The sequence below is a fragment of the Lampetra fluviatilis genome, chromosome 56 (assembly GCF_964198595.1).
Source record: "Lampetra fluviatilis chromosome 56, kcLamFluv1.1, whole genome shotgun sequence".
NCBI classification, from domain to species: Eukaryota; Metazoa; Chordata; class Hyperoartia; order Petromyzontiformes; family Petromyzontidae; genus Lampetra; species Lampetra fluviatilis.
In genome coordinates this window covers 6,924,313-7,209,312 of record NC_136330.1, presented here as the reverse complement: position 1 = coordinate 7,209,312, position 285,000 = coordinate 6,924,313, and the positions used below count along the sequence as shown (strand labels likewise).

At 53.2% G+C, this 285,000-nt stretch overlaps 4 protein-coding genes across 4 annotated transcripts; 3 read left to right on the top strand and 1 right to left on the bottom strand.

The window, feature by feature from the left end:
• Positions 1-54,437: 54,437 nt before the first annotated feature.
• LOC144950133 (E3 ubiquitin-protein ligase rnf213-alpha-like) lies at positions 54,438-65,242 on the top strand. The gene is made up of 8 exons (XM_078880194.1): positions 54,438-54,604; positions 55,602-55,804; positions 56,320-56,612; positions 59,303-59,574; positions 62,384-62,611; positions 62,840-63,044; positions 64,429-64,487; positions 65,017-65,242. Exons 1-8 carry the CDS (start codon positions 54,438-54,440, stop codon positions 65,240-65,242), a joined length of 1,653 nt encoding a protein of 550 aa, XP_078736320.1.
• Positions 65,243-67,832: 2,590 nt separating this feature from the next.
• On the top strand, positions 67,833-156,601 carry LOC144950131 (E3 ubiquitin-protein ligase rnf213-alpha-like). The gene is made up of 52 exons (XM_078880192.1): positions 67,833-67,892; positions 68,926-69,048; positions 74,101-74,269; positions 74,571-74,786; positions 75,358-75,486; positions 76,362-77,020; positions 78,426-78,582; positions 80,074-80,291; positions 81,081-81,218; positions 84,308-84,487; positions 84,964-86,212; positions 86,393-86,583; positions 88,512-88,652; positions 89,698-92,923; positions 92,984-93,285; positions 104,021-104,157; positions 104,674-104,772; positions 105,179-105,303; positions 105,831-105,956; positions 106,346-106,422; positions 107,571-107,706; positions 110,382-110,517; positions 112,285-112,476; positions 113,458-113,533; positions 114,431-114,625; positions 114,887-115,095; positions 115,491-115,548; positions 115,824-115,924; positions 116,371-116,522; positions 120,681-120,777; positions 121,794-121,908; positions 123,211-123,268; positions 124,599-124,741; positions 125,991-126,107; positions 128,846-128,941; positions 131,175-131,402; positions 132,838-132,931; positions 136,008-136,042; positions 137,329-137,429; positions 139,702-139,855; positions 140,487-140,661; positions 140,943-141,031; positions 141,863-142,093; positions 143,208-143,343; positions 145,877-145,960; positions 146,493-146,673; positions 149,454-149,655; positions 151,098-151,175; positions 151,678-151,872; positions 152,438-152,527; positions 154,488-154,669; positions 156,414-156,601. Exons 1-52 carry the CDS (start codon positions 67,833-67,835, stop codon positions 156,568-156,570), a joined length of 12,015 nt encoding a protein of 4,004 aa, XP_078736318.1. The 3' UTR covers positions 156,571-156,601.
• A 9,416-nt stretch (positions 156,602-166,017) lies between these two features.
• Positions 166,018-189,009, top strand: LOC144950201 (procollagen C-endopeptidase enhancer 2-like). Its single transcript, XM_078880277.1, has 11 exons — positions 166,018-166,172; positions 173,826-173,922; positions 175,678-175,786; positions 177,742-177,809; positions 180,722-180,930; positions 181,353-181,477; positions 182,792-182,928; positions 184,036-184,202; positions 185,826-185,906; positions 186,920-187,093; positions 188,843-189,009. Exons 2-11 carry the CDS (start codon positions 173,834-173,836, stop codon positions 188,974-188,976), a joined length of 1,293 nt encoding a protein of 430 aa, XP_078736403.1. The 5' UTR covers positions 166,018-166,172; positions 173,826-173,833; the 3' UTR covers positions 188,977-189,009.
• A 4,660-nt stretch (positions 189,010-193,669) lies between these two features.
• Positions 193,670-257,333, bottom strand: LOC144950155 (plastin-3-like). Its single transcript, XM_078880216.1, has 16 exons — positions 257,287-257,333; positions 240,913-240,984; positions 240,240-240,379; positions 237,753-237,882; positions 235,076-235,208; positions 233,846-233,927; positions 222,749-222,914; positions 221,568-221,710; positions 220,025-220,108; positions 218,099-218,294; positions 217,337-217,415; positions 210,642-210,756; positions 207,071-207,201; positions 204,717-204,840; positions 200,286-200,416; positions 193,670-193,883 (listed from the first exon to the last, which is right to left on the bottom strand). The coding sequence occupies exons 2-16, from the start codon at positions 240,962-240,964 to the stop codon at positions 193,751-193,753; spliced, it is 1,839 nt and encodes a 612-aa protein (XP_078736342.1). The 5' UTR covers positions 240,965-240,984; positions 257,287-257,333; the 3' UTR covers positions 193,670-193,750.
• Between the last annotated feature and the right edge of the window lie 27,667 nt (positions 257,334-285,000).

Genomic DNA, 285,000 nt, shown 5'->3' with positions numbered 1-285,000 from the left:
GTAAATTCTTAGCCTACCTGTATGAACTGCAATTTAATAGAAAGTTTTTTTCAGGAAACAATCCTATCTGCTATAAAAACAACTTTTAACATGCATTGAACGTATCTTATCGTGGTAAGCCTAAAATGAAATCCCAAAGAACAGTATCGTACCTCGTACGTTGCTGCGTTTGCCTGCCGCGCGAAATTAAAAATATTTTTAAATTTTGTCATATCGCCATCGTAAGAGCGAAATATCGTAAGTCGGACCATCGTAACTCGGGGACTATATGTACTGCGTTCCGACTTACGAACAGTCCCGACTTACCAATTGGCACGAAGTGTGTTCTTAAGTCGAGGACTGCCATACGTATCATCACCAGCATCAGACAGCAGCAGCGATCATCCCCACCACCCTGCCAGCAGACTGACGCACAGAGACAGCTGCCACTGGGGATGCCCCTAGGCTAGACCCAAGCACAGCAGCAATCATCGCTACCCCGACTGACAGACTGACGCACAGAGACAGCTTCCACTGGGGGTGCCCCTAGGCTAGACCCAGACACAGCGGCAATCATCGCTACCCCGACTGACAGACTGATGCACAGAGACAGCTGCCACTGGGGATACCCCTAGGCTAGACCCAGGCACAGCAGCAATCATCGCTACCCCGACTGACAGACTGATGCACAGAGACAGCTGCCACTGGGGGTGCCCTAGGCTAGACCCAAGCACAGCAGCAATCATCGCTACCCCGACTGACAGACTGACGCACAGAGACAGCTGCCACTGGGGGTGCCCTAGGCTAGACCCAAGCACAGCAGCAATCATCGCTACCCCGACTGACAGACTGACGCACAGAGACAACTGCCACTGGGGGTGCCCCTAGGCTAGACCCAGGCACGGCAGCAATCATCGCTACCCCCTACCGGCAAAGACGGTGGTCACTGCATGATCGCGCGGCGCTTTCAGAAGCGCTTGTGCGGCCGTCTGGAACGCTCTCTTCCTTCCGATATCAGGAAGTTACTGGAAGCTGCGACACTTTTAAATCATCATCATCATCTACGTGGACAAACGAATTTGTTTAGAAGTGTGTTGTTGTGTCTAGTTTGTTGTCCTTCCCCTGCACCTCCGATTAGCGTGGTTGGCTACGTACGGTGCGAAAGAAAATCAACACAACATACATTGCGTGGGTAAGCGGGTGGGTGAGTGGGTGGGTGGGTGAGTGAGTGGATGAGTGAGTGGGTGGGTGGGTGGGTGAGTGGGTGGGTGAGTGAGTGGGCGGGTGAGTGGGTGAGTGAGTGGGTGGGTGAGTGGGCGGGTGAGTGAGTGGGTGAGTGGGTGGGTGAGTGGGCGGGTGAGTAGAAGGGTGAGTCAGTGGGTGAGTGGGTGGGTGGGTGAGTGAGTGGGTGGGTGGGTGGGTGAGTGAGTGAGTGGGTGGGTGAGTGGGTGGGTGAGTGGAAGGGTGAGTCAGTGGGTGAGTGGGTGGGTGGGTGAGTGAGTGAGTGGGTGGGTGGGTGAGTGGGTGGGTGAGTGGAAGGGTGAGTCAGTGAGTGAGTGGGTGGGTGGGTGAGTGGGTGGGTGAGTGGAAGGGTGAGTCAGTGGGTGAGTGGGTGAGTGAGTGAGTGGGTGGGTGGGTGGGTGGATGAGTGAGTGGGTGGGTGGGTGGGTGAGTGGGTGGGTGGGTGGGTGAGTGGGTGGGTGGGTGGGTGAGTGAGTAGGTGAGTTAGTGGGTGGGTGGGTGAGTGAGTGGGTGAGTGAGTGGGTGGGTGGGTGGGTGGGTGAGTGGGTGGGTGGGTGGGTGAGTGGGTGGGTGGGTGAGTGAGTGGGCGGGTGAGTGGGTGAGTGAGTGGGTGGGTGAGTGGGCGGGTGAGTGAGTGGGTGAGTGGGTGGGTGAGTGGGTGGGTGAGTGGAAGGGTGAGTCAGTGGGTGAGTGGGTGGGTGAGTGGGTGGGTGGGTGGGTGAGTGGGTGGGTGGGTGAGTGGAAGGGTGAGTCAGTGGGTGAGTGGGTGAGTGAGTGGGTGGGTGAGTGGGCGGGTGAGTGAGTGGGTGAGTGGGTGGGTGAGTGGGTGGGTGAGTGGAAGGGTGAGTCAGTGGGTGAGTGGGTGGGTGAGTGGGTGGGTGGGTGGGTGAGTGAGTGAGTGGGTGGGTGAGTGGGTGGGTGAGTGGAAGCGTGAATCAGTGGGTGAGTGGGTGGGTGAGTGGGTGGGTGAGTGAGTGAGTGGGTGGGTGGGTGAGTGGGTGGGTGAGTGGAAGGGTGAGTCAGTGGGTGAGTGGGTGAGTGAGTGAGTCGGTGGGTGGGTGGATGAGTGAGTGAGTGGGTGAGTGGGTGGGTGGGTGAGTGGGTGGGTGGGTGAGTGAGTGGGTGAGTTAGTGGGTGGGTGGGTGAGTGGGTGGTTGGGTGAGTGAGTGGGCGGGTGAGTGAGTGGGTGAGTGAGTGGGTGGGTGAGTGGGCGGGTGAGTGAGTGGGTGAGTGAGTGGGTGGGTGGGTGGGTGAGTGGGTGGGTGGGTGAGTGGAAGGGTGAGTCAGTGGGTGAGTGGGTGGGTGAGTGGGTGGATGGGTGAGTGAGTGGGTGGGTGGGTGAGTGGGTGGGTGAGTGGAAGGGTGAGTCAGTGGGTGAGTGGGTGAGTGAGTGGGTGGGTGGGTGGGTGGATGAGTGAGTGAGTGAGTGGGTGAGTGGGTGGGTGGGTGAGTGAGTGAGTGAGTGGGTGGGTGGGTGAGTGGGTGGATGGGTGGGTGAGTGGGTGGGTGAGTGAGTGGGTGAGTGAGTGAGTGAGTGGGTGGGTGGGTGAGTGGGTGGGTGGGTGGGTGAGTGGGTGGGTGGGTGAGTGGAAGGGTGAGTCAGTGGGTGAGTGGGTGGGTGGGTGAGTGAGTGAGTGGGTGGGTGGGTGGGTGGGTGAGTGAGTGAGTGAGTGGGTGGGTGGGTGTGTGGGTGGGTGGGTGAGTGATTGGGTGGGTGAGTGGAAGGGTGAGTCAGTGGGTGAGTGGGTGGGTGGGTGAGTGAGTGGGTGGGTGGGTGAGTGAGTGAGTGAGTGAGTGGGTGAGTGGGTGAGTGAGTGAGTGGGTGGGTGGGTGAGTGGGTGAGTGAGTGAGTGGGTGAGTGAGTGAGTGGGTGAGTGAGTGGGTGGGTGAGTGAGTGATTGAGTGAGTGAGTGGGTGAGTGAGTGAGTGGGTGGGTGAGTGAGTGGGTGAGTAGGTGAGTGGGTGAGTGGGTGAGTGGGTGGGTGGGTGGGTGAGTGAGTGAGTGAGTGGGTGGGTGAGTGGGTGGGTGGGTGGGTGAGTGGGTGGGTGGGTGAGTGAGTGAGTGGGTGAGTGAGTGAGTGAGTGGGTGAGTGAGTGAGTGGGTGAGTGAGTGGGTGAGTGAGTGTATGAGTGGGTGGGTGAGTGAGTGGGTGGGTGAGTGGGTGAGTGAGTGAGTGGGTGAGTGAGTGGGTGAGTGGGTGGGTGAGTGAGTGGGTGAGCGTTAAGCTTGTTGTCCTTCCCACTCACCTCCGACTAGCAAGGCTGGCTACGTACGGTGTGAAAGAAGATCAACACACACGAGTGCCCAGGTCGAAAGAACTCCACAACTCCCGGTTAGATCGCTTTTAGGGTGCGATGCGGTAGAGGGACTGCGTTGTTGTTGTTTTGGTTGTTGTTGTGGTTTTTGTTGTGGTTATTGTTTTTGTGTTTTTGTTGTGGTGGTTGTGGTTGCTGTTGTTATGGTTGTTCTTTTCCCCAACATTTGTTTTATTTACGTACAAATGCATCGTGTGCGTCCATATGTTAAACATGCAGCATGTTCATTCAGAGAGTAATACATCGCTCGTGACTTGCTAAAAACCCGTCTCGATCGCGCTCTCGAAGCGTTGTCTCTGTTGACGGCTGCTGTCACTTTGCGAGCCTCTTCCCCCTCCCGGGACATCTGTAAGAGAAAAAAATCTTCACAGCTCATCGGATTTCACGAGTTCTGTGGTGTCGTCTGGAGCAGGCTGTGCATGTCATCATTCTCTGTCTGTGTGTGTCTCTGTCTGGGTGTGTCTCTGTCTGTGTGTGTCTCTGTCTGGGTGTGTCTCTGTGTGTCTCTGGGTGTGTCTCTGTCTGGGTGTGTCTGTCTGGGTGTGTCTATGTCTGGGTGTGTCTCTGTTTGGGTGTGTCTCTGTGTGTCTTTGTCTGGGTGTGTCTCTGTCTGTGTGTGTCTCTGTCTGGGTGTGTCTCTGTGTGTCTCTGTCTGGGTGTGTCTCTGTGTGTCTCTGTCTGGGTGTGTCTCTGTCTGGGTGTGTCTCTGTCTGTGTGTGTCTCTGTCTGGGTGTGTCTCTGTCTGGGTGTCTCTGTCTGGGTGTGTCTCTGTCTGGGTGTGTTTCTGTCTGGGTGTGTCTCTGTCTGGGTGTGTCTGGGTGTTTCTCTGTCTGGGTGTTTCTCTCTCTGGGTGTGTCTCTGTCTGGGTGTGTCTCTGTCTGGGTGTTTCTCTTTCTGGGTGTGTCTCTGTCTGCGTGTGTCTCTGTCTGGGTGTGTCTCTGTCTGGGTGTTTCTCTTTCTGGGTGTGTCTCTGTCTGCGTGTGTCTCTGTCTGGGTGTGTCTCTGTCTGGGTGTGTCTCTGTCTGGGTGTGTCTCTGTCTGGGTGTGTCTCTGTCTGGGTGTGTCTCTGTCTGGGTGTGTCTCTGTGTGTCTCTGTCTGGGTGTGTCTCTGTCTGGGTGTGTCTCTGTGTGTCTCTGTCTGGGTGTGTCTCTGTCTGGGTGTGTCTCTGTCTGGGTGTGTCTATGTCTGGGTGTGTCTCTGTCTGGGTGTGTCTCTGTCTGGGTGTGTCTCTGCCTGGGTGTGTCTCTGTCTGGGTGTGTCTCTGTCTGGGTGTGTCTCTGTCTGGGTGTGTCTGGGTGTGTCTCTGTCTGGGTGTGTCTCTGTTTGGGTGTGTCTCTGTCTGGGTGTGTCTCTGTCTGGGTGTGTCTCTGTCTGGGTGTGTCTCTGTCTGGGTGTGTCTGGGTGTGTCTCTGTCTGGGTGTGTCTCTGTTTGGGTGTGTCTCTGTCTGGGTGTGTCTCTATCTGTGTGTGTCTGGGTGTGTCTCTGTCTGGGTGTGTTTCTGTTTGGGTGTGTCTCTGTCTGGGTGTGTCTCTGTCTGGGTGTGTCTCTGTCTGGGTGTGTCTCTGTCTGGGTGTATCTCTGTCTGTGTGTGTTTCTGTCTGGGTGTGTTTCTGTATGGGTGTGTCTCTGTCTGGGTGTGTCTCTGTCTGGGTGTGTCTCTGTCTGGGTGTGTCTATGCCTGGGTGTGTCTCTGTCTGGGTGTGTCTCTGTCTGGGTGTGTCTCTGCCTGGGTGTGTCTCTGTCTGGGTGTGTCTCTGTCTGGGTGTGTCTCTGTCTGGGTGTGTCTGGGTGTGTCTCTGTCTGGGTGTGTCTCTGTTTGGGTGTGTCTCTGTCTGGGTGTGTCTTTATCTGTGTGTGTCTGGGTGTGTCTCTGTCTGGGTGTGTCTCTGTCTGGGTGTGTCTCTGTCTGTTTGTGTCTCTGTCTGGGTGTGTTTCTGTTTGGGTGTGCCTCTGTCTGGGTGTGTCTCTGTCTGGGTGTGTCTCTGTCTGGGTGTGTCTCTGTCTGGGTGTATCTCTGTCTGTGTGTGTTTCTGTCTGGGTGTGTTTCTGTATGGGTGTGTCTCTGTCTGGGTGTGTCTCTGTCTGGGTGTGTTTCTGTCTGGGTGTGTCTCTGTCTGGGTGTGTCTCTGTCTAGGTGTGTGTGTGTCTTGGTGTGATTCTCTCTCTCGCTGTGCCGTCTGTGCGTTGTCGGCGCTGAAGAGTGAGATTGATTTAGACTTATTTCGCTTCATTCAATTAAAGTCGCTCAGGCAATTACGGCGCCTTTAATGAAAATACACACATCGTACGGATCACGCAAATTACACAAACTCCTGGGCGAATTATTACACCGAATTACGCGACTCGTTATTACACACCTCCACGGAGTGAGAGCGTGACGACGCACAGCGTAGAAACATCATCATCATCACGTTGATCTTCATCCAGAAGTGGAGAGGCCATGATGATGGTGATGACACTGAAAGACAGGGAGAGGAACACGGGGATTAGTGAACACACGCCAGGGTCGATACATCGTGAGAGAGTGAAGGAGTGGGTGGGTGAGTCGGTGGGTGGGTGGGTGAGTGAGTGAGTGGTTCGGTGGGTGAGTGGGTGAGTGGGTGAGTGATTGGGTGAGTGAGTGGGTGAGTGGGTGAGTGAGTGAGTGGGTGGGTGGGTGGGTGGATGAGTGAGTGAGTGGGTGAGTGGGTGGGTGGGTGAGTGGGTGGGTGGGTGAGTGAGTAGGTGAGTAAGTGGGTGGGTGGGTGGGTGAGTGAGTGGGTGAGTGAGTGGGTGGGTGGGTGAGTGTGTGGGTGGGTGAGTGGGTGGGTGGGTGAGTGAGTGGGCGGGTGAGTGGGTGAGTGAGTGGGTGGGTGAGTGGGTGAGTGGGTGAGTGAGTGGGTGAGTGAGTGGGTGAGTGAGTGGGTGAGTGAGTGAGTGAGTGAGTGAGTGGGTCGGTGGGTGAGTGGGTGAGTGGGTCGGTGGGTGAGTGGGTGAGTGGGTGAGTGGGTGAGTGAGTGGGTCGGTGGGTGAGTGGGTGAGTGGGTGAGTGGGTGAGTGAGTGGGTGAGTGGGTGAGTGAGTGAGTGGGTGAGTGGGTGAGTGAGTGAGTGGGTCGGTGGGTGAGTGGGTGAGTGGGTGAGTGAGTGAGTGGGTGAGTGAGTGGGTGAGTGGGTGAGTGAGTGGGTTCAGTGAGTGAGTGAGTGGACAGGACACGTGATGGTTCTGAGGGTTGATTGTGAGTGGTGGAGTCGAACACAGGATTGACAGCCACGGGATTGAACAAGAAAGTGAGTGAGTGGGTGAGTGAATGGGTGGGTGGGTGGGTGAGTTGGTGAGTGGGTGAGTGAGTGGGTGAGTGAGTGAGTGGGTGGGTGGGTGAGTGGGTGAGTGAGTGAGTGGGTGGGTGAGTGAGTGAGTGAGTGGGTGAGTGAGTGAGTGAGTGGGTGAGTGAGTGGGTGAGTTGGTGAGTGGGTGAGTGAGTGGGTGGGTGAGTGGGTGGGTGAGTCGGTGAGTGAGTTGGTGAGTGGGTGAGTGAGTGGGTGCGTGAGTGGGTGGGTGAGTGGGTGAGTTAGTGAGTGGGTGGGTGAATCGGTGAGTGAGTTGGTGAGTGGGTGAGTGAGTGGGTGAGTGAGTGAGTGGGTGAGTGAGTGGGTGGGTGAGTGAGTGAGTGGGTCGGTGGGTGAGTGGGTGAGTGGGTGAGTGAGTGGGTGAGTGAGTGGGTGAGTGAGTGAGTGGGTCGGTGGGTGAGTGGGTGAGTGGGTCGGTGGGTGAGTGGGTGAGTGGGTGAGTGAGTGGGTCGGTGGGTGAGTGGGTGAGTGGGTGAGTGAGTGGATGAGTGAGTGAGTGAGTGGGTGAGTGGGTGAGTGAGTGAGTGAGTCGGTGGGTGAGTGGGTGAGTGAGTGAGTGAGTGGGTGAGTGAGTGAGTGGGTGAGTGAGTGGGTGAGTGGGTGAGTGGGTGAGTGAGTGAGTGGGTTCAGTGAGTGAGTGAGTGGACAGGACACGTGATGGTTCTGAGGGTTGATTGTGAGTGGTGGAGTCGAACACAGGATTGACAGCCACGGGATTGAACAAGAAAGTGAGTGAGTGGGTGAGTGAATGGGTGGGTGGGTGGGTGAGTTGGTGAGTGGGTGAGTGAGTGGGTGAGTGAGTGGGTGGGTGGGTGGGTGGGTGAGTGGGTGAGTGAGTGAGTGGGTGAGTGAGTGAGTGGGTGAGTGAGTGAGTGAGTGAGTGGGTGAGTGAGTGGGTGAGTTGGTGAGTGGGTGAGTGAGTGGGTGGGTGAGTGAGTGAGTGAGTCGGTGAGTGAGTGAGTGAGTGAGTGAGTGGGTGAGTGAGTGGGTGAGTTGGTGAGTGGGTGAGTGAGTGGGTGGGTGAGTGGGTGGGTGAGTCGGTGAGTGAGTTGGTGAGCGGGTGAGTGATTGGGTGAGTGAGTGGGTGGGTGAGTGGGTGAGTTAGTGAGTGGGTGGGTGAGTGAGTGAGTGGGTCGGTGGGTGAGTGGGTGAGTGAGTGGGTGAGTGGGTGAGTGAGTGGGTGAGTTAGTGAGTGGGTGGGTGAGTAGGTGAGTGAGTGGGTGAGTGGGTAAGTGAGTGGGTGAATGAGTGGGTGAGTGAGTGGGTGAGTGAGTGGGTGAGTGAGTGAGTTGGTGAGTGGGTCGGTGGGTGAGTGGGTGAGTGAGTGAGTGAGTGGGTGAGTGAGTGGGTGAGTGAGTGGGTGAGTAAGTGGGTGAGTGAGTGAGTGAGTGGGTGGGTGAGTGAGTGAGTGGGTGAGTGGGTAAGTGAGTGGGTGAATGAGTGGGTGGGTGAGTGTGCGAGTGAGTGGGTGTGCGAGTGAGTGGGTGGGTAAGTGGGTGGGTGAATGGGTGGGTGGGTGAATGCGTGGGTGAGTGAGTGGGTGAGTGTGTGGGTGAGTGAGTGGGTGAGTTAGTGAATGAGTGGGTGGGTTAGTGGGTGAGTGGGTGGGTAAGTATGTGGGTGAGTGGGTGGGTGAGTGGGTGGGTAAGTGTGTGGGTGAGTGGGTGGGTAAGTATGTGGGTGAATGGGTGGATGAGTGAGTGGGTGGGTAAGTGTGTGGGTGAGTGGATGGGTGTGCGAGTGAGTGTGTGGGTGAGTGAGTGGGTGAGTGGGTGGGTGAGTGAGTGGGTGGGTGAGTGCGTGAGTGGGTGAATAAGTGTGTGGGTGAATAAGTGTGTGGGTGACTGATTAATCGAATGTGTGGCTGGGTGAGTGAGTGGGTGGGGGAGCGGCAGTGTAGCGGTCAGCGCTACGAACCCGGCAACCCTAGTTCGACTCCCGCCCATACGCTACACCAGTGACGATGACCTGGCTGGACTTCATACGGTGCGTAGTAAACATCCCACCAGAGGAGACAAAGGCGGCCGGGCCCCGACAGCCCCAACAATCGCGATCAGATCCTGGAGGGGTCCTGGACCACTCCGAGTTCCCGTCTGTCTCGTGGTGACGTCTCGTCACCCTGTCCCACCACTCCTGTCCCACCACTCTGTCCCACCACTCCTGTCTAACCACTCCTGTCCCACCCTCCCTGTCCCACCACTCCTGTCTAACCACTCCTGTCCCACCACTCCTGTCCCACCACTCCTGTCTAACCACTCCTGTCCCACCACTCCTGTCCCACCACTCCTGTCCCCTCCACTCCTGTCCCACCACTCCTGTTCCCACCACTCCTGTCCCTCCACTCCTGTCTCACCACTCCTGTCCCTCCACTCCTGTCCCACCACTCCTGTCCCACCACTCCTGTCCCTCCACTCCTGTCTCACCACTCCTGTCCCACCACTCTTGTCCCACCGCTCCTGTCCCACCACTCCTGTCCCTCCACTCCTCTCCCACCACTCCTGTCCCTCCACTCCTGTCCCACCACTCCTGTCCCTCCACTCCTGTCCCACCACTCCTGTCCCTCCACTCCTCTCCCACCACTCCTGTCCCTCCACTCCTGTCCCTCCACTCCTGTCCCCCACTCCTGTCCCCACTCCTGTCCCACCACTCCTGTCCCACCACTCCTGTCCCACAACTCCTGTCCCACCACTCCTGTCCTCACCACTCCTGTCCCTCCACTCCTGTCCCACCACTCCTCTCCCTCCACTCCTGTCCCACCACTCCTCTCCCTCCACTCCTGTCCCTCCACTCCTGTCCCACCACTCCTGTCCCTCCACTCCTGTCCCACCACTCCTGTCCCTCCACTCCTGTCCCACCACTCCTCTCCCTCCACCGCTGTCCCTCCACTCCTGTCCCACCACTCCTGTCTCTCCACTCCTGTCCCTCTACTCCTGTCCCACCACTCCTGTCCCTCCACTCCTGTCCCACAACTCCTGTCCCACCAATCCTGTCCCTCCACTCCTGTCCCACAATTCTGTCCCACCACTCCTGTCTCACCACTGCGGCGGTCGCGACACGAGCTCCCTCCCCCACCTCCCGCCACTCGCGCGCCCATCCTCGCGTGAGCCACCAACCCCGGTCAACCTCTAGCACAGCTTCCCGCCCCCCCCCCCCGCCCCCCGCCCCCTCCCTCCCCCGGTCATCGTCACATTCCGTGACCTTTTCCCTCTTTCGTCAGTGTCGATGTTAATCGAATTTTTCTGCAAAGAAATAAATATTCACCTTCTCACTCCCTCTCTCTCTGCCCCCCCCTCTCCCCCCTCTCTCACCCCCTCCCTCCCCCACCTTCGAACCCCCCTCTCCCCCCCCACCCACCCCCACATTCGACCCCCCCTGCCCCCCCCCCCCCCCCGCGCCCCCACGTGGCGAGATTGACGCCTGAATAAACGTGGGTGAATTAATTGAATCATCAGAGCGACAACTTAGCGGGCGACACGGATGGGACAACCGAGGGATGATGGGTTAATGCCTAAATATCATCGACAGCGTCATCATCATCAGCAGCATCATCAGCAGTAGTATCAGCAGCAGCAGCATCAGTAGCAGCAGTAGTATCAGCATCAGTGGCAGCATCAGTGGTATCAGTAGTATCAGCAGCAACATCAGTGACAGCAGTAGTAATAGTATCAGCAGAATCATCAGCAGCAGCATCAGTGGTATCAGTAGTATCAGCAGCAGCAACATCAGTGGCAGCAGTAGAAATAGTATCAGCAGCATCATCATCATCAGCAGCAGCATTAGTGGCAGCAGTAGTATCAGCAGCAGCATCATCAGTGTCAGGAGCAGCAGTAATATTAGTCTCAGCACCATCATCATCAGGAGCATAGTGGCAGCAGTAGGATCAGCAGAAGCGACATCAGCGGCAGTAGTGGCTGCAGTAGCATCAGCTGTAGAAGCAGCAGCAGCATCATCAGCAGCTATAGCAGCATCATCATCAGCAGCTTTTAATGCTGCAAAACATCGCCATGACCATTATCGTGGACGAAATATGTCGCCACAAATCACAGCTCAGGCGAGAGGAGCGGTGGGACAGGAGTGGAGGGAGAGGAGTGGTGGGACAGCGGTGGTGAAACAGGAGCGGTGGGACAGGAGTGGAGGGACAGGAGTGGTGAAACAGGAGCGGTGGGACAGCGGTGGAGGGACAGGAGTGGTGGGACAGGAGTAGAGGGACAGGAGTGGTGGGACAGGAGTGGTGGGGCAGGAGTGGTGGGACAGGAGTGGTGGGACAGGAGTAGAGGGACAGGAGTGGAGGGAGAGGAGTGGAGGGACAGGAGTGGTGGGGCAGGAGTTGTGGGACAGGAGTGGTGGGGCAGGAGTGGACGGACAGGAGTGGAGGGACAGGAGTGGAGGGAGAGGAGTGGAGGGACAGGAGTGGTGGGGCAGGAGTTGTGGGACAGGAGTGGTGGGGCAGGAGTGGACGGACAGGAGTGGAGGGACAGGAGTGGAGGGACAGGAGTGGAGGGACAGCGGTGGAGGGATAGGAGTGGTGGGACAGGAGTGGAGGGACAGGAGTGGTGGGACAGCGGTGGAGGGACAGGAGTGGTGGGACAGGAGTGGAGGGACAGGAGTGGAAGGACAGGAGTGGAGGGACAGGAGTGGAGGGTCAGGAGTGGAGGGACAGCGGTGGAGGGACAGGAGTGGAGGGACAGGAGTGGAGGGACAGGAGTGGTGGGACAGGAGTGGAGGGACAGGAGTGGAGGGACAGGAGTGGTGGGACAGCGGTGGAGGGACAGGAGTGGTGGGACAGGAGTGGAGGGACAGGAGTGGAGGGACAGGAGTGGTGGGACAGGAGTAGAGGGACAGGAGTGGAGGGAGAGGAGTGGAGGGACAGGAGTGGTGGGGCAGGAGTTGTGGGACAGGAGTGGTGGGGCAGGAGTGGACGGACAGGAGTGGAGGGACAGGAGTGGAGGGAGAGGAGTGGAGGGACAGGAGTGGTGGGGCAGGAGTTGTGGGACAGGAGTGGTGGGGCAGGAGTGGACGGACAGGAGTGGAGGGACAGGAGTGGAGGGTCAGGAGTGGAGGGACAGCGGTGGAGGGACAGGAGTGGAGGGACAGGAGTGGAGGGACAGGAGTGGTGGGACAGCGGTGGAGGGACAGGAGTGGTGGGACAGGAGTGGAGGGACAGGAGTGGAAGGACAGGAGTGGAGGGACAAGAGTGGAGGGTCAGGAGTGGAGGGACAGCGGTGGAGGGACAGGAGTGGAGGGACAGGAGTGGAGGGACAGGAGTGGTGGGACAGGAGTGGAGGGACAGGAGTGGAGGGACAGGAGTGGTGGGACAGCGGTGGAGGGACAGGAGTGGTGGGACAGGAGTGGAGGGACAGGAGTGGAGGGACAGGAGTGGAGGGACATGAGTGGTGGGACAGCGGTGGAGGGACAGGAGTGGTGGGACAGGAGTGGAGGGACAGGAGTGGAGGGACAGGAGTGGAGGGACAGGAGTTGTGGGACAGGAGTGGAGGGACAGGAGTGGAGGGACAGGAGTGGTGGGACAGGAGTGGAGGGACAGGAGTGGTGGGACAGGAGTGGTGGGACAGGAGTGGTGGGACAAGAGTGGAGGGACAGGAGTGGTGGGGCAGGAGTGGTGGGACAGGAGTGGTGGGAGAGGAGTGGTGGGACAGGAGTGGTGGGACAGGAGTGGTGGGACAGGTGTGGTGGGACAGGAGTGGTGGGACAGGAGTGGTGGGACAGGAGTAGTGGGACAGGAGTGGAGGGACAGGAGTGGAGGGACAGGAGTGGTGGGACAGGAGTGGTGGGACATGAGTGGTGGGACAGCGGTGGAGGGACAGGAGTGGTGGGACAGGAGTGGAGGGACAGGAGTGGAGGGACAGGAGTGGAGGGACAGGAGTTGTGGGACAGGAGTGGAGGGACAGGAGTGGAGGGACAGGAGTGGTGGGACAGGAGTTGGGGGACAGGAGTGGAGGGACAGGAGTGGTGGGACAGGAGTGGAGGGACAGGAGTGGAGGGACAGGAGTGGAGGGACAGGAGTGATGGGACAGGAGTGGTGGGACAGGAGTGGTGGGACAGGAGTGGAGGGACAGGAGTGGAGGGACAGGAGTGGAGGGAGAGGAGTGGAGGGACAGGAGTGGTGGGACAGGAGTGGTGGGACAGGAGTGGAGGGACAGGAGTGGTGGGACAGGAGTGATGGGACAGGAGTGGTGGGAGAGGAGAGGTGGGACAGGAGTGGTGGGACAGGAGTGGTGGGACAGGTGTGGTGGGACAGGAGTGGTGGGACAGGAGTGGTGGGACAGGAGTAGTGGGACAGGAGTGGAGGGACAGGAATGGAGGGACAGGAGTGGTGGGACAGGAGTGATGGGACAGGAGTGGTGGGACAGGAGTGGTGGGACAGGAGTGGTGGGACAGGAGTGGAGGGACAGGAGTTGGGGGACAGGAGTGGAGGGACAGGAGTGGTGGGACAGGAGTGGAGGGACAGGAGTGGAGGGACAGGAGTGGAGGGAGAGGAGTGGTGGGACAGGAGTTGGGGGACAGGAGTGGAGGGACAGGAGTGGTGGGACAGGAGTGGAGGGACAAGAGTGGAGGGACAGGAGTGGAGGGACAGGAGTGGTGGGACAGGAGTGGTGGGACAGGAGTGGTGGGACAGGAGTGGAGGGACAGGAGTTGGGGGACAGGAGTGGAGGGACAGGAGTGGTGGGACAGGAGTGGAGGGACAGGAGTGGAGGGACAGGAGTGGTGGGACAGGAGTTGGGGGACAGGAGTGGAGGGACAGGAGTGGTGGGACAGGAGTGGAGGGACAGGAGTGCAGGGACAGGAGTGGAGGGACAGGAGTGATGGGACAGGAGTGGTGAGACAGGAGTGGTGGGACAGGAGTGGAGGGACAAGAGTGGAGGGACAGGAGTGGAGGGAGAGGAGTGGAGGGACAGGAGTGGTGGGACAGGAGTGGTGGGACAGGAGTGGAGGGACAGGAGTGGTGGGACAGGAGTGGTGGGACAGGAGTGGTGGGAGAGGAGTGGTGGGACAGGAGTGGTGGGACAGGAGTGGTGAGACAGGTGTGGTGGGACAGGAGTGGTGGGACAGGAGTGGTGGGACAGGAGTAGTGGGACAGGAGTGGAGGGACAGGAGTGGAGGGACAGGAGTGGTGGGACAGGAGTGGTGGGACAGGAGTGGAGGGACAGGAGTGGAGGGACAGGAGTGGAGGGAGAGGAGTGGTGGGACAGGAGTTGGGGGACAGGAGTGGAGGGACAGGAGTGGTGGGACAGGAGTGGAGGGACAGGAGTGGAGGGACAGGAGTGGAGGGACAGGAGTGGTGGGACAGCAGTGGTGGGGCAGGAGTGGTGGGACAGGAGTGTTGGGACAGGTGTGGTGGGAGAGGAGTTGTGGGACAGGAGTGGTGGGACAGGAGTGGTGGGACAGGCGGTTAGTGGTTGCAGCAACCCCCTGCTCCTCAAGTATAACAAAGACAAAGACCCCCCGTATAGCCTGCGACAGATTGTCGGGCAAGTGCTGTCAGCGAGTCGCACCTATGCAGTCCGGCACTGTGGCACACGAGGGGGTGGGTGGCCAGCACCACCCCCGCCCGACCGCCTTTGTCTCCCCAGTAGCGATGTTTACTTCGCACCGCACCAGGCTCTCATTTGAGGCTGAGTCGACCTAGGGGGGAGGAGGTTCAAGAGAATCGTCACCGACGCCGAATCGAATTCGTCTCGCAGTGCCAACTGCTGCACCACCGCTCCCCCAAATTAAACACTCAGCCCCCCCCCAATTCCCCCCCACCCCCCCTCAACCCCCACAGCCCCCCCACCGGCTCTCCTCCCACTTGACCCCCCCCCCCCTCCCCAGACAGGTAATTGAAGTGTTTTAATTTTGCCCAGAGCAGGTGTCCCGGGGCTTCCGCTCCACCCCCCGCCGCAGCCGCCTCGCTCCGTGATTCAATCATCCGCGGTTATTGCCTCTTGCGTCGCGAATTCGCCGCCTAATGGAATGTGACGGCGGTCGGGAGGTGGCGGGTGTTGGGGGGGTGCGGGGGGGGGATGCTGGGGTGAGATATAGACACGAAGGTGGTGATGGTGGTGGTGATGGTGGTGGTGATGGTGGTGGTGATGGTGGTGATTGTGGTGGTGGTGGTGATGGTGGTGGTGATGGTGGTGGTGATGGTGGTGGTGGTGGTGGTGATGGTGGTGGTGGTGGTGATGGTGGTGGTGGTGATGGTGGTGGTGGTGGTGGTGGTGGTGGTGGTGGTGATGGTGGTGGTGATGGTGGTGGTGGTGATAATGGTTGGTGGTGATGGTGGTGGTGGTGGTTGGTGGTGATGGTGGTGGTGGTGGTGGTGATGGTGGTTGGTGGTGATGGTGGTGGTGATGATGGTGGTAGTGGTGATGGTGGTGATGGTGGTGATGGTGGTGGTGATGGTGGTGGTGATGGTGGTGGTGGTGATGGTGGTGGTGGTGGTGGTGATGGTGGTGGTGGTGATGGTGGTGGTGGTGATGGTGGCCTTAAAGTGCACGTAGCCTGGCACAGGCGCCGTGGTGTTGTCGCCACCACTCAGTGGCGAACGGCCGTCGTTGTTGTTGGTGATGGTGGTGGTGATGGTGGTGGTGATGGTGGTGGTGATGGTGGTGGTGATGGTGATGGTGGTGGTGATGGGGAGCGGTGGTGTAGTGGTTAGCGCGCTGCGTTACAAACCCGGCGACCCAAGTTCAATTCCCGGCCAACATCAGTGACGATTATCTGAACCGGTCCTCAGCCTCAAATGAGTACCTGGTGCGATGTCTAAACATCGCCACTGGGGAGACAAAGGCGGCCGGGCGTGGTGCTGGCCACCCACCCCCTCGTGTGCCGTTCTGGCCTTCATAGGTGCTCGATAACAGCGCTTGCCCCTACAGTTTATTAAATCTTTCCGGGGGATCTTTTTCTTTGCCTTTGGTGGTGGTAGTGGTGGTGAACATGACGGTGGTGGCGGTGATGGTGGTGGTAGTGTTGAGGATGATGATGACGGTGGTGGCGGTGATGGTGGTGATGGTGGTGATGGTGGTGATCCCGGTGATGGTGGTGATGGTGGTGATGATGATGATGACGGTGGTGGCGGTGATGGTGGTGATGGTGGTGATGGTGGTGATCCCGGTGATGATGGTGATGATGTTTAAGGTGATAACGATGAAGTTGGTGGTGGTGATAATAGGTAAGATCAAAATGATTAAGGTGGTTGTGATGGTGTTGGTTAGGATAGTGGTGATGGTGATGATAGTGGTGTTGGTGGTGGTGATTAAGATGATGATGATTCAGGTAATATGATGCTCATACTAATGACTAAGGTGGTGGTGATGATGATGTTGATGATGATGATTAAGATGACATTCAAGTGGTGATGATAGTCAAGATAGTTTTAATTTGGGGTGTGATGATGGTGAAGATACTGATCAGTTGATGATGGTGATAATTATTCATGCGATGATGACCAACACCAGTAAGGGTGCGGTGGTGCTGATGGTTGTCTGGTGATGATGAGAACCACCATCATGATGGAGATGTTGATTAAGGTGGAGGCGACCATGATGTTGATGATGCTCGTAATTATTAATGACAATAACTTTGGTATTCTCAGCATGAGAAAAGGAATCGCTCCTGGATCATCCGGTTGTGTAACTGTGGACAATCATCATCGAAGAGGGACGCACTGCTATCCAGCAGTGAATAGACCCTGGTGGTGGTGATGACACTGAGATACAGGGAGAGAAAGCAACACGTGGATTATATACTGGTCAACAAAAAAATAAATTTTTGGCCTGGACTTTTGCAGCTGTTTTAGACTAATTTCAGGGTGCTGATTCCAAATCTGATCTCAGATTTGCTCTATCACATCTCATTTTTAAATCCTTTATTAAATCCTTTATATTAAGTTCACTTGCGTGCTTACTTGCTTGCTTGCGTGCTTGCTTGCTTGCTTACGACCGTGCAAATTATTCGGTCGTTTTTTAACCCACTTCCCGTCATCCAATCGAGCTGACATTTTCCACACAGACTCGTTGTGCGTGACAATTGATGTTCGTGAAAAATATTTCCAAAATTTTACACTTTTTAGGACAAAAATATTATATTTAATTACCAATTGCTTAATGGTGCCATGCAATCATCTGACCCATAGGTGGCAGCCATCTCAAGCCAGAGGACGAGAGGACTCTAGCCGCCACGCATATAAAGGATTTATAGTGAAAAACTTTGTTTTTACGGGTTAATTTTTTATGCTATCGGCATACCCCATTTGCATTGATTTTACCCGAAATTAACTTTGTCACTGATGATTGCAAGTTGTTGCGAGTCAGTGACTGCTTTAGTGTTAAAATATGGTGCTGTATTTTTAGGATAGTGTGTTTATAATATCATTTTATGTAGATATCCACATTCATTTAATATTATTTTTTCTGCAGTTTTCATTGAAAATGCAATATTTGATATCTCAAAAACCTGTGATAGACAAAAACTGATGCCAGATTTGGAATCAACACCCCAAAATTACATTAGAACCGTTGGAATACCTTATGCCAGAAAAAGTGTGTTGACCAGTGTTAGAGAACACACGCAGGGTAGAGACATCGTCATCGTCACATTTATCTTCATCCAGCAGTGAAATAGACCGTGATGATGGCTGTTTGGTGATGATGAGAACAACGAATTATGATGGAGATGTTGATGAAGGTGGAGACGACCATGATGTTGATGTTGATCGTAAATATTGATGATACTAACTTTAATATTCTCTGTATGGAAAAACACACGCAGGATCGAGACATCGTCGTCACATCGATCTTTATCAACACTCAACACAACAACAACAAACAAACACGCAGTTCCTAAAGAAATGAGCTCGTAGATCTAGATCAGGGGTGGGGAACCTTTTTTCTGCCAAGGGCACATTTGGATATTAATATAACATCATTCGCGGGCCATACGAAAATGATCCACTTAAAAATTAGCCCGTTATATTTGGCCAAACATTTAATTAGCTCGCCCCTAATGCGATGATGGCTGGAACTGCTTCTCTTTGGCGAGGCGCGTGATGATGTTAGCTGCTGGTATTGACGATGTTGCTGCTACTCGCAACTGCTTTTCCAGGTTTTGCTCCTGAGATTTATTGCATTTCGAGTCCCGCCTGCGGTTGCCTTTACATGGCCAGACCCAAATGATTTCGCGGGCCTTATACGGCCTGCGGGCCGGACGTTCCCCACCCCTGAATTGTCAAGGCGCTCTTCCCCCCCTCCAACCCAGCTTAAAAAAGACGCTCCTAGCCTGGGGTGTGTCATTCAGACTCTGTCTTCTCGACAGACCTGTTCTTCACCTGAGGACGGCTGCTTGCGTTGTGGCTGAAACGTCGTGAGAATAATTTTATTATGTTTTATTTGTATTATTTTATTACTTCCCTTCTACGTTACTTTACCGAAATAACCAAGAAGATGAAAGCTTTATATCGAAATTCACCCCTAAATTATTCTAGATGACGACTTCAAAGTGCACCGCAGCTCCCCCTAGCGGCCTCCTATAATATGGGCGGGGAAGAGCATTCCAGACGTCCCGCGGAGGCGCCGCTCTGCACGTCAAGGGGTTAATGAGGGGGAGGTGCAGGCATCATCAGCAGCGATGTGGTGCCGGGTATCGATGATGGTTCACCGTGGAAATGCCGCAGCTGCCGTATCCACGCCGAGAGGGCTTCAGCAGAGAGAGACAAAGACGGAGTGGAGTGTCGCTTCTCTCTCTCCTCCTCCTCCTGCTGCTGCTGCTCAGACTCGTCCGTTGAAGGAGCGTGGATCACCGTAGGGTGCCTTTGATATGCCTCTGTGAGCGTCTATGCATCTCTGTGGGTCTCTATGGATCTCGATGAGTCTGTATGGGTCTCTATGGATCTATGTGTATCTCTATGTATTTCTATGGGTGTTTATGGGTCTCCATGGGTCTCTATGTATCTATGTCTATCTCTATGGGTCTCTATGAGTCTCTATGAGTCTCTATGTCAATGGGTCTCTATGGTCTCTATTGGGCTCTATGTAATTGGGTGTATCTCTATGGGTCTTTATGGGTCTTTATGAGGCTCTATGGGTCTCTATGTAATCTGCGTGTATCTCTATGGGTCTCTATGTCTATCTCTAAGGGTCTTTATAGGTCTGAGTGTATCTCTATGTGTCTCTATGAGTCTCTATGAGTCTCCATGTATCTGAGTGTATCTCTATGTGTCTCTATGTCTATCTCTATGGGTATTTATGGGGCTCTATAGGTCTGAGTGTATCTCTATGTATCTGAGTGTATCTCTATGGGATCCAGGCGAGCTCCGACTTCACAGTCGGGGCTGCTGCGATGGGGGGAATGGGATTGGTTGTGCCGCCGCCGTCGTCCTTGTCGTCGTGATCGTCTTTTATTCCTGGTCCTGAGCAGGTATGGACGGTGTAGGAGAGAGAAAGGGGTCATCGACGCTGCTGCAGACATCTGTTTTGCAAGGGCCACGACTCTGGCGTATCTTCAGGCCTCGTTTGAGGCTGAGTCGACCTAGGGGAGGCCCAGGACCGGTTCAAATAATCGTCATCGATGGTGGCCGTGAGCAGGAATCGAACTCGGGTCGCCGGATTCATAGCGCGGCGCGCTCACCACTACACTACAACGCGGTACGCTACCACATGCGCGGGTCACGTGACAGATTTGACGTCACAGCTCACTTGCCGTGCAAAAAATAAATGCATTATTGAGCTCCCCCACCCCCCAAAAAGTGTATTTTTATAATTTTTGCATGGTGTACAGTCTGGAAAGTACCCACAAATTTGCAGTTTGTTGCATGTCGGAAAGTACGCTAAACATTTTGAACAGACACACATATTCACAACTTTGCCTTTTATACATATGGAGATAGCCCTGTGAGCCATTCGGCTCTTGAATCGGGTGCAACCGCAACAAACAAAAAACGTGAACAAGAAAACATCTTAAAGTGACTATGCGCAAACAGAAAAATCCAGGAAAAAAAAACAGCAAAAATCTTCCAGAAAAAGCACCGTACACCGACGCTGTGTGCAAAAATCCCAGTGGGATGCAAGTCAAACAACAACAACAAGACAACTTAGATTAAGGCCATCAGTCTAACTCTGTACTACAACAAACAAACATGGCCAAACCAAAAAACTTTTTAGAAATCACCAAAATAAAGCCATAAAAGCAATGTAACAGTGATCACAGGAACTGTGATCGACATTTCACAATAAACGACAAAAACAACATGTACCACCAAAACCCTGCAGCCATAGCTGGCTGCATGAGTCACTCCACAACAGCAGGAGCATCAGTCGGAGTATCAGGCGACCAGAGCGAGACCATTAAGGTACATGCTGGACCTGTGGGGGCAGGACGGAACCAGGAACGAGCGGGGCATTGGCGTGGTGGACCTGGGGTGAGCTTCACAAATGTCCATGCTAGGCGACACAACTTTGTTGGGGTGGCCTTGAAAGGAAGACGTACCAGATGAAGTGACCATGGGCCGCTCGAGTTTTGTACAGGCAGTGGTGGTGGGGATGCTACAAGTCGAGCCTATGGACCTGTTTTGTTTAATAGGCTTGCCTGGCGGCAGGGCTTTCGACGTTCGCTTTAAGACGAGCAATTTATTGCAGCGTTTGCTGACTCGGTTTGAGGAAAAGGCTGGCGAGAGGCCTCTGTCGCTGCTTAAACTGCAACAATTGTCAGAACTGGACGTGAAATTGGTGACCATCTTCCTGTATAACGAGGCACTACCAGATCACGATGTGGAGGTGTGGTTGCGACAGTACTGCCATTTGTTGTCGGGTTGCAAGCGGGTCTAAGACTCTCAAGGCATCTGGACAGGTGGCGGGTGAGGCTGAGAGCGGTGGCTGGGGCCCTGCAGCATATCCCGAGTGCCCTTAATATTGGCCTTAGTAGTGGCTACGTCGTGTACGAGGGCCAACCCAAACTCTGCAGGTGTGCGGAAAGAGGCCATCTGGCAGCAGCGTGAGAGGCACGAATGTGCTATCGCTGCAAAGCGCTGCACCACGTAGTGGAAGAGTGCAGAGTCCTAGCACAATGTAATCTTTGCGGGAGCAAGGACCATCTGTACCGGAATTGCCCGGGATCGTACCCAAATATGGTCCGGGTGCATAAGAACCAGACGACTGACGGAGGGGACAGAGGGACGACTGAGGCCGGGTCGGAGCACGCACCGAGTAACCGGGCAACTGATGGCATGAGTGGAGAGATGACTGCTGGACGAGAGAGAGAGAGGAGGGGGAGGCGTCGTCTGAGGATGGGGAAGCATCCACGAGCTGGCGGGAAGATGGCCCCGAAGCCAATGAGATGGAGGAGGTTGCCCCTGAACCAGCCGTGGCTGATTTGGCGGTGGAGGTGGAGGCGAGAGAGGACGAAGGGGTGCAACAGAACAAAGGCAACAAGAGGTGGTTGTTCGAGAGCAACAAAGAGGAAGCGGAGGACACCGAGTGCCGCATTGAGATCTGTCCCCTTGCGTAAACCACAGCCGTCAGACTCTTTAACAGACCCGAAGACATCTGAAGAAATAACAGCAAAGATGAGCCAAGGGAGGGGGTTTTCCCCGAAACCCATGAGTGCGGAATGCCTACTGGACCTGGTCGACAAGAACTGTTACTCATTGCTGTAGGACATTTTCATCTTAATCATGGAGCTCTCCGTTGCATCAGTCAATGTGTAATAAACCCCGTTCAGACGACGCCGTGACTTGAGAGTTCTTTATTCGGTTTCGTTCACAGCTTTCCACCACATTCGTTCCTCCAGTTCCCTCGCTCCTTCACGCTGTTGGCTGACAGCGTGAGAGAGAGAAAGACTGCCGCGGCCCGCCACGTGGCAGGCTCCGGACCACGGCACCAGCGTGGCTTCCCCCCTCGTTCCTCCGCACACTGACCACGTGCTGTCTTTCTCCGCCCCTTTTAATCCCTGGCCCACGTGATACCACGCAGCCAATCCTCAGCCACACCCCTGGAACTTTCCCGAAGATACTGTACGGCTCCAGGGCCACGCCCCTGGCTCCACTCCCCATTGGTTGCGGCTGAGGCCGGCAGAGCCTATCATTATCATCCAGGTGTAACCTCACATTACAAATGTGAGGGGAATCTGGGGTGCGGCCAGACGTGTCCATCTCCAATATGTAGACGCCACATGAGGGTTTTTTCAAGCACACAGTGAAAGAAAGGGTCAGGAATGAGTTGAGCGGTCTGAATGATCAGTTAGGGAAAGCGTATAGGTTGCTGGAATTAGGTTTCCCAGTGAACGAGGTAAGGAAGCTAAAGGACAATCTCCTTGTCGCTGTAAAAACGGGCTGCGCAGCTCGTTTTTAGGGCACGGGTTGGGGCAGTGGAGGAGGGGGAAAAGTGCATGCACTTATTTTTTTTTAAAGTGCTGGAAGACTGGAAGCACAATCCAGGAGCTGGTCAGCCCAGGCCTGGGCAGACTGATGCCAGACAGAGGGCATTGTTGAGGCTGCACGGGAATACTATGTGGAACTTTATCGAAGTACGGCGTCGGAGGCAGGAGCCGGAGACTTCTTCGTTGGTGAGGTTAATCAGAAGATCAAGGTTCCTGAGCAGATGAATAAGCAAATTCAGATGGAGGAGCTAGACGAGGCGGTAAGAGGTCTATGTCGGCACAAGACGCCAGGGCAGGACGGAATACCGGCTGAATTCTATGACAAATTATGGGACACCATCAAGCACGACTTGCTGCATTTGTATAGAGAAGTCTTGGCAGAGGGTCCAGTGCCAAATCCCCTAAGGGGAGGGGTAATATCCCTTATATATAAGGGGAAGGGGGCCCGTAGTGACCTTGGGAGTTGGTGCCCAATCACCCTGTTAAATACGGATTATAAGACCTTACTCAAATCCATCGCAGCATGTCTAGAGAAAGTGGTAGAGGAGGTTAATTCAAACAGACCAGACATGTGTGGTGCCGGGCATGCACATTTGAGACAATAGTATCCTACTGAGGGAGGTTCTAGAATCCACGATGGTGGGGGAGGGGAGGGTTGCCCTGGGGCTCCTTGGTTTGGACCAGGAGAAGGCTTTTGACCCGCATTTCGCATGATTACTTGTTTTCAGTGCTGGCACGCATGGGGGTGAGAGAGCTTTTAGTAGGTTGGGTAAGGAAAATATATCATGAACTCTCTAGCAGACTTTTGATGAACGAGATCCTTTTGGAAGCAGTCCCAATTAGGTCGGGTGTGAGACAAGGATGCCCCATGTCGCCAGTCTTATTTGTCATGTGCATGGAGACCCTTTGCCCAGGCGGTCAGAGCTAACCAGAGGATCCGAGGGGTGCACATCCCGGGGTGTAGCGAACAGGCAAAAATAGCTATGTATATGGATGACATTGTGGTTTTCTGCAGAGAGGTATCCTTGGTGTGGTAGTTGCTGGAGCTCGCAAGGCTTTGTTGTTTGGCCTCAGGATCCAGGATTAACTTGAATAAGAGCGTGATGATGATTTTTGGGGACCCCAGGCTTTTTGAAGGTCGCCCAACAGAACTAAGAGTGCAGACAGAAGGCATTACGATCCTGGGGGTCACTTATCAGGAGGAATCGGCAAATAAGAACTGGAAAGAAAAGATAAGGGTGGTGAAGGGCAGGCTGGCCAGGTGGGCGGCCAGAAACCTTGCTATGGAAGGGAGAATCTGGGTTTTACAGGTGGAAATGCTACCCGCACTCAACTATCTGGCCTATATCTACCCACCGTGCGCGCAAATGATGCATAATATGGAGGCACTGTTTTTCAAGCTAATCTGGGGAGAAGTGATGGACCGGATAAAAAGAGAGACTATGTGCAAAGACTCTGTGAAGAATGGGAGGGGAGTCCCTAACGTCGCGCATACCCTCACTACAATCTTTGTTAGAAATATGCTTTGCTTGTTTTTTTTCAGATGGGTCTCCGGCAAAGGCCTCAGATAATGTTTTTACAATATAGGTTGGCATTGCTCCTGCGTTGATTCGGGATGGCTCCATTACCTCGCTGCAAGCCCCTCGCCTGGACGCAGGGGTGGCTGTGTGCCACGGTCAACAAATACATCGCAGGATGAGCCAGCCCTGGTAAGAGAGTCGTGGCACCCACGAGGTGTTCTTGGCGAGATTGCAAAGGTACCAGTTGCCCGAAGTGCCATACACCAACAAATATGGGAAAACATGGCATCTAGGGCCCTAACTAAAAGGCAAAGAGACATATCTTGGCTGGCGGCCTGGGACAGGTTGACATGCAGGAAGTTTATGTATTCCCGCCATGTGGGCCCGCACCTCTAAATGCCCGAGGGGCTGTGATTCAGATGAGTGCACAAGTGACGTATTTGTGCAATGTCCCTTTGCGCAGGAGGTGTGGGAGCTATGCCAGCCTTTGCTAGTCCGTTACAATACAAATATTATAATTGTTTTTTTACCCTTCTATCTGGCAACAAAACTGACACCTTTTTACAAGGAGTCATGTTGGCATAGACCACAATGCCTGCAGTCATAATGCAAACAAAAACCATTACTCTGATAATGTGCACTGTCCTTGAAGTTGATTGGTCCACACCCGAGACAGCTTTCCTTAGAGCCTAGTCTCACATGGGTTGGACCAGATGACGCCAAAAGGCGTATAACTCAAAAACAGCGCACTATCAGAGTATTGAGAGCTCGGGGTAAGCATTTACACTATGAGACCTAATTTGCCGGGTACGGGTACGGGTACCCGTTTGCGACCCTGGTGCGGCCGGGTACGGGTACGGTAGGCCATGAGTCACTGGTGAGTAACCGTTTGTCACTCATTTCGGGTAGGGTACGGGTACGGGTAGGGAACGGGTACCCGTACCCGGCCAGGTACGGGTACGGGTACCCATCTGCGACCCTGTCTGGAACAGTCGACTGTTCATAGCTGAGATAATAAAACTTTTAAATAGTCGTCATCGTGATCTTCTCCACTCTGCAAGCCCTGGGTCTGGCAGCATGCTGGCTGTCCCGAAGGCTGTGAATGCCGGAAATATATAGAGAGAGTACCTCCAACTAGTGTCTGTGAATTCGAACACTACATTTGGTGTCAGGAGTGTTAACGAAAAATGTATTTTTTTTGTATTGTAGGGTTGTTAGGATTTTTTTTTCTTCTTTTGAATCCTTGAGGGGGAAATAGGTTATGGCGGAATCATAGAAGAGGATGGTTCTCATTGGAACGTCTGAGTGAAGAGGTTGACGGCGAGGAGGGTTCTCGGGCAGCCCCAGCAGTCGAGACCCTGGCGGGGGGTCCTGGAGTGGCAGTCCCAGTGGGGCAGCGGGTGAAGGACAACGATCCCACACCGCTGCCGGCTGGAGAAGGGCTGCGGGCACTCGGCGCGCGCATCGGTGTGGCAGCTGGGCAAGGAAGAGCCGGTGGGGGGGGCTGCAAATCGAGGGCAGTGAATGGGCGACTCCGCCGTCACTGCTGACCAACGGCGGTATCGAATCCCGCCAAAAGTGACCTGCCATGGATGGCTCGTCTGGTGGCACCTTCCCTCGTGCAGCAGCTGCCATTTCTCAAGTAAATTTTGGCTGCCGAGAGTGATTGGGCGGCGTTCCGGCAGCGGTTCGCCGCCACTTGAGAGCTCACGCAGTGGTCCGATGTGGAGACGCTACATATTCTTCCCACCGCTCTGGACGACGCAGCCTTGGCGGCGTTTTTTTCATTCCAGAGGCGGACAGAGTGGGGGGAGACCGAGACGTCTCTCGCCTTCTACAGCGCATTACTGTCACTGGCCCAGGATGCATACCCAAGGATAGAGCGGGCAGGACTGGATTCTCTGGTGCTAGAGAAACTGTTGGCACTCGCTCAGGAAATGGACGTTGTTTTGCCGGACACAGAGGAGGATGACCTGTCCGCATTTCAGGTAGCCCGATGCATCCAGGCCCACTGTATCCTGTGATGACGTGCTGGAGTGGCGGCCAGGTCTGGATTTCCAGGAGACGAAGTTGACCAGGAGCACTGAGTCTCCTTGGGTCTGCACGTCGGGTAGTTGGAGCTTGCGGGGGAAAGTCGGAGTTGGACGATGACGGGACCAGCAGGGGGGGGGGGCGGTTCTTGCTTCCGTCATCGCGGGGCCCCGTTACCTGCTTCAGGTGTAGCCTGCCGGGGCACATCTCCAGGGGCTGCCATGCTATTTGGGGCAGTTTTCCCCTGGCTTCGCCGTCCTCTGCCCTGCCGGCCTCCACTCCTCCTGGGTGCAAAGGCAGGTCGCGATACATCACACACCCGGCCGACACAGCCACCTCATGCATCCCATTGCAGTCAGTGTCGGGTGCACACACCATCGCCTCTTATAGGGATACTGGGGTATGAAGGTGGTGCTTCAGTGCGTGATGGTTGGCCACAGGGGTCCGGGCAATGGACCGCAATTGCGCACCGTATCAAGGCCGTGGGAGCGGGATCATCCACGGTAGGTGGATTTGTGCAGGGTATTGAGGTGCGGATGCTCATAGATACGGGGGCATCCGCCACCATGGTTTCCGAGTTTTATTTTCAGGACTGTGCCATCGACAGTGGGTTGCCTTAGTCCGGTAGATCATCAATGTGTTGCCGCTAATGGCTGGAGTTTTGGCATTGTGGGCCAAATTAAGGCATCGATACGGATTAGCGATATTGAAAGGATGGGCCCGGTATTGGATTCTAGTCCGTTGGAGGTGCCTTGTTTATTGGACGGATTTTTTTAAGAGGATGCCTCTCCGGATTTTAGTTGGCCAGGGTTGTGTGGAGTTACCGTCGGGACATCAGTTGAGGTTTTTGGAGTCCCCTACTGGGTGGTGTACGGCTAACGCTGTGGTTCAGGCCCTGGTGCGTGAAACTTAGGATTTCCCCCGGGTGCACAGATGCTCATACCCTTGAGGCTGCGGAAGTGGCTTGACCAGAAAATCACCTCGGGGTTGGGTTCTTTTAACCCCTTCGAATAGAGCAGTTCGTGGGCTCACTTTGTTAGGGGCTCAGACGATAGTGAGGGGAGATCGGAAGCCCTTTCTGCAAGTAATAAATGCTGGGCTGGATTCCGCAGTCATACAGGCTGGTACGATGTTGGCCCACGGGACGGCTGCATGTTGTGAGGATACAGATGATGTGACCACTCGGGTCATGGATGCGGTTGAACGGGAAGCGGTGTTGGATGGATCCGTTGTGCATGGGTAATCTAGATTTGTCGTGGGAGCAGAGGTGTAATGCGAGCGTAAACGGGGTTCGCTGCTGGGCTCTGGCCCAATCATACGGCCCGGGGTATTGGGGGGCGGAGCCCAGCATTGGGGCATATGGGAGAGGCCGCCGTTCACCTCGGGTCCAATCGGAAAGCGAGGTGAACGGGGGTGGAGCCAGGATGGCGCTATGGGAAGGCCGGATCTGATGGTCTGGAAGGGGAGGAGACAGGATCACGTGGTAAAGGGGATATAGGTGGGAGCCCGGAAGGGCTTCGGGTCAGTTGTTGGAGTGAAGAAGCTGGACCACGTTGGGTGGCCAGAGGGGATACGTGCCATCAGCCACGTGGCTGGAGGAGCTTCGGCACACCGTCGGCCAGCGGTGTGCGGAGTGGGGGAGCGCGTGTGGGGCGCGCGTGAGGAGACGCTGGTCCGCTGTCAGGACCAGCGGGGTGCGAGCAAGAAGCTAATAAAAAGCAACGGAGACCAGCAGTGTGTGACGAAGTCTTGTATTACATTGGGGTCAGAAGTGCTTCGAGATGTCAAAACATCTCACTGAAGAAAAATCAACCTATGCCTTCTGCAGAGGACGACGAGGACCTTCCTCCAACGGTAATGGTCCCGAACACGGAGGGCGCGGGCGGGACGGCTGACAAGCGACACGACAGGTGTACAAGATGTCGTCGCGGGAGCTGGGCCGTCTGCTTCTTCGGGCGCCGAGGATGGCTGGTGGCTCGTAGCGGAGCAAATTGATTCGCTACGGGCCGTTTTGCTGGACTTGGTCACCCTGGTCGCGCCAGCGACGATGCCGGGACAACCACGCGTCGGGCCTCTCCGGGGGGAAACTTCGGGTGGGGCCGAGACATCCGCCATTGCGGCCTCTGCGAGGCTTCCCGCCTTCCCCGAGACGCGGCTGGACGCCACCATCTTGGGCGCGGCCACAACTGACTGGCGGGAAGCCGCCATCTTGTCACCGCCACATGGGGCACCCGCTTCGGGTGACAGCAGCTCAGGGACTCGCAGCCACCGTCTGACGACTATTAAAGAATTTACCGTCGGAGGGGGTTGGAGCGCATTCGCTTGGTGCTTTGAATCGGCTGTCCGCTCCGCCAAGTGGACGGATGCAGAGGCCTTGGAGGTTCTGCCAACGCTCCTCGATGACAAGTCCTTAAAATTTTTCCGCTCCATCACAGCTGCATAGAAGGCGACGCTGAAAGGGGCTTTCGACAAGATGGGGGAAGCATACGAGCCTCCGGACGACACACACAGTAGATTTGTCCAGAGACAAAAGGCACCGGAGGAATCACCTGTGGCCTTCCGTGGCTCTGTGATTGCGCTGGCCATGGCCGCGTATCCCGAGACCAAGCCCGACTTGTTGGAGCCCTTGATACTGGGGAAGATGTTGGAACTGTCCAAGGACCTGGGCATTCCACTGCCCGTGTGCGGCCACGAGCAGCTGACCTCCCGGTTGGCTGCCAAGTGCCTCGACGTGCAGTTTAACTTGCACCGTTGGGCGCAGATGGCCGCCTTGATGGGTGGTCCGACCATGAAGGGGAAGGCCGTTGGTTTGACACCGTTGAAGGCCGTCTTCGTCCCGGACGATACGGTGCGTGACGATCTCACTGCGGTGGCGGCCCAGTGGGTTCCTCGGGGGAAAGCGGTGTCGCGCTCAGGGCCCTCATTGGCGGATCGCCGGGACGCCGGGAGAGCCGGGTGACGGGCCGACATGGCGTGTTATCGCTGCGGATGTCTTAGACATTTCGCACGTGACTGCTGGAGTCGCCCTCGTCCACCTCTTCGCCCGGAGTCCCCGACCAAGGACGCGCCATCGACATCGGACGGTGACCTGTGTCAGGCAAGTCGGTACGCATCAGACACCCGGCAAGGCCTGTCATCTCATTCACCATTGTCGGAGTGCGTTCCGTGTGCCTGTTCTAACGGGGGGACTCTAAGTGATCCGCGTCGGACGATGACACAGTGGCGGAAACTGGCTCGCAGAGTCGTTGCGGCCGCCACTTGGTCTTCGACCGTGCCGGGCTCTATACAGGGGATTGATGTGCACATTTTAGTTGATTCAGGCACTTCCGCCACTATCATCTCGGACGTTATTTAACATCTCCTATCCATTCTGCTGTCGCGGGTACGTCCGGTTTTTGATGCGTGTGTTGCCGCTAACGGGTGGAGTATGGGCATCGTGGGTCAGGTGGAAGCACGCATTTCCATTGGGGATGTGTCAGCTTCGGGGACGGTGTTGATCTCCAGGTCCCTCGCTGTGCCTTGCTTTTTGGGGAACGATTTCCTGGCAAAGATGCCGATTCAGATAGGGGTCGATCAGAGTTGCATTGAGTTACCGGTGGGCCGTAAGATTTTATTTTTGCCGTCGCCGTGGGGCCGGTCCACCCCGGACCTCTCGGTTCAGGCGCTGTCCGACGTTTCGGTCGACATTCCGCCGGGCTCGCAGATGCTCATTCCGCTGCCCTATCGGAAACCCGTGCCTGGGGTTGAGGGGGCGGCGGGTGTGTTGTTGTCACCGTCCAACGCTGTTACGGGCGGCCTGGCGCTGGTCGCAGCCTGGACAATTGTTTGGCCGGGTCAGCCTCCATTTTTGCAAGTGTTAAACGGAGGCGCGGACAATGTTGTGGTGCTGGCAGGTATGGTCTTGGCCTATGTCAAAACCGCTTTCACGGCCCATGATGATGTGGATTGCCAGGGTCTCGTAGCGGGGGTTTCGGCTTCTCCGTCGCAGGACGATCGATGGATCGCCAGGTTGTGTCAGGAAAACGCATCCCTGACTACGTACCAGTGGTCCGCGCTTCATGCGCCACTGTCCAAATATTTCTACGTCTTTAGCAAAGATGATTTTGATCTGGGACGCACCTCGCTGCTCTCCCATCACATTGATACCGGGGATGCTAGTCCCATTCGTATGAATCCGCATCGCGTGAGCCCAGCGGAGAGGGATCATGTCCGCGGCGCAGTAGATGACATGCTGGCTGCCGACATTATCTCTCCGTCCAACAGCCCATGGGGTGCTCCGTTGGTCCTGGTGAAGAAGTAGGATGGTAGCCTGCAACTTTGTGTTGATTTTCGGAGGTTAAACAAAGTGTCGGTAGCAGACGCTTACCCCCTGCCACGTATGGATGATTCCCTCGATGCCTTGTCTGGGGCGAAATTTTTTTCGACTCTCGACTTCTCTTCGGGATTCTGGTAGCTCCCCCTGGACGAGTCGTCGAGGGAAAAGACGGCTGTTTCAGTTTAATTGTCTCCCAATAAGTTTGAACGCTGCCCCTGCTACGTTCCAGAGGTTGATGGAACTCGTGTTGACCAGCCTGCAGTGGGACACGTGCCTGATATATTTAGATGACGTCATTGTTTTCAGCCGTATGTTTGAGGAGCATCTTCAGAGATTGGATGCTCTTTTTGCTAGGGTGCATTCCGCCAATTTGAAATTTAAGAACCAGGAAGTGTCACCTTTTGCAACACTCCGTGCGCTATTTGGGTCACATTGTCAGCCCTGATGGTGTGGCCACGGACTCGGACAAAACGGCGTGCGTTCGGGACTGGCCGACTCCGGCCACGGTGGGTAACGTAAATCGATTTGTCCGGATCGCTTCCTATTACCGCAGATTCGTTCCAAATTTTGCTATGATCGCTAGGCCGCTGCACCTCCTTACGGCGAAGAACCAGAGGTTCAAATGGGGGCCAGCGGAGGAGGCGACGTTTCATGGCCTACGCAATCGCTTGGCATCAGCGCCGACGCTGGATTACCCTGATTTCGCTTTGTCTTTCATTTTGGATACCGACGCTAGTGATATGGGTATTGGCGCCGTCCTATCGCAGTGTAAAGGTGGCGTCGAACGCGTTGTGGCTTACGGGAGCCGCGTTCTCTCTCCAGGGGAGACCCGCTATTGCATCACCTGATGGGAATTGTTAGCTATTGTGCATTTTGTCCGCCAATTATTTGTGCGCACGGACCATGCAGCTTTGCAATATTCCCTGAAAGTTGACCAGCCATCTGGCCAGCTGGCACGATGGCTGGAAACTTTCCAGGAGTTCTCGTTTGATGTTCAATACCGTAAGGGCTCACATCATGCTAATGTGGACGTACTCTCCCGACTGCCGCAGGGGTCCACCTGCTCGTGTGCCTCTGGCACGAATAGGTGCACGCGGGTTCCACAGCCCCCGCGGCCTGTCATGTCCGCTGTAAAGAAGCCCACGGCTTCCACATGTCCGGAACCGGCTGACGGGGTTTTGAATTTGCCGCGTTCCGTGTGGGTTCGTGAACAATTGTTTGATGACTCGCTTGGGGCCTTGCGGAGTCAGGCTGCAAAGTCGAAGGGGTGTCCGTCATCTGAAGGGATGCCGGGAGCAGCTCTCCGTGACGGGTTGTTGATGTGGAGAGAGGACTTGCAGGGTCGTTGGCGCCTTGTTGTGCCATCGTTGTTGCGATAAAAGTTTATTCGGATTCTGCACGCTGAGAAGTTGTTACATCACGGGGTGCAGAAAACCTTGTTGGCATTGCAACGTGATTATTTTTGGCACGGCATGACGACTGACGTCGTCGGGCACATTCCGGCGTGCTCCAACTGTGCCCGGCGGAAGCCACCCAAACAACCGTATGTTCCCCCAGTGCAGTCGATTAAAGTGACGCGGGTTAACGAATTGGTGGTGTTGGACATTCTGGGGCCCTTTCCCCCATCCGCTCGGGGGAACAAATTTTTGTTGGTCGGGGTCGAATATATTTCACGATGGCCAATGGCTTGACCTTTGCCCAACCAGTCGGCGTCGTCTATCACGGAGGCATTTCTGTTCGGGTACGTGATGGACAAGGGGGCGCCGGAAAGGTTGTTTACAGACCAAGGGCGAAATTTTCCTTCAAACCTATTGCGAGATGTGTGCGACGCACTGGGAACTAAGAAAGTTCGGACCTCTCCCTACAATCCACAAACTGATGGGATGGTTGACCGGTTGAACCGGACCCTGTCGGCCATGTTCTGCCATACGGTTAACGAGAAGCAGGCCGATTGGGATTTGCACATCTCGGGAGTGCTCTCCGCTTACCGGATGGCACCACATGCGTCGATGGGGTATTCACCTTTCTTTTTGATGTACGGTCGCGAGAATGTGCCGCCTGTGGAGATCCAACTTGACACGCGGGCGAAGGGTCCTGTCAAACCCCTCCCCGATTATATTCGCGAGTCCGTTCGGCCTGTGGCAGAAGCGCATGGACACGGCCCAATTGGCTATGGCCAAGACCATAGCCATTGGCGGATCGCCGGGACGCCGGGAGAGCCGGGTGACGGGCCGACATGGCGTGTTATCGCTGCGGATGTCTTAGACATTTCGCACGTGACTGCTGGAGTCGCCCTCGTCCACCTCTTCGCCCGGAGTCCCCGACCAAGGACGCGCCATCGACATCGGACGGTGACCTGTGTCAGGCAAGTCGGTACGCATCAGACACCCGGCAAGGCCTGTCATCTCATTCACCATTGTCGGAGTGCGTTCCGTGTGCCTGTTCTAACGGGGGGACTCTAAGTGATCCGCGTCGGACGATGACACAGTGGCGGAAACTGGCTCGCAGAGTCGTTGCGGCCGCCACTTGGTCTTCGACCGTGCCGGGCTCTATACAGGGGATTGATGTGCACATTTTAGTTGATTCAGGCACTTCCGCCACTATCATCTCGGACGTTATTTAACATCTCCTATCCATTCTGCTGTCGCGGGTACGTCCGGTTTTTGATGCGTGTGTTGCCGCTAACGGGTGGAGTATGGGCATCGTGGGTCAGGTGGAAGCACGCATTTCCATTGGGGATGTGTCAGCTTCGGGGACGGTGTTGATCTCCAGGTCCCTCGCTGTGCCTTGCTTTTTGGGGAACGATTTCCTGGCAAAGATGCCGATTCAGATAGGGGTCGATCAGGGTTGCATTGAGTTACCGGTGGGCCGTAAGATTTTATTTTTGCCGTCGCCGTGGGGCCGGTCCACCCCGGACCTCTCGGTTCAGGCGCTGTCCGACGTTTCGGTCGACATTCCGCCGGGCTCGCAGATGCTCATTCCGCTGCCCTATCGGAAACCCGTGCCTGGGGTTGAGGGGGCGGCGGGTGTGTTGTTGTCACCGTCCAACGCTGTTACGGGCGGCCTGGCGCTGGTCGCAGCCTGGACAATTGTTTGGCCGGGTCAGCCTCCATTTTTGCAAGTGTTAAACGGAGGCGCGGACAATGTTGTGGTGCTGGCAGGTATGGTCTTGGCCCATGTCAAAACCGCTTTCACGGCCCATGATGATGTGGATTGCCAGGGTCTCGTAGCGGGGGTTTCGGCTTCTCCGTCGCAGGACGATCGATGGATCGCCAGGTTGTGTCAGGAAAACGCATCCCTGACTACGTACCAGTGGTCCGCGCTTCGTGCGCCACTGTCCAAATATTTCTACGTCTTTAGCAAAGATGATTTTGATCTGGGACGCACCTCGCTGCTCTCCCATCACATTGATACCGGGGATGCTAGTCCCATTCGTATGAATCCGCATCGCGTGAGCCCAGCGGAGAGGGATCATGTCCGCGGCGCAGTAGATGACATGCTGGCTGCCGACATTATCTCTCCGTCCAACAGCCCATGGGGTGCTCCGTTGGTCCTGGTGAAGAAGTAGGATGGTAGCCTGCAACTTTGTGTTGATTTTCGGAGGTTAAACAAAGTGTCGGTAGCAGACGCTTACCCCCTGCCACGTATGGATGATTCCCTCGATGCCTTGTCTGGGGCGAAATTTTTTTCGACTCTCGACTTCTCTTCGGGATTCTGGTAGCTCCCCCTGGACGAGTCGTCGAGGGAAAAGACGGCTGTTTCAGTTTAATTGTCTCCCAATAAGTTTGAACGCTGCCCCTGCTACGTTCCAGAGGTTGATGGAACTCGTGTTGACCAGCCTGCAGTGGGACACGTGCCTGATATATTTGGACGACGTCATTGTTTTCAGCCGTATGTTTGAGGAGCATCTTCAGAGATTGGATGCTCTTTTTGCTAGGGTGCGTTCCGCCAATTTGAAATTTAAGAACCAGGAAGTGTCACCTTTTGCAACACTCCGTGCGCTATTTGGGTCACATTGTCAGCCCTGATGGTGTGGCCACGGACTCGGACAAAACGGCGTGCGTTCGGGACTGGCCGACTCCGGCCACGGTGGGTAACGTAAATCGATTTGTCCGGATCGCTTCCTATTACCGCAGATTCGTTCCAAATTTTGCTATGATCGCTAGGCCGCTGCACCTCCTTACGGCGAAGAACCAGAGGTTCAAATGGGGGCCAGCGGAGGAGGCGACGTTTCATGGCCTACGCAATCGCTTGGCATCAGCGCCGACGCTGGATTACCCTGATTTCGCTTTGTCTTTCATTTTGGATACCGACGCTAGTGATACGGGTATTGTCGCGGTCCTATCGCAGTGTAAAGGTGGCGTCGAACACGTTGTGGCTTACGGGAGCCGCGTTCTCTCTCCAGGGGAGACCCGCTATTGCATCACCTGATGGGAATTGTTAGCTATTGTGCATTTTGTCCGCCAATTATTTGTGCGCACGGACCATGCAGCTTTGCAATATTCCCTGAAAGTTGACCAGCCATCTGGCCAGCTGGCACGATGGCTGGAAACTTTCCAGGAGTTCTCGTTTGATGTTCAATACCGTAAGGGCTCACATCATGCTAATGCGGACGTGCTCTCCCGACTGCCGCAGGGGTCCACCTGCGCGTGTGCCTCTGGCACGAATAGGTGCACGCGGGTTCCACAGCCCCCGCGGCCTGTCATGTCCGCTGTAAAGAAGCCCACGGCTTCCACATGTCCGGAACCGGCTGACGGGGTTTTGAATTTGCCGCGTTCCGTGTGGGTTCGTGAACAATTGTTTGATGACTCGCTTGGGGCCTTGCGGAGTCAGGCTGCAAAGTCGAAGGGGTGTCCGTCATCTGAAGGGATGCCGGGAGCAGCTCTCCGTGACGGGTTGTTGATATGGAGAGAGGACTTGCAGGGTCGTTGGCGCCTTGTTGTGCCATCGTTGTTGCGATAAAAGTTGATTCGGATTCTGCACGCTGAGAAGTTGTTACATCACGGGGTGCAGAAAACCTTGTTGGCATTGCAACGTGATTATTTTTGGCACGGCATGACGACTGACGTCGTCGGGCACATTCCGGCGTGCTCCAACTGTGCCCGGCGGAAGCCACCCAAACAACCGTATGTTCCCCCAGTGCAGTCGATTAAAGTGACGCGGGTTAACGAATTGGTGGTGTTGGACATTCTGGGGCCCTTTCCCCCATCCGCTCGGGGGAACAAATTTTTGTTGGTCGGGGTCGAATATATTTCACGATGGCCAATGGCTTGACCTTTGCCCAACCAGTCGGCGTCGTCTATCACGGAGGCATTTCTGTTCGGGTACGTGATGGACAAGGGGGCGCCGGAAAGGTTGTTTACAGACCAAGGGCGAAATTTTCCTTCAAACCTATTGCGAGATGTGTGCGACGCACTGGGAACTAAGAAAGTTCGGACCTCTCCCTACAATCCACAAACTGATGGAATGGTTGACCGGTTGAACCGGACCCTGTCGGCCATGTTCTGCCATACGGTTAACGAGAAGCAGGCCGATTGGGATTTGCACATCTCGGGAGTGCTCTCCGCTTACCGGATGGCACCACATGCGTCGATGGGGTATTCACCTTTCTTTTTGATGTACGGTCGCGAGAATGTGCCGCCTGTGGAGATCCAACTTGACACGCGGGCGAAGGGTCCTGTCAAACCCCTCCCCGATTATATTCGCGAGTCCGTTCGGCCTGTGACAGAAGCGCATGGACACGGCCCAATTGGCTATGGCCAAGACCATAGCCATTGGCGGATCGCCGGGACGCCGGGAGAGCCGGGTGACGGGCCGACATGGCGTGTTATCGCTGCGGATGTCTTAGACATTTCGCACGTGACTGCTGGAGTCGCCCTCGTCCACCTCTTCGCCCGGAGTCCCCGACCAAGGACGCGCCATCGACATCGGACGGTGACCTGTGTCAGGCAAGTCGGTACGCATCAGACACCCGGCAAGGCCTGTCATCTCATTCACCATTGTCGGAGTGCGTTCCGTGTGCCTGTTCTAACGGGGGGACTCTAAGTGATCCGCGTCGGACGATGACACAGTGGCGGAAACTGGCTCGCAGAGTCGTTGCGGCCGCCACTTGGTCTTCGACCATGCCGGGCTCTATACAGGGGATTGATGTGCACATTTTAGTTGATTCAGGCACTTCCGCCACTATCATCTCGGACGTTATTTAACATCTCCTATCCATTCTGCTGTCGCGGGTACGTCCGGTTTTTGATGCGTGTGTTGCCGCTAACGGGTGGAGTATGGGCATCGTGGGTCAGGTGGAAGCACGCATTTCCATTGGGGATGTGTCAGCTTCGGGGACGGTGTTGATCTCCAGGTCCCTCGCTGTGCCTTGCTTTTTGGGGAACGATTTCCTGGCAAAGATGCCGATTCAGATAGGGGTCGATCAGGGTTGCATTGAGTTACCGGTGGGCCGTAAGATTTTATTTTTGCCGTCGCCGTGGGGCCGGTCCACCCCTGACCTCTCGGTTCAGGCGCTGTCCGACGTTTCGGTCGACATTCCGCCGGGCTCGCAGATGCTCATTCCGCTGCCCTATCGGAAACCCGTGCCTGGGGTTGAGGGGGCGGCGGGTGTGTTGTTGTCACCGTCCAACGCTGTTACGGGCGGCCTGGCGCTGGTCGCAGCCTGGACAATTGTTTGGCCGGGTCAGCCTCCATTTTTGCAAGTGTTAAACGGAGGCACGGACAATGTTGTGCTGCTGGCAGGTATGGTCTTGGCCCATGTCAAAACCGCTTTCACGGCCCATGATGATGTGGATTGCCAGGGTCTCGTAGCGGGGGTTTCGGCTTCTCCGTCGCAGGACGATCGATGGATCGCCAGGTTGTGTCAGGAAAACGCATCCCTGACTACGTACCAGTGGTCCGCGCTTCGTGCGCCACTGTCCAAATATTTCTACGTCTTTAGCAAAGATGATTTTGATCTGGGACGCACCTCGCTGCTCTCCCATCACATTGATACCGGGGATGCTAGTCCCATTCGTATGAATCCGCATCGCGTGAGCCCAGCGGAGAGGGATCATGTCCGCGGCGCAGTAGATGACATGCTGGCTGCCGACATTATCTCTCCGTCCAACAGCCCATGGGGTGCTCCGTTGGTCCTGGTGAAGAAGTAGGATGGTAGCCTGCAACTTTGTGTTGATTTTCGGAGGTTAAACAAAGTGTCGGTAGCAGACGCTTACCCCCTGCCACGTATGGATGATTCCCTCGATGCCTTGTCTGGGGCGAAATTTTTTTCGACTCTCGACTTCTCTTCGGGATTCTGGTAGCTCCCCCTGGACGAGTCGTCGAGGGAAAAGACGGCTGTTTCAGTTTAATTGTCTCCCAATAAGTTTGAACGCTGCCCCTGCTACGTTCCAGAGGTTGATGGAACTCGTGTTGACCAGCCTGCAGTGGGACACGTGCCTGATATATTTGGACGACGTCATTGTTTTCAGCCGTATGTTTGAGGAGCATCTTCAGAGATTGGATGCTCTTTTTGCTAGGGTGCGTTCCGCCAATTTGAAATTTAAGAACCAGGAAGTGTCACCTTTTGCAACACTCCGTGCGCTATTTGGGTCACATTGTCAGCCCTGATGGTGTGGCCACGGACTCGGACAAAACGGCGTGCGTTCGGGACTGGCCGACTCCGGCCACGGTGGGTAACGTAAATCGATTTGTCCGGATCGCTTCCTATTACCGCAGATTCGTTCCAAATTTTGCTATGATCGCTAGGCCGCTGCACCTCCTTACGGCGAAGAACCAGAGGTTCAAATGGGGGCCAGCGGAGGAGGCGACGTTTCATGGCCTACGCAATCGCTTGGCATCAGCGCCGACGCTGGATTACCCTGATTTCGCTTTGTCTTTCATTTTGGATACCGACGCTAGTGATACGAGTATTGTCGCGGTCCTATCGCAGTGTAAAGGTGGCGTCGGACACGTTGTGGCTTACGGGAGCCGCGTTCTCTCTCCAGGGGAGACCCGCTATTGCATCACCTGATGGGAATTGTTAGCTATTGTGCATTTTGTCCGCCAATTATTTGTGCGCACGGACCATGCAGCTTTGCAATATTCCCTGAAAGTTGACCAGCCATCTGGCCAGCTGGCACGATGGCTGGAAACTTTCCAGGAGTTCTCGTTTGATGTTCAATACCGTAAGGGCTCACATCATGCTAATGCGGACGTGCTCTCCCGACTGCCGCAGGGGTCCACCTGCGCGTGTGCCTCTGGCACGAATAGGTGCACGCGGGTTCCACAGCCCCCGCGGCCTGTCATGTCCGCTGTAAAGAAGCCCACGGCTTCCACATGTCCGGAACCGGCTGACGGGGTTTTGAATTTGCCGCGTTCCGTGTGGGTTCATGAACAATTGTTTGATGACTCGCTTGGGGCCTTGCGGAGTCAGGCTGCAAAGTCGAAGGGGTGTCCGTCATCTGAAGGGATGCCGGGAGCAGCTCTCCGTGACGGGTTGTTGATGTGGAGAGAGGACTTGCAGGGTCGTTGGCGCCTTGTTGTGCCATCGTTGTTGCGATAAAAGTTGATTCGGATTCTGCACGCTGAGAAGTTGTTACATCACGGGGTGCAGAAAACCTTGTTGGCATTGCAACGTGATTATTTTTGGCACGGCATGACGACTGACGTCGTCGGGCACATTCCGGCGTGCTCCAACTGTGCCCGGCGGAAGCCACCCAAACAACCGTATGTTCCCCCAGTGCAGTCGATTAAAGTGACGCGGGTTAACGAATTGGTGGTGTTGGACATTCTGGGGCCCTTTCCCCCATCCGCTCGGGGGAACAAATTTTTGTTGGTCGGGGTCGAATATATTTCACGATGGCCAATGGCTTGACCTTTGCCCAACCAGTCGGCGTCGTCTATCACGGAGGCATTTCTGTTCGGGTACGTGATGGACAAGGGGGCGCCGGAAAGGTTGTTTACAGACCAAGGGCGAAATTTTCCTTCAAACCTATTGCGAGATGTGTGCGACGCACTGGGAACTAAGAAAGTTCGGACCTCTCCCTACAATCCACAAACTGATGGGATGGTTGACCGGTTGAACCGGACCCTGTCGGCCATGTTCTGCCATACGGTTAACGAGAAGCAGGCCGATTGGGATTTGCACATCTCGGGAGTGCTCTCCGCTTACCGGATGGCACCACATGCGTCGATGGGGTATTCACCTTTCTTTTTGATGTACGGTCGCGAGAATGTGCCGCCTGTGGAGATCCAACTTGACACGCGGGCGAAGGGTCCTGTCAAACCCCTCCCCGATTATATTCGCGAGTCCGTTCGGCCTGTGGCAGAAGCGCATGGACACGGCCCAATTGGCTATGGCCAAGACCCAGGCTCGGAACGAACGGTGCGCCCGGCGCTCTCATCGTGGGTCCCCTTGGCAGGTGGGGGACATAGCCTGGCTCCACTGCCCACAGGTACAGTGGGGACCTCCCCTAAGTTGCACAGACCCTGGCAAGGGCCGGTGGTGCTGATTGAGGTCCCTAGCCCACAGTCCGCACGCGTTCGGGTCGGGTCGCGCCGTTGGTACGTTCACACGTCCCGATTGAAACCCTACGTTGCACCGCGTGTCGATGCGTCATCTCCTAACGTTGCCTTGCCGGTGTCTGTCACGTCCAACGTGCCACTGCCCTTGCCTGTTCAACCTGCAAGCGCGCCTGTCGTACCTCCTATAGACGGGCCGATGGTGATTTTACCGGACAAAGGGATTTCTGCACCGGGTGGGCCTACCACGGCGACGGGGGCACCTGCTTCCACTGCCCCTCCAACCCCGCCAAGGTTGCAGCTGCAAGGGGCCCCTTGCAGTAAATTTCATGTGGGCCACACGCCCTTGATGCGTCACCTGAGTGAAACCCCATCGGTGTTCGTCATCCCGCCCCGTGACGTATGGAGGTCAGCCGGGATGGCTGTGTTTTTTTTTTCACGAGGAGGGGGGGGGGGTTAATGTAGTGACGTGGAATAAGTCACTGGAGCGCGTGCCGCTAGGAGATTGGTAGACAATAGAATTACGGGTAACAGCCCGTTCTACCAGTTGCAGCTGTGGACAAGGCACGGAGCAATCTAGGGGATCCAGAGGGGTGCGGGGCCGCGGGCGGAGCCTGGCCACGCTGCTCAGGATCTAAGGCAAGCTCCGACTCGTAGACGGGGCTGCTGCGATGGGGAATTGAACTGGTCGTGCTGTCGTCGTCGTTATCTTCTCCATTCTGCAAGCCGTGGGTCTGGCAGAATGCTGGCTGACCTGTCCCGGTATGGGATTATCCGCGAAGGCTGTGAAGGCCCGAATTAAAGAGTACCTCCAACTAGTGACTGTGAATTAGTACACTAAACATATATGGGGCTTTATGGGTCTCTATCTATATGTGTCTCTATGTATCTCCATAGGTCTGTGTATCTTCTTGCGATTGGCAACCATGTTCAGACAACGGGTGCCCTGTGTGGAGGCAGTACTAACGCTGTGTCCACTCAGATGGCTTCAGCAGAGAGAGCGTGGAGCGTCACTCTCACACTCACCTGGTCAGTTAGAGACCCATTCTTACTCTCACACTCACCTGGTGAGTTAGACCCATTCTCACTCACCTGGTGAGTTCGACCCATTCTCACTCACCTAGTGAGTTAGAGACCCATTCTCACTCACACTCACCTGGTGAGTTGGAGACCCATTCTCACTCTTACACTCTCCTGGTGAGTTGGAGACCCATTCTCACTCTCACTCACCTGGTGAGTTAGACCCATTCTCACTCACCTGGTGAGTTAGAGACCCATTCTCACTCTCACTCACCTGGTGAGTTAGACCCGTTCTCACTCTCCTGGTGAGTTGGAGACCCATTCTCACTCTCACACTCACCTGGTTAGTTATAGACCTATTCTCACTCACCTGATGAGTTAGAGACCCATTCTCACTCTCACTCACCTGGTGAGTTAGACCCATTCTCACTCTCCTGGTGAGTTAGAGACCCATTCTCACTCTCACACTCACCTGGTGAGTTATAGACCCATTCTCACTCACCTGATGAGTTGGAGACCCATTCTCACTCACACTCACCTGGTGAGTTAGAGACCCATTCTCACTCTCACTCACCTGGTGAGTTAAACCCATTCTTACTCTCCTGGTGAGTTAGAGACCCATTCTCACTCTCACACTCACCTGGTGAGTTATAGACCCATTCTCACTCACCTGATGAGTTGGAGACCCATTCTCACTCACACTCACCTGGTGAGTTAGAGACCCATTCTCACTCTCACTCACCTGGCGAGTTATAGACCCATTCTCACTCTCCTGGTGAGTTAGAGACCTATTCGCACTCACACTCATCTGGTGAGTTAGAGACCCATTCTCACTCACACTCACCTGGTGAGTTAGACCCATTCTCACTCTCCTGGTGAGTTGGAGACCATTCTCACTCTCACACTCACCTGGTGAGTTAGAGACCCATTCTCACTCACCTGGTGAGTTGGAGACCCATTCTCACACTCACTCACCTGGTGAGTGCGATCGTGAGTGGGGGGTTCCCATTGTGTGCGTGTCCAGTCATCAGTGCGATCGACCTTTCTGCCGGAAAGCCCCTCCACTGAGTCGGGCCAACTGAGGCGGGGGGGGGGCCTGCCAGTTTCACTTCCTATTATGACTTCCGTTTTCCCGTGTGCCCCGCACAAAGATGCAAAATTCACCCAACACAGCTCTCTCCACCCCTACCGCTGCCCATCCCCAGGGTGTTGTCGGTAAGAGGGCGCTTCAGAGCGACCCGGTGGCTAGAAGATATTACCTCTCTCGCCTGGTGTGCAGGAGGGTCGTAGGTTCGATCCCGACCCGGCCGATGCCTGTTGTATATTTGGAGTCTGCGTGTGTGTCTCTCTCTCTCTCATCATCACGGTGACTAGGAGATGTTACCTCTCTCGCCTGGTGTGCAGGAGGGTCGTGGGTTCGATCACAACCCTGGCTATGCCTGCTGTATATTTGGAGTCCGCGTGTTCTCTCCTCTCTCTCCCCGTAGTCGCGTGTATTTGTCTTCGAGTTACCTCCGGTTTTCCCCCCTCTTTATTTAGAATCAACATCACCACGCGTTTGAATTATTTTGCTGCTGCGATTAAATTCCCACGTGTGATAGCCAGGTCGCTTCTGAGAAAGAGCTAGATAGCTCAGTGGGCCTTTCCTGGATAAAAAATAAAATAAAAAAAGTAGTTTCGTTTTCATAACGAGCTTTATTCACCAGGTTAGGCTCCACTGAGCTACATAGTTAATTTCCAGAAGCGACCTGGCCACAAATGATCGCTCAACGAAGTGACTCATCATCATCGCCATCACGTGGGAATATATAGCAGTAGCCAAATACTCTAAAACGCGTGTTGGTTCCTAAATGTGGAGGGGAAAATCGGAGACAAATCCACGCGACCACGGGCAGAGAGACATACTCAAAATATGCAGCAGGCGTCAGGGTCGGGATCGAACCCACGACCTCGTGCATACCAGGCGAGGAAGTTAACATCTCCTAGTCACCGTGATGATGATGAGAGAAAATATTACTTAGAAAACAGGGGGAACATAGATATAGAGGAGGGAGAGGGGGGGGGGTAGAGAGAGAGGGGGGGGGTAGAGAGAGAGGGAAGGGGTAAGAAGGAGGAGAGCAGAGCGTGAAATCTTTAATTTAAAAAGGGGGGGGGCACATATAGCAAAGTATTGAAAAAAAACTAAAAATACGAAATGATTAACGAAGCAAAGTGCCGACGACACCGAGCATCTTCTTGTTTCCTCTGATCGTAAAAAAAAAGAGAGAAAGACACGCAAACTCCAAATGTGCAGCAGGCGTCAGGGTCGGTGGCTTCCACCTCGCCCAGGGGTGGTGGCATGCGGGGTATGTCCCCCAGGTGACGTCTGCGTCTACAGGTGGGTAAAGTTTGGGGCTTTCCGACGCTCCACGCAAACAGTGCCCCCACTTCCCCCACGTCCTCCACACCCCCCGTATCGTCTCTCTCCCTGTCTGCCTCCCACCACGACCGCCCAACACGCCCCATAGCCACTGAGCTGTACTTAAAGAGAGGACGGGGCGATGCTTGCGTTGGACAGGAAGACAGAGAATTGGGGGGGGGGGGAGATGCGGCACGGTGATGACTCAAGGTAAGAAGGCCTGGCCCAGCCAGAATGGGGTGTGCAGGGTTGTGCGTGTGTCTGTGTGTGTTTGTCTGTGTGTGTCTGTGTGTGTCTGTGGGTAGCGGTTAGCTGCTCTGTGCTACGAACCCGGCGACCAGAGTTCGATTCCCGCTCACGGCCAACACCAGTGACAATTGTTTGAACCGGTCCTGGGCCTCCCCTAGGTCGACTCGGCCTCAAATGCATATCTGGTGCGGTGTGTAAACATCACCACTGGGGAGATAAAGGCGGCCGGGCGTGGTGCTGGCCACTAACCCCCTCGTGCGCCGTTCCGGCCTTCAAGGGTGCTCGCTAACAGCACTTGCCCCAATGGTCCGGTAAGGCTACACGGGGAACCTTGATCTGTATCTTTGTTGAGTGTGGAACGGCGAACCGAGCGGCCCGAGTTCTATTCCCGCTCACGATCCTCAACACCGGTGACTGAGCCTCCTCTCCTAGGTCGCCTCGGTTCTCAAATGATGTACCTGCTAAGCAGTGTGTAGTTAAACATCGTCACTCTCACTCACCTGGTGAGATAGAGACCCATTCTCACTCGCCCACTCACCTGGTGAGTTAGAGAACTGTCACTCACACACTCACCTGGTGAGTTAGATAACTCTCACACACACTCACCTGGTGAGTTAGAGAACTGTCACTCACACACCTGGTGAGATAGAGACCCATTCTCACTCACACACTCACCTGGTGAGTTAGATAACGCATTCACAAACTCACCTGGTGAGTTAGATAACTCTCACTCACACACTCACGTGGTGAATTAGAGAACTCATTCACAAACTCACCTGGTGAGTTAGATAACTCTCACTCACACACTCACCTGGTGAGTTAGATAACTCATTCACACACTCACCTGGTGAGTTAGAGAACTCTCACACACACTCACCTGGTGAGTTAGAGAACTCTCACGCTCACACTCACCTGGTGAGTTAGAGAACTCTCACACACACTCACCTGGTGAGTTAGAGAACTCTCACACACTCACCTGGTGAGTTAGAGAACTATCCGCATGGTGCCGTGTAGCCACATCGCAAGGCGCTGCTCGCTGCGACCAGCACTTGCCTCAAAAGTGCTGTTGAGGCTATACGGTGTGTGGGGGAACTTTGTCTTTGTGTGAAGTGACCATGTCGGAAAGTGGACTCGAGGAGCGAGGAGGCGAGATGCGCGTCCCTGACGAGGACGACGTAGGGGGTGAGTGACCTCTGCTGAATAACCCTGAGTGAGTGACCCCGAGTGATAGAACTGGGTGAATGACCCCGAGTGAGTGCCCCCGATGCACACTAATAATGTAAATGTATAAAGTGCCCTTGAACTAAATATTTCTCAGGGCGCTGTGCATTAAAAGGCAGAAATAGTTAAGCATCAAGCAAGGAGAGAAGAAGAAGCGAGAAAGACGTTTGAAAATAACTAACGAGAGAGAGAGACATTTTAAACAGAGACGTTTCTAGTCGAGATTTTAAGATGTGTGTTTGGGAAGTCCCCTGACCTCGAAGGGGCACAGAGTTCCAGAGTTTAGTGACCGCAATTTCCAAGGCGCCGTCACCCCCCCCCCCCCCCCACCGTGGTGATGGTGAGCAATGCACAGTGTGGCGATCTTAATGATCTCGATGGAATATTCGTGGATGAAGGAGGTCATGTACGTAGGGATATCAGCAGGAGAATCTTAAAATCACTACGGGGGGGGGGGGGGGGTACGGACAGCGATTCCAGTGAAGGGACAGGAGCCGCAGGTAAGTGGTGTGATGTTTAAAGGGATGTGTCACCAGCTAGCACCCTGGCATCCGCATTGTGAACTCTGTGCAGCCTGTTGAGGAGTTTGCTCGGGGTGCCAAAAATAATCGCAGGGCATTACGGCAGTCAATGTGGGAGAACACAAGTGGCGTGGATCAGTCTTTCTGTTCATAATAGACGGGTTTTTTTGGGGTTAAAAATATAAATGTGTAAACCCGTCACCACCCGACACAGCCAATCAGTAAGGTTTGTCACGTAAACCAGAACATGCCAATTGGTTACTAGTGGGCTTACGCTCCAACACAGAACCGATGTGGCTGTACTAGTGTATTTGGCACCGTGACGACAGAGACGGTTGAGAAGAGGCAACACGTATTATTACAGCTTCACACTCAAAGAGGTAATGGCCTCTTCACCCGCTACTCTCAAGGGAGGTATTCCCAATCTGACTCGCCTACTCTCAAGGGACTACCTGACCTGGCCCAGCCAAGACACAGGTCTCGACCACCAGCCACACGAATCCGGCACTTGCAGGGACATCGGCTCCGAGGCTCTGGGTCGCACGACTGACTTGCTCTGCCCGGGCCCTTAGAAGGACAGCGGGTCAGAGGAGTCCCAGGGTCTATCTAGCTGGACTTCGGTCTTCAGCTGGTTCTTCGTCGTCGGCTTGTCCCAACTGAACTCTCTCTCTCAGGGTCTCGCCTTTTATACATACCCCACCGAGGGGCGGGGTTCTGTGGGATCACACACACCCCCCAGCCCCCTCCCTCCGAGAGGGGCTCGGCTAGGGATATCACACCCGCCCGCACAGGTAAGTAATGGGAGTTTACCGGAGCTGGTGTGCGCGCGTTTCAATATCACCACCACATCACCCCCCCCCCCTCTCTACAGCCCGCAGCCGTCCCGGCTGCAACAACAACTATAATAAAATATCTTAACATGAACCGGATTTCCGTGTGCCTCATTAACAAGAAGAAGAACAACAACAACAGTAACACACGCAATAATTTACCCCAGCCCACCTGTACAAATAAACACTATGGACAATTATACACACCATCCCCCCCACCCGGCCAGGCAATGCAATCCGCCTGAAATCGATGCAAAATCCGTGGCGACGCGCGTGTGGGTGTGATGGATCCAGCCAAAACATCAAGAAGAACGGTGCAATCTAGCACGAGTCCGAGTGGCTGGTCCGTCGTAAGGGGCAGGGCAGGTTCGCCCGGTGGCTGAGACGGGTAGCCCCTGAGGGAACGAAGTGGGCTGCCCGGTTGCACACTCGCCATCGGGATTGGGTGGTGGATGCGCTCGTGAAGCTGTCAATTCTGGGGCATCTGAAAGCGGAACAGTTAGTGGCAGGTGAAGATCAGGCAGCGGTACCACATTTTCAGAGGCGACGGACACATCACATGCTCGGCCCTTCTGAAGTGTAGGGGAGCTATGTGGCACGACGAACGGTTTCAGACGTGAGGGGTGAACATACCAACAACGTTTTCCCCACCTGATCCGGACACATTGCGGACGTGCGACCTATGCAATTTCAACAGGCCCCAGCGGTTTGGGCGATGTCGCCAATAGCACATGGGGACAATGTAGCACGGCCTTGTTGCCCGGCTTCCACCCATGCGTGTGTGTCCGGTGCGCGCGCAGGCGTTCATTCGCCTTCTGGCGAGAGTTCGAGTTTTGGGCGGCAGCCTCCCGTGCCTCAGCCAATTTCAAAACGTTGAATTTAACGTGATCAGCCAATTTAGACTTTGCGTGGGGTGTGGAAACCCGCAGCTGGGCTTCCACGGGAGGGTCAACATCCTGCCCGTACATAAGGAAGAAGGGGGAGAACCCAGTTGCTGCGTGGGGGGCCATCCTAGAGGCGGCGATAACTCATGGGATATGAAGATCCCAATCTACTTGTGAGTCGCACACCTGGTGGCATAACATGGACATTAGCATCCTGTGGAGCCACTCCACCATCCCGTACGTCTGAGGGTGGTACGGAGAGATATGTACCTTTTTAGTACCCAGGAGGTCACACACCTCACGCAGCAGGGAGCTAGATCAATTCTTTCCCTGGTCAGTCAGCAGCCGCTCCGGAGCACCTTTGTCCAGGACATAGCCCTGGACGAAGGCCTCGGTAACAGCTGCTTCCGACTGGTTGGCGAGCGGCCAAGCCATGGCCCATCGAGTGAAATATTCGATGCCAACCAGTAGGTACTTATTACTCCTAGGTGTCGCGGGGAACGGCCCCATAATGTCAAGCCCAACGAGCTAGTTGATGTGGGTGACCCGAATCGATTGTAGAGGCGGACTGGACGCCTTGGGTGGTGGTTTCCGCTGGGCGCACTGATTTCAACCCATAAGGATGTTCGACACATCCCTTGCCATGCCCGGCCAAAAGAAATCAAGCTGGAGCATGGCAAGGGTCTTGTGAGACCCCAGATGCAGGAGTCACTCGTGCACGGCCAGAATCGCCCTACGCCGCAGAGCGGATGGCACAACGATTAGCGAAGGGACCTACCGTCCCATTGCATGAGAAGACCACTCCGCACTACCCGAGAGTCAACCCCGACCACGCCCTTTGCGGATCCACACGCCCGATGTCGCAATGTAAGTAGGGATATGTCCTCCATTTGGAAGCGGCCCCAATCGGTAAGGGTCAAATTGAGCAATGAATCCCTGCCTTCCGGCGAGAGAGGGATCTCAGGGACCGGCACATCCGCAGCAGCAGCCAGAATTGTGGATGGGGCATCACTCTGCGGTTTGCAACGTCCCGACCCAAGAAAACAGGCACACTCAGTGCCGGGTGTCAATCATGACAAAGCGTCCGCGTTGGTGTGACGAATACCCTTACGGTAGGTGGTCGTGAAATTGTAGTCTTGGAGAACTTCCAGCGACCGAGACAATTGTCCCAATGGTTGTTCAACACGACGGGCATATTGCAGTGCCGCATGGTCAGTACGGACAGTGAAGTGCCGTCCGTAGAGATACGGCCGAAATTGTTGTACAAAACAAACGATAGCTAATAGCTCACGACAGGTGACAGAGTAGCGCTGTTCTGCTGATAACAGCATCCTACTGCCGTAGGCGACGACGCATTTGACTCCCCCAATGAGCTGCGAGAGTACTCTGCCAATGCCGGTGTTGCTGGCATCTGTGTCGAGCAGAAAAGGCTCAGTGAAATCAGGGTAACTTAGAGGCGGAGCATTCACCAGGGCATCGCGAAGGGAGCAGAAAGCGGCCTCCTCTTCCTGACCACAACAAAATTTCACACCCTTTGCCGTCAAAGCGTGTAAGGGTTTTGCAATGGTGGCAAAGTTGGCGACGAATCGTCGATAGTACGAGGCAAGCCCAATGAAACAACAGACTTTACTGACTGAAGTGGGTGTAGTCCACGAACTGACGCACTGCATATTAGCAGGATTCGTGGGGATACCTGACCAACTCACTGTGTGTCCCAAGTACCACACGGACTCCCAGAGGAGGTGTCACTTTTGTGGCTTAAACTTCAAATTAGCGGACCTCATCTTCACGAATATAGCCCTCACACGTTCGAGGTGTTCCTCGAACGTCCTGCTGAAGACAATTACATCGTCCAGATAAATCAAACAGGCGTCCCATTGGAGCCCGGCTAAAACCAATGCCATTAATCACTGGAACGTTGCGGGAGCTGAATGAAGTCCCATGGGTAACCGGTTGAACTGGAATAGGCCCTGTGGCGTCCGAAAAGCGATCTTCGATTTCGACTCATCATCAAGAGGGAGTTGCCAGAATCCCGATAGCAGGTCCAAAGTGGAAAAATACCGTGCTCCTCCTAAATCATCCAGTGATTCATCCATCCTAGGAAGTGGGTAGGCGTCGGCCATAGAGATCTTGTTAAGGCGGCGAAAGTCTGCACAAAATCTCAGGGATCCATCGTGCTTCTTGACGAGTACGATGGGAGCCCCCCATGAACTGGTGGAAGGGGAGATAATGTCTGCAGATAACATGTCATTAACGGCCAACTTGACATGATCCTTTTTGGCGGGACTCAACCGAAACGGATTTTGGCGAATAGGGGCGTCGTCACCCGTGTCAATGTGGTGATGCAGTAAATTAGTACATCCAATGTTTGCTGAAGACGTCCAAAAAAATCAAGTAAAAGAGCACTCAACGCGGAATGTTGTGGCTCGGACAGGTCACTGGATCCGGAACGAAGCGAGTCGAGCCACCATTCATCATGGCCCGAATGCGGAGCAGGACCAGTACCCACATGCCCTACCACTGGTTACTCCAAGGGTGCCGGCGCCGCATGAGTGAGCACGGTCCCTTGGGGAACCACAACCGTCCACAATCCAGCATTGAGAACCATGATGAAGGGGTCCTTGTCACCCCGCACTAGCGTTTTCGCAACCGCCAGGTCCAACCCTTTTACCACGGCATTGGATCGACCCAATAGGCCACGGTGATCTGTCATACCCACGTCGAGAGGTTTTCGCAACCGGAGAGGCACCAACATTTGCGACCCCGGCGGTATGCGTACCGTCTCCGTAACCACTGCTTGCACCATTGAGCAGGCCGTACGTAAGCTGGTAGGGGAGATCAAAAACGCCATGCGTCGGCCTGAAGGAAGCTCGATGCATCCTTGGTCGATGACGATTTGAATTGGCATCTTAGCCAAAAAGTCTGTTCCCAACAAACATGGGACTGCGAGAGAAGATGAGACCAAGATTGGACCGGATAATTTAATGTCACCAATGCAAATTTTCGCCCGGATTTGACCAATGATCCCCAACAATCCTCCGTTTGCCGCATAGCATGGGACGTCAACCGGTTGCAATGGCCGACATTGGATGGGAAAAATATTATAAATAAGGTCGGAGATGATCGTTGCCGACACCTCTGTATCAACCAGTACGCGAACCTCGACACCCTTGATGGATCCCATAACCACAGACGAACCGGCCGATGCAGCAAACACCCTATGGGCCAGCTCGGACCACTGACCCGGTCCGAGCACCCGTACGAACCCGACACCCCCCAACGATCCGACGCCCGAATCACAACAACCGTTCAGTGCAGCGCGTTGAGTCTTGTGCGGTGTGTGTGGGGGCCGAGCATGTGTGGTGCCGCGACTTGCCGAAGAATGCTGTGTCGACTTTGGAGCTTGGGTCATCGTCCTTCCGAGGTCCCAATGCGCGCTGTTGTGGGGCCCGGCACCCTGAAGCAACATGGCCCCAGAGGCCACAGTTGTAGCAGGTAACGAGGGCTGCAGCAGTCCTCGGTTGCTTCTGCTTGCGCGCCGGGTGCTGAGGCGGTTGGCCACCTGACCTCCACTCCCCGGGTCGACCCGTGGTGAAGACCTCCTTCGATGGTTGGGCGTCTGATGTTCCGCTAGACGCCGAAGTCGAAGCGCTGGCGATGAGGGGTGGCTTCCGTTTCAGGACCACATACGCGTGAATGTTCCTTGAGACGCGCAAGGAGCATATGTCAGCGTCGTCTGCAGCAAGGACTACGATGCCCAGCTCTTGTGCCAGCGCTAAAAGCTTCTCCGTCACCATGGCATCGATGCCTTCACAGTCCATGCGTGGAAAAGCTGCTTTAGCGAAGGCTAGAAGAGCTGTGCGGAACGCGAGAGGAGACTCCTTCTCACCCATTCGCCGGTCGTGTAAGTGATAGCGACTTTTGGACGGCGGTCCGTAGACAGTAGCCAGCAGACGAAGCGCCATCTTTAGTGTGGAACGGCTCGACCTCGGAGTCGTGATGAGGTTGGTGAGGGCGTAATCATCCAAAGTTGCTGGAAGGGCGCGCAACGCCTCGTCGTCAGTCCAACCCAACATCTCCTGGTGAGCGAGGAACCGTCGCTCAAACGCTCCCCAGTTGCCGCCTTCCGCTGAGAATGCTGTTAAAACGGGCAGTCACTGCTGGAACGACAGCTCTGTCCCCGGCTGCCGCTGTTCATTTTTAACGCCGTCGTACAGTGTGGTGGGGGGAATGGCAGCTCCATCCATTGGTCGCACCACATCTGATGCAGTGTCTGTTGGTTGCTCCTGACAGCGCCCGTTGGTTTGAGATGAAGCGGTGGCCGTTGATTGGTCCACGCTCCCCACGTGGTGTGCCTGGCTTCCGCTGCCGCCAGAACTCCTCTCAGCCATGGCGGCAAATTCAAATTGTGGTGCGGTCCCAGTGGCGGGAACGAGCGTTGGCCGTCGGCTCTCTCCGTACTCTTCCGCAACCCCCACTCCTCCCCGAGATATCTCCTCCAGTATGGAGGCAGCGGCGAGGAGTAACTCGGCGAGGCGGGAGTGAGCATCCCGGAGCCCACCCCCCGATGGTGGCGGCGCGTCTGGCGGCTGTGGCGGTTGTTGAACTGTCGGCAGCGTCCCGGCCTCTCTCCTCGAGTTCGGCGGTCTTGCCCCAGCAGAGTCGTCATTTTCCCCAGGTTCCTGCACACGAATCGTCCGTCTTGTGTCCATCGCGTGCAGTTAGGACCATTTCTGACCCCAGTTGTAGTGGGCACCGTGACGACAGAGACGGTTGAGAAGAGGCAACACGTATTATTACAGCTTCACACTCAAAGAGGTAATGGCCTCTTCACCCGCTACTCTCAATGGAGGTATTCCCAATCTGACTCGCCTACTCTCAAGGGACTACCTGACCTGGCCCAGCCAAGGCACAGGTCTTTACCACCAGCCACACGAATCCGGCCCTTACAAGGACATTGGCTCCGAGGCTCTGGGCCGCACCACTGGCTTGCTCTGCCCGGCCCTTAGAAGGACAGCGGGTCAGATGAGTCCCAGGGTCTAGCTAGCTGGACTTCGGTCTTCAACTGGTTCTTCATCTTCGGCTTGTGCCAACTGAACTCTCTCTCTCAGGGTCTCGCCTTTTATACAATTTCCCACCGAGGGGCGGGGTTCTGTGGGATCACACACACCCCCCAGGCCCCTCCCCCCGAGAGGGGCCCCGGCTAGGGATATCACAACCGCCCCACACAGGTAAGTAATGGGAGTTAACCGGAGCTGGTGTGCGCGCGTTTCAATACCACCACACTAGTAACGAAATGGCACTTTTGATTTACGTGACAAACCTTGCTGATTGTTTGTGTCGGGTGGTGGCGGATTTAGCGACACATATTTATGCGACCTAACCCCAAAAAACCCCTCTATCAAGGATGATATTGGTCGTGAAATCCTACTGACGTGTTAAGCAGTTTTCGGTGTCTGCAGTGTCAAGGATGTGACAGAGCCGGGATATGTTTCTCAGGTGGAAAAACGAGCTTCTCACGATTCTGCTGACATGGGACCAAAAGGATGAAGATTTGTCTAGACGCTCTCTGATATCCTATGGGCATCTGTCAGTCTATAGGTCTCTGTGTGAGTCTGTGGGTATCTGAGTCTATGGGACTCTGTGAATCGATGAGTCTCTATGTGAGTCTATGGTCTCCATGTGAGTCTATGATTCTCCATGTGAGTCTATGGTGCTCCATGTGAACTTATGGGTCTCTATGTGAGTGTATACGCCTCTATGTGAGTCTATGTGAGTCTGTGGGTCTGTGTTTGTCTATGGGTCTCTGTGTGAGTCTATGGGTCTCCATGTGAGTCTATGGGCTTGTGTGAATCTGTGGGTCTCTCTATTAGTCTATGCATCTCTATGTGAGTCTATGGGTATGCATGTGAGTCTACGGGTCTCTGTGTGAGTCTATAGATCTCTGTGTGACTCAGTGGGATCTCGATGTGATTCTATGGACACTCTTTGTGAGTCACTGGTGACCAGGCTGAAAGCATCACCTCGCTGCGCTAGAGACCGTCGTGTGATCTCTGGTGCCCCCAAGCTGATCCGTTGGTTTTCTTCTTTCTCAAGGGACCGTGAAACGGCGCCGGATAGATTTCGAAAAGCCGTTGGCTGACGGTGAGAGGGAAGTAACCCAAGTTAGGGGTTGCCCCTCCACCATCAGGGCGACCTCACGCAAGCAAGGCAGCACCTCCCGGAGAGATGGCGTGGCTTCGGCTGGAGAGGTCAGGCCCAGGAACGATGCTCAGCCCAAGGATGATGCCGGTCCAAAGGGAGACAATGAGATCAAGGAAGGACACGTCAGGAAAGATGTGGACAAGATCGATGATGAGATCGAGATGGATGCTCAGGCTTCGGGGGGAGATGCCAGGATCTCAGCTGAAGATCGCATTTCATTGAAACGGAGTGGTCATGGTGATTGTGAGACTTCAGGTCAAGCTGAGGTGCAGACATCTGGTGAAGACGACATTGACACATCACGTCAAGAGAGGGACACGCAGAGTTACCGCACATTGGTTCTAGGAAATGATTGTGAGACATCTCACGGTGGACACAAGACCGATGGTCAGATGTTACCTCAAGAAGGTGGATTCACGACCGATGGTCAGATCTCATCTCAAGAAGGTGGACTCAATGTTCAGATGTCATCACAGAAAGGTATATCCCCAGCTGACGCTGCCACGCCACATTCAAAGGGTGGACCTCCGGCTCACAGCGCAGATGAGGCTCCTCACAGTCCAAAGAGCAGCAACCCACAGGGGCCCGGCGCTGACCCCGCACGTGAAGGTGAAGGAGACAGCACATCTAGCGGTTCGTTCGCCAACCCAAGGTATGCAATCAAACGGGCACTTGAGATAAAGTGGGTGTGGTGTCGACATAAGGCACTACCACGAGAGTACAAGGCTATGCCTATGAATCGTATATTTAAGTGCTGCACTTCAATGTCCTTCATGGCATCTGGTAACCCAAGGCAGCACTGTTCACCTCGCGTTTTATTTTTTGCTCACCACCACCACCACCACACAAAGCTCCCCTGTATAGCCTTTAACAGACTGTCGGGGCAAGACCATTATAGGGAGCAGCGCCTATGAAGGCCGGAATTGCACGCGAGGGAGTGGGTGGCCAGCGCCACGCTCTGCCGCCTTTGTCTCCCCCCGCAGTGCTGATGTTTTTCACGCCAATAAAAGGTGCTCGACCTAGGAGAGGCCCACAACCGTTTCAAATATCCGCCACTTTTGATTGGTCGTGAATTGAAGTTGGGTCGCTGGGTTTGTAGTGCAGTGTGCTAACAGCTGAGCCACCGCTCCCCCCCTCACACACAAAGATCCCCCGCATAGTCTGTTGGGCCAAGTGCTGTTAGCAAGCACCTATGAAGGCTCGCACAGAACACGAGGAGGTGGGTGGCCAACACCATACCCGACCGCCTTTGTCTCCCCAGTCGTGATGTTTACACACCGCACCAGGGGAGAGGTAGGAGAGTGCGTGGAGGGGAGTAGAGTGAGGTGAGAAGTCGGAGTGTGGATGGAGGCTTCAAGAAGCGAGTTACTGACTGCGGTTGAGTGACGGAGCGAGCGAGCGGACGACCGACTCGACGGGCGATCCTCCTGAGTGAACCGACATGCGGACCCCCCCCACCCCACCTAACCCCCCCCCCCATCCCCTCTCCTCACCACCACCACGCAGCATGCCGGGAGGCGAGCGGGCCGAGACGATGCGCCTCTACTTCCACGCCGTGCTCTCCAGGGACTTCGGCCCCTTCGACGACGGCAGGGACCGCGTGGTGCTGAGGTCGGCCGACTTGTGCCGTGACCCCACGTGGGATGAGGACGTCATGCAGCTGCACGTGACCGGGTGAGGGCGGCGGCGGCGAGGCCGGGAGCACCGAGGGCAGTTGCCAAGCCTGGGCAATCGGCGTGCGTCCACCTTGGTTAGGTTATTTTGGTTAAGTCATCTTTGGTTAGGTCCACCTTGGTTAAGTCACCTTGGTTAGGTTCCACTTTGGTTAGGTTCCACCTTGGTTAGGTCATCTTGGTTAGGACACCTTGGTTAGGTCATCTTTGTTAGGTCATCTTTGTTAGATCCATCTTGGTTTGGTCACCTCGGTTAGGTCTTCTTGGTTAGGTCATCTTGGTTAGGTCAACGCAACGGCTCTGGGGGAGAGGTAGGAGTGTGCATGGAGGGGAGTGAGATAAGAGGGGAGCGGTACTGTAGTGGTTAGCGCGCTGCGCTTTGAACCGGCGACCCCGCTTCGATTCCCACTCACGGCTAACACCAGTGACTGCCATTATCTGAACCGGTTCTGGGCCTCTCCTAGGTCGACTCAGCCTCAAATGAGTACCTGGTGCAGTGTGTTAAAATCATCGCCACTGGGGACACAAAGGCGGCCGGGCGTGGTGCTGGCCACCCACCCCCTCATGTGCCGTGCCGCCGTTCATAAGTGTTCGCTAACAGCACTTGCTCCTACAGACTGTTACAGGCTATACGGCGGAGCTTTGTCTTCGTCTTTTTGATGAGAGTGGAGAGTTAGGAGATTGTTTGGAGGGGATTAGAGTGAGATGAGAGTGGATAGGTAGGAGAGTGTACGGAGTGGAGTGGAGTGAGATGAGAGGGGAGAGGCAGGAGAGTGTACGGAGGGGAGTAGAGTGAGATGAGAGGTAGCAGAGAGTGACAGGTGGGAGTGTGGATGGAGGCGAGCGACGTGAGACCGGCTGAACACTCTTCACCTAACTCGTATTATCTCTCTCTCTCCAACCCTTCACCTCATCTCTCCATCCCGCTATCCCAACGCGCATCACCCCCTCCCTCCTCCTCCCTCTTTCTCCTCCTCCCCCTACTCCCCCTCCTCTAGATCCATCGAAGACTTCGGTCTGCTCGTCGACGGCGTGATGGAGGTGAGGGTGAGCGCCGTGCACAACAGGCGCATCGCCTACAGGTACGCGCTGCTCAGGGGTGACGCGGAAACGCCCGAGTTCATCTGCAAGGCCGACGGCGCGAGAGTCGGTCGCCTGAACCGCAGCATGCAAGTCTGGGACCAGTGTATCCAGCGCAAGGGTGAGTTGTGGGGGGGCGGTGGTGGGGGGTTTCTTTCTCCTTCGTGTCCGTCATGTGTACCAATGTAGCTGGGGGGCGGCTCAGTGGGTGGGAGGGTGAGTGGGTGTGTTGGTGAATGAATGAGTAGGTGGGTGAGTGAGCGGGTGACGGATTGAGTGGGTGAGTGGGTGGGTGAGCGAGTGGATTACTGAATGATTGGCTGAGTGGGTGGGTGGGTTGTTGAGTGGCTGGATGAATGGGTGGGTGAGTGACTGACTGAATGAGTGGGTGAGTGAGTGAGTGACTGAATGAGTGGGAGGGTGAGCGAGTGAGTGACTGAAATAGTGGGTGGGTGGGTGGGCGAGAAAGTTGCTTTAGTGTAACCAGGTGAGAACCCACGAGGCCAGGCCTGAGCCTCATTCTGCCAGGGCGACCTCTTGCCCGCACGTTGCTCATTGACGCTGTGGGGAGGGGGTATCTAAGTCGGCTTCACTCCCCATTCCTCCTCGTCCTCACCCCCGTGAACCCCCTCGCAGAGGACTGGCACCAGTACGACGACCTCATCCGTGCCCCTCCGGCGGGCGGCATCGCCGGGTGGCTGAGGAGCGCGGCGGACAAGGCGAAAGTCGCGAGGGACATGGAGATGGGCAAGCGCATCTCCGGCAGAGTCCACCTCGAGCGCATCCTCGGGTTCGTGCAAGGCTGGACGCGCCCTGGACTCGACGAGTTTCACTCGCTCTCTGAGCAGCTCGCGGTCTGCTACAGCGAGGAGTGGGTCCACGATGGCCACCACAGACCCTGGCATGGCCTGGACTTCGGCCCGCCGCAGGTAATGACCCGCCGGTTCGCCCGCACCCACGCTCGCCGTGCTCCATATCCCCAGCTGGACAGGTTTCTCTGGCACAGTTAATTTCTTTGGCTGCCTCTCCACCCCCTATCGCCGGTATCGTTGTGCTCTATAAGTTTCCCCCCCCCGCCCAGGCCCCAACAATTAGTTCTGTGCTGATGGTTACCAGGAAAACACAACAAATAAAGTTCATGAAAAATCGCCGTTCCCCGTTGACTTGCTGCATTGTCAAAACGTCTGGGAACGATTGGCGGCTTAGTGGTTAAATGACGGCGTCACGAGTGGATCGTCACGTCGTCGAGTTGACATCGCTGTGACGATGGCGTCATCAGCGGATCGTGGTGGTGACTACGCGTCACGAGCGTATCGTGACGTCGCCGCCGTGACCACGGCATCACGAGCGTATCGTGACGTCGCCTCGGTGACTACGACGTCACGAGCGGATCGTGACGTTACGGCGGTGACGTCGTTGCGGTGACTATGGCGTGACTTTGTTGTATATGTCGGATTATGTAATTTTGATTAAAATAATACAAATCTATCAAATTAAAAAAATACGTAATTCGCGGAAATTATGCTAATGTATGGAATTATATGCAAAAATTATGATAATCACGGATATAATCGTATTAATGTATACAAATGCTTGCGATTATGTTAATGTGCAGTTATGATAATTAGGCTTAGCTTCGTTATCCAGAGTTATATCAATCAGGATAAAACGATTATCTTTGATTAAACATTTATTGATTATCTTAGTGTGTTTATGTTATGATAGGTCTCCAAATCCATATCTCCACGCAGGATACAGTTCTTATAAATAAGAGTTTTGCATGGACTTGGAAAGAAACACTCAACCACTTTGTTTTAAGCAATTTTAATTCTAAACAAACATATGACACTCTAATATGCAAAGGCAAAAGTATACGTCAATAGATTCATCGGCAAGATTATGCAATTAACGAAAATAAATTACTAAAATACTTCTTATTCATGTAACTCGACGGCAGCAACTGCTTTGCACGATCAGTTGATATTGAACGCACCACCTTGAACTTGCAACCCTTTTCGAAACACAAAGATAACTTTTTTGAAATAGTCTTCTTCGTGTGCGTGTTGTGTGTGAGTTGTATTGTTCCCTTGATAATTATTGTTTTAAGCAGAGGCAGGGCACTGTGTCGGAGCTTGTGGGGTGGGGAGAGGTATACAACCAGCGGCCAGAAAGGTTCCCTCTCGCTTGGGCGTGGCTGCAGCGAGCCCGTCTCCCGGCTTTCTCTCTCCGCAGCTGGATTGAGCGGCGTTGGCACAATGTCCTCGAAGAGGCTCGGTGGTGCTCGGTGGCGCTCGGTGGCGCTCGTTGGCGCTGACACTCTTGCGTTTCTACCCTTCCTCACGGCTGATTGCTCGTCAGCGCAACTCTGTCGGCTCATACCGAACTCAGCCCCTTACGACCCCTCCTTGTCCCATCTCCCCTCGAGGCACGGCACCCATGGTTGATGTTGATGCCTCGGCAAGCCTCCGTCCCAACTCCCTTGCGAGCCTCCCTCGCAACGCCGCGTCGCAAGCCAAGTTACAAGACTGAGCGCGACTCGAACCAGACTGCACTGCGTGATGTGCATTTGTGCTTAAAACCCAAAAACGTGAACCCCTCCCCTCTGCGCATCTCTTGCGAGAGAAACAACAACAGAAAAACAGACGTCCCCGGAATGCCAGGCACAGACCCCCCCCCCCCTCGCGACCCTTTGACCCCTCCTCCCCCTGAGTGGGTCATCCCGAGGCCAGACCCCTCCACGGATTTTATGGCTGGCCTGTTTTGGTGCCGAACCGTGGGAAGACAAAGGTGGCTTGGGAGGCTTTGGTTCTATGGGATACATATTATTTTAGTTGTGCGTGGTTGACCTATTTTGACTTTCTATTTTTCTGGATGACCGTTGTTCTAATACCTAATAATTATTATTCGGTTTGTGATTTACCACGGTTATTACCACGTGTATTCCTATGTATTCCTATTGAGTTCATTGACGTTTGTTGTCTATCTGTATACAGGGATTGCACTGTTTTACTCGAGTAATATTTTAATGTTCTGAGGTTAAGTGTAACTAAGTTTCTACTTAAGCTTTCTTGACTGCTGGAATTCGTATTCTTTAGTTTTTGGTAAGGTCATGTAGATAGAAAGATACAATACAAAATAATATATATGCGGTGAGTACGAGTAAAATAAGGGAATTACTAATAAAAAGCCCCTATTGTAGGCTGCAGTCATATATCGTTGGTTGGTTCTTTTTGTTGAGTTTCTACTTTTACCGTTAAGGAAAATCGTAAAAAAAACGCGAGTTGTACAGTTGTTTTTTCCTGCTCTGCACGTTATCCGTGCATCTCCAGACATCTTGGGAATGTTAGGCCATCGACCTTTCGTCCATCTGGATATCTCTAGATAGTTTCTGACCTCTCTTTGCTCCGAAGTCTTGTCGTTTAATGGCATTCCACGTTTTTTCAAATGCCTGGTGTGGCATGTGAGGAGTAGCGGGTTGTTTTCATTATTTAATTTAAAAAATATATATATATATTGGCCTAATTATTCTTAATATACATTTTTGGAAAAAGGGGCATAAATACAACAACGTGACAGCCCACTTCCCGCCCCCCGTCCCCCCCAATCACGTGCGTGGCAGGTCGACAAACTGGTGAGCGAGCTGGTGGTGAGGATCCTGCGGCCGCACTCCGAGTTTCGCTCCGATCCGTCATGCCGCCCCTCCGTCGCGTCCAGGGAGCAGTCGGCCCTCCTGGCCGCGAGCCTCCTGCATCTGCGCGACGTTCCGGTGCCCGCCGAGTGGCTGTCGATCGCGTGCCGCCTGCTGGCGCCGCTGCCGCCACGCGCCAGCTGTATTGAGCAGAGCAGGGCGAGCGTCCAGGCGACGTGCGCCAAGCTGCGCGTCCACCCTAGGTGAGTGGTGGTGGGTGGTGGTGGTTGGTCGTGATTGGTATCGGTTGGTGGTGGTTGGTAGCGCTTGGTGGTTGGTGGTTGGTGGTGGTTGTTATTGGTGGTTGGTGGTGTTTGGTATCGGTTGGTAGTGGTTGGTAGTGCTTGGTGGTTGGTGGTGGTTGTTAGTGGTGGTTGGTGGTGTTTGGTTGGTGGTTGGTGGTGGTTAGTGGTGGTTGTTCGTAGTGGTTGGTAGTTGGTGGTGGTTGGTGGTGGTGGTTAGAGGTGCTCCTGCTGCTGCTGGCACCGAGTAGTGGGGAGTGGTAGTGTAGTGGTTAGCGTGCTGCAATATTAAGCTTAGCAATTTTTTTTCAGGTATGGCCCACTATTTAGCAGCAGCCAAATGTGGAGAGGAAAACCGGAGGACCCGGAGAAAAATCCACAAGATCACGTCACAGTGACTCCATTTACGCCACTACATTTGAATGTAGGGGGAGCGGTGCTGTCGCAGTTAACGCGTTGCGCTACAAACCCGACTACCCGAGTTCGATTCCCACTCCTGTATACCAGGCGAGGTAGTTAACATCTCCTAGCCACCGTGATGATGATGAGAGAGAGAGACACGCAGACTCCAAACCATACAGCAGGCGTCAGGGTCGGGATCGAATCCACGACCTCCTGTATACCAAGCGAGGTAGTTAACATCTCCTAGCCACCGTGTTGATGAGAGAGAGAGAGAGAAAGATGCAAACTCCAAATATACAGCAGGCGTCTGGGTCGGGAGCGATCCCACGACCTCCTGTATACCAGGCGAGGCAGTTAACATCTCTTAGCCACCGTGATGATGATGAGAGAGAGAGACACGCAAACTCCAAACATACAGCATGTGTCAGGGTCGGGATCGAACCCACGACCTCCATACTCTTTGGTTCTTTTGGTAAAGTCACGTAGGTAGAAATAAAATAAAACGAATCACGACGTTTCAATCGCAACACACGCAATCTTCATCAGGTGGAACAACCACAGCAAGAAAAAATGCTGAAGTAGGCGAGAGAGCTGCCGTGGCAAGAGGTTATATAGGTAAGAAAAGGGGGAGGAGCAAGGGGGGAGAGAGGGGGGGGGGGAGCAGGGGAAGGGGGGGGCTGCGTGAGCGCTAGGGGGGGAAGAAGTGACCCTGGGGGGCATGTAGGCGGGGCTAGAAGTGGGAAGCTGAGTGTGGGACACGGGGGGAAGTTACTCGGAAAAATAGACTAGTACCCGGCGGATATGATGGAAACAACCACAAACAGTTAAGGCTTTACCTGGTTAATAACATCCTTCCAATGTATTCTTGGTTCTTTCGGTAAAGTCACGTAGAAGGGAAATAATAAAATTTTATTAATATATGTTTTATATTTTTTTTATTGTATTCATTCCCTTCTACGTGACTTTACCGAAAGAACCAAGAATATGAATCCCTGCAGTCACGAAAGCTTTAAATAAAAAAATAAAATCCTTCCAATGATTGCTTACTTTGTATCCATCTTCTCGTTTGAAGTTATGTCTATATATCTGATGGCTTCATGAACAAACCGTTGATAGTTGCCCGAAGGTTTGCAGAGTACCTTGGTCTCGGAAAAAAACAATATCATGCGAGCCCACAGCGTTATAACAATGGTCAGCCACGGCATAGGTATTGGTTCTGCCGTGTTTCAGATCTGCCTTGTTTTCGTGAACACGGTCCGAGACATGTTGTTTCGTTTCCTTAATGTAACTGCTACCGCAGGTACAACTCAGTTTGTAGACTCCAGGATATTGCATGTCTTTCACAGGTGGGATTAGATCACGGATTTTGTGTACTGTATTGAATCGGAACTAGATCTCCCTAATACCAGGCGAGGGAGTTAACATTTCCCGCTCACGGCCACCAACACTGGTGACGATTATATGAACCGGTTCTAGGCCTCCCCGAGGTCGACTCAGCCTCAAATGAGTACCTGGTGCAATGTATAAACATCGCCACTGGGGAGACAAAGGCGACCAGGCGTGGTGCTGGCCACCCATGCCTTCACATGCCGTGCCACCCTTCATAGGAGCTGCTACTCGCTAACAGCGCTTGCCCACGAAATTCGATTCAGCCAATACGGATGATCTTTGTCTTCGTACTCCTGGTGGTGGTCTTGGTGGTAGGTGGAAACACTCTCTCCCGTCCATCTATGACCCGCATGCTGACAACGTGAACGAATCTCGCTCATCAGACCCACAACACTGACGCTGGGCCCACAGACCCCCCCCCCCCCCCAAAACTTGGCCTCTGTCGGTCCCCAACTCCGGTGTTTGTCCGCATCGCTCGGCGAGTCCAACTCTCGCCCGCGGGTTCGTTACGAAATTCCACGCCGTGTGCGCGTGCCAGCTCGCGTCCACAGCCTGGCTCGCCCCCCTTGCCCCACACAGTGCGAGATGCGTGTAGGCGGGCATCGAGGACCCATCATGGCGCAAGGAGGCAAAGCAATGGGACCTTAGTCTGCTGGCGATACAAGACGCTGGACCGACACTGAATACAACTACCGTGTGTTAATTATGGAAGGGATGTCAGGGGAAGGATTCCCACCAATAGGAGCGGGAGTGGGACGGTAGGAGCAAGCGAGGAGATAGAAGTGAGAACGGGTGGGAATAGGGGATCTTGGCAGGAACGAGATTGAGACGGCTGGGGACACGTGTGGACTGGAGAAAAGGAATAAAAGACGAACCCCCTGCAACCTTGTGTCGGCTTACCTTTACAATTACATGGACGTCCCACCACTACACAACCCCCCACCCCCCAACATCCAACCGCCCACCCTACCCCACCCAGGCCTGTCGCCGTGCTGGTCGGTCTCTGCGCACGCTGCATCGCGGCCGGAGTCGTCGACTGGCTCCTGACTCTGCCTGTGCTCCACTTGCTGAGGGGGCACGTGGAGCCCTTTGGCCCCGTCGTGAAGGAGGAGGAGGAGGAACAGCAGGAGGACATCTGGGCCGGGCTTGAGGGCATCCCATACGTTGACACGAGGAATCACATCCACCAAGACGAGGAGGGCAAGCGGTAGGTGCTGCGACCACGTTGGGCGAGCGACCACATTGGCGACGGCACGGAGAGAGAGTGAGAGCGAGGGGTGTTTGTATGAATTTCGATGAGCGGCAAGGTCTGCGGTGACGGTGCCGGTTTCTCGAGAGAGCGAGTGGGCGAGAGAGAGAGACTTTTGACTTTTAAACAACTTTTATTGCTGCCAGACGCCACCGACCCCCAACCACCCACACCTCTCATACCCAGGCGACTGGTGGATCTGCTGGTGGAGCACTCGTTCCTGCTCGACATGGATCGGCTGCTGTCTCGGAGCGTGCTGTGCGTGATGCCCTCCTCCGGCGTGGCGGCCATCGTGGACGTTCTGCCGCTGGTGCCCCTGGACGTCGTGCGGACGGCCTGCTACCGCCTGCGCGTCTTCTCATGCAGGAGACCCACCAAGGCTGAGGAACAAGTGAGGAGATGAGCTCACTTCCTCCCTCACTCCCTCCCTCACCGACTAACTCGCTCACTCCCTCACCGACTCACTCACTGTTTCCCTCCCTGACCCGCTCCCTCATTCCCCCACTCGCCCACTCTCGCATTGGCAATATGTATTTCGTCATCATCGGCCATGATCAATCAAATGCCGGATGAAGGCTTCCCCAAGCTACTGCCACCTATTCGTGAGCCTGTGGTCTTGCGGCAATATGCCTCATGGCTGCACATACGCAAACCGATTCCATCACTTCGTCTCCCGGGTCGTACGTCCTCTCCGGACGCGTTCCATTCCCTGGCTGCCATTCCATTCGCGTGGCCGTAGGCCACCGTCCTATCGAGCCGCAGCGTGTCTGTGCATCATACTCCGATCCATGTGCTCTCTTTATGCAATTTTAGTAAGTGTAACTAAACATTTTTTTTAATGAACAATTTTATTAAATCAACACTTTTTTTATTAACAGGTAAGGGGCTTTTTTGGATTTAAAGCTTTCGTGACTGCAGGGATTCATCTTCTTGGTTCTTTCGGTAAAGTCACGTAGAAGGGAAATAATAAAATAATAAAAATAAAACATAATAAAATAATTCTCAAAACGTTTCCCCCTCCATCCCAGCTTAAATAGACGCTCCAAGCCTGGGGTGTCTGTTCTTCACCTGAGGACGGCTGCTTGAGTTGTGGCCGAAACGTCGTGAGAATTATTTTATTGTTTTATTTTTATTATTTTTTATTTCCATTCTACGTGACTTTACCGAAAGAACCAAGAAGAGGTAAGGGGCTCGCTGAGCTGCTACGTAGTTCTTATTTTCACAAGCCACCTGGCCATCACAAATGACAGCTGGACGAATTGGCTCATCGTCATCATCATCTTCGTCGTCGCGTGGACATTTGAAGCAGCAGCCAAATGCTTTGATTCTAAATGCGGAGACAAATTCACGTGACATCCAGCAGGCGTCGTCAAGTTTGGAATCGGAACACACTGACCTCCTGTACATCGGGCGAGGCAGTTCAACATCTCCTCGCCACCGTAGCTCTCCATCTCCCGAGTTGGAGGATCTTGAGTTTGCACTGGGGACAGGCGGCCATTGGGCAGCTCATGGAATTCCTCCTGCATCCATTTGTGTGCGTGCCCGATCCCCATTATAACGTGGAGGACGCTCACCATTATAACGTGGAATACGCGTGCACCATTATAACGGGGATCGCGTGCACCGCTATAATAACGCCTTCTGTGTTCCAACAGCGTGCGAAAACGCGTTGTCAGTGTGAGCGCTGCGGCAGGCGCGAGCGGCGGCTCGTCGTACAGTGACGTCACAACCCAAATAGATAACTCGCCTGTGCACGCGGTTCTCTTTACTCGCAGGCCCTCGTGGAAACGCTACAGAGTGCCACGAGTTCGATTGAGAGCACTCGGAGGAAGAGGTAAGGAAGTGGACATATTAAAACCGCATCTCGCCACCGCCGCCACTTCGTCAATGAGCGGCAAGTGACGTACCGCATGACCGTGTTGAGCGCCCTTCGACTCCTCAATCGGGAGGGGCTTGGTGGTACTGGCCATGTTTGATTCTCAACGTTCGTTCAAACCTCACCCCTGCGCTACCATGTCGCTCCGCTCAACCGCGCAGCGCAAGAAAGTAGTTTGTTGTCATCCGTTCAAAAGAACGCGCTATAACTGAGTGCGTTATGCGTTATAACGGAGCGTGTTACACCGTATAATTGAGCGTGTTACACATTATAACAGAGCGAGTTAAACGTTATAACGGAGTGAATTACGCGTAAAACGGTGTGTGCGCGTTCCACATTGTGCAAAAAAGTGTTCCCAAATGTAAGAACCGCCGCCGTACAGTGGCTCCTTCATCATCCATTTATCCCCGATGGCCACTTCTATACCCGGCGTTGTTGGTGTCCGGGTACCCTCATCCGCGTACCCTCGTCCTCCCACGGCGAATAGGTCGCCAGAGCTGGGAGGCTATGGCATGGCCGTGCTGGAGCAGTCGACGCGTGCCGTAGAGCTCACCTGCGCGGTGGTCCACACCTCCGCGGAGCTCCTGCTCGGCGGCCTGAGGCTGCTTCGGGCCAGCGTGGACGCAGCAGGACTTGAGTCTGCCAGTCGCCCACAGGCACCATCACGGCCATCGCCGTCACCGCCAAGAACACTATTGCAAAACCAGGTATAACAGCGTGAAAAAATAAGAGTTGGTGTTTACGCCTTTTCTGACAATAATAAAACAGTTGTGTTAAGATGTTCAAACACCAAATCTAAACCTTTTGCAAGGAATCGTGTCTGCGTTAACCACAGCCTTCTTTCGGGCCTAGTCTCACCACCAGTGTCAGACCAGAGATTGCCAAAAGGCGAACAGTTCCAAGACAATGCACGTATCAGAACAGCTACAAAATGGGACTTTTTTGGCATTATCAAAGTATAAAAAATAAGAACAAGTTTTAACCTTTGGAAATCAAATAGGTGCTGCTATGGGGCAGGGGGTGAGACAGCCGAGGGCTTGGTCCCGCCATCAGCGTATCATCATCATAATCGTCAAATTGTCGGCCGTGCGCTCCCCCCGGGGTTTTTTTTGTTCTTCCACAGACGCAGGACGGCTCCGGGGGGCCAACGGCGGACCCCCAGGGCTCCATCGGGGAGCAAGTGGTGCGGGCCTGCCGGGAGGCCCTGGAGCGGGTGGCGCTGTGCGTCGCCACCCTACTGCCCGACCGTCTGCTGGTGCCGCAAAGCGCCAACGCGGCGCTGCAGGAGCCGCTTGAGCTGGAGGTGCCTCTGGGGTTCTTTTAGTTTCCCCCTTTTTTCTTTTTTTCCCCACTGGCAAAGACGAGCCGAGCCAGCACGGGACCTCTAACGTCATTGATTGACACGTTACCCCCTACCACTCCCGAGCTGATCCAAGCCAACACATCAATTGATACATCACACCCATCATTTTTCCACTACACACCCGAGCCAAGCCAATCCACCACATCGATTGATACGTTACTACCTTTATTTTTTTTCACTACACACCCGAGCTGAGCCAAGGCACCACATCGATTGATACGTTACCCCCATTATTGTTTCCACTTGCACAACCGCCAAGCCAGCATGCTTACACCAACGTTATAACGGGTGGTTCATCCGCCGGCCGCTTTTCGTACCGAGCCGTGAACCAAACAAGGCGACTGAATTCTGACCAAGACCATATTGGTCACCCCGTGTCCCTTATAAATCTCAACAAGGGAGAAACACAAACAAATAGACACACTTTTTTGTGCCCGTATTGAAACGGTTATTCACCGAATGGACCTGAAAATTATATTTCCCTGTTCAAGAATGTGGGGTTAAACCGTACGGGTTGACAGCTACGGAGTCGGTTCAAGTGCGTTTTCTTGACACCACCGTTGGATTTTAATGGTGCCCCTTCTCCTTCCTCATTGAGAAAGGCCTAAATAATTTCGAGCCGAGCTACAGAATCATAACTGATTGTCTGCGATTGTAATCCCCGAGTAAAAAAGAAAACTGCTTAAATGATGACGGGAATGATTCGAACCCAGGATCGCGGGCGTGCCAGCTCAGAACCTCTGACCTCCGAGCCACCCCGGACCACCTACCAACCCGGCAATCCAAGTTCGAGTCCAGCTCACGGCCGCCACCAACACCGGCGACGATTATCTGAAACCAGTCCTGGGGGGCCCTCCCCTAGGTCGACTCGGCCTCAAATGAGTTGCCTGCCACGGTGCGGAAACATCACCAGGCAGTGCCGGATGAAGCTAGTGCTGGGCTTGAAGCATATGTAATAAAGGGGCCCTAAATAAATAAATCACGTAAATATTAAACGCACATTTTTTGTTCTTGGTTCTTTCGGTAAAGTCACGTAGAAGGGAAACAATAAAATAATAAAAATATAAAACAATACAATTCTCACGACGTTTCGACTGCAACACAAGCAATCATCAGATGTGAAAAACACAGCAAGAACATTTGAAGAAAGTGGCGGTTTTTTCTGAACGTTAAGGAAAAACCGTGCAGTCACGAAAGCTTTAAATCAAAATTTACACATTTTTTACTTGAACAATAATTGTAATTTCTTCATTTTCTATAGAGCCAGATAATACGACAAATCGCTAACTTTAAACTCCCGGTCGTTCATAAAAGCTGAAGGCGGTAAAAGTCCTAAAGTAATAGTGCAAGTGCAAAATCACTGAACTGGAATTGTTAGCTTGAAAGCAGTTATCGCGGGGCCCTTGAAAGTGCGGGGCCTGTAGCTACAACATATGTAGCTATTACATATGTAGTAACTACATATGTACATATGTAGTAACTACATATGTAGTAGCTACTGTTGCTACTAGGATACTCCAGCACTGTCGCTGGAGCGTTGTTTGATGGCCAACCCACTACCTTCATAGGTTCTGTTCGCAATCACACACTTGTCCATAATAGACATTTGTCCATAATAGACACTTGTCCCTATAGTCCGTGAAAGGTTCTCTCCGGGGTGGAGTGGGGGGTGATTATTTTTTCCTCTATCCTTCATCTCTGTCCAGATGTGGAGCGCATTCCTCGGCATCCAGTTCAACGACGCCGACCTCCAATGGCTGTGGGTGCGGCAGCTGCTCAGCCATGCCAGGGGCCGTATCACCCAGGTACACCCCTGTGCACTGGGGCCAAACCCCGATCCGCCCGTCCACTGCGCACCACCCTAAGAGCAGGAAGGACGGCCGCGACCTCTGCCCCGTAAACCCGCAGCGACTCGGCGTGAACTCCACGGCCGCGCCTCGATGGACAGGCGACCGATGTCCCCTTGCGTGACACGAGCCGAACTCGGCAGAGGCCTGCAAGTGGGGAGAGCCTGCGGGGCTCTCTGTGTGCACAGAGGCTCACGTGGAGGCTCACACAGAGGCTTACAGGCAAGCCCAGAGGCCCTCAGGCTCACACAGAGGCCTACAGGCAAGCGCATATGCCCCACTGGCTTGCACAGAGACCCAGACGCAAGCTTCAGATGCTCACAGGCTCACACAGAGGCCTACAGGCAAGCGCATAGGCCCCACTGGCTTGCACAGAGACCCAGACGCAAGCCCAGAGGCTCACAGGCTCACAAAGAGGCCTATAGGCAAGCGCATAGGCCCACTGGCTTGCGCAGAGACACCCAGAGTCTCGGGCAGAGACCCACAGGCAAGCCCAGTTACCCACGGCAAGCCCAGAGGCCCACAGGCTCGCGGAGAGGCCCACTGGCTTACGCAGAGGCCCACTGGCTTACGCAGAGGCCCAGAGTCTCAGGCGGAGGCCCAGAGACAAGCCCAGAGGCCCACAGGCACGCGGAGAGGCCCACAGGCTTGCGGAGAGGCCCACAGGCTTACGCATAGGCCCACTAGCTTACCCAGAGGCCCAGAGTCTCAGGCGGAGGCCCAGAGACAAGCCCAGAGGCCCCCAGTCTCGGGCAGAGGCCCCCAGTCTCAGTCAGAGGCCCAGAGGCTCGCTAATAATTGACCCAAGTATCTTTTGACGTGGGGCTGCTGCAATGGCACCGTGCGTGTGTGTTGTGGGGAGCGGTAGTGTAGGGGTTAGCTATGAACCCGGTGACCCGGGTTTGATTCCTGCTCATGGCCAACACCCAGTAACGATTATCTGAACAGGTCCCGGGGCCTCCCCTAGGTCGACTCAGCCTCAAATGACTACCTGGTGCGGTGTGTAAGTAAACATCGCCACTGGGGAGACAATGGCGATCGGGCGTGGTACTGGCCACCCACCCCCTCGTGTGCCGTTCTGGCCTTCATAGGTGCTGCTACTCTCTAACAGCACTTGCCCCCTACAGTCTGTTACAATCTACACGGGGGGATCTTTCTCTTTTTGTTGTGTGTGTGCGCACGCAAGGAGGAGCCACAGCGGCAGCTCGACGTGTTCCTCCGCGCAGGGCGGAAGGGCGCGACACTCCACCCGGTGCTCTACGACTGCCTGGAGAGTGCCGCTCTGGACGCCGTGTGGTCCATCTGCCAGGTGCGAGACGGGGCATTGGGGACATTTGGACAGAGGGATGCACAGAGATTAGACAAAGATGATCGTCGTACAGCGTGAGCAGACGGTTGGGGGGGGGGTCAAGCGCTGTTCGCAAGTAGCTGCGCCTGTGAAGGCCGCCACGGTGGCACACGACGGGGGTGGGTGGCCAGCACCATGGACGGCAGCCTTTGTCTCACACAACGGCAGAGATGCAGATGCATAGAGATGATGCAGTGAGACAAGATGCAGAGAGACGCGGAGACAGACGCATACAGACATGGAGACAGACACGTAGAGGTATGGAGACAGAGAGACGTAGAGATAGAGAGATATACAGAGATACAGAGAGAGACACACACGGAGATATAAAACTAAACTTTTTGACTATTTTCATTTTAGCAGGTAAGGCCCACGGCTACTAAATAGCTCTTGTTCAGAAGCCACCTTGGCTACAATTTATAGTTCAATGCAGTGGGCTTATCCCGTGGAAATTTGAAGCAGCAGCTGCATAGAGCAATCCCTCGCCAACGTATGGGGGTTAGGTTCCTGAAAACGGCCGCGATAGGCAAATCCGCGCTTGGTAAGGAACAGGGGGGCTGTGGGGATTACGGGGTTAGGGGAACCACGGCCAGGTCACACTTACCATAGCTTCACCAAGTTACCCGTTTGTTCCCTAAATATAGAATAAACATACAGTACATTGCACGATAACATAATAACACCTAAATACACATTAAATGAACGTTACATATCTGTAATAAAGGACTCTTTCACTGGGTCTGTCTCCGTTGTCCTTTATTGTGGTTCGTACAACTTTGCCCGCACGGCGTCTCGCTCAGTCTCCTCCGTCTCCCGCTCGGCAGCCCCACTGCTGCCGTCGCTCCCGCAGACTTGCTGCTGGCTCCCGATGCAGCCCCGCTGCTGGCTTTTCACTCAGCCTCTCTGCCTCCGACCTGCAGCCCCACGGCTGCTCTCTATGCAGCCCCGCTGCTGCTCTCCTGGTTTCCTCCGTGCCCGGACACCGCTGGCCAACGGTGCCGAGTCCCGACCTGTGGCGATCACGCCACTTTCCACCTCCTGCCCTGCGTGGCCTCCTCCTGTCTTTATTCCCACACTCTCCCCCCGCTCTTCCGGTTCCTGCCCTTAAAAGCACTCCCTCTCCCCACGTGACCCAACTCCTCCCACCTGTTACGTCATATCCGCGAGGCCGTTTACGCTCGCATTACATATCTGTAATATTGAGGGGAAAAGTCCACTATGTTGATGATGATGACAATCAGATGATGAGGGAAGGGCTCATTCGAAGGAGGAGGCGGGGGGGGGGGCTCAGTCTCCACTTCCTCTAGGTCATCAATGCCAGATGATTGGGCAAACGAGGAGGCAGGCGCAGACGAGCTACACAGCACCACAGACGTGCAGATGCACAGAGAGATGATGCAGATAGATGTTATCAACCACTTTGGGTCAGGACCTCACCTGGTATCGTCAATTAAAGACATATCACTGTCCCCAGGTGATTTGCTCGTTAGTTTTGATGTAGTTTCTTTGTTCACCAAAGTTCCTGTGCCCAAAACCATTGTAATGATTGAAGATTTGGTTCAACAAGGATAGAATGCTGATGTACCAGCCCTGGAGAGACACTGCCTCACCAATACATTCTTCACCTGGGGTGGAACATTCTACAAACAAACTTAAGGCACCCAAATGGGTTCTCCCTTATCTCCCGTTGTGGCCAACATTTTCATGGAAAAATTTAAGACGGACGCCATCGAGGCATCCACTCTACGCCCGTCCTTGTGGAAGAGGTACGTGGATGACACGTTTGTCATCTGGCCACATGGCCGACCGGCTCTGAAACAATTTCTCAACCACGTCAATTCCATACACCCAGCAATTAAATTCACCATGGAGGTACAAAAGGATGGCATGCTACCTTTCTTGAATGTCTTGATCAAAAAGAGACCAGATAGCTCAATGAGCCATTCTGTCTACAGGAAAGTAACCCATACTGATGCCTACCTAAAACCTGATTCCCACCACCATCTATCCCAGAAGAAATCCCTCATCAAAACGCTACACCATAGAGCTCAATGTATTTCCGACCATGAACACCTAACCAGTGAACTCAAACACGTAAACCAGGCTCTCAAGGCGAATGGATATTCTGACTACACAATCCGCAAAGCCATCACCCCAACCGCGAGGAAGGAGCCATCTGAAGATCAAATCAAATCATCACCTTGCCTTACATAGCAGGGATAACCAAAAAGATTTCCAAAACCTTGAACAAACACAAGAGACAGGTCCGATTTAACACAGTGCATAAAATTCGTGATCTGATCCCATCTGTGAAGGAAAATATTCCTGACATGCAATATCCCGGCACCTACAAACTAAGCTGTATCTGCGGCAGCAGTTACATTGGAGAACCTAAACAACATGTCTCAGACCATGTTCGTGAACATAAGGCAGATCTAAAACACGGTAGGGCCAACACTTCTGCCGTGGCTGATCATTACTTTAATGCGGCTGGCTCACGTGAAATTGATTTCTCCAAGACGATGGTACTTTGCAAGCCCACTGGCTATCAACAAAGATTAGTTCACGAATCTATCCATATATGCAGACACAGACACAATTTCAACCACGACGAAGGTTTTAAACTCGGCAATCATTGGAAAGATGTCATCAACCACTTTGAGTCATGACTTGACTTGTGTTTTCTTGTCAACCTCTACCGTCAGCAGTGTGGATGGGTGTAGCGAGGTGCAATGCCCCCCCCGCCCCCATCTCTACTCCCCTCTCTCCTTCCTATCTCTACCCTCTTCCTCCCCCCATTGTCAAACACACTCGCTTTACTTGTACTTCTGGTGCTTTGTTCCTACATTGGTGCTGGCTGCCCCGCCCATGCTGTTTATGCTGCACAGCTTTGCTCACTTTGAAAGTCCTTATAAGCAGTTGCATTTGGAGGCTTGCCCCCCCCCCCCCCCCTTTTCTCTTCACCTGATGAAAACCGCTTGTGTTGCGATCACGTCGTGGTTTTTTGCTTTTATTTTTAACTAGCGGGAAGTTCCCGGCGTTGCCCGGGTCCAAAAAATATTTCAAACCCACTCTAAAAAATGTAACAGCAGTGTGTACTGACTGCGGTGGTACCTGCTATGATTACAGCAGTGCATACCGACTGTGGTGGTACCTGCTATGTATACAGTAGTACATGCTGACTGTTTAGCAGTATTTATGGACTCTATAGCACAAGGTACTTACCTGACAGAGTGGCGTGGTGAGGCCTAGTCCCGTGCAGAGCCTCCAGCCTCGCCTAGATTGTACAGCCGGCCGAGGTGGCACCTTGGCAGGTTGGGGGTGGGCTGCTACCCCCCCCCCCACCCAGCCACGAATTCCCCGGCTGCTCTGCAGTAATATCTACGGCCTATAGTGGTAGCATCTACCGACTGTATAGTACTAACTGCACGCATCGGGGAGAGGGGGACATCACACAGTGAAGATTTACCTGAGCAGTAATCTATTTTAATAGCATTTATAGCATGAAAGAAAATGTCCCCATCACTCCCACCAAAGGCGTGCGACTTGCATGGGCCGGCCTCCCCAAAAAAGGCGTGTGAGTTGGTATGGTCGTGCACGCGGAATAAATAAATAATAAGAAAGCACGCAGAAATCGCACTAAATGGCTAATGAAACTAATTTAAAGTTGACGGATGTGAAAAAGGAATAGCGCATGCTCATGGCGGGGCTCACGGCGTGGTCCCTGGCTATTTTTATTTTACGTAAACCCCACCGTTGGAGAGCCAAATCCTTCGCAAGCTCGCGAACACACACGAACCCACACACAAACCCACAAATTTTGACATTTATATATATGTAGTGGTTTAAATATGCGCCACGCGCGAGAGATTGCACGCACATGCGAGCACAGTACAGTGGGGGCATGTGAGGACAGGTGTTGTTGTCAAGGCTCGGAAGGGTAGGCCAGAGACGGGTTGAGGATATAATTAAGGACGCAAGATGGTGATTGGTTGGTGAGTGTTGTTGTCGGGGTCTGGCGCCACGCTGTCTGGAAAAACAACAGATGGCGGAGGGGGGCTAAGAGCGAGGGGTGTTGGAGGGACGCCGATTAATCAATTGGAAGTTAATTGGGTAGGGCATAAATGCAGGGGAGTTGGAGCTGACGGGAGTTCGCGCCTGGGGAGAGAAGAAGACGGTTGGAGCTGAAGCAGTGGAGAAGTATAGGGTAGCAGTGGAGAAGTATAGGATAGCTGTGGAGAAGTGTAGGGTAGCAGTAAAGAAGTATAGGGTGGCAGTGGAGAAGTATAGGGTAGCAGTGGAGAAGTATAGGGTAGCAGTGGAGAACTAAAAGGTAACAGCGGAGTGAGCGACGCGGAGAGTAGCGTAGAGTGTGACGGCGAAGCCAGCAGAAAGCGGCTAGAGTGTGATGGCGAAGCCAGCAGAAAGTGGCTAGAGTGTGACGGCGAAGCCAGCAGAAAGCGGCTGGAGTGTGATGGAGAAGCCGATAGAGAAGCGGCTGGAGTGTGATGGAGAGCCGCGGGAGAGCGGCTGAACTGTGACGGGGGAAGTGGAGAGGAGAGTCGACGGAGACGCGGAGCGAGCGAGGCAGGCGGAACGTGTCGAGCGAGCGGAGAGCATGTGGGGCAATGTTAAATGATGTTGGTGAAATAAACTGACGAAGGAAAAGTAAGAAGCTGTCGCGTGAAGTTCAGCACTACATATAAAAGCTTTCAATTATTATTTAAAAAATTCTCTTTATCTGACTTTACCGAAAGAACCAAGAATATGAATTCCTGCAATCACGAAAGTTTGAAGTCAAAATTTATTATGCAGATAGATGCAGACAGCCCGAAAGGTAGAGAGAGAGAAACATAGAGGAAGTCACGCAGAGACACGGAGATGGAGACAAAGACACGTAGATAGAAACCCGCTTCATGTTCAATCCGCCTGGATAGGATAACACAGCGGCAACCTCGATTACTAGATAAAGGAATGCCTCTCTCCGTGCGGCTTTTTTTCTTTCTCCCCTAGAACGAGGAGGAGCTGGCGGAGAAGGAGCTTCAGAAACGCAGCGAGGTGCTGTCGCGCATCCTGGTGGAGGCCTGGCCGAGGAGGGATGGTCAAGCGACCACGGAGCACGAGGAAGTCGTCCTGCACCTGCTTGGCTGGAGGCTTTCGGCACGCTTGCTCGGACTGCACGGTTGAGTTGTCCACCGTACTGCTCTGGGCAGGGGGGGGGGGGCGCGGGGGGGGCGGGGGGTCACGCGTGGAATGAAGGGACTCCCCCCATGGCAACCCCCCCCTAATAGGGGGGGCGACTTAAAGCATCGTGAGTTGGGATTTTTGACGTGAAAATTGGGGGAGAGCTGACGACGATGATGATCATGATGACGACGATGACGACGACGATGACGACAATGACGACGACGATAATGACGATGGTAATGATGATGACAACAATGATTACGATGACGACAACGATGATGACACAATCCCCGCAGGCACCAAGCGCCGTCCGACGGACAGTCTGACGAGAGAGGCGACAATGCTGATGCAGACTGCCCTCAAGGCGTTTCAGCAGCTGGTCACCAAGATCCTGGATGGCACCGTCTCCCTGGGCATCCTCCAGCTGGTGCTGGACAGCGCGCTCAGCTTCCACGCCATCTACAGCGTACTGCAGGGTCACGGTGAGATGACCACGCCCCGCGCCAAGCGCGGTACACCGGCGCGGGAATTTCCCCCCCCCCCCTGGACCTGGCCGTCACGAATGGTAGCTCAACGGAGTGGCTCCTCAAGTGGGAGTTTACAGCAGTCAAGTACTCTCAACACACGTCTCTAAATATGAAGGGAAAAAAACGGAGTACCCTGAGAAAAATACGCACAATATAAAGGCATCATCGGGGTTGGGATTGAACCCAGGGCCTCCTGCATACCAGGCAAGGTAGTTAACATCTCGCTACCATGGCGCCAGATTAAGACTAGTCCGCAATTTGATGTGCCGCCTTCTCCTGGGAGACCCAGGGTATGGCTTCTCTTCGGCACAAACCCACAGGGTTAGGAAAGGGAGTTTCACTCCATCCGTGTGTGTTCCACCAACCCTCGCTGCTGCTGCCTTCATAGTTTTAGATCACTACAGGCAGCCACGTGTATTACCGTGCCCGCCATCGCCACTGCCACCACCACCTCCACTGCCACCGCCACCACCAACTCCACCACCACCACCGCCATCACAGCCACCACCCTCCACCCCCACCACCACCCCCGTGGCTAAACAAGGTGACGCTGCAGGTCCGGACAGGCGAGAGATGGAGCTCATGCTGACGCGGAGGCAGGAGGAGGTGACAGCGGTGCACGAGGAGGTCCGGAATGTCGAGGCTATGGTGCGCATGTGCCACGCGATTGAGGACATCGTCCAAGGTGAGGGACCCTCTGGGTTAGATTGTGGCCACGTTGGGTCAGAGGTCGGAGACTCCCGGCCGTGGTTACACCATGGGACGTCGAAGTGCACCAAGTCAATGGCTTCAGACAGAACCGTAGAGTTACACAGAGAGAGCCATCGAGCTGCATAGAGAGAGCCGTAGAGTTACATATAGAGAGCCGTAGGCTCGCTCAGAGACCCGTAGACTTACGTAGAAAGAGCCGTATAATTACATAGAGAGAGCCATAGACTTACAAAGAGAGAGCCGGAGACTTGCATAGAGAGAGCCGTAGACTCACATATATAGCCATAGACTCAGATAGAGCGAGCCGTAGGTCCGCATAGAGACACAGAGACTCACATAGAGAGAGCCATCGACTTAGAAAGAAAAAGCCATAGACTCACATAGTGAGGGCCGTAGGCTTGTATAGAGATCAATAGACTCACATATAGATCTGTAGACCCACATAGGGACCTACAGACTTGCATTGAAATGCATAGACCCACACAGATGTCCATAGGCTCTCATAGAGACCCACAGACTCACACAGACCGGTTGTGATTAAACTGGGGTCTCGAATGCCATCTCGGGTTACATGCATTGGAGGTTCAGGCGAAGGAGACAGTGAGCTTCCAAAAAATAATCTCTGTTGCTGAGCAGAGGCCCAAAATGCCGAGCTTTTTTGGCGTCGTGCGAGCCACGAGTGCCGCACGCTCCTCGGACTGAGCGAGATTTTTAGTGCCCTAAGAGCTGGAGGCAGGACAAGGATGGTTGGAGGAGGTTTCCAGAGACTCGCCGTCACGTCGTGGAAAAGTGGGGGAGCATTGTTGTCGACCCCGCCCCCCCCCCCCCGCCTCGGCCCCACACCCGCAGTGGACGTGTCGGCACTGGAGAGTCAGTGCGGGCGCAGCCTCGCGCCGTGCCCCCTTCACGACCTGGCCTGGTGGATGGGCAGCGGCTCCGGCGGCGCCATCGTGGTCACCCACTTCGGCATAAGTTCTGAGCTGCGCCAGTTCGCCCGCGGCTGCTTGCTCCTCTCACGCAGCGCGGCCTTCCTGGAGCTGTGGAAGGAGGCGGCGCTGGCCGCCCGCCACCAGGTCCTCCACCGGGCGGGGGTGGCGGCCGCCTGCTGGTGCGGCGCCTGCCGGCTGGCGTACGAGGCTGCGGCAGCGGCAGCGGCCGGCTCGCCGGCGCTCACGTCTCTCGACTGCGTGCGGCTCCTGGTGTGGCAGCCATCGCTGCGCGCCGCCTGGTCACTGATCGCCGAGCTGCGCAACGGCGCAGCTCGCCTCCACGACGTCCGCCGCCTCTTCGCCGCGCTCGAGGGCCGCCCCGCCGATGTGGGGCCCGAGCTGGCGGCGTTGGCCGCCGGCCTGGGAGGCTCGCCGGACGCCGGGTGGGTCGCTCAGAGGGCCTGGCAGATCGCGCGGTACCAAGAGATGGGGCCAGAGGTGGGCGTGGCGAGGGCCGTGCTGGCGGTAAGGGATGTGCTGGGACTGACCGGAGACTTCGACGCCCTGCTTGAGCTCACGGTAAACACCGGTGGGGGATTTTTGAACCGGTCCTGGGGCATTTCCCTATGTTGACACGGGCTCACAAGAGTACCGAGTGCAGTGTGCAAACATCGCCACTTGGGTAGACAAAGGCGTCTCGCGTGGTGCTGGGCACCCACCCACTCATTCGCCGTGCAGTCCTTCATAGGTGCTGCTCTAGTGCTACTACTGTTGCTATTTGTTTTTATTTGATCAGATAAGGCCCACTGAGCTGTATAGCTCTTTCAGAAGCGACCTATCACAAATTACATGTCAGGGGAGTGGCTTATCACGTGCAAATGTATAGCAGTAGTCAGATATTCTACATACGTGATGTTGATTCTAAATGTGGGGGGGGGGGGGGAATCACGCAATCACGGAGAGAGACACGCAGACTCCAAATATACATCAGGCGGTAGCGGCAGGGTCGGGATCGAACCCACGACCTCGTGTATACCAGGTGAAGTAGTTAACCTCTCGCCAGTGCGATGATGATGATAGAGAGACACCGCAAACTCCAAATATACAGCAGCAGGCATCAGGGTCGAGATCTCCTATCCACCGTGGCGTTGTATTCTCGGTCACAGCACTTGCCTCCAACAGTTTGTTAAGGCTATATGGGGGATCTTTGTCTTTGTTACGGAGGGGGGGGGGGTAAGGGAGCCCAGCCCTTGGCAGCTCTGGATCCAATGAAGGCCCAAGCCTCAGTCGGGAGGTCACGAGGTCAAATCCTGGCTGAGGGTTGACGTGGCCTATCATCTCTCCGGGGTGGGGGTGAGGTCGATAAAATATGTACCACTTCGTGGGGGAAGTCAACATTGATTGTCCTGTGGATACACTTTCCCCTCGCCATAAAAATGTGGAATTTCCCCTGCCGGAGATGAGCACCAATGCCTCAACGCTCATCTTGGGCAGGAAGCCACAGTATCAGCAGCTAGGAGATGTTAACTACCTCGCCTGGTATGCAGGAGGCCGTGGGTTCAATCCCGACCCTGATGCCTGCTGCTGTATATTTGGAGTTTGCGGTGTCTCTCTCTCCGTGATTGTGTGAAATTCTTCACCGGGTCCCTCCCGTGTTTCCCTCCACATTTAGAATCAATGTCACACGTTTAGAATATGATGATGATTAGCCACTTCGTTGACACATCATTTGTGATAGGTCGCTTCTGAGAAAAGAGTTATACAGCTTAGACGGTCCTTTGCCCCCACGCCCTGAAAGGATAACGTGTGGGTAACTCCCACCTCTTCCAAGACGTCTGGCCAGCCTGAAAGAATAGGCCCGAATACCCGCTAGAGGGGGGGACTCTGTCGCGCTCCCCCTCTCTCAGGGATGCCCCTTTTTAACATTTTTTTGTTTGTTTACAATCGGCGTCTAAACGGTACCTGCGTCGTCTCTTGTCGTCAGCACGAGGAATTTCACAGCAAGAAGATCAAGCACATCACCTCCAAGCTGGTCTCGGCCATGGACACCCTGATGGAGGTCACGCCTGCCAGGCTGGAGTGCCTGGAGCAGCTGTCACAGTCCAAGCAGCTGCTGGTCTGGATCAAGAGCACCTTGAAAAGTGGGTTCATCCACAAGGCCCCGAACCTCACGTAGTCAGTGGGAGCACAGAAGTAGAGTACAGTCGCTGTTGCACCAGCGTGGTCAGGCTTCTGCTTGAATCAACACCTGGCGAGCCGCCAGGTGTTGTTTTTTTTCTTAGGCAAAGGCCGGTTTCCACTTTCAGTGTCTCGTCCGCAGGGTCAGAGGCTTCCGCTTGAACCAATGAATCAGAATCTGTATACTGGATGAATCCGATGAGCTCTGAAGCTCTAATTCACAGGTGTCCATTCGGTGGTTGGCAGTAGGCAGCTGGTTGAACTGCAAGATGTCTCTGGGGAAAGACCGGTATTGACATTCATTTTCTCAATTTAACACGCAGTAGGCTTTCAATATCCAAAATAGAGGTGTTTTTTTGGGTTAGATCACGTAACTATAAATGTGATCAACCCGCCAACACCCAACACACAATTGGTGTGTGCTTGTACTTGTAATGAATAGGCACGTCCTGTTAACGTGACGGAACCTCGCTAGTCGGCTGTGTCGGGTGCTGGCGGGTTTAACGACAAAACATTCCTATTTAATCGCCTTGCACACTCGTAGGCTGTGGCGGCGTCGGCGGTTCTCGCCCACGTTTTTGACCTCATTCCTTCCCGGGGCTCCCGTCGATCACGGCAGATGATAATGATGACACCATCATCATCATTATCATCTGCCGGCAGCCTTTCGTTTTTGCAGCCAGACCCTACCTCGCTCCCTCTACGCTGTTGGCGTTGGCTGGTCTTGTGAAGAGATCTGTAGGCCCATTGTTCACTGGTGATGGATCTCTCACCTGATTGATTTTGGTTTAACACGCAGTAGGCTTTCGCGACCAATGTCATCCATCAGCCAACGCGAGTGATGACCATCCGAACCGGGCCCTGGGCCTCCCTGAGGTCGTCTTGGCCTCGAGTGAGTAACCCGGCAGGGGTGTGTAAACGTCGCCGCTCGGGGAGACAAAGGCGACCGGGATGTGGCCCTCGCCACCCACCCCCCTCGCATCACCATGTCGGCCATCGTAGGCACCCACTAACAGCACTTGCCCCGACAGCCTGTTAAGGCTACTACGGGGGGAGGGGGAACCTTTGTCTTTGGGGCCGTCCATAAATGACGTCACGCACCTTGTGACGATGTGTAAAGAGGGGGGGGGGATTTGAGAAATGTGACGTCACATCAAAATGTGCAACTTTAAATAAATATAGACAACACGTTATACTTCATTAAAAATAATTTTTAATAAATATTTTCTCCTACAACATCATAGTGCAGCGCCACATTAAATACGCACTACATTGACAATAGTTTAAAGCGATTTGAAGCATGTTTTATTATTTTTCAGGGGGGGGGGGCAGAGCTTTGTGACGTCATATTTGAGGGGGGGTCTGACTTTTTGTGACGCCGTGTGACACAAGGGGGGGGGGTTAAAATGGTCCAAAATAGCATGACGTAATTTATGGATGGCCCCTTTGTGCAGATCTGACCGAGCTGAAGGTGTTCGTGGACCTGGCGTCAATCACGGCCGGCGAGAGCGACCTCGAGGTGGACCGCGTGGCGTTCTTCCACGACGCGGTGCAGGGCTACTCGCCGCTGCTCTACGACCTCGCAGCCGGCGCCGGCTTCCCGGAGCTCGCCGACGCCGCCCGCAGCGTGTGGCGCTCCCTGGACAGCGACGCCAACCTCACCCTCAAGCTGGTACGGCGGCCCTCTACCCCCGCCCGGCACCCCCTCACGGAGTCACGCTGCTCAGCGGCGTGAGATCCGTAAAGGATCATCACTCCGTCTCGTCACGTCGGTAGCCGACCGGCGGCAGCGGTGGCGGCCAGAGGGGTAACGGGGAATCTAGGGCGACTGCCCAGGGTCCCGTGGTGTCACCCCACCCCCCACTACGGACGGCCCTGGTGGTAGCCACGCTGCTGCACGTGACTGCCTGTGGTGATCCAGCGCGGTAGCAGCAGCGAGGGTTGGTGGATCACACACGGATGGGAGGAGCCCGTACCCTGGCTGCGCCAGGAGAAGACGGAATATTAAAGCGGACGTCAATCTGTCCCTGTCTGTGCGGGGATCGAGTGTTGCTCCTCTACCACCTGCTGGTTTTCTCCAGGAGCTTCAGTTTCCCCTCACACGACGTTAAGCTTGTTAATTGGCTGATAACACCGTAATGTCTAGAGGACCGCAGAGCTTGGGCGATGGTGGGTATCACCGGCTCCTCACCACCGCGTGGCTGCTGCTGCTGCCTTCCTTGCTTGTCTGTGGTTCCTCCTCCTGGCGCCTCGTGAGTCGTCCCCTCTCTCTCTCTGAGTCGTCCTCTCTCTCTGAGTCGTCCTCTCTCGCTCTCTGAGTCGTCCTCCCTCTCTCTCTGATGTCTATAATCAAAATAATGAAAAATAAAACAACCCGTGGGATCGCGTTAGAGGCTGCGACAGCTTGGCGTGGCCAACGATGATGACGTCGATTTCCTCTGCCCCGTCCCGTCGCATGCAGAGGTGCTCCGTGCAGCACCTGCCGTGGTTACAGGCGGTGTGGCACGGCTCCGTGGAAATGTCCACTCTGTCCATGGCCACCGTCATCAACCACACCGGAGTCTACCACGTGGGCGCCATCGTGGGCAGTGGCGACAAGGTGAGCGGCTCGAGGTCATGGTCCCAGTTTGATCAGCAACGACCCTTAGACTCAAACAGATTTGTAGACTCGCACAGAGACCCGTAGACTCACACAGAGACCCGTAGACTCGCACAGAGACCTGTAGATTCACACAGAGACCCGCAGACTCACACAGAGACATATAAACCCAGCGAACAACAACGACAGCAGTGGTCGGGGGGAGACAAAGGCGACCAGGCGGACTTGGTGTTGGCCACTCACCCCCTCGTGTGCCGCAGTGCCGGCCTGCTCGCTCGCGGCACTTGCCACAATGTCTGTTAGAGCTATTCGGGGGATCTTTGTGTTTTCTGTGCGCGAGTCGTAAGACTCAAGGACGCCCTTGCCAACGAGCCGTTCTCTAAATGATGAAAAATAAGAACAGGTTTGTACCCTTTCTGGCTATAAAACAGGTGGCGTGTTCAGATGTTCAGTCACCACCTTTTCCAAGGCGTCAAGCACTGCATTAACTACACAGAGTATTTGTGGCAAAACGTGCAAACAAAACATAATCTGGTGATATATAGCATTGTCTTTGGAATTGATTGGTCTACATCAGAGACAGCCTTCTTTAGGGTCTAGTCTCACCAGTGTCAGACCAGAGACCGCCAAAAGACGAACGGTACAAGGACAATGCACTATCAGAGCATTTATAGCTCGAAGTGAGCAGCTATATCATGGGACCTGTTTGCCAGTATCAAAGTATGAAAAAATAAGAATAGGTTTAACTTTTCTGGCAATCAAACAGGAGTTGAGATGTTCAAACACCAAATAGAAACCTTTTAAGAGGTATTTGAGCATTGGCCCCACGAGAGACACGCAGAGAGAGAAAGAGAGGTGCAGAGAGAGACGAGCAGAGATGCGTTTCTTTCACACTCGCAATGAAGGACGTGGGCAGGTGCTCCAAATCGAGGGCAAACACATTTATTGTGGTTAATCTGTTAAATGCAACAGCACATGTGGCACACACCGAGTCGCCATTAACCACGTGACTGGTGTACCGTATTTTCCCGCATATAGCCCGCAAACGCAAAAATAGCGTTTTGTGTAAAACAAATTTCAGATAGCCCGCACCTCCATATACCCCGCATCCATTCATATCTTTAACGTCGTTACCGCAGCGTAATTCCATCATATTAATACAAAGTTTACATTTGCAATACATTCCACTATCAATTGTTAATATTAAAATCATAACGTGCGCAAAGAAAAAAACTAACCGGAAACGAGTGAACTTAAAACAGTAAATAAGTAACAAAAGTAAATATCCAATAAATAAGTAACACATAACTGGTAGATAGGTAAGTAAGCATACTGTTAGGCTTACCAGCATTGCACCTCATCATATTACAGCTACTGGACCGGTAGTTGCCCCTGCACAGTTTTAGCAATGGTAGACTTCGCATTGCGCAGCCAATAACGGCACTACGGTAACGCCACTGCCTCCTGGCAGAAAAGCCATTGGAAGTTTGAAACAAAGCTCACGGTCGCGACTGTATAGTGCGCAGCCAATAGCAGTGGCCTAAAGGACTCAGCAATTATGATTCCGCGTCTGGTAGACGCTTGTTAAGGCCCTTCCCATTGTGCAATCCATAGCCTCAGCTGAAACTTTCGCACCCTCCTACAGCCACTTTGAAGTATTACTGTAAGCAAAGTGCGCCCACTTCAAACATTGTCGTTTAATTGTACAAACAATTCGAATAATTTAAAACGTGATAGCATGTGCAATTTTAGTGTGAGTAGTTTATTCAGCAGTGCTTTACTCAAAGGTAAGTGTTGCATAGTGGATAGTCCTACCATGAACATTTTAAACGAGTTATGACATGTCACACGTGTAAAATATTTTTTGGATAGCCCACACCTCCATGTATGCCGCAGGGTCTTGTTTTGTTTGTAAAAAGTGGTATACCCCGCGGGTTATATGCGGGAAAATACGGTACACGTGGCGTTAATCAATAACAGTTTTCTCTTAAACCCAATTCTACTACTGATAATTTCATCTTTGTCTTTGACAATAACATTTGCTCTTTACTATTCGAATATTATTTTAATCCTAAGCTGTATGTCTATCTATACCATCCACTTATATCGGTATCTTACACTCATTATCTGAACTGAATGTGTACAGTATACGTACTGTATTTGTCACAATTGTACAACTTACTACTTTACATGTGTTCTATTCTCAATAGAAATGCAAGTAGTCATACTCTGGGTGTATGGGCATGGTTATAGAATAAACAGTATTAGGGTTAAAGATTAAGAATTAAAAGTATTAACTACAGTGCATCATCCTTTACAATGCACAGTGCTAAAACACCTCCAATTAAATATATCACAAACTAACAATTCAAAGCCAAGCTTGAAGTCGAGAACAAGTCGAGAACAAGTATAGAACATTTTTATAACGATCAAAAACAACCTTTGGGTCCTTTACATGTAAGATGCAACAACACGTGTATCACACAGCAATCTTCACCGAGTCGCCATTAACCACGTGACTGGTATACACGTCCGGTTAATCAATAACCCTGCCAGCCCCCCACAAGCCAAACTCAGTCATCACATGCTGGTGTACACACGTGCATTAATGTACTGCACAGCACATAAGGACTTATTATAAGAGTGGTCCATTTCTAATGTGCCACACATAGCATCAAGGTGAACAGTAACAAAGACAATGCACGAATCGGAACACTTATAGCTCGGGTAGAGGAACTGTTTGTCTGAACAGTCTGTGATAGCTCAATGGATTGGTTAATCATCTCTACGCTTGTTCACCCAGGAGAACCTTACCGAGAGTTTCAAGGAACTTTCTGCAGGAAAGTCCTGGCCTGTTTTCACGGTATGCGCGCTCCCAGCAAAGTAACTGGTGGCATAATTATTCACAATCGGCAAATTTGGTGCCGCCCGGCGACCGGACCGCTCGTTACCGAGTGACGTCAGCGTAGCCCCTGTGGGCCTTACCAGTGCATGCGATCGCACGACCAAATGCGGACGCCGTGGCGGTGACCGATGACGATCGGTGGCGACGTTCGGTGACCCCCGCGTGCTCGGTCGCCGACCGGCAGCCCTCGCTGGAGACGGTGCTGCTGCTGACGCTGCCCGACCCGTCGGCGGCTGGCGGTGGCGGCGAAGGTGACGGCGCCCTGCACACGTTCCGGATCCACGAGCTCCGGGAGCTGCACAGCAAACTGATGCTCACATGTGGCACGCGGGAATGGAGCGAGGAGGTGGAGACCTTCACCGAGGTGGGTGGGTGTGTGGGTGGATGCATGAGTTTGTGGGTGGTTTAGTGGTTAAGGCGCTGCATTACGAACCTTGCAACAGGAGGGTTTGATTCCCGCTCGCGGCCAACACCAGTGATGATTATTTGAACCGGCCTTCCCTAGGTGCGTGTATGGGTGAATGGGTGCTGGCTGGGTGGGTGCATGTGTGGGTGGCTGGGAGTGTGTGTGACTGGATGGATGGGTAGATGTGTGGGTCGGTCAGTGCGTGGGTAGCTGGCTGGCTTGTTGCGTGTGGCTAGATGGGTGGGTGCTGTGGCTCACAAGGCGTAGACTGGCTGGAGGGTGCTGACTGGCTGGAGGGCCCTGACTGACTGGCTGGAGTGCTCTGACTCGTAGGAGGGCCTGAGCGGCAGTTTGGCCCCAGAGCTTCGCGTCTCAAGAGACCGAACCTGGAATCCTCGCATGACAGCTCCCATTTCCTCCACCTGACCCACAAGGTGCTGGAGAGTGTCCTGAGGCTCGCCGACACTCACCTGGCCCTGAGCGCCAGCGCCAACCCGCTCTTCCGCCGCTGGACGGTGCGCGTCGCCAGCGCCGGTGCGGCGACGTCTCGCATCACCGTCGAATTCGGGCTGCCGGGTGCTGGCGCCCTGGCGGTGGACGGAGGAGCACCCCGGCAGCTGGCGCTGCTGTGTGCTGGATCGGAGCGCTGCCTGGATGAGTGGCGGGCGCACGTGAAGGCGCTGCGACGCCACTACCCACAGCTCGACCTCTACACGGCACAGCAGGTGGCGTGCCTGTGCTCCAAGGTGGGCGAGCTGGCACGGGGCGGCGTGGGCCCCGGCGCCGCCAGCGCCCTCGCCATGCTGTCGCTCGTCAAGGAGGACTGCACCGCCCGGGACGTTCAGCAGGCCGTGTCGGACGAAGCGGCGGCGCCGGTGGCAATGACGACAGACGATGAGCGATATGACGGCGGCGATGACGGCAACGACGTCCCAGGTCCGAACAATCCGGGAGCTGATGTCACTGAATCCCCGCGCCTTGACCGGCAGCTGCTGCGCCTGTGGCGGAGCTTCATGGCCACGGGCAGTGCCGTGCCCCCCGACGGCGACCCCGGCGTAGAGGCCGTGGCCCGCGTGCTGGCGCGCCTGTCCGCCGCGGCGCGGGCGAGCCCCGGCCGCCGGGCCGTCCGCCGGCGGCTCACCAATGGGCTGGCGCGGGGTCAGCCCAATCTGGTGGTGTGCGCGGACGAGGAGGAGGAGTTCACGTCGGCGCTGTCCCTCTACCTGAGCGACGAGGACGAGCCGCTGCCGGCGCCCGACGAGGTGCTGGTGTGCTCGCCCGACACCACCGTTGAGGAGGTGGAGCTGTTCATGAGGAGGGCGCTGAGCGGCGACGCCGGCGACGGCAACGTCAAGATCCACTCGCTGCTGTGCGCCGACCGGCTGAGCTACGAGGCGAGCGTGTGCATGGAGGAGCTGGTGCTGGTGGAGCGCCAGCCGGCCGGCCGCTACCAGCTCGTGGTGTTCTGCCACGCACGGGAAGAGCACTGCTACGCCGCGTCGTGCCTCGGCGAGTTCCGAGCGAGCGCCGCACCGCGGATGCCCGCCGAGCAACTCCGCTGGTGCCTGTGGCGCCGCCTGCAGGTGGAGGCGGAGCGCGGGGGCTGGGCGGCGCCGGTGGCGGCGAACGCCTTCGCCGAGCGGCTCAGGGCTCGGGTCGTCTGGTCGACGCGGCCTGGAGTGGGTGCGTTTGGCGTAGGGCCTGTTGGTGGGGGGTGGTTTACGGCAAGGTTGCCAACTTATCCACAGACCAAATCTGGATAGGTGGCAACCCTTGTCAGTGGGTGGGTGACATGGTTGCTGATGACGCCAATGCATCTTTTGCTGCTGCTGATATGGACGCCGACGCCGTGTGCGCTTGTAGGAAAGTCGCTGCATGTGCAGCGTATGCACGACGTGCTGCGGTCGACCTTTGGCGGCCGGAGCCGGCTGCACACCGTGCGGCTCATGGGCCAGGCGGTGGACGAGGCGGCCGTGGTGGCCTCCCTGCTGAAGCTGCAGGAGCCCCCGGGGCAGGAGAGGCCTCACCTCGTCCACGTCGACGTCACCGCTGCCGTGAGCAGCTGCCGCTAGGCTCACCGGTCACGTGCTTGGCCCCATCAGAGGGCTTCCCCACCCCTCTCACCCCCCCTGCACCCCCGGGGGGCCCGAGGAGCCGCGTGTGAGCCATGCGGGCTCAGTAAGGCGGTCCGGGTCAAACGTCACGCACGTGCCCGGCGCGGGTGCACGAGCGGAGATGCCGCATCGGCGACGTGTACCGACTGACGTCACAGGCGCGCGGTGGTGGTTGTGGTGGTAGTGGTGGTGACGGTGGTGGCGACGGTGGTGGTGTTGGCGATGGCAGTGGTGGTAGTGATGTGGTGATGGTGGTGGTAGTGGTGGTGATGTAGTGGTGATGTGGTGATGGTAGGGGTGGTCGTTGTGATGGTGGCCACGCTGCTGCACGTGGCTGCCTGTAGTGATCCAGCACTGGAGGCAGCAGCAGCAGCACCACCACACGGACGAATATGAAACTCCTAACCCTGTGGGTGGGCACTGAGGAGGAGCCGTACCCGTGCCTCGGCCCAGGGGAATGCGTTCACAGCAAAGTGTGTGAACTGACCCTCAACATTTACAACACACCGGTTAGTGCCCAAGTCGTGACTAATCGGCACATGCCGACGCGGCAAACCCCTTAACGAATTGGACATGCCGTGGCAGTGACTGGCGATTTTGATAACACGCGCGTAATGACGTCCGACACACGCGGTTTCATCATTTACTCGGAGCCTTTATTCGGGCACAACGCTATGCCCTAGGCCGGGGCTTCGGCTCTTGAGGCACGAAACTTCGCCTTCTCTCCCAGCGTCCCCTCCCCTCATGCTTAGCCCCTTTTATATCCCTAGAGCCCCCCTTCTGGAAGCTTCGCCCACCCCATTTCCATCAGCCATCCTGCCCCCTCCTCCTCCTTCCCTCTCCTCATTCCTCCTCCCTCTTCTCCCTCCCTCTTTCCTCCTCCTCCTTCTCCCTTTCTCCTCCATCCTCCTCTCCTCTCCCCCCTCCTCCCCCCTCATCTCTCCTTCTCCTTCCTCATCCTCCTCCCTCATCCCACCTCCCCCCCTCCTCCCCCCTCTTCTCCTCCTCCTCAAAAGGTTGTCAATCGTCTCCCCTTCCATTCAACCCCTTCATTTCCCTGCCTTTTCCGTCTGAATCTCTCCTACAATCCTTTTGAATCTCCCATCCTGACCAATCGTCTTTGAGGCCTCCCTGCATCAATCTTAGGCCTTGCTTGACTTCTTGACTGTCCGTCCACACGTACACTGATGTCAGGTAAGCGGACTGTTGCCTCGGTCGTTAGACGTTGTAGATATTCACGCGATCTAACACCAAACTACAAAACATTAGTATTGAAAATATTGGTTTAACACGTAGCAGGCTTTCCTGACCAATATCATCCATCATACGGGTGTTTTGGGTTAGATCGCGTAAAAATATTAATGTCGGTAAACCCGCCACCACCCGACACAGACAATTAGTAAGGTTTGTCACGTAAACAGAACGTGCCAATTTGTTAATAGTACAGCCACACCGGTTGTGTGTTGGACAGAAAATCCACAACATTTACAATCTGAGTACGACGTTTCACCAGTAATTACAACTAGCTTCATCAGGCGGACAGACAGATTTGTAGAGAAATCCTCCTGTTTCGTTCCTTAAATATGGGCATAGATGTGATGACGTCACTCGTGAGAACTTCCTGAGCAATGGTGGGGGGGGGGGGATTAATGAATGAATATTGACTATGGATATCCATTGCCGGGTGGGTTATTTATTTGGTAATCAACGTACATTATGCATGCGCATTATGTAAGCCCGTTGTTCTTGTGCCTCCTGTCGATCGTGTGGTTGCGAAATACTATGGACGTGTTAAGTTGATAATATAATAATGTGAAATCTGGGGGTCCTCCTTTGCCTGCCCCCCCCACCCCCCTGATGCCAAACAGGTGTGCTCGGGTCTCAGCGCCTTTCTCTTCCGCCTGCTGGCGCTGCGGTGTCTGAGTGGCGCTGGCGGTGCCATGTGGCGCTGCAGCGCCTCTCACCTTTACGTCGTCGAGATCACGCAGGGGGAGGGGGGAGAGGGGGAGGTGGGTGGCGCCAGCTCGGACTCATGCAGGGTGAGAAAGCCACGTGTCACCATCGTCACCGTCGTCAGCGTCGTCAGCAGAGCCACTGTCAGGCACTTGCAGTGGCATCAGTAGCAGCACCGATAAATACATACAAAAAAATACATTAAAAAACTATTATATTCAATCATCTGCAGCATGAGCAGAGGCACTATCAGCAGTAGTAGCAGCAGCATGAGTCACACGAAGCAGCAGCACCGATAAATACACTTTTACATAATATAATATAATACAAAATCATCAGCAGAGGCACTATCTGCAGTAGCAGTGGCATCAGTCACACGAGCAACAATACCGAGAAATCAATAAATGACAAAATAGTGCAAAATGAGCAGCAAAATTAGCATCTTCAGCAGAGGGACTATCAGCACTTTCCGCAGCAGTACCGAGTTAACATCTCACCACCGTGGTTCATGGAGGCCCGGAGTAGATTTCCAAAGTGGGGGGTTCTTTTCTCTCATCCACAGGCCACTTGTGATACCATTTCCCCTTATGCCGCCCTTCTGCCCCACCCTATCTTAGATCATCATCATGTGATGTTAACTTGTCTGGTATGCAGGAGGTCGTGGGTTCATTTCCGACTTGGACGCCTGCTGTATATTTGGAGTTTGCATGTCTCTCTCATCATCATCACGGTGGCTAGGAGATGTTAACTACCTCGCCTGGTATACTGGAGGTCGTGGGTTCAATTCCGACTCGGATGCCTGCTGTATATTTGGAGTTTGCGTTTCTCTCTCTCTCTCTCCCCCGTGGTCGCGGGGATTTTTTTTCCGGGTTCTCCAGTTTTTCCCCTCCACATTTAGAATCAACAAGGTCACGTGTTTTAAATTATGTTGATCTTCTCTAAATCTCCATGTGATGATAGTAAGCCCACTTAGGTGAGAAGCCATGTAATATCCAAAAAATAAAACAGCTACGAAAGAAGTTACTTTTAATTGAATGAATCATCATCGTAATAATCATTATCGTCATCACCATGATCAGTGGGCCTGTCTGCATTTGTCAGGCTCCTCGCGGTGTGCGTCTGCTGGACCTGTTCCCGGGAGTGCGGTGCCACTCGCCGAGGGAGTGTCTCGACCAGCAGGCGTCAACCCAGGCCGATGGACAGGCCCAGGAACAGGCACGGGGACAGCTCATGGACCACCTCCTCTTTGTCAGCGAGCGGTACCAGCGACCCTTCCAGTACCTGGAGAGACTTCGCCTGCAGCAGGACCTTGACAGCTTCAGCTACGAGCTGGGCCCGGCGGAGGGAACTCCGGCGCTGTGGCTGCGCACCGTGCTGGCGTACTGCGGGGTTGCTGACCCCTCCTGGGCAGAGCTTCGCAACTTCCTGAGGTTCCTCGACGTGCAGCTGCTCGACTGCGAGCGGTCGGCGTTCTGTGACCGGGAGCACGTCGGCGACGTGCTGCCCGGGTTCCGGCGCTTCGTCGTCGAGTTCGTGGTCCTCATGGCGCGGGACTTCGCGACGCCCTCCCTCGATGTCTCCGACGAGAGCCCCCAGGCGCTCCGGCGGCGCGCGGGCGAGGGAGACCTCGCGCCCTTCCAGATCCGCAAGGCGTGGGAGAGCCGGCCACACCCCTATGTCTTCTTCAACGCGGACCGCCACTCTCTGACGTTCCTTGGGTTCCACATGCAGTTGAACCTGCGGAGGGGCGTCGACGCGGTCGACCCTCGCACGAGGGACGTCCTCAAACCAGACGCCATCAGCATCCAACTCTACATGAGCCTCAGGGCGCAGCGCGTCGACTTCAATGTGAACTTCGACACGCTGCCGCGGAACGCCAAAGTCGAGACGCTCTGCACGGTGCTGGGGATCGCGCAGCCCTCGGACCCCGACACCACCTATGAGCTGACGATGGACAACGTCCTGAAGATGCTCGCCATCCACATGCGCCTCCGCTGCGGCATCCCCGTCGTCGTCATGGGCGAGACGGGCTGCGGCAAGACGAGGCTCGTCAAGTACCTGTGCGGCCTGCAGAGGGGCCACCTCCAGGCCGACAACATGAAGCTACTAAAGGTGCACGGCGGCACAACCGTCGCTGACGTCCAGGCCAAGATCCGGGAGGCGGAGTTCGCGGCCCGGCTCAACAAGGTGAGGTTTGGGCTGGACACGGTGTTGTTCTTTGATGAGGCCAACACTACGGAGGCGATCCACGCCATCAAGGAGGCCCTGTGCGACGGCACAGTCGACGGCGAGCCGTTCGACGCCAACTGCGGCCTCAAGATAGTCGCGGCCTGCAACCCGTACCGGATGCACTCAGAGGCCAAGATCCGGCAGCTGGAATCGTCCGGGCTGGGATACCGGATGGCGGCATCACAAACGGCGGAGAGGCTTGGCGGGATCCCTCTGCGCCACCTGGTGTACCGCGTGCATCCTCTCCCGCCCTCGCTCATGCCGCTTGTGTGGGACTTCGGGCGGCTGAGCGATGACGTCGAAGGGCGGTACATCGGCCAGATCGTCGAGCGGGCCCTCGCACCGCACGGCATCCCCGTGGGCGGTGCGGCCCTAGTCGCTCGTGCACTGGCCGCCTCACAGCGCCACGTGCGGAGCCGGCGCGACGAGTGCGGCTTCGCGAGTCTGCGCGACGCCGAGCGGTGCATCGCCGTATTCCTCTGGCTCTATGCCCGGCGGGAGGCACTCTTCGCGAGTTGCGTGCTCCTGCCAGGCTGCCGCGCCGCTCTGGACGCCGTCGCGAGGGCTCTCGTCGTGGCCGTCGGCGTCTGCTACCACTGCTCGATGCAGGATCGCGAGGGCTACAGGAGGAGCGTTTGCGAGGAGCTGCCGGCACCGTTTGACAACCCCGACCGGGTGCTCGCGGAGATCACCGCCTGCCAGGAGCTGTTTCTGGGGAACCTGGAGCTGGGCGAGACCATCGCCAGGAACGCCGCACTCCAGGAGAACGTCTTCATGATGGTGGTGTGTGCCGAGCTGAGGATCCCGCTGTTCCTCGTCGGCAAGCCAGGCAGCTCCAAGTCGCTTGCCAAGGCGGTGGTGTCGCACGCCATGCAGGGGCCTTTCGCGCCCATGGAATTCTACAGGCGCTTCAAGCAGATCCACGCCGTGTCCTTCCAGTGCAGCCCACACTCCACCTCGGAGGGCATCGTGGGCACGTTCAGGCAGTGTGCCCGCTTCCAGGAGGGCAAGAACCTAGAGGAGTTTGTGTCGGTCGTTGTCCTCGACGAGGTGGGCCTGGCCGAGGACTCGCCCAAGATGCCGCTCAAAGCGCTGCACCCGCTGCTGGAGGACGGCTCCGTGGACGACGACCCGAAGCCCCACCAGAAGGTGGGCTTCGTGGGCATTTCGAACTGGGCCCTGGACCCGGCCAAGATGAACCGCGGGATTTCCGTTGTCAGGGGGAGCCCGGACAAGGCCGAGCTGGTGGCGACCGCGAGGGGGATCTGCTCGTCGGATCACCTCATCCTGTCCGTGCTCGAAGGCCTCTTCTCGACGCTGGCCGGCGGCTACCTGAGGGTGTGCGAGCGGCAGAAGAGGGGCTTCTTCGGCCTCCGGGACTTCTACAGCCTCGTCAAGATGCTGTTTGGCACCTGCCAGGGGTCCGGTTCCGCGCCGACGGTGCCGGAGCTGCAGCGGGCCATCCTGAGAAACTTCGGCGGCAGTTCGGACGTCGAGCCGCTGGCGATCTTCGGCGTGGTGGACCAGGGCTGCCATGATCCGCTGAGCCTCGTCAGGGAGAACATCGCCTCCGGCGCTGACGAGACCGAGTGCCGGTACCTTCTCCTTCTCACTCAGAACTACTCGGCGCTCTCCATCCTGCAGCAGGACGACTCCCTGGGCCTGGCGGATGGTGCCGAGATCATCTTCGGCTCGAGCTTCCCCCGGGACCAGGAGTACACGCAGGTGTGCCGCACCATCAACCGCATCAAGGTGTGCATGGAGGCCGGCAGGATGGTGGTGCTGCTCAACCTACAGGGCCTCTACGAGAGCCTCTACGATGCACTCAACCAGTACTACGTTCACCTGGGTGGGCAGCGGTATGTAGACCTGGGGCTGGGCACGCACCGCGTCAAGTGCCGCGTGCACCGGCGATTCCGCCTCGTCATCATCGAGGAGTCGCGCGTTGTCCACCGCCACTTCCCCGTCCCGCTCGTCAACCGCCTGGAGAAGCACTTCTTGGACATGGGCGTCGTGCTGCGTGAGGGGCAGCGCCGGCTGGCAGAGGCGCTCCGGTGCTGGCTCTGGAGCTTCGCGGAGATGGTCGGGGATGAGACGAGTGAGGGCCGGTGGCCGGACGACGAGGAGGGGGAGGATGGGAGGGCCGGCGGTGGGGGAGGGCCCCGAATCGCCGCCGTCATCGTCGGCTACCACTCGGACGCCTGCGCCGCGGTGGCCCTGCAGGTCGCGAGCCGCATGGCGCCGGATATCCCAGAGGGCCTCGAAGGGCCGCTCGCGGAGGCCCAGGAGACGCTGCTGAGGTGCGCGGCGCCAGACGCCGTCGTGAGGCTGCGGCACAGCGGCCTGTCGGACGCCGCAGCGGAGATCTGGCAGAAGTACTTCGTGCAGCAGCAGCACGGCTCCCTGCAGGAGTTCGTACGGCAGCAGCTGGAGTTGGCGAGCGACGGCCTGCTGGTGGAGGTAACCCGCCACGCACCAGCGCCTCGCCCTCCCGGTGTTTGCTTTCAGAGCAGCCGCTGATTGGGGCGGGGGGGGGAGGCTGGGGGTGCAGGTGTGGGGGGGTTCTGGGGAGTGATGAAAAGTGACAAACGGCACCATGAGAGTCGTGTGAAGTAGCAGAGGGACGGCGCGGCTCGGTTTGAGCGATGTTGGTGGTAAGAGCTGTGGGGCGGAGGGGGGTAGAGGAGATGATGACGACGATGTCAATGACGATGTCAATGATAACGATGACGATAACGACGATGATGATGGTGGCTCTGCCCCCGGCTACGCCCCCTTTCTCGAACCCACCAGCAGGTTCTTGGTGTGCCCCTTCTGTGACCTTTCCCCTCGATCCCCCTCTGGTATATCACGTGGCCCGCTGACGTCAGGGCTGCCATAGGCCGCAGTTTCAATACATGCCTCCAGAGGAATGAAGACATGATGCAGGCATTTAACTCATCGACTTTGGTCCCTCGAAGTACTACAGGTAAGGTTTGTCGGAAGTCACCAGCCATGAGAAAAGTTACACCACCCATAATCCTGGAATTGTTGCGGAGGTCCTGCAAAGTTATGTTGACAGTCTCAAATGCTCCCTTGTGGGACATGGTCTATTCATCCCACACTATTAATTCACAGTTAACCAGGACTTATGCAAGGGCAGTCCCCTTTGAAATATTGCAAACGGGGTTTTCTTGTCGGGATAGATCTAATGGAAGCTTGAATGTGGAATGGGCAGTTCTTCCTCCAATAAGCAGAGTCGATGCAATCCCTGATGATGCCACAGCCAGAGCAATTTTCTGCCTCTGGCGAACCTTAGCCAGAAGCAGGTTGAGAACAAAGGTCTTCCCAGTACCGCCAGGTGCATCAAGGAAAAACATACCTCCAGTTTTTTTACTCAATGTCTTCCAAGATTTTCCTGTAGGCTTCTCTTTGTGCATCCATCAGCTTTGGTTCATTCTCCTCAATAAATTTAAGAATCTCTAAACCATCATAGGATATTTCACGTACGATCTTTTGGGCAAGGGCATGCAGGTTGTCCCTGGAGGGTGTTGGTAGTCCGAAAGAGTTGAGGTCTTTTCCACCAATGGAGCAAAGTTTATCTTCAAGGAGGATGAGGGCCTGGTTAAAGATGACATCAGAAAAGTTCACCTCGAGGTTGGGATTTTTTTGTTGAGCTCTGTGGAGGATGTCCTCACTCATGCCCTCTTTGTATTTTTCCCAGAGTCCCATGGGGTTAGATGAGCTGCAAACTTGAAGAATTATGCAGATGAGCAATCTGAGTTGAGAAGGGGACTGACTAACAGAAGCTTCTGTCATAGCTTTATCAAGATGCTGATAATCCTCAAGAATTCCACGAAGATTGCAAGCTTCCCTGTATGTTTCACAAACAACTCCATCCACTATTTTGAGGTCTTGGAAAGATTTTGGCCCTTTCACAACAAGGAGAAGCATTCGCAGAAAGTAGCACTCCTGATTGTTGGGATGAACTTTGTAGACTCTTCGCAAGGCATCAGATTCACCGTCACCAGCACGTCGCTTCCATTTCTTTTGAGCAGTCCATGTATAGTAAGAGGGAACTTTATGGTAGAGCAGGTTGGCAGCAAATGGGTCACTTTGGCACAAAAAAACGCCATCAGGGTTGTATATTGTGGAGCCAGGGCCTGTTCTTGGGCATTTCATTCGGTGAAGTAGATGCGTTGACCATTTTCGAGGTGAACTGCCAAATGGACCGTGGGGGAACGCTCATGGATGGGGAAGCCAAGAATTCTCCAAATGGCCTCTTTGGTGCCGATGTATCTTCCTTTGACAAAAAGCTGAACTTCATACACACTTTGCCCCTCTTTTTGTAAGGCAAACACGGCCATGTCAGACCCTTTGTTGATGTATTTGCAAACATATTTGATGGCTTTCACAGAATTGCAGAATTCCACATTAATGTGGGCCTCAAAGATCTTGCACAGAAGAGGGCAGTAGGGAACGATCCACTGGTTGTCAACCTTCATTTCAGAGTTAGTGCCAGGTCTGAGCGTTGTTTCAAATCCACCATCTTCTATATTTCTGCGACGATATAGAGGATAGCCATCATGCCCTGCCTGAGTTTCTTTCAAGAAGTTTCTTGGATACTTATTGGTACACTTGCGGTCTTGCATACATGGCGATTTTGGATTGAACTCCCCACATGGGCCATGGACCATTTGCTTGCAGATCACATCAAATATGGCAGGGTCTTGATTCGGGTCAGGTAGCTCAGCACAGATGAATGAGTCAATGTCATTTGCATGATTTTCCCTCATCCATAGCAATATGTGAGCATGAGGAAGAACACGTTTTTGCCAGTCAATTGTGTGCAAGTTACATCTTGCCTTCCCAAAGACGCCGCCTTCCTTTGTAGTAATGAGCCTCATGAGTTCATCTACTTTGAGTTTAAACACCCTTGCAATGATGTCATGTCTCTCTGTTGGCTTTTGGTTTTGATAAAGCTCAACCTGGATCTCCTTCCATTTTGAGCCTCATGAGTTCATCTACTTTGAGTTTAAACACCCTTGCAATGATGTCATGTCTCTCTCCTTCCATTTTGGATTGCAAGTGAAGGTGATAAAGAGATCGGGCCTGCCATATTGCCTGATATAGGTCATGGCATCTTGAGTCCTCTCGTGCATGTATCTTGGACCACCTGTGAAGGATGAAGGCAAGATAACTAATCTCCCCACATTCTGAACGTTTGCATCTCCTTCGGCATTGATAGCGTCCCTGAGATGAACTTACTGTTCTACACACAAGCGTTTTTGATTGAGTTGAATGTAAAGAAGGCGCTCACTCTCAATTTTGGCATACTCGTCAACAACATACTGGTGAAAGAGGTTGGCGCACCTCAATATGCGGTTTCCGCCTTCCCTGTCCATGATCATGAAGGAATAGAAGTCCTTAGAGGAGAGTTTTTTTAGGATGACTTTGTCCAGTTGCTTTTATAATTTGAGGAATCTGGACGTGGTACCCATCTTGCCCTTGCCACAGTATAATGGGGTATTGTAGGGCATCATATGCTCTGTTTGTCTCCGGAATTCGTTTGATGGTGTTGTCTTGGTATCGAAGCACAATGTCTCTCTTACCATGTTCTTCACCCACCATGAGAACAGCAGCCTCACCACAAGTTGGGGCATTGAACCTCCGTGCATGCTCCCCGCTTGGGACCTTGGATGCACTGATTACAACCTGATAATCATTGGAAGTGATTATTATTTGGTTCTTTCGGTTAAGTCACGTCTAAAGATAAAATAATAAATGAAAATAATAGCATTACGACGTTTCGATTGCAACACAAGCAATCATCATCAGGCATAAAATAAATAGCAACAAAAATCTAACTAGAAAACTATAGACAGACATACAAGCAGACAGACATCACAAGGACACACAGAGAGAGGACAGTCACGAAAGCTCCAAAATTAAGATTGAACCACTTCTACGGGGAAGTTTTAAGCTTATCTCTTTTTCTCTCTCTCTGGCTATTTGTTCTCTCTGCCTGTGTCCTCTCTTTGGAATTTTCACACTTAAATTCTAACTTAGCAATCTTTGAAATACGTAATCAACCAGGCTATGCATTAATTGTGTGTTGACCAACTCTCTGTGTTGCATTACATCACATTTCGATATTTTGCTAGGTCATTTAATTTTAGTGTGCCTTTCTCCTAATTTTCAAGCTTGCGTGCCGTGCCACGTCGTCATCTTACTTGCAGCAGCACGTTGCCGTCCACTCATTGATATGCTAATTTTCTCTGCCCCCTCCCTCTCTCCGTCCCCCCTCTCTATATTTAAGGGACCGTCACAGAAACGACCCCTCTCTTTGTGCCGATATGTGTCCTCTCTCTGTGTCCTTGTGATGTCTGACTGCTTGTATGTCTGTCTATAGTTTTCTAGTTAGATTTTTGTTGCTATTTATTTTATGCCTGATGATGATTGCTTGTGTTGCAATCGAAACGTCGTAATGCTATTATTTTAATTTATTATTTTATCTTTAGACGTGACTTAACCGAAAGAACCAAAGAATAATTCCTGCAGTCACGAAAGCTCCAAAATTAACATTGGAAGTGACTTGTTGTGCTGCATGTTTGAAACTTGTAACCAATAAATTGTGTTGGTTGAGCATCCCTTGGAGGGAGATGACAATTTCTAGTCTGGCACCAGGAACACTGCTGCATCGCTGGTTGCCTTGCTGACCTTCATCTCCCATGAAGTATATCTGAAGAAACTTTGGCTCTTCGCCAGTCAATGGCTGAATGGATCCAATTCGATGATAGACTTGGCCTTGAACTTTGAATGTGGGCATAAATCCTGGCTCCACTATCTCCTTAGTCGCACCAAAAGAAGTCATTTGAAAACAGGAATTGTACTTCCTGATGTTGGTCAGAAAGTGTTTAGACTCCGGGGTATGACCAGATACCAAGGATTTGAGTGGCTCGGGGGGCGTCTGCACAAGGCAAAGTTTGACTTTTCCATCACTGCAGCCCATTCCCTTGGATTCTCCTTTCCACTTTTTAGCACCACATTCTGCGCAAGTAAATGACATACAGCCTAATATCACCATGGATTGATAATCGAGATCTGGTTGGTAAATAAAAGCTGCTCTGTTCCAGTCCGGGTTATTTCTTCTTGTTCTCAATGCAGCCGCATCACGGACTTGCCTCTGGTGCACCATTTTATGATGTTGTGGTTCCTCAATCCGTGCCGCTGCAGTGACTGTGTGGTCCCTGACTTGTCGAGATGCACGATGTTCAGGGTGTTCTTCAACCCGTGCTGCTGCAGTCACTGTGCGGTCCCTGACTTGTCGAGATGCACGATGTTCAGGGTGTTCTTCAAGCCGTGCCTCTGCAGTGACTGTGCGCTCCCTGGCTTGGCGAGATGCACGATGTTCAGGGTGTTCTTCAACCCGTGCCGCTGCAGTGACTGTGCGGTCCCTGACTTGTCGAGATGCACGATGTTCAGGGTGTTCTTCAACCCGTGCCGCTGCGGTAACTGTGCGCTCCCTGACTTGTCGAGATGCACGATGTTCAGGGTTTTCTTCAACCCGTGCCGCTGCAGTGACTGTGCGGTCCCTGACTTGTCGAGATGCACGATGTTCAGGGTGTTCTTCAACCCGTGCCGCTGCAGTGACTGTGCACTCCCTGGCTTGTTGAGATGCACAATGTTCAGGGTTTTCTTCAACCCGTGCCGCTGCAGTAACTGTGCGCTCCCTGGCTTGTCGAGATGCACGATGTTCAGGGTTTTCTTCAACCCGTGCCGCTGCAGTGACTGTGCGGTCCCTGACTTGTCGAGATGCACGATGTTCAGGGTTTTCTTCAACCCGTACCACTGCAGTGCATGTGCGGTTTCTGGCTTGTCGAGATGTACCATGTTCAGGATTGACTTCAGCTTGGGTTGCTGCAGTGGCTGTGCAGTCAGTCGTTTGTTTTAGTGCACGCTGCTCTTCAGTTTCCTCAGCCTGTGCTACTGAGACACCTTCGTTGTTTGTTTGAGAAAGTTGCTGCTCCTGCGTTGTTTGTTTTACGTGGTACAGCGCCAGTCTCTTCGGATGTTTTTTTTTTCTTGGAGAGGCTTGAATTTTTACTTTTCGGCATTTTTGCCACGAAGAAAAACCTCGCTCCCGTCACCACTCAGCAAGCTTGTTAGCGTAATCGGCCTGGCCTATCTCTCTCCTCCTGTGATCTTTATTTCCAAGTTTTCTTCAGAGGAGCATTCATGTATCTTTAATTATAACAATAGTATAACCTCAGTACTATATCTAAAAAAATATTATGAACTTATCAAACGATAAGTTGATAATAGATGAAGTAGAGGGTTTCTCCGGCAGGTTGTTTTTCAATTTTGCCAAGAAATAATTTGAAAACGAAATAAATGAAAAGAAAAAAAAGTATCATACCTGAAAATATGAGCAGATGCGCAGCAATCAAAGCCGGAGCGAAAAATAAATATTTATTTATAATTTATTTTAAAAATGAAAAAAGTCTAAAAAGATCAAATTTTGTATCGTTAATAAACACTGTGCAAAATAAAAGTGATGCTTTTTTTAGTCCCTGGGTAGTAAGTGTTACACACACACTTGGACTTACGCACCTAAAAAAAATGATTAAAACAAACTGAATGTTTTGTCGTTATGTTTCTATTTACTTGACGTTAACGAAAGAGGCAAATAATAAATGAAAGGCACCCGGTTTAAATAATAAATTAAGATAATACATTTTCCGTCATTTTGATTGAAAAATTTGCCGCGAGCGAAAGTGTGAAATAAAAAGTTACTCATATTAATAAACCTATGTTACTTATAACTATGTCCAAATGCACACAAATTAACCCGAACCAACAAATCTCACTGACCAACCCCCGCAAGCAGGGTAGTGTGAATAAGCTGGAGCGAAAAAGAAAGAGATTTATTTAATCTTTATAAAAAAAATGGAAAAAGTCGAAAAAAATCAAATTTTGATTTGTTAATAAACACTGTGCAAAGGAAAAGTGATTTTTTTTAGTCCCTGGGTAGTCAGTGTTACACACACACTTGGACTTACACACCTAAAAAAATGCTTAAAACAAACTGAATGTATTGTCCTTATGTTTATATTTACGTGACATTACCGAAAGAGGCAAATAATAAATGAAAGGCACCCGTTTTAAATAATAAATTAAGTACGATAATACATTTTCCGCCATTTTGATTTTTTACATTTATCGCGAGCGAAAGTGTCAAATAAAAATGTACTCATTAATAAACCTGTTACCTGTAACTTTGTCCAAATGCACACAAATTAACCCGAATGAACAAATCCCACTGACCAACCACCGCAAGGAGGAGGGAAGTGTGAATTAGCTGGAGCGAAAAAGAAAGAGATTTATTTAATCTTTATTAAAAAAAATTAAAAAGTCGAAAAAGATCAAATTTTGATTCGTTAATAAACACTGTGCAAAGGAAAAGTGATGATTTTTTTAGTCCCTGGGTAGTCAGTGTTACACACACACTTGGACTTACACACCTAAAAAAAATGCTTAAAACAAACTGAATGTATTGTCCTTATGTTTCTATTTACGTGACATTACCGAAAGAGGCAAATAAAAAATGAAAGCACCCGTTTTAAATAATAAATTAAGTACGATAATACATTTTCCGCCATTTTGATTTTTAAATTTACCGCGAGCGAAAGTGTGAAATAAAAAGTTACTCATTAATAAACTTATGTTACCTGTAACTGTCCAAATTCACACAAATTAACCCGAATCGACAAATCTCACTGACCAACCCCCGCAAGGAGGAGGGAAGTGTGAATAAGCTGGAGCAAAAAAGAAAGAAATTTATTTAATCTTCATTTAAAAATTAAAAAAGTCTAAAAAGATCAAATTTTGATTCGTTAATAAACACTGTGCAAAGGAAAAGTGATGATTTTTTTAGTCCCTGGGTAGTCAGTGTTACACACACACACTTGGACTTACACACCTAAAAAAATGATTAAAACAAACTGAATGTATTGTCCTTATGTTTCTATTTACGTGACATTACCGAAAGAGGCAAATAATAAATGTAAGGCACCCGTTTTAAACAATAAATTAAGTACGATAATATATTTTCCGCCATTTTGATTTTAAAATTTGCCGCGAGCGAAAGTGGAATAAAATTTACTCATTAATAAACTTATGGTACCTGTAACTATGTCCATATGCACACAAATTAACCCGCATAAACAAATCTCACTGACCAACCACCACAAGGAGGGAAGTGTGAATCAGCTGGAGCGAAAAAGATATTTATTTATTCTTTATTTTAAAAATTAAAAAAGTCGAAAAAGATCAAATTTTTATTCGTTAATAAACACTGTGCAAAGAAAAAGTGATGATTTTTTTAGTCCCTGGGTAGTCAGTGTTACTTTTTACATGCTTCACGTAAAGTCCTGGTCACAAAAGCTAAGTTTGTGGGGAATTATAGCCTTTTTGAACTTTTGAGGCATAAGCACGTAAAAGGTAACATTTATTACCCAGGGGAAAAAAATCGTGTTACATCGTGTACGATCATCAAACATTGCTCAACCTCTATCATCTTCTTACCTAATAATTCAAAACAAGAAAAAGTAGTAAACACTAATATATATGTTTTAACGGAGCTGTTAATAAGCACGACTCACCTTGTAAGCTTGCCAACGGAATGAAAATCCCCCTCCACCGACGGCGCGTGTGTGCGTTGCCAGGGGCAACCCCCGGTTAGCGTGTCGCGCATGCGCAAATGTCGAGCGCGGAGCGGCACGGGAAAATAAATAAATATATTGCTGAATATCATTTAATCGATCATTAAACCACTTTAAAGGTGACGGATGAAAAAAACGGACATGCCTATTCCCACCGCGGAGCAAGGGACGTGCCTCCCGGCAAAACATTTTCGGCCTAAACCCCACGGTCCGAGCGCCAAATCCCTCGCAAGCGAGCGTACACAGACGGACAGACAGACAAACAATGGCTCACTTTACTTAATAATCAGGCTACAGTCTACATTATAGACTGCCAGTACGCTCACCCAGCTTAATAATCAGGCTACAGTCTGCATTATAGACTGCCAGTACAATCACCCAGCTTAATAAGCAGGCTACAGTCTACATTATAGACTGCCAGTACACTCACCCAGCTTAATAACCAGGCTACAGTCTGCATTATAGACTGCCAGTACACTCACTCATCTTAATAACCAGGCTACAGTCTACATTATAGACTGCCAGTACACTCACTCAGCTTAATAACCAGCTACAGTCTACATTATAGACTGCCAGTAAACTCACCCAGCTTAATAACCAGGCTACAGTCTGCATTATAGACTGCCAGTACACTCACCCAGCTGAATAACCAGGCTACAGTCTACATTATAGACTGCCAGTACACTTCTAGATTTGAAGCTTTCGTGACTGCAAGGATTCATACTCTTAGTTTTTTCGGTAAAGTCACGTAGGTAAAAAATGAAATTAAAATTAATAAAAAACCCTCACTTGATACAGTAAATCTGGCTGTGATGGTCCCACCTGATGACAGAGACTTGTGTTGCCTCCGAAACGTCGTGATTTTTATTATTTTATATTAATTTTAATTTCATTTTTTACCTACATGACTTTGCCAGTACACTCACCTAGCGTAATAACTATTTGTGCAGTCTACATTTAAATAATCGAATCTTGGCGCACTTGGATTTCATTTTAATTAATGAGTTTTATTTTCATTTGTATATGTTATGCTTTCAAGTTTTCAGAAGTTTTTAAAATAAGCTTTTCCCCCGGGCAACGCCGTTAGTAGCAGTTTATATTAACCAACTTATATTAAACGGCCGATTCTAAATGAATCTACTACATTCGATTCTTTTGCGTGATTCAGCGAATCAATTCTTGACGCGCTGGGGGTTTAAAATTTTAATTACACAGTTGTATTTTCGTTGGTATGTTATGTTTTAAAGTTTTCAGAAGATTTTAAATGTATTTGTCCCCCGGGCAACGCTGGGTATATCGAGTTTATAGCACAAAGTCTTCGCCTGACAAGTGTGGGGTGTCGAGGCCTAGTAACGTGCAGAGCCTCCGGCCTCGCCTAGATTGCCCACCCGGCCGAGGCTGGGTCCTGGGTCGCTACCCCCTTCCCCCCGCGCTAGAATAATACTGTCTAATCGCTATAATTTTATTATCTACCGACCCTATAATAGTAAGTGCACACATTGGGGTGGGGGGGACGTGAAACTTTGATGTATTTACCTCAGCATCGCGTGTAAATTTTTGTGCGTTTGGAACGGGAATGAAAAATGGCGGCCGCCCCACAGCCACGGCGTGGTGCCCGTTGCCAGGGGCAACCGCCCGTTGCCAGGGGCAACCGCCCTGGTCGGCGTCTCGCGCATGCGCAACGGCGTGCTTTGTCACGTGCCGGCCGGCAATAATAAATCAATAAAGAGAAATCGCACTAAATCGATAATCGGACCACTTTAAAGGTGACGGACGAAAAAACGGAAATGCCTATTCCCACCGCGGGGCACGGGACGTGCCTCCCCGCAAATCTTTTTTGTCCTAAACCCCATGGGCCGAGCGCCAAATCCCTCGCAAGCGAGCGTGCACAGACAGACGGACAGACAGACAGACGGACAGACAGACAGACAAAAAGTGACGTTCATAGGTAAGATTCGTTATAATTGTATTATTTGCATTTTTTTATTATTATTTAGCTTAATACTGTAGCTTGTATTATTTTATTATTTTAACCAATTTGCCGTTCCATTATTCAATTATTCATTTTGTTCTAAAACATTTTTTATTTAATCATTTCTATTATTTTATTTTAGGGCGCTCCAGTTTCCTCCCGCATGTATGGACACTCATTCATTTGGCGATAACAGCTGACTATATGGAGGACCGCAGAACTCGGGGCATTGTTGGTAGCGCCTCGTCTGTGGTCCCTCCTCCTTGCTCCTCTGAGTCACCCCCTTTCTCTCTCTCACTAAGTTGCCCCCCCCCTCTCTCTCCCTGAGTCGCCCCCTCTCTCTCTAGGAGAGGAGAAACCAAAGCGCAGCGGCGGTTGCAGCGTCAACCGGTGACATCGTAGTAGGGGGTGAACGAAGTCTGGCGACAGAACATCCACTGGTTGGCTTCCCAACAACGTGGACCTCATATCGTCAGCTCCCTATCAACACCTCTCCCCCCCCCCATCCGACCCCCACCAGGTGACTACACACGCCCGGCTGCTGACCGCCACGGACGCCGCGGTCATCGCCAAGGCCGTGAGCGATCCACCCGCAGTCTTCGTCCTGCTGGCCCTGCAGCAGATCGACACGGAGCATGCCTTCAGCAAGCGCGTCCGGTGAGCAACGGCCGTGGCGGTGACGATGGTAGTCTGGGGAGCGGTGGTGATGGTGGTAGTCTGGGAGAGCGGTAATGGTGGTGATGGTGGTAGTCAAGGGGAGCGATAGTGGTGGTGATGGGGGTAGTCTGGGGAGCGGTGGTGATGGTGGTAGTCTGGGGAGTGGTGGTGATGGTGGTAGTCTGGGTAGTGGTAGTGGTGGTGATGGTGGTAGGCTGGGTAGCGGTGGTGCAACTGATAGAGTGCTGCGCTATCAACCCAGTGGCGGTTATATGACCTGGTTCCTGGGACTCCCCTAAAGCCTAAAATGAGCAGCTGGTGCGGCGTGCAAACATCGCCACTGGAGAGACAAAGGCGGCCGGGCGTGTCGCTGGCCACCCGCCCCCTTCGTGCGCCATGCCGGCCTTCACAGTCGCCGCTACTCGCTACCTGGCGGCAGTCGCCCCAACAGTCCGCAATCCGCTGGACTCGCGCTGAGAGTCTGCGATGTCGGCTGACGGCCGTCCCTGTCTGCAGCGAGGTGTTCTCGGCGCCCGGCGACCGGCGATGCCTTCTGCTGATCCAGTCGGACTTCGAGGATTTCAGCCACGGACCCAACCTGGTGGCATGCGCCAAGTGAGCACCCTCTAACCCCCCCTCCCCTCTACCCCCCTCCCTTTCCCGCCTTTCCCCCACCTCCCATGCTTCTCTAATAATGCTTTCCTGGATTTCTCTGTTTGCGCATAGTCACTTTAAGATGTTTTCTTGTTCATGTTTTGGTTTTTTGTATGTTGCGGTTGCACCCGATTCAAGAGCCGAATGGCTCACAGGGCTATACATAATAAATGAAACTGAAAAACTGAAATGAAAACACGTGACTCTTCCCCCTTTTATTTGATTGGCTCACAGCAGCAAGATCGGTGATTCCGCCAGAGTCCGATCTTACTTGCACGGCGCAGTCGCACGTCCACCGTCATCTACATCACCGGTCTGCCATGTGCGCCGTGCACGTGTGTGCCGTGTGCCGTGCGTGCCACCGCAGGTACTGCGCCATGAACGAAAGGAGCCGGGCTGGCGCGGCACGATCGCGTGTCCACGTCATCTTCATCACCAAGTTGCCGCGTGTGGCCACCACCACCTCCTCCCAATATGTGGGCTTCCATGGGGGTGAGTCACAGTGGTGGAGATGGCGGTGGTCCTGGTGGTGGTAGAGCTGGTGGTGGTGTTGATGGCAGTGGTGGTGGAGATGGTTGTGGAGGTGTTGAAGGCGGTGGTGGTGATGGTAGCGGCAGTGGTGGTGATGGTGGAGATAGTGGTGGAGTTGATGGCGGTGGTGGCGGTGGTGGTGGTTGTGGAACACCATGAGCAGTAACCCTTAATATTTGTTATGGAAGGACAGCACCACACAATGAACATATACAGTGATGGGGCATTGATATTGTGATGATCATCATGCTGTGATTTTGATCATGTTCTTGTTCATCATGTTGATGTTTGTCATGTTGATATTCGTCATGTTGATGTTCATCATGTTGATGGTTGATGTTAATCATGTTGATGTTCATCGTGATGGTTGATATTTGTGATGTTGATGTTCATCATGGTGATGTTGGTCGTGTCGACGTTGGTCGTGTCGACGTCCGTCATGTCGATGCTTCACGCCCGCCCCTGCCGCCGTGCACGTGACCCCTCAGGCCAGTGGATCTCTGTCCACATCGACGACCTGCGCAGCTCCGAGGACCTGCTCGGCGACGTCATCTCCATGTGGGGCCTCTCTCTCAGCGAGGTGTTCGCGCGCTGCTGCGGGGTCACACGTTCAGGTGCTCGCCAGACGAGAGTCTAAAAGGAACGGCTGATCACAGCAAGCAACACAAGAACACGTCGCCCATCGTCATCCTTGCCGTCCATATAATCGGTCCACACGTATGAGAGGCAGTGCCAGTCTCCTACAGACACCGCGGTATTTTCCGGGGTGGCCGACGGTGCTCCAAATCGCCCCGCGAAATCACAACCAGGCATGCACACAGCACAGTTCGGTGCACTGCGAGTGCCTGCCCCACCACCCCTACCCCCCTGCTACCCCCCCCCCCCCCCCTCGTGCGCCGTGCCGGCCTACATTGGTACCCATCGCGAACAGCACTTGCCCCCACCGTCTGTTCAAGGCTATCCTGGGGGCCCTTTGTCTTATTCGCCCTCTTCCTCCCAACAGAAAGCACAGAGGGGGAGGAGCCGGAGGAGGAGGGGAGAGGTTTCCTGCGGAGTGTGCCCAGCCGAACACCTGGGCTGGTATGGAGCAAGGCCCGGCTGTTTGATACCAATTGTGTCATTGGTTCTAAATTCGCCGTCTCGGCTCTGTGGGATCGCGACAGGGCCGGATTAAGTTTCTTGTGGGCCCTAGCCACTTCTGTTTCCTAAGCCTTCAGTGATAACTACCTACAGGATTTTATTGCTGCGCCATGTCACTGCTACCGCTGCTGTCACTACGCTTGGTTCTCACGCGGGTACATTGGTTGGAACTTTCTACGTTTGGTAGGGCTGAATTAAGGTTCTTGTAGGCCCTTGGCACTACTGTTTCGGAGGCCTTAGGTGATAACTTGCCGACAATTGGGTACTGCTGCCCCATGCCACTGCTATTACCGGCCACTGCCACCGTGATGATGATGAGAGAGAGACATGCCGACTCCAAATATACAGCAGCAGGCGTCAGGGTTGGGATCGAACCCCACGACCTCCTGTATACCAGGCGAGGTAGTTGACATCTCCTAGCCACCATGGTCCCCCTATGGACCACGGATACCAGCTAGCATGATAGAGTCATCACACTATGGACCTGCGCACTTAACCTTCGAACAACGCAGCTTGACTGATGATGCTGCCGCTGCCACTGCGCTCAGAAATAATCAGCGGGCCTGCTGCAGCGTCCGCACCCATGTCAGCAGTTGACTCGACAATGATGACGACGACGATGATGATGATAACGATGACGACAATGATAACAACGATGTTGACAATTATGATAACGATAACGACGACGATGATAACGATGATGACGACAATGATGATAACGATGACGACGATGATTACCATCATGATGACGACGATGACGATGATGGCAACGATGATGATAACGATGACGACGATGATGACGATCATGATGACGACGATGATGACAATGACGATGATGATGATGGGGTGGGGGTAGGCCTCGGCAAGGTAAGGTAATTGTACCCTTTTTACTGGGTAAAAGGGTAAAGGTAAAGGGTAAAGGTGTCGAGATGCCAAGGGGTAAGGGTAAAGGGTAAGGTGAAAGGTAGGCTCGTTGCTTTTTACCTTTTACCTTACCTGCTAAAGGGTAAAAGGTAGGGTAGAGTGATTGTATTGTGGTAAGGTAAAAGGTAGGGTAAAGGTCGGCATCTGTGTCTGTGCACCAACAGACGTCCGCGGGCAGCGCCCGCCGCCTGGTGGCGAGCTGCGTGCAGGCGGCGTGCAGCTCGCTCCGGGACCCCCCCGCGCTCTCCGCCCGATCCACGCAGCGTGTCCACTTGCTGCTGCAGCTGCTCGAGACACACGGTGAGCCCCTCTCTATGAGTTGTCCTCTCTCTATCTCCGTGAGATCATGGAGCGAATACTGCGACAGCGCTGGGTTACAAGTTGAAGTTATTACTATAGCTACCACGATTCAATGACAGTGGTCAGGATCACTCGATTTGCTCTTGTCATGAGAGCTTCGCCAAATCTGAACGACTCACGTGCCCGCGGTACAAGGCGGGGGAGGAGGCGGCAGTGATGTTACTGGTGCCGTGCGACCCCAACCGAATACTTGCGTGGCATTTCTCCGCCTGGGCGATGCGGTCTTTGGGCCAACGCGTGTTCCAATTGTGTGGGTGGGGCAGAAAACGGCAGCGAATTGAACCCGCCGGGGGATGCGCAGGGAATTGCCTCAGCATTGGGGCGGCGTTCGGCCAAGCGCCTCTGGATTCACGTTGAGAAGCAGCGGGAGAACCCGGAGGAGGAGGCAGGGTGAACACTAAGAGCTCCATACACAGAGAGGAGCGCCCGATCCGGGGAGTCGAGCACAGAGGGCCCCTTGTCGCTGAGAGGCACGAGCATCGGCCACTGTGCCACCCTGCCACCCGCAATGCACCGCATGTGTGGTCACAAGCTGGTGGTGTGTGGCTCCCACAATGCACCGCGTGTCTGGTCACAAGCTGGTGGTGCGTGGCTCCCACAATGCGCTGCGTGTCTGGTCACAAGCTGGTGGTGCGTGGCTCCCACAATGCACCGCGTGTCTGGTCACAAGCTGGTGGTGCGTGGCTCCCACAATGCGCTACGTGTCTGGTCACAAGCTGGTGGTGCGTGGCTCCCACAATGCACCGCGTGTCTGGTCACAAGCCGGTGGTGTGCGGCTCCCCCAATGCACCGCTTGTCTGTTCACAAGCAGGTGGTGTGTGGCTCCCACAATGCACTGCGTGTCTGGTCACAAGCTGGTGGTGTGTGGCTCCCACAATGCACCACGTGTCGGGTCACAAGCTGGTGCTGTGTGGCTCCCACAATACACCGCGTGTCAGGTCACAAGTTGGTGGTGTGTGGCTCCCACGATGCACCGCGTGTCTGGTCGCAGCTGTGGTGTGTGGCTCCCACAATGCACCACGTGTCTGGTGACAAGCTGGTGGTGTGTGGCTCGCACAATGCACCGCGTGTCTGGTCGCAAGCTGGTGCTGTGTGGCTCCCACAATACACCGCGTGTCAGGTCACAAGTTGGTGGTGTGTGGCTCCCACGATGCACCGCGTGTCTGGTCGCAACTGTGGTGTGTGGCTCCCACAATGCACCGCGTGTCCAGTCATAAGCTGGTGGTGCGTGGCTCCCACAATGCACCGCGTGTCTTGTCGCAGCATTTGTGTGTGGCTCGCACAATGCGCCATGTGCAATGCAAGCTCCCACAATGTACCGCGTATCTGGTCGCATGCTGCGGTTGTGTGGCTCCCACAATGCACCGCGTGTCTGGTCGCAAGCTGGTGCTGTGTGGCTTCCACAATGCACCGCGTGTCCGGTCACAAGCTGGTGGTGTGCGGCTCCCACAATGCACCGCTTGTCTGTTCACAAGCTGGTGGTGTGTGGCTCCCACAATGCACCGCGTGTCTGGTCACAAGCTGGTGGTACATGGCTCCCACAATGCACCACGTGTCTGGTCACAAGATGGTGGTGTGTGGCTCCCACAATGCATCGCGTGTCTGTGCACAAGCTGGTGGTGTGTGGCTCTCACAATGCACCACGTGTCTGGTCACAAGTTGGTGGTGTGTGGCTCCCACAATGCACTGCGTGTCTGGTCTCAAGCTGGTGGTGTGTGGCTCCCACAATGCACCGCGTGTCAGGTCACAAGTTGGTGGTGTGTGGCTCCCACAATGCACTGCGTGTCTGGTCTCAAGCTGGTGGTGTGTGGCTCCAACGATGCAACGCGTGTCTGGTCGCAGCTGTGGTATGTGGCTCCCACAATGCACCACGTGTCTGGTGACAAGCTGTTGGTGTGTGGCTCCCACAATGCACCACGTGTCTGGTGACAAGCTGGTGGTGTGTGGCTCTCACAATGTACCGCGTGTCTGGTCGCAAGCTGGTGGTATGTGGCTCCCACAATGCATCGCGTGTTTGGTCGCAACTGTTGTGTGTGGCTCCCACAATGCACCGCGTGTCTGGTGACAAGCTGGTGGTGTGTGGCTCTCACAATGCACTGCGTGTCTGGTCACAGGCTGGTGGTGTGTGGCTCCCACAATGCACAGCGTTGTCTGGTCGCAGCTGTGGTGTGTGGCTCCCACAATGCACTGCGTGTCTGGTCGCAGCTGTGGTGTGTGGCTCGCACAATGCACCGCGTGTCCAGTCATAAGCTGGTGGTGCGTGGCTCCCACAATGCACCGCGTGTCTTGTCGCAGCATTTGTATGTGGCTCGCACAATGCGCCATGTCCAATGCAAGCTCCAACAATGTACCGCGTGTCTGGTCGCATGCTGCGGTTGTGTGGTTCCCACAATGCACCGCGTGTAGCGCCGGCTCCCACAATGCACCGCGTGTCTGGTTGCAGCTGTGATGTTCGGCTCTTCCAATACACCGCGTGTGTCTGGTCGTAGGCTGTGGTTGTGCAGCTCCCACAATGCACCGCGTGTCTGGTCGCAGGCTCTGGTTGTGCGGCTCCCATAATGCATTGCGCGTGCAGCGACGGCTCTCACAGTGCACCGCGTTGTCATTCTCCGTAGGGGAATTTTCGGAGGAGCTGATGAGGCAGATTCTTCGTCTGATGAGGAGGAGGGACGAGGACACAGATGCGCCGCGTGACTGGATGCTGAAAGAGGCCTGCAAAGTGAATGCCATCCAGGAGGGCGGCTCTTTTCGGTAGCCACACGTCCGCTGTCCACCATCAGCATTGCCGTCATCGTGATCGTCAGCTTCACCAACTTCGTGGTCGTCGTCATCATCGTTGTCAACGTGATCATCAGCTTCACCAACGCCGTCGTTGTCATCGTCGTCATCGTCGTTATCATCATCGTCAGCTTCATCAACATTGTCATCATTGTCGCCATCGTGATCATCAGCTTCATCAACATCGTCGTCGTCATCATCATCGTGATCGTCAGCTTCACAAAACTGCGTCGTCGTCATCGTCACCATCATCTTAATCGTCAGCGTCACCAACATCGTCGTCATCATCATCATCATCGTCGTCATCATTTTCGTCAGCTTCATCAACGTCGTCGTAATCGTCGTCATCACCGCCATTGTTCCCATCAGCAGCAGCGTCATCGTTACGATCATTATGATCACCATTCAGGGTTACCGTCATCATCATCATCGCCATCCACATCACCAGTGAAAGTGCATCGCACCTGTCCATTCACTGCTGCTGCATACAGACCGTGTGTTGGTCTGTATGTGTGTGTGCATTATGGGGAGCGGTGGCGCAGTGGTTAGCACTATGCTGCACTACGAACCCGGCGGCCCGAGTTCGATTCCCGCTCACGGCCAACACCAGCGACGATCATCTGAACCAATCATGGGTCTCCCTTAGGTCGACTCATCCTCAAATGAGTACCTGGTGCGGTCTGTAAGCAAAGGCGGTCGGGCGTGGTGCTGGCCACCCACCTGCTCATGTGTCGTGCTGGCCTTCATAGGTGCTTGCTAACAGCACTTGCCTCAACAGTCTGTAAAAGCCATCCGAGGGATCTTAGTCCGTGTATCGTTATCCATGTGTTTATCTCTACCTACGGGGGCGGCTAGCACGTAGCAGGCTGACACGGGTGGTGCATCTGCCGGTCATCCAAGTCAGTCAACCGGTAGCACCTTGACCTATCCTGGTGACCTACACCTAGCCAGGCACGGTAAGTCAACCCGTTGCAATCGGGTCTGTCCCGTGACCTTCCCCCAGCAGGGAGCCTTCGACATTGCACGTGGCCTCAAGTCGCACCTAGCCTGGCACACGCCAGGCTAGGAAGGGCCTTTGCTATAGATGCCCCCAGGGTCTGGAATGCTATCGCAAATAAACTCCAGCCTGGATCACTACCTAAAGACCATTACTCAAAACTGCTGTAGAGGAGTTGTACAACCGTAGCTGCCACTGCTATCCAGTGGCCTGAAATCAAATATATAGCTATAGGTGACCAATGCGAGAAATGATCATGTATTTAGATTTTAGTGTGCTGCTTCTACTATTGTTACTCCTGCTATTATGGATTGACTCATGCAGCTAGCAAAGGATGCTAGGTTTAGTAATATATGTTACGTATGTCGCTATTGTTAACTTTTAATAAAATTTCTTATGGTCACCGTTACATTATCCCGATTTTTGTGTATAGTATAGAGTTAGACTAAACATTTTAATCTAAATTGTATTATGATTGTTATTGTGATCAAACATCAAAATGTGATTTTTTTTTGTTGCACATATTTGTACGCAGCATAAACAAATGGTGCCTTTTTTGGAATATTTTATTGTTTTTGTAGGGGATGTTTAAATTTTCGTCCAGTGAATGTGAAATGTATCTTGTAATTTTATTATTTGTTGCGATTGCACCCGAATCAAGACCCGAATGGCTCACAGGGTTATTCCAAATAAATGAAACTGAAACTAAACCGCCATTTTGTGCCGTCGTTGTTTGTGCGCAGGCACACCCTGTGGCGCCGCCTGCAGGCCGTGGTCACCCCATTGCTGGCTCAGCTGCTGTCCGTCGTGGACCGGGACTCCAACCTGGACCTCCTGACTCGGGCCGACCTGCCGCAGGAGCTGCGTTCCCTGTGGATGCAGGTGTTCCGCGACACGCGTGTGCTTCACGTGCCCTACAGCAACGACATCAGTTGGTGAGCTTGCGGACTTCGTCGTCGTCAAATCGCTCGATTTGAATCGCACGGCAGCAATCATCGCCGCTCTGCTTGCAGCAGACTAAAGGTCCAATCGTAGAACCAGGTGCTGAGTCGCCTTGTGCCACACATGGGCAGCTGCCACTCGGGGTGCCCCTAGGCTAGACCACACAACAGCAATCATCACCCCCCCTACTGCCAGACTGCAAATGTTCAAATGATCAGCCACTTTGTTGGGCTATCATTTGTGGCCCGGACGCTTTTGAACAATAAGTTTAATACTTCAATGGGGCTTTGCCTGGTAGGATGGGGATGGTTTATTGTTGTTTGTTTGTTGTCTGGGTGATTTGTTTACCTTTCTTGTACTTGGCACTACTGTCGTGTTTGTGTAACCGTTTGTTGATGTAACGTCCCTACCCCGTGCCCTGACTGGACATGTGTGTGAAAAAGAGCTTCATAGCTCATCGGATTGCTCCTTCAGTTTACAGATTCTGATTCTGAATAGCCACACAGTGACAGCTGCCACTGGGGGTGTCCTTTCAACTTTGTTTGAGATGATCTGATCTGTAAGTCGCTTAGCGCGTGGAAAACACCGTGAGATGCCCCAGAGTTAAAGTAGGGTGGCAATATCACAATAAAACCGTGATCATCATCACGCTCATTATCGTCATCAGCAGGAGCAGAATCATCGCCATCATCATCATGTTGACATTACCAGCAGCAGCAAGATGATCGTCATCATGTTTCTGTTCATCGTCGAGGTTTATTGCCATCATCATCTTCACCGTAACTATCATCGTCATCATGTTCATTGTCATCGTTAGCATCATTGTAATCTTCACATTCATCATCATCATCATGTTCACGTCATCATCATTGTCACCTTCACATTCATCATCACGTTCGTCATCGCCACCGCATTGACAGCCATGGCCATCGGGCCCTCACCCATGGCCCCCGTTCCGCGATCGGCGCGTGCAGGGGCAGGAGGGAGGAGATCCGAATGCCCTCCTCCTACGGGGAGCAGCAGCAGCGAGCGTTGCAGGGGCAAGGCTGCGCCCTGCCCTTCAGCTGGATCTTCCGGCAGCAGCTGGAGCAGCTGTGGTGGGAGGCCAAGCACCTGAGCAGTGAGAATCTCTCCCCACCGGCACCAGCTGCGAGCGGCCGCGCGCCGTTACTGCCGGGCCGCGTGGCCGAACGATCACTGGATCCCGGGAAAGCTCACACAGGCGCACCGCTCGTTCACAATCTTTTTGTTTAGCTCTTTGTACCCCTCCCTATCCTGACAGGTGAGCGAGTTAGACCACATTCATCATGATGATGCCAATGATGATGATGACAATGATGTCGATGATGTCGACGATGTTGATGATGGCGACAATGTTGACGGCGCTGACGATGACGATGAGAACGACGATGATGATGATGTTGACGACGTTGCGTGCAGGGTCGCTGGGCGGCGAGTCGAGCGAGCGGCGCCTCCCGGGGCTCTTCACCTCGTCGTGCCTCGGCTCGCTCTGCTCACAGCTGGGCCCCTCCTGCCGCTCGAAGCTCTCCCTGCTCTACCTCCACGACCTCGTCGCCACCTCCTTCCCCATACGCACCCCCAACGAGCTCCAGGTAACCCCACCACCACCCCCAACCCACACACCGTTATAACGGGGAACGCGCGCGCCTTGTTATCATTGAATGCCGTTATATCTCGGTTTCTGAGTGGTCGACGACGAACTACGATAATGCGGAGTGGCCTCGTCTCCCTGTTGCCGGAGGGGATGGGGGAGGTGACCGGTACAAGGGCAATGCAGAAGGGGAGCGACCGGTACAAGGGCAATGCAGAAGAGGGGTGACCAGTACAATCTCAATGCAATCGCCGACAGACGCTGCGGTGCGTGCGATCCGTGTGCCCCGCTCGCTCAACTTCCCTTCTTTGCCCCCCCCTCCGCATGGCCACCAGCTGCTGTGCCTGGCGCTGACGGAAGCGTCGGCCGAGCAATGGGGCCTGGACGAGATGTCGCCGGTGGGAGTCCACGCGGCGCTGGAGACGGTGCGCCCGCGGCTGCAGAACCTGCTGCGTCTGGCGGCCGCCTTCCCCGATGTGGCGGAGAGGATCGCCGAGCAGAGCGAGCGCCAGGGGGGCGCGACAGAGATGGTGGGTTTCGGAGTCTTTGGCAAAGTCTTTGTCGGGGTGGTGGTGGCGTTGACGGTGACGGGGATGGTGGTGATGGTGGTGGCAATGGTGACGGTGGTGGTGATGGTGGTGGCGGTGCCGGCGATGGCCAGTGGCAGCGGCGATGGCAGTAGTGGTGGCAGTGGCCGCAGTGGCGGCGATGGTGGTAGTGGTCACATCGGTAGCGGTCAGCGCCCAACGCCCCGAGCGTGTCACCGCTCGCCGTGCCTCCATCCCGCGCAGACCCTGGACCTGCAGACCGCCATCTCCTGCCTCGAGTCCCTGGAGCCTCCCGCTCGGCCGGAGGAGGCGGAGGAGGCCGAGGCGGCGGCCGCGTGGGGCCGCTGGCTCAGCCGCGTGGGAGCCGTGCAGTCCGTGATGGAGCGGATGGCGAGCGCGGACTACGAGGGGCAGTGCGGCCCGGGCGGCCGCTCGCTCGTCGCTCTCACCAGGTGAGAAAGGGGCGCCCGGCTACTCGCCAAACTCTCCCCAGGCGTGATGGGGGGGGGGGGGCGGGGGGGCACTGTCACTCGCCAGGTGAGTAAGACGTCGGTGTAACTCAACCAGCTGAGTATCTCTTTGAAAGGAGGGTCTCCGTGTCTCGGTGTTTTTGTGTCTCGGTATCTGTGTCTCCGTGTCTTCGTGTATCAGTGTCACTATGTCTAGGTGTCTCCGTGTCTCTGCTTATCGGTGTCTCTGTGTCTCCATCTCTCCGTGTGTCCCAGGACGCTGCTGTAGTGCGTGCTGCACATGTGTGTCTATGTCTCCGTGTCTCCGTGTCTCTCAGGATGCTGCTGCAGCGCGTGCTGTGCGTGTCTCTGCTGGTGGAGCACGTGGTTTGGGGAAGCCGCCAGGACGCCGCTCTGCTGCGTCTCACCTCTCCTCTCCCCGCCATGCTGTGGCAGGTACGCAACTGCGCGTGTGCATGTGTCCGTGTGTGCGTGTGTCTGTGCGTGCATGTGTGTGTATGTCGCCATGAGTGTGTGCATGTTTAGTTGGTTTACCGACGTTGTACAGCGGCAGTCGGTTAACCGAGGTCGTACGGCGGAAGCTGGTTAACCGAGTATGTAGGGCGGTAGCTGGTTAACCGAGGTTGTATGGCGGTAGTCGGTTAACGGAGTTTGTACGGTGGTAGCTGGTTAACCGCGTCTTCCGCCTGTCCGCCTCGCTCTGTCTGCAGGCACTTGCCCTCAACTCGGATATGAAGCAGCTGGCACCACTGGAGACGACGATGGCCCTGCTCAGCTCCTGCGTGAGGAATACCAAAACCCTGCCCCGCAGGTGAGCGACCTATTAAAGGCACCCTGTGTCACTCGTGAGCTCCTCTTAAAGGCAACCTCTACCACTGTTGAGCCACCCTTAAAGGCACCCTGTGCCACTGTTGAGCCCCCCTTAAAGGCACCCTGTGTCACTGGTGAGCCCCCCTTAAATTGCACCCTGTGCCACTGTTGAGCCCCCCCTTAAAGGCACCCTGTGTCACTAGTGAGCTCCTCTTAAAGCCCCCCCTAAAGGCACCCTGTGCCACTAGTGAGCTCCTCTTAAAGGCACCCTGTGCCACTTTTGAGCCCCCCTTAAAGGCACCCTGTGTCACTGAGCTCCTCTTAAAGGCACCCTGTGTCACTAGGGAGCTCCTCTTAAAGGCACCCTGTGCCACTCGTGAGCCACCTCTTTGTCTGTGTGCACACGGCCAACCTGTGGACATGCAATATTTGAATGCATATGTGCAGGGCGCGCAAGAAAGCACGCGAGTCGCTGTGCAGCAGCGTGACGGTCTTCTTCACTGAGCTCGTGTCTCAGCTGAGCTTCCGGGGCCGTGCGGCGCCATCGCACCCCGTCCTGCACCGCCTCCTCGACATGCTGCTCCTCGAGCAGAGCACCGGTGAGTGTGTGTCTGTGAGTGTGTGTCTGTCATCTCGGTCAGTCGACCCGTGGCACCTGGGTCTGCCCCGTGACCTCCTGCCAGCGGGCGTTCGACACTTCACGTGGCCTCAAGGTGCACTTGGCCTGGCACAAGCGTCGTGGTGACGTCACCGCCACTTAGTGGCGAATGGCGGTTGTTGTTGTGAGTGTGTGTGTGTCTGTGTAGATGTACCTCCTCATGGTGCTAGACGGGCAACGCTGTGGTGGGCAGTGCTGTGGGGGGAGGGCCAATTCCGATTGGCCTTTGTAACCACCACAGTGGCAAATGGGGGCTCTGGGCGGGTGTGAGGGGCTGGTAACCCCTCCACCTTCAATTAATTACCACTAAACCACGACGACAAAATGTAATAAATATGCTTGTGCCGAAGGCACCGGGGGGACAGGCGTCTATGACGTCCCCTGGCCAAACCCCATTTGGCGGAGCCAGGAGACTGAATCTTTACCCTCGGGGCTCCTCCAGAAACAACAAATAAACACTACTTGTGGCCACGTGGAATGTTCGAACGATCACTGCGGAGGAGAGGCTGCCACTCCTCTGTCAGGAGCTGGACCGGTACCGCCTGGATCTCTGTGGTAATCAGGAGGTCCAGTGGACCGGCTCTGGCTCCTGCCACCATGAGGGGTGGACAGTCCTCTACTCGGGGCAGGAGACTGTCAAACAACAGGGAGTGGCTCTTCTTCTGAACAAAAGAATGAAGGGGGCGTGGGAGCGTGGCGGTGAGGTGTGCGAAGCTGTAAGCCCAGGCTACTTTGGGCTCACCTTCTCATCAACCAGAGGTGAGGAGTGGTGGTCGTGGTTACTTATGCCCCCACTGAAGACGAACATCCGTGGAGGGATGCAGGCAAGACCGATGAGTCAGATGCCTTCTATGACCTCCTGTCACAGGTGCTAGCTAAAGTGGCCACTCGAGATAGAGTCATCTTGTTGGGTGACTTCAATGCCCGAGTTGGTCATGATGCTGGCACCTGGGCTGGGGTGATTGGAAGGCATGGGCCAGATCAGCTCAATAACAACGGTAGGAGGCTGCTAGATTTTTGTGCAGCCCATGGGCTTGTAATTACCAAGACGCTGTTCCGGCATTGGTGCATCCACACCACATCATGGATGCATGCCGGGTCCAAGCAAGATCATCTGCTGGACTACATAGTGACGGAACAATGGATGCGGGCCCATGTCCTTGACACCAGGACCTACCGTGGAGCTGATCTGCCCACTGACCATCGATTTGTCATCTGTAAGATGCACCTGCCATTCTTCCACTCCATTGTGGGTGTACACCCAGGACCCCATTCAAACCCAAGGTGGCATGGTCTCAGCCAGCTGATGAAATTTGCAAGCGAGAATTTCATCATCGCTTGTGGCTGGGATTGGCATCGTCCCCCACTCCTCCTGATGTCGAGGGGAAATGGGCGAGGTTTAGAACTGTGGCTCATGCAGCTGCAATGGCTGCTTTGGGTACATGGCCTAGATCTCCCCAGAGACCCTGGCTGACAGAGGAGATGTTCAAGCCGGCTGAAAAAAAGCGACAGGCCCACTTTCATCGGCTACAGCATCCCACGTCAGAGAATGAGGAGGCTTACCACAGCCTTCACTCAGAGGTTCGGAGAGCCGTGAGGTGCTGCAAGGAAGGGTGGTGGTCGCGGGTTTCTGAGGAGATGGAGTCTCAATGGCCCGCAATCACAAATCGCTCTTTATTCCATCAAAATAACCTGCAGCGCCACACCTATTACCATCATTAGGGGAAAAACGGTGATCCAATCTCCGACCCCCAGGAACAGGTTTGCAGATTTGCTGAGCATTTCTGTGAGGTCCTGGGGAAGGGGATATCCCTCTGCCAGGAAAACAACATGGGACAAAATGATGATGACCCTGCCGAGGCTGCGGTGCCTCAAATATTGGAAGAGGAAGTCACCCCCTGTGAGTGGCTGGCTGAGGTATCATTTGTTGAGGAAGTACTGAAGGTGATCCATAGTCTGAGACCAAGAAAGGCACCGGGCAGAGATGATCTCCCAGGCGACATGCTGAGGGAGGGTGGTGTTTGTGCACAGACTGCCCTACATGACATCATAACAACAGTCTGGACCACTGGACGGGTTCCGCACGATTGGAAGGATGCCCTGGTGGTCCCCCTTTTTTAAGAAGGGGGACCGCACAGACTTTAACAACTACAGGGGCATCTCACTCCTCAGTGTGCCGGGAAAGGTCCTGGCAAGGATTATTCAACATCGCCTTGCTAGGCACGCTGAGGAGAGGCTTGCGGAGCCCCAATGTGGTTTCAGGAAAGGGTGGTCCTGCACAGATTCCATATTTTCTGTCCGTCTGCTACAGCAGAGGTATAGATAATTCCAACAAGACCTACATCTCTGCTTTCTATTTTGACCACGTAGTTCATGAAGCCCTCAATAGTTCTACCGGAGGAATTTCCATCTGGTACAGATGCAATAGGAGGCTGATCGATGCCCGGGTGTGTTTAACCAGGCTGGATTGTGTGAGCAGCTCACAAATCCTTGAAAAATCTGGACAAAGTCCCATCGGTGAGCTCATCCGGCAGGCAAGGCTGCGTTGGCTGGGCCATGTAGCCCAGCCACCGCATGCCTAAACAGCTTTTGTTCGGCCGGATGTGGAGCTGAGTGAACTTGCTGATGACTTGTACCGGCGGTGTCTAGATCGGCCTCTGTGGAGAAGGCTCGTGAAGGATGCTACTGGGCAGTTGGAGGCAGTCGCCCTCCAACAACAACGGAAGGGGGAGGAGCGACGCTCATAACAACGAGCGCCAAGTGGCTAAAGTACAGCAAGTTGGCACAGTAGGGGGCACAGCCAGTCGTCTCAGTCAGTCGACCTCTGGCATCTGGGTCTGCCCCGTGACCTCCTGCCAGCGGGCATTCGACACTTCACGTGGCCTCAAGGTGCACATAGCCTGGCACAAGCATCGTGGTGATGTCACCACCACTTAGTGGCCAATGGCGATTGTTATTGTGTAAGTGTGTGTGTAAGCATGTGTGTTGGCGTGTGCGGAGCGGTGGTGTAGTGGTTAGCGCGCTGCGCTACGAACCTGGTTACGCAGGTTCAATTCCCGCTCACTACCAACACCGGTAACGATTATCTGAACGCGCCTTCAACACTTCAGTCCCAGACCACACCAAGACAACAACAACAACAGTCTCACACTCCACCAAGACAACAATAGTCCCAGACCACACCTTGACAACAACAACAGTGCCAGACCACACCAAGACAACAGCAACCCCAGAAAACACCAAGACAACAACAACACTCCCAGACCACACCAAGACAACAGCAACCCCAGAAAACACCAAGACAACAACAACAACAGTCCCAGACCACACCAAGACAACAGCAACCCCAGAAAACACCAAGACAACAACAACACTCCCAGACCACACCAAGACAACAGCAACCCCAGAAAACACCAAGACAACAACAACACTCCCAGACCACACCAAGACAACAGCAACCCCAGAAAACACCAAGACAACAACAACAGTCCCAGACCACACCAAGACAACAGCAACCCCAGAAAACACCAAGACAACAACAACACTCCCAGACCACACCAAGACAACAGCAACCCCAGAACACACCAAGGCAACAACAACAGTCCCAGACCACACCAAGGCAACAACAACTCCAGAACACACCAAGACAACAACAACACTCCCAGACCACACCAAGACAACAGCAACCCCAGAACACACCAAGACAACAACAACACTCCCAGACCACACCAAGACAACAGCAACCCCAGAACACACCAAGGCAACAACAACACTCCCAGACCACACCAAGACAACAACACTCCCAGACCACACCAAGACAACAACAACAGTCCCAGACCACCCCAAGGCAACAACAACTCCAGAACACACCAACACAAAAACCCCAGAACACACCAAGACAACAACAACAGTCTCACACCACACCAATACAACAACAGTCCCAGACCACACCTTGACAACAACAACAGTCCCAGACCACACCAAGGCAACAACAACAACAGCCCCTGAATAAAATGTGGTCGCGTTCACGTGGAAACCCACCGCTCGCTAATCGATCGGTGGGGTTGTTGTTGTTGTCGTGCATCTGGCGGCCTTCCAGAGGGGACGCAGTGCGGAGAGGGGAGCCCCTGGGCGGACTGCATCCGCCCGAGCCCGGCCCTGCGCTCGGCACTGCTCAAGCTGCTGCTCCGCTACGCGTGAGTGGCCGCCTTTGCCCCCAGCGCGCCGAGAGCCGTCGCTTCCTTCCCTCTGCCCCGGCCGCCGCGCGAATCGTTCCCGGGGTCGACGTGCGACCGCCCCCACCCCGTCAGCGTCCCGCACCCTGCAGCGCTGCCTGTAGTACAGGGCTGTGCTGCACGTAGTTGCCTGTAGTACAGCACTAGGCAGGCACCGGCGAGGGTTGCTGGATCACACACGGAGGTTTCGAAACGCCCTTCCCTTCGGGCCTTCGAGGAGAAGCCGTGCCCCTTGGATCGCTAGGCGGTACAGCAAAGTGCGCACGAATCTCCGTCTGTCTCGTCTCTACGGGATAGAGTGTTGCCCCCTTGCACGCGAAGTGATTTCACCGGGCGCTGCAGTTTCCTGCGACGCATAGAGCACCCATTTAATTGGCCGAAAACATATCTACTTCTAGAGGGCCGCAAAACTTGGGCAATGTTCGGTAGGGCTGGTTCCTCACCGCCGCGTGGCTTCTGCTGCTGCCTCCCCCTGCTTGTCGCTGGTTCCTCCTCCTGGCGCCTCTGAGTCGTCCTCCCTCCTCCCTCTTCTCTCTCTATCTCTACCTCTCTTGAGTGCGAGCGGTGCTGCTTTGATCGCTCCTAAACCGCTGCGAGCTTCTGCGTGGGGAGTGAATCGCAAAACTTCCAGAGCTCTGTGCCCCGTCGAGGACTCGGCGAGCGTAGGCGCTGATGGCACGGCGAGTGCTCGTTCAACGCGCTAGCGGCGGCGGCCGCAGCGGTGGTGGCAGTGGTAGCAGCTGTAGCGGGGACAGCAGTAGGGGCAATAGAAGTGGCAGTAGAAGCGGCAGTAGGAGTAGCAGCTCTAGCGGAGTAAAAGTGGCAGTAGTAGCAGTGTTGGGATGCGTTCCTGAAAAGTGCCGCAGGATGCAAGTGACGATAAAGTCTGGCGAGGCACGATGACCCCACCACTGCTACTACTGCTGACATCATCAGCTTCACCTTCGTCATTATCGTCGTCGTGCATGCGAGTGCAGCGGCGAGGAGGTGCGTGAGCACCTGGATCGACACCTCATCAGTCTACAGCAGCGTCCATCCCCTAGGGTCGCAGATCTCTCACAGCTGTGCGTGCTCATCGTCAGCTGCTTCGAGGTGAGTACCCAGCAGTGAGTAGAGCATGGCTCGTAGTGATGAGGTCTTCATCACTGAACCGCACCTCCGATTTAGCACGGTTGGCTACGTGCAGTGCTAAAGAAGTTGAACGTCCATCGTCATCTTATATTTGTGTGAGTCTACGGGTCTCTGTGTGAGTCTTCGCGTCTCTTGTGTGAATCTATGTGTCTGCACGTGAGTCTATAGGTCTCTGTGTGAGTCTACAGGTCTCTCTGTAAATCTCTGGGGTTCTGTGTGAGTCTACGGGTCTATGTGTGAGTCTATGGTTCACTGTCTAAGTCTATGGGTCACTGTGTAAGTCTACGGGTCTCTGTGCGAGTCTACGGGTCTCTGTGTGAGTCTATGTGTCTGCACGTGAGTCTATGGGTCTCTGTGTGAGTCTACAGGTCTCTATGTACATCTCTGGGGTTCCGTGTGATTCTACGGGTCTCTGTGCTAGTCTACGGGTCTCTGTGCGAGTCTACGGGTCTCTGTGCGAGTCTATGGGTCTCTATGTGAGTCTATGGGTCTCTGTGTGAGTCTATGGGTCTCGGTGCGAGTCTATGGGTCTCTGTGTGAGTCTGCGGGTCTCTGTGCGAGTCTACGGGTCTATGCGTGAGTCTACGGGTCTCTGTGTGATTCTACAGGTCTGTATGTGAGTCGACAGGTCTCTGTGTGAGTCTACGGGTCTCTGTGTGAGTCTACGGGTCTCTGTGTGAGTCTACGGGTCTCTGTGTGAGTCTATGGGTCTCTGTGTAAGTCTGTGGGTCTCTGTGTGAGTCTGTGGGTCTCTGTGCGAGTCTACGGGTCTCTGTGTGAGTCTACGGGTCTCTATGTGAGTCTACGAGTCTCTGTGTGAGTCTACGGGTCTCTGTGCGAGTCTACGGGTTTCTGTGTGAGTCTACGAGTCTCTGTGTGAGTCTACGGGTCTCTGTGTGAGTCTACGGGTTTCTGTGTGAGTCTATGGGTCTCTGTGTGAGTCTACGGGTCTCTGTGTGAGTCTATGGGTCTCTGTGTGAGTCTACGGGTCTCTGTGTGAGTCTATGGGTCTCTGTGTGAGTCTACGGGTCTCTCTACTATCCCCAGGACATGCTACACTGCGAGCTGGAGCGTCACTGTTCTGGCTACAGCTCGGCGCGACCGCAGGAAGCGGCACGGATGTTGCTGCAGCGACGGCAGGGATTGATGTTCACACCACCACCACCACTACCACAACCGCCACAACAACAACAACCGCCACAACAGCAGCGGCATTCGCTGCAACCTCCGCTCCCAGCCGTCGACATCCATGCGCTCCAGCAGATGGCCGAAACCCGGGCGTGTCTCGACATGACCGGGCAGATTCTTCACCAGCTGCTCGGTGATTCATTGTTGTTGTTATTGTTTATCGCGGCAGCACGCGGGTGCCCAGGCCCAAAACCCCACCGGGAGATTCCAACGGGCAGGATGCAACGCAGGATCTGCAGACGTCCGTTGCGCCGGCCAAATTTGGTACCTCGTGTTGAGAAAGGAGAGGACGGACACTGGGAAATGACGAGAAAATGTCACCGAAGGGCTTGCGTCTGCCGGATTTCCGTCCGCTCGCAATCTTCGCTTCCGCTTGAGAACTGATTGAGATTACCGCTCTCTTACCCGTCGCTGTCCCCCCGACCTCCACCGCCCACTCTGCTCGTTTATGGCTCTGTAGGACCGGAGACCGATCGAGGTTTTTTCTTTAATCTCTGGCTACCCTATTTGGCAGTGCAATAAGTTCTCGCCTGACGCGCCGGTCTTCACGCGACAACACGCTTTCGTTCCGATACGGTCGTTTCCGTGAGGTAAAAATGTTCACGTGTCACGGACGGCACATACACCATTACAACGTGAAATGGGACGCCGTTCTAACGTGAAACGGACAGTTCTAACGCGGTACGGATGCACCGTTATAACGTGGGACGAGCACCGTTATAACGGAAAACGCACGCAGTTATAAGGCGGAACGGGCCACGTAATGCAGAATGCATACGCCGTTATAACGCGGAGCGAGCGTCGTTCTAACGCTGAACACGCACCATTATAATGCGGAACGGGCACCGTTATAACGCAACAGGCGCTGTTCTAACGCGAAATGTGTTCTGTTATTACAGGGAACATCCCCATTATGACTGCACTTTTCAGGAATGCATCTACCGTGTGAAACGAGACCCACAGACATCTCGCACAGAGACCCATACACTACTTATACTGAGACACATAGACTCACACTGAGCGCATTTATGAGTCTCTGTGTGAGTCTATGGGTCTTTGCCTGATTCTATGAATCACTGTGTGCGTCTAAGAGTCTTTGAGACCCACAGACTCACACAGAGACCCACAGACTCACGCAGAGATCCTACAGACTCACACAGAGACTGATAAAGACTCACGCAGAAACCCGTAGATTCACGCAGAGACCCGTAGACTCACACAAAGACCCGTAGACTCACACAGAGACCCGTAGACTCACACAGAGACCCGTAGACTCACACAGAGACCCAGAGACTCACACAGAGACCCAGAGACTCACACAGAGACCCAGAGACTCACACAGAGACCCAGAGACTCACACAGAGACCCCATAGACGACTCACCCGGAACGCGCACCATGAATCCACCCACAGAGACGGGCGCTGCTCTGGCGTTGGAGTGCGAGGGCCTCGTGCGGCGTGCAGAGGAGTTGTGCCGGCGGCCGGGAGGTGCCTGGCCCCAGCTGTACCTGCTCCGCTCCCTGGCGAGTCGCTTCGGACTCGACCGGCTCCCGTTGCTCTGCCACCGCTTCCCGTGGCTGCTGCCCCCCGAGCTGCACGGCCGGGAGGTGAGAGGGGCGAGGGAGGCTAGGAGATGTTGACTACCTCGCCCGGTGTACAGGAGGTCGTGGGTTCGATCCCAACCCTGACGCCTGCTGCTGTATATTTGGAGTTTGCGTGTCTCTCTCTCTCTCATCATCATCATCACGGTGGCTAGGAGATGTTGACTACCTCGCCTGGTGTACAGGAGGTCGTGGGTTCGATCCCAACCCTGACGCCTGCTGCTGTATATTTGGAGTTTGCGTGTCTCTCTCTCTCTCATCATCATCATCACGGTGGCTAGGAGACGTTGACTACCTCGCCCGGTATGCAGGAGGTCGTGGGTTCGATTTCGACCCTGATGCCTGCTGCTGTATATTTGAAGTTTTCATGTCTCTCTCTCCACGGTCGCGTCAATGTTTCCTCCTGTACCTCAACGTGCGTTTAAGCGTATTTAGCCGCAACAAATCTCCACGTGATGAGTCGCTTTGTTGAGCTATCACTTCTCGCCAGGTCACTTCTGAAAGAGAGCTGCGTAGCCCAGTGGGCATTACCTGGTAAAATAAAAAATAGACTAGTTTAGAAGGCCATGGCCCCATGTCGGCATTGCCTCTGTCTGAGTCTGTCCGGTGAGCTCCTCCTCCTGCATCTAGCCTGGCATAGCAGTCAACCCGTGGCACCTGGGTCTGTCCCATGACGTCCTCTGGCAGTAGCGACACTTTACTTGACAGCCTCAAAGGTGCACTTATCCTGGCACATGCACTGTGGTGACGTCACCGTGACTTAGTGGCGAATGGTGGTTGTTGTGTGTAGGTAGCCCCAAACGAGTACCTGGTGCAGTGTGTAAACATCGCCACTGGGGAGACAAAGGCAGCCGGGCGTGGTGCTGGCCACCCACCCCCTCGAGTGCCATGCCGACCTTCATAGGTGCTCGCTAACAGCACTTGCCCTAACAGTCTGTTAAGGTTATACGGGGGATCTTTGTATTTGCGGTTTACCGTGTACACCCGTCAATGATGCACGAGTGTGTCCGTTAATGTATCACTGTGTTCTCTGTGTGTGTGATGTCACGAGGGCGATGTTGTGAGTGCACGTGAGTTTGTGAGTGTGGATCCGTGTGTGTGAGTGTATATCGGCCAGTCATCTCAGTCGGTCAACCAATGGGACCTCGGTCTGTCCCCGTGACCTCCTCCTCATGCTGCTGCTCGCTAACAGCACTTGCCCTAACGGTCTGTTGAAGGCTACCCGGGGAATTTGTGTCTGTGTGTGTGTGTGTAGGAGGAACTGGAGCCACGGATAGACTGGTTCCTGGCCTGTGGCGTGGACTATCGGACGACTCGTTCAGCACTCAGCAAAGCGATCATCGATTCTGACTTCAGCTCATTCAACCCACAGGTTCATCACTATCATCAACACCATCATCATCACCGTCATTACCCTCATTATCACTCTCATCGCCATCATTACCATCATTACAACCATCATCACTGTCATCACCATCATCATTACTGTCATCATCGTCATCATCACTATTATCACCATCACCATCATCACCATCACTACCATCATCACAGTCATTACCATCGTCATCACCACTGTCATCACCATCACACCACCGTCATCACCATCATCACCATCATCATTACTGTCATTATCGTCATCATCACTATCATCACCATCATTAATCACATCACCAACAACAACCGCCATTTGCCACTAAGTGCGGTGATGTCACCATGACGCTTGTGCCAGGCTATGTGCACGTTGAGGCCACGTGAAGTGTCGAACGCCCGCTGGCAGGTCACGGGGCAGACCCAGGTTCCACGGGTCGACTGACTGAGACGACTGGCTGATGCACCACCTGTGCCCCCTACTGTGCCAACTTGCTGTGATTTAGCCACCCGGCGCTCCGCTCGTTGTTGTGAGCGTCACTTTTCTCCCCTCCGTTGTTGTTGGAGGGCGACCTGCTCCAACTGCCAAGTAGCATCATTCACGAGCCTCCTCCACAGAGGCCGATCTTGACACCGGTGGTACCAGTCATCGGCAAGTCCACTCAGCTCCACATCCTCCTGTACCACATCACTCCATCTCGTCTCTAGCCCATTCCGCGCCCGTTTAGCCCCTTCGATCCGGCCAAACTAAAGCTGTTTAGGCATGTGGTGACTGGGCATGCTGGCTACATGACCCAGCCAACGCAGCCTTGCCTGCAGGCAGAGCTCCTCACACAATCCAGCCTGGTTAAACCCAGGATGGATCGTTGGCAGGCCAGCCTAAATGTTTCTAACCAGCGAGGATGTTCCATTAGGGGGGGTCCACGTTTCTCAAGCATAGAGAAGGGAGGGAATGACCATGGCCGAGAAGACCTGAAGATTTGTGCGGAGCGACAGACCAGGTAGCTTCCACACAGCATTACGCAACCGATGAAAAGATAATGCTGCTCGACTGATTTGGAGTGAGACCTCTGCTGTTAATCCGGAGCCGGTCATGAGCACACTGCCCAGGTATGGAAAACTCTCCACTCTCTCCACAACTGCCCCATCACCGATTGGGAGTTGTGTGGGTGGAGTGTCCGATGGTACAAAATTCCCAGCAAAGTGCTTAGTTTTGGTGGGGCTGATGGTAAGGCCCCACCTCTTAGTGTCACGCACCAGATTCAGTAGCAGCTCCTCCTCTGAGTGAGCAGCAATTACCAGATTATCGGCATACATTACATGGTTGAGCCATAGAGAGCCATCCCTTGACTGCACCCGGGCATCGATCAGCCTCCCATTGTATATGTACCAGATGGAGATTCCTCTGGTACAGCCATGGAAGGCTTCTCGAACTACGTGATCGAAATAGATGTTACATAATGTGGGCACCAGCTGACATCCCTGTCGCACCCCAAGTTGAACACGGAATGGCTCTGACTCCAGGCCACTTGGCTTTACCCGGGGTCTGCCCACCATCATGATGGTCCACAATGATTGTGAGCAAGATAGTGAGGGACCTGGAAAGCACAGAGAACAACCCAGAGCCCTGATTTGTCGATGGTATCATAGGCCTTGGCCAGGTCAATACAGAGAGATCTGGGTATTGTTAGAATTCCCTTCACCCATGCTGTAGCAAACGGCATCTTTGCAGGACTGAGCTGAAGAGGAGCTGCCCCCTAGTTGTTACAGTCTGTGCAGTCCCCCTTTTTAAAGAGGGGGGGCAAAAGGGCATCTTTCCAATCCTGCAAAACCCGTCCAGTGCTCCAGACATTTATAATGGTGTCATATAGGGCAGTCTGCACACAAACGCCAAACTCCCTTAGCCCGGCGATATTCCTGTGCTCATACTCTGGATCGCCTTCCGTCCTTCCTCAACAGATGGTACTTCAGGCAGCCACTCGCAGCGGGTGACTTCTTCCAATATTTGAGGAACCGCAGCCTCACGAGAGTCATCCCCACTTTGCCCCATGAGGGATTCCCCTTTCCCAAGACCTCACACAAATGCTCAGGAAATCTGCAAACCTGTTCCTGGAGGTCGAAGATTCGGCAGATTCCATCTCATCAGCAACCCGCGACCACCACCCATACTTGCAGCGCCGCACGGCCCTCCTATCCTCCAATCAAAGGTTGCAGTAAGCCTCCTCATTCTCCGACGTGGGATGCTACAGACGATGAGAGTGGGCCTGTCACTTTTTCTCAGCCAGCCTGAACACCTCCTCCACCAGCCAGGGTCTCTGGGGAGATTTGGACCGTGTACCCAAAGCAGCCATTGCAGTTGCATGAGCCACAGTCGTAAACCTTGCCAATTTCTCCTCGGCATCAGGAGGGGGGGGGGACAATCCCAACCCCAGCTGCAAGCGATGATTAAATTCTCCCTTGCGACTTTCGTCAGCTGGCTGAGACCAGGCCACTGTGGGTTTGAATTGGGTCCCAGCTGAACACCCACCACCGGAGTGGAAGTAATGGCAGGCGCATCTTACAGACAGCAAGCCGATGGTCTGAGTCGATCGAGAGGAAAGTTAATTTACTCGGATTGGAACTCAGGATCTCAGCAGCAGTGCCGGCTCAGCAGCGACCCCTGACCTCTGGAGCCAGCACGTGGCCTCCACGGCCGCCTCTGCCCCCCCCCCCTGACCCTACGATCCCCTTCCCTTCCGACAGGCGTCGGGTGCCCACAATGCCGAGCGGCAGGTGCTGCTGGTGCTGGCCGTGTACCGGGAGCTGACGTCCACCTCCCAGGAGCGAGTGGCCAATCAGGTGAGGAGCTGGGGGTGGGTGGGGGATGGAGTGTTGGGGGATGGAGTGTTGGGGGGTGGGGGCAGTTGCAGTGCTGGATGAAGCTAGTGCGAGGCCTGTAGCATATGTTGTAAAGGGGCCCTAAATAAAATAAAAACACGCGTAAAATAAAAACACGCACATGTTTTGCTTGCACAGTAAAATAATTGTATTTTTTCATTTGCTTTACAGCCAGATAAAACGACAAATCGCTAACCTTAAACACCCGGTCGTGCATAAAAGTTGAAGGCGGTATAGTACAATAGTAATAGAGCAAGTGCAGAATCGCTGAACCGGAATTTGTAGCTTGAAAGCGTTTAACGCGGGGCCCTTCAAAGTGCAGGGCCCATAGCTACTACATATGTAGCAAATTTTGCTACAAGGATCATCCGGCACTGGGCAGTTGGACCCGAGGGGGTCGCAGTCCTTCCAAAAAACGGCCAACAAGGCATTTAAATCTCTCACTCTTCAATCCAAGCCATGAGCTCGTGCTAATGGCTTGGATTGTTGTGTTGGTATGTTGTTTTTGCTGTTGTTTTGCTGTTTTGCTGTTTTGTTGTTGTGCTGTTGATTTGTTGTTGTGTTGTTGTTCTGCTGTTGTTGTCTCTTTTTTGTGTTGTTGTCGTTTTGTTGTAATTTTGTTGTTGGTTTGCTGCCTTGCCCGAGCTTGCATTTGGAATACACGTTTCTCACGTGATGTGCACTTCCACGCTCGTAGTCCAGGAGCTGGCAAACAAAATAACAAGAAGAGCCAAATTCGTTCAAACAAACCTCAATATTTCAATAATACGAGACGGTGGTCCTTGATAAGCGAAACGAAACTAAACTATCTTTATTTTACCAGCTAAGAACCCCCTGAGCTGGGTCGCTCTTTTCCAGAAGCGACCTGCCCATTGCAAATTATAACTCAACAAAGTGGCCGATATTGTTGTGATGTCATATAGGGAAGTCTGCACAAACTCCAAGCGTGTAAGAAAATCGTGTAAAATAGCAATACCATATTCACCTCCTTGCACCCCATCCCCAATCCTCCCTCTCGCATAGCCCGATTATCCTCGTGGCAAAAGTAGCTAAACATGCTACGGGCCCCGCACTTTCAAGGGCCCCGCGCTAAACGCTTTCAAGCTATCAATTCCGGTTCAGTGATTCTGCACTTGCTTTATTACTATAGTACTATACCACCTTCAACTTTTATGAACGACCAGGTGTTTAAGGTTAGCGATTTTGTCGAATTATCCGGCTGTATAGAAAATGAAAAAAACAATTACTTTACTATGCAAGTGTAGTGGTGATACGCGCTGGTAGTACGGATCGTGGGGTAGCGCGTGGTGATTGGCTGTGTGTTGGTGACGCGCGCTGACGGTGAGGGATCGTAGGTCAGCGCGGGGTCATGGGTTATGTTATGGTGATTGGCTGTGTGTTGGTGACGCGCGCTGACAGTGATGGATCGTGTGGCAGCACGTGGTGATTGATTATGTGCGCTGACACAAGAAGGGATCGTGTGGCAGTGCGTGATGATTGGTCGGCTAGGGTGGGTGCTCACATCGCGGTCCGCATAGGCTCCGTCTCCTTGGAGCGGAGGGCTATATAAGGCGGTGCGCGCGGGCGCTCGGGGAGAAGTTGGTGACCAGTGAAGACGGAAGACGGAGGAGGAAGAGATAGGGCCCTGAGACACCTAGTCCCGCTGTCCTTGTAAGGACCGGGGCCCTGTGTGGCTCAGAGGCGGGACCTTGGGACCCGGGGGCCGGACGTCCGTGTGAGGACCGGGCCGCGGGACCCAGTGGTCGTGATCCGTACCCAAGCTGGGGTGGGTCTAGAGGTTCCCCCGGATGCTACGGGGCTGGAATGCCCGTGTGTGTGTAGCCGGGTGGAACGGGTAGCGTGAGCTGTAGTAACCACCCGTGTCTGGTGGAACGTGTAGCGTGAGCTGTAGATACCACACGTGTCAGGTAGAACGTGTAGCGTGAGCTGTAGTGACAACACGTGTTATTGTGACAACCCAAGTGTGAATAAAGTGTGCTACCCGTCAAGTGGTCTCCCGCCGTAGTTTACTATACTACACAAGTATAAAATTAGTGTTTAAATATTTCTGTTTTTTTTTCCATAATTTAGGGCCCCTTAATAACATATTCTACAGGCCCTGCACTAGCTTAATCCGGCCCTGCTCTCTCGCCTCCGCCCCCCCCCCCAACCTGCCTCCGCCTCCGCCGCTCAGCTCCGAGAATTCTCCACCCACTGCCACCTCCTCCGAGCGTCCCCCCCGCTGCACGACCTGTGCCGGTCTCTGGTGCGGGACTCGTTCGCGGGGCCGCTGGCGGCGGCCGATCCCCGCCGCTCGCACCTGGAGACGTTGGCCCACCTGGACGCCGTGCTCCGGGCCAGGCCCGCGAGCCGCCTGCTGGCTCCGCTGCGCCGCCTCGCCAGAGACCCCCGTGCCTTGCAGGTGGCCCAGAATTGGACGAGCTGAGTCGAGTGGTTATTGTCCTCCCCTCCCCCTCCTCCCCCCTCCTCCTTCCTCCTGCTCCCCCTACTGCCTCCTCCTCTCTCCTCCTTCTCCTGCTCTTCCCATCCTCCTGCCTGCTCCCCTTCTCCTGCCCCCTCCTCCCCTCCTCCTCCCTCCTTCCCCCTCCTCCCACTTACCCTTCCTCCCTCCTCTTGCCTCCTTGTCCCTCCTCCCTTCTCCCTCCTCCTCCTCCTCCCCCCCTCCTCCAAGACACTGGTGTAACTACTAACTAACTTAATCCCCCAGGCACCCACTCGCTCACAACCAGAACACCATCATCACCAGACCGATGCTGCACCCACATCTCCTTCATGAATGGGACATTTAAAACACAGCCATAGTGGTTCCATTGTGGCCATACAACCCGAACTATGGACCGTTTAGTGAACCCACAGAAACTCGCAGAGACTCATAGAAGACCCATATAGATACAAAGACTCATAAAAGACCCATAGAGATACATAGAGACTCACAGCGATACATGAAAGACAAGCCGCTGTCGTGTGACTGTAGCCATACACAGAGACACATAGAGACCCATCGAGATACATAGAGACCCATAATGAACAAACCACAGCAGTGCGACTGTGGCCATGCATCTCACACTGTAGACCGCACAGTAAACCCATAGAGACCCACATGTAAACAGACTCACAGAGATACATAGAGACCCACAGAGATACATAGAAACGCATAGAGATACATAGAGACCCATCGATATACATAGAGACCCTTCGAGATACATAGAGGCCCCCCATAGAGATACATAGGGACCCCCCCATAGAGATATATACACCCATCGAGATACATAGGGACCCATCTAAATACAGAGACCCATCGAGATACATAGAGACCCTTCGAGATACATAGAAGCCCCCCATAGAGATACATACGGACCCCCCATAGAGATATATAGACCTATCGAGATACATAGACCCATAGAGATACATAGAGGCCCCCCATAGAGATACATAGGGACCCCCCATAGAGATACATACGGACCCCCCATAGAGATACATAGGGACCCCCCATAGAGATACATAGACCCATAGAGATACATAGGGACCCATCGAAATACAGAGACTCATCGAGATACATAGAGGCCCCCCATAGAGATACATAGGGACCCCCCATAGAGATACGTAGACCCATAGAGATACATAGGGACCCATCGAAATACAGAGACTCATCGAGATACATAGAGACTCGGAGACTCATAGAGACCCCCCACCCACCCTCCATGGCTCGCAACCGTTATCCCCGCGACACCCAAGCCAACCCTCGTCGCGTCGCGCGTTTGCGCTGCCCGAGCCCCCGACTGTAAACTCCCCCCCCCCTTGAGGCAAGGTCACGACTTTTGGGCCCCGCTCCACAGGACTCGCTTCTGGCCACGATGCCCGACGACATTCGGGACCAGGCCCGCAGCATGGAGCTCGGCAGCGGGAGCTTCGAGTTCACGCGGTGGTACGGTGAGTGAATCGCGCGCCAGCCTCGCCGTCGCCGCCGATCAACCGCCGATCAATTGCTGGCTACATGCTGCTGATGGGTCCCAATAAGGGCGAATCCGTAGTTGAAACTCTTTGGTTCTTTCGGTAAAGTCACGTAGGTAGAAAAAATTATAGATCACGACGTTTCGACCGCAACGCAAGCAATCGTCTTCAGGCAGAAAAAAGAGGAAGAGAGAGACTACATCGAAACTGACATGCAAATCGATGTAGTCTCTCTGTTCCTCTTTTTTTCTTGATCTATTATTATTTTCTACCCACGTGACTTTACCGAAAGAACCAAAGAGTATGGATTCCTGCAGTCACGAAAGCTTCAAATCAAGATTCATAGTTCGTCTGTCACTGCATCACCACCGCTGATGGTGTCCGTCGCTCGCAGTTGTTAACACATGGCGCAGCCAGCATACCTTGTTTATTTATCACTTTGTTTCATTTTTGGCCAGACCAGAAAACACAGCTATAATTTGAAATACAGCAACTTAATAATTGTTAATGAACACAGGATAAGAGATATCAATACTGGAAAAAGACATGCTTAGAATTGGTTTTACCTTTCTGACAATAAAACGGGAGGTGTTAAGATGTTCAAACGCCCATTACAACACGGAATGCGCACTCCGTTATAACGCAGAACGCACACTCTGTTATAATGCGTGACGCGCACGCCGTTAGGACGCGGATCGTGTGCTCCGTTATGACGCGGAACACAAGCACCGTTATAGCGCGGAACGCGCACTCCGTTATAACGCATCATTTGAGGACTCGCGCGTCAAACGGTGCGGCCCGTGCGTGCATCCACCGTGAGTCACCGTGTGCTCTCGGGGTGACTCGGCGCCGCGGAAAGTGAGACGCACCCCAAGCCTGACTCCGGTCTCAGTAACATTACACAAACCTAGGCTTTTGCGACCAATGTTAAACCATAATAGAGGGGGGGTTTTGGGGGGGTTAGATGGTTGTCGCCTGATGATGCTGGTTGTAATTACCACAGAAAACGTCATACGCTAATTGTAAATGTCACTGCGGGTTTACTCTCCCAACACACAGGTGCGCTGTGCTAGTACACTACACTATACACTACTATACACTACACTATACACTACTGTACACTACACTATACACTACACTATACACTACACTATACACTACACTATACACTACTATACACGACACTATACACTACACTATACACTACACTACACACTACACTATACACTACACTATACACGACACTATACACTACACTATACACTACACTATACACTACTATACACTACACTACTATACACTACACTACTATACACTACACTATACACTACTATACAATACACTACACTATACACTACTATACACTACACTATACACGACACTATACACTACACTATACACTACACTATACACTACTATACACTACACTACTATACACTACACTACTATACACTACACTATACACTACTATACAATACACTACACTATACACTACTATACACTACACTATACACTACACTATACACTACTATACACTACACTATACACTACACCAGAGGTGTGGACTCGAGTCATGTGACTTGGACTCGAGTCAGACTCGAGTCATGAATTTGATGACTTGCGACTCGACTTGGACTTGCATAACAATGACTTTGTCCCACCTCTGCACTACACTATACACTACTATACACTACACTATACACTACACTATACACTACACTATACACTACACTACTATACACTACACTACTATACACTACACTATACACTACTATACAATACACTACACTATACACTACTATACACTACACTATACACGACACTATACACTACACTATACACGACACTATACACTACTATACCACTACACTACACTATACACTAGTGCTGTACTAATAACGAATTGGCACGTTTTGTTTACCTGACAAACCCTTTCTAATTGGCTGTGTCAGGTGGTGGAGGGTTTTACGACACGTTTATATTTACGCAATCTATCCCCAAAATAACATCATTTATGGCTGACACAAACCTGGTCACGCGAACCCACAACAAGTGGCGGTGACATCACAACGGCGCTTGTGCCAGGCCAGGTGCACCTTGAAGTCACGTGAAATGTTGAAGGCTCGCTCCTGGCAGGAGATCAGGGAACAGGCCCAGGTGGTGCCATGGGTTGACCGACTGAGATGACTGGCAGATGCACCACCTGTGCTACCTGCTGTGCCAACTCGTTGCATTTTAGCCCCCTGGCACGTCGCTCGTTGTTGCGAGCGTCGCTTCTCTTGCCCTCTGCTTTTGTTGGAGGGCGACTGCCTCCAACTGCCCGGTAGCGTCCTTCACAGAGGCCGATCTTGACACCGTTAGTACCAATCATCGGCAGGTCCACTCGGCAACACATCCTCCTGTACCACATCACTCAATCTGTTCTCTGGCCTGTGTCGTGCCCGTTTAGCTCGCTCTATCCGGCCAAACAGAATCTGCTTGGGCAAGTGTTGGCCGGGCATGTGGGCTATGCGACCCAGCGAACGCAGCCTCGCCTCCCAGAGGAGCTCACTTATTGGAGTGTGTCCAGATCTTTCAAGGTTCTGTGAGCTCCTCACACAATACAGTCTGGTTAAACCCAGCATGGATCATTAGTCGGGTTTAACAGTGGCGCCATACTGCGTGATGATCGCCTTGTGCCACACAATTACAGCTGCCGCTGGAGGTGCCGCCCTCGGCTAGACCACACAGCAGCAGCAGCGACATCGGCCCCCTACTGTGAAACCACCACGGGCTGCCTCTGTGACCCAGCAGCAGCGGTGCCTACTACCAGCGTGACGATCACCTTGTGCCGCACGGGGCCAGCTGCCGCTGGGGGTGCCCCCCTAGGCTAGACCGCAGCAGCAGCAGCAACATCGCCACCCCTTCCTGCGTGCGTCTCGCGTGAAACGGCGGCGTTGTCCTCCCGTGCGACGATCGGAACGACACACAACGCCAGCAGCAACTGGACCCGATGGAATTGACGAGGATCCATAATTGATTTCTCAAACGTTGTTTGTTTTTTTTTGTTTCGCAGAATGTAAGAACGGGCACCCGTGTGTGGTGGGAGACGTGAGTTTTATCGGAGCAATAACATTACACGATAAATATGTCTACATATAAAGTGTGTCGAATATATAGATTTGTACAATTTATAAACAAATATACATTTTACAAATCTATATATATTCGCATTGTGTATATAGTATCTTCATTGTATATGCATTGTATCTATATTGTATATGTACATAATGTGTATATAGGTATATATATTGTGAATACATATGTTGTATACACAATACATATGTAGTAAGTACTCAGGAGGCTTGACGACGGGATCGGAGGCACACTTATTTATTAACACAACTTGTATACAGTTAACGAGTATACACAGGACCTAAGGGGTAACGTCCCCTTACTCGGCTAACAGGGAGACACGACATCTAAGCCCCGCTAACCTAAGCCCAAGTCCTCCACTAGGGAGCTAAGGGAGGCTACCTGTCCCAGCCCTGGTCAAGCTGGGATCCGGCACCCTGAGTCCCCAGACCTGCTCGTCAGTCTGGGCTCTCGGGGCCACGCCACCGGCTAGCCCTGGTCAGCCCTTACAAGGACAGCGAGCCAGGGAAGCTCCGGGGCCTATTCTAGCTGGTCTTCCGTCTTCGCTGGTTAAAGCTGATACTTCGACCTCGAGCCCTCCGGCTCACCACCTTTTATAGTACTCGGCCCCCCCGGGAGGGGCCCGTGGGGGATGCAGGTGCGGACGTCGGTGCGAGCACCTCCTATGTGTACGGCCCTAACCACGCCCCTTGTGTTTGTTGGCCATCCGCTCCCATACACAATTACACCTCTACACATATACGCAATATGTATAAACACATACATTGTGTATATACAAATTATATATAATGTGTATATGTGTATTTATAATTTATACATATAATGTATACACAATGTACATATATACACACAATGTATATACAATGTATTTTTAGATGTTTACATTGTGTGTATATATATATACCATGCATATATTGTGTTTACATATTTGTTGCAAGTGAACTGCCAGATGTGTGTGGGCAGGAACCGGTTTTGACATTCAGTTTCTCATCATGAGCAGTGTCCGGCGTTGCTTGAAACCACAATTCTTGTGCAACTGCCAGATGTTTTCTAGGCAAGCGTCGGTTTTCACCGTTCAGGGTCTCATCAGCAGTGTCAGGCATTGCTTGAAACCAATGCCGGCAAGGGCCGGTTCTCGACGTCCAGCGTCTCATCGGCACTGTCGACGCTGTAACAGCCACTGCCGTAGCTAACCCCGCCGCCTCTGTCCCCACCGTGCCGGGCACCCGGATCCCAATCAGTGCGGGGCGCCCATGCAGACGGCGCGGTGCATCGAGTGCGGCGTGGCGGTCGGCGGAGTGGATCACAGGCCCGTCGCCGGATTCACCGCCGTCCTGCCCGGGTGAAATCCACAGCCACCCACGACGACCCTCTCCCACCCACTCCCACACCCACCCACGCCCACACCCACCCACACCCAACCCACGGCGGCACCACAACCACACTGGGCAGAGATGATCTCCCAAGCGAAATGCTGAGGGAGGGTGGCGTTTGTGCACAGACTGCCCTACATGACATCATAACAACAGTCTGGACCACTGGACGGATTCTGCAAGATTGGAAGGATGTCCTGGTGGTCCCCCTCTTTAAGAAGGGGGACCGCACGGACTGTAACAACTACAGGGGCATCTCACTCCTCAGTGTGCCGGGCAAGGTCCTGGCAAGGATTATTCAACATCGCCTTGCTAGGCACGCTGAGGAGAGGCTTGCAGAGCCCCAATGCAGTTTCAGGAAAGGGCGGTCCTGTACAGATGCCATATTTTCTGTCCGTCTGCTACAGCAGAGGTGTAGGGAATTCCGACAAGACCTGCATCTCTGCTTTATTGACCTGGTCAAGGCCTGTGATACCATCACTAGGCCTGGGCTCTGAGTTCTTCTTTATTCTTTCGGAGTTCCTGACTCTCTGCTCACAATGATAATGGTGGGCAGGCCCAGGTAAATATGCGAGTTGGAGCCATTGCCTGTTCATATTGGAGTGAGACAGGGATGCCCTCTGGCTCCCACATTATTTTACATCTATTTCCACCACGTAGTTCGTGAAGCCTTCCATGGCTGTACTGGAGATGTAGTGGGTTCGAATTAGATGCACACACAGCTTGGAGGCAACACTTTATTAGAATGGTAAGTAAAATAACACTGTACATAAGGTGACCACCTTCCTCAACTCACTAACACTCTGAAACACTACACACCGTGACCCAGGCAGGCAACGGGCTGCCTGGTCACGGACGATAACCCGGTGACTTGAGGACCGATGATGGCGTCTTTACCTCGGGTTTGAACAGCCCCGCTCTGCGTTCACACCCCGCTTATAACCGCTCCGGCGTGGCCGTCTATGGGTGTCTATGAGTCTCTATGTGTCTATGAGTGTCTATGTGTCTCTATGAGTCTCTATGTGTCTCAATGAGTATCTGTGAGTCTCTGAGTCTCTATGATTGTCTATGAGTCTCTATGAGTGTCTATGAGTCGCTATGTGTCTCTATGAGTCTCTATGTGTCTATATGAGTGTCTATGAGTCTCTATGAGTGTCTATGAGTCTCTATGAGTGTCTATGAGTCTCTATGTGTCTATATGAGTTTCTATGAGTGTCTATATGAGTGTCTACGAGTCTCTATGTGTCTCTATGAGTGTCTATGAGTCTCTATGTGTCTCTGAGTGTCTATGAGTCTCTATCAGTTTCTATGTGTCTCTATGAGTCTCTATGAGTGTCTATGAGTGTCTATGAGTCTCTATGAGTCTCTATGAGTGTCTATGAGTCTCTATGTGTCTCTATGAGTGTATATGAGTGTCTATGAGTGTCTATGAGTGTCTATGAGTCTCTATGAGTGTCTATGTGTGTCTATGAGTCTCTATGAGTCTCTATGAGTCTCTATGAGTCTCTATGAGTGTCTATGAGTGACCCCCCAGGCTCCCCCCTGGGGCCTCTAGCCCTCGTACGGGCCGACACAGTAGTGACGTCCTATGTCACTAGAAAGATACAATGGGAGGCTGATCGATGCCCGGGTGCGGTCGAGGGATGCCTCCCTTATTTCTCAACCATGTTATGTATGCCGATGATCTGGTAATTGCTGCTAACTCAGAGGAGGAGTTGGAGGTGCCATTAAGATGTGGGGCTTTACCATCAGCCCCACCAAAACTAAGCACGTACCTGGTTATTGTGTGCCTTCAAACATGCTGATGATATGGATTTTGATGTTGTTGATGTTGATGTTGATAGGGATGGGCATGGTGATTTTGTTGATGGTGATGTTGTTGATGGCTTTGATGATGTTGAAAGTAATATTGATGATGGTGTCGCGGATGTTAAATGTGGTGGTGATGGCGATGTTGCTGGTGATGATGCTTATGATGTTACTGGTGATGATGTTGGTATTGTTGTTGTTGATGGCGATGTTGATGGTGTTAATGACGATAGTGATAGTGATATTTATGTTAATGATATTGATATTAATGATGATAATGGTGGTGATAGTGATGTTGCTGGTGATGATGTTGATGGTGTTGATGATGATGTTGATTGTGTTTAATGACGATGTTAATAATGATGTTGATAGTCACATTAATGTTAATGATATTGATGATTAATGATGATGATGATGTTGTTGTTGATGTAGTAAGGAGCACACCAGGAGGGGTCACGTGCTAGGAGATCCGTCGCGCCGGGACTCGGGCCTCACATCCGACCGAGGTGTCCCCGCGCTCGCGTTTGGGGTTCTGCGAGCGCTCACCCACGCCGCCATGCTGCTCGGCTACATCTCCGACCCCAAGGTGACCCGGGTTCGACTCCCGCTCACGGCCGCCAGCAACTCCGGTGGCGATTGTCCGGACCGGCCTTGGGCCTCGTCTAGGTCGACTCAGACTCAAATGAATGCACCCGGTGCGGGAAATGAACGTCAGCACCGGGAAGACAAAGGCGGCCGGGCGTGGTGCTTGCGACCCACCCCTACGTGTGCCGTTGCAGGTCTTTATAGGTGCTACTCGCTAACAGCACTTGTCTCAACGGTCTATTAAGGCTATCCGGGGAATGTTTGTATTGTATTTGGGGGAGCGGTGGTGCGTCAGTTAGCACCCTGCGCTGCACTATGAACCCCGGGCACCCAGGTTCGATTCCTGCTCACGGCCACCACCAACACCAAATGACTATTATCTGAACCGGTCCTGGATCTCGTCTACATCGACTCAGCCTCAAATGAGTACCCGGTGCGGTGAGTAGCAAACATCGCCACTGGGGAGACAAAGGCGGTCGGGGGCGTGCTGCTGGCCACCCCACCCACCTCATCGTGTGTTCCACTGTGCTGTGCCTTCATAGCTCGCTGCTCGCTACCAACAGCACTTGGCCCCTCTGGCCCGTGAAGGCTACGCTGTGGGATCGGGTAACTTTGTCTTTGTCTCTGCGCAGGGCACCGCCGGCCTCATCGATCCCCGCGTGGGCGACGCGGCGGCCTTCCTGCTGCGCCACCTGGAGCAGGACCTGCAGCAGCTGTCGTCGGCGCTGGGCCGCAGCACCGACGACGCCCTGCTCCTCGTTCACCTGGCGACGGCTCGACTACTGCACCTGGAGCCCGGCGGCAGCGGTGGGCTGGGGCCTCTGTGGGGATAGTAGATGGGCTGGGTGTTGTGTGGTGTTAGTGGATGGGCTGGGTGTTCTGTGGGGTGAATGGACGGGCTGGGTGTTCTGTGGGGTGAGTGGACGGGCTGGGTGTACCGTGAGCTAGTCAATAGTCTTACTCAAATTTGCAGTGTCTTCTATAATGCTGGGCTAGGTAACCGCTATCATAGCCACGTGCACCCCATTCCCCCTGTCGACTCCCACTCCTTGCTCACCCCCCCCCCCCCCAACATTCCTACTTCTCAGACGAAAACGACGGGAAGCTGACGAGCCGCCAGCAGCGGGCGGACTGGGAGAGCGATTTCACGCGCCAGGCTCTGAGTCCGCTGCTCAAGGCGAGTTCCCCTCATTCACACCCCCCCCCCGCCCCCCACAATCGAGCCGGGCCTGTGCCCAGGGCGTGCGGCCACTTCCATAGTGGCAGCGGCTTCTGGCTCGGCGCTTTCTAATGCACTTCCGCGGCCGTCTGGAACGTTCTTCCATTCCGATATCTTGAAGCCACCTGGAGCCTCGTGCTTTTAAATCAACAAAACTAATTTCTTTAGAATTGCTTGTTGTCGTGTTTAGTTCGTGGTCATTCCCCCGCGCCTCCGATTAGCACGGTTGGTTATGTACGGTGCGAAAGAAGTTCAACATACATACAGACATACGTACGTAATGATTTGGCCAAATCTGTCTCCGAAGTGCCGCCAGATGTTTCGGAGTAATCTTCCGGGAAAACTCAGAATCATTGGAAAATTCAGAATCATCTTTTTTATATCATCTTTCCTCCATTCCAAAGAAGCGCGCTCATGATCATCTTCTTGAAGGCAGTGGCTTCTGGATATCGGCGCAGCAGGGGTTGAGATGTTAACTACCTCGCCTGGTGTGCAGGAGGTCGTGGGTTCAATACTGACCCTGATGCTTGCTGCTGTATATTTGAAGTTTGTGTCCCTCCCTCTCTTTCATCATCATCACGGTGGCTAGGAGATGTGAACTACTTTGGCCGCTGCTCCACCTGGCTGAACTGTCATTTGTGGCCCAGGTCTCCCTCCGTGAGTTGGCCTCACCTGGCAAAAATGAAAATTAGTTCGTTAATAGCGAGCAATAGACATTACTTCCTGTGACCTCGTGGTCTTCTTTGCCCGCCTCTCCCCTCCTCCCCCACCCCCCTCTCCATCCACCAGGACCTGGAGCAGAACCTCGAGGACCTGCGTCGGCGCGTCAGCGATGACCGGCGCGGCCCGCTCATGCGGATGTTGTACGGCGACCCCATGCAGCAGCAGCAGCAGCAGCAGCAGCAGCAGGATGAACTGTGGCGCTACCATCCCCGTGTCTCCGCTCAGCATCTCTCCTCGCTGCTGGAGCAGCAGGAGCTGCAGCAGGAGCTGCCGGTGCTCACGCTCTTCCTCGCCCAGGTGAGCGACCGCTCTCGCCCGTCGCTCGGCATTTCCGTCTTCGTTTTCCACCACGGACGCAGAACCGCGAGCCTGCGAGTCGGTATGTAGAGGCGACGAGGCTCCGAGTGCGAGTTCGTCGGTCTCTCCGCGAGTCTTTGTGGGTACAGGGGTCCCTATGGGAGTCTATGGTCTCTCCGCTAGTCTGTGTCTTTGTGGGTACTGGGGTCCCAATGGGAGTCTGGTCTCTCCGCTAGTCTGTGTCTTTGTGGGTACAGGGGTCCCTATGGGAGTCTATGGTCTCTCCGCTAGTCTCTGTCTTTGTGGGTACTGGGGTCCCAATGGGAGTCTGGTCTCTCCGCTAGTCTGTGTCTTTGTGGGTACAGGGGTCCCTATGGGAGTCTGGTCTCTCCGCTAGTCTCTGTCTTTGTGGGTACAGGGGTCCCAATGGGAGTCTGGTCTCTCCGCTAGTCTGTGTCTTTGTGGGTACAGGGGTCCCTATGGGAGTCTATGGGTCTCTACGCTAGTCTATGTCTTTGTGGGTACTGGGGTCCCTATGGGAGTCTATGGGTCTCTCCGCTAGTCTGTGTCTTTGTGGTACAGGGGTCTCTATGGGAGTCTATGGGTCTCTCCGCTAGTCTGTGTCTTTGTGTGAGTACAGGGGTCCCTATGGGAGTCTATGGTCTCTCTGCTAGTCTGTGTCTTTGTGGCTACAGGGGTTCCTATGGGAGTCTATGGGTCTCTCCGCTAGTCTGTGTCTTTGTGGGTACAGGGGTCCCTATGGGAGTCTATGGGTCTCTCCGCTAGTCTGTGTCTTTGTGGGTACTGGGGTCCCTATGGGAGTCTACGGGTCCCTATCCGTGGTGGAGATTAATCCACACTTTGTATGTATGTTTGTTGAACTTCTTTCGAACCGTTCGTAGCCAACCGGAGGTGCGGGGGAAGGACGACCAACTAAATACCAAATAATCAATCTCTAAAGATGATGACTTTTCCGAATGTAGATAATCTATAAGTGCACAGCACAGCTTCCCAGTGCCTTCGTAACATCGGAAAGGAACCAAAGAGGCGCCCTACGGCGCGCCTGCCCCCCCACCCCTTCGCTCACGCCTCCCGCCCCCCGCTGCCACCCCAGGAGCGCCAGCTGCGCCTGGTCCGTCACCTGCCGGCGCTGGTTTCTCTGGCTCGCGAGCTCGTGAGCCGCTTCTGTTTCGCGGATCGCGAGAGCAACCTCGGGTCCATCCGCCGCTACCTCTCCGCCGTGTGCCCAGGTAACGTGGCCCCCGTCGCGACGCTCGCTCCGCTTTCGGTGCCACCTTTGGCGACCTTCGACCCCCCCACCACCCCCGAGACCTTCCTGGATGGTCAAACGCACCTCCCCCCCCCACTGTCCCCTCGTCCCTTCCGGCTGCCCATCACCGCCCTTTTATGACAAGCGAAGCGTGACGAGGCCTCATCCAGCAGTGGATCGACACGGGCCGTAACGACGATGGCTTTACTTTTTTGTTGTCTATTTCTTTTTTTGTTTGTTTTACTTAAAAAAGAAATTATATCTATGAGGACCACTTTTTGCCGGTATCAAGGCGATGCAAAAAAAAAACAATCTGGCGAGATCAACAGGAGGGGTGTTAAGATATTCAAACAACAAGTGGGCACCCGTTAGCACAAGGCATCGAGTCTGCAGTAGCCATGGTCTCGGTAAAACATGCAAACCTATGCTCTCACATTGTCGATGCATCGTCCTTGACCCTCATTCGCTTGCGCCGGAAACACGTGTTTTTATAACAGTGGCTTCCTCGCCGAACTAATCACGCTTTGATATTTGCATTTGCCCTTGTACTGCTCGCCTATTGGCAGTTGTCCTCCGGTATAACACCGGTGCAGAGACAAGACCATAGAGGAAGCTGTGGGCTCTGGTGCAGGCCAATCGGTACTAATGCGTAACATTATTATTGCAGCACGGTTTTGTTGGCACGTATTTCCACGAGCATGATGTGCGGTTAAAGCGATGATGCCCTTGTAGTTATAACGGGCGTCTATTTGGTGCTGGGGCATCTTAACACCTCCCGTATAATTACAGGCAGTCCCCGGGTTATGTAAGGGTTTAGGTTCCAGCGAATTTCCGTATGTAGGAAACTGAACAATTTACCCCCCTCCCCCCCCGACCCAAGATCAACGATACAATCCCATCGCCGGAAATAGTCGTGAATGACGAGGGAATTCATTGTTAGATGAGGAAAAAATTAACCCGTCAAAACTAAGTTTTTCACTATAAATCCTTTATATGCGTGGCATCGGTTTTATTTTATTATTCATTTCTGTTTTTCTTGACTAAGAGTTTCATTTTTATCACATTGGTATTTTAAATTTAATATGAAAAAAAGATTTTCCTAAAAAGTGGAAAATTTTGGAATGTTTTTTTCACGAAAATAAATTGTCACGCACAACGAGTCTTTGTGCAAAATGTCAGCTCGATTGGATCACGGGAAGTGGGTTAAAAAACGACCGAAAGATTTGCATGGTCGTAAGCGCGCAAGCAAGTGAACTTAATATAAAGGATGTAAAAAGGGGAGGAGACGACTGGCCTTGTTAGATCATCAAAGGCGGGGCTGCAGTTCCCTCTGCAGTCCTGCAGAGGGAGCTGCAGCCGTGCCTTACCGCCTCGCTCCGCAGTACAGTAAAACTTTGGATTGCGGGTAACTTGGTCTGCGAGTGTTTTGCAAGACGAGCAAAAATTGTAAATAAATCTTAATTTGATAAACGAGCGAGGTCTTGCAATACGAGTAGCATGTGCATACGCTTTGTCTGCCGAGCGTCACGTGATCACAACTGATATACGAGTGCTTTGATATACGAGTGCTTTGAATTACAAACACGTTTCCGGAGCGAATTATGCTCGCAATCCAAGGTTTTATAGTATTCTTCCACAACCTCGCCGCGCCACACTGCTTCCTTGGCGACAGACTCTAGCTCTATATTATTATACACTACACTATACTCTACTACACTATACACTACTATACACTACACTACTATATACTAGACTACTATACACGACACTATACACTACACTACTATACACAGACTCTAGCTGTTCCTGGGGAATTCCTAGGCGTTCCCAGGCCAGCCGAGCGACATCGTCCTGCAAGCAGCGTGTCCTGGCCCGGCCCCGGGTTCTTCGCTCAGTGGGGCCGTGCTGCCTGGTAGACTTCCAGGGGGAGTCTACTGGCGGGGGGGGGGGGGCATCCTTAGCAGGTGCCTGAACCACCTCAACATGGGGCGGGGGGGGGGACCTCGCCCGGCATCTCGATTTCTCAGAATTTGAATCTGTATTTTTCCTGGAGGAGGAATGCAATGAGGGAGCCATTGAAACGCCCTTTCACAGACGTCCAGTTACACGAAACAACTCGCTCGCCGTGGCTATGCTCCGGCTCGATGACTTTTAAAAGCATCAGTTCAGCCGTCACGCCGACCGAGAACACTACTCTCATGTGGCGGGGCGGGTGGGGAGACTGCTGCCCACTGCTGTGTGTGAAGAAGAAGAAGGAGGAGGGGGAGGAGGCGGTAGCTCTGTGATATCCGCTTCCGCGAGCCGTGCTCCAATCGTGAAGGGGTGCCCTGCCCTGCCCTGCGAGATTTCCAAATGGCTTCTTTGTGTGGTCACGTGACACCGATAGCAGTCGTGGGTATAATTGGGATAAGTGACAGTGTTCGTCTCTGTCTCCCGTGTGTCTCCCCGTGTCTCTCTGCACCTCTGTGTCTCTGTGTCTCCATATGTGTCCCCGTGTGGTCCCACCATTGCAGGCGCCGTGCAGCACGATCTCTATGCCAAGGCGGAGCTGTTCGTGAGCGTGTGGAACCAGCTGAGGACGGCCATCAGGGATGAGAGTAAGAGCAGCGCGCTCGCTCGCTCACCAGAACACCGAGCGCTGGTTTGAAACCATCAGGCTTACCTTGCCGACTATCCATCCCGGGTTTAACCAGGCTGGATTAGAGTGTGAGGAGCTCACAAATCCTTGAAAGATCTGTACACGGTCCCCATTAATTATTGTTGAGCTCCTTCGGCAGGCGAGGCTGTGTCGGCCGGGTCACGCAGCCCGAATGCCCAGCCACACGGCATGCTGCCCAAGCAGCTTCTGTTGGACCGGATAGAGGAGGCTGGAGAGGAGATGGACTTACGTGGAGCTGAGTGTACTGATACCAGCGGCGTCGAGATCGGCCGCTATGAAGGAGGCCCGTGAAGGACGCTACTGGGTAGTTGGGAGGCAGTCGCCCTCCAGCGACGGCGGAGGAGCGACGCTTACGACAACGAGCGAAGCAGCTAAATCGCAGCAAAGTTGTCACAGTGTCTCAGCAGGAGTCTGGCCCCCCCCCCGCCCCGCAGCACGCGTAATTTCCCCGTGCCCTACGTGCCTTCCAGACGAGCTGGGCGTCCCCGCGTCGCTGCTGGAGGAGGACTTGAGCGTGGAGAGCGACGCGCTCGTGCTGCTGCCTCGTCGCACGGGGCCCGGCCTCGTCGCCACCGCCCTCCTGTCGCGCCTCGTCGCCCTGCACAACCGCGTGGTGGCGGCCAGCGAGACCTCCGACGCTCACGACGTCCCGTGCGTTCCTCTCCGCTCTCTGTGCCCAGTGCCCCGTCGCCTCTGCCCCTATTTGGCCAGTAGCCCGTTTCGTTTGCTTCGGTGGTGGCGGTGGCTACGCTGGCTGCTGCACGCGGCTGCCTGTAGTGAACCCCAACCCGCGCTGTGGAGGCAGCAGCGAGGGTTGACAGATCACGCACAGATGTTGAGAAACTCCCTTCCTCCCCATCGGTGGGCATCGAGGCGCTGGGGTTGGTGATCGGTCCGCGACCGCGTCGCTGTTCATTCTAGAATTTTCCCCATCCTCCATCTGTTGTCCATATGGTTTCAAATGCACTTGCCCTAAGAGTCCGGGTGAAGGCTACCCAGGGGACCTTTGTCTTTTAGTGCCACGGTGCCGAGTAAAGCTAAGAAACTGATTTTAAAAGGGGCGACTCGGTCGGCAGATATTCATCACGGTGGCTAGGAGATGTTAACTCCCTCGCCTTGTATACAGGAGGTCGTGGGTTCCATCCCGACCCTGACTGTATATTTGGAGTTTGCGTGTCTCTCTCCCCGTGGTCGTGTGGATTTCTCTGCAGGTCCCCACGGTTTTTGCCTCGACATTTTGAAGCCTGCGTTTAGGGTCTTTGGCTGCTCTACGATTCCACGTGATGATGATAAGCCACGTCGTTGAGCTCTCGTTTGTGGTCGCCAGGTCGCTTCTTGAAAAGAGCCATAGAACTCAGTGGGGCCTTACCTGGTTAATACAGTTAAGTTTAACATTGGCCTGGTAAAGCCGCTAGGCCAAATGATTCATTGACATGTTGATGTTTTTGTGCGGAGACACAGAGCTCTGCTCTGTTTCTTCATGCATCGTGCAACCGGAATTGTCTTCTTGCACGTGGTCACATATCCCACATGCTTGCACATTCACCTCGAGCTCGGTCCCTGTTGCACTGCAGCATTATGGGTAAAGAGCAGGCATAACTAGAAATCCAAATTGAGCGATGGTGGTTGAACAGTGTGGTGGTGGTGGTGGTGGTGGTTGAACAGTGTGGTGGTGGTGATTGAACACTGTGGTGGTGGTGGTGGTTGAACAGTGTGGTGGTGGTGATTGAACACTGTGGAGGTGGTGGTAGTGATGGTGGTGGTTGAACAGTGTGGTGGTTGAACACTTTGGTGGTGGTGGTGGTGGTGGTGGTTGAACACTGTGGTGGTGGTTGAACAGTGTGGTGGTGGTGGTTGAACACAGTGTGGTGGTGGTGGTGGTGGTTGAACACAGTGTGGTGGTGGTGATTGAACACTGTGGAGGTGGTGGCAGTGATGGTGGTGGTTGAACAGTGTGGTGGTGGTGGTTGAACAGTGTGGTGGTGGTGGTTGACCACAGTGTGGTGGTGGTGATTGAACACTGTGGAGGTGGTGGCAGTGATGGTGGTGGTTGAACAGTGTGGTGGTGGTTGAACAGTGTGGTGGTAGTGGTTGAACACAGTGTGGTGGTGGTGATTGAACACAGTGTGGTGGTGGTGGTAGTTGTTGAACAGTGTGTGGTGCTGCTGGTGGTGGTGGGGGTTGTTGAACACAGTGTGGTGGTGGTGGTGGTTGAACACAGTATGGTGGTGGTGGTAGTGGTGGTGGTTGAACACAGTGTGGTGGTGGTGGTAGTTGTTGAACACAGTGTGGTGGTGGTAGTTGTTGAACAGTGTGTGGTGCTGGTGGTGGTGGTGGTGGTAGTTGTTGAACACAGTGTAGTGGATGACGTCAAATAGTCAGTGTTCCGGTAGAGAGGCCTCAGCACGAGTGGAGGAATCATCGAGTGAAGTTCATGGGAACACGCGGGGCTTAATTTCTAGCTGAAATTTGTATGGAATGCTGCTCGGCTGCCTTGGAGTAGGGATTATCGGCATAAGGCACTACCACTAGAGTACCCAGTATTCCTACCCGTAACAACATATATTCTACCCGACATTCCGTTGCCAAGGGAATTCCCGGAATAGTCTTCTCGGCTGAAATTAAACACGGGGAACCACAACCATGGCAGTGGCAACAGAAGATCGACAAGGAGGCAACTGGCCATATGCCTGCGTACGCTATAATGGGAGAATCATCATCATTGGACCTCCTTTGCCAGTACCAAAATATGAGATTAGGGGTTTTTCCCCTTTTTTATCTGGCAACAAAACTGAAACCTTTTTACGAGGAATCACGTCTGCATTATCCACAATACTTGTGGTCAAAATGCAAACAAAAAACACACCCTGATAACACTGGTCAACATACTTTTTCTGGCATAAGGTTTTCCAACGGTTTTAAGGTAATTTTGGGGTGCCGATTCCAAATCTGGCATCAGTTTTTGTCTATCACATCAGGTTTTTGAGATATCAAATATTGCATTTTCAATAAAAACTGCAGAAGAAAAACATTAAATAAATGTGGATATCTACATAAAATGATATTATAAACACACTATCCTAAAAATACAGCACCATATTTTAACACTAAAGCAGTCACTGACTCGCAACAACTTGCCATCATAAGAGTTAATTTCGGGTAAAATTAATTAAAATGGGGTATGCCGATAGCATAAAAATGAGATGTGATAGAGCAAATCTGAGATCAGATTTGGAATCAGCACCCTGAAATTAGTCTAAAACAGCTGCAAAATTCCAGGCCAAATTTTTTAATTTTTTTGACCGGTGGAATATATGCATTGTCCTTGAAATTGATTGGTCAACACCAGAGACGGCTTTCTTTTGAGCCTCGTCTCAATTGGTGCTGAATCCTCGTCTCGCCGTCGTCACGTCCTCTGTGCCCGCCTCCAGGCTGCCGGTGCCGGTGAGCGCCGTGTGCGAGCCCTACGTCGTGTCGTACGACGCCGACCAGGAGCTTCTGCCGCTGCTGGCGTCGGCACGGGGCTACGCGGCGGCGGAGCCGGCGGCTGCCGCCGACAACCTCCACCTGCACGGCCTGCAGCGGCAGATCGTCCACCGCTTCATCCGTGGACGCCCGCGTATCGATGTGACGGTGAGAGCGCGGTGTGCCGGCGTTCCATGATAGTGTCCCCTCGGGCTGACAGTAACCATAGCTTCTTCCCATCGTACTTCACAATTACATCTGTTATTTATATGTCTGCCCTAAGAGGGATTCTGTCCATGAACTAGAAGTCCACCATGCTACGGCCAGCAAAAAACAGCACCATTAATGTTGTGTAGCCGACTCTTCTCACCAACACACGGAGACAGGTGAGGGTTTTCTTTTATTCTACTTTCTCTGCCACAGCTCCCTCCATCATCCACATCCCTCCCTCCTCATCCACAGCTCTCTCCTTCATCCACAGCTCTCTCCTTCATCCACAGCTCTCTCATTTATCCACAGCTCCCTCCTTAATCCACAGCTCTATGCTTCCTCGACAGCTCCCTCATTCATCCACAGCTCTCTCCTTCATCCACAGTTCTCTCCTTCATCCACAGCTCTCTCCTTCATCCACAGCTCTCTCCTTCATCCACAGCTCTCTCCTTCATCCACAGCTCTCTCCTTCATCCAAAGCTCTCTCCTTCATCCACAGCTCTCTCCTTCATCCACAGCTCTCTCCATCATCCACAGCTCTCTCCTTAATCCACAGCTCCCTCCTCCATCCACAGCTCTATGCTTCCTCGACAGCTCCCTCATTCATCCACAGCTCTCTCCTTCATCCACAGCTCTCTCCTTCATCCACAGCTCTCTCCTTCATCCACAGCTCTCTCCTTCATTCACTGCTCTCTCCTTCATCCACAGCTCTCCCTCCTTCATCCACAGCTCTCTCCTTAATCCACAGCTCCCTCCTTCATCCACAGCTCTCTTTTTCATCGAGTGTCCTCGATGTAAAGTATGTTCTGCAACTGCCGACAATTATGTTTGTGAGTATTAAAGATGTATGTTCTTTTAGTCTTATGCTAATATTTTTTCCTGTTTTGGCCAACATAGCATTGGCCACAGGAGCAACTAATCCGGTGCGCACCTTCTATTGATAGCTTTGGTAATTCATCTTTAGTACCGGCTATTACAACAATGGAGAGTGGAGAAGCGATGTTCAGGACAACGAGTGGAGTACCGGGTGGATAAAACGCAGCAAGTTGGCACAGTAGGGGGCACGGGTGGTGCATCTGACAGTTATCTCAGTCAGTCAACCCATGGCACCCGGGTCTGTCCCGTGCCCTTCTGCCAATGAGCCTCTCACACATCACATGGCCTCAAAATGCACCTCGCGTGGTACAAGGATCGGGGTGATGCCAATTGCGGCTGTTGTTCATTTTTTGGGGAGCGATGGTGCAGTGGTTGGCGCACTGTGTTTAGAACCCGATGACCCAAATTAGATTTTTGCTCGCGGCCAATTTCGGTGACGACGATATGAACTGTTCTCTGGGCCTCCGCTAGGACGACTCAGCCTGTAAGGCTACACGGGGGATCTCTGTCTTTTTGTGTTTCAGGATCTGCCCACACTCGTCTTCCCCCAGGACCGGGACTTTTCGGTCCTCTTCAGCGATCTGCGCCTCAAACTGCCCCAGGTAACAAATTGCACCCAGCCCAACCACGTAACCTCCCCCCTAAACCCCACCCACCTTCCCTCCACACCACCCCTTTCCCGACACCACCACCACCATCCCCCATCATCCACCACCCCTCTCCCCCATCACCCCCCCCCATCCCCCACCACCCCTCCCCGCCCCATCCCCCACCTCCCCCCCATTCCCCACCAAACCCCTCTCCCCCATCACCCAACACCCCGCGCTCCCCCATCACAACTCCCCCATCATTTCCCCCCCCCCGCCCTGTTTCCTACTCTTCCCCCTCCCCGTGTTTCCCCCTCCCCCCCATCCCTCCCCGCCTGTCCCTCCCCCCCCTTTTCTTCCTCCCCCCTGCCCCCCCCGTTTCCTCTTCCCCCCTGTCCCTCTCCCTCCCCCCCTGTCTTCCCCCCCCCCCGTCTCTCCCCCGATCCCTCCCCCCGTTTCCTCCTCCCCCCTGCCACCCCCCGCCCCGTTTCCTCCCCCCCCCCCTGCCACGCGCCAGGTGGCTCTGCCCAGCGCCCTGCAGGATCGTGTCCGTGGCCAGCTGCGGTCGTTCCTCTACACGACGGAGGCCCACTCGGCGGTGCAAATCGTCGCCGGCTTCCTGGCATCCGGCGGCGGCGACGGCGAGAGCGGCCTGCGCCCGTTTCTGTGCGACACCATCCGCATGAACCAGCTCTCCCCGCACGTGCTGCAGGTGGCCGCCCCCCCGCCCCCCCAAACCCGACCGACGCGTTCGTTCTGCCGCAACGTTGCCGATTTATTCGTTGTTTTTGTTTTACTTCGTTGGGAGCGCGGTAGAAACTCTCCATCGTCGATCAGCGTCCCTGTTCACGACCCATCGCCACGTAGCTCGGTGGGGCCTCACGTCTGGTACAATGTCAATATATCTTTAATTTTCATCTTCTTGGTTCTTTCGGTAAAGTCACGTAGAAGGGAAATAATAAAATAATAAAAATAAAACAATCAAATAATTCTCACGACGTTTCGACCACAACGCAAGCAGCCGTCCTCAGGTGAATACCAGGTCTGTCGGAAAGACACCTGAGGACGGCTGCTTGTGTTGTGGCCGAAACGTCGTGAGAATTATTTTATTATGTTTAATTTTTGTTATTGTATTATTTTATTATTTCCATACTACGTGACTTTACAGAAAGAACCAAGAAGATGAATCCCTGCAGTCACGAAAGCTTTAAATCGAAATCTTTAAGTTTGTTTAAAGTTTGCGTGTGTGCGATCCCCCCCCCCCCATTCCACTGCAGGTGCTCGAGGCATGCCGACTCAAGCACGTGACTTCGCTGTGGCACGTGCTCTCAGCCATGCGGTCCGAGCACTTCCTACTGAATAACCAGGTGAGACGGCCTTGGGGAGGGGATGGTTTTAGTTGTGTGTGTTTGAGCGATTTGTTCACCTCTGTTTAACACGTAGGCTTTCGCGAACAGTATTATATTCATAATAAAGGTTTTTGGATTAGATCGCGTTATTTATAAATGTGTCGCAACCCTCCACCACCCGACATCAGTAAAAAATGTGTCACGTTGACAAAACGCCAATTAGTGACTTCTTCAGGCCCACCGGTGTGTTTGCAGAATTCATCATTTAGATTTCGATGTAAAGCTTTCGTGACTGCAGGCATTCATCTTCTTGGTTCTTTCGGTAAAGTCACGTAGAAGGAAAATAATAAAATAATAAAACTTTTACAAAATAAAATAATTCTCACGACGTTTCGGCCACAACGCAAGTAGCCATCCTCAGGTGAAGAACAGGTCTGTCGGAAAGACAGCGTCTAAATGAACACCACCCGGCTTAAATATACGCTGTCAAGCCTGGTGGTGTTCATTCAGACGCTGTCTTCCCGACAGACCTGTTCTTCACCTGAGGACGGCTGCTTGCGTTGTGGCCGCAACGTCGTGAGAATTATTTTATTAAGTTTTATTTTTATTATTTTATTATTTCCCTTCTACGTGGCTTTACCGAAAGAACCAAGAAGATGAATCATTTAGAATTTGAATTCGACGTTTCGCTGGTAATCACATCCAGCATCTCCGGGCAATTGGCCGTGTCGGGTGGTGGAGGGTTACGACACATTTATAAATAACGCGATCTAACCCAAAAACCTTTATTATGAATGTTTACCTCTGTTGGCGCTTTGCACCACGATCATGTTTTTGTTTGTATCGCGTTTGTTGTCATAACGTCCTGAAGTCCCTGTGACGAAAGAGCTTCATTGCTCATCGGATTCCTCTTGCAGCATCAATACATATTCCGATTCTGATTCCGAACTCGACTAACGGGGCACGTCTCGCTCAGATTACAGAGACACATGGAGACCCATAGAGATGCATAGAGATACATAGACACCCATAGAGATCCTTAGAGATATACAGTGACCCATAGATACCCTTAGAGATGCATAGACACCCATAGAGATATATAGACACCCATAGAGATCCTTAGAGATATACAGTGACCCATAGATACCCTTAGAGATACAGTTACCCATAGATACCCTTAGAGATACTTAGTGATTCTTAGAGACCCATAGAGATATGTAGAGATGCATATAGGTGTATAGAGATCCGTAGAGATACATAGAGATACACAGAGATACATAGAGACCCACAGAGATGCATAGAGACCCACAGAGATGCATAGAGACCCGTAGAGATAGACCCTTACAGAAACTTAGAAGTACATAGAGATGCATAGAGACCCATAGAGATGCATAGAGATACACAGAGACCCATAGAGATTGCATTCAAAGACCCATTGAGACCCATATGGACGACCAGACGCACGCACGGACAGACTGAGAGACGCACGCACGGACAGTCGGACGGACGCACCCAAGGAGAGACGCAGCTACATCTGCCGACCAACGCCCGCATGACGCCGCCGACCCCGCCGCAGAGGTCGCAACCGGGTACCCGATACCCGTACCCTACCCAATACCCGGCTACCCGTACCCGGCCGGGTACGGTTACGGGTATCCGTTTGCGATCCTGGTGCGGCCGGGTACAGGTACGGGTAGGCCATGAGTCACTGGTGAGTCACCGTTTGTCACTCATTTCCCAACGTCTTGTCTCTTCTCACAATTCAAGTTCCTAGAATCAACCCACCCGCGCCTGCAACATGGCTTCATCCCAGAGGTCGCAATCGGGTACCCGATACCCTACCCGATACCCGGCCGGGTACGGGTAGGGTACGGCCGGGTACGGGTACGGGTACCCGTTTGCGACCCTGGTGCGGCCAGGTACGGGTACGGGTAAGGAATCAAAACCCGTTTGCGACCTCTGCCCCGCCGCGTGCCAGGAGCCGTTCCCACGGCTGCCCTCGGAGAGCTACCACGAGCCGCTGAGCTCCGCGCAGGAGGAGCGGCTGAGCGCGCTGCTCGTCGGCCGCTCTGGTGGGGCGCTGTCGGCCCTGGCGCTGGCGCTGCACGGCTTCATCCTCCTGGCGCTGTGCCGCAGGGGGGCTCATGACGCCCACTGGGGGTAAGGCGACTCGCCACCGGATGGGGCGGCGGGCGGGCGGGGGGGTAATGTACATGTTGAAGCTTTCGTGACTGCAAGGATTCATACTCTTAGTTCTTTCGGTAAAGTCACGTGGGTAAAAAATAAATTTAAATTAATAAAAGTAAAATAAAATAAAAATCACGACGTTTCGGAGGCAACACAAGCTTCCGTCTTCAGGTGAAACTGTCACAGCAAAATATCTGTACCTTATATCGTGGTTAAATTTACCCACCCAGCAGTATAACAAAAGCAGTAATTGACCACTTCACAACTCCTCCTCCCTCGCTGCCCTTCCTGGCTCCTCCCCCCTCAACCACTATATAAGGTACAGATATTTTGCTGTGACAGTTTCACCTGAAGACGGAAGCTTGTGTTGCCTACGAAACGTCGTGATTTTTATTGTTTTATTTTTATTAATTTTTATTTCATTTTTTACCTACGTGACTTTACCGAAAGAACTTAGAGTATAATGTACATGTTGTTTATGCCGTTTATTGTGAAAATTCCATCACAGTTCCTACGATCACTGTTTCATTGGTTCCATGGCTTTATTTTGGTGATTTCGAAAAGTGTATTGGTTTGGCCATGTTTGTTTGTTGTAGTACAGAGTTAGACTGATGGCCTTAATCTAAGTTGTCTTGTGGTTGTTGTTGGTTGTTTGACTTGCATCCCACTGGGATTTTTGCACACTGCATTGGTGTACGGTGTTTTTTTCTGCAATATTTTGCTGTCTTTTCTTGGATTTTCTGTTTGCACTCAGTCACATATTCACTTTAAGATGTTTTTTTGTTCATGTTTTTGTTTTTTGTTTGTTGCGGTTGCACCCGATTCAAGAGCCGAATGGCTCACAGGGCTACACCTAATCAATGAACTTGAACTTGAATGAGGGTAACTCGCCGGCGAGGGTAGTGGGTGGACACGGGCTTAAACGAGCACCTGGTGGGCAATGAACATCAGCACGGGGGGAGACAAAGGCGGCCGGGCGGGCGTGGTGCCGGCCACCCCACGCCCTCGTGTGCCGCGCCAGCCTTCGTAGGCGCTGCTACTTCTCGCTCGTTGCTAACACCACTTGCCACAGGAGTCCGGTTGAAGGCTACCCGGGGGACCTTTGTCTTTGGGCGCCATGCTGGCGAGATAGAGACTCCCTCGCCTGGTATGCTGGAGATCGAGGGTTCGATCCCGACCCTGGCGCCTGCTGCTGTATATTTGGAGTTTGTGTGTCTCTCTCTCATCATCATCACGTTGGCTAGGAGATGTTGACTACCTCGCCTGGTGTGCAGGAGGCCATGGGTTCGATCCCGACCCTGGCGCCTGCTGCTGCAGTATATTTGGAGGCTGCGTGTCTCTCATAATCATCATCACAGTGGCTATGCGATGTTAACTACCTCGCCTGGTCTACAGGAGGTCGTGGGTTCGATCCCGACCCTGGCGCCTGCTGCTGTATATTTGGAGGCTGCGTGTCTCTCTCTCTCTCCCCGTGGTCGCGTGGATTTTTCTCCGGGTCCTCCGGCATCTCCTCTCCACATTTAGAATCCAACGTCACCGCGGCGTTCACAGTCGTTTGACTTCTGCTACGCATTGGGCTCATCATCGACGACGACGACGACGACGAGCCCACTTCGTTGAGCAAGCCACCACCATTCGTGACGGCCAAAGGGAGCTCCACGGCTGGCAGCGGTTCTAATCTCGTCCTTCACTTCGTCCCCTTCGTCCCCTTTGCCAGGTTGGCGGAGACCCTGGCGGCCGAGGGCATCGAGTGGCTCGTGGAGCAGGACCTCGACGCCGAGGTGACCGTGGGCCAGAGCGCTGCCGTGTGGCGGGCGGTGGTCGCGCACAGAGAGCGCAGGAGGACGTCTCTGAACAACGACCACAGCGCATGAGACGAAGATGCCCCCCCCTAACCCCCGTGTAGCCTTAACCCCAACGACTTTTGAGAGTCTGGCACTTAAGAGCGGCGTTCTTCGCTACAAGGCCACCAGGGCGGGGACCCCCCCCCCGCCCTGGTGGCCTTTAGTGCGACTCCTATGACGGGCCCCCCCCCCGACAATATACAAATGAATTTCGATTTAAAGCTTTCGTGAAATAATTCTCACGACGTTTCGGCCACAACGCAAGGACGGCTGCTTGCGTTGTGGCCGAAACGTCGTGAGAATTATTTTTTAATGTTTTATTTTTATTATTTTATTATTTCCCTTCTACGTGACTTTACCGAAAGAACCAAGGAGAAAAATATACAAATGGTGACCACCCCCCCCATTCCCCCACCCGCATCATCATCATCATCAGGGTGATGTTGTCACAAAGCCCCCCAATGGTTTCAGATGTCGTAGCGGACACACAAACACACCGATGACGTCTTATCGGGGAAGGTGTCCACCTCCACCAATCCCCCCACCCCCTCCTCTGAGAATGAGTGAAGAACACTGCACGAGACAAAGGTGACCCGCGCAGCCTCCACACGCTGTGGGGGCAAGTGCCCGCGTTGGAGACGCGGCAACGTCGACGACGAGAGCCTCCGTCGTCCGTCAACCCACGGGGCCGCTGGCGCCAGGCGAGGTGTCGCCACCCGAGTTCGATACCCGCCCACGGCCGCGGACGACGCCGGCGCTGGGTCTCCTCTAGGTTGACTCGGCCTCAAATGGAGTTTCTGGTGCGGTGTGTGGTAAAAAAAAAAGTTAACAAAATCAGCAGCACTGGAGAGACAAAGGCGGCCGGGTGTGGTGATGGCCACAACCACCCGCTCGAGTGCCACAGTGCCGGCCTTCATAGATGTCACTCGCTAACAGCACTTGCCCCCGCAGTCTGTTAAGGGGGGCTACACGGGGGGGTCTTTGTGTTTGTGATTGCCAGTCGGCGAATTTAATTTGTAGAGATGACCCACTCGTTGCTAAGCCGAGATTATTCAGTACAAGGACGCAGCTATGGTCGAAAGTTGCAATCTGTTGGTCGAATGTTGTACTCTGTTAGTCGAATATTGCACTAAGTTCGTCGAAAGTTGCAATTCGTTGGTCGAATGTTGCACTTGGTCGAATGTTGTACTCTGTTAGTCAAATATTGCACTCGGTTCGTCGAATGTTGCACTTGATTGCTCGAATGTTGCACATGGTTAGTCAAATGTTGCGTGGCGGTTGCGCAGTGTAAACGCACCACGTTAATGTGAATATTTTATTTGTACATTCCAGTAAAGTCAGTGCGGTGTCAACGATGCACGTGTACTTTCTATCATGATCCCGGAGTGTACATTAAACGACGTCGCTAGTGCTGGGCTGAGGAGTTTATTTCTGTTGTTGTTGGTGTAAGGCACTACCACTACAACTGCGGTACGAGGTAGGGCCACATCCACTGCAATCTGATGTGGTACCCGCCCCAGTGACGCGGCACCGGCGGTCGAGCGACTTCGCCACTCGTTGCAGAGGCGCGCGGTTCGAATCCCACGGGCAGCCCTGGTTAATACCGCGGCGGTGGTGGCTGTGGTACTCGCCGTCACATATACGACTGCCACTGCCATGCGTCGTCTGAGCAGAAGTTAAACTGAACTTTATTTTACCAAGTAAGGCCCCACTGAGCTATGTAGCTCTCTCTTCAGAAGCGGGCCTGGCTATCACAAACGATGGGGGCCAACGGGAGTGGCTTATCCTCGTTTGTGTGGACATTTAAAGCAAGTAGCCAAATGCTCCAGGCCAGTGTCCTTGACTCGTTTTCAGAGGGGCGTGTTGGGCACTATCGGCGATAAAGACATCGCCACTCTGTGTGAGGGCCGCCACACATTTGAAATAATGGGTGGGGATTTGGACAGCGTCACGACGATGATGATGATGGTGGTGGTGGTCTGGCGTTTTCACCATTTGTGTACTGTCGGGTTGGGCCGCTCGTCAGGGGCCGCATTGAAGGCGACCCTGGAGCCCCGCCAGTGGGCCCGCTAGGCCTCGGCAAGGTAAGGTAAAAGTTAAAAGGTAAAAACAGCGAGCATACCTTTACCCTACCTTGTACCTTACCGCAATACAATCACTCTACCCTTACCTTTTACCCTTTAGCAGGGAAGATAAAAGGTAAAAAGCAACGAGCATACATTTTACCCTACCTTTTACCCTTACCCCATACAAATTACCCGATTACAGGGTAATTACTGGGGTACTACGACATGAAAAAGGTGTATAACGGTAAATGCTAGGTAGAGTGCTTTATTCATATAGAATACTCTCGATTATTCCAATTTTACACGCTTTCTTTGAACTCACTCTGTCTGTTGTCGTTATTGTTGTCGTTGTTGTCATTGTTGTCGTTGTCGTCGCTGTCGTATCCTCAAATCTTGTAACTCAATTTTAACACACTTCCTAATGTGGTATCGACTGCAAACTTGGTATACGTATGTTATAATGGTGACAATACTATATTATATCACTAAAAAAATACATATTTTTAGGCGATCTTTTGTATATGTTATGTTTCGGCTGGGCTCTAATTGTCTACGCTCAACTGGCGTTGGCTGTAATTGGCCACAGTCCCTTACGTTATGGCAAGCTTCGGGGCCACTTCCTGGAGTCGTGGAGTTCTTCCATTACTCGTACATTTCATAAAAGCGTGTTTTAAAAAAAAGTTAAAAAAAAATATTACTTATTAAATGGAGGCCACGGACTGCGCCACGGAGCTTCTAGCGGTAAACAAGGCACCGTATTTACCGGATAATACTTCGCGCTACCTTTACCCTACCGGGTAATTCTTCCGAGCTACCTTTACCCTACCCTTTACCTTACCCCTTGGCATGTCGACACCTTTACCCTTTTACCCGGTAAAAAGGGTAATTTACCTTACCTTGCCGAGGCCTAGGGCCCACGGTGGCCTCGCAGTTGTAGCGCTGTAAATGGGCTGCGGGCACTTACCTGCAGTAGCAGACAGGGCCCACCAGGGGCAGTTACCTTGCACCGGCAGGGGGGTCGCGACATTCCCCAGCCCTAAAGCAGGAGGGGGCTGCGGGGTGTTCTGGGATCCCCCGAGACCCCCCCCCCCCTGGAAGGGAGGCGTGGCCAGAGGCTGACACACCTGGGAGGTGTATCAAAATGTTGATGATGGTGGTGATGATGATGGTGATGATGGTGGTTTGATGGTAATGATGGTGGTGGTGATGGTAATGATGGTGGTGATGATGATGATGATATGGTGATGGTGGTAATGATGGTGATGATGATGGTGGTGATGGTGGTGGTGATGGTGGTAATGATGGTGTTGGTGATGATGGTGGTGGTGATGATGGTGGTGATGATGATGGTGGTGATGTTGATGGTAATGATGGTGGTGATGATGATAGTGGTGATGGTGGTAATGATGGTGGTGATGATGGTGGTGATGGTGATGATGGTAGTGGTGGTGATGATGGTGGTGGTGATGTTGATGGTGGTGATGGTAGTGATGATGATGTTGATGTCTCTGTGGGCCAGCGGTAGAGACCCTGGGAACCCCCTGCCCGACGTCCTTGTGTAACGGCGTAAGTGGCTTATCACGTGGAAATGTATAGCAGAAAAATACTCTAAACGCGTGATATCGATTCTAAAAGTGGAGGAGGGGGGGAGGGGGAACCGGAGGACCCGGAGAAAAATCCACGCGAACCACGGGGAGAGAGAGACACTGCAAACTCAGGAGGGGCTGGCTGACAGCCGTTCGGTCCTCGGATGTGGTTTTTCTTGCAGGCATCGAACTCGACAGCCGTGTTCAGTGCACAGGTCGGCGGTCAGGTGTTACGATGTCGCTGCAAGACTCATCGACATTCACAGACAACGATTGCCAGAACCGGCGCTAAAGAGGGGGTCCCACAGAAAAAAATCCTGGAAAAAACAGCAAAGTCTTCTAGAAAAAAACACCGCATTTCAACGCTGTGTGCAAAAATTCCAATGGGATGCAAGTCAAACAATAACAACCACAAGACAATGTAGATTCACGTCATCAGGCCAACTCTGTACCACAACAAACAAACATGGCCAGACCAAACCGTCCTCAAAATCACCAAAATTAAGCCACAGATGGGAATGATGACCGTATGCGTCTAATAGTCTCCGGAAGAGGGCGGTATAGGCCAAGGCACTCACTGGACACACTAAATATGCATTTTTTTGAACACTCGCAAACGCGTCAGAGTCAAGGCCACGTTGTGGGTTCGATCCCGACCCTGACTCCTGTATATTTGGAGTTTGCGTGTGACTCTCTCTCTCTCATCATCATCACGGTGGCTAGGAGATGTTGACTACCTCGCCTGGTATACAGGAGGTCGTGGGTTCGATCCCGACCCTGACGACGCCTGCTGCTGTGTATTTGGAGTTTTCGTGTCTCTCTCATCATCACGGTGGCTATGAGATGTTGACTACCTCGCCTGGTATACAGGAGGTCGTGGGTTCGATCCCGACCCTGACGACGCCTGCTGCTGTATATTTGGAGTTTGCGTGTCTCTCTCTCTCCCCGTGATCGCATGGATACGCCTCCGGGTCCTCCGGGACAGGAGTGGTGGGACAGCGGTAGTAGGAGAGGAGTGGTGGGACAGGAGTGGTGGGACAGCGGTGGTGGGAGAGGAGTGGTGGGACAGGAGTGGTGGGACAGGAGTGTTGGGACAGGAGCGGTGGGGCAGGCGGTTAGTGGTTGCAGCAACTCCCTGCTCCCCAAATATAACAAAGACAAAGATCCCCCATATAGCCTGCGACAGATTGTCGGGCAAGTGCTGTTAGCGAGTCGCACCTATGCAGGCCGGCACTGTGGCACACGAGGGGGTGGGTGGCCAGCACCACCTCCGCCCGACCGCCTTTGTCTCCCCAGTGGCGATGTTTACTTCGCCTTTTCCCTCCACATTTAGCATCAATATCATAGCGTTGAGAGTATTTGACTTCTGCTGTAAATGTCCACGTGATGACGATAAAAGCCACTTCGTTGAGCTATCATGCGTGATAGCCAGGTCGCGTCTGTTAAAATAGACTACACGGCTCAGTGGTAAAATAAAAACGTGAGTTTAGTGAGTTTAGTAGTCAGCAGTAGCAGTTTCATGTATGGCGCCTTATTCTGTGGCACTGCAGCAATTATAAAATGTGGAAAGATGGCAGTGTTTGAGATGAATAGTTGTTGGCGAGAAGAGATGACAGCAGAGATAGGGAGGGAGGGAGGGATAGGGGGTAGAGAGATAGAGGGGGGTGGGTTACATGAAGCAAAGCATTAAAAAAAAACTTTTAAAAACTAAATGATGAACGAAGCAAAGTGCCGACTACACCGAGCATCTTCCTGTTTCCTCTGCATCGTAAAAAAAGGAAGGGGAGGGAGGGAGTAGAAGGAGGGAGAGATGGAGGGGTGATGAACGCCAAACCGCTGAATTGTCTCCAAGCTAGCACGGCTCACGGAGCAGAACGCGTGGGAGAACACCCCCCGCCCGCCCACCCACCAACCAAACCGCCCACCCATCCCCTAACTCACCCCCCTAACTCACCGCCCTAACTCACCCCCCTAACTCACCCCCCGTCCTCAACTCCGAGCTAGCTGCCTCTGACCCATCGTCATGTGCCCTCCCACCGTTGGAGGGAGGCCTCGAAAAGCCGTCGCTAAACTCGAAGACGTTCGTTTGACGACCACCCGCAGCTGGCAGCGCGGAAAATCCGATTGGCCTGCCGCGTGGTCGGATTTTGTTGGAGGTCCTGGGCCTGCCCTAGGTTGACTCAGCCTAAAAAATGAGTACCTGGTGCTGTGTGTAAACATCGCCACTGGGGAGACAAAACTCCGATCCAGGTGCCTACCCTGGCTCCTCCCCCCCTCAACCAGTATATATACAAGGTCGGATCTCTTAGAATGTCTCTTTACTTGATACAGCAATCGTGCTGTGACGGTTCCACCTGAAGACGGAAGCTTGTGTTGCCTCCGAAAAGTCGTGATTTTTTTTATTTTACTTTTATTAATTTTAACTTAATTTTTTTACCTACGTGACTTTACCGAAAAAACCCTAAGCGTATGAGACAAAGGCGTTCGGGCGTGGTGTTAGCCACCCACACGCCCTCGTGTGCCGTGCCGGCCTTCATAGGTGCTCGCTAACAGAATCTGCCGACGTCACTGGGCAATTTGTCGGCGCTGCTCCACGAAATCGGTGCTCCTCGTTGGAGCCAAAATAAAAACCGACCTTCGCGGGCATCTCAAACGTAAAAACGAGAGAGGGGGGGAGAGAGAGAGGGCGTGGGCTGGAGTTCCGCCATGTGTGGCTGACCCACGCCGTGCTTCTGCATATGTAGATGCCACTGGTTCTTCAAGTTCTGTAGATGTAGAAGCCACTGTTTCTTCACATTCTGCAGATGTACATGCCACTGGTTCTTTACGTTTTGTAGATGTAGATGACACTGGTTCTTCATGTTCTGCAGATGTAGATGACACTGGTTCTTCGCGTTCTGCAGATGTAGATGCCACTGGTTCTTCACGTTCTGCAGATGTAGATGACACTGGTTCTTCACGTTCTGCAGATGTAGATGCCACTGGTTCTTCAAGTTCTGTAGATGTAGAAGCCACAGTTTCTCCACGTTCTGCAGATGTAGATGCCACTGGTTCTTCACGTTCTGTAGATGTAGATGACACTGGTTCTTCACGTTCTGCAGATGTAGATGCCACTGGTTCTTCACGTTTTGCAAATGTAGATGCCACTGGTTCTTCACGTTCTGTAGATGTAGATGCCACTGGTTCTTCACGTTCTGCAAATGTAGATGCCACTGGTTCTACAAGTTCTGTAGATGTAGATGCCACTGTTTCTTCACGTTCTGTAGATGTCGATGCCACTGGTTTTTCACGTTCTGCAGATGTAGATGCCACTGGTTCTTCACGTTCTGCAGATGTAGATGCCACTGGTTCTTCACGTTCTGCAGATGTAGATGCCACTGCTTCTTCATGTTCTGTAGATGTAGATGCCACTGGTTCTTTGCGTTCTGTAGATGTAGATGCCACTGGTTCTTCACGTTCTGTAGATGTAGATGCCACTGGTTCTTCACGTTCTGCAGATGTAGATGCCACTGTTTCTTCACGTTCTGTAGATGTAGATGCCACTGGTTCTTCATGTTCTGTAGATGTAGATGTCACTGGTTCTTCATGTTCTGCAGAAGTAGATACCACTGGTTCTTGATGTTCTGTAGATGTAGACCCCACTGGTTCTTCACGTTCTGCAGATGTAGATGCCACTGGTTATTCAAGTTCTGTAGATGTAGATGCCACTGGTTCTTCGCGTTCTGTAGATGTAGATGCCACTGATTCTTCACGTTCTGTAGATGTAGATGCCACTGGTTCTTCACGTTCTGAAAGATGTACATGCCACTGATTCTTCACGTTCTGTAGATGTAGATGCCACTGGTTCTTCACGTTCTGAAAGATGTACATGCCACTGATTTTTCACGTTCTGTAGATGTAGATGCCACTGGTTCTTCACGTTCTGAAAGATGTAGATGCCACGATCGCGGTTGAACTAACGCCTCTCGATCCGACCAGGCAAATGGACGTACGGGAGCAGCTTCGTTCGCACCTCTGAGAATTCGTAAGTCGAATGTCCGTAAGTTGAATGTCCGTAAATCGAATGTCCGTAAGTCGAGGCGTCGCTGTACGTTGTGCGCTCGCACTCACTGCTGGTGCCAAATGTGCGCGTGTTGGCACACGACGCGTTCGTGACCAGCAAGCCACCCCCTCCCCCCCTCATCCACTCATAAAGACACGAGGTTTACATTATTATGATTGTTGCCGTCGTCATCATTATTAAGTTAGCCGAGTTCAATTGCCGGTCACGGCTAAAGTGCTCAGCCACCGGTTCCGCACGTGACACTTCCTCGTAGAATTTCGATTTAAAGCTTTCGTGACTGCAGCAGGGATTAATCTTCTTTGTTCTTTCGGTAAAGTCACGTAGAAGGGAAATAATAAAATAATAAAAATAAAACAGAATAAAATAATTCTCACGACGTTTCGGCCACAACGCAAGCAGCCGTCCTCAGGTGAAGAACAGGTCTGTCGGGAAGACAGCGTCTGAATGAACACCACCAGGCTTGGCAGCGTATATTTAAGCTGGGTTAGGGGAGGAAGGGCGCCTTTCCGACACTCCTCTTCTTCACCTGAGGACGGCTGCTTGCGTTGTGGCCGAAACGTCGTGAGAATTATTTTATTTTGTTTTATTTTTATTATTTTATTATTTCCCTTCTACGTGACTTTACCGAAAGAACCAAGACTATGAATAAAAATAAAACAATATTGTTTTATTTTTATTATTTTATTTTTATTTTATTATTTCCCTTCTACGTGACGACTTTACCGAAAGAACCAAGAAGACGCTTCCTCTTAGGTCAACTCAGCCTTGAGTGAGTGCCGGGCTTCGGGCGGGTTAAAGGTCGTGGAGACAAAGGAGGTCCTCTGGGGGGGGGGGTTGGCATTCGTGTATGGGGGGAGCGGTGGTGTAGCGGTCAGCGCGCTGCGTTATGGACCCGGGTTTTTCGAAACCCGCTCACGGTCACCAACACCGCCAGTGACGATTGTCTGGACCGGTCGTGGGACTCCCCCTAGGTCGACTCGGCCTCAAATGAGCACCTGGTCGAGGTGCGTTGTGAAACATCGCCACTGGGAGACAAAGGCGGCCGCGCGTGGTGATGGCCACCCACCCCCTCGTGTGCCGCGCCGGCCTTCGTAGGTTCTGCTACTCGCTCAGAGCACTTGCCCCAACAGTCTGCTGACGCTACACGGGGGACCTTTGTCTTTGTGAGTGTGCACGTGTGTGTAGGCGGATGTGGCAGACACAGGGAAAACACAACCATGCGTGGGAGGGAGGGGGCTAAACCGACCACATGAAGCGACTATTCACCCCTCTCGCTCTCTTTTAAAATTAAATTTTTTAACTTTGCTTTATGTAAACCTCCACCTCTCGCTCACTCTCTCTCGCTCACTCTCTCTCTCCCATCTCCCCCCTTCCTTACATCTTCTCCGCACTCTCCACCCCTCTCCCTCCATCTCCCTCCCCCATCTCCTCTCCATCTATCCCCTCAATGCTCAATTTATCCCTCTCTCCCATCTCTCATCGCTCTCCCCCTAACTCTCTCTCTCTCTCGCTCTCCCTCCGCTAATCTCTCCCCACCATCATCTCCCAAGACCCTCACTCATTTATCTCTCCTTCCACTCTCTCCTCCCACTCTTTCCCCACTCTCCCCCCACTCTCTCTCTTTTTATTTACGATCAGTGGAAACAAGAAGATGTTCGCTGTAGTCGGCACTTTGCTTCGTTCATCATTTCGTAAAACACTTTTTTTTTACATTTTTAAACTTAGCTTTATGTAAAACCCCCACCTCTCGCTCACTCTCTCGCTCACTCTCCCCCTAACTCTCTCCTCCCACTCTCTCTCCTCCCACTCTCTCCTCCTCCCACTCTCTCTCCCCATTCTCTCTCTCCCCTCTCTCTCCTCCTCAAACGTCGCCAGCCTCTACGCCGGATCGCTTCAAAGTCAGGAGCTGCCACACAGGTAAGTTCGGGACTAACCAGGTCCTCGCGAGGGCGTGCGTGACCGTCGCGATGAAAAAAAAAATCAACTTTAAACAAACTTAAACTAAACTTTATTTTTGTTCACCACCAAGTCCGCTGAAGCTGTGTAGAGCTTTGCTCTTTTTCAGCAGCGGCCGTGGCTAGCCGCAAATGGCAGCACGACGGAGTGAGATTGTCGTCGTCTTCGCGTGGAAATGTTGCGGCGGCAGTGAAACGCTCCGTGAACGCGTGACGATAGTCGTGGATGTTGGAGGTGGGGGAAGGACCCGGAGGGACCGGAGAAAAATCCACGCGACCACAGGGAGAGGGAGGGAGGGAGAGGGACACGCAAACTGCAAATATACAGCAGCAGCAGGCGTCAGGGTCGGGATCTAACCCACGACCTCCTGTATACCAGGCGAGGTAGTTAACATCTCCTAGCCACCGTGTAGATGATGATGATAGAGAGACGCGCAAACTCCAAATATACAGCAGCAGGCATCGTCAGGGTCGGGATCTAACCCACGAACTCCTGTATACCAGGCGAGGTAGTTAACATCTCCTAGCCACCGTGATGATGATGAGAGAGACACGCAAACTCCAAATATACAGCAGCAGGCGTCAGGGTCGGGATCGAACACACGAACTCCTGTAGACCAGGCGAGGTAGTTAACATCTCCTAGCCACTGTGATGATGATGAGAGAGAGAGACACGCAAACTCCAAATATACAGCAGCAGGCGTCGTCAGGGTCGGATCTAACCCACGACCTCCTGCACACCAGGCGAAGTAGTTAACATCTACTAGCCACCGTGATGATGATGAAAGAGACATGCAGACTCCAAATATACAGCAGCAGCAGGCGTCAGGGTCGGGATTGAACCCACGACCTCCTGCACACCAGGCGAGGTAGTCAACATCTCCTAGCCACCGTGATGATGATGAGAGAGAGAGAGACACGCAAACTCCAAATACAGCAGCAGCAGGCATCGTCAGGGTCGGGATCTAACCCACGACCTCCTGTAAACCAGACGAGGTAGTTAACATCTCCTAGCCACCGTGATGATGATGATGATGATAGAGAGACACGCAAACTCCAAATATACAGCAGCAGGCTTCGTCAGGGTCGGGATCTAACCCACGACCTCCTGTATACCAGGCGAGGTAGTTAACATCTCTTAGCCACTACGGTGACCTCACGATATCACACCTCACAATATCACAGCTCAGCACCCTGCACCCTCCACCCTGCACCCTCTCCATCCATCACCCTGCACCCTGCACCTTGCACCCTGCACCCTGCACACTCCACCCTCCACACTGCACTCTGCACACTGCACCCTGCATCCTCACACTGCACCCTGCACTCTCACACTGCACCCTCACCCTGCACACTGCACCCTGCACCCTCCACCCTGCACCCTCACCCTGCACCCTGCACCCTCACCTTGCACCCTGCACCCTCCACCCTGCACCCTGCACCCTCACCCTGCACACTGCACCCTGCACCCTCCACCCTGCACACTGCACCCTGCACCCTCCACCCTCACCTTGCACCCTGCACCCTGCACCCTCCACCCTCACCTTGCACCTTGCACCCTGCACACTGCACCCTGCACCCTTCACACTGCACCCTTCACACTGAACCCTGCACCCTGCACACTGCACCATGCACCCTGCACCCTTCACACTGAACCCTGCAAACTGCACCCTGCACACTCCACCCTGCACACTGCCAATCCATCACCCTGCAACCAGCACCTTGCACCCTGCACCCTGCACACTGCACCCTGCACCCTGCACCTTGCACACTGTACTCTGCACACTCCACTCTGCACCCTGCACCCTGCACACTCCACCCTGCACCCTGCACACTGCACACTCCACCCTGCATCCTGCACCCTGCACCCTCACCCTGCACCTTGCACACTGCACACTGCACCCTGCACACTGCACACTGCACACTGCACCCTCCACACTGCACCCTGCACACTGCACCCTGCATCCTCACACTGCACCCTGCACCCTCACACTGCACCCTCACCCTGCACACTGCACCCTGCACCCTCCACCCTGCACCATCACCCTGCACCCTGCACCCTCACCTTGCACCCTCACCCTGCACCCTCCACCCTCCACCCTGCACCCTCACCCTGCACACTGCACCCTGGACCCTCCGCCCTGCACACTGCACCCTGCACCCTCCACCCTCACCTTGCACCCTGCACCCTGCACCCTCCACCCTCACCTTGCACCCTGCACAATGCACCCTGCACCCTTCACCCTTCACACTGCACCCTTCACACTGAACCCTGCACCCTGCACACTGCACCATGCACCCTGCACCCTTCACACTGAACCCTGCACCCTGCACACTCCACCCTGCACACTCCACCCTGCACACTGCACCCTCACACTGCACCCTGCACCCTGCACCTTGCAAACTCACCCTGCACACTGCACCCTGCACCCTGCACACTCACCCTGCACCCTCCACCCTGAACACTCACCCTGCACACTCACCCTGCACCCTCCACCCTGAACACTCACCCTGCACACTGCACCCTGCACCCTCCACCCTGAACACTCCCACTGCACACTGCACCCTGCACCCTCACCCTGCACACTGCACCCTGCACACTGCACCCTCACCCTGCACACTGCACCCTGCACCCTCACCCTGCACACTCACCCTGCACACTCACCCTGCACACTGCTCCCTGCACCCTCCACCCTGCACACTCACCCTGCACCCTGCACGTTGCACCCTCACACTGCACCCTGCACCCTGCACCCTACACCCTGCAGACTGCACCCTGCACCCTGCACCCTGCACACTGCACCCTCCACACTGCACCCTGCACCCTGCACACTGCACCCTCCACACTGCACACTGCACCCTGCACACTGCACCCTCCACACTGCATCCTACACCCTCACCCTGCACCCTGCACCCTCACACTGCACCCTCACACTGCACCCTCACCCTGCACACTGCACCCTGCATCCTCCACCCTGCACCCTCACCCTGCACCCTGCACCTTGCACCCTGCACCCTGCACCCTGCACCCTCATCTTGCACACTGCACCCTGCACCCTCACCTTGCACCCTGCACACTGCACCCTTCACACTGAACCCTGTACACTGCACCCTGCACACTCCACCCTGCACCCTGCACACTGCACCCTCACCCTGCACCCTGCACCCTGCACACTCACCCTGCACACTCACCCTGCACCCTCCACCCTGAACACTCACCCTGCACATTCACCCTGCACCCTCCACCCTGAACACTCACCCTGCACACTGCACCCTGCACCCTCCACCCTGAACACTCACCCTGCACACTGCACCCTGCACCCTTCACCCTCACCCTGCACCCTCCACCCTGAACACTCACCCTGCACACTCACCCTGCACACTCCACCATGCACACTCACCCTGCACACTCACCCTGCACCCTCCACCCTGAACACTCACCCTGCACACTCACCCTGCACCCTCCACCCTGAACACTCACCCTGCACATTCACCCTGCACCCTCTACCCTGAACACTCACCCTGCACACTGCACCCTGCACCCTCCACCCTGAACACTCACCCTGCACACTGCACCCTGCACCCTACACCCTGCACCCTCACCCTGCACCCTCCACCCTGAACACTCACCCTGCACACTCACCCTGCACACTCCACCATGCACACTCACCCTGCACACTCACCCTGCACCCTCCACCCTGAACACTCACCCTGCACACTCACCCTGCACCCTCCACCCTGAACACTCACCCTCACACTGCACCCTGCACACTCACCCTGCACACTGCTCCCTGCACACTCACCCTGCACACTGCTCCCTGCACACTCACACCGCACACTCACCCTGCACCCTGCACACTGCACCCTGCACCCTGAACCCTACACCCTGCACACTGCACACTGCACACTGCACACTGCACCCTGCACCCTGCACCCTCCACCCCGCACCCTGCACCCTACACCCTGGACCCTACACACTGCACCCTGCACCCTGCACACTGCGCCCTACACCCTACACCCTGCACACTGCACCCTGCACACTGCACCCTGCACCCTGCACCCTACACCCTCACACTGCACCCTGCACACTGCACCCTGCACACTGCACACTGCACCCTCACACTGCACACTGCACCCTGCACCCTCACACTGCACCCTGCACCCTGCACCCTGCACACTGCACTCTGCACCCTGCACCCTGCACCTAGCGCACCCTACTGAGGGGCCGTCCATAAATGACGTCACGCACCTAGGGGGGGGGGTCAGACATTTGTGAAGATGTGTGACGTCACATCAAAATTCGCAACTTTAAATAAATACAGACAACACGTTCTACTTATTCTTAGGTTTTTTTCGGTAAAGTCACGTAGGTAAAACATTAAAATTAATAAAAGTAAAATAAAATAAAAATCACGACGTTTCGGAAGCAACACAAGCTTCCGTCTTCAGGTGGAACCGTCACAGCCCGACAGCTGTATCAAGTAAATGAGAGATTACAGGAGATACCACTCCGTATATATAATGGTTGAGGGGGGGGCAGGGATGGCCCACTCTTTATTATTATGGTAAGGTGCGGTTTGAGACTATGAATAGACTGCATAACAAAAGACTGAGCCTTTATTATGGAGAGGTTCGGTTTGTGACTACGCCTAGCCTACATAATAAAAGTGTGAAAAAAGAAGAAAGCTAAACCTGGTAGAAAGCTAAACCTGGTGAAACAACTGGCTGTCCATCAGTAACCTGCAATAGTTTTCTGTCAAATAAGATGGTTCAAATAAGTGTAGTTAAATATTTTTTGCATGGTTAATCACATCTTTCCAATGATTAAAGGTGCGGCTTGAGACTATGAATAGACTGCAATACAAAAGACTGAGCCTTTATTATGGAGAGGTTCGGTTTGTGACTACGCCTGGCCTGCATAACAAAAGTGTGAAAAAAGAAAGCTTAACCTGGTAGAAAGCTAAACATGGTAAAACAAAACTGGCTGTCTATCAGTAACCTGTAATAGTTTTCTGTCAAATACTCAGTTTGTAACCATCATCACGGTTGAAATTATGTCTGTGTTTGTATATTTGTATGGCTTCGTGTACAAACCTTTGATGGTAGCCAGGAGGTTTGCAGAGAACCTTGGTCTCGGAAAAGACAATTTCATGAGAGCCCACCGAGTTGTAGCAATGATCGGCAACGGCCGAAGAATCAGTTCTGCCGTGTTTCAGATCTGACTTGTGCTCGCGGACACGATCAGAAAGATGACGTTTCGTGTCTCCAATGTAGCAATTACCACAAATGCAACTCAATTTGTAGACTCCAGGATTTTATTAATTTTAATGTTTTACCTACGTGACTTTACCGAAAAAACTTAAGAATATGAATCCTTGCAGTCACGAAAGCTTCAAATCTAGAACGTTCTACTTAATTAAATACTTTTTAATAAATGTTTTCTCCTACAACATCAGAGTGCAGCACCACATTAAATACGCACTACAATGACAATAGTTTAAAGCGATTTGAAGCATGTTCTTGGTTCTTTCGGTAAAGTCACGTAGAAGGGAAATAACAAAATAATAAAAATAATATTTATTTTATTAATGATATATTTTTTTCTTTTTTTAATAATAATATGTTTATTTTATTAATAATATATATTTTTCTTATTTTATTAATAAGATATGTTTTACATTTTTTATAATAATATATATTTTTCTTATTTTATTAATAATAATATATGTTTTATTTTTTTATTTTTTCCCTTCTACTTGACTTTACCGAAAGAACCAAGAATATGAATCCCGGCAGTAACAAAAGCTTTAAATCAAGATTTGAAGCAGTTTTATTTGGGGGGGAAAGACAGAGCTTTGTGACGTCATATTTGAGGGGGAGGGGTCTGACGTCATTTATGGACGACCCCACACCCATCGCACGAGAGTTGGCGGCGTGGGTGTGGGGAGTGTGGTGGTGGGGGGGAGTGTGGTGGGGGGAGTGTGGTGGTGGGGGGAGTGTGGTGGGGGGGAGTGTGGTGGGGGGGAGTGTGGTGGTGGGGAGTGTGGTGGGGGGGAGTGTGGTGTGGGGAGTGTGGTGGTGGGGGGGAGTGTGGTGGTGGGGGGAGTGTGGTGGGGGGGAGTGTGGTGGTGGGGGGTAGTGTGGTGGTGGGGGGGAGTGTGGTGGGGGGGAGTGTGGTGGGGGGGAGGAATGTTCGGGCCTCTCTCCCCTGCGAGTCCAGACGCGTTGCACGTGGCCAGCAGCGCTGCTTCCATCTGCTAAACATTTCACTCGGCGCGCTCGCTGCTCACTCGCTCCTCGCTCGTCTCACGTGAAGCCGCAGCGCCGCACGCGCCTTGCTCACACGCAGCACTGCAAGCAGCAGCAGCAGCAGCTCCACCAGAAGCAGCAGCAGCAGCGGCTTCACTAGAAGCAGCAGCAGCAGCGGCTTCACTAGAAGCAGCAGCAGCTCCACCAGAAGCAGCAGCAGCAGCTCCACTAGAAGCTCCCAGCAGCAGCAGCAGTAGCTCCACTAGAAGTAGTAGCAGAAACTCAGAGCCGGCTCAGCCACTAAGCGACCCTTGCAATTGCAAAGGGCCCCGTGGCCAGCAGAGGGCCCCCTAGAGTCACTGCTAGCTAGTGGGTGAAAACAATCATACATCAAAGGGGCCTCCAACCAAATTTTGCTTAGGGCCCCCAAAGGTCTAGGGCCGGTTCTGCAGAAACTCCCAGTAGCAGCAGCAGCAGCAGCTCCACTAGAAGCAGCAGCAGCAGCTCCATTTGAAGCTCCCAGAAGCAGCAGCAGCAGCTCCACCAGAAGCTCCTAGAAGCAGCAGCAGCAGCAGCTCCACTAGAAGCTCCTAGAAGCAGCAGCAGCAGCAGCTCCACTAGAAGCTCCTAGAAGCAGCAGCAGCAGCAGCTCCACTAGAAGCTCCTAGAAGCAGCAGCAGCAGCTCCACTAGAAGCTCCTAGAAGCAGCAGCAGCAGCTCCACTAGAAGCAGCAGCAGCAGCTCCACCAGAAGCTCCTAGAAGCAGCAGCAGCTCCACTAGAAGCATCAGCAGAAGCAGCAGCAGCAGCTCCACTAGAAGCTCCTAGAAGCAGCAGCAGCAGCTCCACTAGAAGCATCAGCAGCAGCTCCACCAGAAGCTCCTAGAAGCAGCAGCAGCAGCTCCACTAGAAGCAGCAGCAGCAGCTCCACCAGAAGCTCCTAGAAGCAGCAGCAGCTCCACTAGAAGCATCAGCAGAAGCAGCAGCAGCTCCACTAGAAGCTCCTAGAAGCAGCAGCAGCAGCAGCTCCACTAGATGCAGCAGCAGAAGCAGCAGCAGCTCCACTAGAAGCTCCTAGAAGCAGCAGGTGCAGCAGCTCCACTAGAAGCAGCAGCAGCTCCACCAGAAGCTCCCAGAAGCAGCAGCAGCTCCACTAGAAGCATCAGCAGAAGCAGCAGCAGCTCCACCAGAAGCCCCCAGAAGCAGCAGCAGCTCCACTAGAAGCATCAGCAGAAGCAGCAGCAGCTCCACCAGAAGCCCCCAGAAGCAGCAGCAGCAGCAGCAGCAGTGCCTCATTGTTCACTCTCCACTCCTCCTCCTCCTCTTGCTCCTCCTCCACCTCTTCTACCTTCGCCACCTCCTCACAGGCCACGCGATGGCGTCACGAGTGCTGATGATGGTGCTGATGATGGTGCTGATGATGATGATGATCGTGGTGCCACACGTTCATGCGCAAGTGGCTGGGTGAGACTTCAACAACTACTTCAGCAACTACCACCGCAACTACTACCACCACCACAGCAACTACCACAACAACTATCACGACCACAACAAATGCCACAACCACCACGACTACCACAGCAACTGCCACAACAACTATCACGACCACAACTAATACCACCACAACCACCACCACATTAGATACTACCGCAACCACCACTGCAACTAACATTACCACCACAACAACCGAAACAGCCACCACATTGACGACTGCGACCACAACCACCACAACAATTACAACCACAGCAGCTGCAACCATAGCAACAACAAGGGTAGTAACACGGATGCTGATGGTGATGATTGTTACATGCGGCAACATTAAATTCACTGTGTCAATGATGTTGCTGATGCCAATGCTGCTGATGATGCTGCTAATGATACTGATGATGCTGATGATGATGATGCTGCTGATGATGATGATGCCAATGCTGATGCTACTGATGATGGTACTGATGATGATGATGATACTGATGATGAGGCTGATGCTGATGCTGCTAATGATACTGATGATGATGCTGCTGCTGATGATGATGATGATGCTGCTGCTGATGATGATGCCAATGCTGATGCTACTGATGATGCTACTGATGATCATGATGATATTGATGATGCTGATGATGCTGCTGATGATGCTGATGATGAGGCTGATGCTGATGATGATGATAATGAAGCTGACGCTGATACTGATGCTGCTGATGGTGATGCTGACGATAATGCCGTCGCAGGCCCAACTTTGCGTGCAAAGGGGATCTGTGGGGAGATTCGATGACAATGCTGATGCTGCTGAAGATGATGATGATGTTGCTGATGCTGCTAAGGATGTGGGCAATGCTGATGCTGCTGCTGAAGATGATGATGATGTTGCTGATGCTGCTGATGATGTGGGCGATGCTGATGCTGCTGATGATGATGATGTTGTTGCTGATGCTGCTGATGATGATGATGTTGTTGCTGATGCTGCTGATTATATGGGCGATGCTGATGCTGCTGATGATGATGATGTTGTTGCTGATGCTGCTGATGATGATGTGGGCGATGCTGATGCTGCTGCTGATGATGATGTTGTTGTTGATGCTGCTGATGATGTGGGCGATGCTGCTGATGATGTTGTTGTTGTTGATGCTGCTGATGATGTGGGCGATGCTGCTGATGATGATGTTGTTGCTGATGCTGCTGATGATGATGATGTTGTTGCTGATGCTGCTGATGATGATGTGGGCGATGCTGATGCTGCTGATGATGTGGGCGATGCTGATGCTGCTGATGATGATGATGTTGTTGCTGATGCTGCTGATGATGATGTGGGCGATGCTGATGCTGCTGCTGATGATGTTGTTGTTGCTGATGCTGCTGATGATGTGGGCGATGGTGATGCTGCTGATGATGATGATGATGTTGTTGCTGATGCTGCTGATGATGATGTGGGCGATGCTGCTGCTGCTGATGATGATGATGTTGTTGTTGATACTGCTGATGATGTGGGCGATGCTGATGCTGCTGCTGATGATGATGATGTTGCTGATGCTGCTGATGATGTGGGCGATGCTGATGCTGCTGCTGATGATGATGATGTTGTTGCTGATGCTGCTGATGATGTGGGCGATGTTGATGCTGCTGCTGATGATGTGGGCGATGGTGATGCTGCTGCTGATGATGATGTTGTTGCTGATGCTGCTGATGCTGATGATACTGCTACTGATGATGCTGTTGCCACCGCAGGCCCAACTTTGCGTGTGGAGGGCATCTGTCCGGCGAGTCGGGCTTTTTCGGGAGTCCGGGGTTCCCCGAGAAATACCTCCCGGAGCAGGACTGTGAGTGGAGGATCACGGTGCGTGACCTCCTCGCGTGACCTCGCGTGACCTTCGAGTGTGACCTGTGGGCGTGACCTCCGAACGTGACCTGTGGGCGTGACCTCCGGGCGTGACCTCCGCACGTGACCTCCGTTAATGGCCTCTGTGCTTGACCTTTTCGCGTGAACTCGCGTGACCTCTGGGCGTGACCTCCGTGCGTGACCTCTGGGTGTAACCTCCGAACGTGACCTCCGCACGTGACCTCTGTTCATGACCTCTGTGCTTCACCTCCGCACGTGACCTTTGTGCGTGACCTCTGGGCGTGACCTCCGCACGTGACCTCCGCACGTGACCTGTGGGCGTGACCTCCGAGGCGCGACCTCCTACTACTTGACCCCGTAAATGACCTCTTGGACATGGCTGGAGCACGCCCAGAGGTCACGCTCGCCGGCTGCTCCCTCGCTCGCTGCTCTGGGGTTTATCGATACAGCGAGTTTGACCCCCGAACTGCGTTCAATAACAGGGCCTGGCTGTGTGCGCTCGCACACCATTCACGCACCTCTGACTAGGTTGGCTACGTACGGTGCGAAAGAAGTTCACCATCCATCCATACTGACCATAGACTAACACTGCCCATAGACTAACACTGCCCATAGACTAACACTGCCCATAGACTCAACACTGCCCATAGACTAACACTGCCCATAGACTAACACTGCCCATAGACTAACACTGCCCATAGACCCAACACTGCCCATAGACTCAACAATGCCCATAGACTCAACACTGCCCATAGACTCAACACTGTCCATAGACTCAACACTGCCCATAGACTCAACACTGCCCATAGACTCAACACTGCCCATAGACTCAACACTGCCCATAGACTAACACCACCCATAGACTCAACACTGCACCATAGACTCAACACTGTCCATAGACTCAACACTGCCCATAGACTCAACACTGCCCATAGACTCAACACTGCCCATAGACTCAACACTGCACCATAGACTCAACACTGTCCATAGACTCAACACTGCCCATAGACTCAACACCGCCCATAGACTCAACACCACCCATAGACTCAACACTGCACCATAGACTCAACACTGTCCATAGACTCAACACTGCCCATAGACTCAACACTGCCCATAGACTAACACTGCCCATAGACTCAACACTTCCCATAGACTCAACACTTTCCATAGACTCAACACTGCCCATAGACTCAACACCGCCCATAGATTCAACACTGCCCATAGACTCAACACTACCCATAGAAAGACGTTCAAGGTGCATAACGTACGTACACCCACACACATCCCCCCCAGTTGTGGAGTTACTACAAAAAGTTACGCGGCTGGGATGAGACGCACGGCACCACCCTGCCCCACCCTGCCCCACCCTGCCCCCACCCTGCCCCCACCCTGCCCTACCCTGCCCCCACCCTGCCCCCACCCTGCCCCACCCTGCCCCCACCCTGCCCCCACCCTGCCCCCACCCTGCCCCACCCTGCCCCCACCCTGCCCCCACCCTGCCCCACCCTGCCCCCACCCTGCCCCCAACCCCAATTGGTTAGGCTTGAGGCTATCATTGCTGGGCAGCAGTGGTGGTGGTTGTGGTGATTGTGGTTGTGGTGGTGGTTGTGGTTGTGGCGGTGGTGGTTGGGGAGTGGTTGCCAGGCTATGCTACGAGCCCGGCGACCCGAGTTCGATTCCCGTTCACAGCCAACACCAGTGACGATTATCTGAATCGGTCCTGTGCCTCCCCTAGGTTGACTCAGCCTCAATTCGCACCTGGTGTGGTGCGTAGTAAACGTCGCCCTTTTGGAGACAAAGGCGGCCGGGCGTGGTGCTGGCCACCCACCTCCTCGTGTGCCGTGCAGGCCTTCGTAGGTGTTACTCGCTAACAGCACTTGCCCCAACAGTCTGTTCCAGGCTACACGGGGGACCTTTGTATTTGGTGTGCGTCTGTGTGTGTGTGATTGCAGGTTCCAAAAGATCGAGTCGTCTTCCTCTCTTTTCGATTCTTTGACCTGGAGAGTGACCCACACTGCAGGTGCATTGAACACACACACACACCACACACACACTCACACACACCACACACACCACACACACACCACACACACATAACACACACACCACACACACACTCACACCACACCCACACCACACACACCACACATACACACCACACCCAACACACACCACACATACACACCACACATCACACACACCACACACACACTCACACATCACACACATCACACACCACACACACACTCACCACATACACTCACACCACACACACACACCACACACACACCACACACATACACACCACACACACACCAAACACACACACCACACACACACACCACACACACCACACACCACACACACCACACACACCACACACCACACACACCACACACACCACACACATACCACACACCACACACACCACACACACACACCACACACCACACACACACATAACACACTCACACACACACCACACACACACACCACACACACACACCACACACACACACCACACACACACCACACACACTCACACACTCACCACACACACTCACACCACACACACACTCACACACTACACACACACACCACACACACACCACACACACCACACACACACTCACACACACCACACACACACACCACACACACCACACACACCAAACACACACACCACCAGAGCCGGTCATGGGCACACTGCCCAGGTATGGGACACTCTCCACTCTCTCCACAACTGCCCCATCACCGATTGGGAGTTGTGGGGGTGGAGGGTCCGATGGTACAAAATACCCAGGCAGGTGCTTAATTTTGGTGGGGTTGATGGTAAGGCCCCACCTCTTAGTGGCAAGCTCCAGGTTCAGCAGCAGCGCCTCTGAGTGAGCGGCAATTACCAGATCATCGGCATACATAACGTGGTTGGCCAATACACCACATATTACTGGTAGGAACCTCCTAGTTACACCAGCCCACAGGGGATTATTGTGTCCGTCCGTCCATCGTGCAGGGAGAGGTGGGGTGGGATGGGCTGGGTGGGGAGGGGAGGGTGGGGAGGGGCTGGGTGAGGAGGGTGGGGCTGGGTGGGGAGGGGAGGGTGGGGAGGGGCTGGGTGGGGAGGGGCTGGGTGGGGAGGGTGGGGAGGGGCTGGGTGGGGAGGGTGGGGCTGGGCGAGGGGAGGGAGGGGTGGGGCTGGGTGGGGAGGGGCTGGTCACCCCGTGGTGCCCTTATAAAACTCAACGTTTAACCTACTCACGCCGGCTTGTGCCCGCCCTCACAGTCGGGCATATTTGCGGATTACACCACGCCGCCGTTGACCCTGGCCATTGACCGAGCAACCCGACGTTCCTACCAGCTCCCTCCGCAGGACAATGTGTTTCTCATGCCTACTGAATGAACAGGATGCGTATGTTAGACTTTAATGAGATTGTTAACCGCAGACGCGGAGTCTAACCCCCTGTTTGCCATAAGGGGCCGTGCATAAATGACGTCACGCACCTGGGGGGGGGGTCAGACATTTGTGACGATGTGTGACGAAGGGGGGGGGGGGGGTTAAGAAATGTGACGTCACATGAAAATTCGCAACTTTTAATAAATATAGACAACACGTTCTACTTGATTAAATAGACGTTTTCATAAATGTTTTCTCCTACAACATCAGAGTGCAGCGCCACATTAAATACGCACTACAATGACAATAGTTTAAAGCGATTTGAAGCATGTTTTATTTTCCTTTTGGGGGGGCAGAGCTTTGTGACGTCATATTTGAGGGGGGGTCTGACTTTTAGTGACGCCGTGTGACGATGGGGGGGGGGGGGTCAAAAATCATCAAAAATCGCGTGACGTCATTTATGGACGGACCCTAAGGCTTTAAATTTAGCCAACAGCGGGTCTTGCCAGCACACCCAGGGTTTTCGCGAAACTCACCCCATACATTTTGCTGTCTTTTCTTGGATTTTCTTTTTGCACTCAGTCACATAGTTTTTTTGTTCACGTTTTAGTTTTTTTGTTTGTTGCGGTTGCACCCGATTCAAGAGCCGAATGGCTCACAGAGCTACACCTAATACATGAACTTGAACTTGAACCCACAACATTTACAATTTGAGTACGACGTTTCGTTGGTAATCATCGGGCGATTTTTCCAGAATTATGAAGAGATCTACCAGCTCCCGGTCGCAAGTAGAGCAAAGAGGTCGTCATAACTGTGACTCCGATTATTGAAGACTTCCGATTCAAGAGCCGAATGGCTCACAGGGCTACACCTCTTCTTGGTTCTGTCGGTAAAGTCACGTAGAAGGGAAGTAATAAAAAAAAAACATAATAAAATAATTCTCACGACGTTTCGGCCACAATGCAAGCAGCCGTCCTTCACCTGAGGACGGCTGCTTGCGTTGTGGCCGAAACGTCGTGAGAATTATTTTATTATGTTTTATTTTTATTATTTTATTACTTCCCTTCTACGTGACTTTACCGAAAAAACCAAGAAGATGAATCCCTGCAGTCACGAAAGCTTTAAAAATAATTATTTTATCATGTTTTATTTTTATTATTTTATTATTTCCCTTCTACGTGACTTTACCGAAATAACCAAGAAGATGAATCCCTGCAGTTACAAAAGCTTTAAATATACTTATTTTATTATGTTATATTTTTATTATTTCCCTTCTACGTGACTTTACCGAAAGAACCAAAAATATGAATCCCTGCAGTCACGAAAGCTTTAAAAATAATTATTTTATTATGTTTTATTTTTATTATTGTATTATTTCCCTTCTACGTGACTTTACCGAAAGACCCAAGAAGATGAATCCCTGCAGTCACGAAAGCTTTAAATCGAAAAGGGCTACACCTAATAAATGAACTTGAAATACATGAACTTGAACCACCATGAGCCCTATCATCTCCCCCATGCCCCCCCTCCCCCCCCAGGTACGACCACCTCTCGGTGTTCTCGGGGGTCGGGGAGGTCTCCCAGGGGGACGCCCCCCCGCAGCTGCTGGGCCGCTTCTGTGGCTCGTTCCGCCCGGGCGCCCTCGTGTCCACGTCGCACGAGCTGGTCGCCAGGTTCCACAGCGACGGCAGCGGGCAGCAGGGGGGGTTCGTGGCGGCCTACACGGCGGGGCAGCCGCACCAAGCAGGTCAGTGCACACACACACCCCCCTACTCCCCCAATCCCCCTCCCCACAATCCCCCTACACCCAATCCCCTCCCCCCAACCCCATCCCCCCAACCCCCCAACCCCCGATCCCCCTCCCAACCCCTCCCCCTGATCCCCCCCAACCCACTCCCCCCACCCCCACCAACCACCTCTCCCCACCCCAACCGCCTTCCCCCAACCCCCCAACCCCCGATCCCCCTCCCAACCCCTTCCCCTGATCCCCCACCATCCCACTCCCCCCACCCCCACCAACCCCCTCCCCCCAACCCCACCCACCAACCCCCTCTCCCCCAACCCCCAACCCCCTCCCCCTAACCCCCCTGTACACACACGTGTACACACACCTGTACACACAAACACGTGTACACACACATGTGCACACACGTGTCCATGTTGTCACAGCCGAGGGCTACTGTGGGGGGCTCTTGGAGAAGGAGGTGGGCTCCTTCAAGACCCCCAACTGGCCTCAGAGCAAGTATCCTGTCGGCATCACCTGCTCCTGGCACATCAAGGCTCCCTCCTCCAAGGTGAACAAACAGCAGTCCTGTTCTGAACAAACACCAGAACATTGGTCCTGTTCTCAACAAAGACCAGAACATCGGTCGTGTTCTAAACAAACACTGGTTTTGTTTTGAACAAACACCGGTCCTGTTCCAAACAAACACCGGTTCTGTTCCGAACAAACACCGGTGATGTCCTAACAAACACTGGTCATGTTTTGACAGACGCCGGTCCTGTTCTGAACAAACACCGGTGATGTTCTGAACAAACACCGGTCCTGTTGTGAACAAGCGCCGGTCTTGTTCTGAACAAACACTGGTCCTGTTCCAAACATACACCACTTCTGTTCCAAACAAACACCGCTTCTGTTCCAAACAAACACTGGTCCTGTTCTGAACAAACACTGGTCCTGTTCCAAACAAACACTGGTCCTGTTCCAAACATACACCAGTCGTGTTCTGAACAAACACCGGTTCTGTTCCGAACAAACACTGGTCATGTTTTGAAAAACGCCGGTCCTGTTCTGAATAAACACGGGTGATGTTGTGAACAAACACCGGTGATGTTCTGAACAAACACCGGTCCTGTTCTGAACAAACACTGGTCATGTTTTGAAAAACGCCGGTCCTGTTCTGAACAAACACCGGTGATGTTCTGAACAAAGACCGGTCCTGTTGTGAAAAAACGCTGGTCCTGTTGTGAACAAATGCCAGCTTCATTCTGAACAGTGACCCGAGCTGAGTTCACTGCTTGCAAATAAGACTCCTATTCTGGGCTCTTCTGTTCTCGCCCGGTCACACAACATCACCTTGGAAAGCCTCATTCTGACCCTGACCCTGACCCCAACTCTTTTCCCTGGGACCTGGCCCTATCGCTTTGCCAAAAATCCTGACCTCTGAACGCTACCACTGGACGCTTACCCCTACCCTACCCTCTGATCCTATCCCCTGACCCCTGTTCCCTGCATCTTGAACCTAACCCTAACCCCTAAGCCCTGGCCCTATCGCTTAACCACAAATCCTGACCCCTGAGCACGACCCCTGGACCGTGACCCTACCGACTGATCCTATCCCCTGACCCCTGTTCCCTGCATCCTGAACATATCCCCTAACCCCTGACCCTATCACTTAACCACAAATCCTGACCCCTGAATGCTACCCCTCGGTCCTAACCCTACCACGCGGCCCTATCCCCTAACCCCTGAAACTATCCCCTAACCCCTGACCCTACTGCCCCAAACCACATATCCTGACTCCTGAACCATATTCCCCTCGGACCCTAACCCCTACTCACTGACCCCTGACCCCACCCCGTGACCCCCGACCGGGGTCGTCTCCTAGGTGATCGAGCTGTCGTTCGGCAAGTTCTCGCTGGAGCGTGACACCTTCTGTCGCTATGACTACGTCTCCATTCTCCATGGCGACGGCGGAGGGATCAACAGCAGCGCCACCAAGTTCTGTGGGGACACGGTGCCTGAGTACGTGACACGCGTGTGTGTGCGTGTGACACGCGTGTGTGTGCGTGTGACACGCGTGTGTGTGCGTGTGTGACACGCGTGTGTGTGCGTGTGAGCTTGTGTGTGTGTGTGCGTGTGTGTGTGTGTGCGTGTGTGTGTGTGTGCCACGCGTGTGTGTGTGTGCGTGTGTGTGTGCGTGTGTGTGTGTGTGCCACGCGTGTGTGTGTGTGTGTGACACCCATGTGTGTGCGTGTGTGTGCGTGTGACACGCGTGTGTGTGTGTGTGTGATACGCGTGTGGTTGTGACATGAGTTTGCGGCTGAGTCGACCTAGGGGCGGCCCAGGAAAGGTTCAAATAACACTGTGTAACAATTTTTTTTGTTCCTGGGTAGTAAGTGTCATTTCCTAATTGCTTATGCCTCACAAGTACAGAACTGTAGGGGCAAGTGCTGTTAGCGAGCTGCACCTATGAAGGCCGGCACGGCACACGAGGGGGTGGGTGGCCAGCATCACGCCCGGCCGCCTTTGCCTCCCTAGTGGCGATGTTTACACACCGCACCAGGTACTCATTTAAAGGCTGAGTCGACCTAGGGGAGGCCCAGAACCGGTTCAGATAATCGTCACGGGTGTTTGCCGTGAGCGGGAATCGAACCCGGGTCGCCGGGTTCGTAGCGCAGCGCAGCGCTAACCGCTACACCACCGCTCCCTGTACAAAGATAAAGACAAAGATCCCCCGTATAGCCTTAACAGACTGTAGGGGCAAGTGCTGTTAGCGAGCACCTATGAAGGCCGGAACGGTACACGAGGGGGTGGGTGGCCAGCACCACGCCAGACCACCTTTGTCTCCCTAGCGGCGATGTTTACACACCGCACCAGGTACTCATTTAAAGGCTGAGTCGACCTAGGGGAGGCCCAGAACCGGTTCAGATAATCGTCACCGGCGTTCGCGGGAATCGAACCCGGGTCGCCGGGTTCGTAGCGCAGCGTAGCGCCAACCGCTACACCACCGCTCCCTGTACACACACCTGTACACACACGTGTGTGCAGACACCTGTACACACACACACACACATGTCCATGCGCGCGCACAACCACGTCTGAGGCTTCAACTCCCCGTTCCCACGGCAGGCCCGTGACCTCGCTGGGCAGGGAGCTGTACGTGCACTTCGTGTCGGACCGCAGCGTGCCGGCCGACGGCTTCATGGCCGAGTACCGCTTCGTGGACGTGGCCAGCCGCAAGGGAGACGGAGCGCCCCAGCCCCCCACGGCGCCCGCCCAGATACCCGCAGCCACTGGTGCCAGCGCACGTGGTCACGCGCACACGTGGACTTGTGCACGTGGACTTGTGCACGTGGACTTGTACACGTGCACACTCACACATAGACATGTACACAGACATGTACACTCACACATAGACATGTACACTCACACATAGACATGTACACTCACACATAGACACTCACACATATACAAAATGTAATAACACGCTGGAGATGGCTTGTAGAATCGGTCCTTTTATTTAACTTCTTGCAGTTCACAAACACTCCCCGTTGCTGGCAGGCAACGGGAAGCGGGCAGACAGCCACCAGAGACCCACCACCCACGTGGCACCCAGAGCCCCACTCGCGCGTGGACTCTCCCTCTCTTCGTTCCGTGTCTGATCCCGTGTCTGACCCCGTGTCTCTCCTCTCTCCCCTTATTTAATGCCTGGGTCACGTGGTACACTCCAGCCAATCCTCAACAGCCTGCGCCGAATGTTCCAGATTCCCCATCAACTCCCGGGACCACGCCCCCGACTTGTCTTCCCATTGGCTGAGGCCAAGACCAGCGAAACCAATCACCTAGCTGACATCCCGTGATCACGCCGGGGCCATGCTCCCAGGCTCTCCCCCCATTGGCTGTAAAGCGGGACCGGCAAAGCCGATCACCACGTGAATCCGACATATGCTCTTATTACATACACATAGACATGTACACTCACACATAGACACTCACACATAGACATATACACACGCGTAGACAAAGGTCACCGTGTAGCCTTCACGAGCTGCGGAGGGCAATTGCAGTTTGCGAATGGCATCTACGTATGTTTTTCACTATTTTACTACGTTTTAAAAACTACGTTTTATTTTTACCAGGTAAGGTCCCACTGAGTTGTGTGGCTCTTTTGAAGAAGAGACGTGATTATCGCAAATGATGGCCCAACGAAGTTGGCTTCCCACCATCATCATCGTGGTGTGGAATTTCATCACAGCCAAATACTCGAAACGCATCTTTATTCTAAGTGTGGAGGATGGGGAGCGGTGGTGCAGCGGTTAGTGTTACGCTGCGCTATGAACCTGGCGACCCGGGTTCGATTCCCGTTCACGGCCAACACCACAGAGACGATTATGTGAGCCGGTCCTGGGCCTCCCCTAGGTCGACTCAGCCTCAAATGAGTACCTGTTGCGATGTGCAAACATCGCCACTGGGGAGACAAAGGCGGTCGGGCGTGGTGCTGGCCACCCACCCCCTCGTGGACCGTTCCTTCATAGGTGCTCGCAAACAGCACTTGCCCCTACAGTCAGTTAAGGCTATACGGGGGATCTTTGACAGGTGTGTGTACAGGTGTGTGTTGATGGTATTGTTGGTGATGTCATTGTTGTTGATGTCATTGTTGTTGATGTCATTGTTGTTGATGTCATTGTTGTTGTTGTTGATGGTATCGTTGTTGTTGATGTTGGCATTATTGATGCTGTTGATGGCTCCATGTTGATGATGTCGTTGTTGTTGTTGTTGATGTTGTTGTTGATGGTATCGTTGTTGTTGTTATTGCTGGCGATGTTGATGTCGTTGTTGTTGTTATAGCTGGCGTTTTTGATGTTGATGTCGTTGTTGATGGCTCGTTGTTGATGATGTCTTTGTTGTTGTTGCCACAGTCGCGCCCACCCCTGAGCCCTGCGAGTTGCCCTGCAAGCGTCAGGGCAACCTGGAGACCAACTACTGCGCCAGCAAATTCGGTAAGAAGCACAACCACGTAGTGGTGGCGGTGGTGATGGTGGTGGTGGTGGTGGTGACGGTGGTGGTGGTGGTGACGGTGGTGGTGGTGACGGTGGTGAAGGTGGTGACGGTGGTGGTGGTGACGGTGGTGGTGGTGGTGGTGGTGACGGTGGTGGTGACGGTGGTGGTGATGACGGTGGTGAAGGTGGTGGTGACGGTGGTGAAGGTGGTGACGGTGGTGGTGGTGGTGACGGTGGTGGTGGTGACGGTGGTGAAGGTGGTGGTGACGGTGGTGAAGGTGGTGACGGTGGTGGTGACGGTGGTGACGGCGGTGGTGGCGGTGGTGATGACAGTGGTGGTGGTGGTAGCGGTGGTGGTAGCGATGGTGGTGGTGATGGTGGTGGTGGTAGTGATGGTGATGGTGACGGTGGTGACGGTGGTGATGGCGGTGGTGACGGTGGTGATGGTGGTGGTGACGTTTGTGGTAGTGGTGGTGATGGTGGTGGTGACGGTGGTGACGGTGGTGGTAATGGTGGTGAGGATAGTTGTGGTTGTTGTGGTGACGGTGGTTGTGGCTCAGCCACCTCGTCAACCCTCGCCCCACCCGGCTGACCCCAACGGCTGACCCTGTTGCCTGACCCCTTGTCTGACCCCCCTGCCTGACCCCAACGGCTGACCCCCCTCCCCGGCTGACCCCTGGCTGACCCCACTGTCTGACCTCTTTGTCTGACCCCTTTGTCTGACCCCAACGGCTGACCCCTCCCCCCGGCTGACCTCTCTGCCTGACCCCAACGGCTGACCCTGTTGCCTGACCCCTCTGCCTGACCCCAACGGCTGACCCCTTTATCTGACCCCCTTGTCTGTCCCCCCTGCCTGACCTCAACGGCTGACCCCCCCCCCCCCCCTGGCTGAACCCTGGCTGACCCCGCTGTCTGACCACCTTGTCTGTCCCCCTTGTCTGACCCCCTTTGTCTGACCCCTCTGCCTGACCCCAACGGCTGACCCCCCCCCCCCCCCCCCCGTGTCCGTGCAGCGATGGCGGCGAAGGTGACGAGTGCGGGGCGTCGCCGCGGCCGCTCGTCGCTGGAGTTCGACGTGGCCGTGCTCGCCTCGTTCCGCGCCGAGGGCCTCGCCGTGGAGCAGGCCGGGCGCGCCGCCACCGCGCGGCTCATCGTCGCCTGCTCCCGCTGCCCCAAGATCAAGACCGGTAGGCGGGGGGCGGGGCGGGGGGGGGGGTGGAGGGGGGGGGCTTGGGGGGGTGTGGGTGGTGGGGCAATTACACTCAGCCCCCCCCCACCACCACCACCACAACACTCACATCAACCACAAACCCACACCACACACACCACACACACCACACACACCACACACACCACACACACCACCCACATCACCCACACCCACACCACACACACCACACACACCACCCACATACCCGAACCACCAACACACATACATCAACCACACTGCCCACACACACACCACACACATCACCCACAAACCCACACCACACACACCACCCACATCACCCACAAACCCACACCACCAACACACATACATCAACCACACTGTCCACACACCACACACACACACACCACACACAAACCCACACCACCCACACCACCCACATCTCCCACATACCCACACCACCAACACACATACATCAACCACACTGCCCACACACACACGCACACACCACACACATCACCCACAAACCCACACCACACACAAACCACACACACACCATACACACCACCAACACACATACATCAACCACACTGCCCACACACACACACCACCCACACCACACACACCACCCACATCACCCACACACCCACACCCACACCACCCACACCACACACACCACCCACAAACCCACACCCACACCACACACACCACCCACATCTCCCACATACCCACACCACCAAGACACATACATCAACCACACTGCCCACACACACACACCACCCACAAACCCACACAACAGTGAGCATCCCTTGACCACACCCGGGCATCGATCAGCCTCCCATTGTATCTGTACCAGATGGAGATTCCTCCGGTACAGCCATCGAAAGCTTTACGAACTACGTGGTCAAAATAGATGTAAAATAATGTGGGAGCCAGAGGATATCCCTGTCGCACTCCAAGGTGAACAGGGAATGGATCTGACTCCCGGCCACGTAGTTTTATCCGGGCCTCAGCGTGCCTAGCAAGGCGATGTTGAATAATCTTTTCCAGGACCTTTCCCGGCACACTGAGGAGTGAGATGCCCCTGTAGTTGTTACAGTTTGTGCGGTCCCCCTTCTTAAAGAGGGGGACCACCAGGGCATCCTTCCAATTCTGCGGAACCCGTCCAGTGGTCCAGACTGTTGTTATTATGTCATGTAGGGCAGTCTGTGCACAAACGCCACCCTCCCTCAGCATTTCGCTTGGGAGATCATCTCTACCCGGTGCCTTTCCTGGTCTCAGACTCTGGATCGCGTCTCCCCCGCGTTTCTTCCGTGTCTACCCCCGTTTCTCCAACCGCGTCTCCCCATTGTCTCCCCCATTTCTCCTCTGCGTCTCCCCCGCATCTCCGCCGTGTCTCCCCTGTGGTTCCCCCTTGTCTCCCCCGTTTTTTCCCCGTGTCTCCCTCGCGTCTCTCCCGTGTCTACCCCGTGTCTCCCCCACGTCTCCCCCTTGTCTCCCCCCGTTTCTCCTCTGCGTCTCCCCCGCATCTCCCCCGTGTCTCCCCTATGTCTCCCCCTTGTCTCCCCCGTTTCTTCCCCGTGTCTCCCTCGCGTCTCCCCAGTGTCTTCCAATGTCTCTTTTTGACTCTCCCATACCTATCCAATTATCCCCCGTAACTCCCCCCGTTTCTCCTCTTTGTCTCCCCCCCCCCCCACGCCCCCCCCCCCGTGTTGTTCACCACCCCTCCCCCCTCCCCGCTCCCCCCTCCCCCCCCACGTGTCTCCAGGCCGCAGCTACATCCTGATGGGCCACGTGGACGCCGAGGGGCGGGCCGTGGTGGTGCCCTCGAGCTTCGTGGTCAACTACAAACCGACCCTCCGCTCGGCGCTCAGCAACATCAAGAACCGCAACCCCTGCTGAGAGTGGGGGGGCTGGCGGGGCGTGGCTGGCGGGGAGGGGCACGGGGGGAGGAAAGTTGAAGGGTCGTCGCGAGGGGGAGGAGGAGGAGGGGTAGCGAGGAGGAGGTGGAGTGAGGTGGAGTGAGGAGGAGGAGGAGGAGTGAGGAGAAGGAGGAGGAGTTGCGAGGAGGATGAGGAGGAGTGAGGAGGAGGAGGAGGAGTTGCGAGGAGCAAGAGGAGGGGTCGGGAGGTGGAGCAGTCGCGAGGAGGTGGAGTAGCGTGGATGAGGAGGAGGAGGAGTTGAGAGGGAGGAGCAGGCAGAGAAGGCGATGGGCAAGGCAGTGAGATGTTAACGACCTCGTCTGCTATGCAGGAGGTCGTGGGCTCCATCCCGACCCTGATGCGCCGTGGATTTTTCTCCGCATCCTCCAGTCTTTCCCTCCACGTTTCAGGCTCAACATCACGCATTTTAAAGCATAGTTGGCTGCCGCTACACGTTTCCACGCGATGCCATCGGCCACTTGGGTTGGGGCTATCATTTGTCATTAGGGCTACATCGTAGATCAGTGAGCCTTACCTGGTAAATCATTAAGGGCCTTCATGGTGGTGAGCGGGCCTGGGTAAAACTACGTGGCCGGGAGTCGGAGCCATTCCCTGTTCACCTTGGGGTGCGGCAGGGATGTCCTCTGGCTCCCACGTAATTTTACATCTATTTTGACCACGTAGCTCAAGAAAAAAACGTTTCCTTCCCTCCACCATCTCCTCTTGTTCTCCCCTCTCGCTCCCCCCTCGCTCCCTGTCCGCTCTCCACCAATCTCTCCCCCTCTCCCATCCCTTGGGGTCACGCCAGGAGACTCGTGACCGCGCTTTCACGATGAAGTTAACCCCAAAAACCAAAACGAAAGTATGTTCATTGTACCAGGTGTAAGGCCCCGCTGGACTGCGTAGGCCTTTTTCAGAGGCGACCCCTGGCTATCGGCAAATGACGGCTCAACGAAGTGGGCTTATTATCCCCATCATCATCATCGTCGTGTGGGGAAAAAACGGGAGGACCCGGAGAAGAATCAACGCGACCACGGTGAGAGAAAGAGAGACACGCAAACTCCAAATAGCCAGCAGGCGTCAGGGTTGGGATGGAACCCACGACCTCCTGTATACCAGGCGAGGTAATTAACATCCCCTAGCCACCGTGATGATGAGAGATAGACACGCAAACGCCAAATAGCCAGCAGGCGTCAGGGTTGGGGTGGAACCCACGACCTCCTGTATACCAGGCGAGGTTGTTAACATCTCCTAACCAACCTTGGCACCATTATTGCTGAGTATCCGGCAAAGGGACAGCTGCCGCTGGGGGTGCCCCCTTTCAAACGTGTTGAGATGATGCGAACGCAGCTCGCAATTCAGCAGTGGTTGTCCTGCGGAAGATACTCGCCCCGCCGTAGGGACGTGGAGTTTCCGCTACCGGCTCAGGGGTTTGTCAGCTGATGATGTCGCTGATGATGTCGCTGATGATGTCGCTGATGATGTCGCTGGTGATGTCGCTGGTGATGTCGCTGGTGATGTCGCTGGTGACGTCGCTGATGACGTCGCTGGTGACGTCGCCGGTGACGTCGCCGGTGACGTCGCCGGAGACGTCACCGGCGACGTCGCGTTGGTGGCAGCGGTCTCTCTTTCATCATCATCACGGTGCCTAGGAGATGTTAACTTCCTCGCCTGGTGAACAGGAGGTCGTCGGTTTCTGACCCTGACGCCTGCTGCTGTATATTTGGAGTTTGCGTGTCTCTCCCTCTCCCAGCGGTCGCGTGGTTTTTTTCTCTGGGTCCTCCAGTTTCTTCCCTCCACGCTTCGTTATCAACGTCACGCGTTCATGGTATTTGGCTGCTGTGAATTGTCCGCGTGGTGACGATTAGCCACTTCGTTGAGCTATCATCTGTGGCCGGTTCGCTTTTGAAAAAGAGCTATGTAGTTCAGTGTGGGGGGGCTTACCTGGTAAAATAAGAAATAGCTCAAGAAAATCGTTTGATTGTTTATAACGTCTCCACTGATGCACGGAGCGGCGTCGCTGTTAAAGGACGCGTTGAGTAATCCAGTTTCGCGCGAGGTCAGGCCGCACGAACAACTTTATAGACGCTTCTTTGTTGTGGTTTCTATTTTAACGAGCACACACAAAAATGGTAATCGCAAGTAGGGCAACGTTGACGCGTCGCCTCGCACCACGCCGGACCCGAACCCACGTCGGTTGCCCGGCGAGGTTGTCACCCCCCGCCGGAGGAATAAAAGAGGCACGGCGGAACCGCAGCGGGGCGCCTCGATCTGTCTCTTTCTCTCCCTGCCACCACTCGCGGTGCGAACATTACAACAACAACAACCACAACAACAACCACAACAACAACAACCACAACAACAACCACAACAATAACAACCACAACAACAACCACAACAACAACCACAACAACCACAACAACAACCACAACAACAACAACCACAACAACAACCACAACAACAACCACAACAACCACAACAACAACCACAACAACAACAACAACAACCACAACAACAACGGGCGAAGGCCGCGGGCAGAACGGGATACCCCCACCACGATCCTCAACACCATGTGACACCCACCACGTGACATCCATTCTGATCCTCAACGCCACGTGACATCCACCACGATCCTCAACAGCACGTGACACCCACCACGTGACACCCACCACGTGACCCCCAGCACGTAACACCCACCACGTGACACCCATTATGATCCTCAACACCAGGTGACACCCACCACGTGACATCCATTCTGATCCTCAACGCCACGTGACATCCACCACGATCCTCAACACCACGTGACACCCACCACGTGACATCCATTCTGATCCTCAACACCACGTGACACCCACCACGTGACTCCCAGCACGTAACACCCACCACGTGACATCCACCACGATCCTCAACACCACGTGACACCCACCAAGTGACACCCATTCTGATCCTCAACACCACGTGACATCCACCACGATCCTCAACACCACGTGACACCCACCACGTGACATCCACCACTTGACATCCATTCTGATCCTCAACACCACGTGACATCCACCACGATCCTCAACACCACGTGACACCCACCACGTGACACTCATTCTGATCCTCAACAGCACGTGACACCCACCACGTGATATCATTATCATTCTCAACACCACGTGACACCCACCACGTGACATCCACCACTTGACACCCATTATCCTCAACGCCACGTGACATACACCACAATCCTCAACACCACGTGACACCCACCACGTGATACCCACCAGGTGACATTCATTCTGATCCTCAACACCACGTGACACCCACCACGTGACATCCATTATGATATTCTTAGGTTTTTTCGGTAAAGTCACGTAGGTAAATTTTTTTTAATAAAAGTAAAATAAAAAATAAAATAAAAATCACGACGTTTCGGAGGCAACACAAGCTTCCGTCTTCAGGTGGAACCGTCACACCACGATAGCTGTATCAAGTCTAGAACCCATTCTGATCCTCAACACCACGTGACACCCTTTCTGATCCTCAATGCCACGTGACATCCACCACGATCCTCAACACCACGTGACACCCACCACGTGACACTCATTCTGATCCTCAACGCCACGTGACATCCACCACGATCCTCAACAGCACGTGACACCCACCACGATCCTCACCACGCCCCCCCTCACCCCCGTTCGAGAGATGGAGACGGGGCGCAGGGTGTGAAAGCTCCGATTTTAATTGGTATTTACTCATCGCTTGTGAGGAGCCGGGGTCAAGTGTAGAGTTAGTCGCCACAGAATACAAGTTATAGAGAAGAAACATGTAAAATCATCGAAGAAGCCCAGATTTGGCCGCAGCTCCTGTTCCTGTGTCCCCATGTCTCTGTGTCTCCATGTCTCTGTGTCTCTGTGTCTCCATGTCCCTGTGTCCCCGTGTCTCTGTGTCCCTGTGTCCCCGTGTCTCTGTGTCTCTGTGTCTCCATGTCCCTGTATCCCCATGTCTCTGTGTCTCTGTGTCCCCGTGTCCCCGTGTCTCTGTGTCTCTGTGTCTCCATGTCCCTGTGTCCCCGTGTCTCTGTGTCTCTGTGTCTCCATGTCTCTGTGTCCCCGTGTCTCTGTGTCTCTGTGTCTCCATGTCCCTGTGTCTCTGTGTCTCTGTGTCTCCATGTCCCTGTGTCCCCGTGTCTCTGTGTCTCTGTGTCTCCATGTCCCTGTGTCCCCGTGTCTCTGTGTCTCTGTGTCTCCATGTCCCTGTGTCCCCGTGTCTCTGTGTCTCTGTGTCTCCATGTCCCTGTATCCCCATGTCTCTGTGTCTGTGTATCTGTGTCCCCGTGTCTCTGTGTCTCTGTGTCTCCATGTCCCTGTATCCCCATGTCTCTGTGTCTCTGTGTATCTGTGTCTCCATGTCCCTGTATCCCCGTGTCTCTGTGTCTCCCAGTCCCCATGTCCCCGTGTCTCCTCCCCGTGTCCCGAGTATCTCCTGCCCATGTCCCTGTAATCTCTTCCACGTGTCCCCTCCCCCCCCCCCCCCCCCGTGTGTCCCTGTGTCTCCTTCCCGTGTCCCCGTGTCTCCTTCCCGTGTCCCCGTGTGTCTCCTCCCCTCCGTGTGTCCCCCGTCTGTCTCCGTCCCATGTCCCCGTGTCTCCTCCACGTGTCCCCTCCCCCCCCCCCACCCCGTGTGTCCCTGTGTCTCCTCCACGTGTCCCCCGTGTGTCTCCTTCCCGTGTCCCCGTGTCTCCTCCTCCGTGTGTCCCCCGTGTGTCTCCGTCACACGCGCTTCATGCCACGGCCCATGAGGCAGGCGAACACGGTCATCACCATCTTGGGCTTCACCTCCACGAGGTCCTCGGGCAGTGCGTAGACACGCGCTCCGATCTTGCGAGCCATCGAGATCGCGTACCTAGTGGGGGGGGTAGAGGCCGGGGGGGGGGGGCAGACACAGCAATGTTACGGGGGGCAACAGAGAGAGACGCGTCACAATCCATCACCGCCAACGTCACCGCCAACGTCACCGCCAACGTCACCACCAACGTCATCACACACGGGGACACCACGGGGTCACTACTGGGACACCACTGGGACAAGATGGGACAGCACGGAGACGCCGCGGGGACAACGGCACGGGAAAAAGAGTGATGCAAAGACAAAGACACAATCCATTCCCATCATTACAATCACAAGCACTACCACCACAACCACTCACCACAACCACCATCACTGCAACCATAACCACGCATCACAACCACTCATCACCACCACTCATCACAACCACCATCACTCCCACCACAACCACTCATCACCACCACTATCACTGCAACCACAACCACTCATCATCACCACCATCACTACCACCACAACCACTCAACACCAAGACCATCACTACCACCACAACCACTCAACACCATCACTACAACCACTCACCACCATAACCACCACCACCACCACCACAACCACTCACTACCACCACCATCACTACCACCACAACCACTCACCACCACCATCACTACCACCACCATCACTACCACCACCACCACTCATCACCACCACCATTACTGAAACCACAACCACTCATCACAACCACCATCAATCCCATCACAACCACTCACCACAACCAACATCACTGAAACCACAACCACTCATCACCACCACCATCACTACCACCACAACCACTCATCACCACAACCATCACTACCAGCACAACCACTCAACACCATCACTACAACCACCCACCACCATAACCACCACCACCACCACAACCACTCACTACCACCACCATCACTACCACCACAACCACTCACCACCACCATCACTACCACCACCATCACTACCACCACCACCACTCATCACCACCACCATTACTGAAACCACAACCACTCATCACAACCACCATCAATCCCATCACAACCACTCACCACAACCAACATCACTGAAACCACAACCACTCATCACCACCACCATCACTACCACCACAACCACTCATCACCACCACCATCACTACCAGCACAACCACTCATCACCACAACCATCACTACCAGCACAACCACTCAACACCATCACTACAACCACCCACCACCATAACCACCACCACCACCACAACCACTCACTACCACCACCATCACTACCACCACAACCACTCACTACCACCACCATCACTACCACCACAACCACTCACCACCACCACCATCACTACCACCACCACCACTCATCACCACCACCACCATTACTGAAACCACAACCACTCATCACCACCACCATCACTACCACCACAACCACTCATCACCACCACCATCACTACCACCACAACCACTCATCACCACAACCATCACTCCCACCACAACCACTCACCACCACCATCACTCCCACCACTGCCACTCATCACCACCACCACGGCACCACCACTGAAACCACAACCACTCACCACCACCACCACCACAACCACTCACCACCACCATCACTACCACCACTCATCACCACCACCATCACTACCACGACAACCACTCATCACAACCACCATCACTCCCATCACAACCACTCACCACAACCAACATCACTGAAACCACAACCACTCATCACCACCACCATCACTACCACCACTCATCACCACCACCATCACTACCACGACAACCACTCATCACAACCACCATCACTCCCATCACAACCACTCACCACAACCAACATCACTGAAACCACAACCACTCATCACCACCACCATCACTACCACCACAACCACTCATCACCACCACCATCGCTACCACCACAACCACTCATCACCACCACCATCACTACCACCACAACCACTCATCACCACAACCATCACTCCCACCACAACCACTCACCACCACCATCACTCCCACCACTGCCACTCATCACCACCACCACGGCACCACCACTGAAACCACAACCACTCACCACCACCACCACAACCACTCACCACCACCATCACTACCACCACCACCACTCATCACCAACACCATCACTACCACCACAACCACTCATCACAACCACCATCACTCCCATCACAACCACTCACCACAACCAACATCACTGAAACCACAACCACTCATCACCACCACCATCACTACCACCACAACCACTCATCACCACCACCATCACTACCACCACAACCACTCATCACAACCACCATCACTCCCCTCCCACGCTCCCTCGTTCTAGGAGGAGGATAACGAAGGGATGACGGAGGAGGATGAGGAGGAGGGGGGGAGGAGGAGGAGGGGGGGAGGAGGTGGAGGGGGAGGAGGAGGGTGAGGATGGGGGGGAGGAGGAGGAGGAGGCGGGTGAGGAGGAGGGGGAGGGGGAGGAGGAGGAGGGGGAATAGGAGGAAGAGGAGGGTGGGAGGAGAAGGGGGAGGAGGAGGGGGAGAAGGAGGGGGAGGAGGAGGGGGGAGGAGGCGGTTTGGAAAGGAATCAGAAACGATTTGGCGCACAGACCCGGGTCAACTTCAGCTCACAGAGGAAAAAACGCAACCTCAGCGCTTACACAGCGGCACAAAGACCGCACACGAGGGGGTGGGTGGCGAGCATAACGCCCGACCGCCTTTGTTTCCCCGGTGCCGATGTTTACACAGCGCACAAGGTACTCGTTTTAAGGCTGAGCAGACCTAGGGGAGGCCCAGGACCAGGTGTAGGGTCGTGAGCGGGAACAGAACTCGGGTCGGCAGTGCTTCGTAGCGCAGGGCGCTAATCACTGCGCCACCGCTCCCCCCACACACACACACGGCTACATCACCACCACCATCACCGCCATCACCACCACATCACCTTCACTTATCGACGACCATCATCGTATACCAAGACAAAGCCCCCCCGTATAGCTTTAAAAGACTGTTTGGGCAAGTGCTGTTAGCGAGCAGCACCTACGAAGGGGGTGGGTGGCCAGCACCACGCCCGGCCGCCTTTGTCTCCCCAGTGGCGACGTTTACTACACACCGCTACACCAGGTACTCATTTGAGGCTGAGTCGACCTAGGGGAGGCCCAGGACCGGTTCAGATAATTGTCGCTGAGCGGTGTTGGTGGCTGTGAGCGGGGAATCGAACTCGGGTCGCCGTGCTTCGTAGAGCAGCGTAGCGCTAACCGCTGCACCACCGCTCCCCACATAACTTCACATACACACAGACACGTACACACACACACACACTCACCCCAAACCCCACCTCCCACAATCTGAAACAAAACACAGAGGGCACGACACAAACACTCACTCACCCTAAACCTCACCTCCCACAGCCTCACTTATATAATTACACAGACGGTCATATACAATGACAAAGGCCCCCCCTCACGCCCGTGTAGCCTCTAACCGACTGCCGGGCAGGGCAATTGTGTTGGCCAGCACCACGCCCGGCCGCCTTTGTCTCCCCAGTGATGATGTTGACACGCTGCAACAGGCACGGTAGCGATTCAATGCGGAGCGGTTCGGATGATCGCTGTAATTTATGTCGGTGGTGCCGTGAGCGGGGATCGAACTCGGTATCGCCGGGTTCGCAGTGCGGCGCGCCAAACCGCTGCGCCACCGCTCCCCACGCGAACTCGTGCAGAGGCTCAACAGACACGGAGACACGCGGGGAGACGTGAGGAGACACGTGGGGAGACACGGGGAGTCACGCCGGGAGACACGTGGAGACACGGGGAGACGTGTGGAGACACGGGGAGACACGGGGGGGGGGGTACGGGGAGACATGTGGAGACACGGGGAGACACGGGGGAGATATGGGGATAGACGGGGGGGGGCGGTACGGGGAGACATGTGGAGACACGGGGGTGGGTACAGGGAGACACGTGGAGACACGGGGAGACACGGGGGAGATACGGGGAGACACGGGGAGACACGGGGGAGACACGGGGAGACACGAGAGGAGATATGGGGAGACGCGTGGGGACGTGCAGAGACACGTGGAGACACGGAGAGACACGGAGAGACACGGGAGGAGACACGTGTGGACACACACAGACACACACGTGTGGACACACACACAGACACACGTGTAGACACACACACAGACACACGTGTGGACACACACAGACACACACGTGGGTACACACAGACACACACACAGACACACACGTGTGGACACACACACAGACACACGTGTAGACACACACACAGACACACGTGTAGACACACAGACACACGTGTAGACACACACAGAGACACACGTGTGGACACACACAGACACACACGTGTAGACACACACAGACACACACGTGTAGACACACACACAGACACACGTGTGGACACACACAGACACACATACTTGTGGACACACACACAGACACACGTGTGGACACACACACAGACACACACACAGACAACAACAACCGCCATTCGCCACTAAGTGGCGGTGACGTCACCACGACGCTTGTGCCAGGCTAAGTGCACCTTGAGACCACATGAAGTGTCGAACGCCCGCTGGCAGGAGGTCACGGGGCAGACCCAGGTGCCACGGGTCGACTGACTGAGATGACTGGCTGATGCACCACCTGTGCCCCCTACTGTGCCAACTTGCTGTGCTTTATCCACCCGGCGCTCCGCTCGTTGTTGTGAGCGTCGCTCCTCCGCCCTCCGTTGTTGTTGGAGGGCGACTGCCTCCAACTGCCTAGTAGCGTCCTTCACGAGCCTCCTCCACTGAGGCCGATCTTGACACCGCTGGTACCAGTCATCGGCAAGTCCACTCAGCTACACGTCCTCCTGTACCACATCACTCCATCTCCTCTCTAGCCCGTGCCGCGCCCGTTTAGCCCCCTCAATCCGGCCGAACAAAAGCTGTTTAGGCATGCGGTGGCTGGGCATGCGGGCTACATGACCCAGCCAACGCAGCCTTGCCTGCCGGAGGAGCTCACCGATGGGACTTTGCCCAGATCTTTCAAGGATTTGTGAGCTCCTCACGCAATCCAGCCTGGTTAAACCCAGGATGGATCGTAGGCAGGCCAGCCTAAATGTTTCCAACCGGCGAAGATGCTCCACTAGGGGGGTCCACGTTTTGCAAGCGTAGAGAAGGGAGGGAATGACTGTGGCCGAGAAGACCTGAAGCTTCGTGCGGAGCGACAGACCAGGTAGCTTCCACACAGCGTTACGCAACCGATGAAAAGATATTGCCGCTCGACTGATTCGGAGTGAGACCTCTGCTGTTAAACTGGAGCCGGTCATAAGTATACTGCCCAGGTATGGGAAACTCTCCACTCTCTCCACAACTGCCCCATCACCGATTGGGAGTTGTGGGGGTGGAGTGTCCGATGGTACAAAATACCCAGGCAGGTGCTTAGTTTTGGTGGGGCTGATGGTAAGGCCCCACCTCTTAGTGGCACGCTCCAGTCTCAGCAGCAGCGTCTCCAACTCCTCTTCTGAATGAGCAGCTATTACCAAATCATCGGCATACATAACGTGGTTGACCAATAGGGAGCCATCCCTTGATCGCACCCAGGCGTCGATCAGCCTCCCATTATATCTGTACCAAATGGAAATTCTCCCGGTACAGCTATTGAAGGCTTCACGAACTACGCGGTCAAAATAGATGTTAAATAATGTGGGAGCCAGAGGACATCCCTGTCGCACCCCACGGTGTACAGGGAAAGGCTCTGACTCCCGGCCACGTAGTTTTACCCGGGCCCGCTCACTATCATGAAGGTCCTTAATGATCGTGAGCAGAGGGTCAGGGACTCCGAAAGCACGAAGAACAACCCAGAGCCCAGGCCTACTGATGGTATCATAGGCCTTGACCAGGTCACACACACACACACACAAACACACACACAGACACACACGTGTGGACACACACAGACACACACACAGACACACACGTGTAGACACACACAGACACACACAGAGACACACACACACAGGCTCACACAGAAACAAACACACACACGTGTGGACACATACAGACACACAGACACACACACACAGACACACACACACACAGACACACACACACACAGACACACACAGACAACACACAAACACACACACACAGACACACACACACAAACACACACACACAGACACACACACAGAAACACACACACAGACACACACACACGTCTGTACACACACAGACACAAACACACACACACAGACACACACACTCAGACACACACACAGACACACACACAGACACATACAGACACACACACAGACACACAGACACACACACAGACACACACACAGACACACACACAGACACACAGACACACACACACAGACACACACAGACACACACACACACAGACACACACACACAGACACACACACACACAGACACACACATAGACACACGCTGCCCCGTACTTGGCGTTGCTCAAGTTCTGCTCCCCTTCGCTGCGCTCCCCGTCAGCTGGAACGAGTTCGTAGTTGACGGAGCCCGGCTGGATGGAGTCGATGAGGTCCAGAACCACCATCGACGACGCGATGCTCTTGTCCTGACGGAAGACAGACACGCTCGATCTACTGCTGGATGGAGTCGGTGACAGGTGGGGGGGGGTGGTGGGGGGGTGGGGAGAGACACGCTCGATCTACTGCTGGATGGAGTCGGTGACAGGTGGGGGGGGGGGTGGTGGGGGGGTGGGGAGAGACACGCTCGATCTACTGCTGGATGGAGTCGGTGACAGGTGGGGGGGGGGGTGGTGGGGGGGTGGGGAGAGACACGCTCGATCTACTGCTGGATGGAGTCGGTGACAGGTGGGGGGGGGGGGTGGTGGGGGGGTGGGGAGAGACACGCTCGATCTACTGCTGGATGGAGTCGGTGACAGGTGGGGGGGGGGTGGTGGGGGGTGGGGAGAGACACGCTCGATCTACTACTGGATGAGTTGTCTACGTTGTAAATTGGACTTCCATGGTGAACTGGGCTTCAATGGTGAACTGGACTCCCATGGACTTCCATGGTAAACTGGACTCCCATGGTGAACTGGACTTCCATAGTGAACTGGACTTCCATAGTGAACTGGACTTCCATGGTAAACTGGACTCCCATGGTGAACTGGACTTCCATGGACTTTCATGGAAAACTGGACTTCCATGGTGAACTGGACTTCCATAGTGAACTGGACTCCCATGGACTTCCATGGTAAACTGGACTTCCATGGTAAACTGGACTCCCATGGTAAACTGGACTTCCATAGTGAACTGAACTTCCATGTTAAACTGGACTTCCATGGTAAACTGGACTTCCATGATAAACTGGACTTCCATGGTAAACTGGACTTCCATGGTGAACTGGACTTCCATGGTAAACTGGACTTCCATGGTAAACTGGACTTCCATGGTTAACTGGACTTCCATGGTGAACTGGACTTCCATGGTAAACTGGACTTCCATGGTGAACTGGACTTCCATGGTAAACTGAACTTCCATGGTAAACTGGACTTCCATGGTAAACTGGACTTCCATGGTGAACTGGACTTTCATGGTGAACTGGACATCTATGGTGAACTGAACTTCCATGGTAAACTGGACTCCCATGGTAAACTGGGATCTGACAACCAAAATTAAAAGACAGAGACCAAAAAAAAATCGAATTCGGTAGTTACAGAAACAAAAAAAACCAACTCGATATTAAAATTCTCCGCCTATTTATGTATTTATTCACCGTTGTATGCACATGTTTACACGTTGTGTAAATGTATCCGGTGTTTCGACGGTTCGTCAAAATAAAATCAAAATCCGCCAACACCACGCGGCCCTGTCTCTCTCGGTGTATTAATTCTAGATTTGAAGCTTTCGTGACTTCAAGAATTCATACTCTTAGTTTTTTCGGTAAAGTCACCATGTAGGTAAAAAATGAAATTAAAATTAATAAAAAATAAAATAATAAAATCACGATTTTTTTCGAAGGCAACACAGTTCTCCGTCATCAGGTGGGACCGTCACAGCCAGATTTGCTGCATCAAGTGAGGCAAGGATTCCAACAGGGGCGGTTTCTTCATTAGGGCGATTGGGCGACGCACCACCAATGTCATTCAACCACAGAGTCACGCTCGCCGTCACTGTGCCTCTGGATATAGTCCAATCAGCGTCATGTCACGTTCTGTGGAGTACCGCCTCTTTTTGGGCGATTTCCCTCCGGCTGAGAACCGCCCCGTGTGGTCCCATAGACTTACATTCAAAGATGTTTTTTTTCGAACGGGGGGCGCTGCAATGCATTCTCTATGGCTTCCGGGAGGGCTCGCACTAACGTGCTTACGTCATCATACGTAAGCACGTTGCATCCAACAATATTATTTGTCGCCACCTAGTGGAATCTTTAATAAAAGAAACTTGAGCGGATTGTATTTATAGTGAGTATAGAAACAAACAAGATGTATTGTAAGAGTCACTTTATTTTTCATTAATATTAAAGAAGTGAAGTTGCCTTTACATGCTTACGCTGTTAATTTATCCATTGCATGGGTGGACCTTATCCTTATAAATCATCCAGACATTTGCCCCCCCCTGAGAGATTTTGCAGGAGCCGCCACTGGATTCCAAGATGCAAGTTCTTAAATGCAAGTTAAGGGGGGAGGAGGGGGGGGAGCTTATCTCTCCACTGCTCGATGGAGATCAATGTGACGACGACCCCCCCCCCTCAAATATGACGTCACAAAGCTCCCCCCCCCCCAAAAAAAACATGCTTCAAATCGCTTTAAACTATTGTCATTGTAGTGCGTGTTTAATGTGGCGCTGCACTCTGATGTTGTAGGAGAAAACATTTATTACAAAGTCTTTAATTAAGTAGAACGTGTTTGTCTATATTTATTTAAAGTTGCGCATTTTGATGTGACGTCACATTTCTCAACCCCCCCCCCCCCTCCTCCTCGTCACACATCGTTACAAATGTCTGACCACCCCCCCCCCCCCCCCCTCTAGGTGCGTGACGTCATTTATGGACGGCCCCTGCAGGAAATCACATTCTTTGTTTCTTTTGGCAAAGTCACGTAGGTATAAAATAAATAGATAAAATGCTAACTTACATTTTTGTTTAATTAAATTTTTTTTTTAAAGATGCTCACTACTCCCAGCTGAGCTGAGAGAGAGGAGCAGTTTGGGGCGGATTTACAACCCAGAGATAAGTCAACATTCCAGGATAATCGCCCAGCTCTTATGGGTCCGCAATGAATGAATTCAATCGCTAGTTTGTATATTTAAATAGGTTTGTTTCGTGCGTGTGTGTAAAGTAGTGGATGGGTGGGTTTGTGGGTGGGTGGGTTGGTGGGTGGGTGGGTGGGTTGGTTGGTGGGTGGGTGGGTTGGTGGGTTGGTTGATGGGTGGGTGGGTTGGTGGGTTGGTGAGTGGGTAGGTCGGTGGGTGGGTGGGTAGGTTGGTGGGTGGGTTGGTGGGTGGGTGGGTGAGTTGGTGGGTTAGTGGGTGGGTTGGTGGGTTGGTGGGTGGTTTGGGGGGTAGGTTGGTTGGTGGATGGGTGGGTTGGTGGGTTGGTTGATGGGTGGGTGGGTTGGTGGGTTGGTGAGTGGGTAGGTCGGTGGGTGGGTGGGTAGGTTGGTGGGTGGGTTGGTGGGTGGGTGGGTGAGTTGGTGGGTTAGTGGGTGGGTTGGTGGGTTGGTGGGTGGTTTGGGGGGTAGGTTGGTTGGTGGATGGGTGGGTTGGTTTGTGGGGAGAAAATGGAAAATTCCACCCATAAACAAAAAAGATCTCCCCACCCCCGTGTAGCCTGTAACAGACTATAGGGGCAAGTGCTGTTAGCGAGTAGCAGCATCGCCTATGAAGCCTACCGGCACTGTGGCACACGAGGGGGTGCGGATGGCCCGCACCACCACGCCCGACCGCCTTTGTCTCCCCCAATGGCGATGTTTACTACACACCGCACCTGGCACTCATTTGAGGCCGAGTCGATCTAGGGGAGGCCCAGGACCGGTTCAAATAATTGTCACTTGGTGTTGGTGGCCGTGAACGGGAATCGAACTCGAGTGAGTGGGGGAGTGAGTGGGTGAGTGAGTGGGTGAGTGGGTGAGTGGGTGAGTGAGTGGGTGAGTGAGTGAGTGGTAGAGTTGGTGAGTGGGGGATTGAGTGGGTGAGTGAGTGGGTGAATGAGTGGGGGATTGGGAGAGTAGGGGAATGGATGAGTGGGGGAGTGAGTGGTGAGTGAGTGGGTGAGTGAGTGGGAGAGTGTGAGAGTGGGTGAGTATGAGAGTGGAAGAGTGGGTGAGAGGGTGAGTTGGGGAGTGGGGGAGTGGGAGAGTGGGTGAGTGAGTGCGTGAATGGGTGAGTGAGTGAGTGTAAGAGTAGGGGAGTGAGTATGAGAGTGGGTGAGTGTAAGAGTGGAAGAATGGGTGAGAGGGTGAGTGAGTGGGTGAGTGGGTGAGTGAGTGAGTGAGTGGATGAGTGTAAGAGTGGAAGAATGGGTGAGTGGGTGAGTGAGTGGGTGAGTGGGTGAGTGAGTGAGTGAGTGTAAGAGTAGGCGAGTGAGTATGAGAGTGGGTGAGTGTAAGAGTGGAAGAATGGGTGAGAGGGTGAGTGAGTGGGTGAGTGGGTGAGTGAGTGAGTGAGTGGATGAGTGTAAGAGTGGAAGAATGGGTGAGTGGGTGAGTGAGTGGGTGAGTGGGTGAGTGAGTGAGTGAGTGTAAGAGTAGGCGAGTGAGTATGAGAGTGGGTGAGTGTAAGAGTGGAAGAGTGGGTGAGTGGGTGAGTGAGTGGGTGAGTATGATATTGGGTGAGTGTAAGAATGGGTGAGTGGGTGAGTGTATTTCCCATGCTCCTCGCGTGTCCCCCCCCCCCCCCCCCGTGTCTCACCTTGAAGCTGGAGATGGAGGAGGACTTCCCTGCGGAGGCGAGCGTCTTGTTGACCCAAGCGATGATGATGTCGTCGTTGACCTTCTCGCCATCGCCCAGCTCCTCCAGCACGTTGATGGTGTACCTGGGGAGACGGTGAGCACGGTGGTCATGGTGGTGTTAGAGATGATGATGGTGGTGGTGGAGGTAGTGGTGATGATGATGATGATGGTGGTCATGGTGGTGTTGGTGGTGTTGGAGATGATGATGGTGGTGGTGGTGGAGGTAGTGGTGATGATGATGGTCGTGGTGATGGTGGAGATGATGATGGTGGTAATGATGATGGTGGTGGTGGTGGAGTTGAAGATGATGATGGTGGTGGAGGTAGTGGTGATGATGATGGTGGTGGTTGTGGTGGAGATGATGATGATGGTGGTGGTGGTGGAGTAGTGGTGATGATGATGGTGGTGGTGGAGGTAGTGGTGATGATGATGGTGGTGGTGGAGGTAGTGGTGATGATGATGGTGGTTGAGTTGAAAATGATGATGGTGGTGATGGTAGAGTTGAAGATGATAATGGTGATGGTGGAGATGATGATGATGATGATGGTGGTGTTGAAGATGATGATGGTGGTGGTGGAGGTAGTGGTGATGATGATGGTGGTGGTGGTGGTGGTGGAGGTAGTAGTGATGATGATGGTGGTTGGTGGTGGTTGGTCGTGGTGGTAGTGGTGATGATTATGGTGGTTGAGTTGAAAATGATGATGGTGGTGATGGTAGAGTTGAAGATGATAATGGTGATGGTGGAGATGATGATGATGGTGATGGTGGTGTTGAAGATGATGATGGTGGTGGAGGTAGTGGTGATGATGATGGTGGTTGGTGGTGTTGGTGGAGGTAGTGGTGATGATGATGGTGGTTGAGTTGAAAATGATGATGGTGGTGATGGTAGAGTTGAAGATGATAATGGTGATGGTGGAGATGATGATGATGGTGATGGTGGTGTTGAAGATGATGATGGTGGTGGAGGTAGTGGTGATGATGATGGTGGTTGGTGGTGTTGGTGGAGGTAGTGGTGATGATGATGGTGGTTGAGTTGAAAATGATGATGGTGGTGATGGTGGTGATGATAGAGTTGAAGATGATAATGGTGATGGTGGAGATGATGATGATGATGATGATGGTGATGAAGATGATGGTGGAGTTGATGATGATAATGGTGGTGGAGGTAGTGGTGATGATGATGATGGAGTTGAAGATGGTGGTGGAGGTAGTGGTGATGATGATGATGGTGGTAGTCGTGGTTGCTGTGATGATGATGGTGGTGGCGATGGTGGAGTTGATGATGATGGTGGCGGTGGTGATGGTGAAGGTGAAGATGATGATGATGGTGATGGTGGAGTTTAAGATGATGAACATGATGGCGGTGGTAGTAGTGGTGGTGGCGATGATGGTGATGGTAGAGTTGATGATGATGATGATGATAATGGTAGTAGTAGTGGTGGTGGTGATGGTGGTGATGGTGGAGTTGAATATGAAGATGATTGTGGTAGTAGTAATGGTGGTGGTGGTGATGATGGAGTTGAAGATGATGATGGTGGTGGTGATGGTGGAGTTGAAGATGAAAATGGTGGTGGTAGTAGTAGCGGTCGTGGTGATGATGATGGTGGCGCTGATGATGATGGTGGTGATGGTGGAGATGATGATGGTGATGATGGTGATGGTAGAGTTGATGATGATGATGATAATGGTGGTAGTAGTGGTGGTGATGGTGGCGAAGTTGAAGATGATGATGGTGGTGGTAGTAGTAGCGGTCGTGGTGATGATGGTGGTGCTGATGATCGTGGCGCTGATGATGATGATGGTGGAGATGATGATGGTGTTGGTGATGGTGGAGATGATGATGGTGTAGATGATGATGGTGACGGTGATGGTGGTAGTGGGATGGTGGAGTTGAAGATGATGGTGGTAGTGGTCGTGATGATCATGATGGTGGTGATGGTGGAGATGATAATGGTGACGGTGAAAGTGGTAGTGGGATGGTGGAGTTAAAGATGATGGTGGTAGTGGTCGTGATGATCATGATGGTGGTGATGGTGGAGATGATAATGGTGACGGTGATGGTGGTAGTGGGATGGTGGAGTTGAAGATGATGGTGGTAGTGGTCGTGATGATCATGATGGTGGTGATGGTGGAGATGATAATGGTGACGGTGAAAGTGGTAGTGGGATGGTGGAGTTAAAGATGATGGTGGTAGTGGTCGTGGTGATGATGGTGACGCTGATGATGGTAGTGGGATGGTAGAGTTGAAGATGATGGTGGTCGTGGTCGTGATGAAGATGATGGTGATGAAGATGATGGTGCCCCGCCGCTCACCTGCGCATGAGTTGCCAAACGAGCGCCAGGGTGAGCATCGGTTTCCCTTCGTTGAGGTCCGTGCCAGCGATGCCCACGAGGGAGAACTTGCTCGCCTTGCCCAGCTCCACGGCGTAGTTGCAGTTCTCCAGCTGAAGAGAGAGACACACACACACACATAGAGACAAAGGTCCCCCGTGTAGCCTTTAGCAAGTTCTGCTAGCAGCAGCAGCAGTAACTGTGGCATCGTCATTATCAGCAGCAGCAGCAGATTCATCATCATCACATCATCAGCAGCGACAGCATCATCGGCACTTGCCCCGACAGTCCTATTGAGGCTACACGGTGGACCTTTGTCTTTGTGTGAGTATCCAGTGCAATGTGTAAAAAAACACATCGCCACTGGGGAGACAAAGGCGGTCGGGCGTGGCGATGCTGGCCACCCACCCCCCGTGTGCCGTGCCGCCCTTCATAGGGTGCTGCTGATCGCTAGCAGCACTTGCCCCGAGAGTCCTATGGAGGCTACACGGGGGACCTTTGCCTTCGCTGATGTTGCTAATTGATTCCAGGTGGCTCTTAGCTCCGGGAGAGGTCCACGGCATTGGAGGCTCCGCTAATTGGTGCCAGAGAGACAGGCATCGTCCATCAGGCGAGAACCACCATCATCATCATCACCACCATCACCACCACCACCATCACCACCACCACCATCACCACCACCACCACCATCACCACCACCACCACCACCAACACCACCATCACCACCACCACCATCACCACCACCACCACCATCACCACCACCACCATCACCACCACCATCACCAACACCACCATCACCACCACCACCATCACCAACATCACCACCACCATCACCATCACCACCACCACCACCACCACCATCACCACCACCACCATCACCAACATCACCACCACCATCACCACCACCACCATCACCACCACCACCATCACCAACATCACCACCACCACCATCACCACCACCATCACCACCACCACCACCACCACCACCATCACCACCACCACCATCACCACCACCATCACCATCACCACCACCACCAACACCACCACCATCACCACCACCATCACCACCACCACCATCACCACCACCATCACCACCACCATCACCATCACCACCACCACCATCACCAACATCACCACCACCACCACCACCACCATCACCACCACCAACACCACCATCACCACCACCACCATCACCACCACCACCACCATCACCACCACCACCACCATCACCACCACCACCACCACCATCACCACCACCACCACCACCACCACCATCACCACCACCACCACCACCACCATCACCACCACCATCACCACCACCATCACCAACATCACCACCACCACCATCACCACCACCATCACCACCACCACCACCATCACCACCACCACCACCATCACCATCACCACCACCATCACCAACATCACCACCACCACCATCACCACCACCATCACCACCACCACCATCACCACCACCATCACCACCACCACCATCACCACCACCACCATCACCACCATCATCATCATCACCACCACCACCACCACCATCACCACCACCATCACCACCACCAGCACCACCACCATCACCACCATCACCACCACCATCACCACCACCACCATCATCATCATCACCATCATCAGGCTGGGTGAGTGTGTGAGATGTCCCGCCAATTGGGAGGAGCGTGAGTTCAACTCGGGGTGGCGGGGTGAGCGGGTCACGGGTTTGGCTCTGCTTGTTCTCGTCATCGGCAGCATGAAGGTCGTTATCAGCAGCAGCATCAGCAGCAGTATCAACATCATCAGCAGCAGCAGTAACAACATCATCATCAGCAGCAGTAACAACATCATCAGCAGCAGCAGCAATAGCAAGCAGCAACATCAACAGGCATCAGCATCAGTCTTAATATCACTATCAGCACCATCAGCATCAGCTAAAATATCATCATCAGCAGCATCACCATCCGTATAAATATGATCAAAAGCAGTATCAACATCATCATCAGCAGCAGCAATAGCAGCATCAACAGTCATCAGCATCAGCAGCAGCGTTAATTTCATTATCAGCACCATCAGCATCAGTATACATATCATCATCAGCAGCATCAGCATCAGTATAAATATCATCAACATCAGTATAAATATAATTATCAGCAGCAGTATAAATATCATCAGCAGCATCACCATCAGTATAAATATCATAAGCATCAGCAGCAGTATAAATATCATAATCAGCAGCAGTATAAATATCATCAGCAGCATCAACAAATTCAGCAGCATCCCCAGCACTACCATCATTGTCATCATCATCATTGTCATCATCATCGTTATTTTGATCGTGATGAGCAGCAGCATCATCATCATCAGCAGCAGTAGACAGTCGACGTAACACCGGCAGTAGGATCAGCACCAGCAGAACTCAGATCTATCTTCATCATCATCATCCCATTTACCATCATCAGCAGAAGCTGCATTGACATCAGCAGCATCATCAGCTGCATGATGATGATGATGTTGCTGATGTACACACACACGTGTCTCACACACACATACTTATACGTGTACACACACACGTGTACACACACACACGTGTCTCACACACACACACACGTGTCTCACACACACACACACATCTACACACACACATCTACACACACACGTGTTCACACACACACACACGTCTACACACACACACGTGTACACACACACATCTACACACACACACGTGTCAGGATGTGGTGAGAGAGTTCAGGGGCACAGTTCCCCCTCTGCCATGCTCTATCCACCGCTGCATGAAGGTTGTACAATCGCCTCGATCAACATCATCACCACCATGCTCCATCCACCGCTGGATAGAGATCAATGTGATGACGAGGCCTCTACGCTGCGTGTGTTCTCTAACTCACACACACACACCCGGCGTGAACATCATCACCACCATGGTCTACCCACTGCTAGAGGATGATCAATGTGGGCGGGGTGGGGTGGGGTGGGTTGGGGTAGTGGAGGGGATGGGGGGGGGGGTCCATCTTCTCTATGTTGGTGGGGGGGCGGGGAGGGGGGTGGAGGGTGTGGGGGGAATGGGTGGGGGAGGGTGGTTGGGGGGAGGGGACGGGGGGAGGGAGGGGTTGCCCACCTTCATGTTGGGGAGGCGGGGAGGGGGGTGGAGGGGGCGGGGTTGGAGGGGGTGGGGTGGTTGGGGGGAGGGGATTGGGGTAGGGGGTTGCCCACCTTCTTCATGTTGGGGGGTCAGTAAGGTGGGTGGAGGGGGTGGGGTTGGGGGGTTGGAGAGAGAGGGGGGTTGCCCATCTTCATGTTGGGGGGGCGGTAAGGTAGGTGGAGGGGCGGGGTTGGGGGGGATGGGGTGAGGGGGGGTTGCCCATCTTCATGTTGGGGGGGGGCGGTAAGGTGGGTGGAGGGGCGGGGTTGGGGGGGGGGTGGGGTGAGGGGGGGTTGCCCACCTTCTTCATGTTGGGGGGTCGGTAATGTGGGTGGAGGGGCGGGGTTGGGGGGGGGTAGGGGCGGGGTTGGTGTGGTGGGGGTAGGGGGGGTTGCCCACCTTCTTCATGTTGGCCCCCAGGCGGGGGTAGGGGGGCTTATTCACGCGCTCCCACTCCACGGGAGTGCGGATCTTCTCCAGCAGCTCGATGATGACGAGGGCGTCCCGCAGGTCGCTGCGCTCGCGGCAACACGCGGCAGACACTCACTCAGTCACTCAGTCACTCACTCAATCACTCACTCAGTCACTCACTCAGCCACTCAACCATTAACTCAGCCACTCACTCACTCAATCACTCACTCAGTCACTCAGTCACTCAATCACTCATTCACTCAATCACTCATTCACTCAATCACTCACTCAATCACTCATTCACTCACTCACTCAGTCACTCAACCATTAACTCAGCCACTCACTCACTCAATCACTCATTCACTCAATCACTCACTCAATCACTCACTCAGTCACTCACTCAACCACTCACTCACTCAACCACTCATTCACTCAATCACTCACTCAACCACTCACTCAGTCACTCACTAACTCAACCACTCACTCACTCAACCACTCACTCAATCACTCACTCAATCACTCACTCAAACACTCACTCACTCAACCACTCAATCACTCAACCACTCAATCATTCACACACTCAACCACTCACTCAACAACTCACTCAATCACTCACTCAACCACTCACTCAGTCACTCAACCACTCACTCAGTCACTCAACCACTCACTCAACCATCTTCTTAGGTTTTTTCGGTAAAGTCACGTAGGTAAAACATCAAAATGAATGAAAATAAAATAAAATAAAAAATCACGACGTTTCGGAGGCAACACAAGTCTCCGTCATCAGGTGGGACCGTCACAGCCAGATTAGCTGCATCAAGTGAGGCAATGATTCAAGATGTAATCCCTTAAAAGCGAGTTGAGGGGGGGAGGAGAGGGAGGGGGGAGCTCATCAGACTATGGTAGCCAATGAATGGAACGTATCGGGAGGGAGGGGGGGCGAGGCCAAAAGGGTGGGCGACGGCGTGCAAGCGATTATGCGCAAGCGGCCAACTGCCGCACACGCCAACACAATGGGCAGAGAGGGGGAGGGAAGCTCTAATACACATGATAGACAAAAGAACGAAAATGCCCAACCAAAATCACTCAACCACTCACTCAACCACTCACTCAATCACTCACTCAATCACTCACTCAGTCACTCACTCAACCACTCACTCACTCAACCACTCATTCACTCAATTACTCACTCAACCACTCACTCAGTCACTCACTAACTCAACCACTCACTCACTCAACCACTCACTCAGTCACTCAATCACTCACTCAATCACTCACTCACTCAACCACTCACTCAAACACTCACTCACTCAACCACTCAATTACTCAACCACTCAATCATTCACACACTCAACCACTCACTCAACAACTCACTCAATCACTCACTCAACCACTCACTCAGTCACTCAACCACTCACTCAGTCACTCAACCACTCACTCAACCACTCACTCAACCACTCACTCAATCACTAACTCAATCACTCACTCAGTCACTCACTCAACCACTCACTCACTCAACCACTCATTCACTCAATTACTCACTCAACCACTCACTCAGTCACTCACTAACTCAACCACTCACTCACTCACTCAACCACTCACTCAGTCACTCAATCACTCACTCAATCACTCACTCACTCAACCACTCACTCAAACACTCACTCACTCAACCACTCAATTACTCAACCACTCAATCATTCACACACTCAACCACTCACTCAACAACTCACTCAATCACTCACTCAACCACTCACTCAGTCACTCAACCACTCACTCAGTCACTCAACCACTCACTCAACCACTCACTCAACCACTCACTCAATCACTCACTCAATTACTCACTCAGTCACTCACTCAACCACTCACTCACTCAACCACTCATTCACTCAATCACTCACTCAATCACTCACTCAGTCACTCACTAACTCAACCACTCACTCACTCAACCACTCACTCAGTCACTCAATCACTCACTCAATCACTCACTCACTCAACCACTCACTCAAACACTCACTCACTCAACCACTCAATTACTCAACCACTCAATCATTCACACACTCAACCACTCACTCAACAACTCACTCAATCACTCACTCAACCACTCACTCAGTCACTCAACCACTCACTCAGTCACTCAACCACTCACTCAACCACTCACTCAACCACTCACTCAATCACTCACTCAATTACTCACTCAGTCACTCACTCAACCACTCACTCACTCAACCACTCATTCACTCAATCACTCACTCAATCACTCACTCAGTCACTCACTAACTCAACCACTCACTCACTCAACCACTCACTCAGTCACTCAATCACTCACTCAATCACTCACTCACTCAACCACTCACTCAAACACTCACTCACTCAACCACTCAATCACTCAACCACTCAATCATTCACACACTCAACCACTCACTAAACCACTCACTCAATCACTCACTCAGTCACTCACTCAACCACTCACTCACTCAACCACTCATTCACTCAATTACTCACTCAACCACTCACTCAGTCACTCACTAACTCAACCACTCACTCACTCAACCACTCACTCAGTCACTCAATCACTCACTCAATCACTCACTCACTCAACCACTCACTCAAACACTCACTCACTCAACCACTCAATTACTCAACCACTCAATCATTCACACACTCAACCACTCACTCAACCACTCACTCAATCACTCACTCAGTCACTCACTCAACCACTCACTCACTCAACCACTCACTCACTCAACCACTCATTCACTCAATCACTCACTCAACCACTCACTCAGTCACTCACTAACTCAACCACTCACTCACTCAACCACTCACTCAGTCACTCAATCACTCACTCAATCACTCACTCACTCAACCACTCACTCAAACACTCACTCACTCAACCACTCAATCACTCAACCACTCAATCATTCACACACTCAACCACTCACTCAACAACTCACTCAATCACTCACTCAACCACTCACTCAGTCACTCAACCACTCACTCAGTCACTCAACCACTCACTCAACCACTCACTCAACCACTCACTCAATCACTTACTCAATCACTCACTCAGTCACTCACTCAACCACTCACTCACTCAACCACTCATTCACTCAATTACTCACTCAACCACTCACTCAGTCACTCACTAACTCAACCACTCACTCACTCAACCACTCACTCAGTCACTCAATCACTCACTCAATCACTCACTCACTCACTCAACCACTCACTCAAACACTCACTCAACCACTCAATTACTCAACCACTCAATCATTCACACACTCAACCACTCACTCAACAACTCACTCAATCACTCACTCAACCACTCACTCAGTCACTCAACCACTCACTCAGTCACTCAACCACTCACTCAACCACTCACTCAACCACTCACTCAATCACTCACTCAATTACTCACTCAGTCACTCACTCAACCACTCACTCACTCAACCACTCATTCACTCAATCACTCACTCAATCACTCACTCAGTCACTCACTAACTCAACCACTCACTCACTCAACCACTCACTCAGTCACTCAATCACTCACTCAATCACTCACTCACTCAACCACTCACTCAAACACTCACTCACTCAACCACTCAATCACTCAACCACTCAATCATTCACACACTCAACCACTCACTAAACCACTCACTCAATCACTCACTCAGTCACTCACTCAACCACTCACTCACTCAACCACTCATTCACTCAATTACTCACTCAACCACTCACTCAGTCACTCACTAACTCAACCACTCACTCACTCAACCACTCACTCAGTCACTCAATCACTCACTCAATCACTCACTCACTCAACCACTCACTCAAACACTCACTCACTCAACCACTCAATTACTCAACCACTCAATCATTCACACACTCAACCACTCACTCAACCACTCACTCAATCACTCACTCAGTCACTCACTCAACCACTCACTCACTCAACCACTCACTCACTCAACCACTCATTCACTCAATCACTCACTCAACCACTCACTCAGTCACTCACTAACTCAACCACTCACTCACTCAACCACTCACTCAGTCACTCAATCACTCACTCAATCACTCACTCACTCAACCACTCACTCAAACACTCACTCACTCAACCACTCAATCACTCAACCACTCAATCATTCACACACTCAACCACTCACTCAACCACTCACTCAATCACTCACTCAGTCACTCACTCAACCACTCACTCACTCAACCACTCATTCACTCAATCACTCACTCAACCACTCACTCAGTCACTCACTCACTCAACCACTCATTCACTCAATCACTCACTCAACCACTCACTCAAACACTCACTCACTCAACCACTCACTCAAACACTCCCTCACTCAACCACTCAATCACTCAACCACTCAATCATTCACACACTCAACCACTCACTCAACCACTCACTCAATCACTCACTCAGTCACTCACTCAACCACTCACTCACTCAACCACTCATTCACTCAATCACTCACTCAACCACTCACTCAGTCACTCACTAACTCAACCACTCACTCACTCAACCACTCAATCACTCAACCACTCAATCATTCACACACTCACTCAACCACTCACTCAACCACTCAACCACTCACTCAATCACTCACTCACTCGGCCACTCAATCGCTCACTCACTCCCTCCCTCACCAGGCTCACGGTGGCCGTACCGCTGACAACCTGGGTTCTAGCCCTGGGTCTGGGTCTCTCCCTCTCATGGGTTCGAGCCCTGGGTCTGGGTCTCTCTCTCCCTCTCATGGGTTCTAGCCCTGGGTCTGGGTGTCTCTCTCTCTCATGGGTTCGAGCCCTGGGTCTGGGTCTCTCTCTCTCTCTCATGGGTTCTAGCCCTGGGTCTGGGTCTCTCTCTCTCTCATGGGTTCGAGCCCTGGGTCTGGGTCTCTCTCTCTCTCTCATGGGTTCTAGCCCTGGGTCTGGGTCTCTCTCTCTCTCATGGGTTCGAGCCCAGGGTCTGGGCGTCTCTCTGCTCGCACCCTGAGTCTCTCTCGCCCTCTGCTGCCTGAACTCAGAATCTGCAGCATCATCGTCACCATTGTAGAGGTGGTACGGAGGGGGTGTTATAGAGTTGTTACGGATGGGAAACAAACACACTGGGCGTGGCTATGTCTGTACGCGAGCAGGTGCTTACATCGACGTCCGCACCGTTTAAGCCTGGGGGGCTAATACGGCGCTGGGATGCCCCGCGGCCCCACCCCTCAGGGGGGAGTTGCTATATAAGGCGGTGAGCCAGAGGGCTCGGGGTTGAGTGTTCAGCTTTAACCAGAGAAGCAAGAAGACCTGCTAGATAGGCCCTGGGACTCCCCTGGATCGCTGTCCTTCTCAGGACCGACCAAGGCCAGCCAGTGGCGTGGCCCCAAGAGCCCAGAGCCGTTGTTCTTGTAAGAGCCGGTCTGAGAACTCAGGGTGCCGTAATCCCAGCTTAACCAGGGCTGGGTTAGCTAGCCTCCCCTAGCCCGGTAGTGGAGGACCTAGGAGTAGGCTAGCTGTAACATAGGTTGTCGATCTCCCAGTTCGACGGGTGGAGGGGCCGATACCCCTCCGAGTGTTGTCTATCTCGGCCTGTAGATACAACTGTGTTGAATAAATGAGTGTGCCTCCGACTACGTCGTCCAAACCTCCTTGAACCACACTACACCATCAACAGCATATTGATCATCATCACCATCATCATCAAGACCACCACTATCATCGGCATCATCACCACCACCAAGGCAAAGATACCCCGTATATCCTTAACAAACTCTTGGGGCAAGTGCTGTTAGCGAGTAGCATCTATGAAGGCCGGAACGGCACACGAGGGGGTGGGTGGCCAACACCACGCCCGGCCGCCTTTGTCTCCCCAGTGGCAATGTTCACTACACACTGCACCAGGTACTCAATTGAGGCTGAGCAGACCTAAGGGAGGCCTAGGACCGGTTCAGATAATCGTCACTGCTGTTGGTCGTGAGCGGGAATCGAACTCGGGTCGCCGGGTTCGTAGCGCAGCGTAGCGCTAACTGCTGCACCACCGCTCCCCACCACCATCATTAGCAGTAGCGGCATAACTGTCATCATCAGCAGAACAATCATCATCACCACAACTATCATCATCATCAGCAGTGCATTCATCATCACTATCATCATCAGCAACACAATCATGATCACTATCATCATCAGCACAATCATTAACAACACCACTATCATCATCAGAAGCAGTACAATCATCATCACTATCATCATCAGCAGCACAATCATCATCACTATCATCATCAGCACCATTATCATCATCACCACTATTATCATCAGAAGCAGTACAATCATCATCACTATCATCATCAGCAGCACAATCATCATCACCACCACTATCATCATCAGCACAATCATTAACACCACCACTATCATCATTAGAAGCAGCGCAATCATCATCATTATCATCATCAGCAGCACAACCATCATCACCAACCACGATCATCATCAGCACAATCATCACCACCACTATCATCATCAGCAGCACAATCATCAACACCACCCCACTCATCACCCATGGGGTCTAACAGAATGGCTATAACCCCTTAGTGAGTGAGGGTCAGCAGCTTTTGTTCCACTATGGAGAGACCGATGGACTGATCCCTGTCATGGGAACGTGGAATGTCCAGGCAGGAGGTCCTCCTCACCTGTACAGGTGATTCACGTAGGGATTCACTCCCTGCGAGTTCATCCAGTTTCGGAACGTCCGCTCTTCCCTAGTCTCTCCTGCAAATATCATCATCAGCAGCATCATCATCAGCAACATCATCATCAGCAGCGGCATCATGATCATCAGCAGCAGCTTTGCCAGACTCGGCAGTAGCATCAATAACAATGGCAGCGTTATTATCATCAGCATAATCATCAGCTGCAGGAGTATCGTCATCAGCTGCAGGATCATCATCATCATCAGCTGCAGTATCAGCAGAATTTAGAAGACCTTTGGACAAGTTATACAAAGACAAAGATTTCTCGTGTAGCCTTGACAGATCGTTAGGTCAAGTGCTGTTAACGAGTAGCACCTATGAAGGCTGGCACGGCACACGAGGGGGTGGTTGGCCAGTACTACACGCACGAATGCTGACACACACACACACTGACACACACGCTGACACACACACACACGCACGATGACACACACACGCACGCTGACACACACACGCACACTGACACACACACGCACACTGACACACACACACGCTGACACACACACGCTGACACACACACACACACTGACACACACACGCGCACATTGACACACACACACATGCACGCTGACACACACACACACACACGCTCACACACACACACTGACACACACACGCACACACTGACACACACACACATGCATGCTGACACACACACACACACACACGCTCACACACACAATGACACACACACACACGCACCCTCTAGCAAGGTCCAGTCGATGTCCATGTCGGTGGGCTTGATGAGGGCCGGGTGTCGGTTGAAGAGGTTGGCCACGAAGGCGACGTTCAGCTTGGGGTTGCCTCGTACCACGTCCATGGGGGTCACGAACTGCCGACAGCCCAGACGCTCCGCCTGCTGCAGCATCGCCTCCGCACGCCCCACGTGCTCTACCTCCTGCGGGGTGGAGGTGGTGGTTGGTGGTGGTGGGTGGGGGTGGTGGGTGGTGGTGGTGGTGGAGGTGGTGGGTGGTGGGTGGAGGTGGAGGTGGTGGGTGGAGGTGGTGGTGGGTGGGGGTGGTGGTTGGTGGTGGTGGGTGGTGGTGAGTGGAGGGGGTGGTGGGTGGAGGTGGTGGGTGGAGGTGGTGGGTGGGTGGGTGGAGGTGGTGTGTGGAGGTGGTGGGTGGAGGTGGTGAGTGGAGGTGGTGGGTGATGGTGGGTGGAGGTGGTGGGTGGTGGTGGGTGGAGGTGGTGGTGGGTGGAGGTTGTGGGTGGAGGTGGTGGGTGGTGGTGAGTGGAGGGGGTGGGTGGAGGTGGGTGGAGGTGGTGGTTGGTGGTGGTGGGTGGAGGTGGTGGGTGGGGGGTGGTGGTGGTTGGTGGAGGTGGTGGGTGGAGGTGATTGGTGGAGGTGGTGGGTGGGGGTGGTGGGTAAAGGTGGGTGGTGGTGGTGGGTGGAGGTGGTGGGTGGAGGTGGTGGGTGGAGGTGGTGGGTAGAGGTGGTGGGTGGTGGTGGTGGTGGTGGGTGGAGGTGGTGGGTGGAGGTGGGTGAAGGTGGTGGGTGGTGGTGGGTGGAGGTGGTGGGTGGGGGTGGTGGGTGGTGGGAGGTAGTGGAGGTGGTGGGTGGAGGTGGTGAGTGATGGTGGGTGGAGGTGGTGGGTGGTGGGAGGTGGTGGAGGTGGTGGGTGGAGGTGGTGGGTGATGGTGGGTAGAGGTGGTGGGTGGTGGTGGTGGTGGGTGGAGGTGGTGGGTGGAGGTGGGTGAAGGTGGTGGGTGGTGGTGGGTGGAGGTGGTGGGTGGGGGTGGTGGGTGGTGGGAGGTGGTGGAGGTGGTGGGTGGAGGTGGTGGGTGATGGTGGGTGGAGGTGGTGGGTGGTGGTGGGTGGAGGTGGTGGGTGGGGGTGGTGGGTGGAGGTGGTGGTGGTTGGTGGAGGTGGTGGGTGGAGGTGGTGGGTGATGGGTGGTGGGTGGAGGTGGTGGGTGGAGGTGGTGGGTGGAGGTGGTGGGTGGAGGTGGGGGTGGGGGTGGGGGTGGGGGTGGGTGGAGGTGGTGGGTGGAGGTGGTGGGTAGAGGTGGGTGGAGTTGGGGGTGGGGGTGGGTGGAGGTGGTGAGTGGAGGTGGAGGTGGTGGGTGGAGGTGGTGGGTGGAGGTGGTGGGTGGTGGTGGTGGGTGGAGGTGGTGGGTGGGGGTGAAGGTGGTGAGTGGAGGTGGTGAGTGGAGGTGGAGGTGGGTGAAGGTGGTGGGTGGTGGGTGGAGGTGGGTGGAGGTGGTGGGTGGAGGTGGTGGGTGGAGTTGGTGGGTGGAGGTGGTTGGTGGAGGTGGTGGGTGGAGGTGGTTGGTGGAGGTGGTGGGTGGAGGTGGTGGGTGGGGGTGGTGGGTGGAGGTGGTGGGTGGAGGTGGGGGTGGGGGTGGGTGGAGGTGGTGGGTGGAGGTGGAGGTGGAGGTGGTGGGTGGAGGTGGGTGGAGTTGGGGGTGGGGGTGGGTGGAGGTGGTGAGTGGAGGTGGAGGTGGTGGGTGGAGGTGGTGGGTGGAGGTGGTGGGTGGTGGTGGGTGGAGGTGGTGGGTGGGGATGGAGGTGGTTGGTGGTGGTGGTGGGTGGAGGTGGTGGGTGGGGGTGGTTGGTGGAGGGGGGTGGGTGGGGGTTGTGGGTGGAGGTGGTGGGTGGGGGTGGTGGGTGGAGGGGGTGACTCACGTTGAAGCCAGACATGTCGATGTCCACCCTGTCCTCCCCCTTGGGAGCGATCTGGTTGAGCAGGTGGAAGTACGCCTTGGAGTCCTGATGGACACACGCACACACACGTGGACACACACGTGGACACACACGTGGACACACACGTGGACACACACGTGGACACACGCACAGTTAGACACATGGACACACGTGCAATTAGCCAACACACACAGACATCACCATAAACACACAGAGACAGACCAGAGGTCGCAATCGGGTAACCGATACCCGTACCCTACCCGATACCCGGCCGGGTACGGGAACCCGTTTGCGACCCTGGTGCGGCCGGGTACGGGTACGGGTAGGCCGTAAGTCACTGGTGAGTCACCGTTTGTCACTCATTTCCCAACGTCTTGTCTCTTCTCACAATTCAACTCCCTAGAATCAACCGACCCGCGCCTGCAACATGGCTTCATCCCAGAGGTCGCAATCAGGTACCCGATACCCGTACCCTACCCGTACCCGGCCGGGTACGGTACGGGTAGGGTACGGGTACCCGTTTGCGACCCTGGTGCGGCCGGGTACGGGTAAGGAATCAAACCCCATTTGCGACCTCTGAGACAGACACACAGACACACGGATAGAGTCACACATCCACAGAGAGACATGGACACCACAGAGTCACACGGACATGTGGAAGATTCAGCTCCACGTGTACTCTGCATCTGGTCTCAATTACTCCTCCCCGCCAATCACCGTCCCTTCTCCACCTTTCAAGGTCACGGTAATTAGCCGTCTTCTCTGAACTTTCCGTCTCTGAATCGACTCAATTCATAAACGAATTTCACGACACCTTTTATCCTCTTGATTCTTTTCCTGCCCCAACCCCTTCGAGATCATTTCTCCTTTCGATTTAAAGCTTTCGTGACTGCAGGGATTCATCTTCTTGGTTCTTTATTACGTTTTCTTTTTATTATTTTCTTATTTACCTTCTACGTGACTTTACCGAAAGAACCAAGAAGATCATTTCTCCAGGATCTCTGTAACAGGTCACTGGAAGACTGCGATTGCCCCTTCGACGTTTAGGATGGCTTCAAAGTAACGCCGCTTCTCAGGACACCGGCTCTAGACTCGACCATTCTTAGCAACTTTTTCTGCGCCGGTCTCAAACCATGTCTCCCCATGCCCACGTGACTCCTCTCATATCGCCTCTATGCACCCCCCCTACCCCAGTACCACCCCTCCCCCAGTGCCCCCCCCCCGTATCCCACATGCCCCCCCACCCACTCTCCGTGTGTCTCCCTGTCTCTCCATTCCCCCCCATCCCCCCCCCCCCCCCCCCCAATGCCATGCCCCCCCCCGCCCCCGTGTCCTACCCGGGTCTCCCCATGCTCTCGTGCCTCCTCTGTGCACCCCCCCCCCCTTTTTCCCCAGTACCACCCCTCCCCCGTATCCCACGTGCTCCCCCCCCCCACCCTCCTTGTGTCCCCTTGTCCCACCCATCCCCCCCCCCATTCCCCCCCCCCATGCCCCCCCCCCGCCCCCCCGCGTGCCCCCCACGTGCCTTGATGTCGCTGGAGAAGTTGTTGATCTTGCTCCAGCCCGCCCCCTCCAGGTGGTGGTTGACCCACCGCAGGAGCAGCTCCTCGGGCGACAGCTTCACGAGCTCCTCCAGCGTCTCGCCGTCGCGCAGCAGCGCGATCAGCGCTGCGCACAACAGCAGCAGCAGCATCAGCATCAGTAGCAGCAGCATCATCAGCAGTAGTAGCATCATCAGCAGTAGCAGCATCATCAGCAGTAGCAGCATCATCAGCAGTAGCAGCAGCATCAGCATCATCAGTAGCAGCAGCATCAGTAGCCAGCAGCAGTAGCAGCAGCAGCAGTAGCAGCAGCAGCATCAGTAGCAGCATCATCCTCATCAGTAGCAGCATCATCAGTAGCAGCAGCAGCATCAGCAGCAGCATCATCAGCATCAGTAGCAGCAGCAGCATCAGTAGCAGCATCAGCATCAGTAGCAGCATCATCAGCATCAGTAGCAGCAGCAGCATCAGCAGCAGCATCAGCAGCATCAGCAGCAGCATCAGCAGCAGCAGCATCAGCATCATCAGTAGCAGCAGCATCATCTTCAGTAGCATCAGCATCATTAGCAGCATCATCAGTAGCAGCAGTAGCATCATCATCAGTAGCAGCATCATCATCAGTAGCAGCAGCATCATCCTCATCAGTAGCAGCATCATCAGTAGCAGCATCATCAGTAGCAGCAGCATCATCATCATCAGTACCAGCATCATCATCGTCAGTAGCAGCAGCATCATCATTATGAGTAGCAGCATCATCAGTAGGAGCAGCATCATCATCATGAGTAGCAGCATCAGCAACAGCAACATCATTAGCAGCAACATCAGCAGCAGCACGATCATCATCAGCAGCATTCATCATCGGTACCAGCATCACCATCATCATAATCTTCATGAGCACCAGCAGCATCATCATCGTTAGCAGCATCATCAGCAGCATCGATACCATCATCAGTATCAGCAGCAGCAGCACCACCATCAGCAGCAGCATAATGACGACATGAGACTCCTATCCTGATCTCTCCCGTTCCTATTCACACACCGAATCAACTGGAACTTGGACAAGTGTCCAACTCCTTGTGGTCTCCCCCACCCCCCCTCCCCCCCTTCCCCCTCCCCCTCCCCATCCCCCCCCTCCCCTCCCCCCTCCCCTCCCCCCTCCACTCACCCTCGTTCCTGGTGATCTCGATGGAGGCGAAGAGGCCGATCTTGATGACCTGCCACAGGAGGCCGAGCACCAGGTGCGGCTTGCCCTCCCGCAGGTCTTCCGCGCCGATGTTCACCACGTGGCAGCCGATCGCCGACGCCGAGTTCAGAGCCAGGTTCAGGTTCTCCTGGGAGGGGGGGTGGAGGGAGGGGGGGGGGAGGGGGAGGGAGGGGGAGAAGGTGGGGGAGGGAGGGGGGGAGGGAGGGGGGGGAAGGGGGGAGGGAGGAGGGAGGGAGGAGGAAGGGAGGGATGGAGTGAGGGGGAATGAAGTGAGGGGGGATGGAGTGAGGGGGGAGGGAGGAGGGAGGGAAGGGGGGAGGGAGGGGGAGGGAGGGAGGGGGGAAGGAGGGAGGGATGGAGTGAGGGAGGAAGAAGGGAGAGAGAGAGGGAGGGGGGAAGAAGGAGGAGGGAGGGAGGGATGGAGTGAGGGGGGATGGAGTGAGGGGGGAGGGAGGGAGGGAGAGAGAGAGGGAGGGAGGGGAGGGAAGGGGGAAGGAGGGGGAGGGAGGTGGAAGGGAGTGAGGGGGGAGGAAGGGAGGGAGAGAAGGAGAGAGGGGGGAGAGAGGGGAGCGAGGGATGGAGTGAGGGGGGAGGAAGGGAAGGAGAGAGGTAGGGAGGGGAGGGATGGGGGAGGGAGGGAGAGCAGAGATGGGGGAGGGAGGGGGGAGGGGGGAGGGGGGAGAGGGGGCGAGGGAGGGGGGGAGGGAGGGGGGAGAGGGAGGGAGGGATGGAGTGAGGGGGGAGGGAGGGAGGGAGGGAGGGAGAGAGGGAGGGAGGGAGGGAGGGGAGGGATGGGGGAGGGAGGGAGGGAGGGAGAGAGGGAGGGAGGGGGGAGGGGGGAGGGAGGGAGGGAGGGAGAGAGGGAGGGAGGGGGGAGGGAGGGAGGGAGGGAGGGAGGGAGGGGAGAGAGGGAGGGAGGGATGGAGTGAGAGGGGAGGGAAGGAGGGGGAGAGAGGGGAGGGATGGGGAGGGATGGGGGAGAGAGGAGAGGGGAGGGAGGGCACCACAATGGCGAGATGTTAACTACCTCGCCTGGCATACCAAACTAAACTGTAAACTTTTCATTTTACCAGGCGAGTCCCACTGAGCTGTATAGCTCTTTAATTAGATGCGACCTGGCGATCACAAATGATAGCTTCTCAACATCATCATCATCATCGCGTGGAAATAAGCAGTAGTCAAACGCTCTAAACGTGTGACATTTATTCTCGATATGGAGGGAAATACTGGAGGACCCGGAGAAAAATCCACACGACCACCACGGGGAAGAGAGAGAAAGACGGGGGGGGGGGGGGGTTTAACAAAAAGCAAAGCATTAAAAAACGAAATGATGAACGAAGCAAAGTGCCGACTACACCGAGCATCTTCTTGTTTCCTCTGATCGTAAAAGAGAGAGAGAGAAAGACACGCAATCTCCAAATATACAGGAGTCAGGGTCAGCATCGAACCCATGCTCTCCTGCATGCCACGTGAGGTAGTTAACATCTCGCCACCGTGATGCCCACAGGAGGTCGTGGGTTCGATCCTGACCCCTGACGACGCCTGCTGTATATTTGTAGTTTGCGTCTCTCTTTTTTATTTTTTTTTATGATCAATGGAAACAAGAAGATGCTCGGTGTAGTGGGCACTTTGCTTCGTTCATAATTTCGTAATTTTTTTGTATTTTTTTTTTACATTTTTAAACTTTGCTTTATGTAAACCCCCACCTCTCGCTCACTCTCTCGCTCACTCTCTCGCTCACTCGCCCACTCTCTCTCTCGCTCTCTCTCTTTTTTTTACTTTGCTTTATGTAAACCCCCACCTCTCGCTCACTCTCTCGCTCACTCTCTCGCCCACTCTCTCTCTCGCTCTCTCTCGATCTGCACGCAGCCCTTCTCGCAGTCCGACGGCCTCCGACGGGTAGCTCATCTCTCTCTCTACCCGTGGTCGTGTGGATTTTGATCCGGGTCCTCCGCTTTTTCCCTCCACATGTCGAATGAACATCACCACGCGCTCAGAGTATTTCGCTACTGCTGTAGATTCCCACGAAAATAGCCACTTAAGTTCAACTGCTATCATTTGTGACGGCCAGGGTCGCTTGGGAAAAATAGCTACACAGCTGAGTGGGCCGTAGCTGGTAAAATGAAACAAATTTACCCGTAAAAACAAAGTTTTTCACTATAAATCTTTTATATGCGTGGCGGCTAGAGTCCTCTCGTCCTCTGGCTTGAGATGGCTGCCACCTATGGGTCAGATGATTGCATTGCACCATTAAACAAATGGTAATTAAATATAATATTTTTGTCCTAAAAAGTGTAAAATTTTGGAAAAAAAATGTTCACGAAAAGAAATTGTCACGCACAACGAGTCTGTGTGGAAAATGTCAGCTCGATTGGATCACGGGAAGTGGGTTAAAAACGACCGAAAGATTTGCACGGTCGTAAGCGCGCAAGCAAGCGAACTTAATATAAAGGATTTAAAAATAGCACAGCAGGGAGAAACCACCACGAGTTTGAACAGGTTCAAAATTCCAGTTGATTCTGCGCGCCACCAAAAGCTCAAGAGGACCAGGATAGGAGTCTCATTTCCAAGGGTGACCTCAGGGTGATCACCAACTCAACATACAGATTTTGTCGGGACACATAGCAGTCAAGATATCCTGGAGCGATAGCTTCCTCCTTACACGGTGACACCAATCCCTGTAGGGACGAGGGGAGGAGGAGGGAATGGCAGATGGGCACGTGCGGATAAGAGGGAGACGTTGGCAGGAGTGAGCAGAAGAAGGGAGCTGTGGATGAAGGAGAGAGCTGTGGATGAAGGAGGGAGCTGTGGATGAAGTAGAGAGCTGTGGATGAAGTAGAGAGCTGTGGATGAAGGAGAGAGCTGTGGATGAAGGAGAGAGCTGTGGATGAAGTAGAGAGCTGTGGATGAAGTAGAGAGCTGTGGATGAAGGAGAGAGCTGTGGATGAAGGAGAGAGCTGTGGATGAAGGAGGGAGCTGTGGATGAAGGAGAGAGCTGTGGATGAAGGAGAGAGCTGTGGATGAAGGAGAGAGCTGTGGATGAAGGAGGGAGCTGTGGATGAAGTAGAGAGCTGTGGATGAAGGAGAGAGCTGTGGATGAAGGAGGGAGCTGTGGATGAAGTAGAGAGCTGTGGATGAAGGAGAGAGCTGTGGATGAAGGAGGGAGCTGTGGATGAAGTAGAGAGCTGTGGATGAAGGAGAGAGCTGTGGATGAAGGAGAGAGCTGTGGATGAAGGAGGGAGCTGTGGATGAAGGAGAGAGCTGTGGTGGAAGGAGAGAGAGCTATGGATGAAGGAGACAGATGTGGATAAAGGAGGGAGCTGTGGATGAAGGAGATAACTGTGGGTGAAGGAGATAACTGTGGGTGAAGGAGATAACTGTGGGTGAAGGAGGGAGCTGTGGGGGAAGGAGAGAGCTGTGTATGAAGGAGAAAGCTGTGGATGAAGGAGGGAGAGCTGTGGATGAAGGAGAAAGCTTTGGATGAAGGAAAGAGCTGTGGATGAAAGAGGGAGCTGTGAAGGAGGGAGAGCTGTGGATGAAGGAGAGAGCTGTGGATGAAGGAGAGAGCTGTGGATGAAGGAGCGAGAGCTGTGGGTGAAGGAGGGAGCTGTGGGTGAAGGAGGGAGCTGTGGATGAAGGAGAAAGCTGTGGATGAAAAAGAGAGCTGTGGATGGAGAGAGCTGTGGATGAAGGAGGGAGCTGCGGATGAAGGAGAGAGCTGTGGATGAAGGAGAGAGCTGTGGATGAAGGAGGGAGCTGCGGATGAAGGAGAGAGCTGTGGATGAAGGAGGGAGCTGTGGATGAAGGAGAGAGGTGTGGAGGAAGGAGGGAGCTGTGGATGAAGGAGGGAGCTGCGGATGAAGGAGAGAGCTGTGGATGAAGAAGGGAGCTGTGGATGAAGGAGAGAGGTGTGGAGGAAGGAGGGAGCTGTGGATGAAAGAGAAAGCTGTGGATGAAGGAGGGAGAGCTGTGGATGAAGGAGAGAACTGTGGATGAAGGAGGGAGCTGTGGATGAAGGAGGGAGATCTGTGGATGAAGGAGAGAACTGTGGATGAAGGAGGGAGCTGTGGATGAAGGAGGGAGAGCTGTGGATGAAGGAGAGATCTGTGTATGAAGGAGGGAGCTGTGGATGAAGGAGGGAGAGCTGTGGATGAAGGAGAGAACTGTGGATGAAGGAGAGATCTGTGTATGAAGGAGGGAGCTGTGGATGAAGGAGGGAGAGCTGTGGATGAAGGAGAGAGCTGTGGATGAAGGAGAGATCTGTGTATGAAGGAGGGAGCTGTGGATGAAGGAGGGAGAGGTGTGGATGAAGGAGGGAGCTGTGGATGAAGGAGGGAGAGCTGTGGATGAAGGAGGGAGCTGTGGATGAAGGTGGGAGCTGTGGATGAAGGAGGGAGCTGTGGATGAAGGAGGGAACTGTGGATGAAGGAGGGAGCTGTGGATGAAGGAGAGAGCTGTGGATGAAGTAGAGAGCTGTGGATGAAGGAGAGAGCTGTGGATGAAGGAGGGAGCTGTGGATGAAGGTGGGAGAGCTGTGGATGAAGGAGAGAACTGTGGATGAAGGAGGGAGCTGTGGATGAAGGTGGGAGCTGTGGATGAAGGAGGGAGCTGTGGATGAAGGAGAGAACTGTGGATGAAGGAGGGAGCTGTGGATGAAGGTGGGAGCTGTGGATGAAGGAGAGAACTGTGGATGAAGGAGGGAGCTGTGGATGAAGGTGGGAGCTGTGGATGAAGGAGGGAGCTGTGGATGAAGGAGGGAACTGTGGATGAAGGAGGGAGCTGTGGATGAAGGTGGGAGAGCTGTGGATGAAGGAGAGAACTGTGGATGAAGGAGGGAGCTGTGGATGAAGGTGGGAGCTGTGGATGAAGGAGGGAGCTGTGGATGAAGGAGGGAACTGTGGATGAAGGAGGGAGCTGTGTATGAAGGAGGGAGCTGTGGATGAAGGAGGGAGAGCTGTGGATGAAGGAGAGAACTGTGGATGAAGGAGGGAGCTGTGGATGAAGGTGGGAGCTGTGGATGAAGGAGGGAGCTGTGGATGAAGGAGGGAACTGTGGATGAAGGAGGGAGCTGTGGATGAAGGAGAGAGCTGTGGATGAAGGAGGGAGCTGTGGATCAAGGAGGGAGCTGTGGATGAAGGAGAGAGCTGTGGATGAAGGAGAGAGCTGTGGATGAAGGAGGGAGCTGTGGATGAAGGAGAGAGTTGTGGATGAAGGAGAGAGCTGTGGATGAAGGAGAGAGCTGTGGATGAAGGAGGGAGTTGTGGATGAAGGAGGGAGCTGTGGATGAAGGAGAGAGCTGTGGATGAAGGAGAGAGCTGTGGATGAAGGAGAGAGCTGTGGATGAAGGAGAGAGCTGTGGATGAAGGAGGGAGTTGTGGATGAAGGAGAGAGCTGTGGATGAAGGAGAGAGCTGTGGATGAAGGAGAGAGCTGTGGATGAAGGAGAGAGCTGTGGATGAAGGAGGGAGTTGTGGATGAAGGAGGGAGCTGTGGATGAAGGAGAGAGCTGTGGATGAAGGAGGGAGTTGTGGATGAAGGAGAGAGCTGTGGATGAAGGAGAGAGCTGTGGATGAAGGAGAGAGCTGTGGATGAAGGAGGGAGTTGTGGATGAAGGAGAGAGCTGTGGATGAAGGAGGGAGCTGTGGATGAAGGAGAGAGCTGTGGATGAAGGAGGGAGTTGTGGATGAAGGAGAGAGCTGTGGATGAAGGAGGGAGCTGTGGATGAAGGAGAGAGCTGTGGATGAAGGAGGGAGCTGTGGATCAAGGAGGGAGCTGTGGATGAAGGAGGGAGCTGTGGATGAAGGAGGGAGCTGTGGATGAAGGAGAGAGTTGTGGATGAAGGAGGGAGCTGTGGATGAAGGAGGGAGCTGTGGATGAAGGAGAGAGCTGTGGATGAAGGAGGGAGTTGTGGATGAAGGAGGGAGCTGTGGATGAAGGAGGGAGCTGTGGATGAAGGAGAGAGCTGTGGATGAAGGAGGGAGCTGTGGATCAAGGAGGGAGCTGTGGATGAAGGAGGGAGCTGTGGATGAAGGAGGGAGCTGTGGATGAAGGAGAGAGTTGTGGATGAAGGAGGGAGCTGTGGATGAAGGAGGGAGCTGTGGATGAAGGAGAGAGTTGTGGATGAAGGAGGGAGCTGTGGATGAAGGAGGGAGCTGTGGATGAAGGTGGGAGCTGTGGATGAAGGAGGGAGCTGTGGATGAAGGTGGGAGCTGTGGATGAAGGTGGGAGCTGTGGATGAAGGTGGGAGCTGTGGATGAAGGAGAGAGCTGTGGATGAAGGTGGGAGCTGTGGATGAAGGTGGGAGCTGTGGATGATGGAGAGAGCTGTGGATGAAGGAGGGAGCTGTGGATGAAGGTGGGAGCTGTGGATGATGGAGAGAGCTGTGGATGAAGGTGGGAGCTGTGGATGAAGGTGGGAGCTGTGGATGATGGAGAGAGCTGTGGATGAAGGTGGGAGCTGTGGATGAAGGTGGGAGCTGTGGATGAAGGAGGGAGCTGTGGATGAAGGTGGGAGCTGTGGATGATGGAGAGAGCTGTGGATGAAGGTGGGAGCTGTGGATGATGGAGAGAGCTGTGGATGAAGGTGGGAGCTGTGGATGAAGGTGGGAGCTGTGGATGATGGAGAGAGCTGTGGATGAAGGTGGGAGCTGTGGATGAAGGAGAGAGCTGTGGATGAAGGAGGGAGCTGTGGATGAAGGAGGTAGCTGTGAATGAAGGAGGGAGCTGTGGATGAAGGAGGGAGAGCTGTGGATGAAGGAGAGAGCTGTGGATGAAGGAGGAAGCTGCGGATGAAGGAGAGAGCTGTGGATGAAAGAGAGAGCTGTGGATGGAGAGAGCTGTGGATGAAGGAGGGAGCTGTGGATGAAGGAGAGAGCTGTGGATGAAAGAGAGAGCTGTGGATGAACGAGAGAGCTGTGGATGAAGGAGAGAGGTGTGGAGGAAGGAGGGAGCTGTGGATGAAGGAGGAAGCTGTGGATGAAAGAGAGAGCTGTGGATGAAGGATAGAGCTGTGGATGAGGGAGGGAGCAGTGGATGAAGGAGAAAGCTGTGGATGAAGGAGGGAGCTGTGGATGAATGAGAGATCTGTGTATGAAGGAGGGAGCTGCGGATGAAGGAGGGAGACCTGTGGATGAAGGAGAGAGCTATGGATGATGGAAATAGCTGTGTATGAAGGAGGGAGCTGCGGATGAAGGTGGGAGCTGTGGATGAAGGAGGGAGCTGTGGGTGTTGGAGAGAGCTGTGGATGAAGGAGGGAGCTGTGGATGAAGGTGGGAGCTGTGGATGAAGGAGGGAATTGTGGATGAAGGAGAGAGCTGTGGATGAAGGAGAAAGCTGTGGATGAAGGAAGGAGCTGTGGATGAAGGAGGTAGCTGTGAATGAAGGAGGGAGCTGTGGATGAAGGAGGGAGAGCTGTGGATGAAGGAGAGAGCTGTGGATGAAGGAGGAAGCTGCGGATGAAGGAGAGAAGTGTGGATGAAGGAGGGAGCTGCGGATGAAGGAGAGAGCTGTGGATGAAGGAGAGAGCTGTGGATGGAGACAGCTGTGGATGAAAGAGGGAGCTGTGGATGAAGGAGAGAGGTGTGGGTGAAGGAGGGAGCTGCGGATGAAGGAGAGAGCTGTGGATGAAGGAGAGAGCTGTGGATGAAGGAGGGAGCGGTGGATGAAGGAGGGAGCTGTGGATGAAGGAGAGAGGTGTGGAGGAAGGAGGGAGCTGTGAATGAAGGAGAGATCTGTGTATGAAGGAGGAAGCTGTGGATGAAAGAGAGAGCTGTGGATGAAGGAGGGAGCTGTAGATGAAGGAGAAAGCTGTGTATGAAGGAGGGAGCTGTGGATGAAGGAGGGAGCGGTGGATGAAGGAGAGAACTGTGGGTGAAGGAGAGAGCTGTGGATGAAGGAGGGAGACCTGTGGATGAAGGAGAGAACTGTGGGTGAAGGAGAGAGCTGTGGATGAAGGAGAGAACTGTGGATGAAAGAGAGAGCTGTGGATGAAGGAGGGAGACCTGTGGATGAAGGAGAAAGCTGTGGATGAAGGAGGGAGCTGTGGATGAAGGAGAGAGTTGTGGCTGAAAGAGAGAACTGTGGATTAAGGAGAAAGTTGTGGATGAAGGAAAGAGCTGTGGATGAACGAGAGAGCTGTGGATGAAGGAGGGAGCGGTGGATGAAGGAGGGAGCTGTGGATGAAGGAGAGAGGTGTGGAGGAAGGAGAGAGCTGTGGATGAAGGAGAGATCTGTGTATGAAGGAAGAAGCTGTGGATGAAAGAGAGAGCTGTGGATGAAGGATAGAGCTGTGGATGAGGGAGGGAGCAGTGTATGAAGGAGAAAGCTGTGGATGAAGGAGGGAGCTGTGGATGAATGAGAGATCTGTGTATGAAGGAGGGAGCTGTGGATGAAGGAGGGAGACCTGTGGATGAAGGAGAGAGCTGTGGATGAAGGAGAGAGCTGTGGATGAAGGAGGGAGCGGTGGATGAATGAGAGATATGTGTATGAAGGAGGGAGCTGTGGATGAAGGAGGGAGACCTGTGGATGAAGGAGAGAGCTGTGGATGAAGGAGAGAGCTGTGGATGAAGGAGAGAGCTGCGGGTGAAGGAGGGAGCTGTGGATAAAGGAAGGGAGCGGTGGATGAAGGAGGGAGCTGTGGATGAAGGAGAGAGTTGTGGATGAAGGAAAGAGCTGTGAATGAATGAGCGAGAGCTGTGTATGAAGGAGGGAGCTGTTGATGAAGGAGAGAGCTGTGGATGAAAGAGAGAGCTGCGGATGAAGGAGAGAGCTTTGGATGAAGGAAAGAGCTGTGGATGAAAGAGAGAGCTGTGAATGAAGGAGGGAGCTGTGGATAAAGGAGAGAACTGTGGATGGAGGAGGCAGCTGTAAATGAATGAGGTAGAGCTGTGGAAGAAGGAGAGAGCTGTGGATGAAAGAGGGAGCAGCGTGTGATGTATAAGGTGGAATAACAGGTGTGGAGTCCTCACCTGTCTCCGTTGTGTTGTTGACGAGAGTGCTCGCTACAGCTTGAGTGTGCGACCCCCTCTGTGCTAACCAGGTTGCTATAGGCTGCTGCTGCGGAGGCTACGTGGCGGGCAGCAGCAGAGGGCATCGAAGCAGCAACATCCATTGTTGTACTGTCTCGTCTACGTTCCCGAATCTCTGTTATCCCAGCCGCCTTCAGCAAAAACCGCATTGACTAGCGTGGCGAAGTATGGTCATCCCGCATAAACCCCCCATCCCCCCTTCTACCCCCCCCCCCTTCCCGAGGCCACCCACGTCCCACGTGTAGTGACACAAGTTGCCACACGTAGACTGTACACGTGTCTGTCAAATGAGGAAGTGGCTTAAAGTCCGACCGAAGTGGGGATGGTGGTGGGGGGGTGGGGGAGAGGAACAAGAGAAGTCGGGGGGGGGGGGGTCACCTGGGGGTGGGGGGGATGGGGGGGAAGGGACAGAACGATCGGGGGGGGGGGTAGGGGGGGGTCAGGATATGTGTTGGGGTGGTGTGGTCGATAAAACCGTGTTGATCTCACAGCACTTGCCCCGACAGTCTGTCGAGGCTATACGGGGGACCTTTGTCTATGTGGCACCACACCACCACCCCCAATCACCCACCACGTGCACCGTGGTGACCTACATTGGTCGCTACTCGCTCACAGCACTTGCCACGGCAGTCTAGCGAGGCTACACGGGGGATCTTTGTTTGTGTGTGTGTGTGAAACACGGTGACCGGAGTTCGATTCCCGCTCACGGCCACCAACACCCGGTGACGATTCTTTAAACCGGTCCTGGGCCTCCCCTAGGTCGACTCAGCCTCAAAATGAGTACCTGGTGCAGCGTATCAACATCGCCACTAGGGGTGCTGGCCACCCGCCAGCTCATGTGCCGTGCCGGCCTTCATAGGTGCTACTCGCTAACAGCACTTGCCCCTACAGTCTGTTAAGACAGATACTGATACCGAGAGCGAGACAGAAGCGTTTGGAGAAGTAAAGAAAGCGGCCATGACGTGAACATCCGCTCCGCGAGCGCCACGCGGAGACCACTTCCTCCGCTCCTCCTGCGGCGCCACAGCCAACACGCGTCTCTGTGAGCGGTGGCGCCGCGGTTGGCGCACCGTGACATGACCCCCCCCACCACCGATCCCACCCACCACCGCCTCCACCCACCACTGCCCCTCCTACCACCATCGCCCACCCCCCACCACCGATCCCACCCACCACCGCCCCCACCCACCACCGCCCCTACCTACCACCACCGCCACCCCCCACCATTCACCGCCCCCTCCACACCACCGCCCCCACCCACCACCGCCCCTCCTACCACCGCCCCCACCCACCACCGCCCCTCCTACCACCACCACCACCCCCCCACCACCGCCCCCCCCCCCACCATTGCCCACCCACCACCGTCGTGTGCACGCGCTTGCGCTCGCGTGCGTGTTCACACAGCGCGCTTTACACAGTAAAACTGGCGTTCACGGTGAGGCGTGCCCCGCAGCCCTGTCCCAGCCGCTCTTTTCCCGCTACCATCTGTTTGCACGGCGGATTCAGGCTTATCCAGCGGAGTGGAGGGGGTGCATGTTCACACGGCTATTTCTAGCGCTCGCCTTTGTGAGCAACGAGCGCCTGCAGGGGCGCGCGCGTGCACGCAGCCACCGCCGCGTCAGTGGTGGTGTACGTGGGGGGGAGTGTGTGGGTAACTCCGGGCGGTGGTGAGCCAGCCACGTGGCCATGTCCCTGAGAGAGGGCGCTGGGGCGGGGGGGGGGCGATCGCCCGATCGGAGGGGGCCCGGCGAGATGGGGGGCATGGGGAGCGGGGAGGTGGGTGTCAGCCCCCCACAGTAGCGATTATCTGAACAGCTCCTGGGACTCAGCAATCAGCCGAGTACCTGGTGCGGTGCAGTAAACATGAACACTGGGGAGACAAAGGCGGCCAGGCGTGGTGCTGGCCACCCACCCCCTCCGTGTGTGCCACAGTGCCGGCCTCCATAGGCGCTGCTAAGTCGCTACCAGCACTTGCCCCCAACAGTCTGTTGAGGCTACGCGGGGGATCTTTGTCTTTGTCCGAGTGTCGCTCACCTGGATGGTGAACGGGGTGAGCTTCTTCTTGTTGATCGTCCGCTCGTCGATTGTGTCCGGCACCGAGTGGTTGATCATCTTACTGCACGGGACAAGGGGGGGGGGGAGGGTGTCACACGCCACTAGCACCAACACTAGCAAAGATCAAAGATCACCCGTGTAGCCTCAACAGACTGTAGGGGCAAGTGCTGTTAGCGAGCACCTATGAAGGCCGGAATGGCACACGAGGGGGGTGGGTGGCCAGCACCGCGCCCGACCGCCTTTGTCTCCCCAGTGGCGATGTTTACTACACCGCACCAGGTACTCATTTGAGGCTGAGTCGACCTAGGGGAGGCCCAATACCGGTTCAGATAATCGTCACTGGGTGTTGGCCGTGAGCGGGAATCGAACTGGGGTCGCCAGGTTCGCAGCGCAGCGTAGCGCTAACTATTACACTACCGCTCCCCACACGCACCAACACTAGCACCAGCACTAGCCAAAGCACAAGCATAGCCACATCACTACCACAAGCAGGAGGAGGGGAGCAGCAGGGGGAAGAGGTGGAGGATGATGTGAGAAGGTGGTGGGTGGGAGGAGGAGGAGGAAAGAAGGAGGATGGCGAGTGGAGGTGGTGGAGGTGGTGGACCAGGAGGAGGAGAATTGGAGGAGGTAGCGGATGTGAGGAGGTGGATGGGATGAGCTGGAGGAGGAGGATGGGAGGTGGAGGAGAAAGTGGAGGATGGGAGGAGGTAGATCAGGAGGAGGTGGAGGAGGAGGTGTAGGAGGGTAAGTGGAGGTGGTGGAGGAGGTGGAGGATGAGGAGGTGGACGAGGAGGTGGAGGAGGTTGAGGAGGTGGAGGAGGAGGTGGAGGAGGAGGAGGTGGACGAGGAGGATGAGGAGGTGGAGGAGGTGGAGGATGAGGAGATGGAAGAGGTGGAGGATGAGGTGGAGGAAGTGGAGGATGAGGAGGTGGAGGAGGAGGAGGAGGTGGAGGATGAATAGGTGGAGGAGGAGGTGGAGGATGAGGAGGTGGACGAGGAGGATGAGGAGGTGGAGGAGGTGGAGGATGAGGAGATGGAAGAGGTGGAGGATGAGGTGGAGGACGTGGCGCATGAGGAGGTGGAGGAGGTTGAGGAGATGGAGGATGAGTAGGTGGAGGAGGAGGTGGAGGATGAGGAGGTGGACGAGGTGGAGGATGTGGAGGATGAGTAGGTGGAGGAGGAGGAGGTGGAGGATGAGGAGGGACCCACCAGAGGACGATGCCATCGCCCATGGAGCGGAAGAGCGCGTCGGTGTCGGGGTCCATGGGCAGCACGTGGCGGCAGTCGGCGTCGCGCTCCAGCGCCACGTTGATCCAGTTCACGAACGCCACCTTCTCCTCCTCTACACACAGCGGGTGGTGGAGGGAGGTGGTGAGTTGGTGGTGGTGAGGAGGTGGTGGTGGGGGAGGTGGTGGTGGTGGTGGTGGTGAGGAGGTGGTGGTGGGGGAGGTGGTGGTGAGGAGGTGGTGGTGAGGAGGTGGTGGTGGTGAGGAGGTGGTGGTGGTGAGGTGGTGGTGGTGGTGATGAGGTGGTGAGGAAGTGTGGATGACGTGGGAATGAAGTTGAGAGGAGGTGTTGAGAAGGTAGTCAGGAGGATGGGGGTGGTGGTGAGGAGGTGGTGGTGAGGAGGTGGTGTTGAGGAGGTGGTGGTGAGGAGATGGTGGTGGTGGTGGTGGTGGTGAGGAGGTGGTGGTGGTGAGGAGGTGGTGGTGGTGAGGAGGTGGTGTTGAGGAGGTGGTGGTGAGGAGATGGTGCTGGGGGAGGTGGTGGTGAGGAGGTGGTGGTGGTGAAGAGGTGGTGTTGAGGAGGTGGTGGTGGTGAGGAGGTGGTGGTGGTGAGGAGGTGGTGTTGAGGAGGTGGTGGTGAGGAGATGATGCTGGGGGAGGTGGTGGTGAGGAGGTGGTGGTGTTGAGGAGGTGGTGGTGAGGAGGTGGTGGTGTTGAGGAGGTGGTGGTAAGGTGGTGGTGGTGAGGAGGAGGTGGTGGTGAGGTGGTGGTGGTGAGGAGGAGGTGGTGGTGGTGAGAAGGTGGTGTTGAGGAGGTGGTGGTGAGGAGGTGGTGGTGAGGAGGAGGTGGTGGTGGTGAGAAGGTGGTGTTGAGGAGGTGGTGGTGAGGAGGTGGTGGTGGTGAGGGGGTGGTGGTGGTGGTGAGGAGGTGGTGGTGGTGAGGAGGTGGTGGTGAGGAGGTGGTGGTGGTGAGGAGGTGGTGGTGAGGAGGAGGTGGTGGGGGAGGTGGTGGTGGTGAGGAGGTGGTGGTGAGGAGGTGGTGGTGGTGAGGGAGTGGTGGTGGTGGTGAGGAGGTGGTGGTGGTGAGGAGGTGGTGGTGGTGAGGAGGTGGTGTTGAGGAGGTGGTGGTGAGGAGGTGGTGGTGAGGAGGAGGTGGTGGTGTTGAGGAGGTGGTGGTGAGGTGGTGGTGGTGAGGAGGAGGTGGTGGTGAGGAGGAGGTGGTGGTGGTGAGGAGGTGGTGTTGAGGAGGTGGTGGTGAGGAGGTGGTGGTGAGGAGGAGGTGATGAGGAGGTGGTGGTGGTGAGGGGGTGGTGGTGGTGGTGAGGAGGTGGTGGTGGTGAGGAGGTGGTGGTGAGGAGGTGGTGGGGGTGAGGAGGTGGTGGTGAGGAGGAGGTGGTGGGGGAGGTGGTGAGGAGGTGGTGGTGAGGAGGTGGTGGTGGTGAGGAGGTGGTGGTGGTGGTGAGGTGGTGGTGGTGAGGAGGTGGTGGTGGTGAGGAGGTGGTGGTGGTGAGGAGGTGGTGGTGAGGAGGTGGTGGTGGTGAGGTGGTGGTTGCAGTCACTGGTGATCAGGGGTGGATACAAAGGGGGCATGGGGGGTGGGGGCAATGGGGGATATCCCCCCGCCCCCACTTGGCTCACAGCTGCTATTGCCATAGATGATGTTGATTATACTGCTGATGATGATGATGTTGATTATACTGCTGATGATGATGATGTTGATTATACTGCTGATGATGATGCTGGTGATGCTGCTTCTGTTGTTGATGATGATGTCAATGATGATGAGGATGCCGCTCACGATTATTCTTCTGCTGCTGATGCCGCTGATGATGATTATTCTATCACAAATGACAGCTCAACGGAGTGGGCTTATCATGACGTGGAAATGCATAGCGGTCAAATAGTCCACGCAACAGGCATCATTAGGGGGTCAGAATCGAACCCACGACCTCCTGCGTACCGGGCGAAGTAGTTAACATCTCCTAGCCTCCGTGGTGATGATGACGACGATGAGAGAGAGAGAGAGAGACACGCAACAATCCTAATAGACAGCAGGCGTCAGGGTTCGGGATCGAACGCACGAACCTCCTGCCTACCACGATAGGTTAGTTAACATCGCCCAACCACCACCACCATGATGATAGACGGGTTTGGGATCGAAGCCACGAGCTGGTGCACACCAGGCGAGGTAGTTAACATATTGCCACCGTGATGATGGTGATGATGATGATGATGAAAGAGAGAGACACTCAAACTCCAAATATACAACAGGCATCTGCAGGTGTCGGGATGGAACCCAGGTGCTGGTGCACATCAGGCGAGGTAGTTAACATCTTGCTACCGTGATGATGATGATGATGAAAGAGAGAGAGACACTCAAACTCCAAATATACAACAGGCATCTTCAGGTGTCGGGATAGAACCCAGGCGCGTGTTACCTGAGTACCAACCACCATCTTGATGATGATGATAGACGCACAAGGACCCAAATATACAACAGGCGTCAGGGGTCGGGATCGAACCCATGACCTGGTGCACACCAAGCGAGGTAGTTAACATCTTGCTACCGTGATGATGATGATGAAAGAGAGAGAGACACTCAAACTCCAAATATACAACAGGCATCTGCAGGTGTCGGGATGGAACCCAGGCGCGTGTTACCTGAGTACGAGTGCTGGGTGCCCTCGCTGGAGATATCCGAGAGCCCGCCGACAGCGCAGAGACCCTCCTTCTGCCGGATCACGGTGCGAAACGTCTTGCTCACCTCGCCACGCTTCACCTCCGTGTACAGCTGCGAGACACACACACACACAGGTGTGTCTGTATCTCCAGGTGACACACACACACACACGCACAGGTGTGTCTGTATCTCCAGGTGACACACACACACACACAGGTGTGTGTGTATCTCCAGGTGATACACACACACAGGTGTGTCTGTATCTCCAGGTGACACACACACACACACACAGGTGTGTGTGTATCTCCAGGTGATACACACACACAGGTGTGTCTGTATCTCCAGGTGACACACACACACACAGGTGTGTGTGTGTATCTCCAGGTGATACACACACACAGGTGTGTCTGTATCTCCAGGTGACACACACGTACACAGGTGTGTGTGTGTATCTCCAGGTGATACACACAGGTGTGTGTGTATCTCCAGGTAACACACACACAGGTGTGTGTGTATCTCCAGGTGATACACACACACAGGTGTGTCTGTATATCCAGGTGACACACACATACACAGGTGTGTGTGTGTATCTCCAGGTGATACACACACACAGGTGTGTCTGTATCTCCAGGTGACACACACGTACACAGGTGTGTGTGTGTATCTCCAGGTGATACACACAGGTGTGTGTGTATCTCCAGGTAACACACACACAGGTGTGTGTGTATCTCCAGGTGATACACACACACAGGTGTGTCTGTATATCCAGGTGACACACACATACACAGGTGTGTGTGTGTATCTCCAGGTGATACACACACACAGGTGTGTCTGTATCTCCAGGTGACACACACGTACACAGGTGTGTGTGTGTATCTCCAGGTGATACACACACACACAGGTGTGTGTTTCTCCAGGTGACACACACAGGTGTGTGTGTGTGTATCTCCAGGTGACACACACACAGGTGTGTGTGTGTGTGTGTATCTCCAGGTGACACACACAGGTGTGTGTGTGTGTGTGTATCTCCAGGTGACACACACACAAGTGACCAACAGACCTCAAGACTCGAGTTCGCATTGGGGTTTAGAAATCCACAGTTCTACTTGAGGTCACGGGGTGGACTTCTCACGGTGGACTTCTAAAGGTGGATCTAAAGCCCAAGTCTGGGTGAGCTGCAGAGCTCAAGATTCTGAGTTAGACTCTGGTCCGTGTAGATTTCACATCCGCAGGTCGAGTCTGGGTCACATGTATCGTGGTGAGTGTATTGATGAGTGGGTGTGGTGATGAGTGAGTGTGGTGGTGAGTGGGGTGGTGAGTGTAGTGATGAGTGGGTGTGGTGCGTGAGTGTAGTGGTGAGTGTAGTGGTGAGTGTGGTGGTGAGTGAGTGAGTGTAGTGGTGAGTGTAGTGGTGAGTGAGTGCGGTGGTGGGTGAGTGAGTGTAGTAGTGAGTGTAGTGGTGAGTGTAGTGGTGAGTGAATATAGTGGTGAGTGTACTAGTGGTGAGTGTACTAGTGGTGAGTGAGTGCGGTTGTGAGTGTAGTGGTGAGTGAGTGTAGTGGTGAGTTTAGTGGAGAGTGAGTGTGGTGGTGAGTGTAGTAGTGAGTGTAGTGGGGAGTGAGTGTGGTGGTGAGTGAGTGTGATAGTGAGTGAGTGTAGTGCTGAGTGTAGTGCTGAGTGTGCTAGTGGTGAGTGTACTAGTGGTGAGTGTAGTGGTGAGTGTACTAGTGGTGAGTGTACTAGTGGTGAGTGTAGTGGTGAGTGTACTAGTGGTGAGTGTACTAGTGGTGAGTGTAGTGCTGAGTGTACTAGTGGTGAGTGTACTAGTGGTGAGTGTAGTGGTGGTGAGTGTACTAGTGGTGAGTGTACTAGTGGTGAGTGTAGTGGTGGTGAGTGTAGTGGTGGTGAGTGTACTAGTGGTGAGTGTACTAGTGGTGAGTGTAGTGGTGAGTGAGTGTAGTGGTGAGTGTGCTAGTGGTGAGTGTACTAGTGGTGAGTGTACTAGTGGTGAGTGTAGTGGTGGTGAGTGTACTAGTGGTGAGTGTACTAGTGGTGAGTGTAGTGGTGGTGAGTGTAGTGGTGAGTGTACTAGTGGTGAGTGTACTAGTGGTGAGTGTAGTGGTGAGTGAGTGTAGTGGTGAGTGTGCTAGTGGTGAGTGTAGTGGTGAGTGTCGTGGTGAGTGTACTAGTGGTGAGTGAGTATACTAGTGGTGAGTGAGTGTAGTGGTGAGTGTACTAGTGGTGAGTGTAGTGGTGAGTGAATGTAGTGGTGAGTGTACTAGTGGTGAGTGAGTGTAGTGGTGAGTGTACTAGTGGTGAGTGTACTAGTGGTGAGTGTAGTGGTGAGTGAGTGTACTAGTGGTGAGTGAGTGTACTAGTGGTGAGTGTGCTAGTGGTGAGTGTACTAGTGGTGAGTGTACTAGTGGTGAGTGTACTAGTGGTGAGTGTACTAGTGGTGAGCGGCTCACCTTGAGGAACTCCTCGAAGCCCAGGTCTCCGCTCCTCTGGGCCGCGAGCTCACGGAGGCGGAACCCGGGGAGGGGGCAGCGCGCCGCGTCGAACACCGCCTTGAGGTCCTGCTCCCCCACATAGCCCCGCCCCTCCACGTCTACAGCACACGGGGGGGGGGAGGCAGCAGGGGGGGGGCAGCAGGGGGGAGGCAGCAGGGGGGAGGGGGTGGGGAGAATGGGGGGGGGGGGATTTAAGGGGAGGGGGCAAGGAGGGAGAGGGAGGTGGGGAGAGGGGGGGGGGATTGAAGGGCGGAGGTCAGGGGGTAGGAGGGTGGGGAGAGTGGGGGGGGGGTGCGGATTTAAGTGGGAGGGGGCAGGGAGGGAGAGGGGGTGGGGAGAGGGGGGGATTGAAGTGGTGGGGAGAGGGGGGGCGGATTGAAGAGGGGAGGGCAGCGGGGGGGAGGAGGGGGGGATAAGTGGGGGGGGGGGGTGCGGATTTAAGGGGGGGGGGGCAAGGGAGGCAGGTGGGGGTGGGAGGAGATGGGGGAGGGTGCAGATTGAAGCGGGGGGGGGGGGCGAGCAGGGAGTGGAGGGGGGGGAATTCTACCCATCGAGGCCCAACCTCCCCCCCGACCGTGACCTTCACCGTGACCCCCCTTGACCTTGGCCCTGACCCCGCAGCGTCACTCACCCACGCGTGCGAACGCCTCGCGCAGCTCGTGGACGTCGTCGGTGTGAGACATCGTGAGACTCGGGCTCGGTCCTGAGACACGGGGACACGGGGAGACACGGAGACGGGGAGACGAGGAGACACAGGTGAGAGGGGGTAGAACGTGAGTGGGTGGCTGGGTGGGTGAGTGGGTGGGTGAGTGAGTGAGTAGGTGGGTGAGTGAGTGGGTGGGTGAGTGAGTGGGTGGGTGGGTGAGTGAGTGGGTGGGTGAGTGAATGAGTGGGTGAGTGAGTGGGTGGGTGGGTGGGTGAGTGAGTGGGTGAGTGAGTGGGTGGGTGGGTGAGTGAGTGGGTGGGTGAGTGAATGAGTGGGTGAGTGAGTGAGTGGGTGGGTGGGTGGGTGAGTGAGTGGGTGAGTGAGTGGGTGGGTGGGTGGGTGAGTGAGTGGGTGGGTGAGTGGGTGAGTGAGTGAGTGGGTGGGTGAGTGAGTGAGTAGGTGGGTGAGTGAGTGGGTGGGTGAGTGAATGAGTGGGTGAGTGAGTGGGTGGGTGGGTGAGTGAGTGGGTGGGTGGGTGAGTGGGTGAGTGAGTGGGTGAGTGAGTGGGTGGGTGAGTGAGTGAGTGAATGGGTTAGTGAGCGAGTGAATGGGTGGGTGAGTGAGTGAGTGAGTGAATGGGTGGGTGAGTGAATGAGTGAGTGAGTGGGTAGGTGAGTGAGTGGGTGGGTGAGTGAATGAGTGGGTGGGTGAGTGGGTGGGTGAGTGAGTGGGTGAATGCGTGGGTGAGAGAATGATTGGGTGAGCGAGTGAATGACTGGGTGAGTGAGTGAGTGGGTGGATGAGTGAATTAGTGGGTGGGTGGATGACTGGATGAGTGAGTGGATAAGTAAGTGGGTCGGTGCGCGAGTGAGTGGGTTTGGTTGGCGAGTGAGTGGGTGGGTGGGTGAGTAAATGAGTGGGTGGGTGAGTAAATGAGTGGGTGAGTGGGTGGGTGGGTGAGTGAGTGGGTGGATGAGTAAGTGGGTGGGTGAGTGAGTGTGTGGTTTGTATTAATGAGTGGGTGAGTGAATGGTTGGGTGAATGACTAGGTGGGTGCATGAGTGGGTGAGTGGGTGGGTGGGTCGGTGAGTGTGTGGGTGGATGAGTGAGTGAATGAATGAATGTGTGGGTGGGTGAGTGTGGGTGGGTAAGTGAATGACGAAGTGGGTGAGTGGATGGATGGATGGGTGAGTTCATGGAGGGTGGATGGGTGAGTAAGTTTTTGGTTATACGAATGAGTGGGTGGATACATGGGTGGGTGAGTGAGTGGGTGGGTGAATGAGTGAGTTGGTCGGTGAGTGAGTGGGTGAGTTAGTTTGTAGTTATATTAATGAGTGAGTGGGTGAATGAGTGAGTGAGTTGGTGAATGAGCGAGTGGGTAAATGAGTGAGTGGGTGAATGATTCAGTGAGTGAGTGAGTGGGTGAATGAGTGAGTGGGTAAGTGAGTGAGTGGGTGAATGATTCAGTGGGTGAGTGAGTGAGTGAGTGGGTGAATGAGTGAGTGGGTAAGTGAGTTAGTGGGTGAATGATTCAGTGGGTGAGTGAGTGGGTGAATTAGTGAGTGGGTAAGTGAGTGAGTGAGTGGGTGAATGATTCAGTGGGTGAGTGAGTGGGTGAATTAGTGAGTGGGTAAGTGAGTGAGTGGGTGAATTATTCAGTGGGTGAGTGAGTGGGTGAATGAGTGAGTGGGTAAGTGAGTTAGTGGGTGAATGATTTAGTGGGTGAGTGAGTGGGTGAATTAGTGAGTGGGTAAGTGAGTGAGTGGGTGAATGATTCAGTGGGTGAGTGAGTGAGTGAGTGGGTGAATGTGTGAGTGGGTAAGTGAGTGAGTGGGTGAATGATTCAGTTGGTGAGTGAGTGGGTGAATTAGTGAGTGGGTAAGTGAGTGAGTGGGTGAATGATTCAGTGGATGAGTGAGTGGGTGAATTAGTGAGTGGGTAAGTGAGTGAGTGGGTGAATGATTCAGTGGGTGAGTGAGTGGGTGAATGAGCGAGTGGCTAAGTGAGTGAGTGGGTGAATAAGTCAGTGGGTGAGTGAGTGGGTGAATTAGTGAGTGGGTAAGTGAGTGAGTGGGTGAATGATTCAGTGGGTGAGTGAGTGGGTGGGTGAATTAGTGAGTGGGTAAGTGAGTGAGTGGGTGAATGATTCAGTGAGTGAGTGAGTGGGTGAATAAGTGAGTGGGTAAGTGAGTGAGTGGGTGAATGCTTCAGTGGGTGAGTGAGTGGGTGAATGAGCGAGTGGCTAAGTGAGTTAGTGGGTGAATGATTCAGTGGGTGAGTGAGTGGGTGAATTAGTGAGTGGGTAAGTGACTGTGTGAGTGAGTTGGTCTCTTTCAAAAGCGTCCTGGCAACTGTTCGCAGCATGGGGCGATGTTGGTGCTATGCACAATCCCCATGGGGTAATTTGCAGGCAGCAGTGGGATGTTTTTGGCCAATACCGATCAGCACGGTTGGCTACGTACGGTGCGAAAGAAGTTCGACATACACACTACCCATAGACTCAACACTGCCCATAGACTCACCACTACCCATAGACTCAACACTGCCCATAGACTCAACACTGCCCATAGACGCAACACTGCCCATAGACTAACACTGCACCATAGACTAACACTACCCATAGACTCACCACTACCCATAGACTCAACACTGCCCATAGACTCAACACTGCCCATAGACTAACACTGCACCATAGACTAACACTACCCATAGACTCACCACTACCCATAGACTCAACACTACCCATAGACTCAACACTGCCCAAAGACTCACCACTACCCATAGACTCAACACTGCCCATAGACTCAACACTGCCCATAGACTCAACACTGCCCATAGACTAACACTGCACCATAGACTAACACTACCCATAGACTCACCACTACCCATAGACTCAACACTACCCATAGACTAACACTGCACCATAGACTCACAATGCCCATAGACTCAACACGACCCATAGACTCAACACTGCCCATAGACTCAACACTGCCCATAGACTCAACACTGCCCATAGACTCAACACTGCCCATAGACTCAACACTACCCATAGACTCAACACTGCCCATAGACTAACACTACCCATAGATTAACACTACCCACAGACTAACACTGCCCATAGACTAACACTGCCCATAGACTCAACACTACCCATAGACTCACACTGCCCATAGACTAACACTGCCCATAGACTCACACTGCCCATAGACTAACACTGCCCATAGACTAACACTGCCCATAGACTAACACTGCCCATAGACTAACACTGCCCATAGACAAACACTACCCATAGACTCAACACTGCCCATAGACTAACACTACCCATAGACTCAACACTGCCCATAGACTAACACTGCCCATAGACTCAACACTACCCATAAACTCAACACTGCCCATAGACTCACACTGCCCATAGACTAACACTGCCCATAGACTAACACTGCCCATAAACTCAACACTGCCCATAGACTCAACATTGCCCATAGACTAACACTACCCATCGACTCACACACACTCACACTCCCTCAGACACACTCACACACACTGTCTCACACACACTCACACTCTCTCACACACACTCACCACACTCTCTCTCACACTCTCTCTCTCACACACACTCCCTCTCACACACACTCACACACACTCACACTCTCACACCCTCTCACACACTCACCCTCCCACACACTCTCACACTCTCACACTCTCTCACACTCTCTCTCACACTCACACACATTATCTCACTTGTTCCCCTTTTCCTCTCTCCTGCCCCTTATCAGCCCTCAACACAAAGGCAAAGATCCCCCGTGTAGCCTTAACAGGCTGTAGGGGCAAGTGCTGTTAGCGAGCACCTATGAAGGCCGGCACGGCACACGAGGGGGTGGGTGGCCAGCACCGCGCCCGGCCGCCTTTGTCTCCCCAGTGGCGATGTTTACACACCGCACAAGGTACCCATTTGAGGCTGAGTCGACCTAGAGGAGGCCCAGGACCGGTTCAGATAATCGTCACCGGTGTTGGTCGTGAGCGGGAATCGAACCCGGGTCGCCAGGTTCTTAGCGCAGTGCTAACCGCTGCACCACCACTCATACACACACACAGACACACACAGACAGACACACTCTCGAACCCTCACACTCTCACACACTCACTCTCACCACACACACACTCACTGTCACACACTCACTCTCACACACTCACTCTCACACACTCACTCTCACACACTCACACACTCACTGTCACACACTCACTCTCACACTCTCACACACACTCTCAAACCCTCACACTCTCACACACTCATTCTCACCACACACACTCACTCTCACACACTCACTCTCACCACACACACACTCACTGTCACACACTCACTCTCACACTCTCACACACACTCTCAAACCCTCACACTCTCACACACTCATTCTCACCACACACACTCACACACCACACACACTCACACACTCACTCTCACACACTCACTCTCACCGCACACACACTCACTGTCACACACTCACTCTCACACTCTTACACACACTCTCAAACCCTCACACTCTCACACACTCATTCTCACCACACACACTCACACGCCACACACTCACTCTCACACACTCACTCTCACCACACACACACTCACTCTCACACACTCACTCTCACCACACACACACTCACTCTCACACACTCACTCTGACCACATACACACTCTCTCTCTCACACACACTCACCCTCACACTCTCACACTCTCACACACTCACTCTCACCACACACACACACTCTCTCTCTCTCACACACACTCACCCTCACACTCTCACATTCTCACACACACTCACCACACACACTCACCACACACGCACTCACCACACACACACACACTCACCACACACACACTCACTCACCACACACACTCACTCTCCACACATACACACTCACCACACACACTCACCACGCACACTCACTCACAATCACCACACACACACTCACTCTCACACACCACACACACTCACCACACACCCCACACTCACAACACACACCCATTCTCACTCACCACACACACACATTCTCACACTCACACTCACCCTCACCACACACTCACCACACACACTCACTCTCACCACACACACTCTCTCCACACACCCCCACACACTCACCACACACACACTCACTCACCACACACACTCACTCTCACTCACCACACACTCACTCTCACCGCACACACTCACCACACACACTCACCACACACACACTCACCACACACACACTCACTCTCACTCACCACACACTCACCACACACACTCACTCTCACTCACCACACACTCACTCTCACCGCACACACTCACCACACACACTCACCACACACACACTCACCACACACACACTCACCACACACACTCACTCACCACACACACTCACTCTCACTCACCACACACTCACTCTCACCGCACACACTCACCACACACACTCACCACACACACACTCACCACACACACACTCACTCTCACTCACCACACACTCACTCTCACCGCACACACTCACCACACACACTCACCACACACACACTCACCACACACACACTCTCACTCACCACACACTCACTCTCACCGCACACACTCACCACACACACTCACCACACACACTCTCACCACACACACACTCTCACTCACCACACACTCACTCTCACCGCACACACTCACCACACACACTCACCACACACACTCTCACCACACACACACTCTCACTCACCACACACACTCACTCTCCACACATACACTCTCACCACACACACTCACCACGCACACTCACCACACACACACTCACCACACACACAAACACTCCCCACACACACAAACACTCACCACACACTCTCACACTCACCCTCACCACACACTCACCACACACACTCACTCTCACCACATACACTCACTCTCACACACCACACACTCACTCACTCACCACACCCACTCTCACTCATCACACACCCACTCACTCTCAATCACTCACTCTCACCACACACACACACTCTCACTCACCACACACACTCACTCTCCACACACCCACACACTCTCACACACACACACTCTCACCACACACACTCTCACCACACACACTCTCACCACACACCCCCACACACTCACCACACACACACACTCTCACTCACCACACACACTCACTCACCACACACACTCACTCTCCACACACACACTCACCACACACACACTCTCACCACACACACTCTCACCACACACCCCCACACACTCACCACACACACACACTCTCACTCACCACACACACTCACTCACCACACCCACTCTCACTCCCCACACACTCACTCACCACACCCACTCTCACTCACCACACACACTCACTCACCACACCCACTCTCACTCCCCACACACCCACTCACTCTCACTCACTCACTCTCACCACACACACTCACCACACACACACTCACCACACACACACTCACCACACACACACTCACCACACACACACTCTCACTCACCACACACACTCACTCACCACACCCACTCTCACTCCCCACACACCCACTCACTCTCACTCACTCACTCTCACCACACACACACTCTCCCCACACACTCACCACACACACACTCTCTCACTCACCACACACACTCACTCTCCACACACACACACTCACCACACACACTCACTCTCCACACACACACACTCACCACACACACTCACTCTCCACACACACCCACTCACTCTCACACACTCACTCTCACCACACACACTCTCCCCACACACTCACCACACACACACTCTCTCACTCACCACACACACTCACTCTCCACACACACACACACACTCACCACACACACTCACTCTCCACACACACACACTCACCACACACCCACTCACTCTCACTCACTCACTCTCACCACACACACACTCACACTCTCACACACTCACTCATTCTCGCCACACACACACACTCACCACACACACACTCTCACACACTCTCACTCACCACACCCTCACACTCTCACACACTCACTCTCACCACACACTCACCACACACACACTCTCTCACACTCACCACACACACTCACTCTCCACACCCACTCTCACTCACCACACACCTACTCACTCTCACTCACTCACTCTCACCACACACACTCTCCCCACACACTCACCACACACACACTCTCTCACTCACCACACACACTCACTCTCCACACCCACTCTCACACACTCACTCACACTCTCCACACACACTCTCACACACTCACTCTCACCACACCCCCCACACACTCTCCCCACACACCCCCACACACTCACCACACACACACACACTCTCACTCACCACACACACTCACTCTCCACACACTCTCTCACTCACCACACACACTCACTCTCCACACACACACACACTCACCACACACCCACTCACTCTCACTCACTCTCACCACACACACACTCTCACACACTTACTCTCACCACACACACTCTCACACACTCACTCACCACACACACACACTCTCACTCACCACACACACTCACTCTCCACACACACACACACTCACCACACACCCCCACACACTCACCACACACACACACACTCTCACTCACCACACACACTCACTCTCCACACACACACACACTCACCACACACCCCCACACACTCACCACACACACACACACTCTCACTCACCACACACACTCACTCTCCACACACACACACACTCACCACACACCCCCACACACTCACCACACACACACACACTCTCACTCACCACACACACTCACTCTCCACACACTCTCTCACTCACCACACACACTCACTCTCCACACACACACACACTCACCACACACCCACTCACTCTCACTCACTCTCACCACACACACACTCTCACACACTTACTCTCACCACACACACTCTCACACACTCACTCACCACACACACACACTCTCACTCACCACACACACTCACTCTCCACACACACACACACTCACCACACACCCCCACACACTCACCACACACACACACACTCTCACTCACCACACACACTCACTCTCCACACACACACACACTCACCACACACCCCCACACACTCACCACACACACACTCTCTCTCACTCACCACACACACTCACTCTCCACACACACACACACTCACCACACACCCCCACACACTCACCACACACACACACACTCTCACTCACCACACACACTCACTCTCCACACACACACACACTCACCACACACCCACTCACTCTCACTCACTCACTCTCACCACACACACACTCACACTCTCACTCACCACACCCTCACACTCTCACACACTCACTCATTCTCGCCACACACACTCACCACACACACTCTCACCACACACACTCTCACACACTCACTCACCACACACACTCACTCTCCACACACACACACACTCACCACACACCCACTCACTCTCACTCACTCACTCTCACCACACACACACTCACACTCTCACTCACCACACCCTCACACTCTCACACACTCACTCATTCTCGCCACACACACTCACCACACACACTCTCACCACACACACTCTCACACACTCACTCACCACACACACACACTCTCACTCACCACACACACTCACTCTCCACACCCACTCTCACTCCCCACACACCCACTCACTCTCACTCACTCACTCTCACCACACACACTCTCCCCACACACTCACCACACACACACTCTCTCACTCACCACACACACTCACTCTCCACACACACACTCACCACACACACACACTCTCACCACACACTCACTCTCACTCACTCTCACTCACTCACTCTCACCACACACACACTCTCACACACTCACTCTCCCCACACACCCCCACACACTCACCACACACACACACACTCTCACTCACCACACACACTCACTCTCCACACACCCACACACTCTCACACACACCCACTCACTCTCACTCACTCACTCTCACCACACACACTCTCCCCACACACTCACCACACACACACTCTCTCACTCACCACACACACTCACTCTCCACACACACACACTCACCACACACCCACTCACTCTCACTCACTCACTCTCTCCACACACACTCTCACACACTCACTCTCACCACACCCCCCACACACTCTCCCCACACACCCCCACACACTCACCACACACACACACACACTCTCACTCACCACACACACTCACTCTCCACACACTCTCTCACTCACCACACACCCACTCACTCTCCACACACACACACTCACCACACACCCACTCACTCTCACTCACTCACTCTCACCACACACACTCACTCACACTCACCACACACACTCACCACACACTCTCACACACTCACACTCACCACACACCCCCACACACTCAGGCACTCTCTCTCACTCCCTCGCCTGCCCTCGTTTCCTCTCTCGCTCCCCTTATCGCCCGCTCACCTGCCCGCTCCCAGCTCGCCCTCACCGCCCTCACCGCTCTCCCTCCACTCCTCCTCGGCTGTGACTCACCACCAGGCACGGGGGGCTGGTGGGGAGCGGTGGCGCAGTGGTTAGCGCACTGCGCCCAGTTGCTCGCAGTTCGCAGATCGTCCGATTTGGCGGTGGGGCACGGCTATCGTAAGTGGCGAGTGAGCGACAACCCCAAGTCACCTCGACACCGATGGTACTTGACCTATCTCTGCAGCCTTGCATCGCTTTGGTAATTATCAATCGAAATTTTTGTTGTTACATATATCAAGGCCGTAGCCATGGTGCCAACATTGGGGGGGACCAGATCTTCCCCCCCCCCCCACCAGAAAAAAAATCAAAATTTTAAGACGAATTTCCTGCCTGAAATATTAACAAAATTCACTACTTTTTATTTAAAGCTTTCGTGACTGCAGGGATTCATCTTCTTGGTTCTTTCGGTAAAGTCACGTATAAAGATAAAATAATAAATTAAATAATGCTATTATTTAATTTCTTATTTTATCTTAAATTAAGTAATGCTATTATTTAATGTATTATTATTTTTTATAAAAAATAATAAAATAAATAATGCTATTATTTAATTTCTTATTTTATCTTAAATTAAGTAATGCTATTATTTCATTTATTATTTTATCTTTATACGTGACTTTACCGAAAGAACCAAAGAGTAATTCCTGCAGTCACGAAAGCTCCAAATTAAAATTCACTACCACATAGGATGGAGCATATTTTAATATTGGGGGGGGCACATGCCCCCCCCTAAAAAAAATATATTATAATTACGGCCTTGACATATATAATGTTATAACTCTATAAAAAGTTAGATCGATCGCGTAAATACAAATGCATCGTTAAACCCGCCACCATTCGACCACGGCCAATCAATAAGGTCTGTCACGGAAACAGAACGTGCCATTTCGTCTGCTCTCCAACACACAGCCGGTGTGCGCTGTACCTAGCAACGACATCGCCACGTTCTGTTTTACGTGGCAAACCTCACCAATGGGCTGTGTCGGGTGGTGGCGGGTTTAACGACGCGTTACCCTCTGTGATGGTCAACAGCTGTTGGACACAGACACACACACACTCACTGCAGAACGAGGGGAGAAGATACACCCTTCACACAGACGCAACGGGGCGCCCGCTTCGGGAGTCGAACCCAGGCGTCAAATCTCGCTCCCGTCATATCCCCAGACGTGCAGTACATGTGGGGAGAGATGTGCGTGCTTTGAAGGAGGAGGGAAATTGCCCGAAACGTCGTTTCCTATTATTACATGTTTGTTTATTTTAAAAGCCGCACAAGAGTGTCGAGTGGTTTGTTTAGAATTGGATAGGGAGTGCAGACGGACTCCTCGACTTACGAACTTTCAGAGATACAAACAAACCTGGTCAGTACATCCAGTTGACAGTTCCGACCGAGAGTCGTAAGTTCAACCGCCACGCAACATATGGTGGTGGCATCTACATCTACAGAACATGAACAACCAGTGGCATATATATCTACAGAACGTGAAGAACCAGTGGCATCTACAACTACAGACCATGAAGATCCAGTGACATCTACATCTGCAGAACACGAAGAACTAGTGGCATCTACATCTGCAGAACATGAAGAACCAGTGGCATCAACATCTGCAGAACGTGAATAACCAGTGGCATCTACATCTGCAGAACGTGAACAACCAGTGACATCTACATCTGCAGAACGTGAATAACCAATGGAATCTACATCTGCAGAACATGAAGAACCAGTGACATCTACATCTACAGAACATGAAGAACCAGTGACATCTACATCTACAGAACATGAAGAACCAGTGGCATCTACAGAACGTGAGAACCAGTGACATCTACATCTGCAGAACATAAAGAACCAGTGGCATCTACATCTACAGAACGTGAAGATCCAGTGGCATCTACATCTACAGAACGTGAAGAACCAGTGGCATCTACAACTACAGAACATGAAGATCCAGTGGCATCTACAAAACGTGAGGAACCAGTGACATCTACATCTGCAGAACGTGAAAAACCAGTGGCATCTACATCTACAGAACGTGAAGAACCAGTGGCATCTAGATCTGCAGAACGTGAAGATCCAGTGGCATATACATCTACAGAACGTGAAGAACCAGTGGCATCTACATCTACAGAACGTGAAGAACCAGTGGTATCTACATCTGCAGAACATGAAGAACCAGTGGCATCTACATCTACAGAACATGAAGAACCAGTGGCATCTACATCTACAGAACGTGAAGAACCAGTGGCATCTACATCTACAGAACGTGAAGAACCAGTGGCATCTACATCTACAGAACGTGAAGAACCAGTGGCATCTACATCTATAGAACATGGAGAACCAGTGGCATCTACATCTGCAGAACGTGAAGAACCAGTGGCATCTACATCTGCAGAACGTGAAGAACCAGTGGCATCTACATCTGCAGAACATGAAGAAGCAGTGGCATCTGCAGAACAGGAAGAACCAGTGACATCTACATCTGCAGAACATAAAGAACCAGTGGCGTCTACATCTGCAGAACGTGAAGAGCCAGTGGCATCTACATCTGCAGAACATGAAGAAGCAGTGGTATCTATATCTGCAGAACGTGAAGAACCAGTGGCATCTACAACTACAGAACATGAAGATCCAGTGGCATCTACAACTACAGAACATGAAGAACCAGTGACATCTACATCTGCAGAACATAAAGAACCAGTGGCGTCTACATCTGCAGAACATGAAGAACCAGTAGCATCTACATCTGCAGAACGTGAAGAACCAGTGGCATCTACATCTGCAGAACATGAAGAAGCATTGGTATCTGCAGAACAGGAAGAACCAGTGGCATCTACATCTACAGAACGTGAAGAACCAGTGGCATCTACATCTGCAGAACGTGAAAAACCAGTGGCATCTACATCTGCAGAACGTGAAGAACCAGTGGCATCTACATCTGCAGAACATAAAGAACCAGTGGCGCCTACATCTGCAGAACATGAAGAACCAGTAGCATCTACACCTGCAGAACGTGAAGAACCAGTAGCATCTACATCTACAGAACATAAAGAACCAGTGGCGTCTACATCTGCAGAACATGAAAAACCAGTAGCATCTACATCTGCAGAACATGAAGATCCAGTGGCATCTACATCTACAGAACATAAAGAACCAGTGGCGTCTACATCTGCAGAACGTGAAGAACCAGTGGCATCTACATCTACAGAACATAAAGAACCAGTGGCGTCTACATCTGCAGAACATAAAGAACCAGTGGCATCTACATCTGCAGAACGTGAAAAACCAGTGGCATCTACATCTGCAGAACGTGAAGAACCAGTGGCATCTAGATCTGCAGAACGTGAAGAACCAGTGGCATCTAGATCTGCAGAACGTGAAAAACCAGTGGCATCTACATCTACAGAACGTGAAGAACCAGTGGCATCTAGATCTGCAGAACGTGAAGAACCAGTGGCATCTACATTTACAGAACGTGAAGAACCAGTGGCATCTACATCTACAGAACGTGAAGAACCAGTGGCATCTACATCTGCAGAACGTGAAGAACCAGTGGCATCTACATCTATAGAACATGAAGAACCAGTGGCATCTACATCTGCAGAACGTGAAGAACCAGTGGCATCTACATCTACAGAACGTGAAGAACCAGTGGCATCTACATCTGCAGAACGTGAAGAACCAGTGGCATCTACATCTACAGAACGTGAAGAACCAGTGGCATCTAGATCTGCAGTCACGAACAGCAAAGTCGCGAACAGCAAAGTCGCGAACAGCACAGTCACGAACAGCAGTCGCGAACAGCAGAGTCACGAACAGCAAAGTCGCGACCATGTGCGGAACGCGATAGGAGACGCGGTCAGAAACGGGAAACGCGCCACGCACCGCCACTCGCTCTCACCGCACAAAGACAAAGATCCCCCGTCTAGCCTTCACCAGACGGCTGTGGAAAGTGCTTGTTGGCGAGTAGCACCCTGTGAAGGCCGGCACGGGCATACGAGGGGGGTGATTGGTCAGCACCGCGTCCGGCCGCCTTTGTCTCCCCGGTGCCGATGCGTAACACGTGACGATGCGTTACGCAGCTGCGCCGGTTGCTGATTTGAGGCTAAGTCGACCTAGGGGGAGGCCCAGGGACGGTTCGGATATTCGCTGTCAATGCCATCGGGGTCGTGAGTGGGAGTGGAACTTTGTTCGCCTGGTTCGGAGCGCAACGCCCCAACCGATATACACCACGCAAATATATACCTATTTAAATATTTGCAATCACACACTCGTACACTGACTCTAGATTTGAAGCTTTCGTGACTGCAAGGATTCGTATTCTTAGGTTTTTTTCGGTAAAGTCACGTAGATAAAAAATATTTATTTAAATTAATAAAAGTAAAATAAAAATAAAATAAAAACCACGACACCTGAAGATGGAAGCTTGTGTTGCCTCCGAAACGTCGTGATTTTTATTTTATTTTTATTTTACTTTTATTAATTTTAATTTTAATTTTTTATCTACGTGACTTTATCGTACACTGACGTTAAATCTCGCGCACACCGCACGCAATCTCATGCAACCACTCACGCAATCTCACGCAACCACTCACGCAAACTCACGCAACCACTCACGCAATCTCACGCAACCACTCACGCAATCTCACGCAACCACTTGCGCACACCGCACGCAATCTGGTGCAATTTCCGCTCCCTACGTAAACTGATGTTCGACACTCTGCCGCGTGGTGCGATGCCGACTCCGCACGCTGCACACGCAATCAAGAGGCTGGCAGTTCGATCTCCCGGCGTGGCAGTTGCGACATTGTTGCGCATATATTCAACCCCTCCCCTGCCCCCAGCAGTATGAATTGTGAAGGACCGCAGTCAGTTTAGTTTCTCGGCAGGTGGGTAGGTAAATTGTGGGTAACCCTACCAAGACGAATTGGTCAAGCCGCTCTAGAGCTCCCTCCAGCGGAGGCCCCTGCCGCCAGCAGTGGATGGAGCAAAGCAGTTGCAGGGCTGCGCCTCTGCCTCGCACCTGTTAGGGACTGCAGTAGACTATGAATGCTCTCTAGTCTAGTAATAGGTTTTTACCCTTTCAACTGGTAAAAAAAAAAACTGACACCTTTATACAAGGCACCATGTTTGCAATAACCACAACACAAGCAGTCAAAATGCAAACAAAAAGAAACAACTCTGATGATGGTAATAATATGCACTGTCCTTGAAGTTGATTGGTCCACACCCGAGACAGCTTTTCTTAGAGCCTAGTCTCCATTGGTGTTGGACCAGATGACGCCAAAAGGCGTACAACTCAGAGACAACGCACTATCAGAGTATTGAGAGCTCGGAGTAAGAATTTACACTATGAGACCTCCTTTACCAGTGGCAAAATATAGTAATAGGTTTTTACCCTTTCAACTGGTAAAAAAAAACTGACACCTTTATACAAGGCACCATGTTTGCAATAACCACAACACAAGCAGTCAAAATGCAAACAAAAATAAACAACTCTGATGATGATAATGATATGCACTGTCCTTGAAGTTGATTGGTCCACACCCGAGACAGCTTTTCTTAGAGCCTAGTCTCCATTGGTGTTGGACCAGATGACGCCAAAAGGCGTACAACTCAAAGACAGTGCACTATCAGAGTATCGAGAGCTCGGGGTAAGAATTTACACTATGAGACCTCCTTTACCAATGGCAAAATATAGTAATAGGTTACTAAAAACCTATTACTATATTTTGCCACTGGTAAAGGAGGTTTCATAGTGGCTCTCTAGTCCTTCTAGAACATCGCTAGAATTCACATCACTCAATCATCTCTCCAGTGAGAATTCACATCACTCACTCATTTCAATATCCATTCTAGAACATCGCTGGAATTCACATCACTCAGCTTTCTGTCCGCTTTAAAACATCATTAGAATTCACATCACTCACTCAGTTCAATATCCATTCTAGAACATCAATCAAATTCACATCACTCACTCAGCTCTCTATGGTTTCTAGACCATCACGAGAATCCACATTACATCACTCAGCCCTTTATCTATTCTAGACCATCACGAACAAATGCGTAACTCTCTCAGCTCTCTAGCCCTTTCAGACCATCACTTAAATCCACATCACATTACTCAGCTCTCTAGCCCTTCTAGACCATCACTTGAATCCACATCACATTACTCAGCTCTCTATCCCTTCTAGAACATCACGAGAATTCACATCACTCGCTCAGCTCTCTATCCCTTCTAGACCATCACTTAAATCCACATCACATTACTCAGCTCTCTAGCCCTTCTAGACCATCACTTGAATCCACATCACATTACTCAGCTCTCTGTCCCTTCTAGAACATCACGAGAATTCACATCACTCGCTCAGCTCTCTATTCCTTCTAGACCATCACCAGAATTGACATCACTCAGCTTTCTGTCCGCTTTAAAACATCATTAGAATTCACATCACTCACTCAGTTCAATATCCATTCTAGAACATCAATCGAATTGACATCACATCACTCAGCTCTCTAGCCCTTTTAGACCATCGCTAGAATTCACATTACCCACTTAACTCTCTAACCTTCCTAGAACGTCAATAGAATCCACATAACTCACTCAACTATCTATCCCTTCTAGACCATGACGAGAATTCACATCACTCACTCAGCTCTATATCCCTTCTATGACCATCACCAGAATTCATATCACTCACTCAGCTCCATATCCCTTCTAGACCATCACCAGAATTGACATCACTCACTCGGCGACTCGCAATTGCGAAGCCATCGATCTCGAGAAGTCAACCAAATCAGCATTTAGCTCAGCGAATCAATTGGCATCACGCACCGTTGTGCTGCCAAATTTAGCGGTGTGTGCGCGTGTGTGTAAAAGCTGCGCGCGTACCCCGTACCGTTACCGTGTAGCAAGCCGAGCTCTGCGGAGAGGAGTGCGTGGGAGTGTCTCTGCCAACACCCCGTGTCCCTTATATGGGGCACAGGAAAGGCCATGCGATGACAAAATCCGAAAGGGCACCCTCTGATTTGCTCAGAGGCCGACAGAACTCCGAAGCCCAAACCCAGCCCACCAAAACCCTACCCCGCAAGTTCGGGACCGTAAAAGGGCATTTGTGCGAAAAACCGCAAATTTCCTCTTAACCGCAGTTCGGCTCGATCGTGTCGTCACTCGGAATGGAAATGAGCTTCGTCACTCGAGACAATCGTCCAGTGTGGCCACTCAAGACGATCTCCAGCGTCGTCACTCAAGGCAATCTCCACTCAAGGCAACGCGTAGAGACACTGAGTTTCTCAGCGGCAAGTTGATTGCAACTCGGTGAGAACTCAAGAGACCACATGGACCTGAGGGCATTCTACTGCTGCCAGGAGGGGTAGCGATGACTGCTGCTCTGTGGGTCTCGCCTAGGGGCACCCCCAGGGGCAGCTGTCTCTGTGCATCAGTCTGCTGCCAGTAGGGGTAGCGATGATTGCTGTTGTGTGGGTCTCGCCTAGGGGCACCCCCAGGGGCAGCTGTCTCTGTGCATCAGTCTGTTGCCAGCAGGGGTAGCGATGACTGCTTCTATGTGGGTCTAGCCTAGGGGCACCCCCAGATGCAGCTGTCTCTGTGTATCAGTCTGCTGCCAGGAGAGGTAGCGATGATTGCTACTGTGTGGTTGACCCTAGGGGCACCCCCAGGGGCAGCTGTCTCTGTGCATCAGTCTGTTGCCAGCAGGGGCGGAGCCAGGATTTTGATTTTGAGGGAACTGACTTCAATATTACACTCTTAGGTTTTTTTGGTAAAGTCACGTAGGTAAAAATAAATAAATAAAATTATATTAATCATAATATATATATATATAAATAATAAATCACGACGTTTCGGAGGCAACACAAGTCTCCGTCATCAGGTGGGACCGTCACAGCTAAAATTTACTGTATCAAAAACCTAAGAGTATGAATTCTTGCAGTCACGAAAGCTTCAAATTTAGAATGAATTCAATATTTTGATATCCAGTGTATGTTTTAAAATGGCCGCCACAAATGTAGAAAACAAATTTTAGTGGATTTGAACAGGGCGAGCTGACATGCTCATGAACTGCTGGACAATATCGGAGAGTTCATCTTCTTGGTTCTTTCGGTAAAGTCGCGTAGAAGGGAAATAATAAAATAATAATAATAAAACATAATAAAATACAATTCTCACGACGTTTCGGCCACAACACAAGCAGCTTTCCTCAGGTGAAGAACAGATCTGTCGGAAAGACAGCGTCTGAATGAACACCACCAAGCTTGGCAGCGTATATTTAAGCTGGGTTAGGGGAGGAAGGGCGCCTTGACAAACGGAATTTGCATATCAACAGAGGAATTTTGCATATTTATGGCAAATGCAAATATGGGATTAGTCACTACTTGTGGAATGCGTAGGAGGTGGGGGGGGGGGTCTCAAAGTCATATTATGCCCGTGCATTATGTAGGATTAGCAGCAACAAAGGGAGGAGGTAGGGTTAGCAGTAATAAAGGGAAGGAATTTTTATAGTAAGGAGCTGCAGCAGTCAAACCTGATAAAGTTCGTCATTGCCATCGTCCTCGGATGAACGACAGGCAATAAGATCCTGCGCCGCTCCGGCCCGGTTAGATCCACGAGCACAAGCGCACGGACTTGATGAAGAGCGTCGTTGACAGCGACTGGCGAACGCACGTGAACCACCGCCCGGCTCCGCTATTCGCAGGGAGTTGACGTCGTCGGCATTCCCAAGTAGTCGCAGGCCTTCTCGATGTATATCACCATCAAGTCGGACATCCAGTCGTCGCCCGTGCCGGTGCGCAGCCGCGACTTCAACATTTTCACGCGGAGAATGCGCGCTCGGTGGTGGCCGTGGAGATCGGGAGAGTCAGGATCAGTCGAATGAGCTTATACAAGTGAGGAAATATGATAATTGTTTTGTTACCCTTCCATCTGGCAACAAAACTGACACCATTTCTACACGAAGTCATGTTTGCATGGACCACAATACCTGCAGTCATAATGCAAACAAAAAACAAAACTCTGATAATGTATGCACTGTCCTTGAAGTTGATTGGTCCACACCCGAGACAGCTTTCCTTAGAGCCCAGTCTCACATGGTGTTGGACCAGATGACACCAAAAGGTGTACCTTTTGCAGGGCAGGACAAGGTGGCAGCCAGCATTTTGCAGTAACCGGATATCCGGTTATCCCGATCACCGACTTTCCCAAAATTTTAGGGGCTCCGCCCCTGGTTGCCAGTAGGAGTAGCGATGACTGCTGCTGTGTGGTCTAGCCTAAGGGTCACCCCCAGGGGCAGCTGTCTCCGTGCATCAGTCTGCTGCCAGTAGGGGTAGTGATCGTGTGTGTGTGTGAGGGAGATCGCAACTGATACATTTTGAATCTGGAAAAAATTTTAATTGTGGGCCATGATGCCGGAACGAAGTGGTTCAGCTCTTGCTGATGACGTCAGTGGGGGAGTCTTTAACGTGCGCTATGAGCGAAGCAGCCTTTGCTGTTCGAGAGCAGCCGCCTATGACCACTTGACAAAGGCAAAGATCCCCCGTGTAGCGTTAACAGACTGTCGGGGCAAGTGCTGTTAGCACCTATGAAGGGCCGGAAGGGAACACGAGGGGGTGAGTGGTAAACACCACCCACACACACACACCAATACCCGCCCGTGCCAGGCTAGGTGCACTTTGAGGCTATCACGTGAAGTGTCGAACGCTCGCTAACACGAGGAGGTCTCGGGACAGACCCAGCAGGTTCCATGGGTTGGCTGACTGAGATGACCGGTCGATGCACCACCACCTGTGCCCCCTACTGTGCCAACTCGCTGCATTTTATCCGCCCGGCCCTCCGCTCGTTGTTGTGAGCGTTGCTCCTCTGCCCTCCGTTGTTGCTGGAGGGCGACTTCCTCCAACTGCCCAGAAGCAGCAGCGTCCTTCACGAGCCTCCTCCTCCACCAGAGGCCGATCTTGACACCCCTGGTACTGGTCATTGGCAAGTCCACTCAGCTCCACATCGTGTCTGGACACGAGGTGTCTGGACACGAGGTGTCTGGTCACGAGGTGTCTGGACACGAGGTGTCTGGTCACGTGGTGTCTGGACACGAGGTGTCTGGTCACGAGGTGTCTGGACACGAGGTGTCTGGTCACGAGGTGTCTGGACACGAGGTGTCTGGTCACGTGGTGTCTGGTCACGTGGTGTCTAGTCACGAGGTGTCTGGTCACGAGGTGTCTGGACACGAGGTGTCTGGTCACGTGGTGTCTGGACACGAGGTGTCTGGTCACGAGGTGTCTGGACACGAGGTGTCTGGTCACGATGTGTCTGGACACGAGGTGTCTGGTCACGAGGTGTCTGGTCACGAGGTGACTGGTCACGTGGTGTCTGGACACGAGGTGTCTGGTCACGAGGTGTCTGGACACGAGGTGTCTGGTCACGTGGTGTCTGGACACGAGGTGTCTGGTCACGAGGTGTCTGGACACGAGGTGTCTGGTCACGAGGTGTCTGGACACGAGGTGTCTGGTCACGTGGTGTCTGGACACGAGGTGTCTGGTCACGAGGTGTCTGGACACGAGGTGTCTGGTCACGAGGTGTCTGGACACGAGGTGTCTGGTCACGTGGTGTCTGGTCACGTGGTGTCTAGTCACGTGGTGTCTGGTCACGAGGTGTCTGGTCACGAGGTGACTGGTCACGTGGTGTCTGGTCACGTGGTGTCTGGACACGAGGTGTCTGGTCACGAGGTGTCTGGACACGAGGTGTCTGGTCACGAGGTGTCTGGACACGAGGTGTCTGGTCACGAGGTGTCTGGTCACGTGGTGTCTGGACACGAGGTGGCTGGTCACGTGGTGTCTGGTCACGAGGTGTCTGGTCACGAGGTGTCTGGTCACGAGGTGTCTGGTCACGTGGTGTCTGGACACGAGGTGTCTGGTCACGAGGTGTCTGGTCACGTGGTGTCTGGACACGAGGTGTCTGGTCACGAGGTGTCTGGTCACGAGGTGTCTGGTCACGAGGTGTCTGGTCACGAGGTGTCTGGACACGAGGTGTCTGGTCACGAGGTGTCTGGTCACGTGGTGTCTGGTCACGAGGTGTCTGGTCACGTGGTGTCTGGTCACGAGGTGTCTGGTCACGAGGTGTCTGGTCACGTGGTGTCTGGTCACGAGGTGTCTGGTCACGTGGTGTCTGGTCACGAGGTGTCTGGTCACGAGGTGACTGGTCACGAGGTGTCTGGTCACGAGGTGTCTGGTCACGTGGTGTCTGGTCACGAGGTGTCTGGACACGAGGTGTCTGGTCCCATGGTGTCTGGTCACGTGGTGTCTGGTCACGAGGTGTCTGGTCACGTGGTGTCTGGACACGAGGTGTCTGGTCACGTGGTGTCTGGTCACGAGGTGTCTGGTCACGAGGTGTCTGGTCACGAGGTGTCTGGTCATGTGGTGTCTGGACACGAGGTGTCTGGTCACGAGGTGTCTGGACACGAGGTGTCTGGTCACGAGGTGTCTGGTCACGAGGTGTCTGGTCACGAGGTGTCTGGTCACGAGGTGTCTGGTCATGTGGTGTCTGGTCACGAGGTGTCTGGACACGAGGTGTCTGGTCACGTGGTGTCTGGACACGTGGTGTCTGGTCACGAGGTGTCTGGACACGAGGTGTCTGGTCACGTGGTGTCTGGACACGTGGTGTCTGGTCACGAGGTGTCTGGGCACGAGGTGTCTGGTCACGAGGTGTCTGGTCACGAGGTGTCTGGTCACGAGGTGTCTGGTCACGTGGTGTCTGGACATGAGGTGTCTGGTCACAAGGTGTCTGGTCACGAGGTGTCTGGTCACGTGGTGTCTGGACACGAGGTGTCTGGTCACGTGGTGTCTGGACACGTGGTGTCTGGACACGAGGTGTCTGGTCACGAGGTGTCTGGTCACGAGGTGTCTGGTCACGTGGTGTCTGGACACGTGGTGTCTGGACACGAGGTGTCTGGTCACGTGGTGTCTGGTCACGTGGTGTCTGGTCACGTGGTGTCTGGACACGTGGTGTCTGGACACGAGGTGTCTGGTCACGAGGTGTCTGGTCACGTGGTGTCTGGTCACGTGGTGTCTGGACACGAGGTGTCTGGTCACAAGGTGTCTGGTCACGTGGTGTCTGGTCACGAGGTGTCTGGTCACGAGGTGTCTGGTCACGTGGTGTCTGGTCACGTGGTGTCTGGTCACGTGGTGTCTGGTCACGTGGTGTCTGGTCACGTGGTGTCTGGACACGAGGTGTCTGGACACGAGGTGTCTGGTCACGAGGTGTCTGGTCACGAGGTGTCTGGTCACGTGGTGTCTGGACACGAGGTGTCTGGTCACGAGGTGCCTGGACACGTGGTGTTTGGTCATGAGGTGTCTGGTCACGAGGTGTCTGGTCACGAGGTGTCTGGTCACGTGGTGTCTGGTCACGAGGTGTCTGGTCACGAGGTGTCTGGTCACGAGGTGTCTGGTCACGTGGTGTCTGGTCACGAGGTGTCTGGACACGAGGTGTCTGGTCACGTGGTGTCTGGACACGTGGTGTCTGGTCACGAGGTGTCTGGACACGAGGTGTCTGGTCACGTGGTGTCTGGACACGTGGTGTCTGGTCACGAGGTGTCTGGTCACGTGGTGTCTGGACACGAGGTGTCTGGTCACGAGGTGTCTGGTCACGAGGTGTCTGGTCACGTGGTGTCTGGACACGAGGTGTCTGGTCACGTGGTGTCTGGACACGTGGTGTCTGGACACGAGGTGTCTGGTCACGAGGTGTCTGGTCACGAGGTGTCTGGTCACGTGGTGTCTGGACACGTGGTGTCTGGACACGAGGTGTCTGGTCACGTGGTGTCTGGTCACGAGGTGTCTGGTCACGTGGTGTCTGGACACGTGGTGTCTGGACACGAGGTGTCTGGTCACGAGGTGTCTGGTCACGTGGTGTCTGGTCACGTGGTGTCTGGACACGAGGTGTCTGGTCACAAGGTGTCTGGTCACGTGGTGTCTGGTCACGAGGTCTCTGGTCATGTGGTGTCTGGTCACGAGGTGTCTGGTCACGTGGTGTCTGGTCACGTGGTGTCTGGTCACGAGGTGTCTGGTCACGTGGTGTCTGGTCACGTGGTGTCTGGACACGAGGTGTCTGGACACGAGGTGTCTGGTCACGATGTGTCTGGTCACGAGGTGTCTGGTCACGTGGTGTCTGGACACGAGGTGTCTGGTCACGAGGTGTCTGGACACGTGGTGTCTGGTCACGAGGTGTCTGGTCACGAGGTGTCTATTCACGAGGTGTCTTGTCACGAGGTGTCTGGTCACGTGGTGTCTGGACACGTGGTGTCTGGTCACGAGGTGTCTGGTCACGAGGTGTCTGGTCACGAGGTGTCTGGTCACGTGGTGTCTGGTCACGAGGTGTCTGGTCAGGTGGTGTCTGGTCACGAGGTGTCTGGTCACAAGGTGTCTGTGGTGTCTGGTCACGAGGTGTCTGGTCACGTGGTGTCTGGTCACGTGGTGTCTGTGGTGTCTGGTCACGTGGTGTCTGGTCACGTGGTGTCTGGTCACGAGGTGTCTAGACACGAGGTGTCTGGACCAGAGGCGTAGCTAGGGGGGGGGGGGGCAGGGGGGTACATATGTCCCCGGGCGCCAAGGTAAAGGGGCACCAAAATGAGGCTTACAACGTCACATTATAACTTATTGCGGCGGGCGCAGCAGCCTGAAACTACTGCACAAATCTACACCTCAACCTAAAAGTTTATATATCCCACCACACACAACCTACATGTCATGTAGTTACATTTTGGTACGCGCGCCTATTAAGAACTTACATGGAAGAACGTCCCAAACAACCGACAGTCGCAGTCTTTCAGCCTTAGTCACTGGCCTGTTTTTTGGTGGTGGAAACTACGACGGCCTGAAACACGCTGGAGTGCACGATCAGAAGCTGTTAAAGCTATCTATGAAGGACTGGATGAACTAGTAGGGCTGCTAGACAAATTATTGGAGGACGTAACTATGACGCCTGAAACCAGAAGTGATGCAGAACAGTTACAGGCAGGCGTACTAAATTTTAACTTCATAGTTTTATTACATTTCATGGAATGTCATTCTTGGAAAAATGTATCGTGTTCAGGAGCGCTTACAGGATCCTACTATGAATTTCAAGGAAGCAGCAACTGATCTTTAATCTTTGGAGCATGAATTTGTCAAGCTTCGTGATGATTTGAGCCAAGTTGCTGTAGAAAACGCAAAAACAAGATGCACAGCCTGGGGGATCGATGTGGACAGAAGAATTAGACGACGTCGGAAGATGCCAGTAGAACTGGCAAGAGATGGAGGACTTTCAGCAGAAGAAGAAATTGTGCGCGTTATGAAGTGTATTTTATCGACTTCAACATGAGATGTCAACACGGTTTTTACGACTAAAAGACCTGAACACAAAATTTGGATTTCTGCTGGACGTCAAGACTCTTCTATCCGACACAGATGTCGATGCAATTCGTCGAAATTGCACAGATTTTGGACATTTCTATGACACCGACATCAATGGCCACGAACTTTTCACAGAAATTGGAGATTGAAAAATGCTGCTGAGTAACCGGAATGAAGTTCTACCAGAAACTCCTTTGGATCTTCTTGGTTTTATTGTGTTTTATGGAGACGACATATTTCCGAATTTGCGAATTTCACTGCAAATTTGATTAACAAAAGCAGTTTCAATTGCAAGCTGTGAGCGGTCGTTCAGCAAATTGAAACTTATTTTGTCGTATTTGCGGCTTCAATGGGACAAGATCGTCTCAGCGATCTTGCTCTTCTTAGCGTTGAAAGAGAAACATTGGAAAAAACTGATTTTGATTACGTGATTGATCAGTTTGCGACAGTGAAATCAAGAAAAAATAATCTTTTGTAGATTATGTCAACCAGTCTACGACAGTGACTGAGTGAGCCATGTAATATAATTTCTATAAATTTGCTTCTTTAAATACAATGTTTCATTAACATTTAAATTATTTCATATTCGATGTAATAGCAAAATGTGATTAAACGGGGGGGGGGGGGGGCAATTTTATAGTTCGTCCCCGGGCGCAAAATATCCTCTACGCCTCTGGTCTGGACACGTGGTGTCTGGTCCGTTGTTGTTGGAGGGCGACTGCCTCCAACTGCCCAGTAGCGTCCTGCACGAGCCTCCTCCACAGAGGCCGATCTTGACACCGCTGGTACCGGTCATCGGCAAGTCCACTCAGCTCCACGTCCTCCTGTACCACATCACTCCATCTCTTCTCTAGCCCGTGCCGCGCCCGTTTAGCCCCCTCGATCCGGCCGAACAAAAGCTGCTTGGGCATGCGGTGGCTGGGCACGCGGGCTACATGACCCAGCCAACGCAGCCTTGCCTGCTGCACGTGCAGACGGACACACGCACGCGCGCGCACAGGAATTCAGAGGGCGAAGCGGTCTACGCAGAAACTCGCGCGGCTCATAAATCAAAGCGAGGAGTCGGAGAAGTGACGTCACGGGAGTGTCCTGGAGGTCGTTAAAACCACGTGGGAGGGTAGTGACGTCACCCCCTCCCCGAGTTTCGTTTTCATTTCCCCACCACCACCACCCTCAAGTGGTGAGCGGTGGCGCAATGGTGAGCGCTGAACTGCGAGCCGAAACGGAGAGGGGGAGGTGGGGGGGGCAAGCAAAGTAATAAAATAATAAAACAGCGAATGCAGCACCCACGCACCCGTTCTAAACGCGCGCGGTTTACCCCGTATTCTTGTGCCAGGGGGAATTGAGTTTGCAGGTGCGTTATGGCGTACAGCCTGTTTCAATGCGGGCAACAACGACACGTGTTTGCGTCTATCGGTTTGTGTTTCTCTCCCTTGTGATGGGACTTTGTAGGATGAACGTTGAGATTTATAGGGGCCACGGGGTGACCAATAAGGTCTGAGCTGGTCTGTGACAGCTATGTAGTAGTGTTGTGTATAGTAGTGTGTAGTGTATAGCGTATAGTAGTGTAGTGTATAGTAGTGTATAGTAGTGTGTAGTGTATAGTAGTGTGTAGTGTAGTGTATAATAGTGTGTAGTATAGTGTATAGTGTATCGTACATAGTAGTGTATAGTGTATCGTAGTGTAGTACATAGTAGTGTAGTACATAGTAGTGTAGTACATAGTAGTGTATAGTAGTGTCGTGTATAGTAGTGTAGTGCATAGTACATAGTAGTGTCGTGTATAGTAGTGTAGTGTATAGTAGTGTAGTGTATAGTGTAGTGTATAGTAGTGTAGTGTATAGTAGTGTAGTGTATAGTGTAGTGTATAGTAGTGTAGTGTATAGTAGTGTAGTGCATAGTAGTGTAGTGTATAGTTTTGTAGTGTATAGTAGTGTAGTGTATAGTAGTGTAGTGTGCCGTAGTGTAGTGTATAGTAAATAGTAGTGTAGTGTATAGTACATAGTAGTGTAGTGTATAGTGTATAGTAGTGTAGTGTATAGTAGTGTAGTGTATAGTACATAGTAGTTTATAGTAGTGTAGTGTATAGTAGTGTAGTGTATAGTAGTGTAGTGCATAGTAGTGTAGTGTATAGTAGTGTAGTGTATAGTGTATAGTAGTGTAGTGTATAGTAGTGTATAGTACGTAGTAGTGTAGTGTATAGTAGTGTAGTGTATAGTACATAGTGTAGTGTATAGTGTAGTGTATAGTAGTGTAGTGTATAGCAGAGGTGTGGACTCGAGTCATGTGACTTGGACTCGAGTCAGACTCGAGTCATGAATTTGATGACTTGCGACTCGACTTGGACTTGCATAACAATGACTTTGTCCCACCTCTGGTGTATAGTACATAGTAGTGTATAGTGTAACGTATAGTGACTTTGTAGGATGAACGTTGAGATGTATAAGGGCCACGGGGTGACCACCAATGTCTGAGTTGGTCTGTGATAAGGTCGGGCACTGATCAGGGGTTGACAGGTTTGCCTCTATCTATCTCTCTCCACTCTATCTATCTCTCTCTCCACTTCTTAGGTTTTTTTTCTTCGGTAAAGTCACGTAAAAAAAAAACCTAAGAATATGAATCATTGCAGTCACGAAAGCTTCAAATCTAGAATCTCTCTCCACTCTCTCTATCTCTATCAATCTCTCTCTATGGACGGCACCCCCATGCTACGTACTCAAGTCACTCATTCTATGTCACTACACGTGTGTTCACATTCGTAGGCCCTCGCGAACAGCACTTGCCCCAACAGTATGTTAATGCTACCCGGGGGATCTTTGTCTTTGTCAAGTGTCCATAGGCGCTGCTCGCTAACAGCACTTGCCCCAACAGTCTGTTCAGGCTACCTGGGGGATCTTTGTCAAGTGTCCATAGGCGCTGCTCGCTAACAGCACTTGCCCCAACAGTCTGTTCAGGCTATACGGGGGTCTTTGTCTTTTTGTGTGTGGGGGGAGCGGTGGTGCAGCGGTTAGCGCTACGCTGCGCTCCGAACCCGGCGACCCGAGTTCGAATCCCCGTTCGCGGCCAACAACGGTGACGATTATCTGAACCGGTCGTGGGCCTCACCTAGGTCGGCTCAGCCTCAAATTAGATGTTTTTTTTTGTTTGGAACCGGTTTGATTCCCACCCCAGGGGTTGCCGCGACCGCTTTGCTTGTGTAAGTGACGTAGATTGATGACGTCACGCACCTAGGGGTGGGGGGGTCAGACATTTGTGACGTGTGACGATGGGGGGGGGGGGTGAAAAATCGTCCAAAATCGCGTGACGTCATTTATGGACGGCCCCAATAGAGGGGAACTGGGAGTGTAGTAGCCATCTCTGCCAGTAGGGCGTGCAATGTAACGGAACTGGTCCCTAGGGGGCATAGTCTTAGGATTTTTTCGGTAAAGTCACCATGTAGGTAAAAAATAAAATTAAAAGTTAATAAAAGTTAATAATGGAAATAAAATAAAATAAGAAATCACGACGTTTCGGAGGCAACACAAGTCTCCGTCATCAGGTGGGACCGTCACAGCTAAAATTACTGCATCAAGTGAGGACAATTCCAAAAGACCAGCCCTTAAATACAAGTTAAGGGGGGAGGAGGGGCTTACCTGAATGTGGTAACCAGGGAATGGAACGTGGGGGTGGTGGGCGGGGCTACTAGAGAAGTAGTGCTGATGGCTGGCAGAGAGGGGGCGTCAAAGAACGTAGCAGCCCGATTGGCTGGCAAGAACACGTGATAGACCAGGGTAAGGATATGGGCCAAAGGTGACAGAAGGGACACGTGGGGTATGACCCAGAACCTTCTGGTAGGTTCCAGAAGGGAGCGTGGCCGAGGGCGGAGCCAGGTCACGCTGGGGGCATAAAAGGGAGGTCCCGAGGCTGGGTCGGGGCTGTCTGCTGGAATGGAGTCCTCCGTGCTGCGTCTTCCCCTTGGGTCTTCGGGCTTCGGTCTTCGTGCTCGTCATCGTGGGTCAGGCAGGTTTATGTCGTTATCCCGTTGTGGTCCATAGGATAAACGTGTTGCCTCTTGAGTGAGTGTGTGTCTCTCAGTGAACCCACTACACTTGTATGTCAGAGAATGAGCGGTTAGCGCTACGCTGCGCTACGAACCTGGCGACCCGGGTTCGATTCCCGCTCACGGCCAACACCGTTGACGAATATCTGAACCGATCCCGGGCCTCCCCTAGGTCGACTCAGCCTCAAATGAGTACCTGTGCGATGTGTAAACATCGCCACTAGGGAGACAAAGGCGGCCGGGCGTGGAGTTGGCCACCCACCCCCTCGTGTGCCGTGCCGGCCTTTATATAGGCTCGCTAACAGCACTTGCCCCTGCAGTCTGTTAAGGCTATACGGGGGGTCTTTGTCTTTATCTTTGTTCGGGGATGCCACCCCTAACGACCAGCACACACGATCTTACCGGAGAGGGTTGTGGGTATCAGGCGCCTTGAGACATGGGTGGAAGGCGCCTTACAAATGCACGTCAGTTGTCATCATCATTATTTTCAAATCTAGAATAATCATCATTATTGTCGGCATCATCGTCAAGGGGAGGCAGAGTTCCATATCGGGACGGCGGAGTCAAGGGGAGCTTCTGTCAAGTTCAAGTTCATTTATTAGGTAAAGCCCTGTGAGCCATTCGGCTCTTGAATCGGGTGCAACCGCAACAAACAGAAAACAAAAACATGAACAAAAAACATCTTAAAGTGACTATGTGCAAACAAAAAATCCAAGAAAAGACAGCAAAATATTGCAGATAAAGCACCGTACACCAACACTGTGTGCAAAAATCCCAGTGGGATGCAAGTCAAACAACCAACAACAACCACAAGACAACTTAGATTAAGGCCATCAGTCTAACTCTGTACTACAACAAACAAACATGGCCAAACCAATACACTTTTCGAAAATCACCAAAATATAGCATGAAAGCAATGACACAGTGATCATAGGAACTGTGACCGAATTTTCACAATGAACGACGTCAACAACATGTACCACCAAACTCTGCAGCCATAGCTGGCTGCATGAGTCACTCCACAACAGCAAGAGCATCAGTCGGAGTATCAACATTTGTCAATGCACCTTTAAGATCAGCACACAATCAAAACACAGATCATACTTTGCAGCGATCTATCGGATGCAATGACTCTGGCAGCCTGGGGAGACGGGGTTTGATGCGAGTGGGTTGCTTGGCATGGGAAGTGTCGAGCAAAGGGGCCACCAAGCCCAAGTCGATGGTCAGAATCGGAATCTTGATTTTTTTTAAATCCTCGGGGGGGTCAAATCCGATTGAGCCGTCGAGTTATTTTTTTTTTCGATTTTAAGCTTTCGTGACTGCAGGGATTCATCTTCTTGGTTCTTTCGGTCAAGTCACGTAGAAGGCGCTCTTCTCCCACCAACCCAGCTTAAATATACGCTCCAAGCTTGGTGGTGTTTCATTCTTCACCTGAGGACGGCTGCTTGCGTTGTGGCCGAAACGTCGTGAGAATTATTTTATTATGTTTTATTTTTATTATTTTATTATTTTCCTTCTACGTGACTTTACCGAAAGAACCAAGAAGATTTTTTTTTTCTCTCTTTCTGTCTCTCTCTCTGTCTCTCCCCCTCTCTCTGTATCTCTGTCTCTCCGTCTCTCTTTTTGTTTTACGATCAGTGGAAACAAGAAGATGCTCGGTGTAGTCGGCACTTTGCTTCGTTCGTCATTTCGTTTTTTTGGGGGGGGTTTCAATGCTTTTGCTTTATGTAACCCCCCCCCCCCTCCGTTCTCTCTGTTTCTCTCTCTCGGTCTCTCTCTCTGTGTCTCTGTGTCACTGTCTCTGTCTCTCGCTCTGTCTGTCTCTCGCTCTGTCTCTCTCTCTTTCCTTTCGTGTTGTGCGCGGTGCTTTTAGCGCCACAGCGCGTCGATTTGTAGCGATTATTTTGAATTGTGTTGCTGGTGACTTTGTGTATTTCATATCGAAATAGCATCCAGTGCTTTTGCTGCTGGCGGCAATAAAAGTTGTTTAAAAGTCAAAAAGTCTCTCTGTCTCTCTCATACTATTCAGATAGAGGGGAGGAGGGGGTGGTGAGAACGTTACTACGAAGTAGCTCAATCACGTCATCGAGTGGGACGTTTCTGCAGCTAAACCTAACAGCGCCCTTCCCAGCAAGGCACGCGTTCCCCGGTCAAAGATCAGAGCGATGTTTATCAATGAGGGGTGGTGGTGTTTTCGATCACCGTGCATTGTATGTGCGTGTGTGTGGGGTGTGTGCGGAGTGTGTGGGGGGTGTGTGTGTGGTGTGTGTGTGCGGAGTGTGTGGGGGGTGTGTGTAATGGTGTGTGTGGGGTGTGTGTGGTGTTTGCGTGGTTTTTGTGTGTATGGTGTATGTGAGTGGTGTGTGTGATGTGTGTGTGGTGTGTGTGTGGTGTGTGTGTGGTGTGTGTGAGTGGTGTGTGTGTGTGTGGTGTGTGTGTGTGGTGTGTGTGAGTGGTGTGTGTGTGGTGTGTGTGTGAGTGGTGTGTGTGTGTGAGTGGTGTGTGTGTGTGGTGTATGAGTGGCGTGTGTGTAGTGTGTGTGGTGTGTGTGGTGTTTGTGTGGTGTGTGTGGTGTGTGTGTGTATGTGGTGTGTGGTGTGTGTGTGTGAGTGGTGTGTGTGTGTGAGTGGTGTGTGTGTGCTGTGTGTGTGTGGGGGAGGTATATGGTGTGAGTGGTGTGTGAGTGTGTATGTGAGTGGTGTGTGTGCTGTGTGTGTGCTGTGTGTGTGTGTGGGGTGTGTGGTGTGTAGTGTGTGTGAGTGTGTGTGTGGTGTGTGTGAGTGTGTATGTGAGTGGTGTGTGGTGTGAGTGGTGTGTGTGCTGTGTGTGTGGAGTGTGTGGTGTGAGTGGTGTGTGTGTGTGAGTGTGTATGTGAGTGGTGTGTGGTGTGTGTGAGTGTGTGTGAGTGTGTATGTGAGTGGTGTGTGGTGTGAGTGGTGTGTGTGCTGTGTGTGGAGTGTGTGGTGTGAGTGGTGTATGTGTGTGAGTGTGTATGTGAGTGGTGTGTGGTGTGTGTGAGTGTGTGTGAGTGTGTATGTGAGTGGCGTGTGTCTGTGGTGTTTGTGCGGTGTGTTTGAGTGGTGTGTGTGCTGTGTGTGTGTATGTGAGTGGTGTGTGTGTGCTGTGTGAGTGGGGTGTATGTGAGTGGTGTGAGTGGTGTGTGTGTGAGTGTGTATGTGAGTTGGGTGTGTGCTGAGTGTGTGGTGTGAGTGGTGTGTGTGTGAGGGTGTATGTGAGTTGGGTGTGTGCTGAGTGTGTGGTGTGAGTGGTGTGTGTGTGTGGTGTGTGTGAGTGTGTGTGTGGTGTGTGTGAGTGTGTCTGTGAGTGGTGTGAGTGGTGTGCGTGCTGTGTGTGTGGTGTGAGTGGTGTATGTGTGTGAGTGTGTATGTGAGTGGTGTGTGGTGTGTGTGAGTGAGTGTGTGTGAGAGTGTATGTGAGTGGCGTGTGTCTGTGGTGTGTGTGCGGTGTGTTTGAGTGGTGTGTGTGCTGTGTGTGTGTGAGTGGTGTGTGTGCTGTGTGAGTGGTGTGTATGTGAGTGGTGTGTGTGAGTGGTGTGTGTGGTGTGTGTGTGAGTGTGTGTGAGTGGTGTGTGTGAGTGTGGTGTGTGTGAGTGTGTGTGAGTGTGTATGTGAGTGGTGTGTGGTGTGTGTGAGTGTGTATGTGAGTGGTGTGTGGTGTGAGTGTGTATGTGAGTGGTGTGTGTGTGTGCTGTGTGAGTGGTGTGTGGTGTGAGTGTGTATGTGAGTGGTGTGTGTGTGCTGTGTGAGTGGTGTGTATGTGTGAGTGTGTATGTGAGTGGTGTGTGGTGTGTGTGAGTGTGTATGTGAGTGGTGTGTGTGAGTGTGTGTGTGGTGTGTGTGAGTGTGTATGTGAGTGGTGTGTGGTGTGTGCGGTGTGAGTGGTGTGTGTGTGTGAGTGGTGTATGTGAGTGGTGTGTGTGAGTGTGTGTGAGTGTGTATGTGAGTGGTGTGTGGTGTGTGCGGTGTGAGTGGTGTGTGTATGTGAGTGGTGTATGTGAGTGGTGTGTGTGAGTGTGTGTGAGTGTGTATGTGAGTGGTGTGTGGTGTGTGCGGTGTGTTCTCCCATCCGATCGGTAGTGTAGCAAGAATCGAGTTCGATTCCCGCTCACGTCCCAACACCACTGACCTTTACCTGAAACCGTCCTCCTCCCCTCGATCGACTCAGCCTCAAATGAACACACGGTGCGATGTGTGAACATCGCCACTAGGGAGACAAAGGCGGCCGGGCGTAGTGCCGACCACCCACCCACCAGAGGTCGTAACCGGGTACCCGATACCCGTACCCTACCCGATACCCGGCTACCCGTACCCGGCCGGGTACTGGTAGCCGTTTGCGACCCTGGTGCGGCCGGGTACGGGTAGGCCGTGAGTCACCGGTGAGTAACCGTTTGTCACTCATTTCGGGTAGGGTATGGGTAGGAAACGGGTACCCGTACCCGGCCGGGTACGGGTACCCATTTGCGACCCTGGTGCGGCCGGGTACGGGTAAGGAATCAAAACCCGTTTGCGACCTCTGCCACCCACCCATCGGTGCCTTTGCCACTCGCTGACAGCACTCGCCCCAACAGTCTGCAGAGGCTACACGATGGGGGCTGTGAGGGTCTTCGTTTCGTGGTCTCTTCTCACGTTCACGTGTTCCTCTCTCTCTCTCTTTCCCTCTTCGATGTCATTCCGAGAGTGCAACTCTCACCCCCACCCCACCCCTTCCCCACCGTGTCCTGGTACTCGCTCTTCGATTTCCGTTCCATCACCTCGGGATTTCTGAAACCGCTTTGAACGCCAGCTCCACCGACAATTTTAACCGAAAAAAAATGTTTTTTTATATCTTTCCAATACGTACAGAATCGAATTTTTTTGGTTTTTTTAGCCCGGAGAAATCCGATGAGCTATGAAGCTTTTTTTTTCACGTTCAGGATCAGCACGGTGCGAAAAACGTTCAACGTGAAGTGCATCTGGCGAATTGCCCGATGATGCTGGATGCAATAACCAGCGAAACGTCGTACTACTCAAAAATTTTAAATGTTGTGGTTTCACGCTTCAACACACCGGTGTGGGGGCTAAAGCAGTGAACTATTTTGTCTTTTGTCAACGTGACACTTTTTTACTGATTGGCCGTGTCGGGTGGTGGAGGGTTACGACACATTTATAAATAACGCGATTTAAACCCAAAAACGTTGATTATGAATAATATTGGTCGCGAAAGCCTGACACGTGTTAAACTGCATACACAGGGACAAATTAGAGTGCACATCGCCAGATGACAATGAAGCAATCGGCTGCCCATTCGACATCACCGCATTCGCGCGCTTTCAGATGCGTTCAAGTGGCCGTCTGGAACCTTCTTGCTTCTGACGTTTGGAAGTCACTGGGAGCTACAGCACTTTTAAATCGACTACTGCATCGTCAGCATCATCAACGATATCGTCATCGGCACACGTAGCAACATCGGCAGCAGCATCGTCGTCGCTGACATCATCATCAGCAGCAGCAGTAGTATCAGCAGCAGCATAACTATCATCATTAGCAGAAGCATCATCATAATCATCATCAGCAGCCGGGGAATCATCATGAATAGCACTATCATCGTCATCAGCAGCAGAATAATCATCAGCAGCAGCAGCAGGAGATTCGTCATCAGCAGCAGAATAATCATTATAATCAGCAGCAGTAGCAGAACTATCATCATTAGCAGAAGCATCATCATAATCATCAGCAGCAGCCGGGGAATCATCATGAGGAGCACTATCATCGTCATCAGCAGCAGAATAATAATCATCATCATCAGCAGGAGATTCGTCATCATCAGCACTATCATCGTCATCAGCAGCAGAATCATCATCATCAGCAGCAGCAGGAGATTCGTCATCATCAGCACTATCATCGTCATCAGCAGCAGAATCATCATCATCATCATCAGCAGCAGCAGCAGCAGCAGGAGATTCGTCATCATCATCAGCAGCTTGCCACGTGTAATCTAAACTCTAAATTGCATCTGCTCAACGAGCAGTTGTGGTAATTCCACGTTCACGTGACGGGGCAAAGTACGTCCGCTTGGGAAACAAACCCACACGTTTTATCAGCCCAGCAGAGGAGGACATTGATCATGATGATCATGATGGCGATCATCGAGAAATGTTGAATTCTGACGATATTGAAAATGATTGTGACTATTGATGATGAAGATGGCGATGAATCTTCGATTTATTTAGATGATCATTAGAATGATGATGACGTTAGATTGCTGATGATGATTCATCTTCGATGATCAATAACATGATGATGATGATGGATGTTTATTTCGCCAGTGATAATACTTTTAACAGTACCACTAATTGATGATGAATAATGTGATGATGAATTTTGACTGTTGATGGCGATGATGATGAATCTTTGATGATGATTATCATGAGCACTATAATGATGATGATGATAATTGCTGATGTTACCGATGATGATTATGATGAATCGTTGATGATCATTATGATGATAATCGTGATCATTAAAATTTTAATGAATATTGCTGATGCTTCTGTTCCTGATTATGATGATGAATATTTAATGATGATCATCACGATGATTGATAATGATGATCATCATCAGATGGTTGCTGATGCTGCTGCTGATGACGATGATCTGAGTAACAACACGAAAACTTGAGGATCCCGCACGTGACTTTATGATTACATCACCGTTGTGACATCCGCATCCGTCGTAACCACGTGGTTGTCCGTCACGACGATGTCCGACGTTTCTCTCCACGTGCCTCCGCTGGGCCTTCTTCAGCAAATTCAAAAATATCCCTTCCCCCCCGAGATGCCCTCGGAACTGTAATTCCTGAAGAAGGTGGCCAGCACGTGGGGCGAAACGTCGGACGAATAACCACGTGGTCACAACAAGAAAAACCACAGCGGGGAGATGTCACTGCTCTAAGTTAGCTCGGACAAAGATCCCCCGAGTAGCCTTTAAGAGACTTTAAAAATAGAGGGTTTGACCCTTTCTGTAAGTAATAAAACAGTTTGTGTTAAGATGTTAAAACACCAAAATGAAACCTGTTGCAAGGAATCACGCATATCTTCTTGGTTCTTTCGGTAAAGTCACGTTGAAGGGAAATAATAAAATAAATAAAATAAAACATAATAAAATAATTATCACGACGTTTCGGCCACAACGCAAGCAGCCGTCCTCAGGTAAAGAATGAGGACGGCTGCTTGCGTTGTGGCCGAAACGTCGTGAGAATTATTTTATTATGTTTTTTTTTTACTATTTTATTACTTCCCTTCTACGTGACTTGACCGAAAGAACCAAGAAGATGAATCCCTGCAGTGTCACGAAAGCTTTAAATCGAAATTGAATCACGCATACTGTTGCTGAACATGCAAACAAAAAAACACGCGTGCTCTGGTAGTGTATGACAGAGGTGGGACAAAGTCATTGTTATGCAAGTCCAAGTCGAGTCGCAAGTCATCAAATTCATGACTCGAGTCTGACTCGAGTCCAAGTCACATGACTCGAGTCCACACCTCTGCTATAAACTACTATACACTACACTACACAACTATAAACTACTACACACTACACTATACACTACACTATACACTACTATACACTACACAACTATAAACTACTACACACTACACTATATACTACACTATACACTATACCAGAGGTGGGACAAAGTCATTGTTATGCAAGTCCAAGTCGAGTCGCAAGTCATCAAATTCATGACTCGAGTCTGACTCGAGTCCAAGTCACATGACTCGAGTCCACACCTCTGGTGTATGATGATGTTTTGTCTTTGAAACTGATTGGTCCACACCAGAGACCGCTTTCTTTAGAGCCCAGTCTCGAACGGTGTTAGACCCTGAGCACGACAAAATGTGAACAGAGCAAGGGCCAATGCCACTGTCAGAACATTGAGAGCTCGGGGTGAGAAGCTACATCATGGGAAATGAAATAAAGCAAAATTAAATTTAAATCAATCACGACGTTTCGAACGCAACACAAGCGATCATCATCATCGTCAGGTGTAAATGGGGTAAACACGTAGCGAGGGAACACATAGGGAGACATCACACGGAGGCAAATACAACAAGAAGATGGGGGATGAGAAACTCAACAGACCTTAGGAACACAACGTATTTCAAAACCAGTCGGCCAACAACACAGTCAGACACTTACCTGGTTGACGGCGTATTTCAAAGACTGCTAGATTTCGCGTTCATCTTCTGGGCTGAACGTACCAACGTAGTTTAACACGTAGCAGGCTTTCGCGACCAATACTATTGATAATCAACGTTTTTGGGTTTATATCGAGTTATTTATAAATGTGTCGTAACCCTTCACCACCCGACACGGCCAATCAGCAAAAAAAATGTGTCACTTTGACAAAAGACAAAATAGTTCACTACTTTAGCCCACCGGTGTGTTGAAGAGTGAAACCACAACATTTACAGTTTTTTAGTTGTACGACGTTTCGCTGGTAATTGCATCCAGCATCATCGGGCAAGTCTGGCGTGGTTTCACGCTCCATCACACCGGTGGGCTAAAGCAGTGAACTATTTTGTCTTTTGTCAACGTGACACTTTTTTTGCTGATTGGCCGTGTCGGGTGGTGGAGGATTACGACACATTTATAAATAACGCGATCTCACCCAAAAACGTTGATTATGAATACCAACGTAGAACAGAGTGAACAGATACAAGGTACAAGGTAGCAGAGATTACGTCCACAGGGAAGAACACACAGGGAATTATGACTTGCGCAGCACAGAGGGACAACTGGAATAACACCACAACAAGAGACCGACACACACGCAGAGGCACCACACAGAAATCTCTCTTGCCAGCATCAAATTATAAGAAGAGGTTTTACCCAACAAACTCCTACAGACTGCTGGAACAAGTGCTGTTAGCGAGTAGCACCTATGAAGGCCAGCAAGCCCGTCCGCCTTTGTCTCCCCATTGCTGATGTTAATGAGCACACCGCACCAGGTACACATTTAATGCCGAGTCGATCTAGGCGAGGACTCGGGACCGATTCAAATATTCGCCACTGCTTTGGGTCGTCGGCAGGGTTCGTAGAGAAGTTCAGTTCTAACTACTGAGTATTTTTTAATTTTATTTTACCAGGTAGGGCGCACTGAGCGACGTGTCGCTCTTCTCCAGAAGTAACCTGGCGAATCGCAAGCGACAGTTCCACGAAGTGGCTTATCACGTGGAGAGTTACAGCAGCCAAATCATTAACACTAAAACACGTTTATGAATGTGGAGTGGGGCGGGGGGGGAAAACCCCGGAAAAAAATCCACGCGACCACGAGGAGAGAAAGAGAGAGAGAGACACGCAAACTCCAAATGCACAGCGGCAGGCGCCAGGAACGAGATCGAACCCACGACCCTTCCTGGACACGAGGTCGAGGGAGTGAACATCTCCTGGCCACCGCGGGAACGCCGCCACTGCACCACCGGACCCCACACAAAGACAAAGATCCCCCGTGTAGCCTTAACAGACTGTAGGGGCAAATGCTGTTCGCGAGCACCTATGAAGGCCGGAACGGTACACGAGGGGGTGGGTGGCCAGCACCACGCCCGACCGCCTTTGTCTCCCCAGTAGCGATGTTTACACACCGCACCAGGTACTCATTTGAGAGCTGAGTCGACCTAGGGGAGGCCCAGGATCGTTACAGATAATCGTCACTGTGGTGTTAGCCGTGAGCGGAAATCGAACCCGGGTCGCCGGGTTCATAGCGCAGCGTGCTGACCGCTGCACCACCGCTCCCCACACACTCACACTGACACACACGCGCATACACACACATACACACTGACACACACACGCACACCGCCACGAACACACACACACAACACACCACACACTACAGACCTTCATTGTGTCAAATGACAGAACGGGGCGGTCAGCACCACGACCGGCCGCCGATGTTTGCACGCCGCGCTTGGTACTCAATTGAGGCTGAGTCGACCTAGAGGAGGCACAAGACCCGAGACTAATCTCCATCTCTTCCGTAAGCCCCCCCGGCTCCCGCAGAAGAATGCAGCACAGCAAATTGCCCGGACTAACTCTCCATCTGCTCCGTCCGTACGGGGATCGAGCGTTGCTCCTCCTCACACCGGGCCGGGTCGGTGTCTCGGGGGGGGGCGGCCGAAAGTGCCGAACACCCCCAACCCCAGGCGCGACCGACAGGGGGGCCACTCTCAAACCTCGCCTCGACCTCCTCCCTCCCTCCCTCCACCCCCTCCCTCCACTCCACCCCCTCCCTCCATCCTCATTCTTCCCTCCACCCGCTCCCTCCTCATCCTTCCCTCTGAAATTTCTTCAAATCTCAGGAGGGCCGCTCCCTCTTCTCAGTAAAACTGCAGCGCCACGCACGAGGGAGGGAGAGAGGGAGGGAGAGAGGGAGGGGATGGGAGGGGAGGGGAGGGAGGGAGGGAGGGAGGGGAGGGAGGGAGGGAGGGAGGGGAGGGGAGGGAGGGGAGGGAGGGAGGGAGGGAGGGAGGGGAGGGGAGGGAGGGAGGGAGGGAGGGGAGGGAGGGAGGGAGGGAGGGAGGGAGGGGAGGGGAGGGGAGGGGAGGGAGGGAGGGAGGGAGGGAGGGGAGGGGAGAGAGGGAGGGGATGGGAGGGGAGGGAGGGAGGGAGGGAGGGAGGGGAGGGAGGGAGGGAGGGAGGGAGGGAGGGGAGGGGAGGGAGGGAGGGAGGGAGGGAGGGAGGGGAGGGAGGGAGGGAGGGAGGGAGGGGAGGGGAGGGGAGGGAGGGAGGGAGGGAGGGAGGGGAGGGGAGGGAGGGAGGGGAGGGAGGGGAGGGTGGGAGGGTGGGAGGGGAGGGAGGGGAGGGGAGGGAGGGGAGGGAGGGTATCTGGGAGGGAGGGAGGGGGGGAGGGAGGGGGTAGAGAGGGGAGGGAGGGGAGGGGGGAGGGAGGGAGGGGGGTTGTGGGGTGTTTTCGGCGGGGAGAGCCCAGGGTGCAAATTCTCTTCCCTCCCCAAAAATGTCTCACGGCACCGCGTCTCCAGCGAGCGTGGTTGGCTGCGTACGGTGCGAAAGAAGTTCACCGTGCATACGTCCAGAACTCCAAGTGTTACCGCCACCATCACCACCACCATCACCACCATCACCACCATCACCACCACCATCACCACCATCACCACCATCACCACCACCATCACCACCATCACCACCACCATCACCACCATCACCACCACCATCACCACCATCACCACCACCACCATCACCACCATCATCACCACCATCACCACCATCACCACCATTACCACCACCATCACCACCATCACCACCACCATCACCACCATCACCACCACCATCACCACCATCACCACCACGATCACCACCACCATCACCAAAATCACCACCATCATCAATAAAAAAAAAGCTGTCACCGTCATCACCGCGAACACAATCAGTGTCATCTTCCACTCTCGGTCTCGATTTGCTCCTCCGAATAATCCCCGCGTCCCACACGAAACGATCCTCGCCACCCACTGCCCTGGACTCCGCCTAGACCCCCAGCGAGTCGACTGAGTGCCCTCTGTGTATATATAGAGCAGCCTGGGGCACTCACCCACTCACTCACTCACTCACCCCATCACTCACCCGTCTCCTCACCTGCACCACACACCTGCCCTGGGCTCCGTCTCCACCCCAGTGAGTCGACTGAGTGTGTGTGGGTCCCCTGTGTGGATATAGAGCAGCCTGCGGCACTCACTTACTCACTCACTCACCCACTCACTCACCCACCCACTCACCCACTCACTCACCCACTCACCCACTCACTCACTCACCCACCCCATCACTCACCAACTCACTCACTCACTCACCCACTCACTCACCCACTCACTCACTCACCCACTCACTCACCCACTCACTCACCCACTCACCCACTCACTCTCCCACTCACTCACTCATCCACTCACTCACTCACCCACTCACTCACTCACTCACCCCATCACTCACCCACTCACTCACCCAATCACCCACTCACTCACCCAGCCACTCACTCACCCACTCACCCACTCACCCACTCACTCACACACCCACCCCATCACTCACCCACTCACTCACTCACTCACCCACTCACTCACTCACCCAATCACCCACTCACTCACCCACCCCATCACTCACCCACTCACTCAATCGCCCACCCACTCACTCACCCACTCACCCACTCACTCACTCACCCACTCACCCACCCACTCACTCACTCACCCCCATCACTCACCCGTCCCCACACCTGCACCACATACACCTGCCGACTCACAGCTACCGCTATTCCTACAGCCGCTGTTCTAACACCCGCTGTTCTAACACCCGCTGTTCTTACACCTGATGTTATAACAAGTGCTAGTCTTACACCCCCTGTTCTAACACCCACTGCTCTAACACCCGCTGTTCTAACACCCGCTGTGCTAACACCCGCTGTTCTAACACCCGCTATTCTTACACCCACTGTTCTAACACCTACTGCTCTAACACCCCCTGTTCTAACACCCACTGTTCTAACACCCGCTGTTCTAACACCTACTGCTCTAACACCCACTGTTCTAACACCTACTGTTCTAACACCCGTTGTTCTAACACCCACTGTTCTAACACCCCTGTTCTAACACCCACTGTTCTAACACCCGTTGTTCTAACACCCACTGTTCTAACAAGCGCTAGTCTTACACCCACTGTTCTAACACCTACTGCTCTAACACCCCCTGTTCTAACACACACTGTTCTAACACTCGCTGTTCTAACACCCACTGTTCTAGCAAGCGCTAGTCTTACACCCACTGTTCTAACACGCGGTTGTTAAGAACGGTTCTAACACCCGTTAATCTCACACCCCGCCGTTCTAACGCCCGCCGTCAAGAGCAAGCCCCGGCACCAGCAGTTCAGAGCCGCTGTGCTTGCTCTCTCGCCTGCACCGTCGGACACCGTCACCTTTGTCTCCCCGAGCCTCACAAGGTGAGTCGATGTGTGGGGTATGGGGTGCGAATGCAGGTGAGATTTCAGGCTGAGTGGACCTAAAGGAGGGGGGGGGGTTAGCGTTGACCTAAGGCCCCCCTGAGATGCCTCGTGTCCATCAGAGGGAGCAGCGGTTGTGTTTTTGTCTATCCATAATCGATTTGTTATTTGTGTGTCTGTATGTGTTTGTATGTGTGTGTATGTGTGTGTATGTGTGTTTGTGATTGTGTATGTGTGTGTGTATGTTCAAGTTCAAATTCATTGATTAGGTATAGCCCTGTGAGCCATTCGGCTCTTGAATCGGGTGCAACAGCAACAAACAAAAAAGAAAAACATGAACAAACAAACATCTTAAAGTGAATATGTGACTAAGTGTATGTGTGTGTGTATGTGTGTGTGTAGTGTATAGTGTAGTGTATAGTAGTGTAGTGTATAGTGTAGTGTATAGTAGTGTAGTGTATAATAGTGTATAGTAGTGTATAGTGTAGTGTATAGTGTAGTGTATAGTAGTGTATAGTAGTGTATAGTGTAGTGTATAGTGTAGTGTATAGTAGTGTATAGTGTAGTGTATAGTGTAGTGTATAGTAGTGTATAGTAGTGTATAGTAGTGTATAGTGTAGTGTATAGTGTAGTGTATAGTAGTGTATAGTAGTGTATAGTAGTGTATAGTGTAGTGTATAGTGTAGTGTATAGTAGTGTATAGTAGTGTATAGTAGTGTATAGTGTAGTGTATAGTGTAGTGTATAGTAGTGTATAGTAGTGTATAGTGTAGTGTATAGTGTAGTGTATAGTAGTGTATAGTAGTGTATAGTAGTGTATAGTGTAGTGTATAGTGTAGTGCATGGTGTAGTGTATAGTAGTGTATAGTGTAGTGTATAGTAGTGTATAGTGTAGTGTATAGTGTAGTGTATAGTAGTGTATAGTAGTGTATAGTAGTGTATAGTGTAGTGTATAGTGTAGTGTATAGTAGTGTATAGTAGTGTATAGTGTAGTGTATAGTGTAGTGTATAGTAGTGTATAGTGTAGTGTATAGTGTAGTGTATAGTAGTGTATAGTGTAGTGTATAGTGTAGTGTATAGTGTAGTGTATAGTAGTGTATAGTGTAGTGTATAGTGTAGTGTATAGTAGTGTATAGTAGTGTATAGTGTAGTGTATAGTGTAGTGTATAGTGTAGTGCATGGTGTAGTGTATAGTAGTGTATAGTGTAGTGTATAGTAGTGTATAGTGTAGTGTATAGTGTAGTGTATAGTAGTGTATAGTAGTGTATAGTAGTGTATAGTGTAGTGTATAGTGTAGTGTATAGTAGTGTATAGTAGTGTATAGTAGTGTATAGTGTAGTGTATAGTGTAGTGTATAGTGTAGTGTATGGTGTAGTGTACAGCGCACCGGTTGTGTTGGAGAGCCAAGCCACAACATTTACAATCCGAGTACGACGTTTCGCCAGTAATTACAACCAGCTTCATCAGGCGACAGCCAGATTCGTGGAGAAGTCATCACCTGCTTCGTTCCTTTTTAGAGGCGTAGATGTGGTGACCATTTATTTATTCACGCGATCTAACCCAACAAAAAAACCTCTATTATGGATGATATTGGTCGCGAAAGCCTAAGTGTTACAATTCATTTGTATGATTGGTTTTGTTATTCGCATTAAATCGACATACATAACGCGCATGCGCACATACATTGTGCTTATTGGTTCAGCACTAAACCGGTTGTTGTGTTTCGATTTGAAGCTTTCGTGACTGCAGGGATTCATATTTTTGGTTCTTTTGGTAAAGTCACGTGGAAGGGAAATAATAAAATGATAAATCATGAAAAAAACAATGATAAATAATAATAATAATACAATAATATGAAGAAAACAATATTGTTTTATTTTCATTCATTTTATAAATTTTATTATTTTGTTATTTTTCTTCAACGTGGCAATATTGTTTTATTTTTATTATTGTATAATTTTTTATTATTTTATTACTTCCCTTCTACATGACTTTACCGAAAGAACCAAGACTATGAATAAAATAAAACAATATTGTTTTATTTTTATTATTTTTGTTATTTTATTATTTCCCTTCTACGTGACTTTACCGAAAGAACCAAGAATACGGTTGTCGTGTGTTGGGAAAGAGTTAAACCAATGCACAACATTTACAATTCGAGTAGCTGGTAACGTTTCGACGGTGATACTGGTAGGAACCTCCTGGTTACACCAGCCCACAGGGGATGATTGTGTCCGTCCGTCGTGCAGGAAGGGGCTGGGTGGGGAGGGGAGGGTGGGGAGGGTGGGGCTGGGTGGGGAGGGTGGGGAGGGGCTGGGTGGGGAGGGTGGGGAGGGGCTGGGTGGGGAGGGTGAGGCTGGGTGGGGAGGGGAAGGAGGGGTGGGGCTGGGTGGGGAGGGGCTGGTCACCCCGTGGTGCCCTTATAAAACTCAACGTTTAACCTACTCACGCCGGCTTGTGCCCGCCCTCACAGTCGGGCATATTTGCGGAATACACCACGCCGCCGTTGACCCTGGCCATTGACCGAGCAACCCAACGTTCCTACCAGCTCCCTCCGCATGAATGTGTTTATCATAACATCAACAGCAGCAGAAGCAGGCAGCACCATCAAAGCGATTAGCCAGAGTTATGGAGAAATCCGCCCGCTGTTTCGGTCTTAAATAATCGTAGGGATAATCGCGTTAATATCAAGATCCAGGATGGTCATGTCTATGCGCCGCTTCTCGGTGGCAGCCCCAACAGTCTGGAACAATATCACCCTCTGCACATTCGCAGCATCACCTCAATCGCCTCCTTCAAGAGACACTTACTAACTCACCTCTACAGCCACGTGCTTTTGAGCGACTCTGAGCTTGGCTCCACGCCTTTGAGTTGCGGCCACTACGTCTGCAAATTTGCGCGCGTTACAAATTGAACTATTATTATTAACTTGCGAGCCAATCGGTGTTGGGGGGGGTAATGCATTAATATAAACACATTTACCGTAAAAACAAAGTTTTTCAATATAAATCCTTTATATGCGTGGCGGCTAGAGTCCTCTCGTCCTCTGGCTTGAGATGGCTGCCACCTATGGGTCAGATGATTGCCTGCCACCATTAAGCAATTGGTAATTAAATATAATTTTCCTTTTCCTAAAAAGTGTAAAGTTATGGAAAAAAATTTTCACGAAAATAAATTGTCACGCTAACAACG

What these genes read in the sequence shown, in the direction of transcription:
- LOC144950201 (XM_078880277.1), top strand. Translation starts at nt 173,834, where the DNA reads ATGGCGTCACGAGTGCTGATGATGGTGCTGATGATGGTGCTGATGATG. An exon ending in TCAAGGCTCCCTCCTCCAAG is followed by an intron (nt 181,478 to 182,791) that starts GTGAACAAACAG and finishes GTCGTCTCCTAG; the next exon opens with GTGATCGAGCTGTCGTTCGG. An exon ending in CTGCCCCAAGATCAAGACCG is followed by an intron (nt 187,094 to 188,842) that starts GTAGGCGGGGGG and finishes ACGTGTCTCCAG; the next exon opens with GCCGCAGCTACATCCTGATG.
- LOC144950155 (XM_078880216.1), bottom strand. Translation starts at nt 240,964, where the DNA reads ATGTCTCACACCGACGACGTCCACGAGCTGCGCGAGGCGTTCGCACGC. An exon ending in CGAGGCGTTCGCACGCGTGG is followed by an intron (nt 240,380 to 240,912) that starts GTGAGTGACGCT and finishes CGTGTGCTGTAG; the next exon opens with ACGTGGAGGGGCGGGGCTAT. An exon ending in TCGACATGTCTGGCTTCAAC is followed by an intron (nt 218,295 to 220,024) that starts GTGAGTCACCCC and finishes TCCACCCCGCAG; the next exon opens with GAGGTAGAGCACGTGGGGCG.
- LOC144950131 (XM_078880192.1), top strand. Translation starts at nt 67,833, where the DNA reads ATGGACAGGCGACCGATGTCCCCTTGCGTGACACGAGCCGAACTCGGC. An exon ending in CGAGTTCACGCGGTGGTACG is followed by an intron (nt 132,932 to 136,007) that starts GTGAGTGAATCG and finishes TTTGTTTCGCAG; the next exon opens with AATGTAAGAACGGGCACCCG. An exon ending in TCACGCTCTTCCTCGCCCAG is followed by an intron (nt 142,094 to 143,207) that starts GTGAGCGACCGC and finishes CTGCCACCCCAG; the next exon opens with GAGCGCCAGCTGCGCCTGGT.
- LOC144950133 (XM_078880194.1), top strand. Translation starts at nt 54,438, where the DNA reads ATGCCGGGAGGCGAGCGGGCCGAGACGATGCGCCTCTACTTCCACGCC. An exon ending in AAGCTGCGCGTCCACCCTAG is followed by an intron (nt 59,575 to 62,383) that starts GTGAGTGGTGGT and finishes TACCCCACCCAG; the next exon opens with GCCTGTCGCCGTGCTGGTCG. An exon ending in CCACCAAGGCTGAGGAACAA is followed by an intron (nt 63,045 to 64,428) that starts GTGAGGAGATGA and finishes CTTTACTCGCAG; the next exon opens with GCCCTCGTGGAAACGCTACA.